The following is a 288,358-nucleotide window of genomic DNA, read 5'->3' as shown; positions in this document are numbered from 1 at the left end:
TTCATTCTTTTTGATCATGGAGTCATATTTCATTGTATATTATATACCACATCTTCTTTATCCATTCATCAGTCGATGGACATTTGGGCTCTTTCTCCATACTTTCACTATTGTTGATATTGCTGCTATAAACATTGGGATACATGTGTCCCTTTGAAACAGCATCCCTGTATCCCTTGGATAAATACCTAGTAGTGCAATTGCTGGGTCGTGGGGTAGTTCTGTTTTTAATTTTTTGAAGAACCTCCATTTAAGTTTATTTGAGAGAGAGAGAGAGAGAAAGCATGAGCAGGGGAGGGGCAGAGAGAGAGGGAGAGAGAGAATCCCAAGAGACACCCCCCCAAGATTCTGGGCCTGGTCTCACAAACCATGAGATCATGACCTGAGCTAAAATCAAGAGTCACTTAACTGACTGAGACACCCAGGAGCCCCAGAACTTTAAATTTTAAAAAGAATTGTCACATGCATTAGCTAGTTTGATGCTTATAAATGTCATGTGACAAAAGACACTGTTGGTTGACTAGGACCAGTGTTTGCATGTAAAATCCTGATTTGGGGTATGCCCCACATCTTGCTGTAACTCAGGGCTTTAGCAAGAAAAGTCTAAACCACATGGTTACCAGTGACTGGTTTAGGGTGAGCATGTAATTCATCTGGCCAATGAGATATGGGAAAAGTCTGTTGAAGGGCTTCCAGAAAAGCCCTTCTTTGATCTAACGGGAAAAAAAGATAAAGGATGCACAGGAAGAAATAAGTCCCCTTCCTTTCACCATATATGGAATCATATAATAATCAATATACATTGTTATATTTGCATGTGAGACCACACTTTAGGAGAGAAGAAAACCAGAACTGAGGAAGCCATTTTACAACCGGGAGATTGTTAAGTCACCATTTGGAAAATGACTGACAGAGAGGTGGAAAGTTCTAGAGTCCTTAAGTCATGTTCTTTAGCTGCCAATTTAAATATTCCCATAACTTCACACACTTAGGATATTTTGTTATATGAATGACCTCATCTAACCTTATTGGTTAAAGTGATTCTAGTCAGTTTTTGGTTACTGCTGACATCGCAAAGATACATGTAAATTGGTTAGATACCCGATTTAGAGATAAGGTAACTGAGGTTCAAAAAGTTAAGGAATTTGACTAAGAGACAGAAGATATGCTACAGACATGTGACATATTTGCAATTTCACATTCCAAGGGTCGTATGCCTTCCATTTAATGCGGTGTCAATCTTGTTGAGAAGAAATACTAAATAGTTTTGGGATACTAGTTTGGGATAACAGTTTGGATGGATACTTTGGAAAACCAACTCGATTTATTTTTCTATCCTCTCCAAAATAGGAATGTTGTGCTAGGGGCCTGAGGGCATTAAAATTGGAGCTCATAAAGGGACAGCATGGTATCATCCTCATATTTTGCCTATTTTGAAATTTTGTCTAAAACTGGCCTGAAACTCATGAGAAAGTTGAAACTCTCTTCCTCCTTTTTCTTCCTATTTCACATGTACTTCTATTCCCAGGACCCCACATACTGATGAGTAGCATTGGTAATTCAGCTACATTCTGTTTAATAGAGCCATATTCAGCCCAGTAACTTAGGTGGAATCTCACAATGACAAGGAAAAGAATCCACTTAAACTAAAGAAAAAAAATACAAATTTGTTAAAGAAAAAATGGGGGAATCTCATGGGAACAGAAAGAGTACTGATTGACTGAATATGTCTCTTTCTTTTCAGACCAGCTTTGCTCTACTCCTCATGCACAGGGCCCAAACATGCATCATCCCATTCCTCACCAACCCACTAGTGCAGATCTAACATGACTTTCCAGGCAAATGCTCTGTTATAATGGACCTATTCTGCCCATATCTCAGTCCTTAGTCCTGAATTCCTCAAGAGAGAATAGGTCTGGCCAAGCTGAGCCTCTGGATTGGTTTCACTCTAACCAGATATCTCTAACTTTGTTCAATCAACTGTGGCCATAGGGTGATAGCCATATTGAAACATCATCACCTGTACAGTAAGGGACAGTTCTCAGAGAATAATCTACGGCTGGGAAGTAGCCTCAAATTGAATCTGACCAGTATTTAAAACTTCATTTTATTGAGTTTCCTAATGATTTCAAAGTTTGTAATAGGCAATTTGTAAATAACAAACATAATTTGGTCATAAGTAGGAAACTCCCTTCTACTGATAAAGGGGAAAAAACAACCAGACATCCCAGATGAAGATGATTACCTCATGTGGATAATGACAAATAAATGACAAAAACCCCAGAAGCATATCTCACCATTTTTCAAAGTGCAGTTATCTGTGTAATTTATAATTACCCATAATATATATATTACAAATATGAAAAAATTTTAATGTATACATATTCAAGGAGAATGAAAATGAATATATTTTATGTGGAAAGTACATTAAAAACTAAATTCTTACAGATCTGTGTTAAAGTAACTCAGCAATGTGCCTTCAGGACTATAGATGTAATGTTAAAATTCAGATAAATGTGTGATATACAGTCTTGTAATGACATCAGAAAATATAACATATATTTTAAAGTGGTGAAAATAAGTAATGTGAAAGCTAGATCACACTACAAATAATGCCAAGCATACAAAATATATAATTTAAGTCAAATAAAAAATGCCCATATGTGAAATAAATTGAAATTAAATGTTAATGAAAGTTAGGGAGGTACAGGTATAAAAACTGTTAAGAATTGTATGGGTTGTAAATTTTCACCATTAGATTTTTTAAGCTGAAATTCATGTTCTATATGTGTCAACACCAGTATGAATTTTGTTTATCAAAAGTGTTTTTCAAGCATCACAAATTTTAGGGGCACAATGACTCAAATCATAAATTCTGACATGATATGTGTATCTATGAAAATATATATTATATATGTAGTTATATATGTGAAAATATATTAGGGAAAACCTAGCTAACATGAAATTCCTTTTGTAAATTGAAGTAGGCAATAATATAGTTCTTTGTGAGATTTACAGGGAGTTTGAAAAGAAATGCTATGCCGAGTAGATCTTTTGAAAAAGTAATGACTTAAGATTTCAGAGTGAGATGACAAGAAATGTCAGAATTAAATCATATGGATTCATGTGCTATACATAGAGGGGTTATCCAGGATGGGAGCTGTTTCAGCATAAAAATGAAAGTAAAAATCATACCATCCATTTAGGAAAATCAGAACCACACAAACATTTACCCAGTACTGTAAAAACAAATTTCCCACTTTTTTTCATAAGATAGGGCAATTTCATTCCTTTGTTAATTTCTATTTTCACTAATCTCTGCCTTCCCTGAGTTGAGTGAACGTGCCCAAATATTATGCAAAAAAGCTGTTCTTGTTTCAGCTTAATTGGGACCTCAAAACAGAGAACAACCCAAGGGATTCCTGACTGAGCATTGCAGACATGAAGTGTGTGGCATGTTCCGATCAGATTTTGCTTAAGAATGTGAACTATGTTTATTCAAATGGTCTTAAACCTCCAGAATCTTTAGGCCAAACTCTCCATGACTTTGACTAAAGAGTGATATTTTATACTACAAATGAGGCCGATTCTGCCGTGGCTATACCAGACACTTCCTCTGGAAGCTTGAGCCCTTCCAATGCCTTCAACCAGGAGCGGAGCCACAAGGGTTCCTGGGACCCCACATCCCAGATGGAATGTATTAATAACTTCAAGCAGCCACTGGCATTTTGCACAGGGCCATCAGGATACTAACTGCAAATCCATCAGGACACCCCAAATGGACGCTGCCAGGAATCCTCAGCCACTTCTGGCCCCCTAAGGGCCAGTTAATTTTGCCTCTCATGCTTGTAATTTTAGGACGATAAGCAATATGCAAACTCTTCTAGTCACCTGATTCTTCACTATTTGATCTGTGCTTTCCTTTCTTTGGCTTGTTTTCCTACTCTGCCTACTTTTTTCGCTTGTCGGTTCCCTGTTCCGCTCTTTGAAACTTGGAATTCAGTTGCAAATCTATTTTCCTGCATTATTAACTTTCTCACATTTACTCCATGGTGATGTCTCCTCCCACGTGTATATTTCTTTGCAATAACCATCTTCTTGAGGTAGAATTTATATTTAACAAAAGCCCTAGATTTTAAATTTGTAGTTCCATGAGCTATAAATACCTTGACCACCTCTCCAATCAAAATCTAGAACATTTCCATCATTCCAGAAAGTTCTCACAAGCACCTTTCCAGGCAATTGCTTACACTCCCTCTAAGCAAGCATTTTTACTTTTTTATTTTAAATGTTCATTTATTTATTTTGAGAGAGAGAGAGAGAGAGAGAACAAGAGTGAGAGGGGAGAGGCACACACGCACACACACACACACACACAGAGAGAGAGAGAGAGAGAGAGAGAGAGAGAGGGAGAGAATCTTAAGCAAGCTCCACACTCAGTGTTAAGTGCATGCAGGGCTTGATCTCATGACCCTGGGATCATGACCTGAGCCAAAATCAAGAGTTGGACACTTAACTGACTTAGCCACCCAGGCGTCCCTAAGCCAGCATTTTAAAATTTCTGTTACCCTAGATTAGTCCAGTACTTCATGCAAAAGCAACTATGTAGTGTGAATTCCTTTGTCTGACTTCTTTAGCTTAGAATGTTTTTGAGATTTGTCCATGTTGTCTGTATCAGTCATTCATTCTTTTTACTGTTGAATAGTATCCTATTGTATGGCGTTTCCACTGAACATTTGGGTTTTTTGAATTTTTTTGCTCTTAGGATTAAATCTGTTAAGAACATTTATTTACTTTTTTTTTTTTTTTTTTTGCGGACATAAGTTTTCATCTCTCTTGAGTCTTAGGATTGGATTGCTAATTCCTAAGGTATCTGGTTCTTATAAAAAATTGACCATGACCCTCAGATTTTATAAATCAATCTAGTGAGTTTATTTAAGGTTAAGTTCACCTGTGAGAACTGGATCCCCTCTAAGCATGATGACAAATGGGGCTTCTAAAACTGAAGAGCAGTCCTGAGTTGTGACGAATGAATCATGGAAAGCTCCCATGAGGAGCCATTTCTGGATACCAGTTGACCTTCACAACCATGTTTCACTTCTGCCCCCTGCAGATCATATGCATTGTCACTTAAAGCTCTATACATTTTACCTGTTCTGTCTGCCCTGTGTCATACTTTCACCCACATTCCACCATCTACTATGTCACTGTTGGGAGGAAAACTTTTCCTCTTCCAACCTGAGTTCAGAGATTGGGGGCCTGCAAATTAACTGACAGTGGATTAACAGGAGAGAAAACAGCGTTCCTTTATGTGTGCATTGCATACATGCAAGAGTGCTTAGTGGTGAGTATTGCACTCAACAGTCAGAAATAAAAAGTTTATATTCCAAACTTGACAAAGAGGAGGTGGGTATGAGGGAGATGTGTAAAGTTTCAATGGGAAGATATGGAAGGTTCTGTTGGGCCTTTGATACGGATGGAAATGGGCAGTCTGTCTCCTTAGCAGCTGAATCCACAGGAAGCTTCCTCAGAGTGGGGGTTATTGGCAGCTTTATTTTCTGGAGGCTCTGCTTTAGTCAGATAAGAGAAGTTCAGATAAGACTACTTTCTGCATCTTTTTAGCACAAATGTTTTCACTTTAACATAATCTTTATGCCACCTCTGGGAGTCCAAGTAGGCCTCCATATTTCCCCTATCTTAAAATTTTACAGTACATTAGACAAAAAAAGAAGCTAGGTTGATTGCTATGGAGAGATTCAGGTTATAAGTTGTGAGGTAGGAGGTCTGCAAAGGGAGAGAAAAACAAACATTTATGCTCAGAGCTGACTATAAACCCAGTTTTTATGTCCAGAAGGCAGCTAGTCAAGATTTCTAGACATTGGGATCGAAGCATCTTTAGCAAGAGGAGGAGTGGTAATGTCACAATAATGGTCATTTTCTGGAGCAGAGATTGGAAGATGCAAGTATGGGGTGAACTTTCTGAGCAATTCACAGTGTTGTGGTGATAAAACCTTTGAAGTTACATCAAGTCATCCAACTTCAGCTTACAGGGATTCAGGAAAAAGGTAACTGTAGGTCTCAGTGACGCCAAGTCAGGAGAGTGGGAGAAAAATTGGAACATTAATTACTGACAAAATGTGCAAGGTGGCAGGATTCAGTCTACAAAGAGGTGAAAAATAGTTCAAGACAATGAGCAAGACTAGAATCTGATAAGTCACAAGAACAGGTTACAGTTTTCCACTGAAACACAAAATTTCTCTCTACAATCACCCCCACTTTGATCAAAGGTAATCAAAGTAAAATAATCCTTGTGAACAAAATAAGTCTAATTTCATTAAATTTGGCCTCATCATTTAATAAGTACACCAAGAATGATAGCTGAGGGTCTTTTAAGGTTTGCTTTGCTGGATTTCAGATTGCACTTTTAAAAATCTCTCGAGGCTAGTGTGTCAAACTAAGAACTTGCCATCAGATTTCACCTGTAGTACCTACAGACTTGGGTGAGTTCCTCTCTTCTCAGAGTCCCCAAAAGAGCTTAAGTTTCCTGGGCCTGCGAGGAAGTGACCTTCCCTACTCATCGACAGTACAGGGAAACTTGTAAGTCAGGTAACAGGTCATTTTTTCCAAGAGGGCTTTGTAAACATTGGTTCCGTAAAGCCAATCCTTGGTCCTTAAAACTGTCTGCTCATATCTGATTCTGTGCACATCATTCTCAAATATGACATTCTAGTCAAAACCTTAGTAATATAACCAATTTTCCCAACTATGACCTATTACAAGGAGAACAGATTCTTACTGAAGTTTTGAAAATAACTATATCACCATGAAAATAAGAATGTTCAATAAGAGTTTCTGAATTCTGGAAGAATCAGGTGGGGAGAAAAATAGAAATGTTTTATTTTTGTTTACAAAAGTATAATTTACTAAATTGTTCGAGTTACAGATAACTTAAGGGAAAAGAGAAAGGGATTCCCCAGAGAATAGAACATTAAAGAACTAGAAATGTTCCAAACAAAAGGCCATAAGAGATAAGGGGGGCGCCTGGGTGGCTCAGTCCGTAAAGCGTCCGACTTCAGCTCAGGTCACCATCTCGCGGTCCGCGAGTTCGAGCCCCGCGTCGGGCTCTGGACTGATGGCTCAGAGCCTGGAGCCTGCTTCCGATTCTGTGTCTCCCTCTCTCTCTGCCCCTCCCCCATTCATGCTCTGTCTCTCTCTGTCTCAAAAATAAATAAACGTTAAAAAAAAAAAGGCCATAAGAATTAGAATCATTCTTTGTCAGTTCGTTTGGTCCCATGTAATTAATTCTTGTTCTCCTTGTTCTTGGTTTAGCAGTTTTATGAATCCATGAGCTTTTCCACCAGTGTTCTGGAAATTCTTAGTCCCATGGTATGATCTTAAAGTTATTTAAGCAATGCCATCAGAAGGCTGTACCACCAGGTACCCATCATAATCTTTTCTATGGATCTCTGAGTCTCTTTTGGGGACAAAGTATTCTGGCTTGTTGCTGATTGTAAGAGCTTTCAGGAAAGCACTAGAATAAAACAATAACTATTTGTGAACAGCAAACGATTTAAAATGGCTGCTATTAACGATTTGACAAGAGTGCATTATTATAAAAACAATGCAATTGATAAATGTTGTCTCTGACATACAAAACTCCAAGACAATAGCTGGAGTTACGATTGATAACATCATATCAGAAGATATTATGGGCAGCTGACAAATTTCTGTTGATTTTATATAGCTTTGAAATATATTAACAATGTGTACCCAAACTAATATAATCCAGGGAAGATTAAGTACTCTTCTTACCTGATAATGTTTCTTATGCAATTAAACATAAAATAAACCCATTTTTTTTCAACGTTTATTTATTTTTGGGACAGAGAGAGACAGAGCATGAACGGGGGAGGGGCAGAGAGAGAGGGAGACACAGAATCGGAAACAGGCTCCAGGCTCTGAGCCATCAGCCCAGAGCCCGACGCGGGGCTCGAATTCACGGACCGCGAGATCGTGACCTGGCTGAAGTCGGACGCTTAACCGACTGCGCCACCCAGGCGCCCCAAAATAAACCCATTTTTAAGAAATATCTCTTTTTCCAAATGAAGGAACAAATCCTTTGCGATATTCCAGGGACTCTGTGGGAAATGTCAAAGGCAGTTCAAGATCAAGATTTTATTTAAGATTTGATTTGGAGAAGATAAATAGCAAAAGTTGTCAAAAATGACAAAAAGTTTGAATACTTGATTAAATAGGATCAGAGACCACTATGAAACAGTACTTAGTATTCAGCCAAACTGACAATAAAAGACTTTAAAAGTACATTTAGGAGGTAACATAACTGTAAAAAAAAACAAACAAGAACAAAAACAAAACACAACTTAGCTTGTTTAACACTGAGAAGATTTGATTCTCTCAAATAATTGAAGGGGTTGAGAACAGCAGACCGCCTCTCCCCCCCGCCCCAAATGTGCCAATTTGGCATGTGGATTATTTTGAGCTGAAGGCCCTTGAGACCCTGTGGGCTCAAGAGAAACTTTGCCCCTCCTGTAACCACACAGAAGAATCTAAATTGGGGGTCTTTCCCAGAATAAGGTTTATTAACAGAGATATATTTTATCTGTATAGCAGGGCACACATCTAATTACCAAACATCTCTTCTTATCGCCCTGTGAAGTGCATTCCTTTCCTCTGAAATCCCAAACCACTGCCCCCCTTCTCCTTAGTTCAGAATGACACATATACCTCATTTTCCTGACTTCCTTTGGAATTTCCATGTCTGTGTGGATTCCCCTGTATGTAAATTATTAAATTTCTCATGCCAATTTAATTCTTAGTCTAGTTAGAAGGACCTTTGAGGGGACAGGAATTCTTTCTCCCCTACATAATCAAGGACGTTATAATGACTACATAAAGCACAAAATTAAGGTACAGATTCTTTGGGGTTTTATTTTTCGATTGAAAATTTTATTAAGTTTTTACTTAAATTCCAGTTAGTTACCATACAGTGTAATATTAGTATCAGGAGCACAACATAATTCAATACCTCCATACGTCACCAGCTACTCATCACAAGTGCCTCCCCCTCCTTTTTTTCACTGTCGAGGAGGAAAACCTTCCTCTGCCCTACAAGGTCCTTCCAGTTGGACTTAGAATCAAATTGACACAAGACAGATTCACAGGAGAACATCAAATTTAATAGCAGTATGTAAGGGGAATCCACACAGAGATGAAATTTCAAAGACAATGAGGCAACATGGTGCTTATGTGAGCTAAGGAGAAGGACATGTTCTAAGAATACAAAGAGGGGAAGGCCATTAGCAAGAAGGTGTAAGGAGATATTCTGAAAAATAAAGGTTGCCCTATTATGCAGAGAAGTCTCTTAGCTAAGGGGGAGTCTTAATAGTTATTTTCCTGGTACAAGCTCTTTCCAATGTAAATTTAGGTACCTGAGCATCAGGAAGAGAGCTTTTCCTGCATCTGCTGAGTTTTGATTACTTTTAACTCAAAATAACATTTATGCCAAAGCAGCCCATCTAGGGTCAGCCTGCCATTGGGCCCCCTGATACAAAGATTACTCAAAAGGTAAGGAAAAAATTTTTATAATCTGTTACGAAGAGCAGACCAATTATCTAAGAAACTGTGTCCTTTTGAGAGAGAGGGAGAAAAACAACAGTATTGCATTAGCGCACTATTGACATTAAATCTCATTTTAAAAACCTATATTCTTGACGCCTGGGTGGCTTAGTTGATTAAGCGTCCAACTCATGGTCTCAGTTCAGGTCACGATCTCAATGTGGGTTCAAGCCCCACATTGGGCTCTGAGCTCACAGCCCAGAGCCTGCTTGCTATTCTCTCTCCCACTCTCTCTCTCCACCTCCTCTGCTCTCTCACACTAAATAAACTTAAAAAAATTAAAATTAAAATTAAAACTTCCAGTAAATCCATTCAACTATAGCCAGCTTGACACTGCAGGATAACATTCTTTCTCTCTCCTTTCTTTTTCTTTCTTACTTTCTTCTCCACAAACCCTTTACTACCATCTAGATCCATTCAGGTTTTTTGTCCTTAACCACCCTCTTTCTCATTCTGAAACAACCTTTGGACAGCATCTGAACAATTACTTTAGGATGATATTACTTTCTCACTCTCTTTTTTTTTTTTTTTTACCTTAACAAAAACACATTCCTATATTCCTTGAAAATCTTTGTACAGAAATATTATCATTCACCCTTGGTATTCATGGTAGTTGTATCCTTTTTTTTAAATTTTTATTATTATTTTTTTCATGGTAGTTGTATCCTTAAAGTTAGTTTTCCAAAATGCAGATGCAATCATGTAACTATCTGACATTCAACAATTGCAATATATCACCTAGTGGATGAAGTTCAAATTCCTATCCATGGAAGGTACTCCTCAACAAAGATTTTGGCTAACTTTCTAGTGTTGCCCAATAACATACCCTCCCCACGCCCTCTGCTTTTTTAGCCACAGTACATAAGGGCTATTCCTTGAACAGACTGTGCCTTTTCACACCTCCAAGTCTTAGCACCTGGTAACCCTGCTCCATTGAATCTCCCTTCTACTTCTCACCACAGGCAAACTTCTACACCTCTCAAGAGTCAGTCCAGTTGTTTCCTCCTCTGTGAAGACTTTCCAGATTGCCTTATTCGTACCTGACACTTCTTCATGACTCCCATGGCAGCTTATACCGACCTTCGTTCCAGTAACTTTCCCAGGGTATCATTTTGTCAATTTTCACATTTTGCCTCATTTTGACAGATATCAATGGAATCTCAAGGGAAGGAATCTGATCTTTCCTTCTGTGGGTCCCCATCACCCATCACAGTGCCTTGCAAAAAAGTTGTTGCTCAATAAGCAGTTGTTGAGTGAATAAGTGCATAAATGAATGATGTTCTTGAGCACAATTTTAGCCCATGCCTCTGGGAAAAGAAGATGCAGTAACAGATGTCATGTGCAGTAAGAAGAGGACTTTTGCTTGAATGAAAATCCAGGAGGCTTATATATGATAGTGCTTTCAAGTATTCTTTATTTTTATTTTGAGCCTTTCAGTAACCAGTGACAGGAACAGAAGAGATAATATTTTCATTTCTTATTTGATAGGTGAGGAAATAGGCTTAGAATGGTTAAAGGTCATAGAGCTGGGTAGGAACAGAGATGAAGCTAAAACAGTAGTGCCTAGAAATAACAACATCTATCCCACCTTTTTCTGATTTTCATTATGTTCTTCTTTTTAAGCCCTGTGTATTTTCCTTAACATGCATGCACGCGTGCACACACACACTGAACTCAGTCATAACACTATAAGAGACGAGCTGGGAAGAACCCTAGAAATCATGTGATCCTCCTCCTTATAATAAGAATGACGATTTAATTTCCTACCAGAAGACAAACACCATCTACATCATCTCATTTAATCTGAACTGGTCTTTTTCATCACCAGTGTCACTTCTTCACTTGCAAATAGGTACCCTTTTGTCTCACTGAAGCCTTAGAAACAAGTAAAAACCTACTTCTCAAGGCTAGACATTCTTTACGATGTGGCGTCCTCCTCCCCTGCAGAAGGACTCTTGAGGTGCCTGGGTGGCTTAGTCAGTTGAGCATCCAACCCTTGATTTTGGCTCAGGTCATGATCCCAGGATTGTGGGATCAAGCCCATGTCAGGCTCTGTGCTGAAAGCATGGAGCCTGTTTGGGATTCTCTCTCCCCCTCTCTCTCTGCCCCTCTCCTACTCACACTCATGTGCCCTCTCTTTCTCTCTCAAAAGAAATTTAATAATAATAATAATAATAATAAATAGAAGGTCTCTCTCTTTCTCTCTCTCTCTCTCTCTCTCTCTCATCCCCATCCTCTTCCCTGCACTCAAACATTCCCCAGGCCTGGTAGGGGAAGAGTCATACCTGGCAAATTGTTGTAACCCCAAACTTCTACACCCTGAATGAACTATTAAGGGCATCCTTCTGATTTGAGTGCAGACCAAAAGACAGGCTAACCTGTCATTTGTGAGCCTAGAAGGCAAATGTGAACCAACACATCAGCCAGGTTCTGATATTCATCTCTAGTTTACCTGTATCAAAGGAAGGACAATGGGAACCACCTTCACCTTTGGCTGTATCACTTCCTCAATTTAAATATAGTCAAGCACCTGGGGTGCCTGGCTGGCTCAGTCAGTGGAGCATGCAATTCTTGATCTCAGGGTTGTGAGTTGGAGCCCATGCTGGATGTAGAGATTGTATAAAAATAAAATATTAAATATATATATCTATATACAGTCAAGCACCCTTCCCAGAATAAGACATGTTGCCATAGTGACTGATTTTTATAGCTATTGTTGTTTTGTTTCAGATTTTGCTTCTTGTTTTATGTTTTCTGACCCACTGTCAGGCCAACTATAGCCCAGTCCTACAGGGTGTGGCGACTAGAGTAAAGAGTTTCAACCTAGCATAAATCAATGGAAGTAATCCTGAGTAGATAGAAGTAATGTTAGAAAGAAATGAATACCTAAAATTAAAGTTGGGACGGGTAAATGTATATTACTAAAAAGATAAAATAAAAAGCAATATCATGCTCAAGTCACAAAGTTCATTACCACTCATGACTAGGTTAGGTAATTCTAAAGGACTGTTAACTGTTAAACAATCGGCAAAAACATGGATTTGCTTTGTGTGTTTTATTTCTGTTTTGTGCATTTAACATACAACGTCTATTAATATCAAAGACGTAGATATTTTCTGTTTTTTATGGGTACCTGCTGTTTCTCAATACAAGGGCATGGAGAATTTATAGCAGAATTTGAAAATGAAAGCACGCTATAATACTTTCAAAGTCTAGTATACACGCTTGTTGTACTTTTCTGCAGGTGGCAAAAGAGATTAAAACACAGGAGTCCTTTTCTGATAAAGTCGACTTTTCTCTCATGGAAACCTCACAGTAACATAATGTTAGATGTGTGAAATTTAAATGCATCTTTTTCATTTGAAAGTCTTGGTGTGCTTATTTGTGATTTTCATGACAAAACAAAAGTTTTCTGTACTTTTTATAAAAGTAAATTACTATTCTAGATGACCTAAATCAGAAGCATCTCAACTGATAAGAGTTTTGCAGGATAGAATAGAGCTGGAAACTAGTTTCTCTGGGTGTAGACAGGTGTCTCCTCTCTCCTCCTCTAAAAAAGAAAAGAAGCCAAGTGGTAGACAATTTTATTATCTGAAAGCAGCCTAATTATTTATTATAGACTGTAATCGTATTAATTCTTAATTCAAGTCTCTTTATATGATTTCTGATGTAAGTTTAATGCAAGGGGCAGAAGCTTTTGTATGTAGCTTATCAAAGAAAATAAAAGCAATAAAAGCTGGATTTGTCTTTTAGGCTTGAAAAAAAAACCCTACCAAATTTACACAGAGAAAGTGATATACAGTGATGACACAAGCTATACTCCTGTTATCAGAAAATAACACAATTGAATTGCACTGGGCCAGCTCAAGTTGTCATATCATGTTGCTATTGTTTCTTATAAAATAAATAGCTTTGTTTATCATGAGCCAATGTGACATGGCAGTGCAAAAATCATATTCCATGCTGTGGCAGCAGGGAGGAGAGCAGATGTCACCATTCAACTAAACCTGCAAAATCCTTTGGAATTCCCATTTATTAAAGCCCACATTCTTTGCACCTTGCTCACTAGCAAGGTCTGTAGCTGGTCTACATCGTCTGCAGCCAAATTCGCAAATATCCTCACTCATAAACCAATACAAGTGCCCATCCAGAAAAACAAAGGCCTTTCTTAAGAAATGCTGGAATACAAATTGATTTCACCAGGGCAACCCAAGTGCACTGTGTAATGTACACTTACTTGTAACCAATTAACCTGCTCTTTCACCACAGTTAAAATGCAGCTTTTAAAAATTGCTCTTTGCCTTTATATATAAAAGTACAGGGCAGAAATCTTGCAATGCACCATTCATAATAATAATTTCGTTTACCTGTCTCCCTACCTCCTCTTGATATTTCTCATTTTATCCCCAGCATCTTGTGGCTTTCCTTTTGTAAGTTGCATTATAGAATTTTGCAGTGAGGGTACGATAATGAAGAAAAACAAAACTAATGGGGAAAAATTGTAATTAAGCAGTCCATGGCACATTTCTGCATGAAGCAATAAAGGCAATTTACAACATTGGTCATATCTATAGGAAAAGCTTTTGTTGTGCTAGGGCACATTTTTATGCTGATAAACTATTGAACTAGAGTGCACTCATAATGTCTTTCCCATAATATAACTCCGTTCTGTGTCCTGAGGTGGAGATAAGAGAGAAAAATAAAAATCAAAGTAAATTGATAATGGGTGTTTCTTTTTCCACTGAAAAGTGGAAAAATTCATGTACTCCGTTTAGATGCACAATAAATTGTCATTTTTATTTATGTATATAGGTAAAAAAACATAATATTTTTACATGTATATGCATGTAACATATGTAAACATATGTTTTATATGTATATGTAATATACTTTATATATATTTATTTTATATTATTTAATTTACATATATATGTGTGTATATGTGTATATATATATACTTTATATATATATATTTACTTTATATATATATATATTGGGAAAGACTATAAGACAAGATGCCATAATTACAGGGCTCATATTCATGGAATACATTCCCTACATAAATCTCAAGGAATCCTTCAAAAGGTTAATTTCAAAAACATGCCTATTGATTATTTTACTTTCCCTACCTTAGAGATTTGTGACCTATGATAGAATAGGAAAAGGAGTTTGCACACATTCACATAATAAATTGAAGAGCTAGTCTGGTACAATGTCTGACACCTCATCTTGATAATAACATCCCAATTGTTTGCTACCCTTCACTGAACTTAGTCTTCGTGGGACTTGGAAACCAATGAATGTTCCTATGGACCAAGCTAAGTCAATCAAATTAGACTCTTCTTGGAATTAGAATCTTGAGCAGAGTATCACCAGAACAGAAAATAGCTGGATCTCACTCCTTTTGATCTCAGAGTCCTGGAAAAATTGTTCACTAGTTCCTGTAAACCAGATCCAAATGCTTGTCTGGAGGCCTGACTTTCCAAGGCTTGATAGTCATGATTTTCCTTTAGTTTTATGAGCTACCCTAACCACTTCCAATAGTTCTATTTTTTTTCTTTCATGCTTAGATTAACCAGAATAGCTTTCTGTTCCATGCATCCAAAGAACCCTGACTAAAGTAGTTAGCAATATTTTCTACTCTGTTTAGCAAAGTTTTCTATCCTGTATACAAGCCATTGGGCTGCTCCAGAAAATTCTCCATTTCCAATATGTAGAGAAGGAATTTAGAAGTGTGCCTGTGATACAATCAATAAAACCTCTGTCAGAAGTCAGTATTGAACTTCAATTCTGGTTTTTCCTGTTTAACTTTGGACCTTTTTCAAATCATTGAATATCTCTGAACATCAGTTTTGTCGTTTGTAAATTGGGAATGTTTCTTGTTTAGTTATGTTGAAGACCAACTGATATTACTATTATTATTTGAAAATCTTTGGTAGGTTGCACAGTATCATCCAACTGGTAGTTGTGATCATTACCTCCTTAATTCCAGCTTTGCCACTTACAGATGCTTCAGCATAATACCTCTCTTTTTTCCTCTCTATTGTAGATTGTCTTTTAAAAAATCACAATAGAGGCATCCAGATTGGAAAGAAGAAAATAAAACTATTTCTATTTGTAGATGACATGCTTTTGCACATAGGAACTTAAGGAACTTGCTAAAAAATCATTAGAACTAAAAATGAATTCAATAAGTGTTGTAGGGAGTATGGCTGAAGTCGCAAAAGATGAGTCCGCAAACAAAGTGCACATAAGTGAAGGTCCTCATACTTGAGTCGGAATGAGGCCCAGACTCCAGAATGAAGCTTCTTTTTATTAGGATAATTGCTAAAGACTACATGCAGAAAGTCAGCTAAGCAAGTGTGTTAATCAATCAATCTAATGGTTTCATTTTCAGGGTTGAATTTTGACTTAATTGGTTTCTATAACACTAGGAAGGATCAGGTGTGAAGGAGGATCAGGCCCTGGACAATAGTAATGGCTCTAGGCATTCCTTACGAGCCCCAGTGGTGTTCAGCTGTGTATACATGTCCTAAGGCCTTGCATCTTCTCCAACCCTTTCCTTTTGAAGTCTTTTCTTTTGATGCTTCTCTCCTGCATCTCCCACAAACAAGGTTGCAGGATACAAGATCAATATACAAAAATCATTGTATTTCTATACACCTGCAATAAGCTATCTGAAAATGAAATTATGAAAACAATTCCATTTAAGAGGGCATTAAAAAGAATAAAATACTTGTAAATAAATTAAACAAAATATAGGGGCGCCTGGGTGGCGCAGTCGGTTAAGCGTCCGACTTCAGCCAGGTCACGATCTCGCGGTCCGTGAGTTCGAGCCCCGCGTCAGGCTCTGGGCTGATGGCTCAGAGCCTGGAGCCTGTTTCCGATTCTGTGTCTCCCTCTCTCTCTGCCCCTCCCCCGTTCATGCTCTGTCTCTCTCTGTCCCAAAAAAATAAATAAAAACCGTTGAAAAAAAATTAAAAAAAAAATTAAACAAAATATATGCAAAATGTATACTCTGAAAATTACAAAGCATTGTTGAGAGAAACTAAAGACTTCATTCTCACATTCATGGGTTGAAAGACTTAATATTATTAAAATGGTAACACTCCCAATATTAACCTATGGATTTGATACAATTCCTATCAGAGTCTCAGTGAGTTTCTTTGTAGAAATTAACAAGCTGATTCTAAAATTCTTAGGGAATTGCATGGAAATCAGAGTAGCTATGAAGTCTTTAAAAAGAAGAACAAAGGGGCGCTTGGGTGCTCAGTCAGTTGATTCTGACTTGGGCTCAGGTCGTGAACTCAGGGTTTGTGGGTTAGAGCCCCGCATTGGGCTCTGTGCTGACAGCTCAGAGCCTGGAGCCTGCTTCGGATTCTGTGTCTCCTCTCTCTGCCCCTCCCCCACTCGTACTCTGTCTTTTTGTCTCTCAAAAACAAAAAAAAAATTGTCAAAAAATTATTTTTTAATAAAAAAGAATTAAAAAAAGAACAAAGGTGGAGGACATACATTTGCAATGTCAAAACTCACTACAAAGCAACAGTAATCAAGAAAGAGAGGCACTGTATGGAGGTTTCTCAAAAAAATTAAAAATAGAACTACCCTATGACCCAGCAATTAGAGTACTAGGAGTTTATCCAAAGGATACAGAAATGCTGATTTGAAGGGGCACATGAACCCCAATGTTTATAGTAGTGCTATCAACAATAGACAGATTACAGAAAAAGCCCAAATGTAAATTGACCAATGAATGGATAAAGAAGATGTGGTGTGTGTGTGTGTGTGTGTGTGTGTGTGTGTGTGTGTAATGTAATACTACTCAGTGATGAAAAAGAATGACATCTTGCCATTTGCATCAACATGGATGAAACTAGAGGGTATTATGCTAAGCAAAATAAGTCAGTCAGAGAAAGACAGATACCATATGATTTCATTCATATGTGGAATTTAGGATGCAAAACAGATGAACAGAGAAGCAAAGATAATATAAAGACAGGGGGACAAACTGAAAGAGACTCTTAAATACAGAGAACAAACTGAGGGTTGCTGGAGGGGAGGTTGGGTGGGCGAATGGGTTAAATGAGTGTTGGGCATTAAAGAGGGCACTTTTCGGGATGAGCACTGGGTGTCATATGTAAGAGATGAAACACTGGGTTTTCTACTCCTGAATCCAAGAATATACTGTATGTTAACTAACTTAATTTAAATTTAAAAACAATAATAATAATTTATTTATTTATTTATTTATTTATTTATTTATTTAAAAGAGGGAGGGAGAGAGAGAGAGAGAGAGTGAGACAGAGAGAGTGGTGCTGGCACAATAATAAACATATAGATCAATGGAATAAAATTGAAAGTCCAAAAATAAATCCATGTAACTTTGGTCAACTTATTTTGACTGTGGTCCCAAGACCATTTAATGGGGAAAGAATAACCTTTTCAAAAAATGATACTGGGACAACTAGATAGCCACATCTAAAAGAATGAACTGGACCTTTACCTCACACTACAGATAAACATTAATGCAAAATAGATCAAAGGCCTAAAAGTAAGAGCTAAAACTGTAAAATTATTAAAAGAAAGTATAGTATATCTCTTCACGACTTCAGATCTGGCACTAGATTCTTAGACATGACAGAAAAGTACAAGCAACAAAAGACAAAATAGATAGATTGGACTTCATCAAGGTTAAAAATGTTTGTACCTTTGTTTCCAGTGTCGGGAAACAAGGTGAGAGACAACCCACAGAATGGGAGAAAATATTTACAAATGATGGATCTGATAAGAGACTTTTATCTAGAATATGTAAAGAACTCTTGCAACTAATAATATAAAGACAACTAAATTTCAAAAATGGGCAAAATATCTACGTGGACATTTCTGCAAAGAAAATCAAATAGCCAATGATTACAGGAAAATATGCTTGACATAGTTTTCCATTAGGGAAATGCAAATCAAAACCACAATGAGATACATTACACTCACTAGGATAGCTGGTAGTAAAAAGTCAGATAGTTTCAAGTTTTGGAGAAGTTGGAGAAGTTGGCACCCTCATATGTTACTAGCGGGAATGTAAAATGGTGCAGCTATTTTGAAAAATAGTCTGGCAGTTTCTTAAGCAAACATTTAATTATCATGTGATCCAGGAATTCCACATCCAGCTATAGACCTGAGATAAATAAAAACAAAAACTTGTGCACAAATGTTTATAGTTGCATTATTCATAATAGCCAAAGCAGAAACAGCCCAAGTGCCCATCAACTGATGAATGGATAAAAAATGTGACATATCCATACAACAGAATAATATTTGGCCATAAAAAAGAATGAAGTAATGATACATGTGACAATATGGATGAACCTGGAAAAATTTATGCTAAGTGGAAAAAGTCAGTCATAAAATGTAACCTATGATTCCATTTACATTAAACATCCAGAATAGACAAATATATAAAGTAGATTAGTGGTTGCTTAGAGCTGTGTGGGATGGGAGAATGGGGGATCATACCTAAAGGGAATGAATAGAGTTTGAGGTGATGAAAATGTTCTAAAATTAGTATATTGTGAATATACTAAAAACAGTTGAATTCTGTACTTTAGAGGTGTGAATTGTATAATATGTTAATTAAATTTCAATAAAGGTGTTTTTTTTTTAATTAAAGCCATGATAAAGAAAGGAAATGGTACGTCTCCAGGTACAAATATTTAATAAAAGCAGGGGCACCTGGGTGGCTCAGTCGATTAAGCATCCGACTTCAGCTCAGGTCATGATCTCATGGTCCGTGAGTTCGAGCCCCTCGTCGGACTCTGTGCTGACAGCTTGGAGCCCGGAGCCTGCTTGATTCTGTGTCTCCCTCTCTCTCTGTGCCTCCCCCTTCATGCTCTGTCTCTCTCTGTTTCAAAAATAAACAAACATTAAAAAAAATTAAATATTTAATGAAAGCAAATAAAATACATTGGGTGCAAAAGTTATATAGTGCTGGGATCTATGCAAGCTTGTTTATATATTTATAGAGCATATTATGCCCAACATAGGTATATAAGTCCTGTAGCTTATATATGAAACTTTATTGCAGATCCTATGCCCCACCTCCTTATCTTCTGTATAGGATATAGAGCTCAATACTGGATGCAGACCCAAACTTTACACATCTTATACTAGTATTTCTCATAGTAAACTGAAGTACCTTGGTGGAAAGTAATAATAATATGCTCTTTGCTTTGGGTTATTGACCCATTTTACTTTTTATCCATATCCCACCAAAAAAAGCAAAACAGGAAGAATTATCTCCTGGCTTCTCTGTTAAGCTTTTCTACTTCTGTCTTACTACTACCCCCATCAGGACTAAATACTATCATATTTTCTCAGAGAACTTTGTGTATAACTGCATCACAGTATTGATTTCATCTGAGTCATTTCTGTTTTTAAATGCTTGTTATCTCTGCTAGAGTACAGCACCTTGAGATCAGAGACTGTGTTATGTTATTTGTATTCTCCCATGGTGATAGACCTTCAGTACATTTCTGCAAAAAGGATAAAAATTTTACATTTGGGCACTCTTTTCTAGCAATTATAATAAGAAATCATAGAAATTCAGACTTGAGAGACCTGAAAAATTTGGTGTAATGTCTCAATAAATGTAAGAAATGTTTCCACAGCATTCCTGAAAAAATGCTTTATTCACGCCACTGTTTGAACATTTCTAATGCTGCAGAATCCATACCTCTTGCTACATTTGAGCTAGGTTTCATTGTTGAAAGCTTCATCATTAATGTTAAACCTAATCTCATAACTTCCACACTTTGGTTTGTCTAAGGTCTGTCACGTATGCCTATACAGCATTATCTAATTCATCTCCCATGACAGCATATTAATTATTTAAAGACACTATTATAATCTCCCTTGTCTTCTCTTTGTGGAGCGTCCCACTCTATTTAAATGTTTTTCATAGACGTCGTTTCTGGACTTTGTACCATATGGATTCAACTCTTTGGACATCACCAAATTTTCAGCATTCATTTTAACTTGTACTTCCCTGAAAAGGAGCCTAAAATATGTGATTTATGTCAATTATATACATGTCTTTTCCCTCCATACTCTATAACCTGGTCTTCTGTTAATCATTCTAAAATTCTTGAGTTATTTTGAAAGTCACATCGTATCACAGTCTCTTACTAAACTTGCCATGAGTTGAGCTCTTTTCGTATATTTTTTTCTGTATGAATCCTGTTAAATCAGATCTCCTTAGTTCTTAAACTTGCAATTAATCCTTTCAACCTTCATGTAAGATGCTATCTTGATTTATGGAACAAACAAAATGCTTGGCATAAACTAGATGTTTAACGAATGTCTGTACCTCTCTTTCACCTCTCTTATCCCATAAGTAATGTTATGCTTATTACATAATTATTTGAGTCAAATATTTTTGGTCATCAGTATATTCTTTTCACTTGGCAATGTAGCTGACATACATTAGTTGCTCAAGAACACTATTTCCTTCCATAATTCTTTGACTGCATTGCCATGATGTTGAAAACAAGTCAAGTCAGGGAAATAGTTAAGTTGTGTTCTCAGTCAGTTCAGTCAAAACAGTTAACCGAGTGACCTCCTGGTGACAGCGTTTGGAACAACCTTCCTAACAAAGGATCGAAGATGGGTGCCATTAAAAACCCAAAGTCGGTGCCAGATTTCTAAATCGTGCCCCATCTTGCCTAAGAATCTAACCTTTGTGTCAAACAGTTAACGATCCCATAGCCTGAGAAGCATTATTTCTGCTAAGTGGCTGGCTGTTCACATGCTTAATCTCCATAATGCTGCCTTGTGATTCATAGGTTCACAATACTGATGGCCAGTTCTACCACATGTAAGGTTCAAAGGAGAAAGGCTGATATTTTATTTTCCTAGTTTTATCAACTCGTGAAAATATCGATTTGAGCAAGTATAATTTGTGAGGTGTGTAATCCATTCTTGTTTCCTTGATTAAGGAAAGGTGAATTCAAAGACATCTCTCAAGAAAATACCTTTTTAAAAGTATAAAGGTAACTTGTAAATAAATCATAGGTACTATTGGCAGAGACAAGCTTCTCTGCAACCCAAATTTTCTAATTAAAATTGGGTTGTCATAGTTGCATAGTTTGTCTTGGCTAAAGGTGATCTTTTCTATCTCACACCAACTGGAACACATTATTTCATAAACGAAGCTTGAAATTCTAAGTGATTTTAGGATTTGGGAAGCTTTTTGTCATTTTTTGATATCCTCATATTTAGGGAAGGATAGTCAGACAAACCTCCTGTTCTTTAATAACATAACATCAGGTACTTCTTGGAAACAGGACACAATGGAGAGAAAGAGAGAGAGAGAGGGAGAGAGAGAAAGAGAGAGAGAGAGAGAGAGAGACTGTTTATGAGTCAGAGAAACATGTGCCACTGTCAACTTGAATAAGAGCCATCAGATATTTCTGGTGATGAAAACCTTTCAGTGAGGTGAAACAGGCCACATTCCATTTCTTTTATTTTCAGAGATGAGATGGATTTGAAAACCATAACCTGGCTTCTTGATGCAAGGACTCGCCACATGAGATAATCTCCAGCACATTACTATTGGCAAGCAGATCTTTCACCCTTTTGTCTCCATGCATTACAGAAAATGTTAAATCAGTTTGGTGTCCATATAGACTTTTGATCCTAGGAATAGCCTAGGGTATCATCATTATCTTCCCGAGGACCATGTATAGGCCTTCAGTAGGAAGTACTAATTTAATTTCTTTGCTAGAGGAAAAAGTAGCTGATTTTCTAGATCAATATTTGATTGAATATGTTTGAAATGTTGGCAGATAAAGGCCCCTTTTCTGGTCCAAAGACTTTTTGAACCACAGAGGTATAGCGTTCTAGCTCCCCTGGGATTTGAGTGGAAGGAGGTCTCAAAGATCTGTAAGAAGCCTTCCTGCCTTTCCTTGTGTTCTTCCAGCAAGACTCTCTAAAGGTTGAGATGAGAAAAAGATAAGATCAAGAACTGGAATGTCTTTATATCCATTTTTTTAATCTTTCCTGGGGCTTCTCTTAACTAAAAATAATCGTTTATAACACTAGTTTACAAAAACCTCCTATAATAGGATGGTAGAAAGAAAGCCCATCTGATCAGCTTTAAGGAGATAACCCAGTGACTTTGGCAAATAATTTGAGACATCAGATTCTACCACTTGTTCCACTAATTAAACAAGAAGGCCCGCATACCAAAAAGGAAATGAATGGAAATTAAAAAGCTGAGGTGTTAGACATAGATTAGAACTTCAGTTGTCTAGTTAAATTGATAAATAAAAGAGTTTTTCACAAACTGTACTGGTTTTGTAAAGACATTTAAGAGAGGAAACAAGGAAAATTGGGGAAAATTCCATCTAATATTTGACCATATGAACAACAACAAAGATGTTCAGAGGTACATGTGTCATTTTTGTTTTTTTCTTTTTAAATTTTTACCTAAATTACCAAAATTTGTTTATTGGGTAAATAAATGTATTCCCCCAATAAAATAGCTTACATGTGACTGAAAAGTATTATTCAGAGTAAACAATGCTAGGAGATACTGTTTTCTAAGTCTACATAGGAAATTCAAATAGATTCTTGAGGCGAACATTTTCTTTAATTTTTTCCTTTACTGCAGAAATGTACATGCATTCTCTAAGCACAAAGAGGAAAGAATACTTACAAATTCCTTCAACTTTCTTTCCCATCATTGAACTTTCGTTTGGCTGAAGGAAAAATTTACTTTCTCCTTGTCACTGATTTGAACACACATGTTCATTTTATAAAAGAGAATAATCACTACATTCAAAGCCAACCATAACTCCTCAGAAATGCGGACTCCAAAAGATTTATTTTCCTCAGATTAATCAAGTCAATTCTCTTATTTTGAGATGGGAGGGTTGCAGTCAGTGTATCTTCCTTCCTTCCTTCCTTCCTTCCTTCCTTCCTTCCTTCCTTCCTTCCTTCCTTCCTTCCTTTTTTTTCACGACAATTCCTCACTGCTTCCATCTATATTGATAAAACCACCCAGCCAAAGCAATGATATTTGCCATATAAACTGAACAATTATCCAGGGCATTGTATCAAATTTCTTACTTGAAATGGGAAATACTTAGCTTGTGAAAAGGGACTTAGTTTTCCATATGTTTTATTTTATAACACCTTGCTCCCTGCTATGGCACCTACATGAATAGGTATGAATATATATTATATGAATAGGTATTCAATAATACTTAAGTTGATCAATTATGTAGACAAATTTAATTTTCAAGTTCTGCTTTTAAGGAAGGGTCATAATTTGAATTAAGTAGACCAAATTTCTATCTATAATTATATTATGAAGTACACAATGCTAATGTTATCAGGGATTATAATAGAGTATTTTGGCTCAGTGCTTATATATCAACTGAACAAAACACATAAGCTTCTGCTACAAGCAGAAGGATCTTAAATGCAAATTCAAATTGTCCCTGAATCTGCGATTTAGAATCTTTGCTTCAGGTTGTCTTACAACAAGAACCTCCCTTGTCAATCAGGCAGCTCTGATTGTTAGCCCTTGAGAGACTTTCCATACTTTTCATGGCCTAAAAAGAAGGAAGGAAAAAAGCACTGAATGTTATTGGATATGAAAATTTATAGTGACACCAACCAAAAAAATAAAAAATAAAGAAAAGAAAAGAAAAGAAAAGAAAAAGAAAAAATTAATAAAGTCTTTCATATACTTTTCCTTAATATTATTGCTAATACAAATATGACTCTACACTTCTCCAAAACCTCAAGTTTTATAAGGTTCAATTTACATATTTCTGTAATAGAGGCCCTTTCATATGCTAAGATTTAAGGTCTTAAATTTCCTGATAATTTCCTTAAGTAAAATGATGGGTACTGGACTAAGACATTTCATTGGCTCGTATCAAGTCTGATTTTAAAATTCTAACTTTAAAATGGACAAATATTGGTTACACATATCCCCTGTCCTTTCTGAAACCAGAATTTGGGTAGGTTGGGGTATGTATTTACTCCTTCGCTACATAGTCCATATTTTAGGGAAAGTTGACCCTACTCTCAGCCTCCCAGCTCTGGGAGAATCTCATTGACTTGCCTGACAATTTTCTCTCCCATGAAGAGGAAGCATGGAACTCCACCGAGGCCGCACACCTATCATCTCGGCACAGGGGGAGGCAGCCTTGGGATGAGGCCCTTACTGTCACCCACAGAGAACTGACTAGAGAGACAGAAAGACCCTGGGTCCTTGATAGCATATCGAAGTCTCTGGATCAAGCACCTCTATGGTCTGCCCACCTCTTTATTTTCCTTGCTGGAACAATCAATCTTCTCTATCATTTGGGTTGTCTTGATCAGGTTTTCTGTTATCTGCAACATTATAGGTGCTGATACTCCAGCTTTCCATTTTTTAGTACATGTCTTTGCCATTTTGTCATTGCCCAAAGGAACATAGATCATTTGTGGCAAATTATGTGGTTTCCTTGTCACAATGTAGCCATGCCCCAAATTCTACTATTTGGATATTTAAATTCCTAGTTCATTTTCTCAATGGAATTTTCAGTGTTTCTAACATCATAATCCATCTGGAAATAAAATTATAAAAATACCTGTGTTAGGCTTGACTACCTCCCAATTGACTCTGAATCTGGGGAGGTAAATGTTTCATGAAAGATACTGTGCTGATAGAGAAACCTACTACTAAGATCAGAAGGTTTCATCCACACTGTGTATATACTCTGTTGAAACTCAGCAGATCCTTTTACTCAAACAAAGTGTATGAGCAAATAGAATTATTTGAACATTATCCTGAAACAGTGATGTTAATATAATCTCATTAAGGTGAATTTTAAAATATACATATATGACCTTAAACAAAGTGGCATAATAACAAATGTCCATGAGTAAATAATTCCATTTAATCAAAATATCATGAAAATATTATTTGTATTGATATGAATCAGGGACAAACTTTTCCAAAGAACCTGAGTGATTATTACATATATTTTTAAGTTTCTCAGCTTACTAATCATTTTTGTTTGTTTACTTTTGTCGATAAATTTGCAAGAGACTTTCAGACAGCTGAAGTTTACAAATGAAACTAATGTATGTCTGGAGGCACTACGATGCACTTAGTATACTTACCATTTGTTTGGATTATGTGATTAGCATGTTCTTACTCATACTATAAGAAACAGGATATGGTTAATTGCACGACTTTTAATCCTAATAAAACAATGCAACTGAAGTATGCCATCTATTTTTATCTGCTACTGTTACCTATTGCACACTCTTTTTGCACTCTTATTGCACAATGAGGACTGGATGCTCTTACAATAGAACAAAAGGTGAACCACAGTGGGTAGTATCAGTTCACTCCTAACATTTACGGCAATGAAATGAATATAATACATGGTGGAAAACTCAAGCAAACTCTGTTGTATATGTAAAGTATTCTGTATTTGTACATATGTTCTCAGGCATTTTAAATAGTTTGAACATTCTTTTCCTTGATATTCATATTCTGGAATGATTACGCTGTCTTTAAATCAGCGAGATGAATATTCTGGTTGTATGTCAAAACCTATGACTGAGGGATGGGGATTCCCCACTTGCTAAAGCAAGAAACTCCCAGGAGCACAGGGAATAAAGATATGGTTTAATGGGAGCAGAAGAGAAAAACATGGGACCCGTGTAGTCAGAGTTGACTCTGAGATTGCATTAGGTGTGTTAAGCCCTGTGCATTGGCTCTCATTAATCCAAACGCACTTCAACCAGTGTCCTATCACATAGAGAAAGCACAGTCGCCCTGAATGCAAGAAACAGCTATTTTTTCTTATTTTTTTTAAAGTTTTTATTTATTTTTGACAGAGAGAGAGCCAGTGAGTGTGAGCTGGGGAGGGGCAGAGAGAGAGGGAGGCACAGAATCTGAAACAGGCTCCAGGCTCTGAGCTGTCAGCACACGGCCCAACGCGGGGCTCAAACTCATGAACCATGAGATCTTGACCTGGGCCGAAGTCAGATGCTTAACCAACTGAGACACCCAGGCACCCTGAGAAGCAGCCGTTTTTCTGGAGTCAGACAAAAGGGGTTGGCCACACGAGAGGTGTTCTCCCTCATCTTGGGAATGGGGCTTCTGGATAAAGTCAAGGCAGAGTGGCATCCTTTCCATCCCTGGATGGGGATTCAGATCAGGCTTTCAAGCCAATAGTACCATGGATACTGAAGTTAGGGGACACAAGGAAAAACAAAGATGGTGCCTATTGTCTCAGGAAATCTACCAGAAATGTATTAACACTTTGTTTTTTACACCAGGAGATTAGCACTGCTACTCATACCATAATGCTGAATGCTTTTTCCAAAAGCTACAAATTGGGGAATACTTTAGATGACATGTTGATATAACTTAATAAATAGAAGTTATGATGGAGGCTTATGGAAGCAGGAGGTATGGATTACATAGTTCTTGTTAGTTTTCTGCACTCACATATTATAGACTGAACCTGGAACATTGAATAGAGCACAAGTTAGAGGCCCTACATTCTGGTCTCAGCTGTTGCCAATAACTTCATTGCTTTGGGAAAGCCAGAACCAGCGTAAGCCTCAATTCCCTCATTTATGAAATGAAAATGAAGAAATCAGTCAGGTTGATCTCTAAGATCTCTCGAAAAATACCATGGTTTACACATTTCTGGTAGATTTCCCGAGACAATAAGCACCACCTCTGCTTTTGCTTGTCCCACCTAACTTCAGTAGCCTTATTACTATTCGTTTTTATATATAAGCTGATTTTCGTAACTCACTTGCCATTTTATGATCAGCGGCTCTTCCACTACTTCCACAACATCTTTAAGGACATTGATCATATCAGTGACTCTAAAAAGTAGAAACTAAGCACCCCATGGTGATGTTGGATACGCAATAGTGTCCAAAAGGATAAAAGTAAGCCTGGCAAAATCTGTTCTGTACCTGCCTCCGATACATTTGCGAAGGAGTGTTAATGAAAAACGAGAGTGATGTTCCCATCACACATTTTTGGATTACCGTGCAGCAACATCAATTGGAAACCTAATGAAACAGAGACCACCTATGGAGAAGGGATATTGTGTTCCTCTGTCTGCCTGCATCCAATTTACCAACTGACTGTATGGAACAAGTTGCCTGTTTGTTTGAGACACTAGGGCTGTCTGACCATGCCTTTAACAGTGATAATTGTCAGTGCCAATTTCTACTGTCTTTCACTGGCAGGAGTATGTTGTGGCCCTATAAAATTATGTGGTGAATGGTAACAGGTTAACAGGCACATTTTCACTCAGGGTGATCTCAAAATTCCAGCACTGTGTCCTCTCACAGTGTGAACTGTTGGAACCAGACCAGGTTCCAGGTAAATTAGCTGGTCACTCCTCTTTAATTCTTTCCGTTGATTAAGGAAACATGTTATGTATTCAGCAAATAGAACTTCTCCCAAGCAGGGGAATAACAATAAGAAACCTAGTAGGTGAGTTCCTGCAAAGCATATTAGGGACTGCATATGAAGAGGAAAGCTGATGATGTTCCAAATGGAAATGTTCTATTCTTTGTTTTTGCACCTGTTCAAACTGGCATCTGGTATTAGGTGTGTAACTAGTCAAACATTACTACTTTCTGTCAAGCTGGCTGGGAGAAACAAAAGAAAGAGAATATAGTATAAAACATTAGTTTTGTGTTATTTCAGAATGTAGTTACTGTGTTTTCCTTGTCAGGCTTCCTACCTGTGCTTATCATTGACTGCGGTTTATTCTTTTTTTTTTTTTTTTTTAATTTGACTTCTACAAGCCATCTGGCATTCAGTCTAATTCCCACATTACAGTTCTCCATAAGTCAGTCTGCTGACTGCCTGTCAGGTTATAGGATTAAGTTTAAGGTTTTCTTAATTCATTGTGAGGTTCTTCATGGATTTGATCTATTATATCTTCCTGAGCTTGTCCAGTTGTAGATTTCTGTATGTGATTTATGTTTAGCAGGTGTTAGTTTGCTAGAGCTTTCTAAATATCAGCTTCACCATGCAAGAGAGCCTCAGGAAGACACTAGGACTCAAAATTGTATTCCTCCACAACTGGAGAATGGCCTCCCTGCTGAAATCCAGTGTTGCAGAGCTATTTATTAAGCTAAAAAGATGGATATTTCAATATATGGAAAAGTAAAGAGGCTCAAATTCCATCATCAACTCACCAGTTGCGCTTATGTATTCTGGGGCTCCCAGGATACACTATATCATTTAAGAGGTAGGACAACTGGATGAGTTTAAAAAACACAGATTTACTCTTTGCTGTGAATTGCCATGAACTGGAGTGTGATTTTGTAACGTCTCACTTTTAAGTTGAATTCCTTTGTATGGTTTTTGTTTTCCTGGTGTAAAGTTTAACTGCTTAATGGAAACATACTCATTGTTAGGAAGAGGGGGAAAAAGGCTTCCTTTCATTTTAATATGCATTATTACACATTTGGAAGATGTATGTAGCATTGAAGAAAACACAGCATAAGGGTAAAGCTCATTTAATAATCCATGCCCATATTAAGTTCTGACGGCTATTACAAAATGCTTATTTCTTACATTACATGTACTGTAATAAAATTTTTAGTTTGGGATATGGTGATTTCCATACTTCTCATGACAACAGGCCATTTTTCTTATCTTGGTGTAAATGACACAATGCAATGTTTATTAAATCCATAACATCTTTAGTCTCATTTGGTATTTTTTTGTGGTATGTATATATAGTGCCCTTTTATTTCAAGCCACTCTGTTTTGCGGTTAGTCCTCACCTCAGCCACAGGGAGGAAATTGTTACATACATATTGTAGATGAATAATCCAACGTACAGGGAGATTAAGGTACTGTGCCTGTGATCACACTGAGAGTTAATGGAAATTAAAATGCACAGCTCTGAGTTCCCAGGCCACTGCTCAGCCCCTGGAGCAATGCCATTTTGCACTATAAATTGTCCCTATAATTTAAAAAATTTATCATGTGTTCATCAATTTGCATATCTGAGTATGAATTACTAACATTAAAATTGGCTACAACTCCTCATCACCCAATTACTAACAAGAAGCACCTAAAAGGTCAAAGTCATGAAAGACCAAAGTAAACAGATGTGTGTGCATCTTTTGCTAAACACCATGCATACAATATAACATGTATTCATAATTTTTTTGATGCTTTGGCTTATTCATAATAGTTGCCTTTGAATTATTAGGAGACATTAAAATTGTATTTAAAAATTATTTTCATATGATTCAGATTTGATGAGATCATCTTTAGACACCAACTAGTAGGGGAAAGTACTTGTACATCTAAGTCAGTAACAAGATATAATTTGTCAATTGAAAATTGGTACAAATCTTTTTTAAAAGCCAGAATATATCAAAAAGTTGTATACATTGTAATATGTATTTAGCACTGACCAAATACATTCTGGTTTTGGAAGTTCTTGATTTTTATGCACGTTGCTTCTGTACTAAGAAATTTGCCACAATTTCTACCTTTCTGCCAGCTGTCATTGTTCTCATTCCTCGTCCTATCGTGGTTCCATTGTTTGGCTTCTCACAGTCGGTCTCAGTGGAGTAATTAACCATATAGCATTAAGAATACTAACTCAGGAAAATTGTCAAAAGAACATGGAAAATTCAGGATCTTTTTTAAAAAGGCTGGCAGTCTCACTGAAAACTGTAATTAAAGTATGTGTGATTCTGCTTGTGTGTTGTTACACAATTCTACTGGTCTAGAGTTACAGAAAATGTGGGCCCCTACGGTGGAGTACAATGGGAAAGCACTTTTATTCTCTAGGCAGTGATAATAAAGCATAACTCCTTGGGGAGGGACTTTTCCCCAATGGTACTCGAACCACCTTCCTTTTAAATGCTGCTAAGTGTGAAATTAGTGTTGTCCCTCAAAGTGCATAAGATTAATTGTCGGTAATTGAACACAGTTTGGGGGCTAATTATATAAAAATTGATATTAAAAGAATACTACCAGATTGATTGAGTTTTACATTTTGCATTTGGTTTTCAAATTACATGAGTTGAAAGGCAGTGGTAAGAAACAATAAAAATCCATTCGAAGCTGCTAAAGCAAATCAAGGTTTACTAGTCCTTTGAAAGACAAATGAGTCAAATGCTGTTATGTAGGGAAAGCAGTAGAAATGATTCTGAAATTAACTATAGAATTAAAATATCAACTGTTCTAAGATTGTATGGGTTGCCCACATTTTGTGGAGGTGACCTGGCTCTCTTTGTGCGGCTGACTAGTGAAGGTAGTCTGGCACTGTCCTTTGACAATGTAAGATATGATGATTTGACAAATGAGAAAAAGTGCAGGTCTTCCCTGCTTCCCATTATTCCCAATTTATTTTTAAATCTTCAGCTAAAGATTTCTGCCTCCTGGAGATGGAGTAGATGCTTTTTTCCCTATTCTTCCCACTGAGTACAACTAAAAACCACGAGACTTGTATATAAAACAAACATAAGGAGACAAAAAGATGGAGAGAAGAAGACAGACTGGCTAGAGACCTGGGGACCAAAGGAAGGACAGACACATTGGTTTTCTTTATGCCTCATATATTCCAGACAAGGTGATGGAGAATGTCAGAAAACACCAGTAGGTACAGACCATAGAGGTAGAAACCTGTTCTGTCTTGCCAAAAAAGTAAACAAACAAAAACCAAAACACACACACACACACACCCAGAAAGAGATAGCCTAGCAGGACAGAAATGCTTAGAAATGACTGCTTTTTTCCAGCAAGCACCACAGGAAAACAAAACAAACAAAAGAAAACAGAACTACAGCTCCTCACCCCTCATCACCTCCAGCAAAGGCCCAGTGGGGAACCCAAACTTCTACCCTTGCCAGGCTCCCCAAAGCACACTAAGCCGCAAGATGACAAGATGAGTAGCAGGACACAATGAGTAGAAGGACAAGATGACTAGAAAGTTGAATAAAATGAAAAACACACTCAACAAAATAAAATTAACTTTCTTACAAACAGAAAAAAATAAGGTTTAAGGCTACAAAGAATCCAATCAATGCTATGGAGGCTGTATTTGAGAAGTGTCCCTAGACATCTAAATGACTATATGAAAAGAGAAACTATGAATTAAAATCTAAATAGTTATAAAGAACAGCCCAAACAGATCAGAAATAATAAGCAAAGATATAAAAAACTTTTCAAGATGTAATAAGAGAACCAGGACATTAACAAAGCTAAACATGTAGCAGGCAAAAATTAGGAATAGAGATTAACAGCTAGACATAGCCTGCTAAGGTTTGATTTTTGCTTTATGTAGGAACTTGTAAGCAATCAGTACAAACACGCACACACACATACACATGTGCTTTTGCTTTTGGAAATAATTAAATTAGATGGGCCTCTGCAAAAATACTCCTGAAATCATTGTTTCACTATATGCTAACTAATTTGGATGTAAGGTTTAAAAAATAAGAAATAAAAATAAAATGAAAATAAAAATAAATAAATATCAGAAGATAATCGAGAAAGTTTCTTAGAACGTCTAGAGAAGAAGAGGAAAAGGCAATTTTCTAATAATTTTATAATCAATTAAGTTGTTGTTCATGTGCAATGGCGACAAGAAGACGTTCTTAAATACCAAGAGCCACAGAAAATATATCAGCCAGATATAATTTCTGAAAGGTTACTAAAGAATGCGCTTCTAACTGGAAAATGAATCAATGGTGAGTTGTGTCAGGTAGGGATGAGATATGAGGACAAAAATCAGCTGAGAAAATGACAATAAGTGGAGAAAAGAAAAGTAATCAGGAAGTGGTTTATAGAGTCACAATGGTTAAAAAAAATGGAATAAAAAATGAGAAAAATAACATAGTCTTTAACGATGGAACTTGTGACTCCAGATTAAATTAGCAAAACCAGTAAAAGGGAAAAGAGTTTGAGTGGTGAGTGGAATATGGAGCATGAAGTTCCTTGTCTCCCTAAAAAAAAAACAGTCGTAACTCACTATTTCAATTCTGCTAATAAGATAACTATAGGTTTAGCTTTAAGGCAAATAGTATATTTTAAAACAAGATATTCGTTTCACAAATCATTGAAATATTCAGCACAATGTAGCACATATCACAAAGGAGCTGTGCCAATAAACAATTGAAAAATAAACAGCAAAGAAGCTAAACATAGAAAAAGCTAAACAATCATGTAAGTTTGGGTAACACTAGCTGTTATAATAAATAATTTCTAAGATTTCAGTGCTTTTACACAATAATAGTCGGCGTTTTGCTCACAAAACAACCCAATGTGCATATTAGCAATAGATGATGTGGGGGTTGCTGTACTGGGTCCCTCAGGGAATTAGCTGAAAGGCTCTGACATCTACAGTTTCAAATGTCACCCCAGGCATTGACATCCAGCCAGAATATGGGAAAAGAGTGAGGGTGGAGAGGACACAGCCGCTTTGCTCGCACGATGACACCCCGAGATTCAATCCTTGGGCTAAATAGCCTTTCTGTACATTATGGGAGAGGAGCACAGATCTTTAGTGAACAGCCCACCGTCTCTAGCACAACCTTATATGTTGGTTTTATGCAACTAAAAAGAAGAGATTCCCAAGTTAGATTCTTTTTTTTTTAAATCCAGCTATTTTCTGATTAAAAAGGATATGGTTTAAATTTAAACAAATAATACAGATAGGCCAAACACAAAGTAAAAGGGATTTAGGTGAAAGAAAGGTGGCAGTGTTCGTTTCCAATGAAGTAGCATTTACAAGATTCACTCCAAAGCGGAGATATTATTGTTTCCCCCTGCTTTTCTTTTCCCCTGTGGATGAGGAAATAAAACGACCCGAATTCAAATGAGAGTGTGCTCGGGACCTCCTCTTTAGACAGGGCTCTGCTTCTTGGCAAGGTAAGCACAGGCTTACTTCTCTCTTGTATCTTTCTAATACTTTCTTGGTACCACCTCGCACTCCTGAAGCTAAACTTCCTGACCTCATATGTTCTCTCATCACACACACCCAACTCTCATTCCAGGCTATTTATTCTTTTGTACCCACCACTCGGTTCACCCTATGCCCTACTTCATCCCTGGTTTCCTCTTTGACTCTCTGGCACCGAGGCCTTTTTTGTTCTAACAGCCGTGGCATCTACTAGGGCTTTTGGCAGTGTCATTCTGTCCTTGTCAAATGATCTCCTTGCTGGTCTTCGACTTCTGATTGCATTCTTTCTGAGCATCCTGTGGACAGACCCCACTGATGGATTTTGGCCCACCCCAGGCTAGTCATCTTATAAGAACTGACGCTGAGTGCCAAATAACAGAGTCAGAATAACAAAATACCTAAGGGGGAAAAGAAATCAATTACAGAGCAAAAAGAGACAAACAGAAAACAATTATGCTAAGATATTTTAACATAGTGTTATTAATCTAGGATGAGGGAACTTGGCTAAAATAAATAAGATCTCAGACGATCAAACAAAAATTAGCAGCTTGGAGTTCTAATATTTTGAAAATTATACCACACAGAGGTAATATAACTTTTCTCAGAACACTCGGGAATGATACATAGGCAACAGTATTTTTTTTTTTTAATTTGGGGAAAAATGGATAATGAATGAGTATCAGCCTTACTGTACATGAAAACAATTCTATACTAGGTAAAACAGTAAGAGTTCTGGTATAAAAATAGATAGGTCAATGGAACAGAAAGAGAACCTCTAACTAGAGAGTGTTATATGTAATTATTTAGTGTATCATAAGGGTTTTACAATTCGATGGGGGAAGAAAAGGGCTACCAGGGACTACTTTTTGGATAAGTGGTAACTTAGGAATAGGATCAATTTTGACTTTCACTTTACATCATATATTGGCGTTTTTTAATCTTCTCAAAAAACTATTTTTTTGAGTTTAAAAATTTGCCACATACCAAAAATAAAATAAAATAAAATTTGCCATATATCAAACTATATTCAGAGGGATGAAGTGTTTATTATTGAAAATAAAATACAGGGGCGCCTGGGTGGCGCAGTCGGTTAAGCGTCCGACTTCAGCCAGGTCACGATCTCGCGGTCCGTGAGTTCGAGCCCCGCGTCAGGCTCTGGGCTGATGGCTCGGAGCCTGGAGCCTGTTTCCCATTCTGTGTCTCCCTCTCTCTCTGCCCCTCCCCCGTTCATGCTCTGTCTCTCTCTGTCCCAAAAATAAATAAACGTTGAAAAAAAAAATTAAAAAAAAAAAAAAAGAAAAGAAAATACAGACAATTCAAGGGAACACATAATTCACCAGTAGTATTTGAAACAAGTAGAATTTTCCAAATACAGATGCAATGCAATAAAATATAGGAAAGGCTGAGAGATGACTAGATAAAAATTTTAAACTCTTTATTGAGGGAGCGCCTGGGTGGCTTAGTCAGTTAAGCGTCTGACTCTTGATTTCAGCTTAGGTAGTGATCTCATGGTTTGTGGGTTCAAGCCCCTCATCAAACTATGTGCTGATAAAGCAGAGCCTGCTTGGGATTCTCTCTCTGCCCCTCTGCTCCTCTGCCCCTCTGCCCCTCTGCCCCTTGTGCATGTGCACTCTCTTGCATGCCCTCTCTCTCTACCTCAAAATAAATAAATCAACTTTAAAAAAAAATCAGAATTTCCTTTTTGAAAAAAAATGAGCCACTTCTCTGGGGAGGATTCAGGAGTGTGATAACGCTGCCTCATAGCAAAGCCTTCTTTTCCTGCTTTAGGGCTTCCCAGCATGGTGGCTGGCTTCCACCCTACTCACCCTAAAGCAAAGCATGCCGGTGGATAAACTCTGCTCATGTACACAAAGCACACAGTGATTTAGTTTTACTGTCACATTCTTAAACACGAACATTTAAAAAAAGATCACCTGGCATTGAGCAGAGGCTGTAATATGAAAGAGAATGATCACAAAGTATAAACGGAAATAACCATCAAAGATAGAATTCAGGCTAAAGGAAATAAATTAAGAAAAAATTCTAATAATACTTCATGAATATTTCAGAAAATACCGTATTTATAAAATATGAACAGGATGCTGTTAAAAGAGGAGGGTCAATCAGAGAACAGGAAAAACTCATGGAAATTAGAATAGTATAGCTAAACAAAGAACTGCTACAAGCAGACGAGTATATGGGAAAATGACCAGCATCACAAATATGTAAAACAAGCAAATTAACACAGAATGCTTTGCTTTGTTCACTATTAACAAAAGCACAAGAAAATGTTGATAAAAATAATGCTGGGGAGGACACAGTAAAACTCTGCTTGTGGCATTGTATGTTTTTACAACTCTTTGAAAATAATTTGGCAATATGTATATGAAAAGAAACATGAAAACAAAATTTTGGCCTAGTAATTTTGTTTTGTTTCCATCTAGGTGGAAGATAAAAGGAAATTAAAGCAAAATGTAGAAAGAGGTGCCCAAATATGTCATCACAATAGCTGTTCTTGAGTGAACCCTCACTATTCCGCATGCAGTTCTGAAAGATCCACAAAGGATCACTGAGGATGTTTAAAGTCTCTTCCGATAGGTTGCAGAACCTACTCTTGGAAGTGAATTGTTTTGGCTTTTCTTTTCACAATTACTGTGAGATAAAAGCTGGTTAATAAAACTTGTTCCTAGAAGAAATAATGCCTGGGATGGGGCTTGAAAGATGAATAAAGACTAAACAGACTAAGGAAAGTGAGACTAGCTCTTCTCACCACAGAAAAGCATGAGCAAGTATATTCAAAGTAACATTGTCTAAAGCGCATGAAAAACTATAGGTGGCTTCGAGTTTCTAATGCTTAAACTATTAAGCGGGGAGAGTTGGAGATGAGGCCAGGGAGATGGATAGAGGAGTGCCAGGTCAAGGAGGGTTTTACGATATATCAGGCCAGAAAGTTTTAAATTTTTTTTTTCAACGTTTATTTATTTTTGGGACAGAGAGAGACAGAGCATGAACGGGGGAGGGGCAGAGAGAGAGGGAGACACAGAATGGGAAACAGGCTCCAGGCTCTGAGCCATCAGCCCAGAGCCTGACGCGGGGCTCGAACTCACGGACCGCGAGATCGTGACCTGGCTGAAGTCGGACGCTTAACCGACTGCGCCACCCAGGCGCCCCAGGCCAGAAAGTTTTAACATTAGGTAACGAAGAGCCATGAAAAGGTTTAAGCAGAGAAGTGACAATTTCAGATTGTGTTTTGAGACATCACTATTGCCACATGAAAGGGAAAACTATTTCCTTTCTCTATACTCATATATCCCTGGTCATCAAATTTGTGGGGATTTTCCCACACCTAGCAATTTGACTCTCCGGTGGACATGAACTGGGTGTACTACAATTTAGCCCAATTTTGACACTATTTACCTGAAGATAATGTCATATCCCACAAGTTAAGGACTCAGTTCTACAAGACTGCCTTCTCTAGAACCACAGCCTTTACACCCCAATTACAAGTTCAGGTTGTCACCTGTACTTTTGAGCTACAGGTTATGAAGTGGGGGTCGCCATGATTTCCTCTTCAGATTCGATCCTTTGCAAGAACGGCTCACAGCACTCAGGAAAGCAGTCTACTTACTAGATTGCTAGTTTATTATAAAAGGGTACAACTCAGGAACAGGTAGATGGAAGAGATGCACAGGCAAGATATACAGGAAGGGGCATGGAGCTTCCATGCCCCGCTGCAGGTATGCCACCCTCGTGGCATCTCACCTGCCAGGAAGCTTCTGAACTTCTTCGGTTAGAGGTTTGGTTTTGTTTTGTTTTGTTAACAGTTTTATCACATAGGCTTCACTGATGAAATTGTTCACCCTTGTGATTTACTCAACCATTCAGCCTCTCTCTCCTCCCTGGAGGTTGACAAGTGAAGCTGAAGTTCCAACCTTCTAATCCCAGAGGTTGGTTCCCTTGGTAACCAGTCCCCATCCTTAGGGACTTGCCAAAAGTCACGTCCTGATCCTAAACCCAGGTGTGGTTGAAAGAAACTTTTTATGAATAACTTAAGACTCTCTTTGCTCCTTGCATCTTTATCACTCTTTCACTTAGGAAACTTCAAGGGTTTTAGAAGATCTGTGCCAGGAAGATGTTGAAGACCAAATATACATTTCTTATAAATCACGATATCACACTATAGATATAACAGGAAAATATGAGAAGGGAGAGGGGTGGGAGATGATGAGTTCAGTTTAGAAGATAGTACATATATGGTTATTATAAAACATCTAACAGGGATATGTCTAGTAGGCAATTGGATATTTAAATATAAAGGGGAGGGAATAGGTTAGGGCTGAAGACACACTTTTTGAAGTCATTAGCATCATAAGTAGGAGTTAAAGCCGGGAAAAGGAAATTACTATACACTTCACACAAGAGAGTGTGTAAAAGAAAAAAAATAACAGTGAGTGAAAAGTGGAACTTACTGAGGCACCAGTACAAAAGTAGCAGGCAGGAGAAAGAATCCACAAGATGAAGACGGAATGGACAGAGGTGAAAGATGAAAATGAAGTAACAGTAAGATATCAACCAATGGAACAGAGAGTTTCAAAAATATATCGGTAGTGGTAAATGGAGTAGGGGGGTTCAATAAGATATTAAGTTGAGGACCAAAAAAAGACTTGGTTGCCTGAAAGTTGTCAGTAGTTTTTCCCCCAGCAGTAGTCTCTATAGAACCTAACTGCAGGACGTTTGAGTGTTGGAGAGTTAAAGGAAGCGAGAGTCACCTCCTCCTTTTTTAAATATTTATTCATTTTTGAGAGAGAGAATGAGCGGGGAAAGGGCAGAGAGAGATGGGGACAGAGGATCCAAAAGGGGGCTCTGTGCTGATAGCGGCAGCCTGGTGTAGGCTCTAACTCACCAACTGTGAGATCACTACCGGAGCTGAAGTCAGATGCTTAACTGACTGAGCCACCCAGGTGTCCCAAGAGTCACCTCCTCTTTAAGGGCAGCTTATTAACCAGTAAAGGAGAGTGATAGAGGAAGGCAGGGGAGAGTAGAGGGTGTGTATGGGGGGAGGAGGGGGGAGTGGCTACTGTAGCTGCTTTGTTCTTTAAGACTTGGGAGACACTTGAATACATTTATGGGATAAAAGAAAAACGAGAAAATAAAACATGAAAATAAGAAAGGACAGTATGATCTTGGGGTAGACAGAAAAAACTGAGACATAAAACAGAGAAAGTAGGGATCTTCAACAAAAAGAGACTTGAGAAAGGCAAGTGACATGAATGTGGGTGTAGATAAACTGGGGGTGGGGGTAGTCAAGGGAGAATAAGCGGAGGTTTCAAACCTCATAGCCTTACTTTTTCTATGAAGTAGGAGGCAAGCTCGTTTGGGTAAGGGAGTTGAAAAATATGGTAAAATATGATCAGGTTGAAGACTCACTGAGTCCAAACCGGAAAGGGAACTGACAGGGTGCAATTCAAGGGTTGTGGGATGGCGCTGAGGCCCCACAATGGGAAACTGTAAATGTGTAACAGTGCCCATCTGCACGGTCCTGAGGATTCTCTCTGGCTGTTTTCAGCAGCTCAAGTGTAGCGGAGAGTGGTCTGTCACATTGGCCAGGGGGTGATGCTACCGGGGAGATGTGTTACAAGAGTAGTGGTGGAAGAGCTTGGAGAGCAAATAGTTCAGGGGATGATCCGTGTAGTCTAGCCAGGTACATAAATTAGGCCAGAGTGGAGCTAACAGATTAGGGAGACATTGATTAGTCAAGGGAGTTGTATCAAATCAAGAGCAGCTATAGTAAGAGCGGGCCTTTACCCACAGTGAGTTTGTGTTACTATTATTATAGGGAAAAATAATTCTCCAAGGTTTTTAAAGTCCACCATCAATAAGTATGGAAGTACTTTTTATGAATACCCCATCCTGAGATTAAAACATATCATGGGGCGCCTGGGTGGCTCAGTTGGTTAAGCGTCCGACTTTGGCTCAGGTCATGATCTCGCGGTCCGTGAGTTCAAGCCCCACGTCGGGCTCTGTGCTGACAGCTCAGAGCCTGGAGCCTGTTTCAGATTCTGTGTCTCCCTCTCTCTCTGACCCTCCCCCGTTCATGCTCTGTCTCTCTCTGTCTCATAAATAAATAAACGTTAAAAAAAAATTTTAAACATATCATTTTCAGATTATAGTAAGAAAAGATAACCTAACATCAAATAGAGAATAAAATTTTATGATATAGAAACACCTTTCTAATGTTCATGAACTAGGTTGTCACTTTATTATTTGCTCCAGACCAAAAAAGAAAAAAAAGAAAAAAGAAAAGAAAAAAAAGGCTTACTGGCAAATTATTTCAATATTCACTTATGTCCCTCATAGGTGTTCAAGTTATTATAAATATCAAAGTAAATATGTGTAATTTCAAGCACATGCCAACAAGGACTTTTGACTCATGCTAGGTCATGTGTTTGGGGTTTTAACCAAATGGATAGCTGGGAAAATGATAAGAATCAATTAAAAGGTGTATGTTAAAACATTTAAAAGTTAACACTTGATTTTTTTAACGTTTATTTATTTTTGAGACAGAGAGAGACAGAGCATGAACGGGGGAGGGGCAGAGAGAGAGGGAGACACAGAATCTGAAGCAGGCTCCAGGCTCTGAGCCGTCAGTCCAGAGCCCAATGCGGGGCTCGAACTCACAGACCGCGAGATCGTGACCTGAGTTGAAGTCGGACGCTTAACGGACTGAGCCACCCAGGCGCCCCTAAAAGTTAACACTTTAATGGCCCCATTCTGGTAGGGAGCAGCCTAAATCGACATGGGTGAATTTTTCACTCAGAAGGAATGTCTTCAAGGCTTTTTCCTACTGACCAGAGAATATTTGAAGACAGTTTATTCATTCATTCAGCAAGCATATTTTGAATATCTAGTATGTACCTTACACTGTGCTAGAGGCTGAAAATCAAAGGTCCCTGTTTGCCTGGGACCTATCCAGTTTTAGCACGGAAGTGCTGCATCCCAGAAAATCCCTATGTTCTGGGCAAATCAAGATCACTCCCCCAAGGTAAATAAAACACAGTACTTGGTCACAGGACTTCCCAGACAATTAACCAATAACTACAATCTGATATAGTAACACAGGTCTACAATTGCTAACCTAAACCCCCTGGGGCCAGATGTGTTTCAAAATTCCTCATATTTTAGAAAAGTAGAATTGTGCGTATGCCATATATCCTGACAACCCCCTAGTGTGCTCTGGGGAAGTGCTCCCATAATCAACAAGCACATTCCTATTTCTGCAGAGAATCTCATGGGTCAAGTCCCGCCTTCCAATAAATTTTGCACCGAGCGTAAAAGGCTTTTGTTTTGCACAGATTTTTAGATTTCAGAACTGTCGATAAGGGATTATAGTTTTATAAAGAGTGGGCTGTGCACAGCTTGATAGGAAATCACATAGGAGCCAAAAAAGGAGGAGAGGAATTAGGAAGTTCCCCAGTTATGGTGACTCTTGAGCTGAGTTTCAAAGGACAGTGAGCCATTAACCAGTGCATGAGGAGATAACAGTGTCTAAAATAACAAGACATCCGCCTGTCACCTTCTTAAATTGTTAATCCATTTCATAGATTAATCCTAAATTGGGTCTTCCCTGGGTTTCTCCAGAAAACATTTCACAAGAGCTTCTGTAGTGGAACAATTTACACTTGGATACTTTGCTATCAATTTCCAGTGAAGTCAATGTCATCTATAACTCCTGAGAAAAACTATTGAATATGAAAAGGAATCTTGTTAAGAGGTAGAAAGCTGTGTGAGAAATGATAGAAATCAATACATCTAAGTCATATGCACATATGGATTAATTAAAACATTATTAAGTCAAACATCAAAGTTTCTTATTACTAGAGTTTAACTGAATCAAAAGGTATTTGTATTACAAGAAAGTTTTGCTCTGAAAGAAAGAACTTTTTAGGGAAAAATGCTTATCTATCATTTTGTGCAGTAGCATTAAGCATTTGCTAGTTCAAATCTAATAAAGCCCTCTCCATGAATGCATCATTAATAAAATCTTCAAAATGGCTTCTCTCAACATTTTCTTTTTGATTTTTCATGATTTAATTAGAAACATCCTTAAAAAGGCTGGTTTTACTACGGCAGTATCACATCTGCATTTTCAGCAGTATGCTGTTTAATCACAATGGGTTATAAAGTGAAACTCCCAGTACTTAGTGTATTATCTAGAAGAACCCACACATTTTGTATTTTTAGTGCCCCTGAGTCATCATCTTATATTTGTTCATCAACATTTTAACTGCCCCTCTTAAAAAAATGTAATTTGATAGTTAATTTTCTAAACTTGTTATTCTTTTATTTCTTTTCAAAGTAATGACATTTCATATGCCTTTGATATATGCTTCATCCTGCACCTGAACCCTTTAACAAGTCAAAAGTTATTTCTCTCTTTTTACCTTATATTATTTTTGCTCTTTTCCTTTAAAGGCTCGATAAGCCTAAATTCTTCAAAGATTTTATGATCATCGGTAAAAATGAATTAGCTATTTTATGCCACATCATTGGATAGTTTTAGACTATATATAAACACTATGGTGGTGGTATGGAAACAGTAGTGTGAGATTAAAGGTCTAGGAAAATTTTATATATATAGAGAGAGAGACTATGTAGGTGATTTGGACAGCAGAAAAAATTCAAGTTATTTTCGAGTGAAAGATTTCTTTTTCTAACCAAGAATAATTCTCAAATGTTTCAATATTCAAAGAATGGTGAGAATAAATGTGTGGGTTAAGTGCTGGCTGCCGGTTTGAGAGCTTTTCATTCATTGTTGTTTGTTGGGAATGGAATCAAACATGTATAAAATGGGTCACAAATTTGCTGGTTAAGAACTAAGGCTGTTTCCCTCCTACCCTCCCTTGTCCCTCTTTCCCCCTCTTTCCTCCCTCCCTTCCTGTCCTCTCTCTCTCTCTCTCCCTACCCTCTCTCATCTTTTATTAAATTTCAGAGAAACAGAGGGAACAAGTTAAACATGTATTGTTAATTATTATAAGCCTCCTTGAAAGCAAGAGCCTGTTTTTAGCATCCTCCGTGGCTCCTAGCACAGTACCTTTATCATTGTCTGCATTCCTCAGAGTAATAGCTTAGAGCTGGGATTCTTGCCTCCAGCTGATTTCAGTGCTGGTTCTGCCTTACTGGATATGTGACTTTGGGACCTTCTTTTATTCTGAAATAAAGTAATAGTCGTAGCGGTAGTATTTCATATATAGTGTTGTATGAATTAAATACTTCAATGAAAACATTTAGAACTTTCTGACACAGTAAGAATTTAAACATTGTTCGTGACTGTTATTATTGTGTCTCTGTTTCATTTTGCCAGAAGGTAAATTCCTTTTTACAAATGAAAAAATTTTAATTTCTATGTAGTTAACACATTCCTTTTCTTTTTAAAGAATTGACTTAATTTACCCAAGGAGTTCTGCTTTAAGAAGTTCATTCATTAACTTATTCTTTTATGCAATAAGTATTATTTCAACACCTGTCATGTTCCAGGAATGGTACTATATTCTGGAGACTTAGGAGTAAGTAAGAAACCTATGGCCCTATTTTCAGCCTTGAGTCAAGGAAGGGCTTCCTAACTAAGCAAGCTGTACAATGCAGTGCTATGAAGTGTTATGGTTGGAGTGGTAGGGGGTGGCATGGAGCCAGAGGATGTACACCCAACCCCATGCGGGGAAAGTACCTGGTGGGGAACCCCAGCAGCTGACAGTGATATCATCTTATTGGAGAATGCCATGCCTTGCCACTCTGTAACTCCTAAAACATTCCTCCCTCATCTTGGTAGGTGTCTACAGATTCACAAATTGGGTTTATTTGATCCCAAAGAAGGACGGGGCCCTCAGGGATCCAAGTACTTAGAAACACTCCAATTGATTTCTATTCAAGAGTCTGGAAGACAATTTGTAGTAAGTCTTCGGCAAAATGGGAAAGACAAGAAACACTGGAATAAAATCTCAGTGCTGTTGCAGCATATCCAAATTATAAACAAATTGGTACATCATTCTAATAATGCGTTAAAGAGAAAGATCTTTCGGGTATAGTGCATTTCAAAGAGGTTTATCATAAACAGGACAATTAATCAATGTCACCACCTCCTATTCAGTAATAGCATGCCAGAAAGACCCAAGTATCCTATTTTAAAAGACTTCCAGGTAAGAGGATTCTGTAACAATCCTCGATAACACTTTCTAATGATTATAATGTTAATTATCATCACATTCTTTGGCAAAATTAAGAACTTGAGCTCTCTTACTCTTTTATTTCATTTTCTGCATTTTTCATCCTCAACAGTTCCTATAATTTCTTCTTTCAACTTCTTAGCTCCCCCATATCCCATCCCTTTTCAACACACTGCATCTGGAAAGTATGTGAAACTCATTAAAATAATGCAATAATGAATAAGTTTCAAAGATTAATTCATCACAAGTAGTATTTGTATTTTAAAGTAAAGAAAGCCTTTAAAAAAACAAATTAAATTTTGGAATTTTGAGACAACTGGTGATATATGGCTGTGTGTGTGTGTGTGTGTGTGTGTGTGTGTGTGTGTGTTGTTTTTTTGTTTTGGGGTTTTTTGCTTTTTTGTGGGTTTTTTGTTTGTTTGTTTTTGTTTTTTTTTGCTCTTCCTTAAATTATGCCACCCTGGATGTCTATTGACTGGTAGCCAGTGCTATTTTTTAGGTGTTTAATTACTAGGATAATTACATTTATATTCCCCATCACTGTATATGTGCTGTCCTGGTTTGAGTGTGTATCATGTGCTGAGAACTCTGTGCTCTGATTATATCTGAGGTATGGGGGAACAAAATGAAAATTGTCCACAATGGGTTTTTAAAGCCAATTGTTACTCTTTATCCGTGGCAGAATAATAATAATAATTGTCACCACTTAAATAGTGCCTTTCATCTGCAGACCTCAGGGCACTTCAACATTGTTACTTCACATTATTTGAGAGAATTTCTTTTGGAAGACAGGGCAAACTGAGAGACGCATAATACATGGTTAGCTATGCTAATTTTGTTTTCTTTAACAAATGCAAAATAAATAGCCTACTGAAAAGCCAGATAATATCTTGAAGATAAACCCTTCCTAAAGTAGGTTATTCTAAACAGATGTGTTTTGTTTTATATCAATGTTATTTTAAAAAATGTTATTCACACAGACATAAATCCTAGACTTGATTAACTAATACTGATTTTTTTGGCTTCTACTTTATCAGAGAAACAGAAACAAGCAAACTTGCTTGCACACAGAAGAAAAAATGGTTGTAGTGAATAATAAAACTACAGATTTTTTAAAGCTTTGCTGCCTTCTAAATTTTATGAGTAAATTTTGTGGAAAGCTTTGTAAATAGAGCATAATTATTTTAAAAATAGAAGTCTTTGTTATTAGTCATCTAACTGTCATGGGTATTCAAAGCACCCTGCTGTATAGACAAAGGATTGGAAAAAAAAAAAAGTTACCTGTAGAGAGTTTTTTGCTGTTGAAAGAATAAAAACTAAAGCGGTGGGGTGAACTTTTGGTTTACAGCCGCAACTACAGAAGGCTAAACCTGACTGAGGGAAAATCACTTTAGCCTGATAACCGGATTACTTAGAACAAAAACAGAGAAAATTAAGAACTGAAGAGCAGAAAATTAAGGTGGAATGCAATTTAAAGAGTAAGTAGATGATGTAGGCTTTCATTTTCTTCCCCCCCAGTGTCCAGCTAATTAAAATTACAATCAAAATGAAAGAGTCTAAACTTGTAAATATCTTTAGCTAATGATTTTGTCTTTTTAATCATCTTCACATTCAAAGTCTTCTTTTATTCATTTAGGTCTTTACAATAAAATGAAATTGTTTTTCCCCTGTAAAAATCCTCCTTTAATTTTCCTTATCTGCTTCTCTTTATATTGTATATTCTCTAGTTCCTTTTTCTCTGTCTCTCTTTATGCCGTATTTTTTAAAGGGTTTTCTGTTACTTTGAACAGACTTTAAGAAGGAAAAGTTGAACAGGTGTAGAAGTATTATTTTATTTTAGAATTCAACTGCCAATCCAAATACAGCTCTTTGGTTCCCTCACGCAAAAAAGGCATAATTACTCATTACATAATATATACCTTATAAATTTGCACTTTCAAAAACGAAGTGGACTCAATTTTCTTACTAGAAATATTTCTTCATTGCTTTTACCACCAGGAATCTTCTTTAGATTCGCAAGCAAAATTGTAGCTGAAGATGTGGCTGACCCATGAAAATCTTGCTTTATATCTGTGTTTACAAATGTTATCGTTCTTCAAACTCTCCTAGAAATAAGTACTTGGGGACCTAGGGAATGGAGAGGCACCTAAGGAGAATAACGTCCATAATAGTGGAGCCTTTTACTTAAGTGTCCAGGTTCCATGCTCATTAATTGGGCACCACCATCCGTATGTCTTGTGGAGGACTTGCTCCTGAACCTGGAGGTCAGATCTGGGCTTCACGTAGTACGCCATGTCTCTCTTGATCAGTTTCTGCTCCAGCTGCTTAGGTGGTTATTTTCTCTTCTGGCTTGCTAGCTTACAAATACAAGTTAAACCCTGGCCAGTGAAAGTGTGGGCAGCAGCATTCCTGTAGCTTGGGAGCTTGTTGAAAATACAGAATCCCAGGCAGCAAATCAGAAGAACTGATCAGAATCTTCATCTTAACCAGAACCCCAGATATTTTTTGTGCACATTAAAAGTTGAGAAATACTCTTTACAGAATTCATCTCTAAGCAGTCTGAATATATGACTACTCTTTTTTGCCCGGCTGCACTCCTTCAACCCTACCCATTAGTGAAGAACATACAATGTCTAAGGGAGGAAAGGAAAGGATTGGCTTTCATGCCTTGTCAGCATAGTACGTAACCAAGAATGTCATTTCTCATTACCTGGGTCCCTTCCTGATAAGCTGGCTGGAATGCCTCAAGCATGTAGCCCGACTAGGTGGTGATGATGGCATGCCAACTAAGGCCAGCTTGTCACTCCCAATGCCTGTCTTCTATATATGAGACTAGTGTGGGCCAGCCACACCCAAGACCAAGCACAGGGGCAACGAGGGAGTGTATATGGGGGTAGGGATAATGTACTTTCTATAGCCAAGAACGAATGCTCCCAGCAGGCATAGGTACCTCTATATCATCTGTGATATCCAGGTGCACTACCAGGAAACATTTTGTTTTGCAGGTAAGGGAAGAATCTAGCAGTATATTCCCAGAACTCTCCTATACACATTCAGTCCTTAAGCATTTAGGCTGATGCTACCTGGTTTTTATCCTACCTCTCTGGTAACTTATTTTCAGTATCTTTTGATCACCCTTTTTCCTATATCCAACTTAGAAATATTTGAGTTCCTTAAGGCAACTTCTCTTTTCTCATACTGTCTAGACTCCATCTCTATCTAGTCTAGTGGCTTCAATCTATGTGCAAACCATCTATGTGCAAACCACTCCCGTTTCTATCTCTAGCCCAGATCTTTCCTCCATGCTTTAAACCCATAAACACAGTGTTCATTTTGCAAGTCACTTGGATATCCCCCAGGTATCTCACTCTCACTATATTCAATACCAAACTCATAATTTTCTTTCACTATTCAGTTATTTCTGTGTTCATGAGCCTAGTAAATAAGTCAACTTTGCTTCCATTTATGCCCATCCTATCTCATAGCCAATTAATCAGCAGGGCTTACTGATTCTCTTTCCTGCCTTCAGAATCCTTCAATTCTTCCCATCTCCATCATTTCTCCCCCTGTCCAAGTGTCCTCATAGCCTAACCAATTTACTTCAATAGCCTCTCAACTGGCCTTTTCCTATAAACTCTAATGTATTAAAAGCACAACTTAAAAGATAGCCCTAAGAAAGCTCATTTCAGATTATCAGTAGAGACATCCAATGGCCTCATTAGAAGTTAACAAAAGAAATTATCTAACTATCTTCTTAACTAATCAATCCCTGCCTTTACCTGGGCCCTTCTATTATCAACAGGGCAGCTGCTGAGATTTTATATACCAAGAAATGTTATATTCTATACTTAGGGTGGAAATAGAATTTCCTATTCTGAAAATCAGGTTCTAATCATGTCTAATCATGTCAGTCTCCTGCTAAAAATCCCACAAACTCTTCCAAACTCTCATAAAATTAAAATTCCTTACACTGACTTTAAGGCATTCTAAGAACGGTCTCCTGCCTCACACATTAGAGTCATTCCTCTCTACAGTTCTATTTGTTATACTTTGATCTCTGGAATGTGCCACATACCTTCTTACCTCATACTGCCACGCCTGTATGTATTGTCTTCCTTTCTTTTGCCTTATTAACTCCTATCTATCCTTTAGCTCTCAAATTAATCACTTCCTCTGAGACTTCATTTCATGTACCTCAAATTAGGTCAGATCTAGGATGTATGCTTTTTTACCAACATCTTCTTATCAAAGGCTCCTCCTTTGTAATAGATACCATAATTGTGTTATGCTACATCTGCCTCTCCAGTTAGATCCAAGCTCCATTCTGGTAAAAACTGTTGGTTCTTGTTCACTACTTTAGCTCTAGCAGTAGGTTCCCAACACAGGTAGGTTCTCAATAAATATTTCTGAACAAAGAAATAAAATATGGAAGGAATGAATTAGTAGAGAATGCCGGGTGCTGCTGGGGATGTAGAAGAATCAGCAGAATGAGATTGCTTTGATCTCTATCATCCCACTGATCACCGGACTTGATTTTCCTGATGTGGTCAAATGTCCTCCTCCCCCATTGCTCTCCATGTTAGCCCCACCTAAAGCTAAGGGCTTCACTAGATTCTGAAGTACGGTGTAAATAGAAGTGCACGTGGCCAAGACCTGTTTATAACTCCATGCAGTGGCAGACTCTGAAGTGTTGAATACCCTGATCAGGTAGTAGGGTTAGTTGATACTTTACCAAGTTAGTATAGTATGCCCAGTTGCCAGAATAATTCATGACTAATTATATCAGACTATTGGATGCCTTTTGCTCCATGACACGAGAAAGGTCAAATGAAGGAACGTTCTAACCCTACTAGTGATGATGTGATGAAGTTCTCAGCAGGGGTTGCCTTCATATGGTATTCTTCCCCATGAGTGATGGCCTGGGTTGAGTTAGTAACCTATGTGATCTACCAACCTAACTTAAATTTTGTTTTTGCGGTTGTTGTTGTTTATCGTCTTATAGCCAGAACAATTTCCACTTTGGCTGCAGTTTGAGGCAGTGTGGGGATGGATCTAACTTTCCCCCATCACTACAGGGCAATAGATTCTGCTCAGAATGGGTGATCCATTCTGTTGCATGTATTTCTCAAATATGTTCAAAGTCTCAATATATTATAAATAATAAGAAAATGTGATATTCACTTTTATGATTGTATTGCACTTGCAAAATATGACATTCATTTGTATCAGATCATCCTCAGATTTCAGGTTATGTAGCTTATTCACTCATGTTTTCATTAGTAACTTTATGACTCTAACATAACTGAAAACGGGTAAAAGTAAGGCAAAATCTGTGTACGTGTTTGTTCATTCAGCAAATATGTATTTGAGTTCCTATTATGTTCAAGGGACTAGTCCAAGTGCTGTGGATATGGCAGAAATTAAAACAGAAAAAAATATCCTGTTTATGCAGTCTATATGCATTCTTGAGAGGGGAGACAGACAAGTGAAACAAACAAGTTAAATTTACAGTTGTTAGAAGATAATAAGTTTAAGAGAAAAATTAATCAGGCTAAGGGATATAGGATGTAGTAGTGGGCTACAATTTTAAATAGAGTTTTCTGAGAGGTCTTATTGAAAAGATGATATTTGGGCAAAGACTTGAAGATGGGAAGAGAGGGAGAAGCAATGTGGGGAACAAACATTCCATTCTCATTATTTCAATGAGAATAATCAATATAAAGACCTGGGACTGGAACATGCCTGGTGTGGTCAAGGAACAGCAAGAAGGCTAATGTGGCTGGAGCAGTGTACAAGGAAAACAGCATAGGATTAGATCACGAAGGAAAAGCAGGTGGCAAGAGAGACCTGTAGGGCCCTGTAAACTATTGTGAGAATTGTGGCTTTTACTTTGATTGAAATTGGGAGCTATCAGAGGGATTTGAGCAGCATGGTGACATGATGTGATTTCCATTTAAAAAGGATCTTAGGGGCTTCTGTGTTGGGAATAGAGGACCAAGGGTGAGTGCAGGGATCAGTCAGGAGACTAGCTAGAGAACAATTTTTGCTAGGCTTTCTGACTAGGCAATTACATGTCTCCAGTGATAGTTCTAAATAAGCTGTGTTAACATTATGAGTTTTAAGTCTTATTTTTCATATAGTGATGGACCTGGTGGAGATAGACTAAAAAATAAATTCAATAGGCTCAACATAACTGTTCCTTCCTCTCTAAAAGTTGTAGAGTTTCCTTGTGGAACCTGAGAAATCTTAACCACAGCTCTTTGGCAGATAGAAATAGGGCACTGCTGGGTAAAAAAGTAGCTAGCCATGTCTTATAGAGCATAGAAAGAATCATTTCTTCTTATCATGCTATTCAGATAATTTGGAAACCTGTGATATTCATTCATAAATTCATTACACAGGTATTTCCTTGATTCCTATTATTGCACAGCATAGTTAATCAGTTGACTTAGGGGATAGAAAAAAATATATACATGTGCCCAGCCTTAAGCAAATAATTTATTTAAAAAATTTTTTTGATGTTTATTTATTTTTGAGGGAGAGAGAGAGAGAGAGTGCGTGAGTGAGAGAGGAGCAGAGAGAAAGGGAGACGCAGAATCTGAAGCAGGCTCCAGGCTCTGAGCTGTCAGCACAGAGCCTGATGTAGGGCTCGAACTCATGAACCATGAGATCATGACCTGAGCCAAAATCAGACCCTCAACCGACTGAGCCACCCAGGTGCCCCAAGCAACTTATTTATAATATAATTAACTTCATGAATATGATTATAATGGAATTAGAACAAATTTTATATAGGGAATCAGACTTACAACCTAACAGCATAAGATACCACATATTTATGATATGATATGGCCTAGTTCCCTAAAATTTTATATTTAAAATTTACTGCAAATTGTGTTTCAACAAATAATTTCAAATAATAATTTCAACAAATAAATTTCGTGCCTAATATGAAAGCAACAGAAATTGATCTTCAGTATAGATATGAGATTGCTCTTGCAAAGTAAAAGAGCAGTTAAAGAGTGTTTAATGCTAGTAGATGAGATTTAAAAAAAATGTTCTTTGGGATGTTTTCTTAAACGTTAAATAAAAACAGAGTCTATAGTAACAACTTAAAGTAGCAACCTGAAGCAATTCAGTCTGAATTTCCAGACTTAAAACTTGAAGTCCTAGACACCTTAAAATAGCTAAAATTTGACATGTCAATTTTAATAGAAGCCAAATAATGAAAATGTTTTTACGTGTTGGTCAGTGGCCTATGATTACAGTGCTTTGTAATCTCATTTTAGAATTTGATATGATAAAAAATTCCATAATGAGCACCAAACCATGTCATAAAAATTCATGTATGTACAACATATGTATACACACTATAAATATATGTATTTGTATATATATTTAAATATGAAAGATCATAGCTTAACCTGGGTCTCATGATTCCTCTCCTGGTGCTTTTTCTCACTCATTCATAAACTCAACAACAAAGGGATCAGAAGAATTGTCTATCTTGTTGAATATTCCCCTTAATGGAGGTTTCCTCTACATAACCCAGCACAACTGAATAATCTGTCCACAATCTATAAGTGCCCATTTAAATTATATTAAATAATCTCTTCTTAAAAAAAAACTATTATTCTAGATCAGAGTTAAATGATCTTATTTGGAACTAGCTACAGTGGACCAGTTTCTTGGATGCCAGATCATTTTTAGTTCCATATGTATTGTCACTGAATAAATCTTTTAAAATGTAAGGCTCAGAGTCTTTGACACATCCCATAAGATATGGAAGCCTAAAGCAAATAGCACATTATTTTGAGGATTGTTTTTTAAAAAAGATAGTTTATCAAACCCTGACAGTATCTTTTATGAATGGAGTAAACAAAGTGTTTTTTTTTTTTTCAGGGGAAATATTTTCTGTAACATTATAAAGCAGCATTTGTCAAAACGACATGTGTTTCAACTCAAGGCTTTAGTTTGAAAGAGGACCCCATGAAAAATACTAGTACTGTATTAACACGCATTGTTGGTATTAAAATATAAAATACTTTCTGGTGCAAGAACTATTTCTTTTTATTTATTTAAAAATTTTTTTTTCAACGTTTATTTATTTTTGGGACAGAGAGAGAGACAGAGCATGAACGGGGGAGGGGCAGAGAGAGAGGGAGACACAGAATGGGAAACAGGCTCCAGGCTCTGAGCCATCAGCCCAGAGCCCGACGCGGGGCTCGAACTCACGGACCGCGAGATCGTGACCTGGCTGAAGTCGGACGCTTAACCGACTGCGCCACCCAGGCGCCCCAAGAACTATTTCATTAACATCATAGATGTTCTCCTCTTTAGTAACAATTTCAGCAATTTTCCACATAATTTTCAATTATGGATGAAATCTCCTCTAAAAATCGATGACTATTATTCCTTCACTAGTATGATCTTTTTATTTTTTCACTGAATTATTGAATTCATTTTATTTTTTATTGTATTTTTGTCATTGAAAGGTATAATCTTAATTGTGTATTTTTCATGCTTCCCTACTGAATTGCAAGTTGAAGTAAAGCACTCTAAAGGTGTATTTTATTAATTTCTACCCTTCTGAATGTTGTCGCTTGTTCGTTTTTGTTTTTGCTTTTGTTTTTTTGAGAGGGAGAGAGCTCAAGTGTGCATGCGGCACAAGAAAGCAGGGGAGGGGCAGAGGGAGAGAGAGAGAGAGAGAGAGAGAGAGAGAGAGAGAGAATCCTAAGCAGGCTCCATGCCAGTGCAGAACTGGATGCAGGGCTCAATCTCAACGACCATGAGATCATGGCTGTGAGATCATGACCTGAGCCAAAATCAAGAGTCGGATGCTTAATGGACTGAGCCACCCAGGTGCCCCACACACTTCTAAGTTTTAAAGTTCACTATTTATGCCTCCTGGCAAAAAGCCTTTGCAGTAAGATTCCGTTTCTGTTTTCAAAAAACAGAAATACAAAGTTAAAATTCAAACTTTTGCTTTTCATCTCCAAGAAAAATATAAAATTTAGATTTCTTAGTAAAATCTTGGATTTAACAATTCAGAGCCTATCCATATGATCCAAATCAAAGTAAACATTTTAAACATCTCTTTTGTATCAATAAGCTCACTGGTAAATCCACCATGTCCAAGTATAAAAGAAAAGATCGAACACTTGCTAGCAATTTTTTAGTTTGGGTAGGGAAACAGAACAGATGCACATGTAATAAGTGAAAACACTTTCAGAGAAACATCAACAGGTGCAAATTACTATAATACACAGTCTTCAAATAGCACAAAATCAAGATGTAGATTAAGGGTGGATTAAAATTAAGCTGTAATTAGGGTGATTAAAAAAATAGTTTTTGGAGATGAGTTTTGAGCAAGGTTTTGAAAAAGTTACAATATATGAATTGGCAGATGGGAGCAGGTTTTCCAGTGAGACAAGTAAGCCAAAGACATGGAAAAGAGCAATTGTAGGAAGGGTCAAGAAAATGCTAATGGCAGAGCAGGGGAGGGTTGCAAGAATATATGCTTTTGACCCAAGTGCTTCTTTAATCTTTTAATCCTCTCTCTTTCAGCCTATCACTTATCACTTCTTTGCCCATTCAGCTTAAACCCTTTGGTGTATCACTGCAGCCACACTGGGTCTGGAACACTCAGTGCCTTGGATCCTGTCCTATTACCACCCAGGCGTGACCAGTTTCAGAAATTAGAGGAAAAATCTTTGCTGCCAAGCCTGTGCAGTGGTTGGTAGTGAACTGAATGAAGTTGGTCAAATGTAAGTTTTCTTTCTTTCTTTTTTTCTTTCTTTCTTTCTTTCTTTCTTTCTTTCTTTCTTTCTTTCTTTCTTTCTTTCTTTCATGTTTATTTATTTTGAGATAGACAAGAATCTCAAGCTACAGCACAGAGCCTGCTTGAGATTGCCTCTCCCTCTCATATGGATAGGCTCTGAATTGTAGTCCTTGGTCTAACAGCGCAGAGCCCAATGAGGGGCTTGAACTCATGAACTGTGAGATCGTGACCTGAGCCAAAATCAAAAGTCAGACACTTAATGGACTGAGCCACCCATGCGCCCTATGAGTTATTCTTCTAACGTGACTCACAATTCTGCTCTCACACTGCTTCCTCTTGCGCTGATTCATCATAATCTTAACAACTTTCACGTCAAACTATTTCCTCTATAAAACATATTTGTGGGAATGTTGCCAATGTTGAAAGGTGGAGAATCTTCTCATGGACAGCTACAGTTCCCCCACTTCCTATCCAACTCTCCCTGTATGCTGTACTTCTAGTTATAGCTACCAGTGAACCCCCAAATTTGGGTCAATTTAGCTTTTTCATCCTTAAATCTAGAACGTTAAAGAAAAACTCATACTTGCTCATGCTGCAGCTACGTATACATCATCTTTGGCTTCACTTAAGCTTCCAGAGCCATTTGACAAAAATTCTAAGCCTCCTGTCTTTTGTGATGTCCGCTCCCATTTTCCATTTTCTCCCTTCTAATTGCCCTCCTCAGGTCTCCTAGCTCAACATTACTCTGTTGAGCAGATCACTGATCAAATACCAAGCCAGGTCATCTTGTCCACTAGATTATTAAGGGGCCTCTCCTTCGGCTGAGTATTTGCTTGAAGCACAAACATTTCCAGGGTCTAGAACTATTATAAGTGATCCACCCCATATATATATATATATATATATATATATATATATATATATATATATGCCCATTCCATACATAAGCTTGCTTTTTACCAAACCTTTGATTTTGTTCCTTCCAAATCCTAAAGAATCCACACTATTCGTCTCTGCCTAAGAATCAGTATATATCTTGACCTCAGGCCCGATCTTCTTCCATGAAAAGTGTCTAACATGTAAAGCACAAGTTCTGCCTACTAATGTGATTTTTATTCTCTATCGTCCAAGCCAGCAATCTTCTTTCATCTGGTATAGGCATGTTGTGTGGAGCCATCTTTAAGCCAGGATAGTCCACTACCTCCAGTATTTAAACTGGGATGTACATTTGATTTTTACATCATCCATCAATTGCTCATGGGAAACTCCCTCTAGGCTACAGATGTGAGTTTAAGCAAGTATGGCACTTTGCAGAAGGCACAGGAATATAGGATGTGTTCAGTTATTAAATTATTTGTCACCACAGACCTTATGGCTGGGTTCATTGAATAGCACACAGTTCATTATTGACAGCATGAACTAAAGAGAACCCCATAGTCAATTTCCTCCAGAGTTAATGTCAATTCAGGAATGTTTTAACAAAATGTTAGTTACTGAAGAGGCCATGGCCTTTGTCCAAACTTGAGGATCCTTCTCTATATATCTCCTACCTGGAGTTAGCAAGTCCATTCAGTATCTTGGTCTGCTATAAAACGTTCAAAGACAATGAAAGTTTCCAGATCATAATGACCAGTTCACAGTCACTTGCACCGAAACTCTGGACCAGGTACTAAGCTTTCTTTTATTATGGATCCCAATTATAGATGGGTAAAATTTGGATCATCTTGTTAATGGTCAGAGTAAGATATACAAATATGCTGCACCCAAAATTTGGATACCTATTTTGAAAGGAGTATCTTGGAATGCCATAGATCCTTAAGCACCCAGGCCCTTTATCTCTCTCTCTCTCTCTCTCTCTCTCTCTCTCTCATCTATCCAGTGGGGGAGGGGGAGTGGGAAGAGGAGGAGGAGAGAGAGAGAGAGAGAGAGAGAGAGAGAGAAGAGAAAATCCCAAGCAAGTTCCATGCTTAGTATGGAGCCTGACACAGTCCTCGATCCCAGAACCCTGGGATGATGACGTGAGCTGAAATAAAGTCAGATGATCAGTGGACTGAGTCACCCAGGCACTGCTTCTCAACTACTCAGGCCCTTTAGTGTCATATCCAAATTGTTACGATTTTTATTTTTATAGAATTTCACACATATGACTTACAAGAGCATCCAGGAACATTTCTATTGTCTGATCTTCATGTCCTATCAACATGATGTTTTGTGGGTTTTGGATCAAATGGATGTACCATTTGGATCCAAAAGGTGACATTCCCAGCAAACTAGACTATAGCATAGAGTCAGAAAGCTGATGTATCCCTGAGGCATAACAATAAAGATTTTTTTGGTGCTTATGTCAATGAAGGCAAATTTCTGGTAGTGTCTATAAACTAAAATGGCTAAAAAATGTTTTGGCAAGATTAATAACTGCAGCTAAAAGATAGATTAATTTACTCTAGTGAGGAGAAAAAAAATTGCAACAATAGCCACAACTGGAGTCTCAACTGATTTTGTTTTCAATAATCTGTCATTCACCATGACTCATGCCAAGCCAGCCTATTAAATTAATCGCCAAATCTCACCTTCCAGGAAGCAACCTCCAGGGTTCAGTGCTCCTGTTCACTGTTTTGGCAGGGAAGGAGAGTGCCAAATAGCCTCCACTTGGCGCTTCCCAAAATGATAACCCTTACTTTATAGGTATAAGAAACTGTGTGGGATTCTGCCAGTTCCCTAAAATATCCATTCCCACAATTCCCTCAGGATCTGAGAAAATGACCCCAAGATGGTTTTGGGAACCCCACTTGGCCTCCCATGGAAAAAAAAAAAACGCAGGGCAGAACTCCACTTATCATGTGGGCTCCATAAGGATCCCATACCCTAACGAACCTGACTATAGTAGAATTACAGATCCCCAGGAATCAGTGATAACTTTGAGCCAATATTCAGTATTTTCCGAGTTTCAGTATTTCCCTTTCCTCAATGCACAAGTATTCAGCTTAACGATGGCCAGCCCCATTAGGAAAGACATGGCAAAATATTACATACAGCAGGATCTTTCCTCATAGGAGCTAGCCTCTCCTTCATTGGGTGATGCTGGGTCTGTGAACCCAAAATTCTCTAGCACACTGGCTTCAATGAGACCTCTGTTCACCAGACCTAGAATAGCTTTGGTTAAATAAATCAAGACACACCTTAATTGGCTGTCTTTCTATTTCATTCCTGGGGACCCCATGATTAATTAACCATAGCCAGAGATTTCTGCTCCTAAAGCCATTCCCTGATCCCCGAGTGTAGCATCTGGCTATTAAAACAATACCCACTTTGCTTCAGACTGTTAACAGTCATCACCTGGGCCAGGCCTCAGCTGGCTTCTCAACTGAGATCCACTGAGATTGGAATACCATTTTTATTGTAGCTCTTTCCACGAGCATTCTGAGCTCAGACAAAAATAAAAATAAAAAATAAAAGCCAGCAAAGCACTTTTAAATATTTGGGTATTTCCTTTTTTTGCTCTCTTCTATTGGCAAGGGAAAGGAGTCTTCAGGGCTCTGGCAGGATATAGAAATAAGACACACGATCCATTTAATCTACTTTGTTACCTCACAAAATCTTTAAATTCTTTCCTCTGTGTTGTGCCAAGGACTTTATAGCCTTTATTTTACCAAAGCAACCAACAGTGGGTTCCTTTTTGCTTTGCCAAACCCAGAAAAACTGCTAAAACTTTTTGAGCTACCGCACTGAATGTAGTATGTTTTATGAATAAACTCATCATAATGAATACAGTTCATTTGTGTTCAGAAAAAAAAAAAAATCTTAGCTTTCCAACACTGGCTACACATTAAAATAATATGAGTTTTTAAAAAATATGATGCTTATTATACCCTCTACTCCCAGACATTTAAATCAGAATCTATGGGTTTAGACCAAGCATCTGCATTTTCTCAAAACCGCGCAAGTGATTTTGAGCCACGGTGAGGTGTGATGCTCGCTGCTACAGAAGTTCTCATTCACCTCCAAGATTTCTATCACCACCTTTATGCTAATGATGTATATTTATAAATCCTTCTAAGATTGGTCTTCTAAGCTTCAGCCCCCAAACAATATTTCTCTCTTTGCCTCTCCCCCCAATTTTCCAAGACTCTGTAGGCTTATACAATATAAAAGGGATTATCAAATCTTTTTTCTTACCATGTGCGGGGAACTGCGCGAAGATCAAAGTAACCATATTAACCCTTGTCTCTGCTTTCTTTGTGTAGACATTTGATTGCCTATTGTGGGGTTTCTTAACCTCAGCACCATTAACACTTTGGGCTGGGTCATTCTTTGTTGAATGGGCTGTCTTGTGCTTTGTAGGGAATTGAGGACCTTTCTTAGCCTCTACCCACCAGATTCCAGCAGCCTCCTACTCACTCCCTTCTAGATATTGCCAAATGTCACCTGGGAGTCAAAATTGCCCTTAGTTGAGAACCACTGATTTATGGTCATTTTCACATAAACACTTCACAAGAACTTGCATTTTCACATTTGATCTACCGAGGAATAGTTTTCTCTTCATTGTTCCTAGTCTTGGATGTTTCTACCATTATCAAGACTTCGCTAATCCAGAGACCCAGTACTCAAAATTCAGTTTCAGATTGCTTTTGAGTGTTATGTTTCCTAGTCTCTTTTTGACTTGAACAGTTTTTCCCCTCCTGTCCACCCCCTCTTTTTTTCCCATGCTACTGACTAAAGAAATTGATTTAGTTATCTTGTGGTATATTTGACATTCTAGATTTGCCTGATTATTCCATCTTGACTTTATTTAGCTTGCTCCTCTATCCCTGTTTTACCAGTAAACTAGATATTACATCCATTAGATTCGTGTCAGCCAGTTTTGGCGTTGTATTTCATATTGCAGGGTATCAGTTGGCACATAATTAAGGGTGTCCAGCTTCTGGCTAAAGAGTTATCAGGTGGTGATAGCCCTGATTCCACCTTCATGAAGTTGATAATTTTGCATCATGTGATTATTTCACCATAACTTTTCACATAATGGTTTAGGCACCTATCGTTGCTTATTGCCTAAGTCAATTATTTAAACTTAAAAAAATTGAAAATCTATCAGCTCTATTAGTTTCCAGATTAAAACCTGCTAAAAGCTCTGCATTGCCTTTAGGATAAAGCTCAAATGTTTACATCACCACGTGAGACTCCTTCTGATGTGTGTCTTTCCTACTTGCTTAGATCACATCTTGCCATTCCCCATCCTTTACCTGTAAGCACCGCAAGGCAGTTTCTTTAAACATTCTAAGTTTCTTAACATTTCTGTAACTTTTATTCAACTTCCTTGTGGGAGAATTTGTTTCACCTAATTCATGTTTTAGAACTAAGCTAAAGGCAACTATGAAAACTTTCCTGACCCCAGCAAGGTGGAATTGACCACCATTGTTTTGTAGTGGTGTGTGTGTGTGTGTGTGTGTGTGTGTGTGTGTGCGTCTCAAAGCCAGACCTTAATGCACTGTTCTACAAACTGAGTACAAAAATGGCTGCTTATTTTCTTTCCAATTGATTACCTAGAGTATACCTTAAATGCCACACTAGAAAAAAAAAAAAAGCATTTCCCTCTTTGTTCCCTCCCTGAAATATTCCACAGTTCTAGAGGCTTTCACAGTCCAAAAAAGGGTAATCAGGAAGATATGCTGTGATAGTCATTAGGGCTGTTAAAAAAGAGTATCCAGGTTCTCCTTCTAAACACACAGTGAATATATACTTTTCTGCTCTATTGAAGAAAGAAGTAGCCATGTTATTTGGTTGGACAATGAAATATAAGTAAAAATGAGGCATTTCCCTTTCTTGGAGAAGACTTTAAGGCCCAGTATTTGATTTGTCCTTCCCTTCCCTATGTTTTAGTGGCTGTGGAAGCATGTGTTGAAATGGAGTCTGCATCAGCCTACGTCCCTGGGTAATGCACATTTCAGTCTGTGTTGGAATGTAGCATGAACAAGAAATAAACTTTATTCGGTGTTCAGCCACTGAGATTTTGGAAGTTTCTGATAGCACTAAGCAATGTAGGTAATTTGGGCTGACAGAAACACTAAGTAGGAAGAGTATAAAGCCTGATGATTCTAGTATGTAAAGCTGGTAACCAAGCCTGGCTGCTGAAGAGTTTTGCTGCACACATCTGTAGAGGAGAGTTTCTCAACCTTGGCATGTTTAACCTTTTGGTCTGGAAAAATATTTATTGAAGGAGGCCATCTTATGCATTGTAGGATGTTTAGTAACAGTCCTGGCTTCCAACTATTAGATACCAGTAGTATCCTCCACCCCCAGTTGTGACAACCAAAATGTCTGCAAGTACCATATGCCTTGGGGGTCAACATTGCCCCGAATGGAAAAATCGCTGCTTTAGGCAATACATATTGGCTTTTGACACAACTCTCTACTCAGGCTGCTAGAGATCTGTGGGAGAGAAATACTACTGTGTCAGAGCTCAGGTCTGCCAGTGTGCCCTTGATGGGTTCCCAGAGTCACAGTTTTTCCATGTTGGCTCTTCCAAGGCCATGGGGCTCAAAACATCTCCCTGTGGCAATCCCAGAGTCCACTTCTTGAGATCCTGCATCTATTATCCTTGGACATCAATAGCATCAGGAATGGGGTAGCTATCACTTTGTGACCCTGAAAAAATATCTAATTTATACATACTCTTTCCAGGATAACAAATGCACAAGCTCAAAAGGCTCAGCTAACCTGATGCGATAAGAAAAGAAAAGGTAAGAGCAAATTTATGTATAATCAAATGTTAAATGTTCCTACTGAAATTCAGTAGGAATTTGTTACTAGTATGTAGTACCAGGTATTCTTAAATTTTTTTTTAACGTTTTATTTTTATTTTTGAGACAGAGAGAGACAGAGCATGAACGGGGGAGGGGCAGACAGAGAGGGAGACACAGAACCAGAAGCAGGCTCCAGGCTCTGAGCCATCAGCCCAGAGCCCGATGCGGGGCCTGAACTCACAGACTGCGAGATCATGACCTGAGCTGAAGTCGGACGCTAACCGACTGAGCCACCCAGGCACGCTAACCGACTGAGCCACCCAGGCACCCCGTAGTACCAGGTATTCTTAAAGATACTAAGTTTTACTATACTCCTAAGTGAAAGGAGGCTAAGAAAATGTTTTCAAAGAGAAGTTCAGCATGAAAAACAAAACAAAACAAAGCAAACAAACAAACAAAGAAACCTCTGATAGATAAAACGTTTATCCCATGGTAGTTTTTCCAGAGTTATTGAATGCATTTAAATGTGGATTCTTAATCTGCATAATATCACCAGGGTTTTATCATGTATATTAATGGAAAAATAATAGTGGAATAATAATCTAAGTAGAATAATAGTGAAGACTCCGGGCAGCAGTCTTTACACATTTTCACTCACATATCCCGCAGATTAAATTTTTCATTGCATATATTTTTGCTGACATCTAAAATTTTTTGTTGTAAGTTTAAATAGATCCAAAGGATATCATTTTGGCATATTGTAAATATTTGACTTTTTACAATAAGGCTGTTATTTCACTTTTTTTAGATGTTCAAATAGAATCGAAATACTAAGGCAACTTGTTACCCACCATATTATAGTAATGCATGCTGTATGCTGGTGTAATACACAAATTTCCCCCATTTCAGTGCTTTAATAAGGTTTATTTCTCCCGCACACATGGTCAATTGGAAGACACTGCAGAAACAGCTTCTTTCCATCTCATGCCTCCACCATTCCTGAGGGCTTTAGAATACTTGGATTCAGTTCACTCTCTCAATAAGGAAAGAGAATGTTGAATCATGCTTAGAAAAGTTTCATGAGCCACCCACTTCCCATTGGTTACAATTCAGTCACCTGGTCACACCAACCTGCAAGAGAGGGTGGAAATGTAGTTTAGCTTTAGGCCCAGGAGACAGAGGAAATGGGTTCGGTGAGCGCATAGAAGTCTCCACTACACTTTACTCTTTTACTCTTCTGATCACCAAATACCTTTTCTCTTCTCACAAATAAAACGTATGCCCAACCCCCATTCCCAAAGTAGACAGCCCAATGTTTCATCTATCACTGCATTCACCTTCAACTCCAGGATTTCTCAGTAGTCCACATCCTCTCTGTTAGAGTCTGGAGTTTGATTCCTCTGGTCTCTGCCACCACCTCCCCTCCGCCCCCCCCAACCCCCCACAAAAATACAGATACAAAATACAGTGGTGGGCCAGGGACAGGATAAATATAATAAGCTTACCCATTTGGAAAAAAGAATGGTAGAAGTAAAAGCAGTTACTTATTAATAGAGGTTAGGAAATTCTGCAGGGTAAGGGACTATAAGTAGCCCCTGCCCTAGCAGCAGAAAATATTTCTTGATTCGGTTTTCATTTTGCTCATTGGGAAATCCTTTATAGTACATAAAGTTGTATTTGAATAAAATTAGGTTTGTTGAAAATCAACTAAATAAAGTATAAGCCATGACTATTTCTGGGAACGGATTGCCTCTGAGGTTTTACCTTTGTTGAGTGAAACTGCTTATCCAATGAGTCTATTCAATTTTCTTCTTAATTTACAATTGTTTTCTGGAGTCTCAGGACATAATTTAGGTTGTGACTTCTAGCAAACTATGCACACTAAGGTAAGGTAAGATACTCTGTTTCAGAAATTTGAATAAGTTTTAAATACAGAAAATAACTTTGACACATTTATATGAAATATAATAGTATAAAATTATAAATATATATATTTATATATTTATATTAATATATGTTTATTAATATATTTAATATATTAATTATTATTATATATTATATATATTATATATTATAATATATATTATATATATATTAATATATTAATGTTATTAATATATATTTATATTAATATATGTCTAGTGAATAAATATTGGTACTCTTAAGAGTCCTAAAAATTTGTGTGATTACATCTGTTATCCCCATTGGTCAGGTTTTCATATGGAGTCCCAGTTATAAAACCTGGACCAGCCAACTTTGACACATGATTATTTGTTTCTTTGTGCCTTTTTCAATTCAAAAATCTTTTCTTTTGTACCTGTTTTAGGCTCTAAAGGAGATTGAGATTAAAATGAATCCTCCTCAAATGGATTACTTGAATATAACTATAAGAAACAATTTTATACACTTAAGATTTTGAAGAACATTTTAAAAGTCCTGCTAATTTTTGTATAAACTTACAATGTTTTTGTCATTTTCAAATGACTGTATATGTATACAAAATCGCTTTGAATTTTGAACTGATGATATATAATCATTTCTGAATAAGTACCTAAAGAAGGGAGATTATCTACATCTAGATAAGGTTTTTAGTTCATAATTTGAACATGAACATCCAAAGGCTGAATCCTCTTGATTCATCAATTAAACTAATAAAACCTTATGTAAAGATGTTTGCTTCAACTCTTTGTTGCTGTTCCTTCTGTACTGAACACAAACTTCATCTCCTGCTGCAATAATTGGTTCACAACGTTCCTACATCATTTCCTGAAAGCATTTATTGTCCAACTAAAAGTGAACACGACTAAACTATCTTAATTGTTGACAAAACAGCAAAAATATCCAATGCCAGTTTTCCACATTAGATTTCGCAAACACAATCTTATTAAGTGGAGTGACAACGTGAATGAAATTTTCAAAGTTTTATTTTCAGATTTATTATTCAGATAATCCACACCTGTGTTTTTGAGCCCACTCACTTTTTAAAAAATTTATTTTGACAGAGAGAGAGAGAGAGAGAGGCAGTGTTGAGTGAGGCAGGGACAGAGAGAGTGAGACAGAGTGCGAGAGAGAGAGAGAGAGAGAGAGAGAGAGAGTGAGTTAGTTCCAAGCAGGCTCCATGCTGTCAGCACAGAGCCCCCTATGGGACTCCATCCCAGGAACCATGAGATCATGACGTGAGCTGAAATCAACAGTGCACTCAGCCTACTGAGTCACCCAGGTGCCCTGAGCCCATTTGCTTCCTACAGATACATTTTTGGAATTGCAAAGGACCTTAGAGATCATAATGTGATCTATACGAAGTCAAGCATTTGAAGTTTCTTGACTCTCTTTTCATTATATTGTGCTTCCTCTAACTTAATAGATGATTTTAAGTTGGATAGCATTTACATTTATAAAAATCTTTGCTAATGCTTTCTTTTAAAAAATTCATGGTACTGTTAAGTAATTTGCTTTACATGGAAAAATGAAAGGTCTTTTATCTTTAAAATATCAACTGATTATGTAAGTTCCTTCCTTTTATCTTGACGTTGTTTTGCTCTTTTCACATATCAAGATTTCACACACACTTTTAATGTACCAATACCACACTCACATATGTCATTTTAATGGCTTTTAACATTCTATCATGTTATATAATTTGGCCATTTCTAAGTTATTAGGCATTAAGTTGTCTCCTATTTCTATTAACATTTTTGGATTATCTTCTTGGGATATACTCCCATAAGTTGTACTTGTTCAAAAGAAAATAGTTTTTATGTTTTCTGCTGTATATAAGTAGATTGCTTTTTTAGAAACATTTTTCAAATTACACATAATAATAAGCAATGTATAATTATATCTGTTTCCTCATAGACCTGCTAACATTAAGTTTAAATATATTTCAAAGAATAAAAAAGGTGTTACTAATTTTTTGATAAAGATACTTTTAAAATGTTTTTGTTATTTTGAAATGACTATATATGTATAAAATTACCTCTAAACTTTTGAATTTTGGTGTGAATTTTAATTTATTTTTATTAATTTAGTTATTTCTTAAAATTTTATAAAATCAGCTATTTCCACATTATGGATAACTCATTACTTGCTCTCCTTTGTCTGTAGATAGAAACAAGCAACACTGAAAGAAATAAAATTGCTATTTTAGTAAATCCTATCCCCATCAACAAAGGATTCTTTAAAGGAATGTGATAAACCACAACCATATCTTTTTTATTTTTCATAGCTGAAGGACATTTTTGGATGAAAAATATACTTGTGGTTTCATGGCTTCCTTATTCTATTTGCAGGATATTTCATTACTATGTAGATTACACTAAGTTTCCAAAATGTAAAATTGGTTCCTTATTGCTTATAATGTTACCTATTCATCTGATTTCTTTCTTTCTTTTCCTTTTTTTCTTTCTTCCTTCCTTCCATCCTCTTCCTTCCTTCCTTCCTTCCTTCCTTCCTTCCTTCCTTCCTTCCTTCCTTTCCTTCTGAGAGAGTGAGTGTGAATGAGGGAGAGGGGCAGAGGGAGAGAATCTCAAGCAGGCTCCATGCTCAGTTCAGAGCCCCCCAGGCTCTATTCCATGACCCTGGGATCATGATCTGAGCTGAAATCAAGAGTCAGATGCTCAACCATCTGAGCCACCTAGGAGCCCCTATTCATCTGATTTCTAATCCTTAATGCTTTTATAAATGATGTTCATTTCAGTTAGTCAACAAAATATAAATTAATTTTAGTGCTCTTTGAAAGGAAAAATCATCTTGAAATAAAAAGAAAATGCAGGAAAATATACTATTATATCTTTAGAAGTACACATACATGAAAATTTGTCATATAAAGCATATATTAATAATGCGTTGCCAAGAAAGTACAAATCTTTTTTTGGGGGGAGAGGGCAGGTGGATTTTTCAGTGTTACAGAAATGGAAAGCAGCCCATCTCCACCATTCTCTCCTTTATTCTTACTAACAAATTCCAAACGATATATTTGCCAAAAAAACTATCTGTGTTTCCCAGACCCTTTGCATATGGGATGGCCAATGTGATATAAGACTTGTTCAAGGGACCTCTGTGAAAGCTATCACTGCCCTATTGATGGTTAGGGCTCCAGTAGTGATCTTGAGACCATGATAGAAAAGCCAAGGCAATTTCCGTTCCCTAATATCAGACCCAAATTGCCATTACTCTTTCAGCTTTTTTTTCCTTTAAAGTTTCTCTTTTTATAACTGAAATGATCTCTGTATTAAGAATGTCTTTTAAATGATGGTTTGACACTAATAAACTATGTGTATTCACATAGCTAATGTCTAAACCTTAACTATGTGGCGAGGTAACTCTGACGTTGGAACTGTAAAATCTTTGACAATTATTCACTTGATTAGTGCAATGACTTTCAGCTAGTTGCAGAGTAGAATCAGCTGTGAAAATAAAACTTCACTAAGTCTAAGGTAATGGTGTTCAAATTTCGGCTTACATTAGAGTCCCTTGTTAAAACACAGAGGTGTTAAACGTGTGATTCTTAAAACAGATTGCTGAACTTGTCTCCTAGAATTAAGAGATTCAATTGGTCTGGGGTGACATGGTCTCAGGTGATACTGATGATGCTGGTCCAAGGACCACCCTTTGAGAACCCCTAGTCAAGGGTACAGCCTGGGCATCCATGTAAATAGTTTAACATGATTGTGATGGTTGAATGCAGTATCATCCTTAATGAATGAGTTACATAATTGAGGGAGGGGAGGGTCATATCCCTAAGAAGGTTCTCAAACTTTGCATGCATCATAATCATCTGGAGGGCTTGTTAAAACACACATGGTTAGGCCTTACCCCCAGAGTTTGGGATTCCCTAGATCTGAGACAGAGGGGTGAAAATTTGCATTTCCCAGGTGATACTGCTGCTGATGGCTCTAGACATTTTAAAAACGACTGCTTTAGTGTAATTTATATCTAACTACCATTGCCATACTCTCGTTTTTCCCTAAGTATCCAGAATATGGTGATAATTGTTGTGAAAGTTTAAGAATCTTCAGGAAGCCAAATTCCATTTTGAGGGCAATAAAGATGGGAGGGAGTACATCTTATCTTTACATGGCCTGTGGCATATTACAATGATGTTTTGCAAATACTAGGGTTCAAAAATATAATGCATTGAATACTGATGGTGATATCAAACAATTTTGTGGTAAATAGTAGTAAGCTGCTTATTTAATCAGCCCTCAGTAAAAGGAAATGGATAATCACCATTTCTGAGTTAAAAAAATGTATAGAAAGGGTTATCAAAGAAAAATTAACTTTGGCTCAACAAGTTAATCGGCAATCTTCCCTCACATTTTGCCCTTAGACGTTTGTGAATGCAGTGCACCAAAGCTGAGTGTGATGTTGACTTGAGTCTGGAGATACGTGTGTATATGTGTGTATATATATTTGTGTGTGTGTGTGTGTGTGTGTGTATACACACACAAATACACAATTGTGCAGTTCTGAAATACAATAGTAATTGACTAAACTTGGTAAACCATAGAATTACAATGTTGCATGTGATATACTGAATGGATTATAATACATTGTATAGTAATACATACAGAACAATACATTTTTCTGTATGCTGAAGGCATACAAGAGATCCTGTAGAACAGGCTAATAGACTGATTATAGTGAAGAAGGGGAGTTGAGGCAGGTTCAGGGTAAAGGAAATACAATACCCAGACTGTACAAACCATCTTATGCGGTAAGAAATGCAACTCCACAAAGCTGTAGTAGTCTCTCAGTAAAATCAAACAAAATTACCAAAAGGGTTATTGGGACAATCAAGGCTGGAATGCTCTTGTTCAATTACATCTGTGAAAATAACAATCTTCCCTCCTGCCCCCTATTGGGGCCAATGCTATCTCCTGCCGAGCATCTACTGTGGCTGGGCCTGAGTCCAGATGCCCGGACTAGCCCAAGACCTTCATTTCCCCTAGCGCGGAATCTTCGAGACTTTTTCCCGCCAAAGCCGGCGTTTCCGCCCCTCGGAGCCCAGGGCGCTGGCGGGACTGCGCATGTGCGGGGCGCAGCTAGTGGCTAAACCCCCGGCGGCTCCACGGACGGCGAACCGTGGCGGAGATGGAAGCGAGCCTGTTGCGCCAGTGCCCGCTGCTTCTGCCTCAGAACCGGGCGAAAACCGTGTACGAAGGATTCATTTCAGTTCAGGTACCTGCCCGCTTGTTGCCTGCTCGCTAGTTGGGCCTCCCTCTCGCGGCGCAGCTCCGCCCCTGGAAGTCAGTTACGGGAGCGGTTAGCGGCCCGGACCTGTGGGGATCTAGGGGGGCGGCGCGGGACCGCTTCCTCCGAGTCTAGAGGTTTGAGAACGGCTGCTGTTGTGGGCAAGCCGGCCCCTGGCTACCGCGTCGGTGGCCGGGACGGGCTCGCAGCCAGGGACTTGGCCGGCGGAGCCCCGCGCTGGACCGGAGCGGGGGGCGGGGCGGAGGGCCACGCCCCCTCGCTCAGCTTCCTGAGTTTGGCCTCCCTTTTGACTCGGTGTCTGTCCCACCGTTAACTGTTTTTGTTCGTTTTTTCGCAAATTTTTGCCTACCTCGATTCTAACGCCATTCCCACCCCGCCCGACAAAACCCACGAAGGTTGGTGCCCGTTCACGAGGAAATCCATGTTAATTATATTCGTTTTACAGTAAAATAAACAAATGAAAAAATATGTATATATAAGCCTCCTTTTGGCTCCCAGCTTAGTCGTGTGTACCTGAACACCTCCAGCAGCGATATTTTGTACGGAATCTTAACAGAATTCATTACTTCTGAGTGCAAGTGGCTTGTGGAGTTTATTACACATGGTAACACACGTGTACATTTCTGAAGTTTACAGAGTGCTTTCCAAGTACCTTGTTTCACTAATGCTCAGCCCCTTGAGGCACAATTTTTTAAAAAAAGGTCATTCTCTCTTCATAGTTAAGTTAGTCAAAGCATGGGAAGGCGGAGAGGTTAAGTTACTTGCCCATGATCACCAGAATTCCTTAAAGCCAGGCTATGTGATTCACTCGTGGATGGAGTTTGCCCCTCTACATTGCACCAAGATACCCTAGGGTAGAATTTTAAGGATAGATTTTTGCTCCCTGACCTTTACACTCATCATGGTACCACCTCTCTGACCACACATATATATGTTTTTTTAAATCTTTTAAAATTAACAGATCCAGCCTGAGGGAAAACTGGTGAAACCACACACAAATTAACCACCTGCAACATTTTTTAATTTTTAATTTTTTTTTAAAGTTTGTTTATTGAGAGGCAGAGAGTGATGGAGCAGTGGAGTGCGAGCGGGGCAACGAAGGGCAGAGGGAGAGAGAGAATCCCAAGCAGGCTCCGGAGGTGGGGCTCTGAACTCCTCAATAGTGAGATCATGATCGGAGCTGAAATCAAGAGACTGATGCTTAACCAGGCGGTGGGCCCTAACCACCTGCAACTTATAATACGGGTCATGAATAGGTTAAATGATCAATCCGTACCTTCTAGCTATAAAACGTAACACGTGACTGACCAACCAGAGGATTTGGTTTGCTGTGTGAAATGAGGAGAAATTCCTGAAGAGGAAAGAAACAAAGTGGTCATTTTAAAACAACTTAACATTGAAGCAGAACTGTATTTTCTAAGAAAATATGTATGAATCTTAGGCAAGTTTTCAATTATTTGGGCTCCTTTTTATAGAAACACAAATTATGCAATTTTGTCATAATTTAAAATTTAGTGATTAACCAGATAATTTGGAAAAATATCATGGTAATGAATAAAAATTTCTGTTCTCAGAATTATTTTTATTTTCTGAAAGGAAAATGAATAATTGCATTGCTCCACCTTACCTTGATTAACGCTCCATTCAACAATTCTCATCAAAACAGACATTGCCAGTATTAAATGAATGGGATGGAGGTAAAATTTAACTCTTAATTATAGTGATTAAGAGAATGGTTTCACCTTTCAAAAATGTTTGAGTATTGGGTATTTGAAAACTTGATAATTTATTTAACTTTAAAGGGAAGCATATTTCATGCTTTTTTTTTTTTAGTGATAAATGACATGCAACGTTATATTAGTTTCAGGTGTACAACATAATGATTTGATGTATGTATGTGTTGTGAAATGATCACAGTTAAGTCTAGCTGTTCATCTGATTCGCCATATGTAGTTGTAGAATTTTTTTCCTGTGATGAGAACTTTTAAGATTAGTCTCTTCGCAGCTTTCAGATATGCAATAGTATTAACTCTGGTTGCCATGCTGTACGTTACATCCCTTTAACTTTTTTATGACTGGGTGTTTGTGCCTAGAAGGTGCACAACCTTTACCTGTTTGACCTACTTCCCCACTAGCACACATACTTTTTGAAGATCGGGGCCATATCCTAGAATTATCGTTAAGTTTTGAAGTTTACTCAAAACCTATAATAATCTCTCAAAAATACAGAGTGAGTTATCAAATTTACTTGCTAAATGAAACTTTTACCCACCCCTCAGAATATTGAGTGTATAACTAATCAATACACTGTAATTAAGGGAAGGTTACAGAGGGTACATATGGATATATTCATTTTTCTTCAAATTCATCGGGATCATCACAGAAAGTAGAGGTTAAATTTCATTATTATTTCTGGAATAAAGATAATCCACTTTTCCCTTCCCCAGTTGGAAGTACCAGTCTTGAATTACCTAGGTGAAAACATGATTCACTTTTCAGACAATATTTAGAAAAATTGAAGAGATCTTAAGTTACATTTTTATTAGGAACCATGTTTCCAGCATTTTAGGCACTTTAAGGAAAGTACTTTGTATTATATGTGTCTGTCTGCTAAAGCCTCTTAGAAAATGTGTAAACAAAAAAACAAAACAAAACAAAAAAGAGAAAATGTGTAAACATCAGAATTGAGATTAGATGAAATTTACCTGTGACCCTTTGTTGTAGCTACAGTTCTGATTTGTACTTGCCTTAAGCAGCTTACTGAAATCATAACGTAAACAACTTAATTTAACATTGTTTTGTTTGGTGGAGCTGATTTTCGTCTGTTTGTTTTGTATATAATTTCAAACTTACAATAACAAGCATGTATGAAGATTACCCAGATTCTCCATTTTACTTTTGCCCCATTTGATTTATTATTCTGAGTGTGTGTGTGTGTGTGTATATATATATATATGTGTGTATATATATGTGGGTGGGTATATATACACATTATTTTTCTGAACAGTTTAAGATTAGGTTGTAGACATAGTGCCTCTTTATTCTTACATATTTCAGCATATATTTCATGAGAACAAGGATACACTTATATAAATCCACAGTACAGTTACCAAAATCAGGAAATTTAATCATGATGTAATGCCATTATCTGGAGTCCAAATTCAAATTTTGTTGATGTTGCAATTACATATTTTGTAGCCCTTTCCAGCCTCCTAAAAGATATCACATTACATTTAGTTGACATATCTCTTTAATCTGGAATAGTTCCATGGTCTCTTTGCTTTTAATAAATTTGAGAATTTTTAAGTTTATTTATTTTGAAAGAGACAGAGTGTGAGTCAGGGAGGGGCAGAGAGAGAGAGAGAGAGAGAGAGAGAGAGAGATTGAGAGCGAGAGAGAAGATCCCAAGCAGGCTCCATACTGTCAGCGCAGAGCCTGATGCGGGCTCGAACCCACAAAACCATGAGTGAGATCATGACCTGAGCCGAAACCAAGGGTTGGACCCTTAACCAAGGGTCGGACGCTTAACCAACTGAGCCACAAGAGTCCGACGCTTAACCAAGAGTCGGACTGAGCCGCCCAGGTGCCCTAAACTTGATGTTGTTTAAGAATACAGTTTGGTTATTAGGCAGAATGTCCCTCAGTTTGGGTTTGACTGATGTTTCCTCATCATTAAATTCAGATCATGTCACTTTGGCAGAGATGACACAGAAAGAATGTTGTGTTATTTTCAGGGCTCATGAAGTTAGCGGGTTTCATTGGTGATCACCTGTTTAAGATGACATGTGCCAGGTTTTCCTTTTGTAATTCAGAAGTACTTCTAGAGAGGTATGAGGCATCAAACTTTCAGGGGTACACACCAGTTTTAGCATCTATTGACTCTTGATTGAACCAGTTAGTACTGTGGTGGTTGCCAAATAAATGATGATTTCCTTTTCTTTTTCTTCGTTTATTTATTTTTGGGACAGAGAGAGACAGAGCATGAACGGGGGAGGGGCAGAGAGAGAGGGAGACACAGAATCGGAAACAGGCTCCAGGCTCCGAGCCATCAGCCCAGAGCCTGACGCGGGGCTCGAACTCACGGACCGCGAGATCGTGACCTGGCTGAAGTCGGACGCTTAACCGACTGCGCCACCCAGGCGCCCCTCCTTTTCTTTTTCTAAAGTTTATTTCTTTTGAGAGCGAGAAAGAGAGACACAGAGAGTGTGCGTGAGTGGGGCAGGTGCGTGAGTGAGAATAACAAGCAGGCTGCTCACTGTCTGCATGGAGCCAGATGCAGGGCTCAAACCCGTGAAACCATGAGATCGTAACCTGAGCCGAAATCGAGAGTCGGCCGCTCAATTGACTGAGCCACCCAGGTGCTGCACCAAATGATGCTTTTCTAACTTCACTAGTTTTTCTTTATTGTTGTTTTATTATAAGGACTAGCTTTCTCTTTTTCCCCACTTACTTGTATCAGACGGAACTCATTGGTTTTAAAAATAATTTATTTAATGGATTGTGATCATTACTTATTTTGATGTTTAAATTATCCCAGATTTGGCTATGAGTGCACATTTTTATTGATAAAATTTTTATAGCTCTGCATTATCCTCTTATTACTGTTTTTATAGTAATCTGTATATGCTGACTTACAGTGTTTCATCATCATAGTTTTTTAGTACTGAAGTTTACTTTGTAGATCCCTTGTACCCAGGAGTTATTTAATAGAAAAGTAAAACATTTTCTCACAAGTCTTGTTTTGATTTTTAATTTTGTTATTTCTAGTTCTCTTACATTGTGATTAGATAATCTTTGTAAAAATTATAGCGTGTGAAACTTATTGATCCTTTGTATGTGTATGTGTGTGTGAGAATAAACCCTCTGGCTTTAAGAAGATATTTTAAGAAGATATTATTAAATTGTTCCTTTTCTTTTGAGTGAGCCTTGGTAGTTTGTTTCCTTCAAGGAATTTGATTATTTCCTCTAGATTTTTGAATTTATTGTCTTAAATGTTATATTCCATTATTATCCTTTTAATGAATGCTTTTAGGATCTATAATGATGTTCCCTATATTATCTTTTGCTGCATAACTACCTACTCCAAATCTTTGTGGCTTAGAACAACAAACATTGTCACATATGCTGTGGATCAGGAATTTGAAAGTTACTTGGGTGGATGGTTCTGGATCAGTGTTCCTCATGAACTTGCAATGAAGATGCTAGCTAGTTTCCCAGTACTCCGAAGGCTTGACTAGAGCTGAAAGATTTGCTTCCAGGATAGCTCATGAACATGGCTGTTGGCTGAAGCCCTCTGTTTTCTGCTGCTTTTGACTGGAGGCCCTCAGTTCCTTACGGCACAGACCTCCGTAGTGTCCTCACAACATGGCAGCTAGCTTCCCCTGAGTGACATAACAGAGACCAAGCAGAAAGCTGCATAGTCCCTTTTTGCCCCTGGCCTCTGATGTTAATACACACTTACTTCTGCTTTATTCAGTTTTTCTAGAAGCAAGTCGTAAATCTAGTCTTTATTCAAAAGGAGAGAAATGAGGTACTGACTCTTAAAGGCAGAAATAACTGGATAGAGGCTTATAAATTTTATTGATCTCAGGGCACCTGGGTGGCTCAGTTGGTTAAATGTCTGACTCTTAATTTTGGGTCTGATTCTTGATTTCGACTCAGGTCATGATCTCATGGTGTGTGAGGTCAGGCCCTGTGTCCAGTGGGCTCTGCGCTGACCGTTCAGAGCCTGCTTCTGATTTTTTCTCTCTCTCTCTCTCTGCCCCTCCCCAACTTTCTCGCACACTCTCTCAAAATAAACTTAAAAAAAAAATTATTGATCTCTTCAAAGAACCTACTTTTCATTTTACTGATTTTTTTCTCTTATTTTTGTGCTTGTGTTTCATTGCTTTCTGTTAAGTTTCCCAATTTCTTCAAGTGGGAGGTTAGCTCCTTGATAATGAGAAATTTTTTGTCTTATAATATAGATGTTTAGTGCTGTAAATTTTTCTTCAGATGCTACTTTAGCTATGTAAAATCTACTTCATATGTTGTATTTTCATTTTTGTTTTTTCAGTTCAGGATACTTGTTAATTTCTTTTTCTTTTCTTTTTTTTTTTTTTTTTTTTTTTTTTTTTTTTTTTGCACAGGTTACTTAGAAGAACAATATGTCTTCCTAAATATTTGAGGATTTTCCAGATCTCTTTTTGATACTGATCTATAATTTAGTTTCATATTGGTCACAACATGATTTTTATGATTTAAACTTTTTAAAATATTTTGGGACTTATGGCATAGAATATGGCCTTTATTGGTAAATGTTATGGCTGTACTTGAAAAGAATGTGCATTCTGCTGCTGTTGGGTGGATTGTTCTATAATGTCAGGTCTAGTTGGTTCATAATGCTATTTGAGTTTTTTATATGCTCACTGATTTTCTGTCTGCTTGTTTTATTAATGAAAGGGGGTATTGAAATCTCCTGCTATAATTATCGATCAATTTCTGCTTTCATTTCTCAGTTTTTGCTTCATTTATTTTGAAGTCCTTTTATTAGGTACATAAACTTTTAGGATTATTAAGCAATCTTGAACTAATTTTTTTCTTTCCTTTCTTTTTTTTTTATGATTCTGAAATGACCCTTTTTATCTGTGGTAATCTTTATCCTAGAATCTCTATTTTCTGATATTAGTATAGTGACTCCAGCTTTCTTTAGATTAGTGCTGGCATGGCTTAATGTTTTTCCATTCTTTATTTTATACCTATCTGTGCCTGTATATTTAAAGGGGATTTCTTTTGGGATTTCTTTTCTTCCTAAAGTTATTCCTTTAACATTTCTTGTGGTGCATGTCTTGTACTCATAAATTGGCTGTTTTTTGGCTGTTTTATATCTGACATATTGTTTGGCCTTTTGAAAGATACTTTTACTAGGTCTAAAACTCTAGATTGATTTTTTTTCCCCCTTTTCATATTTTACAGATGTTGCTTAACTGTCTTGCATTATTTCCTGTGTGAAATCTCTAGTATTTCTTTCTTTTGGTCCTCTAAGTAGTGTGTCATTTTTCTTTGCTTATAATATGATTTTTGTTTTTTGTCATTAGTTTTTACCAATTAGATTATGATATACCTTGGTGTAGTTTTCTTCATATTTTTCCTCCACTGGGTTTGTTTGTTGAGCTCTTTGGATTTGTGAGTATATATTTTCACTTAATTTGGGAAAAAACGTCAGTCATTATTTTTTCAAAAATGTTTTTGTCCCTCCCTCTCTTTCCCTTGTATTGGAGACTCAAACTACATGCATATTAGGCCACTATAAAGTTGTTTTATAATTCACTAATGGTTCTGTTCTTTTTTGGTGTTTGTTTTAGGCTCTTTCTCTGTTTTATTTTTAATGTTCTGTGTTTTGAGGTACCCTAAAATCATCTTTTGCAAGGCTTAATCTGCTAATACTGTCTACCATCTCAGACATTGTACTTTTCATTTCTTTGATTTGGGTCATTATCTTTCCTGTTTGTTCTATTTAGCATACTCCTGCTTTTCTGTACCTTCTTGGGTATCTATAATGTAGTTAAAACTGTTGAAAATTTTTTAAGGAATTCTATTATTTGCCATTTTTGTATTTCTCTGGATTTTCATCTTTATTATGAATCTTATTTTCCTGTCTCTCTGCATGCCTGGTATAGTTTGATTGGATGCCAGACACTATGCATTCTAACTATTGTGTGCTAGATAATTTTATTTTCTTAAACATTATTGATTTGTTCTAAGATGTAGTTAAATTACTTGAAAACAGTTTAATTTTGTAATGGTTTGCTTGTAAGCTTTGTAAGGCAGAACCAAAACAGACTTTAGCCTAGATTTAATTTGGTTCTACTGGGGCATTAGTCTTCAGCGTGTATATGTGTGTATGTATGTATGTATGTATGTACATACATATATATTTTGATGATAACTTTTATAGGACAAGGTTTTCCACTCTTGCTGGTCAGAAACAGGACTATTCCCAGCCTTGTGTGAATTCCAAGATTGTTTTGCATGTTCTGTTCTCATGGGTCCTCAGCTTTTGGTGGTTTTCTCACATATGTGCAACTGTCATACTCAGCTGATTACACTGATTCTCTAGGTTTATTCTCTGTAGATTTCTCTCTTTTCCACATATTTCTTTCCTCTTTGATACTGTACCTTGTGAATTATAGGTACCTTTGCCTCCCCCGAGGCAAATTATAGGTACCTTTGCCTTAACCCCTCTATCTCAGATTGGGGGCAATGTTGGACTCCATTTGGTTCTCCATCCTTGCTGTGTAGCCTGAAAAATCTTCAGAGAGTAAGACTGGACAGCTAAAGAGATTTTCTCATTTGTTTCCCTTCTTGCAAGTATGACTGTCTTTTAGTGTCTATTTGATGTCTGAATATCATCGTTTCATGTATTTTTTTGTCCAGTTTTTACCTAACGTAGAAAGTAAGTCCTGCCACTGTTACTCCATGTTAGCTAGAGGCAGAAATCCTCTTTCAGTGTCTTAAAAGTTGTATTGTTGCTTTTTTAAAATTTTGCTTTGAGAAATGTGGTGCTACTCTTATTCTGTTTCCCATATACTATTTGAAATTTTTTTTTAATGTTTATTTATTTTTGACAGAGAGATGGAGCATGAGTGGGGGAGGGGCAGAGAGAGAGAGAGACACAGAATCCAAAGCAGCTCCAGGTTCTGAGCTGTCAGCACAGAGGCCAAGGTGGGGCTCAAACTTACAGACCCTGAGATCATGACCTGAGCCGAAGTCCCATGCTCAACCCACTGAGCCACCCAGGCGCCCCTCCCATATACTATTTGATCTTAGCAGTTGTGGACTTTTTATTGTTAAGGTCTGCATATTAAGATAGCTCTTAGAGTGGATCGTTAGAAGTCATTTCTCACATGTTCAGTTGGCTCTTTTCCTTATGTGAATTGCCAGAAAATATACTTGGACTGTAATTTAAAATTTTTTTTTCTGCTATCTTATTTTCAAGGTCTCCAGTTCTTTGTGTATTGTATTGTCTTTACCTGTTTCCACTTCAATTGCTTTTTTCTGATGGTTTTTAATTTTTTTCTCATTTGGTGATTTTCTGGCTTTTTGTTTGCCTCTTAAGAAACTTAAAACATATTTTATTGGAGTAAAGTATACATAACCTTTGCCAGTTTAACCATTTTATTTTAAGTAATCACTACCCCAGCTTGGGGCTTGAACTCACAACCCTGAGATTAAGAGTCATGCAGTCTACCAATTGAGCCATTCAGGCACCCCACCTCTTACGAAATTTTTATTTTACTCTGTTCTTCCTTGAGCACCTATTAATTTATTCCATTCTGGTATTTTATCTTTTTCTGAAGTAAAATTTTTTTCCTTACAATTTCTGTTCTTGGTTTTTGAATTTCTGAATATTAGGACAAATACTTAATGATAATATAATTCAGTATTGTAATTTGTTTATGCCTGTGTTTTTTGTTTGCACAGGTGATTTGTTATCACTTGAAATGTTTTCTTTCATTCTGGTTTTGACTCCTAGCTTGACATTGATGAAACCAATATCTTGGTGAATTTGGTTGTTGACAATAGTTTATAAAATTCCTAGCTTAAGTATAATTTCTTCTGTAGGTGAAGCAAAGTGCAGTTTATTTAGTGGATAATTTTTTAGTAGTGTTGAGGGAGGAGTTGAGTGTTTTTATTTTGTTATATAAGCTCCTCCATTTCTCACTCTTAATTTTTCCTCCTAACATCCATTTTCCAAAGGATGGCTCTACCTGCCTTTTTTATCATCTATTCATATATTTCTTTTCCAAGGTGAGCCTCTTGACTTTTGTGTTTATACTAAGCCCCCCTACCCATAGTCAGTGCTCTGATATACCAAACTCTTTATTATTATTTTAACACTTAGTCCAATTCCTCTTCTCTCTTCCATGCTTTTTTTTCTGAATCCCCTAGTTCTTTAAGAGGACTTGCTATGGAAGTCCCAGGGGAGAAGCCACTAGAAAGTGGTTTTTATTTTTCTTCCTAGGTAGCTTGAAGTTTATAGTGTGCTCTCTCTGATTTTTCTGGAGACATGGGATTTTTGTGGTTTTAATTTGTTCCTAATATTGATCTATTTGGGAGGATGAGTGGAGAGATTCAGATTTAGGCAACTCTCTGTACCTTGTTCCCTGCAACCTGGAAGTTCTTCTTGAGAATAATTAACATTTTTTATATGCTTTAACTAAAAAAAGCTAATTTTGAACATTTTCTTGAATCAGAAAAATATTGTGACATGTAACATGGCATTTGACCTTTTAAAATGGCTGGATTTTGCACATAAGGGACTTTGGAATTTTATTCTTTCAGATAACAGATCGGTAGAGTAGTTTTACTATTTTTCATGTAAATTTTGAATTCCAGATTGTTCTTACACCTATGTGTGGGATGTCTATAAAGTTAGGTTAAAGTTACTACATAATATCTTCTAGTGCTTTAATGAAATAGTGAATTATTGTTACTTGACCTTTTGAAAAGGTCAGTAGTACATTTTGTTTCATTTTTTTAAAGGACATTTAAATGTAATGAAAGTCAGAACTGTAATATTATCATGAAAGTAAAGGTTATGGGGTACATTTAATTGTGTTCCTCTAGTTTTGAATCTGCTTTGAGGGAGCCTGTGCTAAAATTCTCATGGTGATTATTTTTCGAGAATTTTATTACTCTTTTTCATTTTATATTGTTGGAGTAAAAGATTATATTTCTGTTTGTCTTTTCTGCTTACCTTTGCTCAGATCATGTGTATTATCCTATTTAAGATATAAAGTTTAAGCTGCTTACCCATTCACTTTCTCAAGAAAGAAACTGAATATGTTTTTCAGAGAACAGTTCTTTCCTAAGAAAGACTCTTGAGTAAAACTTGGTATATTCAAATGTATAGCTTGTGAATATTTAAAATAAATATTAGTGGCTTTATTCATTAACGGCACATGAATGTGAGAGAATTAAATATTTTGTTTTATGAAAATATTTCTCTCATGTCTGTATGTTCAGATTATGGAACTAAATATATTTTCATTTTATTAAAATTAAGAAATTGAAAATTACAAAGCTGGTTATGTATCAGATGCTCTTATTTTACATTGTGATTTTTTCTTCCATAATCAAAGCAATTGAAGGAATTTCTTCACAGACTTATTTTCTAAGAAATACTTAAATTTCTTTGTTTACATTAACAATTTCTTAATATTTCTTGTGACATGAATTGATTCTAAGACTCTTTGTTTTGATTTCCCAGTAATTACAAAGTTTCTGACATTTTTAAGTTATTTTTCCTCAAATGCAATATTTTATTCTATACATTTTAACAAATGTAAAGACTTGGATGAAGTTAATACCTTTTAGAAAATAAAGGAAAAACCTTGCTGTTTCTATGTGATTTTTTTAAGTTTAACTTTTTTTTTTAACATTAAGCAAAAGATGAAAATTTGAGTGAACCTTTTCAATATTTTCCACAGGGACGAGATTTTCACCTTAGAATAGAGTTGCCTGAAGATTTACAAATGAAGAATGCAAGGTGATGTGGTGTTTTGTTATATACATGCATCTTGGTAGGATGGACAGTCATTTAATCTGGTAAAAGCTGATTCTAGCAATTAGTTTTGCCTAAAGTGCTTATTAGCCAACCAGAAATGTTTCCGGTTTTTTCAAATCAGCGTACATTTGTAAATTATTTTCCCTTGTGCTGAAGTACTTTTCAAAGGTAAAACATTAATTCTCTAATTTTTTTTTTCATTAAAGTAGTAAATAACAATTATGTAATGTACCTCTTGGTACAGACAGCCCTTCAAGGAGTATCAAGAGATGAGACTGGAAAGTAGGCAGCATCTAAAAATCTCTTTTCTGTTCTTAAACATCTCTGGGAGTAGAGTGGACAAAGAATCCAGAGACATTGTTAGTAGAATTGACTGGATTTTGTGACTAATTAGAAGTAGGAGATCGAGGGGAAGAGTTGTGAAGGATGCTTTCCAAGTTCTGGCAACACTAAGCTAGAGAAGAGGTTAAAGTGGAGAAGTAAGAGAGCCATCATTTAGAGATGTTGTCAGGTGTGAAGTATCAAGAGGAGATGTTTAGTGTATTGGCGTTGAAATCAAGTGTGAGACATGCAAGTCACAGTAGGCATGGGATTTGGGCCTGTTAGTATGGATACTTTCCAGTTTCTGCAAGTGTGGGGTGAAAAGAGAAAGCCAATGTTTAAAAGACTTGAGAGTATACCAACATTTACAGGACTGGTAAATAAAGAGGAACTTGGAAGAAGAGTAAGGACTGACCAGAGAAGTAAGAGGAAAATCTGGACGACAATTATCACTAAAGCTATGAAGAGGCTTAATGTGAAAATGGTTCACTGAGTATTGCAGAGGGATCAGGTTAAATATGAATAGGTTTCGTGTAGTGGCAGAAAGCAAATTGTATTGGGTTTGGGAGTGGGAAAGGGAGTAGAAAGAAAACAAACAGTATAAAGTACATTTGACCCTTGAAGAACCCAGGATTAAGGGGTTCCAATCCCTCATGCACTTAAACATTTGCATATAACTTTTGACTCTCCCAAAACCGTTGACCAGAAACCTTATCAATAACATGAACAAGTTGTTTAACACTTGTATACTGTATGTTGTATGTACTATATTCTGTATTCTTAAAGCAAACTAGAGAGAATGTATTAAGAAAATCATAAGAGGAAGTGGCGTTTATAGTACCGTATGTATATTTATTGAAATAATCTGTAAGTGAACCTGTGCAGTTCAACCAGTGTTGTTCAAATGTCAATTCTATTTTGAAAAAAAAGGAGTGGCTAGAGAAGGGTAATGCAGTCAAAGAAGAGTTGTAATGATCTTGTTTTTTTATGTTGAGATTTACTGGGGCAAGTTAATATATTAAGTTGAAAAAACTAGCAGGAAATAAAGATATCACAGTAAAGTGATAATGAATTGATGGTCAACTTGGCAAGGGATGGAACATACATTTGGAGAAGTTTTCTTGTGGGCAGTTTTGAATGAACTACTTTGTTATTAAGAGAGGAAATAGGGGGGAAATGGAGGTTAGCAGACCAAGAATGGGAGAGAGTCATGATGTCCTGAAGGGACTATAATTGGGGAAACTCAGAGGGGCTTCCTACTTCAAGGTAAGGAAAAGCACATCTTAGAAGAGTTACTCATCTAAGCAATATCAAGAGCACAGCTGAGGTGAGCCAGTGGATAGACGAACACTAACTTATTACTACTTATATAATTAAAAGTACCTTTTACATTAATCTTTAATTTGAAGATTATATCATTACATATGGTTTCTCAAATACAAGTTCTGTACATTATGATCAGAACTGTTGGTTTTCTTTAACCTAACTTGGAGAAGAATCTAGTTCAATAGAAAATTTTGCTTTGGATATGGTTAAAAAAAAAAGATTTACTGTTTGCATGTCATTTACTGATTGCAGTTATTTATATTTTGAAATAAAATTAGTCCCGACAGTTTGAAGACAAGACTTTCAACAGTATCAGTGGTAAAAAATTTTATTAACTTGTCAGAATTATATTTATGTCATTCTTTTCTATGTACATGCATGTTTGTGCTAGCATACAAATAGGTTTTTTCCTTTTAATTCTGAACAATAAAGAAACCATTTTGTTCCATTAAATTTTAGATTATTATGTAGTTGGCAACTGAAAACAATACTTAATGGATACCATCAAATAGTACAACAGGTAAGTCCTTTAAAAAGTTTGTTTTAAGCAAGGATAAGAAATTACAAAGTTAACTCTTTTTTAGAGGACTGTTTGCAGAACGTTGTAACAAACTGGTTTAATAGTTGCTGACTTTTGTAGGTTTCATTTCTATTAAATATTTTAAGGATCCATGCATTATAGAAAGTGTTTTCTCAGAATCCTCCGTACATCTTTAGGCAGCATTTGTTCTGAAACTGATTTCCATCCTGGAGACTTGAGGGTCTTCAAATGTATAGCCATCATGCATGCCATCACTTTTTTGAGAGATTTTTTTGCTGAGACTAAATAGTGGTAGTACGGAGAAGAAAACCAGGACCCATTTAGGAATTGTAGAGTATCTGTGGCAAAAATGGGATTGTAGTTCTAGATTAGGAACAGGAAAGGTGTGGTGGAAATCACTTAGGATCATACATACATACTTAATGAGTGTACATGTAAATACAGCATACATGAGGTATAGACAGGATTAATCTTTTTTTTTTAATTGTCATAACTGGAAGTTTGTATTATGGATTACCTACACCTATTTCACCCTCAGCCCCACTGTAGTTATTCTTGATGTTTAGGTTCTGCCTGAAAATTCTTTTAAAAATTAGAGAAACTTAAAAAAAGTCACTGTTACTAAAGAAACCAAAAATAAATGCCTCTTGTAGAAAAATAAATGTAAGTAGAACTGCATTTCCTTTGATGCTTTATTCATTTGTATGTTTTTCCTGATTTCTGCTATTCCTATATTTTTTCTATCTTAAAAGCAGGTTATTATCTATGATAACTGACAATGACAGTCACTCTCACATAAAGCATTACTGAACCACAAAGAAATATAGGAGATAAACTATTTGATTTGTAGAATGTAGGCTGTCATTGCTGGCAGCATAATTACTGCAGTTTTTTAAGGGGATATTTAAATTATTTCTCTGTTTTCTTTACACTGCCTCGTCCTCAGCCACTGTGACTATTTATATTGTATACTAGAGTTTAAGAAATGAATCTATTGAGATATTTAAATAGCTTGGAAAAAATTGTTAATAGAGACTAAGTATAATATCTGTAATTGTTTTTCTCCTCCAGTTCACCACAAGAGTTCCTAGAAAAAGTCCCAATTACTTATTAATCTCTTTTCTGCCCTCCAGTGGGTCATATAGAACCAAGAATTAGTTTTTCTTTGTTTTATTCCAGTATTCCTGTTCTTTCCTTATAGTGTTTTTAACTTTAATAAGTATGGGTTGGGGGATCAGCAGTCTTTTTCTGTGAAGAGTCAGACAGTAAATTTTTCAGGCTTTGGTGGTCCTAAAATCTGTCCCAACTACTTAACTTGTAGGGCCATAGCAGCCATGACCAGAGGTAAACGAATGGGTGTGGCTGCATTTCCGTACAACTTTAGTTCTGGAAACAGGTATTTTTTGCTGCTTCTAGCCTCTAGGCTATCTTTCACAGAAACTTGATACTATTTATTGCTCATTACTAGTAAGCTAACAGGGCACATATTGTATAGAAGATGAGAAAGTCAAAGATTCATTTTACAGATTTGCTCACTCAAAGCTATGTTGTGATTCATATGTCTCATGAATTGTTGAAGTATCTTAGATTATTATTTTTCTCGTCTAAAAGAGTGAACAAATTCACAGATGGGCTTTGTTCAGAACTGCGTGGTGGTACTGCAGTGTATCACAAAAAAGTAACAAAAATGCAATATTTTGATTTCAAGAAGAGAAGTGATATAGGGTTTCATCTAAAAGTTACACTTGAGAATTTGCTTTGCTTTCCTTTATTCTATAGTTATTTTAAGAATCAAAGATTCTAGGAAATAAAATTATAACTCTTAAATATTCAACTTCAGAAGTTATTTCCTTTTTGCCTTTTTGTTACAATGGCTTTATCTTGTTTAAAGATTGACTGCTTTTGAATTAATATGGGTTAGTTGTGAAAAAACAAAATTAACAATTGTAGGTAGTTTTAAGGTCAAGGGCAAAAATAAAAATACAGTATTGATCATTAATTCATCACTCTAATTAGATTTTTTAATTGCATAGATTTGCCTGAATTTTATTTTATGTTCTTCTTTTCTTCACTCCTATAACACCTTTGTCTTTCTTCTTTCTTTTTTCTTTCTTTGTTTCCTTTGTTTCCTTTGTTTTCTTTTCTTTCTTTCTTTCATAATGATGTGGTTTGGCAGATTTGCTAAACTTGACCAGTAGTCAGTGCTGAAGGAACTAAGGTGTGTGGGATTTTAAGTACAATTCAGTGTATCTCACCAAAATAGATTTGAGGGCTTTAATTACTCTTTCAAAATGAAATTGGTAGACATAGTAGAGATGGTTATAAGTACTTTAATTGTTATGCTTTTAAGATGTAGATACATTTAATATTTTTTTCATTCACATGAACCTGTACTTTAGTTCAATTTCAGTATATGGAATATTCATTGTACAAATGAAATTAATTAGAAATGTTTTAATCTAGAGAATGCAGCACTCTCCTGATCTAATGAGCTTTCTGATGGAGTTGAAGATGGTTTTGGTAAGAATTTGTTTTCTAGTGCTGTTACCATATTCTATAAGTCTTGATGTTTTAAAAAAATTCCTTTAAAAACTAACATCATTGGAATTTAAAACTTCTCAACTCCCAGTCACTTAATGTTTTATTTTACTGTGTGTGTAAATGTGGGTGATGCTTTTTTTGAATTGCGTGAGGAACAGAAATGTGTACAGGAACCATTTGACTGTGTCATAAAATGGGTACATTTGACACTAGTCTTAGGTGGTGAAGAAATAAAATGTACTCCTGGTTTGTCAGAGAATTTAACATCTATGGAGACATAGTCACACCTAAAGATATATGTATAAATTTGTATATAGCTGCAGATTTCTGAAGAACTTCTTAGGCTTATTACATACATATACTTACACATAGTAATTGATTATTCTGTTAATCAATTATGCATAAAATACTTTTTAGTTTATCCTATGGACATTGTATTATTTTAAAAATTGTTATGCAAGTTTTCAACATAAGCAGAAGAGGGAAGACTGCATAGTGAAAACTGATGGGCCCATGACCTGACATTTTGTTATTTTTCCCCCTACTCTTTAAGGAGAAAGGGACTGGAGTATTTTTAAGGAAATCCTGGACATTGTATTCATCCCTCCACGAATATATTGGTGTATACTTCTAACAGCTAAGTGTTTTTTTTTTTTAATTTTTTTTTCAACGTTTATTTTATTTTTGGGACAGAGAGAGACAGAGCATGAACGGGGGAGGGGCAGAGAGAGAAGGAGACACAGAATCGGAAACAGGCTCCAGGCTCCGAGCCATCAGCCCAGAGCCTGACGCGGGGCTGGAACTCACGGACCGCGAGATCGTGACCTGGCTGAAGTCGGACGCTTAACCAACCGCGCCACCCAGGCGCCCCAGTGTTTTTTTTTTTTAATGTTGTTAAATATACTATTATAACCCTGACAAAGTTAGTGGTAATTTCTTTTGGCTTCTCATTATCCGTATGAGAATAAGGTCCACACATTATATGTGTTGATATGTCTCCTAAGTTTCTTAATTTCTAGCAGCATTTCATCTTTCCCCCACCCTTTTTTTTTCTTCATGCCATTTACTTGTTAAATAAACTATATCATGTGTCCTATAACATTTCTTGCATTCTGGATTTGGTTTATTAGATATTCATGGTGTCTTTTAACATAATCTTCTGCCTTTTTTTGTAATTCAGTCTCAACAGAGTTGGGTTCATTTTCTGGTAAGAATACTTTGTGCTGGGGCGCCTGGGTGGCGCAGTCGGTTGGGTGTCCGACTTCAGCCAGGTCACGATCTCGCGGTCCGTGAGTTCGAGCCCCGCGTCGGGCTCTGGGCTGATGGCTCGGAGCCTGGAGCCTGTTTCCGATTCTGTGTCTCCCTCTCTCTCTGCCCCTCCCCCGTTCATGCTCTGTCTCTCTCTGTCCCAAAAATAAATAAACGTTGAAAAAAAAAATTAAAAAAAAAAAAAAAAAAAAAAAAGAATACTTTGTGCTGTGTACTTAGATTGCATGAGGGAGGCACATAGTATCTGATAATTCCTCTTTTAGTAAAGTTAAGATTGATCAATAGATTTAGATCCATTGAATATAAAGTTTCATATCAGCCTGTCACCTAATGGTTTTAGCATCCAATGATAATCATTGCAGATGGTGATTTAAAAAATTCTGTCATCTACATTTATTATCTGGAGGTCTGTAGAGAAGAACTTCCCTTCATCAGTTATTTGGTTAATTTGAGGTATAGCTCATACTGGAGAAATAGGTTAAGTGCTTGTTTCTTTTCCCCTTTTTTTTTAAAAAAATCAATTTTTAGAGTAATGAGTTAGTGCCTAGCAACTGTCAAAGGGAACTAATGATTTTTTTTTTTTTAGTAGCATTAAGAACTCATAGACTTTTATATATTGACTTTAGTCCATTGCAATCACTATACCTTTTGATGCTGAAATTGTTATCATTTTTGGTCAGTGTATCCCCCTTCATCTCGGCTTTTTAGTTCTTTTAACACAGCCCAAACTTTGCTTTCTGACACCAGTTGCCCCAGTTTAATTTACTCATCCTTTTGCAGAACTATAATCAGTTACTTCTCTGAAGAGCCATGGTTTCTTTATAGGAGATAGTGTTTGGATGCCACAGATCTAGAAACTGGAGTGTTCATTGCTATTACTGCTAGGTCTTGTCAGTGGACAAAAACTAGGAAAAAATACTGTTTAGAAAGAGTAATTTATCATGAATTCATATTGATATTTCCAAGTCAAATTTGGCATTATAGCATTTTTACTTTGATATTCATGCTTGTGTTTCTTTTACTCTGAAAATCTTGGTTTCTAATATTAACATAATTATTTTTTGTTATGTTTTACTTGTTATGTTTTACTTATGCTTTCCTTATATCTCTATATTTATATTTGTCTTACAAAATTATGGTACCAATGTATTGGTACTAACAACAAGCAGTTTATTTTTTTGTAGTTCTTTTTGAGTTTTTTATTCTTAGTAGCATTTGCCACATACTAAGAGCTTAGTTGCCAGTTGTTCTGAGTCCTTTTTTCAATCCTCCTGACAAGCCTCTGAGGTAGGGCTTTGATCAAATGTTTGGGATCAGAATAGATTATAGTCAGTTTCTAAAGTTTGACTTATAAATTCATAAACCCTAATAAGAATTATCAAAATTGATTATGAATTTCATCAAAGGCCAAAATATGATAAACTTAAAAAAAGATGAGGTGAAGATGTGAAGCATATTTTGGTTTATCCTTGACATTGCAAAAAAAGTCTAAGGTTTTTTTTTTTTTTTTTTAAATCTTTTTAGCATACTTTAAAAAAATGGTACAAATAAAAGGACTAAGGGACCAAGGTAAAACTATATATACTGTGTCCCATTAAGCTCTTATTACTAAAGCTAACTTTATTAGGTTGTAAGAACAGCTCTATTGGTCATTTAATTTTGAAGAAACTTACTGGTTTAAAATGTTGACATTGATTTCTGATTAACAATATTCTATTTAGTACATTTGTTACCGCGTTTCTCAATAAAATGACTTGCTGTATTTTAGCTTTCTAAAGAAATTGACAGATTGGTGATACTATTGCACATTTATGAACAGTATACCTAAGAAAATAAGAATTGCATTAGTTTATTTGTTGGGCTGTGTTGTCGGTAATAGGGTTCCTATAACATAATCACCAATGAAAGTATTGAGGATGATGTTCAAATGAAATGTGTAGTTATTGAACCTTTTCAGGAAATTGGTATATCTCCACAGTTTCCTAGTAATAACTAGGCATATAGGGGAGTTCAGTATATATTTAATATGTGAGCATTTACCTGTGTTTTAATAGAACTCTGATGTGGGCAGGTTTTTGGTTTTTTTTTTTTTATTCCTCTTTAGGGCTTAGTCAATAAGCAGCTAAGGCCTTAAAATAGGAAATGGTAAAGTTAGAATTTAAAACCTTTGTAAAGCTTGTGCTCTTTCTGCCATGTGTCTTGCCTCTTCACAAAGAATGCTTTGCTTCTCTGACTTAGACCTTTTTCTTGTTGTGGTTCTGGAATAGGAGTAACTTGTCTGATTCAAGGTAGAAGGTAGAGTTTACAAATGTCATAAACCTAGGATTAAAATACATCTTTAAGTTTATTAGAGCACGCATGAGCTGGGGGAGGAGAAGACAGAGAGAGAGACAGGAGAGAGAGAATTCAGAGCAGGCTCTGCGGTGTCAGCCTGGAGCCCTATGTGGGGCTTGAACTCAGGAACCAAGAGATCATGACCTGAGCCGAAATCAAGAGTTGGACGCTTAACTGACTGAGCCACCCAGGTGCCCCCCAAATACATTTTTATTATCATCCAAACTTATTTTTACCTTCAATGTATGTGGATAGCAGTATTTAATATTTCTGGATTTAAAAAAAACTTCAAAAGAATTACTGAAGCTGTTTAATATATATGTATAGGAACTACACTGACTTGTTTTTGTAATAACAGGATAATCTTAATAGTAAAAATTTATTTTTATGGACCACCAGGCAACTTACAGATAACGTTAGGTATTTAGTTCATTAAAAAAGCAGCATACTTCTTGTCTAATTAAATCCAAATTGACATTTTGGGCTTTACAAACCTGCTTTCAAAGTTTTGTTGTTATTGTTTGTTTTTGCTTGTTTCTATCCTAAAACAGATTTAGAACTGTGTTAATTTCAGTTAATAGTCCTGATTTTGAAATACTGTTTTTGAAATACTGTTGTGTAAAATCTATTCTTTCTGGTATTGTCTCAATTTAATAGTATTCTATCCTTGTTTAAAAAAGTGTAAGAACTTTATATATGAATAAAACTTAACACCTTTTATTAGGGTTGTAGAAACATGATTTTTATACTTGTTCTCATCTGGTTTTATTATTTATTATATCTGACTTCTTTTTTAATTTATTTTTTTATGATCTCTTGATAATCCAGACCACATGTACATCTGTAATTTGCAAGATACATATATTTTCACTTTCCAAATGAGATATTTGTCTAGGTCAGCACCTCTGAAGTAATTGATAATATTCAGCCCTAGCAATTCTAATGATGTTAGTATTGCTTGCAAAAAAAAATCTTAGTTTTTTTGAGGGTACATAAACCATCTTGAAGATATCATGGGTGGGCCTAGAAGGGAAAGGAACTGTGATCTAGCCAGATAGATGAAAAAAACACTTAACCTGGTCTGGGAATAATACAGAATGTTAAGTCAGTGAAAGAAAGTAGCAGGTGAATAATTGCTGTAATAAAGGAATTTTGTTTGTAAGGGTGTGATTCAATTCAAGCTTTTCTTAAAGGTACATGTTTCTATCAAAACTTCTATCCACAGGAATAGAAAAATGGTGAAGCCTTGTTTTTTGTTTTTTTCTTTTAACTCTTATCTCTGATAAGCATAGTAGTCTAGGAAAAAATTTGATGTTTCAATGGTATAATAATTGATATTTTCACATAACATTCTGTGCAGTCCTTCAACTTTTTCAGGTTTCTTTATAGGAGACTGGGAGTGATTCAGCTGGAATTTCTATGAAAGTAATGGACACTTTGGTTAGCCACAAAGGAAATTTTGAAATTGTTTTGTAATCAGGTACTAACAATTCACTGCCTAGCATTCCACAGCAGATTCAAGTTTTTTTCTTTTACGCAGGATGTTGCTTTAAAGAAGAAACAGGAGTTGTGTCCACCACCTCCTCCTCCCCAGTTCTACTCAAGCCTTATTGAAGAGATAGGAATTCTTGGTTGGGACAAGTAGGTCTATTTTAAAATACTTCAGAAGTTTTTTGTTTTTTGTTTTTTGTTTTTTTTTCACATTTCAGTCAATGTATTTGCAGTTTTAGCAATTTATACCCTTTTTATTCAAAGTATTTGATTATAATTAGGGCAACTGATCATTACTGTGGCTATGAATTAAAGGGATATCATGTTTAACAAACTGATCTACAAGGTAAAATACTAAATATGATTTGGAAAAAAAATAACATTTTTATATACAAAATAAGATGTTACCATATTTTTATTGAATATAAATGTGTTACTGTTTTAGTTTTGTTGAGGTATAATTGACAAAGATTATAATATTTTTAATGTGTACAATATGATCATTTTGATTTATATGCATATTGTGGAAGAATTCCTATAAACTCGTTAACATCTCCATCACCGCACATATTTGCTTTTTTTCCTGATATTTTTTGGGCCGTTGTTCTTGTGGCTGTTATGGAAGAGAGACTTTTAGGAACTTCTCACTGCCATTGTCCCTGACATCACTCAATATATTTACTGCCATTTTCACTGATAGCTTGCTGTATGTTTTCTGTTTGTCTCACCCATTTTGTGTTTTTCTCTCCCATCTGCTTTCATCTGCCTTTATTTGAAATAATCAAGAATTTTATTAGTTTTTATTCTATTAAATTGTTATACATTCTTTTACTGTTCTTCTAGAATTACCTTAGAAATTACAACATACATATATAGCAAAATATACATTGTTACTGTTAACCAATTTTCTTATAAATCTCCTTAATGTGTTTTCTCATTTCTTTACATGTTGTATTATTGTTATCATACATTTTAATTCTCTATTTAAAATTGGCAAGCTTTTAAAAAAAATTTTTTTTTTGAGGGAGTGTGTGCATGAGCTGGGGAGGAATAGATGGGGGGGTGGTGGTAGGGGGAGGAAGGAAGGGAGAGACTTTTAAGCAGGCTCTACTCCCAGCGTGGAGCCTAATGTGGGGCTCTAACTCACAATTGTGAGATCATGACTTGAACTAAAATCAAGAGTCAGATGCTTAACTGACTGAGCCACCCAAGCGTCCCCCCCACCCCCCAAGTTGGCAAGCTTTGTGATTCTATTTAAAGTCAGTATACATATATTTGTGTGTATGTATGTGTCCCAGAAACAATGATTTCTCCCAGTGTTGTTCACTCTTTCCTGCATTTCTGTCCTTCTGTCTGGAATCTTTTTCTTCCTGACACAAGACTTTTTTTAATTTTTTTTTTTTGAGATATAATTGACATACAATACTAGTTTCAAGTAGACAACATAGTGATTTGATAGATGTATATATCATGAAATGATCACAACAATAAGGCTAGCCAACATCCACCATCACACATAGTTACACAATTTTTTTCTTGTGAGGAGAGCTTTCAAGACTTACTTTCGGGGCACCTGGGTGGCTCAGTCAGTTGAGCGTCTCTTAATTTTGTCTTAGGTCATGATCTTAGGGTTCATGAGACGGGGTCCCATGCTATTAGTGTGGAGCTTGCCTGGGATTCTCTCTCTCCTCCCTCTGCCCCTACCCCGCTCATGTTCACTCTCTTTCTCTTTCTCAAAATAAAATAAACATTAAAAAAAATTTAGTCTCTTAGCAACTTCCAAATATATAATACAGTATTAATTATAGTCACTGTGCTTTACATTACATAACTGGAAGTTTGTATCATTTTACCACCTTCACTCATTTCACCTCTGCCTCTGGCAACCACCAGTGCATGCTCTGTATTTGAGTTCTGTTTTTTTCTTTTATTTTGCTTTTTCTTTTTTTAAAGATTCCATGTACAAGTGAGATCATGTAGTATTTCTTTCCTCTGTCTGACTTGTTTTACTTAGCATAATGCCCTGAAGGTCCATCTGTGGTGTCACAATAGCAGGATGTCCTTTTTTGTGGCCGAATAGTATTTCATTGCATATTTGGTGTATATAATTATACCAAATTTTCTTTCTCCATTCATGATGTTAGCGGATACTTAGGTTGTTTCCATGTCATGGCTACAGTAAATATTGCTGCAGTGAACTTGGGGATGCAGCTATCTCTTCAACATTGTGATTTTGTTTTCTTTGGATGTATACCCAGAAATGGAATTGCTGGACCATATGGCAGTTCTATTTTTAATTTTAGAATGTGTACAGATTTATAATTGCTGTATCTTCCTGTGGATTTTCGTTTTTATCATTAAATGTTTCTTTTAGTCTCTGGTAATACTTATTCCCTTAATGTCTACTTTGTTAGATATTAATATAAGATTTCAGTGCTTTATTAAAATTCTCTTTTTCCCTATTTTCTTACATAGTTGTTTAAAAATACTTTTCTACTAACTCTCATAATCTAGATCCACCAGAGTTTGTTTTTAATTTTTTTTTTTCTTATAGTTTTCAGTCATATAGTTAGTCCTGGGTCTTGGCATTCCTAGTACTTTTTTTTTTTCCTTCTCTTTTTTCCAAATTGTCTGTCTGCTTTCTTCCTTTTTAGAGCAGTTTAGGTTCACAGCAAAACTGAGAAGAAGGTACAGGGATTCTTCTTGTACTTTTTGCCTCTGTGTATGTGTAGACTGCCCTGTTATTCCCCACACCAAGGTGCTACATTTGTGATAATGGATCAGCTTCTATCCACACATTGTCACCCCAAAACCATACTTTACATTGGGGTTTACTCTTAGGCATGTACATCTTATGGTTTTGGACAAATGTTTAATGACCTGTATTTCCTCTGTGCTCCAAGTATCCATCCCTGCCTTCTTATCCCCTAACCTCTAGCAGCCACTGATCTTTTTACTGTCTCCACAGCTTTGGATTTTCCAGAATGTCTATAGTTGGAATCCTACAGTATGTAGCCTTTTCAGATTGGCTTCTTTTAGTTAGTAATATGTGTTTAAATTTCTTCTTAGTCTTTTCATGGCCTGTTAGTTCATTTGTTTTTACCACTGAATATAATTCCATTGTCTGGATATACCAATTATATTGATCCATTAAGTTAGTAAAGGACATCTTGGTTGCATCCAAGTTTTGGCGTTACTAATAAAGCTGCTATAGACATCTGTATGTAGGTTTTCATGTTTTTTTTTTCTTTTTTATCTACATTGGTAAATACCTGGATCTGCTACTTTTTTTTCTTAAGTTTTTATTTAAATTCCAGTTAACATACAGTAGTATGTTAGTTAGTTATGTTAGTTAGTATGTTAATTAGTTTCAGGTGTACAATATAATGATTCAGTACTTCCATACACCATGGGGTGCTTACCACAATCAGTGCACTCCTTGATCCCACCCACCTCCCCTCTGGTAACCATCAGTTTGTTCTCTGTAGTTAAGAGTCTGTTTCTTGGTTTGCTTCTTTTTTTAAATTTTTTTTTTTTTAATTTTTTTTTTAACGTTTATTTATTTTTGAGACAGAGAGAGACACAGCATGAACGGGGGAGGGGCCAAGAGAGAGGGAGACACAGAATCAGAAGCAGGCTCCAGGCTCTGAGCCATCAGCCCAGAGCCCGACACGGGGCTCGAACTCGCGGACTGCGAGATCGTGACCTGAGCTGAAGTCGGATGCTTAACCGACTGAGCCACCCAGGTGCCCCCTTTTTTTAAATTTTTAATGTTTTCGCTCATTTTTTTAATTCCACATGAGTGAAATCATATGGAATTGGTCTTTCTCTGATTCTTCTATTTCACTTAGCTAATACTGTCTAGCTCCATCCATGTCATTGCAAATGGTAAGATTTTATTCTTTTTTATGGCTGGATAATATTCCATTGTATATATACCACATCTTCCTTAACCATTCATCAGTCAGTAGACACTTGGGCTGTTTCCATAATTTGGCTATTGATGACAATGGTGCTATAAACATTGGGGTGCATGTATCCCTTTGAATCAGTATTTTTGTATCCTTTGGGTAAATACCTAGTAGTGTAATTGCTGGGTGTAGGGTAGTTCTATTTTTAACTTTTTGAGGAACCTCCATACTGTTTTCCAGAGTGACTGCACTAGTTTGTCTTCCCACCAACAATGTAAGAGGGCTCCCCTTTCTCCCCCCTCCTCCCTAATACCTGTTGTTTCTTGTGTTGTTGATTGTAGTCGTTTTGACAGGGGTGAGGCGGTATGCCATTGTGGTTTTGATTTGTATTTTTCCCTGATGATGAGTCATGTTGAGAATCTTTTCATGTGGGCCCAATACTTTTTTTTTTTTTTAACAATAAAGAGTAAAGGGTTTTTCTTTATTTTCACAATAGAATGGCTTGAATACTCTAAACAACAACAAAAATGTAAAACCTGAAATTTCCTGGTCTCTACTCAATAAGATGACTACTTTTTCTTAAAAAAAAAAAAAAAAAACCCAAAAAACAAAAACAAAAACTGGTAAAAGGGAAGAAGTGAAGAAATGAACTTAATTTGCACATATTTTAGTTAATGCACCTTTTCTCACTGACTGTTGCTGGCTGTTCTTCAGTATTTGCCCTTGTTCATTAAGGCTGAAGTGCTATGCCTGATAATCTTTTGCTGAGTGTTAGAAGTTGTGTATAAAAAAGTTGAGAGGCTCTAGATGAGGATATTTTCTTTGACAAAGTGTTTACTTTTTCATTTGCTAAGAAATAGAGTGGGGGCAGGTTACTGTAATCCTGCTAGAGACTGAACTGGTTCAGGTTGGGTTATATAGTCTTTGTAAGATTCACTGTAGTACGTACTGTTCCCCTCTCTCTCCTAAGCTATAAGTCTTCAGAACTTTCCAGCGGGAGCTAGATGTGTTCATTGGAATTTCTCCCTTGGTAGATCCTAGACTCTTATGTGTGTCTTTTTTTTTTTTTTTTCCACTCATTTTTGAAAGACAGAATCCAAAGCAGGCTCCAGGCTCTAGGCACAGAGCCCAATGCAGAACTTGGACCCATGAACCACGAGATCATGATCTGAGCCGAAGTCGGATGCTTAACTGACTGAATCACCCAGGCACCCTTTATATGTGTCTTTTCACAAGTCCAGTTTACCTCCCAGTTGGAGTCAGGGGTCTGCTTTTGACAATGCTTCATCTACCTCTTGTTTGTTTTGCTTTTAGGGGTAGCCATACAAGAATTCCCACTGAGAGCCTGGGGATATTCACTGGGGCTTTTTCCCACTAGTGGGAAATGTTAATTAATTTTTTCTTATATTATGAGAGATCTAATTATTCTCCTTTGGTTTTCATTGGCTTTCTGCTTATTTTTTTCTTTTATCCTCTTATCCCTTGCAGTTTAAGGATTTATTAAAAGTTTTGATGGAAAAATGGCCTGAATATTAGGATAAGATCTCTGGCCCTATCATTCACTAGATTCTGGCCCTTTATGTCTGTTATTTTTATTTCTCTAACCTTAAGAGATGGCCAGAAATGCTGCTAGGTGGTTTTGTTGTTTTATGTTTTGGTGCCACTTAATGGCGGCTATCTGTGCCCTTCACCCAAATCCTACTTCTCTTGCCCTGTGCCCAGAGTTGACAAATTAGCCGAGGGAAAAAATGGCTGCAGTATTGGCTTACCTCTCCGTTGTTTCTCTTACTTCAGGACGTTGGTTCTTCAAGTTTTGTTGCCTTCAAACTTACTTTCCCCTTGCATCAGGCTGGTCTAAGTAGTTCTCAGTGGGAGTGTAGTTCTGTGGCAAGCTACTCCATTTTTGCCAGAAATGGATGCTACGTGTAACTTTAAATGTACTGTTGGTGGTTTTAGTGGGGACTGGCTAATGTTTATTCATATGATTAGGCATGATTTGATAAGGTGCCATTCATGAATAAGATTTGAGAAAAGCTAGAACTTTTAAATAAAATTTAGCATAACGATGGAGGGGAGAGACAGAAGACAAGTAATGAATTGAGATGAACTAATAGTAATTTGGCTGAAATCATGGAGGTTTGTCTGGAGGCATTGACACCATGGACCTGATCATTCTTTGGATTTAAGGTGATGGAGAAAAATCATGTTGACTTATTTAAAGATGCTTAAATGTTAAGATCTTAGGTGTTTAGAGGATAGTTAGGAATGTAGGAAGGACTTGGGAAGGGAAACCCTTTTTTAAGTGGATGTAACCTGTTTGGAGGAACTCCAGTAATAAGTAGTTCAAGAATTGAGAATGCAAATATGAGATTTTTGAATCATTCTTTTTTTTTCCCCCCCACCTAACTATTGAATGCCTATAATGTAAGGCAGTGGAGATCTATAGGCAAGACTTGGGATTCCTCAAGGAACTTAAATCTAGTGGGAGAGTCAGCATTTAAGTAGATGATCACAGTAGTACTTAATTATAGCTGTGACAAGTACTACAGAATATAATTATAAGATTTCTTGAACGCCATTAGCAACAAAGGTATATGAGAAATAGTGCAAGTATTAAAATATTTTATGGAATAAATATCTTTTAGGGACAAATAGAAAGTATTTACTTTTACTTTGCATTATATACATTTTTCTGATGTGGGAGAAAAAGAAATGTCTATCTTGGATAACAGAGGATGCCAAAAAGAAGGTTATGAATACCTCTATGATAGCACTGCTTACAACATGAATGCTTGTCTCCCCCTGGAACTAAGATTATTATATACAGGAACTTCCACTTTCGAAGTTTCTGTCATATGCTACTTACTGCTAACCATTTTACATAATTCTTAGTTAATTCTCAGAATAAATTTCAAGATACATATTTTTATGCTGAACTTTATATATAAAATGAGCGTATGTAGCCAAGACTGGCTGCATAACAGTCCTCAGGCGTTCTGTGTGAACGATGCTGCCTGGAATTGTGCTGTGGGGGAGCTCTGAGATGGAGCCTTTATTGAAGTTACCTCAAGTACTTGGAGAGATAGTTTTTATTAGTTTCATCCTCAGTGTGTGACTATCTCATCATGGATAAAATTGGCCATATGCAAAATTAACCCATCCTGAGAGAGAGTTTTGAAATCTGTTGCTTAGATTTGTGAAAGATCAAAGTTTAATTATAGTGACTAGTGTGCATGATTGAATTAGAATATAGCTCCTGTTTCTGAATCATTTGTTTCATAGTCTTTACAAATGAGGAATGCGTTAGCAGAAGAGAAGTTGTTTGCATGGATTGTCCGAAGCCAAAGAAGATGTTTTCAGTATTTATTCACTCTCTGGAATAAGAAAATCTATCGATATTATTTTGTGATTTGATTCTTAAATTAGGTCTGGTATAGTTGGCACACTGATAGTTCTGAGGGTCCTGAAACCCAATATTAACACCAAGAGTTGAATTGGGCTGTTCACATACTAGAATTGCTACCTTTTGAGATCCTGGCTGGCCAGGTGGCCAGCTTCTTAATGTAAAATATCCCTTAAAATGACGCAGATAGTGATTTGTACAACTAATTGGTTTGAATGGATTGTCAGAATCTTAATGATTCCCAGACCATGTCAGTATGTCTATATTTTCCCTACACTCTAAATAATAATCGTATAGAGTTTTTGGGGTAATGGTAAAATCTGATAATAAAAAACAAATATTTTTTTAAGGTAATGAAGACCTTGCTGTGTTTTTAAATTAGATATTTGACATATCTAGTCAGTTCTGTTGGATCAGACATTATAAAAAAAATAGGAAAAATAAATAAATACTTAGAATATGATTGAAATCTTTTTTTTCTATATTCACATACCTTTTTTATAGAAATGACATTGAGAATTAGTAACTGACCTTAAGTTTGATTGCTATTGTTATAATTTCTGAATTTGTTTCAACTTCTGTAACTACTCACTAAAAACATCTAGGAGTCCAGAGGGTAAAAAGATGATAAGGCAGCTATGGGTGATTTTAGGTGTTATACAGTTTGCAAAGGTGAGTGATGCAGAAGGAGGTTTTGATGGGTTTCTGTTCACTTCTGCTTGTGTTGTTTTGTAGAATGGCTCATGAAAATGATAAGAATTAAGTAGAGTCCTTGGGGTTTAGCAAGATTTTCTGTTTGTTATTAAGAATGTCCTGACTGAATACTTTTCATTATAAGTGGGTTGACATAAGTTAGGATTTTTATCCTTTTATCCTGGCCTCTTTCAGTCTCAGAAGTGTCTCAATTTGGAAGAAATGCACGTCTTAGTGATAAAATACCTTATGTTTGTTTTAGTAATCACATGGCCCAGGTAATTCAGAGATTAGATCGTTCCAACTGGGGGAAGTGTGATCTGATGGTTTTTTGTCAACTAGAGTGAGTAGAATTCCAACTATTTAGCCTTTTAAATTTGTCTTGTAAAAGAGCTGAGTTTTATTAAATTTATTGTGCTGTTAAAAGATTGTAGACATATATTAAGTTGGATTTTTAATGAAGTACCTTATTTTGGTAATGGACTTAATCCATTGACGGCGATATTTTCTATAATTCTCAGTACATTTCAAAGAACTGTATACCTTATTGGGAGAAATGGAGATACTTGTCTAGTTATTGGAATTCATTTTGTCTTAACAAGAGCTTTAATTCTGGCTTATCAGCTGTGTGAACTTGGGCAAGTAATGTAACCTCTTTGAGCCACATTTTCATAGTTTTTCAAATGAAACTAATACTTAATAAGGATTGAAAAGAAACACATGTCATTCGATTTCAAATAATGCCTTGTGTAAAGTAGGTATAAAGTTGTTGAGCCACTAGTTCACCTAAAAGTGTCAGACTACATAGGAGTTTTACAGCTCTTAATTAGTATTATGATTTAATTACAACCAGTAATGATAATTTCCATTGCATAATGCATAAGAACATAGATGTTAATAAGTATGATTCTCATTCTAAATTACCTATATATTAGAGTGCTTTTTCCTCGTATATATTCAAATCACTGAATAACTGGAAATTATCTAATAGTGAAAAAATTGCATTTTTCTAAATTGGTAAAAAGTTTATAGTATATATTACAATTTAAACAATATGCGTTCAGTTGTTTAAAACTTGCATATGAATCAATAAATATGAACCAGTCTGATAGCATCTCCATGGTCGTATAATACATACATGCATAGAAGTTTAAAACTTTCACATTTCTGGGGCACTTGGGTGGCTTAGTGGATTAAGCGTCTGACTCTTGATTTCGGCTCCACATTGGGTTCCTCGCTGACAGCACAGAGCCTGCTCGAGATTCTCTCTCTCCCCTCTCTCTTTGCTTCCCCCCTGCTATGCATGCATGCTTGCTCTCTCTCTCTCTCTGATCTCTCTCAAACTTAAAAAAAAAACCCTTTCATATTCCTTAAAAAAAAAAGGTTATTTGGGAAGCAAAAATTTACACGAAGAGGAACAGTGTGACAGGTGTGAGAAAGGTGAAATCCTTTAAGGCTGCAGATGATCTAGGAAGGTTCCTAGAGGAGGTGGATATTGGGATAAGCTTGGAAGGAATATAGAGAGCCTTACAAGGGAGGCAGTGGTAGAAACAAGTTTGTACTGCTGGAAATGTGCTGTTCATCTTTGGACTTTGGAGATCAGTTGTTGACTTAAGAGGATTAATATCAGGGCCAGACTGAAAGGTCTTGACTGTTAGCCTAAGGATTGTTTATATGCAAGTGATGGGGACTCCTTGACTGTTTTTGAGCAAGAGGTTGATACAATTTAAAAAGTACTTAGGGAGATTAATTTAGCCATGGGAGGACAGGGTAGATTGATGTATACAGAAGATACAAGAAAAAAACACCAATTAGGGAGGTTTTTTGAAGTAGTTAATGCTTAAACTTGAGGGTGGTGGTAAACATGGAATTGATGCTTTATTAAAATATGAAGGTCTGTAACCTGCCTTTTGATGTTATTGCTGCATAAATGCAACTATTTTATATTATTTTAATTTTGTTTGTTTGAGAGCAAGACAGGGAGAGTGCGATGGAGGTAGAGGGGCAGAGGCAGAGAGAGAGAAAATACCAAGCAGGCTCCACACTCAGCATGGAGCCTGACACAGGGCTGGATCCCACAACCCTAGGGTCATGACCTGAGCTGAAATCAAGAGTCAGACACTCAACCTCAACCTGTTGAGCCACTCAGGCACCCATGCATCTTAGATGTTTAAAGAAAAACTATGTAACTTAAGCTGTTGGTCAAACTAAGGATAGTGTTACAAAGCAATTTTCTTCTGTTTTTCTCTATTGATAACATTCAGCTATTAATGTGAATAGCAAAAACCTCTGGTAAGCTTAAGAATTAGTGTCCTTTTCAAATGTTTAAAAAACTAAACTGTCAAGTTTAGTGCCATTTTATTGTAAGCAGTAACTTGTAAAGAAATGTAGCAAATGATAAATACAAAGTAAAGTGCCAAAAATAGAGTTTTTTCTTTAGGTTTTATATTTGTATGTTTACACTTTCTTAGTCAATTTTGGATTATGCCTAGCTAAGTAAGAACACCTAAATATAAATAAGTAATAACTTCTAAATATAAATTTTAAATGTGATTTTATGACTTTTCAAAAATGTGAGCTTTTCAAAAGTGATGACTTTCCTGTTTATTATTTATATGAATTTATATGTTACTTGAATGAGTGAAAACTACTACAGTTATTCCATATTGTCTAAATTGAGATACCCAACTTTACAATAAAGCAGAACATTTGAAATAGGCTTTTTTTAGAAAAATTGATTTTAATATTACTTGTTAACAGTTTATTACTTTTTTCCCCTCCCTTAATATCTCTTCCATACACCAAACAATAAGATACTATTCTTATTATGGATAGAAATACATTCTGTTGGTAAGGGTACAAGCTAAGGTGCAGTTAACAAAGAGAACACCAAATTCTCAATTTTCAAACAAGATAGAATTTTATTCATCTCTCATTTAACAGTTGAGAGGTAGGCAAGCTGGTCAGGAGGGAGTTCGTGGCTCTGTTTGGTCCATAAGGTCATCCAGGAACTCAAGTTTCTTTGTTTCTCAACCATCCACCCTGGGTGCATTTTTTTGTTTGCTTGGTTTTAAGTTTATTGATTGTGTGTGTGTGTGTGTGTGTGTGTGTGTGTGTGTGTGAGAGAGAGAGAGAGAGAGAGAGAGAGAGAGAGATGGGGGGAGGGGGAGAGAATCCCAGGCGGGCTTTGTGCCATTAGCACAGAGCCCGATGTGGGGCTTGAACCCTTGAACCATGAGATCATGACCTGAGTCAAAATCAAGAGTCCGATGCTTAACCGACTGAGCCACCCAGGCGCCCCACCCTGGCTGCATTGTTAAGTACAGTAGTTTTTAGCCATATGTGGCTATTGATATTTATATTTAAATTACATTAAAAATTCAGTTTTAATGTATTTTAAGTTCTTCATAGCTACATGTGGCTGTTGCTGCTGTTTTGGACAGTGCAGGTATAGACTACTTCCATCCTAGCAGAGGTTCTGTTGGTCAGAGCTGCTCTAAGAGTGTTGTTCTTGTCTGCATGGTCTTTGCTGGCTTATGTTGGCTTAAGTTCTCGAGTACAGGCAGGGAGAATGAGAGGAGTAGGGAGAGGAGAAGGCGTGGTTTTGTTACAAATGATTCAAGAGATGCACAAATCACTGCTTACAGTTCATTGGCCAGATTTAGTGATATGCTGACATCCAAGTGCAGCTGGAAGGACTGCTAGCTGTCGGATGTACCCTGCTAAAATTTGGTTTAGCAGATTTGTACCCAAGATGTTAATAATTTAGAATAAGGTTTCTTCCTGTCCCTTACACAAAGTAGACAGGCATCAGCATGGGTAAAATGCTTAATTTTAAATGACTATGCCGAGATTAACCTGCAATTACAAACATTGTTTTGATACTTTATTTGAATTACTTCTTAAAGTTCAGCAGAATTAACGTTATGATCATTTTGACAGCAAGGCCATATCTAATGTAGTTCCTCTGTCTTAAACTTTGTGGGAAGATAATTTTTTGTGTAATTGCATAAAGACCAGAACTTTTATTTCTATCTTATTTTATAGATGTTCAGTAACTTTTAATATTTTGATGCTGAGCAGCAGTGTGAAAAGTACTGGTTAATGATTTAGTCTTTCCTTTTCTCTCCCCACCCCTCTTGTTCTCTCTGTGTCTATATATTTATCATGATTGTAAACTACTTAGGGCTTATGATAAAGAGCAGCAGTCTTTTTTTTTTTTCCTCCGCACCATTTTTGTATCCCCGCTCTTAGTCTTTAAGGTAGACACTGAAACGTTCACGTTCACTGAAATGTTCATGTTCACAACTTCCGTATTTCTAAATAATGTGCCTTATTCAATATAACTTGATTTATCAGTTTTGGAAATTACATACCGATTATTATAGTAGAAAAGGATTTGGCTCTCATACTACCTTTTCTCTCCCTTCCTCACTCTTCTTTTATTCCTCTGTTAGCTTTAATATTTCTTAAACTTTTCATGTCCCTTCAATTAAAGATGGTATCTCTTACTCTCAAATTAGCAATTACAAATTTTAGTGTCCCTGATCTTCCTTCCTCATATCTTTTCCTTCTATCTCTCAAGTTTTGTCCTCTCTTCCTTTTAAATTGCCGTGGTCAAATATATTTACATTAGTTTCTGTAACTATAATTAAGTCTCTTAGTTTTGTCTGTTGCTGGATTCTGAAAATCATAATTAGTAAGCAGCTAAATTTTTAATGACTACATAAATGCTTTTCACTGAAAACTAATGGTGGAGCAATTAGTTTTTTGTCATAGCTTTATTGTTTATAACTTCACTTAAACTTCCCTCATTCCTTTTTGGTTTCTTGCATTTTTAAAAAATTTTTCTTAATTTCATCTTGTATTTAAGTCATACTTTCTATTCTCCGTATTATACAAACTTTCCTTTTTTTGCCCACTGTCTACCCTCTGGAGCCTTCTTTTCTTCCTGTTCTAATCTGTTTTGTCACCCAGTGCTTTTCTAACCACTTTTCATTTTTATAATAGCTGTTGGAAATTTGTCTTGTTAATGTTTGTTCCTTCTTGTTCTTTTTGTTAACTGTTTATTTGTAACTTTTTAAAATTCCTTGGTTCTGTTTTGATTAGAGAGAATATGAATGCATGTCTCAATGTCTTGAATCTGAAGTGTCAGCATTTTTAGAGTCAGAGCCTTAGAGTCGTCTTGATGAAACGTGTGACGAAGTCTCATGTTCTAAACTGTCGGGGGTAGGGGATTGGGGAGATGTTTACAGATATATAAATTATTTTCTTTTATTTACAAGTCATTAATATTTTAATGTAAATAGTTTTTTTCTAGAATAATTTTGCTTTCATTTATTTTCTAGGACCCTAGACTTTGCATGGTTTAGGATACATATTTCTTCTGTTGATAAAGACTGTTTTGTTTTACTTCTTATTCTATTTTTGAGGATCCAGATCTTCAGACTTAGATCTATTTTTCATTACAAGCAGTGTTCCACAACTATTGCCCAGCATTTCTTGAAATTGACCCATTTTACCATTACATCTGGCTAGTGACTAGATGGCATATAGTGATGTTAAAAGAAATGTTTCCTAGGTGAGGAGGCTAATGTTAGTTCTGAACTCTAATGGGTCTCACCATCAGTCTGGGTGATAAGTTGTGCAATACTCTTAGGCTACTTTTTATCTTTACAAGAGAATAGTATTGTAAAAATGTCAAAAAATATCCACATGCCCAGTTCACTAGTAAATATACTGCTAAATTTGAACCTTTTTGGCAGTAGCTTATACTACTCAAGGGACCATATTTTTACAGAATGATGTATTTCAAAGGGTATTGGTTTCCGTTGTAGAAAATTCATGCATTTAGAGCAACTTAAAGCCAGAAACAATTGTGCTTGTGCTATGGGTTTAAAATATTAGTCATCTTGAATGCATGTCCAGGTTAAATGTCAGAAGCTATATATTGCACAAAAAGAAAATTTATTGTTACCAGATTGGACTGTACCTGTGCTTATATAACCTTTTCCTTAGAGCATCAATTGAGTATATGAACTAATATCAGCCAGATTTTTGTACACTAACATTATTGATAATAAAGGAGAAGTTCATTGAAGAGAAAAACAAATAAAGGAAGCACAAAAGTCTCATACTGTATGAAACTACAGAAATGGATCAAAGAGTTTGACAGGAAGTTTAATGTGTACATAAGTAGAAGCTGACAGCAACATGCTGTGTGTGCCAAAGGTTCCAGTGATGGAAAACCGAAACATAGTGCTCACTGACCACAGCATGAGCCTTGACACACATTGTAAATAATCCAGAGATCTATGACTGCATTAAGCACCAGGCTGGTATATTAACGGCAGTAAATCTATAGCTGCATAAAGGGCTGGCATGCAGAAATTCCTCGGATTAATTTTTGTAATGGATTAATAGGAATACAGCAGATATTTTCATTTTGAATTCTACCATCCTTTACCTCCCCCTCCCCCCCCCCAACTTTGCCCTCCCTAGCATGATCATTTTTTATTTCCTTCTACTCACCAGACTTGTATTTGTGGATACTTGTCTCAGTACCATCAAGTTAAAAGCTGAAGATGCTTCTGGTAGAAAACATTTAATTACTCTCAAGTTGAAGGCAAAGGTATGTGCTTCATTAAACTGTTATGGTTAGGAAATACTTTGTGAAATGAACTCTGAATGTTTTCAATGTAAAGAGGTGCTAGTTGCTTCCAAAAAAAAAATATATTTGGTACTTTAAGTAATTTATTTTGGAAAGCTCCTAAAACTTACCCCTCAAGTTTCCAAAAGCATAGACATAATTTCATGTCACTGTTCAGTGCAAATTGGATCAAAATATAGGCTTCATAATAAATATTACGGATAAGTCTCCACGTGCCATTTGTAATGCTGTACAAAGAAAAAACTTGAGTTTCCACTGTCCCAAGTAAAGTTTCACTGAAGTCTCTTGTCTTCAGCTCTATGAATTACATTTGTAGTTCTTATTTCTGAACATCACTCAGACTCTGAAAACACATCCACATGCATTGCTTTTTATTGCTTGCTTGTTTTGTCTGAAATTTTACTCCTGTATTTTAAGAATTTGCAGAGGTTATGCCTTCATTTGTAGACTCTTCACAGGTTGGTGATCTGTGATTACTTACTAACTTTATTGGCACAAAACATAGCTGTTTCATCTTTATTTTTTAGTTCTAGATTTTGAACTTTGAGAAATAAGTAGAATAAGCAAGTTCAGCATAGTAATCATTTACTTGGTAATCACTAGGGAAACATTAGAATTTGGGAAAACTAGGACATTTAACTTTTTTTGTTTCTAGGAATCATCAATCAACTCTATTTCAGAAGATTGTAGTGATGAAAAGATCAATTGTGTTTGTCCTTTTTAAAAATGTGTCTGGCATTTAAGCTTTCCATGAGAGAAAATATATAAAGCTGTACGGGGTGACACAGAAAAGTTGGTATCTTATAATGCCTCTTTATCAGACAAGTTGAGAAATGACTTTCTCTTTTTCCTCACACACAGAATATTCAGGTATAATTTTAAGATTCATGACTGTTAAGTGTTGAAAAAATTAGTGGGATAGAAATCTTGTTTGTAAAAGAAGATATTATGGATAGTTTTGTTAAGGTGAACATTTTTTATTTTCTTTTTAAAGGTGTGCTTGCTTTCTTTTTTCTTTCTTCTTTCTTTCTTTCTTTCTTTCTTTCTTTCTTTCTTTCTTTCTTTCTTTCTTTCTTTCGATCAGGGAGAAATCTTATTTTATTCTACCACCAAAGGTCACATACCACTAGTGGCAAGGGTTCTGTCATTTACTTCAAAGTTTTATTTGTTTATACTTTGTACATTGATAAAAGTTCCTTTGCCACTGTGAAGACCAAAATGAAAAATTTTAAATGCATCTCATCCTTATTCTGGGTGCTGGTGGGGTAATGTTTTTTTAATAGCCTGATTTTTATAAAAAATAATTTTTTTTTTTTTTTACTAAGGAGACGATGCTTTACATCAGCTCTGCCTGTAACTACAAGATTTTGTTATTAACTCTAATTAATGACATTATTAGTAGTATTGAGAGTGAGGATGTAGCCACTAGTATGTTCCATCCTGTTTGCTTTTTATTACATCTTTTTTTGGGTAGATAAGGTGACACTTAATATAATTTCTGTGAAGAATGTTTTCAGTGTCCATATTTGCAGCATCGATAGCTGTGAAGCATTGTTATGGATGTCCTGGCAAGAGAGACTAGAAAGCTTTATTTAAATTAAGGAAGGAATTAAGAAAAAAACTATATCAAAAAAAAACAAAAAAAGCCAAGGTGGAAATGAATGAATCTGATGTTGGTATGATTTCATTAGAGTCCTTAATTGTCCATTTGGTTCAGTTTTCATAGACCAAAGATGTATTTTAGATGTGGTAACAACTACTACTACTACTACTACTTCTTCTTCTTCTTCTTCTTCTTCTTCTTCTTCTTCTTCTTCTTCTTTAGGAGTATTTGGGATTTTCAGTTAAAAACTGATAACTGAAGCTATACGTTAAGAGTATATAAGGCAAATATCATAGCTCAAACTAAATTTTAAAGAGTCAAGCTGATTAAAAAAAAAGTAAACCATAAAGCACGCTTATCTTTGCAAATATACAAACCTTTATTTCTTATATCTGATACTTTTTGATATATAGTCAAAGAACACATTTATTTTTTTGCTTAAATACATATTCTCCCAATTCTGCCATTCCCCCTCACTGTCTCCAACCCTCAAAGAAAATATTAATTTTAAATAATCACTCTATTAAGTAAGTACATAAATCAAAAAAGAGAAACAGTTGAATTTTGTCACTTTTCTAGGTGTATTTCTATGCAGTATTTACAATACCTGGTGGACCAGAGCTTCCTCGGCTTTGGCCAAGGGCAGAACTACTTGAAAACCAAATCACATGTTTCAGAGGCTGGGCACTCTGTCTCTGTTGGCTGTTTCTGTAATTTGCTACAGTTTGTATGTATTTACTTGGCGGTAACCTTTTTGCTTAGATGCTCCAATCACAGAACATTTGGGTTAAAATTTTCCTTAGAACAATATGCTACAGAATCTAAAAAGTACCATATATGATAAAAATATTTACTTAATATGCTATGATAATTCTTTTATCGTTACTGATTTGATTGAATTGTTTCAAGTGAGATTTGAAAAACTGTTAATAAAAATGATTGACCACTTATTTTTTAATTAATGCCCCTTTATGTGGAGCTTTTGTTGTCATTTAGACTGCTAAAGAAAAACTTGGCAATTAGTCTCTGGTTTTATATATACCTATCTATACAGCTTCCTATCAAAAACTATCTGAATTTTGATAAAGCTGTTTCACAATATTGCATTAGTCATCTGTGTTGTAGTTAGTGCTACCACACAAATGATTCTGAAATATCTAGGATCCTACTTCATAATTCATGTTAAGTCTTCCAGAAGTATATCAGTTTGCTTTTTAGGTTCTATATACAATTATGTATAGTTTCTTATATAAACAATATCGATGTTGAACATGAATATAACATACAGTATATTTGCATTTAACTTCTACAATAAAGTCACCTACAGATAGATCAATCTAATTTATTATATTTGTATGTCTGCATAATTATACATAAAAATATATTTGAAAGATGTTCTTATCTCAAATTCTAAAATTCTGTGGAGACTCATTTATGGATATGGGATCATATCAAATTTATTCTAACTTCTTTTTTAACTATCTGTAGGTCTCTTTCTGTATCTGTCTGTATATACTTATTTACTGAGTCCTATTTGGATTAGGATCATAATTTCTTTTAAAATAATGTTGCTGTATGTACTAAATGACTTCCACATTAACAGCTATTTTCCTTTGTTCATCTACTCTCAATACAGTAAACATTTCATTAACTTTGTACTCTTCCCTAGATTGATGATTTAAGTTAAAGAGTTGATATTGTTCATTGTCGGCATGAGTAGGAGATAAAAAGCAGCAATTTAAATTGAACTAGATACTCCATTTTTGACCCATGGAGGTTTCAAGTGTGCATTATTATTTTTACAGAATCTTAACATGTTAGAGGGAAGAGATGTTGTAAGACTTTTAGTTGCGTCCCATCAATTTTACATATCAAACAGCCAGGGAGGTTAAATGACTTGTCCAAGATCATACAAGTTAGCAGAACTAGAAATCAGAAAGTTAAGGTCTCTGCCTGCACTTACTTTGAAATAATCACAGGACTTGTAAAAATGGCATACAGATCATTTTTGTAGTGATTATAACAGTTATAATCTGAAGTACTTAGAATCTGATATTTAGAATTGTACTAGAGCTCCCTCAGTCTCAGCCTGACCTTCTTCTTTTTTCCTTTTCTCCAAATTAAATCATTATTATATTTTTATATGATTTCCTGTATACTTTCCTTTGTGTTACCAGTTCTGTGTAGTCAGGTACCATCAGAATATGTTGATAAGCTTCTTTTTAGCAAACCACACATTATAACTAAATGTTAATTCTTTTCAAAACATTGACTTCGGATGGGCTGGCGTGTGCTAAATACTGTAGTGCTAATTCTTGGAACCCATTTGCTTATTCAGCGAAGTAGTGAAAAAAGTGAAAGTCTAAAACTTCTTTTAAACATTTTCTCAAATGAGAGACAGAGGTTTTCCCCAAACTCATTTTCTCTTAGTAAGTTTTGCTTTTTAATGAAAAAAGAAATGAGTATTTTATAATTACATGTGACTTTCAAGAATCCAGAATTGGATTTTACAGAAATCATGTAGTACAATTCTATAATAATGAAATTGATTTTAGGAAAAATTGCCTTTGTCTTTCTTAACTTGGACATCTGATTTGTCCTTAATGACTGTCACTTTTTGTGTGAAGGTATTGAATTAATTTTCTCTTTATCAACCATGAAAAGGTTTTTCTTAAAGCTGTTACTTCTATTTTTCCTTAATAACCAGAAAGCATTTCATTGCTTCTTTTTATTTATGTTCTTGCTAGGAGTAATTGCTTTGTTGTGGAAAATACTTCTTTTAATTGATAGCTTACATTTTTTGTACATTTCATGATTCTTTTAACAGATACAGCATTTTTAAATAGTGACTGAGACTGAGATTAAATTTTAGGTTGAAAGGATATTAAATACCAATCAGTTTTAAAGATGAAAAATCTCTCGTTTTAAAGATAAAGAAACTGAGATCCTGTGTGGTTCTCCCCTCAACTTACATTAACAGGTGACCTGACACTGAATTAATTCATTATTCTTTACTCAAAACCCAGTGCTTTGGCATCCCAGTCACCAAACTTTGAACCTCCTGAGCATAACTTGAGTATTAATTAGCTCTTGACATTTTCTATAAGAATAGAATCAAAATATTTATATATAATGCGTTTGAATTTATAATAAAACTTTTCCTATTCAGTTTTTCTAAGATACTTCGTGTGAAATTACCACACAGAAGCAAAAATCACCTGATGTTATGCTTTTTTGTAGTACCCTGCAGAATCACCAGATTGTTTTGTGGATTTTCCTGTTCCATTTTCTGTTTCTTGGACACCACAGGTAAGTTGTTAAATTTATTTTAAGTAGCTAAAAAGCATAAGTGGCCTTTATAGGTTATAGAGTGTTTTTTTTTCTTTTTAGGTTTTTTCCTAAGCATTTATTTATAAACAGAACTTTTAGAGTGCTTTTTTTCCATATTTTCTAGTAGTTAATATCTACTTTCTCCCTCACCTCACATGTAAACACACCATCCAGTATTGAGATGTTTATGCCTCATAGTAGATAAATATGAAGGTCTAATGACAGAAATTTTCCTTTAAATTTAAATCATAAAGAACTCTATAAAGCCGTGAGCAGTAAGTGAAAAGTTGAGTGGATTTTTCAGATTGCTAAAACTGTTAATATTGATGGCATAATATCAGAGAATCATTTTTCATAGGAGAATGAGTTATGACTGAAAATACAAATCATTTCCACTCAGTTTTTATTGTTATAAAGGAGTTCCCATAATTCATCCCTGAACTTAGATTATATTTTTGTGTGGGCTTTGGAACATTCATACTTCATGTAAAGAATGTAGGAAATTCTTGCTCCTGCTTCTGTCAATTTAATTTCTTAAAAAGTTGGTGATAATTTAACAAGAGGATGAAATTAGAAGTGCAGTGTAAACAGCAGCATTATGTAGATACAAGGTGGTATGGGTATTAGTAGCACCATCGTCAACATGACGTGTGTGTGATTTTTAAAGATCTGACAGAGTGGTGGTTAGACTCCAAGAACAATCTAATGATGACAGGCAGGGTCCTTCTTTCACCAAGTAAATTGTGGCAGTTGATAGCAAAATGGAGAGAGCATTTCTATTCTTATGCAAAGAGGGGGAAAAACATTCCTGTGGACATTTTACAGATACTCTCTAGGCTGCCCATATTTGTGTTAGGAAATTTTGATAGGGCCAAGTGATAATTTATGCTTAATGTTTTCAATAAAAACAGAGTCAAGTGATTGTATATGTAGTTAGTTTTTTAAAAAACCTAACAGGATTTAAATAGTGTTGTGTAAGTTCAAATATCCTTTTAATCACATACATGTTAAAAATTATTTTTCTAATTTTTTTCTTTAAAAACAAAAGTCTCCCTCCTTTCGATGGAAATTGAGAAAACACAGCAAAATAAAGGAGAGGAAATACCCTGTGATTTGCTTTTGGTATTCTGATGTATGTTATAAATATCTAAGAAATGCTGTGTTTTGTTTTTTTTTTTTTAAAGAAACTTTTCCTCTTTTCCAAATGTACATTTTCTATTTGGCCTTCCTCTTTTTAAAATATATATTTTCCTTTTTTTTTAAATACACATGTCCTATTGGCTCTGTAAATTTTGTTATGTGTGAGATTATGAGATAACACTGTGCTTGTATTATTCTTTCCAGATCTGCTATCTCTAGATGATATTTTAATATATATCAAAATCCCAAGACTATACTTTTGATGAGTTTCTAGTGTTTTTGAATGTAGATAACTCAGGTTTTTCCCATACTTAAATCTGTGAAAAAGTTTGCATCTCCACAAAAAGAGTGTTAGCACTTACCTTATTCTGTCATTTAGCAAAATTTGTGATTTCAATACACTGGGAAGTCTCTGAGGGTAATTTATTTCAAAGTTTCTATCGTTCCTTAACACCAGCTCAATGCCTTGCACATTTAAGCATGGGATGAATTTTAGATTTAATTAGGTCATACAGCAAGTTTTCTGTTTTGTACTAGCTCTAAGAAGACAGAACTAATTAGTAACTGGAATGTCCTATTTATTTTTTAATTAAAGAAGATAACTAAAATTCTTGGTAAAGTACAGATGAAAATTTGGCTACCTTCCTTTTTATCCACAGACTCTGATTTGACAGATGTTAACTTTTTGTCATGTTTGTTTCACTTACATCTTTTATTTCTGTCTCTCTCTTAGGAATAAAATGTTCTAGGAACAAGTAAGACTTTATTTCCCTCTTTTTCCTTTTTTTCTTCTCTCCCTTTCTAGAGGTAACCACCTTCCTGAAATTGATACATGGTCTATCCATGCATATTTTTTTGCCACATTTGCTCATGCCATATTCTATAATACAGGCTGGCTGAAGTTTTTAAACAGCATTGTTTCTGAGATTTACCCATGGTCTTTGTATGTTTAGTACATTTACTTTAAATGCTTAATATAGTTCCATTATATGGATCCACCAGTTAACTTCTTCATTGCCATACTGATAGGGTTGTTCACAATTTCTTAGGTAGTGCTCTAGTGAACATCCTTATGTTTCCTTGTACACGTGGGAGACTTTTAGGGTGGCTTATGCCTAGAAGTGAAAATGTTGGATTGAAAGGAATGTGCCTCTTTGAGATTACCAAATGTTGCCAGATTGCCTTCCCAAATTGGTTGTCTAAGTTTACACTCGTACCCAGGATTGCATAGTAATACCTACTTTTCCAAATCCTTTCCAAGTCTTAGTCCTACGGTAGTCTGACCTTAATTTTTAACAAGAATTGATAATCATCATTATGGTACTTAAAGTCTTTGTATATTTAAAATTTTGTCTTTTATTGTAAGTGTCCCTTTTTTATTTGGATACCAGTTGTTGGTTACATGGAATGTATCTTCTTTCTGTGGCATACTTGTTAACTTTGTGTATGATCTTTTCTGTCAGTCAGAAGTTTAACTTTCAGTGTGGTCCCATGTATCATCTCTTTCTTGTGATTTCTGCTTTTTGTGTCTTGAATGAGAAAATCTTTCATATCTTGTTCTGAAAAGATAGTTTCCTAATATTCTAAAAGTTATATGTTTTTTTCACATTTAATTAGGAGCTGGGACTCTTATTTACACTTGGCTATTTAGTATATGCTCATAAAATTTGGATATGTCTTCATTGTGTAAGTCTAGGGGTGATTTCAGTTTTTCTTTTACATTTGCCATTAAAATTTAGAAAATTTTCAAAACACACTATTTACCTGTTTTAGCATCGAGCATAGCAATACATCATAAGCATTTTGGTGATTCTACCAGTGGTATGAACTCTTGAGTCTTTTAGACGTGATAAGAGTATTGGCAAGGTTTATTTTAAGCGTAAGAAGCAGTATCAGACCACTTTGTATGGTCTTTTTCCATTGCCTTTTTGGAAACAATTTTGCTTGTGGGAGTTGTTTTCTCTTAACAATCTTTAAACAGTTGTAGTTCTTAAGCAAAATAAACATAGTCTAACAGCAAACTTCTATTTACGAGATTGTAAATAGGTCCCAGATAATTGATTTAAAAAATCCTTGTCTGTTTTTGTACATTTCCTCTTTGGATTCAGTGTTTCTGGACTTTAAACTTGGAAGATCTTTATTTTCCTTTCTTTTTGTGAAATAATAGGCATGGCTTTGTGGCATCCATATTAAAAATGGGTAATTTTCCTTATGGTCCCTGTCTTCCTGCTGGGTTGATAATGTTTTGATGTATTTTTCTTTTGCTCTGATGAGAGGTCTGCTGCTGCTGCTCTGACATATTCATTTGGATGAATAATTATAACTTGCACAATGTCAAGCTGAAGATGGTAGGGTTTTGTGCGTCATGACAAGCCTAGTAGCCAGTGCAGGTGTCTCACAGCATGATCAGCAACAGCCAGTGTATTCTGGCTCAGAGGAGACATTTAGAGTAGTAAGAAATCAGCACCAAGGGCAAGGCTGCTGCTACTACTGCTGCCGTGATCTGTGCCAAAGAAACACAAAGTGCTTCTCAAAGACAAGTGACTGCATACGTCTTTTCAGCAATTTACTTTGTTTACCCAATAAATTTTCTTTTATAGATTTTAGCGTATAATGTAAGAATATCTCATGATTTTTATCTTAGTCTACTTCCCAGCATCACAGATGCTCCAAAATGTATCTTTAACAATCTGCTACATTTGGGACTTTTACTTCCAGGTTGTATTTGCAGATTTTGTTGACTAATGAGACCATAGAATTCTGTAATGTAAGATTTTAAGTGCACTGAAATTGGGATCTAAAAGAACACAATTCGTTCTCTCCAGGTCACTGATCAACCCCAAATAGGTGTTAGAATTGCAGTTCTACCTGTAACTGTGCCATTAAGTGCAGGTTTGGTGATGTATCCTTGCCATTGCAGTTGGAATTTTCAGATTTGGTATGATACAGTAAGTAGCGGTCTTTATCTTTTTTATCATGGAAGTCTCATATACTTAGAGTAATGCCATGAATGCAAGAATAGCAAAACCAATGATGAAACCTCTGGCTGATAAGCTGATGGTGAATGAAGAACTCATAATTAAAGGAAACAGTCCTATTACATAGCAGGGAGCATGATCCATTAGTTAGAGCAGCCGACTAGCAGTTGGGAATCGTTGGTTTTGTTTACAGTTCAGCCATTGACTTAATTGTATAATTTCAAACAAGTCATGTGACTGCCCCTTGCCTCAGTTCATATGTGTATGCAGATAATGAACTTTTTCTTTTTCACAGAGATATTGAGAAAAATAAATTTGATTTAAAATAAACAATGTCTGGGGAAAAACCCTCCATACCCCATCTAAGGATACTGTGCAACTACTCCTTTTTTGCCCTCCTAGATTACCTTTCTTTCCATTTTTTTCTTTGCTCTCTTTATTGGAGAACACCAAGTACTGGATTCTTGTTCATTCTTAAATTGATTTATTAAATGTGCTTTTGCCAAGGCAGTTTTTTTGCCATAGTGGTATGCTTAAAAAGACATCAAAAGGACCAAAACAAAGAAACTTAACTCAATGTTGAGATCATGTGATATGGTAAAAGTATCAATGTGATATTGGCCTCAGTAATCCAGTAGCCATCTTTCATTTTTTTCTTTTTTAATAACTGTTGTTGTTGTTGATTTATTTTGAGAGAGAGTGAGAGAAAGAGAGCATGAACAGGTGAGGGGCAGAGATGGGTAGGGGGGAGAGAGAATCCCAAGGAGGCTCCATGCTCAGTGCAGAGCCTAACACAGGGCTTGATCTCATGACCCAGATCATAACTTGACCTGAGATCAAGAGTTGGATGCTTAACTGACTGAGCCACGCCAGTGCCCAGTAACTTATTTTAAAAGTACCCTGCATTAATTCTAAAAAAGAGAGAGAAAATACAAATAAGCAAACTTAAGAAAATATAAAATCACCTGTAATGCCTTCATTTAGAATGGGGTTCTCACCAGATAATAGCTTTGAAACTATGCTTGTCACTTGACAAAATATTTTAGTTTTTAAAACATCACTGATAATGCTGTGCATTTATCCTAGGAACTCCTTAGAATAATTTAGTTTTTAGTTAGGTTTATGTTTATCCATCAAATTAAGAACTGTCATGTCCATAAACTAGGAACTGGTTATGCTTACATTTATTTAGGTCCCTCACTTAAGGGACAGTGGTTTCTTAATCCATATTTTGCATATTTTTGTTGAATTTACACCTAAGCATTTAAAAAATGTGTTGCTACTGTGAATACTTGTTTAAGAAATCATATTTTCTAGGGGCACCTGGGTGTCTCCGTTGGTTAAGCATCCGGCTCTTGGTTTTGGCTCAGGTCACGATCTCATGGTTCATGGGTTCGAGCCCCATGTCAGGTTCTGCACTGACAGCTCAGAGCCTGCTTGGAATTCTCTCTCTCCCCCTCACTCCCTGCCTCTCTCTCTCTCTCTCTCTCTTTCAAAATAAATAAACTTAAAAAAATAATATTTCCTAGTTTACCATGACAGTATGGGCAAGCTATTTGTTTTTAAGTTTTTACTTTTTACTATAGTTACATGAGAACATAGTTTGAAGAGTTAGGTTACAGGGTTTTTGTTGATGTTGTTTACTTTTTAGAACAAGTAGTACTTCCTAGCCACCTTCCCACCTTTTTCTCCTTCTGCAGAGTCAGTGACTTTTAATTTTTAGCTGATCCTTTTGGTCTTATAATATTATTTGTATTATTACGTGCTCTTGTAATTATACTGCATTTTGTTTTTGTGTTAGTCCTTATCTGTTAACTTTCCACTATAGATGAGGTTGCTGTTTCTTCTCCCACTCCACACACATGCATACTTCGTATCTTCCTGTTTTCCCCAAATAGCTATCTTTTATTTATTTACTTTTTTTTTTTATATGGAATGTTTCACGAATTTGTGTGTCCTCCTTATGCAGGGGCCATGCTAATCTTCTCTGTATTATTCCAATGTTAGTAGATGTGCTGCTGAGGTGAGCGTCCAAATAGTTATCTTTTAATTTTGATTATATTAATATTCAGGGTTTACATTATTATGAACACGTATGTGTATTATGCAGAGATGAGCCTTGTAGTTAACCCTCATTTTTCCTTTGTCACCCTGGCTGTTGCTATTCCTAGAGTTAACAGTTACCTTACTTTGTCACTTCTGTAGTTTTCTCTGTACTTAACACTCATTCCGCCCCCAATTTCCATCACTTGTCTACATCTCCTCTTAGCCATCTATATTAGGTTTTCTGTTAGCTTTATTTTCTGGGAAATTTCATCAACTTTACCTCATAACCTTCCTGTTGCAGTGTTTTGTTTGTTTGTTTTTTTCTTTTTACTTCTGTCATGTTCATCTCTAAGAGTTCACTTCATAGGTATATATTCTTTTTTCCCCAGAGATAGTAATATTTTTCTTTTTTTTTTTTTCCCTCCGCCTCTGAGTCGTTTCTATTTCCTTGAGTTGCTTTTTTGTCTAGGCTTATAATCTTTGCTTATCTGCTTGTGATGAAAAGTCAGCTATAAAAAGCTCTTTGGAAGCTTTGAGTGCGTATGTGGGGCCTGTCAACTGTGAACCTTCGTGTAGAGTCATCTGAGTAGATCGTGTAGTGAGGAATGCCAAATATCAGTACCTTTTAGGTCTTTTTGAATGATTGATTGGTTGGTTAGATTTCTTGGAGAAGACTCTTCCAACCTTCTGCCTGGTAGTCCCTGAGCAAGCAGAAAACACTCCTGTGAGGTATAAGTTGACCAAGGCTGGTGGACAGGACACCACAGCCTGAATTGGTAAGCAGTTAACCTTATGGCATCTTCTACTGATAAGGCGGAACATCATGTAGCTGTTAAAGAGACATGCTTACAGGGTAAACTTCTATTACCATAGAGCAGATAAATAATGAGGGTGGATTTGGAGCTAAGAGGCAAAAAATGATATCCAAGTTATCACTTGGTATTTTCATACTTTTTAATTTGGCCATTCTTGGTTGTGTATAGTAGTCATTTTCCCCCCTTTTTTTCCTTCCGTTTTGTTTATTGCTGATGTATTTAAATCTGTTTTCTTTAATGATTTTCTATCCACTAGCCTTGTTAAAGTCTTATCTAATAATTTATCAATAAATTCATTGGATTTACTGTGAACGTAATCATATCATTTGTAACAATCATTTGTAACAACAGTTTTATTTCCTCCATTCCCATCTTTATACCTCCCCCACCCCGCCCTTTACTGCTCTGGCTAAGCTCTCCAATACAATGTGAACTATAAATAGTAAACACAAGCGTTCTTGTATTGTTCTAGATCTCAAAGGAAAAACTTCTGAGTTTTTAATATTAGGTAGATTTTTGTCTGTATTTCTTGTACTGAAATCCTTTAACAATAATTAATGGAATTTATTTCTAGTTTGCTAAGAGTTTTGTTATGACTGGGAAGTTGAAATTATTAAATGTGTTCTCTTTAAACACAAAGAGATAATCAAATTGTTTTTCTCCTTTAATCTGTTAATGTGGTGAATTATTGGATTTCCTAATATTAAACCAGTCCTGTGTTCTTGAAATAGACCCTGTTAGGTCATGGTGTATGTTATAACTGTTTGTTGATCACACACCTAAGATCTTTGATGTATATTGTATATCACCAGATTTCATTTCTTATATTTTTAGGAATTTGCGTCTGTGAGCAATCACTTTGTTTTTTCTGCTTCCAAAATTTTGTTTTTGTTGCCTGTCTAGTTCTCCCTGTTTTTTTGTGAGATTATGCCATGAAGAAAAAACAGCGATAACATAGTTTTAGTGCATTTTGGGGAGGGACTGAAATTAGATGTGTGTATTTAATACACCTTCCTTACCTAGTAGCTTTTACCCCCCCCTTTTTTTATAGAATATTAAATATTAGATGTGTAGTTACTACTTTATTTGAATTCTGATGTATAAACTAGTTGTGAACATGGGATGTTAAAATTCATTCTTTGCTTTTGCCAGTGGGCTGCTAGTTAAAGAGAAATACTGAAATTTCTGAATAAGTGTGCTGAATACGAATGGAGTCCCACATTTCCAACTACAGGCAAGTGACAAAAGAGATAAATCCTCTTATTTTCCCACCCACTTGTGTTATACGGAGGGGATTAGTGTGGAAAGTTCAGGGTTCTTTGGACTTTCATAGAACTTAGGAAGATAAGTAAGAGGAACTAACTTATCAAAGGTCTACTAGGGAAGTTCTATCTTATATTTAATGCTTTATTAGATGAAATTGTATAGCTGTCATGGTCAAGTCTTCCTTTGTAGTTAACCTTGAAAAAGGACATAAACAGAAAAGCAAGAAGCAACATTTTTCAGTAGGGAACAATTTAAATGTCGCATACATTTATTTCCACTAGTGATATGTGGAGCACTGAGTCGGATCCGGACATTGTTGTGGTGAATTAGACAGGTTCTAATACCTAGGGTAGGCTTTCAGGATTAACTTTCAGTCTGATAAGGAGAGAGTTATTAAAAAGATGATTTTAGTAAAATATGTTGAGTGTCATGATGAGCTGTTGTGATAAGGTGGAGAAGAAGCACATAATCTAACCTGATGTGACTAAGCACGTTTTCTGGATAGGATGTTACTTGAGCTCAGTGCGTCTTGAGGCATGAGAAGTTTGGTTTGGGAAGGGAGATGATACTTCAGGAGACAACTGCATTAGCCAAAGAACAAAGGCATGAAATTAGGAGATAGTACATGAATTGCACAGCTTTTGGTGTTCTGTGGGCAGTCTTAGAACACTGGAGCTTTTGCTAGACTGAGGCAGCATCTACTGTACTCGCACACCTTGTTTTACTGTGTTTTGCTTTATTGCACTTCACAGATATTTTCTTTTGTGCTTTTGTTTTTGTCTTTTACAAATTGAAGGTTTGTGGACTCTTGCCTTGAGGAAGTCTTTTGGCTCCGTTTTCCAATAGCATTTGCTCCTTTCTGGTCCCCGTCCACTGTGGTAATTCTTACGGCATTTCAGGGTTTTTCATTATTATTTGTTATGATGATCTGTGACCAGTGAACCTTGATGTGACTATTGTGATTGTTTTGAGTCCCCGTGAATTGCACCCATTTAAGATGGTGAACTTAATCGATAAATGTTGTGTGTGTTCTGACTGCTGCACATACTGGCTTTCCCCCGTCTTGCTCCCTTTCCCATGGCTGTCCTGTTCTCCGAGGCACAAAAATCTTGAAATTAAGCCAATTAATAACCCTAAATGGCATCTAAGTATTCAGGTGAGAAGAAGAGTTGAAGGTCTCTCACTTTAAATCAGAAGCTAGAAATGATTAAACTTAGTGAGGAAGGCATGGTAAAAACCAGGATAGGCTGAAAGCTAGGCCTCTTGAGTCAAACACTAAACCAGGTTATGAATGCAAAGAAGTTCTTGAAAGAGATTAAAAGTGTTACTCCAGTGAACACATAAGTGAACACACAAATGATAAGAAAGCAAAACTGTTTAGTGGTTCGAGCGGTCTGGATAGAAAGGCAAACCAGTCACAGCATTCTTCTAAGCCAAAGCCTAATGCAGAGAAAAGCCTTAACTCTCGTCAATTCTGTGAAGGCAGGGGAGAGGTGAGGAAGTACCAGAAGGAAGGTTTGAGGCTGCAGAGGTTGGTTCATGAGGTTCAAGGAAAGAAGTCCTCTCTAAAGCATAAAAGGGCAAGGTGAAGCAGCAAGTGCCGATCTAGGAGCTGCAGTAACTTTATTCGAAAGATCTAGCTAAGATAGTGAATGAAGGTGGCTACACTAAAGAAGAGATTTTCTGTGTAGACAAAGCAGCATTCTTTGCAAGATGCTGCCATCTGGGACTTGCATAGCGAGAGAGAAGTCAATGCCTGGCCTCATAAGCTTCAAATGACAAGTTGACTGCCTTTTTAAGGCCTAATGCAGCTGGTGACTTTAAGTTGAAGCCGGTGCTCATTTACCATTCGGAAGATCCTAGAGCTCTTAAGAATGATGCTATATCAGCTCTGCCTGTGCTCTATAAATGGAACAACAAAGCCTGGGAGACATCACATCTGTTTACAACATGGTAAGAAAAAAAAAGATTACTTTTAAAAATGTCACTACTCATTGACAACGTACAGGCGACATCCATTTTGCAGCCTGTGGATCAAGGGATGATTTTGACTTTCACGTCTTAATATTTAAGAAATGCATTTTGTAAGGCCATAACCCTATAGCCTCCAGATCTGGGAAAAAAATTGAAAACCTTCTGGAAGGGATTCACAGTTGTAGATGCCGGCATGTAAGAACATTCGTGATTGATGGGAAGAGGTCAAAATACCTACATGAACAGGAGTCTGGAAGAAGTTGTTGCAAACCCTCATGGAAGACTTTAAGGGTTCAAGACTTCAGTGGAAATGTGGTGTGGATGTGGGGGAAACATCAAGAGAACTAGACTTGGAATTGGAACCTGAAGGTGAGACTGACTTGCTTCAATCTCCTGATCAAACTTTAAGGGATAAGGAATTATTTCTTATGAATGAGCAAAGAAATTGTTTTTTTTGAGATAGAGTCTACACCAGGCAAAGATGCTGTGAAGACTGTCGAAATGACGGTAAGGGATTAGATATTACAGAAACTTAGTTGATAAAGCAGTGGTGGAGTTTGAGAGAATTGACTGCAGTGTGGGTCAGATGCTGTCAACCAGCATTGCATGCCACAGAGAAATTGTTTGTGAAGGGGAGGAAGTCCCTCAGTGACTCAAACTTGTTGTCGTATCTTAAGAAATTAGTGCAGCCACTCTAACCTCCAGCAGCCACTACCCTTGTCAGTTTGCTGCCATCAACGTCGAGACAAGACCCTCTTCAGGCAGAAAGATAGGACTCTGAAAGCTCGGGAGATAGTTAGCACTTTCTGGCAATAATGTGTTTTTTTTTTAATAAAAGAACATTATTTTACACATACGTTATTGCGCACTTAATAGGTCACAGTGCAGTATCAACGTAACTTTTACATGCACCGGGAAACCAAAAAATTCATTTGACTTGCTTTAGTGCAACATTTGCTTTATCGTGATAACCACTTCAGTGCAGTGGTCTGGAATCAAACCCACAGCATATGGAAGATGAGCCTGTAATGTCCTTGTCTTTTGTAACCTATTTTAATTTAAAGTCTGCTTTGATAATTAGTATTGCCACCCCTGCTCTCTTTTGGCTGTTATTTGCACAGAATATCTTTTTTTATCCTTTCACTTTTAACCTTTTTGTCTCTGTGGATTTAAAGTGAGACTCTTACAGACAGCATATAGTTGGAACATGTGTTTTTATCCATTAGCCAATCTGTGTGTCTTTTGTTTTTTTTTTTTTTTTGGTTCTTGCATATACATTTCTTACTGAAAAACTCATTCATAAATTAACGTACAAAAATGTACAAACACATGATTAAATAATGATGAAGGACTGTTTTTGCAGCAGATATTTTTGAAGGTACCTTTAGATTTCCGTGTAAAAATGCACACCTGGTACCTCTTAAAACATAAGAACAAACTCAAGAAAAACATAGTGACAAAAGTAAGCTAGCTTACATTCCATGCGTTGTCCATTGTGAATGGATACAATCAGTACATGTGGCTGTTACTCACCTGTTAATGTCTGTGGTAGAGGAGCTCTAACAAAAGGGCCCCTGTAATGTTAAAATGAATATTTTTGCAATAACCCCCGTCCCCCAAGAAAGAAATGAAAGGAGAAACCTTTCCCTGCATGCAGCAATCAGACAAGACTGATTTAAGGGGTCACCCGTCAGTAGCCTTAAAGAATTTTAGCTGCCAAAATATGTACAAGGTCACATTTGGTTCTTATTGAAATCTGTCTTTTGATTGGAGAGTTTAATCCATTAATACTTAAAGTAATTACTGATAAGGGGGGACATTTCTGTCATGTTGCTGCTGTTTTCCATATGTCTTATTTTGTCCCTTAGTTTTTGCATTACTGTTTTATTTAGACTTAGTTAAATTTTTCTAGTCAAACATTTAAATTTCTCCTTTTTGTGTATATGTAATAGATATTTTCTCTGTGATTACCAGGGGGATTACATTTAATATCTTGAAGGTATAACCTTCTAAGTTGAATTTATACCAGCTTGACTTCGAAAACATATACAACCTTTGGTCCTTTGCAACTCTGTACCTGTGCTTTTCAGTTGTTATCACAAAGTTACATTTTTATACATTGTGTGCCCCCAAACCACAAACTAATAATTTTTTAAATGCATTTGTCTCATAAATTATGTAGAAAGCAAAATGCAGAGTTACAGACCAAAGTTACAAATAATGCTAGCTTTTAGACTAATTGTTATAAAAATGTGTTAGTCTCTTAAATCTTAGAGGAAACAAAGTAGCGTTAAGCCATTGTTTACGATAATACTAGCTTTTATAATTGCCCATGTAATTACCTTTACTGAGATCTTTATTTCTTCAAAGAGCTTCATGTTACTGTCTACTGTCCTTTCATTTCAACCTGTGAGACTCCCTTGAGCATTTCCTGCAGCATAGGTCTAATGATAGAACTACTTCAGCTTTTATTCATTTGGGAATGTCTTAATTTCTTCTTCTCTTATGAAGGACAGTTTTGCCAAGATTTTTGGTTGTAAGTTGTTTTTGTTTTTGTTTTAAGCACTTTGAATATTTCAGCCCACAACCTTCTGGCTTTCAAAATTTCTTGGAAATCTGATTGTTTTTGAGGATCCCTTGTCTGTGATGAGTCACGTCTTGCTTTTTACAAGATTCTGTCTTTGGCTTTTGAAAGTTTGTTTATAAGGTGTCCTGGTGTGGATCTCTTTGATTTCATCTTACTTAGACTTCACTGATCTCTTGGATGTTTATATTCATGTCTTTCATCAAAATTAGGATTTTTAAGGTATTATTTCTTCAAATGTTCTCTGCTACTTTCTCTCTTCTTTTGGGTCCTCACAGTGCTTGCATTGTTGATGTGCCACCTTTCCCTTAGGTTCTGTTCTCTTCATTCCTTTTTGTCTCTGTTGCTCAGATTTGATCATTTACACTGTCTCATCTTTAAGGTCCCTACTCTTTTGCATGCTCAAATCTGCGTTTAGATTGCTTTTATGAATGTTCCATTTCAGTCATTGTACTTTCAGCTCCAAAATTTCTTTCTGGTTTCTTTTTAGGTTTTCTTTTTCTTTATTGGTATTTCCATTTTGCTCATACATCATTTTCTTGACTTTCCCCACATCTCTCTTTAATTTTTAAAGCATCCTTAAGACCATTTTTTCAGATTCTTTGTCTAGTAGGTCTACTATCAGGTCTTTTTAAGGGACCGTTTCTTTAATGTTTTTTCTTTGGATCAAGGCCACATTTTCCTGTTACTTTATGCCTTGTAATTTTGTTGTTGTTGAAAACTGGATACTTTTAGTAGTGAGGTAAGTCTAGAAGTTGGATTTTCCCTTCTCCCTAGAAAGGAAAGATCATAATCTCCCTTTTTTTTATTTTATTCTTTTGGTTTTTTTTTTTTTTTTTTTTTTTTTTTTTTTTTTTTTTTTTTTTTTGATTCTCATAGGTGCCAAGGATCAGATTAAGGTATAAGCTTATTAGGGCCTTTTCTGGTCAGTTTTGAGCCTGCATCTTTCCCTGCACATGTATATTGACTTCCACATTCCCCCTTTATATGCAGTTACTTTTAAATGCTTGCGTCTTTAATGTCTGACTCCTAAAAAGGGGATAAAAAGAAAAATGATGAGGGAAGAGGGCACTGGCTCTTAAAATACTCTGCAGGAGGAGGAGAGGCTTGCAACAATCGGAGGAGATACAACAACAATGTCCAACTGCCTCTTTGCCCCTCTGAGATTAGAAGCCACATTCACATCAGAGCACAGATTGCTGCTAACTGCAAGACAAGATCCCTTTTGCCTACTCTTCCTCCTATAAGCTGTGCAAGTTGCTCCTGGAGTACCTGCGGGGCTGCTGGTCATGGGGCTGGGTGATGGAGAGCCTCTGTCAAGTGAAGAGCTGAAATAGAATTTGCAAGCCTTCAGTAGACTTCCAGGGTTCCAAAATAGATGTATCACACAGGTTCTATCAGTGTAAATGCTGTCTAGGTGGGAGACAGATTCCTGGTGTTTTCTACTCAGCTGTCTACTCAGAATCATCTCCTAATTAACTTGATGTTGAGTTTTTATTTTTTTTAATGGTCTACATTTTGAGAGTGCCTACTAATTGTCAGCATGCACTTGACAGATGTTTATTTCTTTTCTTTTCTTTTCTTTTCTTTTCTTTTCTTTTCTTTTCTTTTCTTTTCTTTTCTCTTTTCTTTCTTGGCTGCTGTAGTCATTCTGTAATGGCTGTTTATGAAGTGACTGTATTTCATTTGACTTTGTGGTAGATACCCTCTTCTTAGGACTTATAAATAGTAGCAAATCTTTTTTTTTTTTTTCTTTTTGAGCAAGAGATGGGGTGGGGGGGAGAGGGAGCTGGAAAGGGCAGAAGGAAAGGGAGAGAGAGAACCTTAATGTGGCTTCATGCCCAGTGCAGCCTTCCAGCGGGGCTTGACCTCACAACTGTGAGATCATGACCTTAGCCAAAGTCAAGAGTCAGGCACTTAACCAACTGACCCACCCAGATGCCCCTAGTAGCACATCTTTTAAGTCATCATCAGCAGTGGTCAGTTAGTCAAAATAAGGTTAAGTATTGGAAGAGTTGGTTCATTCCGTGTGGATTGCTTGACAGAGAATAGCATTTGATTAAATAGGTGTAGTTATAGGGCTATCTACAGAAAATGTGGAGAACATCAATGAAGCTTGCAAATAAGATCAAATGAACTGAATATTTAAGAGATTTACTATCTCTTTAAAGATATCTGATTAGAAATACTGCAATTAATATTAAAATTAAGTTTCTTAAAAAAGTTTAATCTTGATATTTCCTTATTCTATTGAAGCTTTTTGAATCCCCTAGAGATAAAGACAAAAATGATTATTAGAGGATTTATCTGCACATATTATAGGAAAGTATAAAAAAAAATCAGAATGGAAAGCAACTGTTGCAAGTACCAGAAAATTATGCTATTAATTTAAGTGTCATCAGAGCACAAAAGATCACATTCCGGGACTGTGAGAAAATTATTAAAATACTGGAAATAATAGTACTTAAGATGAAGATATTATACTCTAAGATCTGGTTAAGTGACTGACATTATTATATCACTTCAGGTATTATAAAAGTAACAAAATGCTTTTAAAGATAATAAGCATTACATTTTGAGATTGGCAGTGTTCACACTTTTCTGCTTAAGTGCTTTCCTAGTTTAACATAATTTAATAACAGTTATGGGAGAATAGCTAACATCTGAGTTCTCCTATATATCTTTTCTCCTTCCTTCTCCAGTATATACACATTTTATATAACTATATATGTATAAAATATAAAATTTCATTCTCCAAGTGATGAGTTTATGGACAGTTATTTTTTGCCTTTGTCCTTGGCATTAGAAATACTGCTACTTTCTAATTTTTTTAGCTCCTAATTATTGATTGATCTGCAAAAATAATCCTGCTTTGTAGATACATTACTACCCAGAAGTCATAACAAGTGGTTTTTTTTTAACAGCTTTATTAAGGTATAATTGATGTACAATAAACTGAATATAAAGTGTACAATTTGAGTTTTGACAAATGTTTACACCTGTGAAATCAACCCCGCAATCAAGATAATAAACATTTCCATTATGTCCAAGTTTCCCCACTTGCCTTTGTCAGGTGAACATGGTAGCTCCCCACTCCCCTTTGTTTACTCTGTCCTTCTTGTTCCTCCCGCTGGTCCCCAGGCAACTACTGATATGCTTTCTAGAATTTTGTATAATTCTGTGTGTTCTTTTCTGTCAGATTTCTTTCCTCAGCATAGAGATTCTTCCATATGTGGCATATAATAACAGTTCATTCTTTTTAGGCCAAGTAGTACTCCATTATATGGATTTGCTATATATTGTCCATTTACTTGTTGATGGACATAAGAATAGATTTTAAGATTTGGCTATTATAGATAGAGCTGCTGTTAATATTATGCGATGTCATTATATGAACATATGCTTTCATTTCCCTATAGCAAACACCTAGGGGTTGAATGAATGGTGGATCATATAAAAGGTGTATGTTTAATTTAAGAAACTGCTAACATCTAAAATTTTTTTAACTAATTTAATTGAAAAAAAAACTGTAGAAACTGTTTTAAAACGTTTCAAAACCAGTTGCTTAAGAAAGTGGTTGTTGGGGCACCTGGGTGGCTCAGTCAGTTAAGCACCCAACTCGATTTTGGCTCAGGTCAGGATATCACAGTTGTGACATTGAGCCCCACATTGAGCTCTGAGCTGAGCATGGAGCCTGCTTAAGATATATTCATTCATTCATTCATTCATTCATTTTTCTCTCATATATATATGTGTGTATACACACATATATACATATATATACACACACATATATAGGTATATATGTATATATACATATATACACATATATATACGTATATGTGTACACATGTATGTATATATGTGTGTATATATATACGTGTATATATATATACGTATATACGTGTATATACGTATGTATATAATCTGTCTCTTACCCTCTCCCCTGCTTGTTCTCTTTCTCTACAATTTTGTTCACATTTGGTTTGGCCAGTCTTTCTCATTTTAGCCATCCTAATAGTGTGTAGTGAAAAGTCATTGTGATTTTAATTGCATTCCTTTAATGACCAATAATGTTGAACATATTTTTTATGTGTTTGTCACCTATATATCTCCTCTGGTGAAGTATCTGCAAATTTTTTGCCCAAACAACCTAATTAGATGGAGAGATAGTCTACACTAATGCATTAGACTACTCAGTATTGTTAAGATGTCATTTCTCTTCAAAGTGATCTATAGATTCAATATAATCCCAGTCAGAATTCCAACAGATTTAGTTTAGAAATTGACAATATAATTCTAAACTACATAAGGAAAATGCAAAGGATCTAAAATAGAGAAACTGAAAAAGACAAAGTTAAAGAACTAATGTGACCTGATTTCAGGACACAAATTACATTTATCAAGATAATGTGGCATTATCATAGAAATACTCCTTGACTGGAGATGGGGTTATGTCCTGATAAACACATTGTAAGTTAAAAATACTGTAAGTTGAAAATGCAATTAATAACACATGTAACCTACCAAACATCATAGCTTAGCCCAGCCTGCCTTAAACATGCTCAGAACACTTACGTTAGCCCAGAGTTGGGCAAGATCATCTAACAAAGGCTATTTTATAATAATGGGTTGAAAATCTCATATAATTTATTGAATCCTGTACTGAAAGTGAAAAGCAGAATGTTTGTATGGGTGCAGCATGGTTGTTTACCTTCGTGATTGCATGGCTCACTGGGAGCTGTGGCTTGCTGCCACTGCCCGGCATCACAAGAATATCCTACTGCATATTATTAGCCTGGAAAGATCAGGATTTAACATTTGAAGCACACATTCTACTGAATGCATACCAGTTTTCATACTGTTGTAAAGTTGGAATATCCCAAGTTAGACCGTTGAAGTTGGGGACTGCGTGTATACCTATACAACTGTTTGTGTATACAAAGAACTATTGTTAGTAAAGGTGGAAAGATAATTCAGTGTGGAGGAAAGCCTGTCTTTTCAATAAATGGGGCTGAAACAATTTGCTATATGCAAAAGATGAACAATCTGTATACAAAAATTAACTCCAAGTGGATTATGAACTTAATGTAAAACCTAAGGCAGTGAAATTTCTGGAACCACAAAGAACAGCTTTGGAACTTCTGGATTTCTTAATTTTTTAAATGTCTGTTTATTTTTGAGAGACACAGAGTACAAATGGGAGAGGGGCAGATGGATGGAGACATAGAATCTGAGGCAGGTTCCAGGCTCTGAGCTGTCAGCACAGAGCCCGATGAGGGGCTCGAACTCACGAACTGCGAGATCGTGACCTGAGCCGAAGTCGGACACTTAACGAACTAAGCCACCCAGGCACCCCTGGGATTTCTTTTTTTTTTTTTTAATTTTTTTTTTTTTAACGTTTATTTATTTTTGAGACAGAGAGAGACGGAGCATGAACGGGGGAGGGTCAGAGAGAGGGAGACACAGAATCTGAAACAGGCTCCAGGCTCTGAGCTGTCAGCACAGAGCCCGACGTGGGGCTCGAACTCACGGATCATGAGATCATGACCTGAGCCGAAGTCGGGCGCTTAACCGACTGAGTCACCCAGGCGCCCCTGGGATTTCTTAATATAACACCCAAAGCGAGATCCATATAAGAACAAATTGGTAAATTGGATTTAATCAAAGTTAAAATTTTTTCTTGAAAAATACTGGTAAGAGACTGAAAAGACAAGCCACAGACTAAGAATATTTGCGAATTACTTATCTGATAATGGACTTCTATTTAGAATATGTAATGAGTTTTCAAAGCTCAATAGTAAGACAACAACCCAAAATGCGCTGACTTGTTTTATAGACATGTATTTTGGATACTTCAGAGATCTCCCTTTTGTTATCATTAAAATTTTATATAAATTGATTTTGTGAGGAAAAATTTTTAAAAATATATTTATTTACCTTTTAGGGAATTGCCCACGTGTCCCTTCCTTTGTTGGCAAATGGCTAGGAATCCAGTAATTCTTGCTCCCTCTTTCACTTCCATTGCATTCACTTTTTACTTGGCCACATCCCTTCAGTCAGCTGCAGACAAAGCCCCTCACCTCAACTCTACCACTGCTTTGTTCTTTGTCCCAGGGCTTTTCTAATGCCAGGACCAAGGGTGCCTAGAGGAGCATCCATGTATACATGCAAATCTGGAAGTGTGAGAATTATCCCTTTTAGGGCAACTTGACCATTCGAGAACAGAGGCCAGTGAATAAATGTTTTGAGCTCCCTTTTTGGGGCACTGATTCTTTTTTTTTAAATTTTTTTTTTTTCAACGTTTATTTATTTTTGGGACAGAGAGAGACAGAGCATGAACGGGGGAGGGGCAGAGAGAGAGGGAGACACAGAACCGGAAACAGGCTCCAGGCTCTGAGCCATCAGCCCAGAGCCCGACGCGGGGCTCGAACTCACGGACCGCGAGATCGTGACCTGGCTGAAGTCGGACGCTTAACCGACTGCGCCACCCAGGCGCCCCTTGGGGCACTGATTCTGAGCTTTCTCTACAACTCACAGGGCCAACCATTGACCACAGTGACCAGCTTGACAGTACCCCTTATTTTGGCTTTCTGTCCTATTTCACTTTTCCCAGCACCCCCTCCCTCTCAGTCCCTAAGATTATTGCCAATAGCCTATGTACACATAAGGTCTTGTCTCAGAGTTTGCTTTGCTTTTCTGGGGAGACCCCAAGCTCAAATTATCCTTGCATATATCACTTACTGTTACAGCTACAGATAAAGATGATGTAGAATAAGGGTCCAAATGTACCAATCATCCTTATGGCCCAGGAATTTACCTTCTTAAAAATCATTGCTTTTAGCTTATTTGATTTTTCTTTTTTCCAAAGATTGAACAAAACCTATGCAACTATGTATGACCTTCTAAGCAATATAACTTGACAGGCCTTCTTTAAAATCAATTTATAAATCAAAGACTATACTAGTTTGTTGTCAGGTGATGTCCTTGCTCCTACAAAATTTCTAGGAGCAATCCCAGTTGCTATCAGCTTCCTTGACTTGTCACCACCACTTGGAAAATTTTATGTGACTTGTGTATAGCAGTGGGCCATAGGCACTAACTTCTTAGCTTGTACTTGTACTTAATTTCGTAGAATGTAAAAAAAAAAAAAAAAAAAATCCTCAGCATATAAGTAATAGGTACTAGCATGCTTTGAAAAGGGTTTAGACTTAAGCATACAGACAATTCATGAGTGGACAATAACACTGTGGAAAACAGATCATTGATTTCTTTCTCTAAAAGTACATTGTCTAGTCCTGGAGCTAATTAGAACATTTTTATCTACCTCCCTGTTCATTGGCTATGCTTCATAAGAAAATATGGGACCATTTAAGGTTTTTAGAATGATATAATCTAGTCTTCTGATGGTTTATTTTATTTATTAAACATGAACTATATATAATAACCAAGTTGACCTTTCTGTGCTCAAATATCAAGGCACTTGATTCATGCACATCCTCTAGCAATAAAAGTGGGCAAGCATTGCTAACTGTGTTTTAGCGTAAAACTAGTCAGGAAATAGAATAAGCCTTTTAGGTTTTTGTTGTGTTTTGTTTTTCTAATTTTTTTAATGTTTATTTTTGAGAGAGAGAGAGAGAGAAACAGAGCATGACTGGGGGAGGAGCAGAAAGAGAGCCACAGAATCTGAAGCAGGCTCCAGGCTCTGAGCTTTCAGCACAGACCCTGACACCGGGCTCGAACCCATGAACCATGAGATTATGACCTGAGCCAAAGTCGGACGCTCAACCGACTGAACCACCCATGTGCCCCATCTTTTAGTTTTTTTGTAAGGCATCTGTAGACCTTTGACCAGACAAACTTTCTATTGGTTCATGATCTCAAGGTTTAAATGCCAAATCTATCACACTGAACAGACTGCTTGCTTAGAAATCTTTTCAGTTGTGTTGTTGAGAAATTTTCAGTGAATCAGTGCAGGGATCCCACATACAGATCTTCCCACTGAGAAGTCCACACACAGAACAGTCTAGGTATTCTGATTTCAGTGCAGAAAATTTCATTAAGTGCCTGAGGTGAACTTAATATTAGATTGATCTCTTATTATCTTTATGCCTGCTCTTTTCAAATTTTGTCGAGATGCCTATTTTTTCCTACTTTTTTCTTGAGATTAATACATTCTTGTTATTTTCTGACCTTTGGTTTTCACACAGGAAGATTGGACTCCATACCAGAGAATATCTCCCCTGTTAACTTAGCTCTTGTGTTCCCTTGTGCATGTAATGTTATAAATGCAGTTTTCCAATTTCCGGTGTTGGGTATGTGCCTTTTTTTCCTGTTAAAGTTTTACCCCACATGAAAATACACAGACTGCAAGATAGTGTGGTTGGTATGCCTCAATATGGGCCCTTGCTGCCAGTCTTTGGAGCAAGTAGAGTATAGAATGTACTCTTCCCACCTTGTTTTATATTTTCTAGCTTTCTCCGGATTTCTTTTTTTTTTCTTTTTTTCTTTTTAATGTTTTAAGGACAAGAGGTTGTTTAGCATCCTGTCTTCTCCTTTCTCCTACCACAGCAAGGTTAAAGCGTTGGGTTTCTGCGTCATTATTTTTGTTACTGGGAACTTAAGGCTCTTGCGTGTGTGTGTTTATGGGATTTTTGTTGTTTATGCTTTTGCTTTTGTTTTTTGCTGCTTATTTCTGTTGTGTTTCTTCTCTAGTTTTTTCCCAGCTTATGTCTTTGTTCCTCTATTTCATTTCCTTTTAATCATGGTATTACATATGTGTTCAAAAAAAAAAAGGCATTTTCCTTTGATTAGTAAATTAATCCCTTGCAGTATTCTGGGTGTAATTTTTGGATCTTTGCCATGTTATAGTTATGTAATTGCTTTTCTATTCCTGCTAGAAATTTGTGGTTCTTAACCTATTCCAAAACCTTTGAGTTTTTGGAAGACTGATTTTTTTTTTATATTAGAAAAATAATAGTGTTATGTAATGCATCATGGACTTCTTTTCTTGAATACATGGAGATAAAAGATATAATGTAGTCCAAATAGTTTGATTCTGGTATGAAAGTTCTTTTGATTAAAAAGGAAATGATTATGTTCTGGCATATAAGTTGTTCATATTTAATGGTTATATTTCTATATAATTTGAGTGAGAAAATCTGTTTGTAAACACGAGTTGGAAATAATGGGTGTATGTTGTAGTAATTGGCATCTTGAAAGATAGGTACTTTTTAATTTTTTTTTTAATTTAATGTTTATTCTTAGAGAGAGAGCATGAGTGAGGAAGGGGCAGAGTCAGAGAAGGACACAGAATCTGAGGCAGGCTCCAGGCTCTGAACTGTCAGCACAGAGCCCAACGTGGAGCTCGAACTCACTAGCTGTCAGATCATGACCTGAGCCGAAGTCAGACACTTAACTGACTGAGCCACCCAGGAGCCCCAGGAAAGATAGGTACTTTTAAGTGGACAGAATTACCTATGGATTTTCAAATAGTTATTGAGTTCTTGGCTACTAGAGCTGGAAGTCACCTTAGAAGTTATCTACTGCACACCCATATTTATAGATGCAGTGTTAAGGCTTTAAATTGCTGAGTATGTCTTGATCAAATACTTTGTTACCATCAAGATGATAGCTGAGACCTCATTGTGTACTGGATGCTCTTATCTTTGTATCAGAGATCCCAACATAGATCTGACACATAGTTGAAATATTAGTTTCATTAAATTAAGGGTTATGTATCTTCACTATACTGTGCACATCATGAAATGAAAGGATGGCTAACAGACCGTTTATTTTTATTTTTACATACGCTTTTTTATGATTGTAAAAGTAATACATATTATAGGTAATATGGAAAAGTACAAGAAGAAAATAAAAATTGTCGTAAAAAGGGTTAAAACTACATTAGAGACTGTTGAAACATGGGAACAAAGTCATTGGAGCCAAATCAGAATAAAACCACTGTGGATAATTCTGGAATAGATTAAAGGCATGCATCGTGGTCTTGTATGATCTACAAGATGCTCACCTCTTCAGTGAGGTTTTAAAATAAAACAGTAACTAATAACAGGAGTGTTGTAAGAGAGAAGCTAACCTGTGGAACTGAGCTATCTCAGCTTTGAAGGAAGAATTGCTCTGGTAAAAGCAGACCCCCGTCTAGTACACCTCATTTTTCTCATCGTCCTCTAATTCATCTCTTCTCTTTCTCTTACCTGAAGTGTTGCACTTAGAGAAGTTATGTGTAAACTTACAAGGTTGAGTATTTTTTATTTGATCACGTGTATTCTTTTCTTTGGGGAATTATCTCTTCATCCCCCCTTTTTTTAAAATTCCTATATATTTTTTTTTTTACCGATTTTTCAATAACCTTTTTATATCAAGAGTATTGATACTTTAATACAATAGGTATTTTTCAGTTTACTGTTTTTGTTCATGAGCTGTGAACTTCTCCAGATCAAGGACTATATGACTGTAATAATGTCTATCAATTTTTAAATATATATGCTAATCAGTTAAGCATTTTACACACATTATCTCACTCAAGTTTTGTAAGGATTAACACTATTTCCATGTTGTAGAAGCTAAGTGAGATTAATTTGCTGAGAAAGATGCAGCTAGCATTAAGAGGACAGAGCTAGGAATGAGACTCAAGATTTGACTACCAAGTCCGTCATCTTAACATGCTGTGTTGTATCTCATATTTCTTTAGATCAACCCATATCTACGATAGACCATAACTCTTAGTAGACATGTTTTGTACATTGGCTGGATTGATTTATTAACACATAACTCATTTTGTATATTATTTGCTTATTTAATTTTGTATAATTCGGTGTGCTGTACTGAGAACATACATTCTTTTGCTTCTTTTATTTACTGAAGTGTAGTTGACACACACATTAGTTTCACCTGTACAACATGGTGCTTCAAAAGGCTATCCTTGGTGCTGTGCTCACCACGGGTGTAGCACCAGCTGTCACCATAAAGTGTCATTACGGTACCATTGACTGTATTTCCTGTGCTGTACCTTGATCACCATGACTTAATCATTCCATAACTGGAAGCCTATGTCTCCTACTCTTCTTCCCTGTTTGCCCTCCCCGCAAACTTCCCTTCCCTCTGGCAACCATCAGTTCTCTGTATTTATGGATCTGTTTCTGCTTTTTGTTTATGTGTTTGTTTTGCTTTTTAGATTCCACATTTAAGTGAAATCATATAATATTTGTCTCTCTCTGCATTCAGTTCTTAACCCAGACACCTTATGAAATATGGTTACAAATTGATTGTTCTAAGTTGAATTAAACTTTTTTCCATAGTTCTAATTTTATAAAACGTGTTCATTTTTACAAATTTATTGTATACCTTCCTAAATCCCAAAGTTATGATTAAAATGTTATTTAAAAACAGCAAATTAAAATTATGATGTAAATGTTCTTAAGGATGCTATTTTCCTCATAAACTGGGCCACTTGAATTTTTTTTTAAGTTTTATTTATTTTGGGAGAGAGCATTAGCATGGAAGGGGCAGACAGAGAGGAGATAGAATCTCAAGCAGACTCCGTGCTTTTAGCCCAGAGCCCGAGGTGGGTTCGATCTCATAAACCGTGAGATCATGACCTGAGCTGAAATCAAGAGTCACATGCTTAACCAGGTGCCCCAAATCTTTTGTTAATTGAACTGTACCATACAGTGTTATATTAGTTTCAGGTGTAGAACATATTGATTTGACAATTCTATATATTACTCAATGTTTACCATGATAAATGTAGTCCATCTATCTTCATACAATGTTATTATGGTATTATTGACTGCATTCCCTATGCTGTACTTTTCATCTTCGTGACCTATTTTTTAACAGGAAGTTTGGGCTTCTTAATCCCCTTTATCTGTTTCACCTCTCACCACCCCCCCACACCAGTTTATTCTCTATATTTGAGTTTTTTGTTTGTTTTTTAGATTCTACATAAAATGAGATCATAAGGTATTTATTTTTGATTCATTTCACTTAGCTTAATACCCTCTAGGTTCATCCATATTGTTACAAAGATCAAGATCTTACCCTTTTATGGCTGCATAATATTCCATTGTGTGTTATGTATGCACATAGAAACCCCACATCTCCTTTATCCATTCATTTATCAGTGGACACTTGGGTTGCTTTCATATTTTGCCTGCCATAAATAATGCTGCAACCAACAGAGGGGTGCATATATCTTTTTGAATTAATTTTTTTCTATTCTTTGGGTAGTGGAATTCAGTGGAATTCAGTAGTGGAATTACTGAATCATATGTTTTTATTTTTAATTTTTTTGAGGAGCTGATACACTGATTTCCACAGGGGCTGCACCAGTTTACATTCTCACCAACAGTATACAGGGATTCATTTTTTCCATATCCTCACCAACATTGTGATTTCTTTTTTTGATTCTAGTCATTCTGATAGGTGTAGGCTGATTAATCACTGTGGTTTTGATTTGCATTTCACTGATATGACTAACGATGTCAAATATCTTTTCATGTGTTTGGTGGCCATCTGTAGGTCTTCTTTGGAAACATGTCTATTCAGGTCCTCTGCCCATTTTCTAATTGTTTTTTGTTTGTGTTTTGGTGTTTAGGAGTGTAAGTTCTTTATATATTTTGGATATTAACCTCTTATTGGATGTATTATTGCCAGTATATTTTCCCATTCATCAGGTTTCCTTTTTGTTTTGTTGATAGTTTCCTTCACTGTGCAAAACCTTTTCCTTTTGGTATAGTCCTAGAAATTTTTTTTGCTTTCATTTTTCTTGCCTGGGGAGTCACATTTAGAAAAATGCTGCTAAGGCTGATATCAGAGATTTCTTCCTATTGTTTCTTCCAGGATTTTTGTGGTTTCAGGTTTCACATTTAGGTCTTTAATCAATTTTTTTTTAATTTTATTTTTGAGAGAGAGAGAGACAGAGTGCTAGTGGGGAAGGGGCAGAGAGAGAGAGGGAGACAGAGAATCTAAAGCAGGCTCCAAGCTGTCAGCACTCTATGCTGACATGGGACTAACTCACGAACTGCAGGATCATGACCTGAGCCGAAGTTTGAGGCTTCACTGACTGAGCCATCCAGGCATCCCAGGTCTTTAATCCATTTTGAGTTTTCTTTTGTGTGTGGTATAAGAAAGTGGTTCAGTTTCATTTTTTTGCATGTAGCTGTCCAGTTTTCCCAGCACCGTTGATTGAAGATACAGTCTTCTTTCCATTGTATATTCTTGCCTCCTTTGCCATAGGTTGATTGACCACATAGGTATGGGCTTAATTTGGGCTCTTTATTCTGTTCCATTGATCTGTGTGTCTATTTTTGTGCCAGTACCATACTGTTTTAATTACCACATATGATTGTAGCGTATCTTGGGATTATGACACCTTCAGTTTTGTTCTTTTTTCTCAAAATTTCTTTGGCTATTACAGGTCTTCTGTCCTTCCACACAAATTTTAGTATTTGTTCTAGTTCTGTGAAAAATGCTGTTGGTATTTTGATGGGATTGTATTGAATCTATAGATTGCTTTGGGTAGTATGGACATTTCAACAATATTAATTCTAATCCATGAGCATGGAACATCTATTTGTTTTTGTCATCTTCAGTTTCTTTCATTAGTGTTTTATAGTTTTCAGGGTACAGCAGCAGGTCTTTCACCTTCTCGATTAAGTTTATCCCTGGGTTTTTAATTTTTTTGGTGTAATTGTAAATGATATTGTTTTCTTAATTTCTGTATATTGATTTTGTATCTTGTAATTTATCAGTTCTAATAGTATTTTGGTGGAGTCTTTAGGGTTTTCTATGTGTAGGATCATGTCATCTGCAAAGAGTGACAGTTTTACTTCATCCTTACCAATTTTATATGGCTTTTAATTCTTTTCCTTTTCTGATTGCTGCAGCTAGGACTTCCAGTACTATATTAACTAAAAGTGGTAAGAGTGGACACTCTTGTCGTGTTTCTGATCTTAGGAGGAAAGCTCTCTTTTTCACCATTGAGTATGATGCTGTCTGTGAGTTTGTGACATATGGCCATTATTATGTTGAGATATGTTTCCTTTAAATTCACTTTGTTGAGAATTTTTATCATAAATGGATGTCAGAAGCCTTTGTCACATGCTTTTCTGCATCTTATTGAGATGATCATACGATTTTTACCCTTTCTCTTATTAATGTGATATATCACATTGATTTTTGAGTTTTGAACTACCTTGCATCCTAGAATAAATCCTACTTAATCACGGTGAATGATTTTTTTAATGTTTTGTTGAATTTGGTTTAATATTTTTTGAGGACTTTTAGTCTGTGTTCATCTGAGACATTGGCCTGCAATTTCCTCTTTTTGTAGTGTTTTTGTCTGGTGTTGGTATCAGGGTAATGCTGGCCTTATAGAATGAATTTGGAAGCTTCTCTTTCTCTTCTGTTTTTTGAGATAGTTTGAGAAGATTAGGATATTAACTCTTCTTTAAATGTTTGGAAGTGTTTAACAGTGAATCTGTCTTGTCCTGAACCTTTGTTTGTTAGGAGTTTTGTGAATGCCAATTCAATTTTATTAGTAATGACTGGTATGTTCAAATTTTGTATTTCTTTATGATTCAGTCTTGGAAGATTATGTGTTTCTAGGAATTTATCCATTTCTTTTTTAAAAATTTATTTGGGGGAGAGTGCAAGTGGGGGAGGGGCAGAAAGACAGCTGGACAGCTCTGTGCTGACAGGCTGGCAGCAGGGAGCCTGATGTGGGGTCAGACTCAACAACCATGAGATCATGACCTGAGCTGAAGTCTGACGCTTAACCTACTGAGCCACTCAGGTGCCCTGGAATTTATTCATTTCTTCCAGGTTATCCCATTTATTGGCATTTAGTTTTACATAATATTCTTTTAATCATTTGTATTTTTGTAGTGTCAGTTGTTATTTCTTCTCCTTCATTTCTCATTTTAATTGTATGAGACCTCTCTTTTCCTTGATTAGTCTGGCTAAAGGTTTATCAATTTTGTTTATATTTTCAAAGAATAAGTTCCTGGTCCTATTGCTCTTTTCTATTTTTTTAATCTCGATTTCATTTATTTCTGCTCTAACCTTTATTCTTCTCTTTTTTCTAGCTTTGGGCATTATTTTTCTGTGTCTAGCTATTTTAGGCGTAAAGTTGTTTGAGATTTTTCTTGATTTCTTGAGGTAGACCCGTATTGCTATAAATTTCCCTCTTAGAACAGCTTTTGCTGCATCCCAAAGATTTTGAACCATTGTGTTTTCATTTTTCTCCATATGTTTTTTTTATTTCCTCTTTGATTTTTGGTTGACCCATTTATTGTTTAGTGGCATGTTTTTTAGCCTTGATGCATATTACGTTCATTTTGGACTTTTTCTTGTAATTGATTTCTAGTTTCACACTATAGTGGTTGGAAAAGATGCTTGATATGGTTTCAGTTTTCTTAAATTTATTGAGACTTGTGTTGTGGCCTAACATGTGATCTGTTCTTTAGGAATTTCTATATGCACTTGAAAAAGAATGTGTACTTTGCTGTTTCTGAATGGAATGTTTTGTATATAAATGTGAGGTCCATCTGGTTGAATGTGTCATTTAAAGTCACTGTTTCCTTGTTGAATTTTTTTTCTCTTGATGACCTATCCTTTGATGCTAGTGAGGTGTTCAAGTCCTCTACTTGTATTACCATCAGTTTCTCCTTTCTTGTATGTTAATATTTGCTTTATATTTTTAAGTGTTCCAATGTTGGGTGCATAGACACTTCCAGTTGGACTGTTCCTTTTGTCATTATGCCCTTCTTTGTCTCTTGCTACATGAATTGTTTAAATCTTTTAGAAATATGATTCTGTAAGCGTCGGACTATGACAAGGATGGCTATTCTTCATTGTTCTATCATTGTTTCTTAACTTTGTACATTAGAATCATTTGGGGACCTTTTAGAAGTCCAAATGCCAAGGCTGCATTGAACCAAGATTAATTAAAAAGTAATGACTGACAATGGACTGTAGATATTAGTGTTCAATTTCCCTAGGTGATTACAATATAATGTTAGTTGTATAGAAAGTTACAGGTATTGATACTATTTCTATTCTTTGTTTTTTGTATCTGTAGTTGAAATAAGTGCTAAATTTTACTTAAAGAAAATAAAGATGTATTTTTTTTAACCCAAGCTTCTGATTCTCTGGTTAAGAATATCTGTTACAGACTTTTCAAAGATTATAACTTGCCTTATACAGTGAGCTTCTTGTCTAGGAAGACCTATTCTTATTTTGCTTTGGAGAGGGTCTAAATATGTTATCTAAATATGTTATCTAAATATGTAGCTGTAAAGAATTAAATGTTATTGAATATTTGAAAAAAATGAAAATGTAGTCTAACCTAATTCAACAAACTTAACTTTCTCAGTTACAATGAATAATTTACACATTATGTAATTATCCCTCCCCACCCCCCCATTATTTTATTATAAATTTTAAAACCCACAAAACATTGAAAGAGTTTATGGTGAATATACTCCTATATCCACCACTTAGATTCTACAGTTAATATTCACTATTCTGGCTTCGTCACTTACCTTTCCATTTGTGCATCTCTCCATTCATCAGTGTATCTGAGTTTTGGTGCCTTTCAAAATATTTTGCAGGTGTCTGAGATCTTTCTCCAAAATACTTCAGTATGTCTGCATTAACTAGAATTTAGGTCTTGGTAAAATTTGGAAACAATGAAATGAATAATCCTAAGTGTAGCATAAGTTTCTGTGAATGAATATACGCATGCAGTCCATTTTCAAGATGCAGAACATTACCATTATCTTGGCTCTTTTATCTCTTCCCAGTAAATACTATTGTATTGATTTTTCTGAACCATGCCTTATTTATGTCTGTACCAGATTTAATATAAATAGAAGTGGACACTGTGTTCTCTTTGTAGATAGCCTCATTTCACCTGGCATATTTTTGAAATTCATCCATGTTGTGACATGTGTCACAATTTTTATTTTGTTTATTCCTGAGTAGTAGTCCATTACATGAATATACTGGAGTTTATTCTATCTTTTATTAATGGACATTTGGACTTGTACTGATTTTTTGCTCTTTGAATAAAACTGTTCTGAACGTTCTTGTATAAGTCTTACTATGGGCATATCTTTTCACTTCTGTTGGAGTGGAATTGCTAGGTCTTAAGATAGGAATAGATTTAGTTTTTACAGAAGGTGTCTGATCTTTTCAAAAGTGGTTATGCCATTTTACATGCTCAGCAGCATATGAGAGTTTAGGTTGTTTACATCTTCACTGACATTTGATATTTTATTTTAATGTTACCACTTAATATTAGTATTCTTTTTCCTGAGTTTTTCTTTGATTCAATTTTAAATTTATTTTGCACATTGCAAATTTGCCTACCCCCCCACCTCAAAAAGTCCCCCAAAACCTTAAAATGGTAGCTTTGGTGAGATGGGAAACTACCTTGGTAGTTCATTCAGTTGAGCATGTGACTCGATTTTGGCTCAGGTCTTGGCCCTGAGGTCGTGGGATTGAGGCCCACCTCAGGCTCTGTGCTGAACCTGGAGCCTCCTTGGAATTCTCTCTGTCTTTGTCTCTCTCTGTCCCTTCCCCCCACTCACACGCTCTAAAATAAAATAAAAAAAAAAGAACTTGGCAATTTTTATTTTTGAACATTTTTTAGAAAACTTGCAAAATATTTAACTTTGTTACTAATTTAGGTCATATTATAGTGCGCTCTTTTGGCATTTATGATGTATATAGAATATTTAATGACATTGTTAGAAATAGGATTTATAAATGTTTCTTTTTCAATTTCAGTAGGGAAATCAATTAGGAGTAAGAGTTTGTGAATGATTTAATGGATAAAAGAAGCAGTTAGAGAAAAATCTGTTAGTTTTTCAGATAGCTTACTGATGTAATAGTTTTAATGTCTACCTCTTAAGTTCATTGAAATTTCTAAGTTTAATGTTTGTGTCCCACTTTTCACCTTTTTTGGCTTTTTTTAATCTACCTCATGTGACTAGCAAAATCTGATGATGACTTTTAGGATTTAAAATTTACTACCTCTGTAATTACCAACTGACTTCTAGTTTCAGGGTTATTGTTGTATTTTTTCTTACTGCCATTTTCTTTGGATCTTTCATTTTCTGTTCAAAATGCAGAATTAGTTTTAAGTAGAACTGTGTTAAGTAGAACCCCGTTTACAGTCAGGCATGCCAGAAGTGGACATTGCTCCTTTCAAATGGAAGATGTCACTGTGAAAATACTGTGTGGCTATTTTGGTTTTTGGTTAACTTTTCTTGGGTTTACAGTGAAATAGGTAATTATCGATTTTAAAAATACAGATCTAGTTACAAATGGAGAGAAAGGAAAGAGACATTATGGTACTGACTTTGGAAAAGAAGAGTCTTTTGAACAAATGGTATTGAGAAATAGGTTATCCACATGAAAAAGGGAAATTGGACCCTTACCTTGCATTTGTACACAAAAACTAACTCAAAATAAAGACTTAAATATAAGACCTGAAAGTATAAAACTCCTAGTAGAAACAAAGGGGGAATACTTCTTGACATTAGTCTTGATAATGATCTGTTGATTATGACACCAATAGCAATGACAACAAAGCAAAAAGAGACAAGTGGGACTGTATCAAACTAAGGGACTTCCTGCACAATAAAGGAAACAATTGGCAGGATGAAAAGGCATCCTATAGAGTTGACGATAATACTTGAAAACAATGTATCTGATAAGGGGTTAACATCCAAAATACATAAGAAACCTCTCAGCAGCAAAAAAAACAAATAACCTGGTTAGAAAATGGGCAAAGGACTTGAACAGATACTTTTTCAAAGATGACCTACAAATCGCCAACAGAGATATGAAAAGATGTTCAACTTCATTAATTATCAAGGAAATGCAAATCAAAACTAAAATGAGATACCACCGTACAACTGTTAGGATGGCTATTGAAAACAAACCAAAAAAACGGGGTGCCTGAGTGCCTCATTCAGTTAAGCATCTGACTTCAGCTCAGGTTATGATCTCACGGTTCATGAGTTTGGGCCCCACGTCGGGCTCTGTACCGACAGCTGAGTCTGGAGCCCGCTTCAGATTCTGTGTCTCCCTCTCTCTCTGCCTGTCCCCAGTTCGCACTCTGTCTCTGTAGACCTCTCTCCCTCAAAAATAAACAAATGTTAAAATTAAAAAAAAAAAAAAGTGAAATAAATGCCAAGTGTTACAGGATGTGGAGAAATTGGAACCCTGTATGTACACTGTTGGTGGGAGTGTAAAATGGTATGGCAACAGTGGAAAACAGTGTGGATGTTCCTCCAAAAAGTAAGTAATATAACTGCTGTATGACCTAGCAATCCCACTTCTGAGTATATATCCAGAAGGGCTAAAATCAGAATCTCAAAGAGCTACCTGTACCTCCATGTTCATTATAGTGTTATCACAATAGCAAAGAGACAGGAAAAAATCCCAGTGTCTATCAACAAATGAATGTGATATGTAAGAAAAGATAGTATATACGGACAGCCTGAAAGGAGAAAATCCTGCCAGTTGCAAAAATACAGATGAATCTAGAGGACATTATGCCAACTGAAATAAACCAGTCACAGCAGGACAAATATTGCATGTTTCTAACATGAAGTATCTAACTTAGTCAAACTCACACATACAGAGACTACAGTAGTGGTTGCCAGGGGTCTGGAAGGTGGAGGAAGGGTGGAGTTGTTGTTCGGTGCGTGTAAAGTTTCAGCTCTGGTAGATGAACAAATTCTAGAGATGTACTGTACAACATAATACTTATACTTAACAATACAGTATTGTGCATTTCAAAACTTGAGAGGGTAGACAGAGCTTATGTTAAGTCCCCGCTGAAAACCCCCTGAAAAAGACACGAGGAACCTTTGGGGAAGTGTTGGATAGGTTTATTACTTTGATTGTGATGATGGTATCAGGTTCTACCGCACATGCTCATATTCATCAACTTGTACACATTAAATATGTGCAGTTCTTTGTATATCGCTTACATCTGAGTAAAGCTATTAAAAAATCAACGTACCGTCCAGCAATTGGATTATTGTATATATATCTGGTGATCAATATCTTATTATAAACAAAGAAACTATAGTATCACATCTGCAGAATACAAAAATCAATTTAATTGCAGTGTAAATAATGAGTTTTAGGAGACTGTGACTAAAGGAAGAAAATTTAGTTACAAGGTTGTTTTAGTGATCTAGTTAACTAGTAATCTGTGCTTAGATTTCTGGTTTGCACAATAGGGCAGGTAGTATCCCCTGTCACCTGGGGGGATGGGGGGCGTGGACCTAGGAGGGTTGGATTTCTCTGGGAAGATCATGAGATCAGGGTGGAGCAAGAAGTCTCTTAGCAGTGTGGAGATTATCTATATAGTGATGGTTGAGCAGTTCTGGAGTTGTCTGTTTGGCCTAAAGATTTTGGGAATGATCATGTATAGAGAGGGTGCTTACTGAAGCTTGGAGTAGTAAATATACCCATGGAAAGTATTTCAATTTACTCTGTGTAAACATATCTATGTATACATGTTAAACAATGTTAATTGCAAGCCACAATAAAGAACTGTGGTTTTAATCAGTAACATAAAACATAATTTGCAAACTACTTGTAAATAACAGTAGCCTTAATAAATAGAATGATGGTCATAAATGATTATTTTTATATCAAGTAGTTGACTTCAATTTACTTAAACAAATATTTATTGAATAGCTTTTGGAGTTTGTGTTGCTGTCTTAAGTGGTGGTATTACAAAGAAAAAATATCACTGAGAACTGCACTTAAGTTGTTTTGTTATAAACCAGGAAGTGGTAGTATCAGGTTTACAGAATACAAATATCAACTTAATTGCAATATAAATAATGGGAGTTAGGGGAATATGACTAGAGGGGGGAAAAACCAGTTAGAAGGTTGTTTTAAATGGTTTTATGAGGCACACTGATATGTTCAGTGTTACATTTTAGATAGGGTACTCCGCAGTAGGGTATTAGAAGATAGTGATGGCATGTCTGGATATGGAAACAAGAAAAAGGGGGTTATTTTATATACTTTTTACTGTCCTCTGCAAGGACTTGTTTATTTTTTTAAGGGGGTTATCCTAATAGTACATAAAAATATTAGGGTAAATAGAGTTATCAAGAAATTTGCTAAAAATAGAATCAGGTCTTTAGTTAATGAATTTATTAGGTGTAAAAAACAATCTGCAGGGATCCCAACTGGTTTCTTGTTTGCATAGCTAAAGAATTGTGGCACATTTAATGAAAGAGGAGATAAAGTGCAGCCCATAGTAAAGTCAAAACAAAACTTGGAAGTTTGGTTTCTGATTTCCGGATTCTGGCATCTAAATTTATAGATAAGTATGGCATATTGGAAGAGAACAGGTATGCTAAAAGGGATCCTAAAAGGTTATTTGCAGGTATTAAGCTCTCGTTACTACTCTTACTTTTCTCCCCTGTGTATAGAAGGTTAGAAGAGTTGAAACTAGCTTTGTGAAACTGAGCCATGAAATCATCTAAGTGTGAACCCTGACTGAAGTGATGGGATGAAATGGGTTTTCCTTAAGTACATATGAGTACAAAATATACCTTTAAGGAAGTGAGTACTTCCTTTTCATCTCACTTATGGTATACTGTGTTCTTGCATTGTTGTCTTGTATCTGTTTTTGGATAAATAATGTTGGTAGAATTTCCAGTAATGTTTTTAAAATGTGTTTTGCTTATTTGAAACAATAAGATCCTTAATTCTTAAACTTTTAGTTTTGATGGCTTTTTATATAAAATATTCAGCAAGTATTGGTATCATTTAAACATACTATTTTATGAGAAACTCTTTACTTGAGTTGAAAGTAATTATAAATTGATTTTTAAAATCAGTAATGGCTTTAGTTCTTATCATTAGTGAAAATGTATTTAAGTTAATTCCCATAGAATATTGTCTGAAATAACTGAATTCAGACGTTGGCTAAAAGTTTAGCCTCAGAAGAAATTTTAAACCTAGTCTATAATATTGTATTCCATATTTGAAAATAGAATCTTAAAAGAAATAATAAATCTTAAAAGTTCTCATCACAAGGGAAGAAAAAAATTCTCAAAACTTTATAGTGTGACAGACTTATTGTGATTGTTTTACGGTGTATACAAATGAATTATGCTGTACACCTGAAACTAATATGATATACGTTGATTTTTTTACCTCAAAAAAAAAAAAAAAGAACCTCATAGAATTCACAGATGCCTTCCTAGTAATGAATAGTCTCTATTAAATCCAGTGCTTCTGGATTTATATCAGTATTTGGCAGTGCTTAGATGCTCCACACAGTACCTGTGTGTGAGAAAAGACATTTCTAGGGATGACATCTGTAAAGTTTCATTACAAGCATTAACAGATAAACATTTGCAATTGATTATGATAATAGGGAACACTACTTTCAGCCCCAATTAAACAGTATTCCCCTCCTACCGAAAGATGCATTATTCTCATTAATAGATCTGTATTACAAAAAAAATGTACTCCATTATTATTTGAATTTAATCAATAAAAACCTTGTAGAGAAAATATATGTAGAACCTTTCTATACTCTTTGCCTAATTAAGTCTGTAAAGTTAATAATGTGTAATCAAATTACAAGTGGTGCTGCATTTAACTTGATAACTGCACAAACTAGATAACTTGACAACTTTCATACTAAAATTGTATAGACTCTATGCTCAATATGTATATAGTATATTCATTAAGAAAGTACACACATGTTATCTTGTATTAGTAGTTACTATTCTATAAATACAGTACAAAATACATCATAATAAAAATAAATATGGTCTTTAAAAAACAATTCCTGGGGCACCTGGGTGGCTCAGTCGGTTAAGCATCTGACTTTGGCTCAGGTCATGATCTCACGGTTCATGAGTTCGAGCCCCACATTGGGCTCTGTGCTGACAGCTCAGAGCCTGATGCCTCCTTCAGATTCTGTGTCTCTCTCTTTCTCTGCCCCTCTCCTGCTTGTGATCTCTCTCAAAAATAAACAAACATTAAAAAATTTAAAAAAAAGAAACTATTCCTGGTAAGATGCACAGTCCCAATGACAGTCAAAAAATTCTATTAATGCTAATGGAGGTGAAGAGCTATGAAGCAGGGACAGTTAGTTGACTCTTTTTTACTAGGGTAGTTTTAGCTGAAGTGAAACAGAGCTTAAAATTTCTAAATTGAATGATATTTTAAGTGAAAAATTATCTGTTGTTGATACGAGTGTCATGCAACTTACTCTGCTTTTATCTGTCTTTCACAGAGCTCTTTAATAAGCATTTACGGTCAGTTTTTGGCAGCCTTAGAATCACTGAAAGCATTCTGGGATGTTACAGATGAAATCGACGAGAAGACTTGGGTACTGGAGCCAGAAAAACCTACACGGAGTGCAACAGCACGCAGGATTGCACTGGGTAGGGAAAAGGGATTAAGGAGGCTTTCTGTTTGTTTAGATGTTGGATTATACTTTGTATTACTAAGGAAAATGGAGCTCAAGAGGACATTGGACCCTTAGGTGAGACTTTTTTTGCATGAAGTCAACTATTTAAGCTCTGATTTAGCCCTGTGTATTTGAATGTAAATATTTCAGGAGAAAGGGCAAGTACTAAGGTGTTTCATTATAAAAGGTGATGATCCAATGGCAGTATCATTCAGAGATCCTGTATAATCAACTGTTAAGTAGCTCAGAAATAGTGGAACCGGTTTTTCAGAACTTCCATTATTTGGGAAAAGAAACTGTTAGAAATAGGGGCACCTGGGTGGCTCAAGTCGGTTAAGTGTTGGACGTCACCTTAGGTCATGATTGTACAGTTTGTGAGTGCAAGCCCCGCACTGGGCTCTGTGCTGACCGCTCAGAGCCTGGAGCCTACTTTGGGTTCTGTCCCCCTCTCTCTCTCTGCCCCTCCCTCACTCGTGCTCTGTCTTTCTCCTTCAAAATTAAATAAACATTAAGAAAAAAAATTTTTTTTTTTTTAAAAAGAAACTGTTAGAAATAATGAAATCTTCATCCATGAAACTAGACAAGATTAATATCAACAGATCTGGGAATATTTTCTGATGAACTTTAGAGGATGAAAGGATCTGAAGTGGGCCGTGCATGCCATTGAAGAGTAAACAGGAAGCACAAAATAATAATTAAATATATTTTAAGTATTTACTATAAATATATGTGACATTAATGAATAAGATGTGGTACAACTGTGAATACCCCTGCAACATTACCATATTCTTTATTATAAAATTACTGTTTTATGTATTTTCATTATGAGCAAGCCATATATGAAGTCAGTTTTGAGTTCAGCCTCTCCAGATTTTAGATGTTTTAAACTATGTTTCAGTTCACAGTAAATAGTGTGGTTAGGTGATTATATGATATCTATTTGTGTCTTCCCTTCTCTCTCTTTTTTTTTTTTTTTTTAGCCTAAATAAATATATTGTTAAAAGACATATGTTCTGAAAGATATTATGAAATTCTGTTGTGAGTCCTATCCACATTAGCAATTTTTATGGTTTCTCCCCAGGCATAATAGATTATCTTGGAGAAAATAAGTAACATGTAATTATGAGAAAAGGAAGATACCGTTGTATAGCAGTTGTACAAATAGTATTGTTACTTAGTCTAAAAAGTTTAATCCATATTTAATTTTGAATAGTTGACCAAATAATGGTATATTTGTGAACAAATAGATATTAAGAATGAAAATAGTTTCTTCAAAATAGTGTAGTAATTTATTTTCTTCATAGCCCCATGTAAATAATTATTTTAATTAGGTAATGATTAAATATACTTTTATTATATATCTCATTGTTCAGCATAAACAACCTGCTTTTTAGTCACTTTCTCTGTATTTACCTAGCTCTTTTTTATCCCCTTTCAGGCACTGATATGCCTTTTGAAGACCAAGTTTTCAGCAAACTAATTGAGATATATTAAATAATATACTCATTATTAAGTGAAGCCATTAGTATATGACATAGCTAAAGGCTAATATGGGATTTGTGTTCATGGTAAAGAATGTATAACCAAATGAGATTATAGCACTTTTATGTTTTATATATCATTTTTACTTGATTACCTTTTTGTCAGATCTGTAATAATTGTGTTCATATTGTTGTCAACCTTAACCAAAAGTTAATGTTATGGTGTGTAGAATTTATTAAGTCCTTTTTACTGTAAAAATAAAATCCAAATACCCTTATACAATTATACTATGTGCCTTTAAAAGTAAAACTTCTGAAATCCATACAATATTCCAGTATAGATAGAACTTATGAAAGAATCTAGTGCCAAGTAGAAATAGATTTTTCTTAGATCCTATAAACTAGGTTAGTTGTTTGTTATTAAACGAACAGTTTCAGTTTAATGTGAATTGAGTCCGTTGTTGAAGTGGAAAGCTTCACAATGAGCAAAAGAATTCAGAAAATGTTTTTTAAAAATATTTAAATTTCAGTTGACATAAAATGTAATTTTGGTTTCAGGGGTACAATATAGTGATTCAACAGTTCCATGTTACTCAGTGATGATCAAGATAAGTTTTGATTTGTATTTTCCTGATGAAGAGTGATGTTGACCATGTGTCCATTGGCTATCTGCATGTCTTCTTGGGAAAAATGTCTGTTCGTGTCCTCTGTCCATTTCTTAACTGCATTATTCATTTTTGCGATGTTGAGTTTTATAAGTTCTTTATAGATTTTGGATACTAACCCTTTCTCAGATATGTCATTTGCAAATATCTTCTCCCAGTTTGTAGGTTGCCTTTTAGTTTTGTTGACCATTTCCTTTGCTGTGCAGAAGCTTTTTATTTTGCTGAAGTCCCAATAGTTTATTTTTGCTTTTGTGTCCCTTACCTCAGGAGACATCTCTAGAAAGAAGTTGCTACAGCCACCGTCAAAAGGATGTTCTCCTCTAGGATTTTTATGGTTTTAGTTCTCACATTTATTTAGGTCTTTCATCCATTTGGAATTTACTTTTATGTTTGGTGTAAGAAATAGTCCAGTTTTTCCAACATCATTTGTTGAAGAGATTGTCTTTTTCCCAATGGATATTATTTCCTGCTTTGTCGAAGATTAATTGACCATATAGTTATGGGTTTATTTCTGAGTATTCTGTTTTGTTCCATTGATCTATATTTTGTGCCAGTACTACACTGTTTCGATCACTACAACTTTGTAATATAATTTGAAGTCTGGAATAGTGATACCTCCAGCTTTGCTTTTCTTTTTCAAGGTTGCTTTGGCTATTCAGGGTCTTTTCTGGCTCCATACAAATACCAGGGTTGTTTTTCTAACTCTGTGTAAAATGCTAATGGTAGTTTGACAGGGATTGCATATTAAATGTGTAGATTGCTTTAGGTAATAAAGACATTTTAGCAATATTCATTCTTCTAACCTATGAGCATGGAATGTCTTTCCATTTTTTTGTATCACTGTTTCCCTTCATCAGTGTTTTATAGTTTTCAGAGCACAGGTCTTTCACCTCTTTGGTTAGGTTTATTCCTAGGTATCTTTTTTTTTTTTTTGGTGTAGTTGTAAGTGGGATTGATTTCTTAATTTCTCTTTCTGCTGCTTCATTTTTAGTGTATAGAAATGCAACAGATTTCTGTATGTTGATTTTGTATCCTGTGACTTTACTGAATTCATATATAAGTTCTAGCAGTTTTTTGGAGGAGTCTTTTGGGTTTTCTCTATGGAGTATCAGAAAGTTTTACTTCCTTGCTGATTTGGATACCTGATATAAGTGAGATGTTAAAATTCCCTGCTATTACTGTGTTATTATCAATTAGTTCCTTTATGTTTGTTATTGTTTTATATATTTGGGTGCTTTCATGTTGGGTGCATAGATATTTACAATTGTTAGATATTCTTGTTGGATTGTCCCCTTTATTATGATATAGTGCCCTTCTTCATCTCTTGTTACGGTCTTTGGTTTAAAGTCTAGTTTGTCCAGTATAAGTATTGCTACTCTGGCTTTCTTTTGACATCCATTTGTGTAGTAAATATTTCTCTTTAAGTCTAAAATGAGTCTCTTGTAGGCAGAATATAGATAGGTCTTAACTTTTGTTTATCCATTCTGACAACCTCTGTCTTTTGATTGGAGCGTTTAGTCCACTTCATTGGAAGTGATTATTGATAGAAAATGTTTCGATAAAACTCCATAAAACTGAAATCATAATTTATTGTATGCTGGTCTTTTTACATCTGACCATAATTGTGCTTTCCAAGAAAGTTATGGAAGTCACTTTGATAATTATTTCTTGAACTTGTGATTTCTTTTAATATTAAAGATCTATCACTCTATAAAAAATTTTTATTTAAGCTAAAATAGAATTCTGACCAGAATTTCACTAGAAATCAATTAACTTAATGGATTGACTCTGTATTTTAAAACTTTAGATGGATCCCCAAATCTTTATTCATAATCATAATTTCAAAGTGCATTTCTTTTAGACTATAAAATTATATTTATAAATATATTTTATAAATAAATACATTTATATATTTATTGAAACCCATAACACATTGGCTAATCTTTCCTGTGGTACAGTAAGTACCCAGACAGATACTGCTTTATTTTTTATTTGATGAACTTCTACTTCTATAAACTTTAATGTTCTTTTATTCTAGGGAATAATGCTTCAATACATATAGAGGTTGACCCCAAGCATCCTACTATGCTTCCTGAGTGCTGCTTTCTTGGAGCTGACCATGGTATGAGATCTCCTATTTAAATGTTTTTAACAGTCATAAAATTCTTGTCTTTCACTGTTAAAATATTCTAAAATATTAACATATGGTAATTATTTTAAATGAAAATGTTTCATCATTCTGAACTGTGTAGTTTTGTGTTTTTTTAAGTAGATGATTTAGATTTTCCAGTCAAATAATTAGCAAATTCTGTGTTTTAACAAGAGAGTATATTACAGAGTTGCTAAGAGATCTTAGAAGTTTTCATCAGAAAATAATTTGTAACTACATGTGGTAATAGGTATTAACTGAATTTGTAGTGATCATTTTGCAATACACACACATACCAAATCATGATGTTGAAACCTAAAAGTAATACAATATTATATACCAATTATATCTCAGTTAAAAAAAAAATTCTGTGCTAAATGTGGCTTTACAAAGCAAGAGCTGCAGACACTACATTTTTAAACGTTTTTTTCTTTTTTTTTTTTTTTAAATCTCTGAAGTGGTAAAACCTCTTGGAATTAAGCTGAGCAGGAACATACATTTGTGGTAGGTATTTTTTGTAACACAATGTTTATTTTTCTATTATTTTGCAAATTTAATAACAATTTTTTTTCATGCTTTTAGGGATCCAGAAAATAGTCTGTTACAAAATTTGAAAGATGTTTTAGAAATAGATTTTCCAGCTCGCACTAACCTGGAAAAATCTGTAAGTTTTATGAGTGCTTTGATATTCCAAACAGCATAGCATAATGAAAGTTAAATGTTCTTCTTTTAGACACCAGAGAAAAATGAGGCTGAAAGGGAGGGAATTGGAAGAATATTGTAACAGACTTCTGAACTGCAAGTAACAGTAGCATCAAAGAATTTGTTAACCTTTGATTAGTGGTTTAAGTATACTTTTGTCATGGTCTTTGTAGCAATGAAGTGATTAATGACAGACATCTTTATTATTAAAAATAGGGGGAAAGGTCCAAAGTAGCTAATGAGATGTTTGGATATTCTAATACTATCTGCTTATGGATGATTGAAATAAAGTTTTAATTAGCTTGATGTATTTTGTGAAGGATGGCAGTACAGTTTTTGAAAATGAATAGATGTTACTGTGTTGCAAAAATGATAAACTTGGAATTGAGTTTTGATAAAGTTGCAGAGGTTGTAGACTATTAAAGTGGTGGGAATGTTTTTGTCTTCTTCCTTTAGTTAAAGAATTTTGAAGTTTAGTAATCATTAGCAAATGTCAGTTAGTATCTTTATATATTACATTGGCATAATATTGATGTACAATGTGGGAAATTTACTTAAGCCCCAAATAGAATCTGTTTTTAGTATATCTATGTGTATTACTTACTGGATGAAAAAGGAAGCACTCTTACAAATCACTTTTCTGAAGTGTTAAGCAGTGATGTAACTGTATTTTCTGTAAAGAATGCTATAGTTACCTTTATGAAAACTTTGAATGAAAATTTGATCTTGTCTATCCCATATTATTCTTACATTACCTTGTGTGTTTTAAACACTTGTGCTTATAAATATTTCTTCTTTTGAAGGATTTTTCTATGGATTGTGGCATTTGTTATTCATATCAACTTGATGGTGCCATTCCTGATCAAGTGTGTGATAATCCTCAATGTGCACAGCCTTTCCATCAAATATGCTTATATGAGGTAAAAAATAAAAATAACGCTGTTAAGACTATTTTGGCTACCATGACCTAGCAAGTCTGCATGTTGAAATATACAGAATCCAAAATCTGTTTAAGTGAATAGCAATCTCTTTTTTCCATTAGCTTCTTTACCAGTCCATTTCCAGATGCCGTGTGCTTTCATTTCTTCATCCTGGTTACTAATGAGTGAATAAATGTCCTAAAGTAGTATCCTAGGAAGGGAGAAAATGTATCCAGAATATATTCATGGGCTGCTTACTGATGCATAACAGATCAAATTGAAGCTACATTGGAATCTTTCAGTGAAAATCTCATGTGACCACAGTGCAAACTGTCACTCATCCAAGTGGGAGTAGTAGTGGTAGCAATAAGGTGAAAGGGAACTGGCACTAATGAGTGTCTGTTACTTTTCAAAGTATATTTAAGTATAGAATAAATGTAATAATCTTACTTTTGATATTGAGAAAAATGCGTTTTGTGATCTGGATATGTCACAGCACTCTCAGTGACATTTTATTTATTATTTACTATCTGTGAAGTCTGCTTTCATTCCTGTGTATAGTCATTTGATCTCTACAGCATTCATCTTAGGGCACAGTTGACATGATTATATATGCATGTATATATGAAACACCTTGCAGTTGTATAGTGCATTCAGTCTTCTTGAATATCACCTCTTGTTTTTGTGATTAGAGGTAGCAAGCAGTTGGTGTTACCTGCACTTTGAGAATGGAGAACTTAGAGATGTGAATTCACCTTCTATAAACTCACAAAATACCAGGTCTAATTATAGAGATACTCTTACGGGAACATGTGCTTTCTTTTATAATAATGAATATTCATTTAATTTTTAAAAATGGACTGCCTCGTGCTTATAATTAGTGGATTGAGAATTAACCCACTATTGGTGATTAAGACCAGAATTGAGACCTAAATTTTCACGAGCTTACGGTATCTTTTACAGCAAGAGTTCTTAATTTGTAATTAATGACTTCAGGTCAGGTCTGTGAACCCCATTGACTTGTGTACATTATTTTTGTGTCTATTTTGGATGTTGAGAAAATGCATAAAGGGGCCCATAATTTGGCTATAAACCAGTGGTATAGATCTCAATATTCGTGGTAGTCTCCCCTTATTATTCAGCATACTACTAGTCTGGTAGTGGCCAGGAAATGTCCCCCTTACTTTTTGTAAAAGAAAATTAAGAAGGTAAATCTTTTGGAATAAAAATATATGTAATCATAAAGGAAATGAATTTAGAGTATCTGTAATGTGTGATCATGCTGACATTGCTCCCTTTTTCTTTTTAAAATCTTCAGTGGTTGAGAGGACTGTTGACTAGTAGACAGAGTTTTAACATCATATTTGGTGAATGCCCATATTGTAGTAAGGTAAGGAAATCATTAATCAAATTTCATAAAATACGCCTAGCTTTTAATAGTGTGCTTTGGAAGATAGATAAGTATATAGTGTATCAGCTTATGCAAAACTTTTTGTTACTTCTGTTATTCTATGTGGTAAGAAAAAAAAAAAAGGGGTAAAATTGTCCCTGTCAATGACATTTTGTTTTTTAAATTGCTCCTTTGATCAAAAAAAGTTATTTTTCAAACTGTATCATGACACTGTTTTCTACAATAAACCAATCTTATTTTTTAGAATGTCCACAAACTTACTTTGTTAAATTGTATTCTCTTTTTACAAGCCAATTACCTTGAAAATGTCTGGGAGGAAATCCTAAAATAAGAATGTAACATTTCTGTGAAGAACTGGCAGCCTTAAGAATTATCAAAAGGATTTTATTTGATATCTTCAGAGAAAGTATAAAGTAAGACCTACTAAAATCAAAAGAAAAAGAACGATAAAGCCATAATAATACACGTCAGTAACTGTCTCTTCACTGAGAGTAGAGTCTCTGACCTCCATTCCGGTTGGAGAAGTATATGTATACCAAGATGAAGATCTTGAATTGTCGAGTATATACGGACTGATAAAATCTTGATATGGTTTGTAAAGTGAATTTGGGAACTGTATAGAGCTCGGTTTTTGTGGAGAACTGTTTCGTTCATTCAGAATTTGAGACTCACAGTACTTTTGTCTTCTCTTTGTGCTTTCCTATGGAAAAGTATATATATTGTGTTAGGTCTGAGTTGTCCTCATACTGTGTACTCTAAGAGTTCTAAATAAAACATGTTACACAAAACGAACAAATTTTTTGCATATTCTGAGAAGTTTTTTATAAAGTACTTATCCCATTAACCAACCCAAATCTAGTTAAACTGATTGGTTCTTTTAAATCAGGCAATAAGCCATCTTATAAATAATTTGTCCTCTAAAAATACAACGAACTATGAAACCTGAATTTTCTTGGCAAGACAAATCTTATGTGGGCAAGATAGTCACGATTAGAAAGCTTTTTGGTTATTAATAATTAGTGATTCTGAGGCAGCCGTGGCAGCAGAGCGAGATGTTGGTGGCAGTGCTGCACGTCCACAGAGCAGCCTCCTGCCTGGATTCCAGAGAATGACATCTCCCAATAACAGACCTTAAGAAGAAAGTTGGTTAAAATCCTTATTTGTCCTGAACGTTGATCCAAGAAAAGATGCTCATTTCCTAGCCAAAAAGGAAAAAGTCTCCACAGATTACAGTTTTGCAATGTTAAACTGGAATGCCTAGAAGCATACGACAAAATTTGTCAGAGGATGTTGCCAAAGACTCAAGAAGATCAACATGACCCTTGTTCTTTGATGGGGACTTAGAACACACTGTTTGGAAAGCAGCGTCAAGCTGTCCACCCGTGGAGGTATGAAGGAGGATATCATTATAAATAAACCTCCGAATACCCTCAGAGAAAATCAGGTATTTGTGAAATTCCATAAAGCAAGAAGCAAAATACCTATTTCTAAGAAGAATTAGCTGTTACTAGAATTCAGTTTCTGGAATGAGCCTGTCTCACGGAGGGCCTGATATATGTGAATTCAGAGCCTAGAACTCCCACAAGGAGCGGTGATTACATAGGGCAGTTATTGTTTAGCCAAACAAAAAAACAATTTTCCCCCAAACTGATCTATAGATTCAACACTGTCCCAGTCAAAATCCAATCAGGCTTTGGAAATGCAGTGGACCCAGAATAGCTAAAACAACCTTGACAGTCCAGAACAAAGTGGAAAAACATACTTCACAATTTGAAAACTAATCACAAAGCTAGACTAATCAAGACAGTATGGTCCTGGCACAGGGACAGGCATACAGATCAGTGGAATAGAATTGAAAGTCCAGAAGAAAACTCTCACATACATGAGGAATTGGTTTCCAACAAATGTACAAAGGCAATTCAGTGGGGACAGGTAATCTTCAACAAAGGTTCAGAGACAACTGGACATCCTTGTAAAAATATAAATTTAGACCTACTTCATTTTGTACAAAAATTGACCAGAACCAAATTGTAAATGTAAATATAGCTGAAATTTAAAACTTTAAGGAAAAACAGAAAATCTGTGATCTAGGGTCAGGTAAAGTGTTCTCTATAATATCAAACGTACAAAAGCAAATAAAAGTTTACATAATTGAAGGACATCATTTAAAAAATTCAAAGACAACTCACAGACTGGGAGAAAATTCTGCAAATCATTTATCTGATAAAGGATTTGTATCCAGAATACATAAAGACTTGAATAGACAGTTCTCTGAAAGCATATGAAAAGATGCTCAACATCACCAATTGCAAGAGAAATGCAAATCAAACTATAATGAGATATCATCTTACCCTTTAAGGCCATTATCAAAAGAACAGAAAATAACAAATGAAGATACAGAGAAATTGGAACCCTTGTGTACTGTTGAGAGGACTGTAAAATGGTGTAGCCATTATGGGAAACAGCACAGAAGTTCCTCAAAACATTAGAAGTAGAATTACCATATAATCCAGCAATCCTACTTCCGGGTATATATTGAGAACTCAAGTGTCTTGAAGAGATATATGTACACCCATGTTCATCATAGCATTATTCACAGTAGCCAAGAGGCAGAAGCAACCCAGATTCCTATGGGCAGATGAATAAAGAATATATACATATAATGGAATATTATGCAGCCTTAAAAAAGGAAATCCTGCCACATGCTACAATATGGATCAATCTTTGAGGACATTCTGAAGAGCAAATTAAGCCAGTCACAAAAGGACATCTATGATTCCACTAACACGAAATATCTAAAGAAGTCAAAATAACAGAAACAAAAAGGTAGTTGCCAAGGTAGAAGGTAGTTGGTCTGAAGTTTCAATTTTGCAAGATGTAAAAGTTCTAGAGATCTTTTGCACAATAGTGTGAATATACTTGGCACTACTAAACTACACGGTTAAGTTTAATGTTACTTTTTACTACAATAAAAAATAAAAATAGTCATTCCCAACCTTTATCATGACATGGAACCCTTTACCTGACCTACATGCCATATATTGGATAAAGGAATTGGCTGTTCACAACCAGAGGAAATGGCCCCAGGGTGGATATTGTGGCATGTCTCATAGAAAGCTCTGGGAACAGACCAACCACTGTAGACTGAATATTATTGATATATGCAAGTTCCAGGAATTTCTTAACACCATTCCTGTTAGCCAGAGCTCTTAATCAGTTTCCTGCTTTAATCTTAACTGGTTACGAGTTGTTCTGTTTCTGCTTCACTTTGGTGACCTGCCCTGCCCTGTCCTTGTACTATTTATCAAGTAACTTAGAAGGAAAAAATTAAAAAACAAGGCAAAATATTTCAATCTTCAACCATCTGATGTAATACCATCATTCTTCACAATAGCTACTTTCTTGACCTCTTCAAAGAGCCTTTTTTACCCCCCTGCAAGTCACTTTCAGGATGCAGTTTTAGAAGGCAAGAAGTAATTACCTTCTACATAAGGTATACAAAACAAAATAGAGGTCTTGAAGGAAGGCCCTTTAACTTTTCTACTTAGAAGAAATCATTGAAAGTCAAATAACTAACTTTAAGCTACTCTTTACTGCCTGAGAGCTAATAAAGACACACTATCCCAATTGTCCCAAAGTTTTCTCAGCTTTACAGGTGCCTAGCTGGCCCAGGGTGTACAGCACGTGACTTTTGATCTCAGGGGCATGAGTTCATGCCCCACATGGGTGTGGAGCCTACTTTAAAAAAAAAAAAATTGTCAGCTTTATTTGCTAAAGGCAAAATAATTACTCCTGTGGCCCCCTAAAGCGTTGTTCTCCCATAAAGAAAAAGAAATATGCCATCAAATTTTATATTTTTAAAGATGGAGAGCCACTAGTTAGCTAACAAGTAGCATTTACATATAATAACTTACATGTAGAAGTAGACGATATCCCCATCCAGGTAAGAACAGAAGTCAAGCTACTAAAATTTCAAGGTTGGCTACACACTAGAGAAGTCTGTGTACCTAGTCTCTCTTTAAGCAACAACTGATATCAAATGGGAAGGCTCTCATCTAAGGATTTAACCACCAGTTGTCTTCGGCTTACTAAGAGATCTGCTTGGGAAAGATAGTCTATGGCATAGGTTGTAAAATGTTGTGAGTTGCCTGTTTTGTGAATAAAGATTGATTGGAACACAGCCACACTCATTTGTATTTTACTGTGTATGGCTGCTTTTATACTGCAATGGCAGAGTTGAATTGTTTCTGACAAAGGCTAGGCTGTAAACCCAAAATATTTACCATCTGGCTCTTTACGAAAAGCTTTCTGGTCTGTGGCATAGTATTTCAAACATTAGAAAAAGCGTACAAATCATTTTGGGATCTTGTTAAAATACAGATTTCAGGGGAGCCTGGGTGGCTCAGGTGGTTAAGCCTCGACTTTGGTTCAGGTCATGATCTTGCGATTTGTGAGTTTGAACCCCACGCTGGCCTCTTCTGTCAGTGCAGAGTCTGCTTTGGATCCTCTGTCTTACTCTCTCTCAAAAATAACAAACATGAAAAATACACGTTTCATTCAGAAGGTCTAAGTTAAGACTTAGATTCTGTGTTTCTAAGAAGCTCCAGGTGATGCCAGTGCAGCTGGTTGGCACAGACTTTTAGTAGCAGAGGCTTAAGGCATACAATAATCCTAGTCAGTATAGTGTTTCTGAACCTGGGACACTTGTGCTCCATAGGACATTTAACAATTTCTGGAGACATTCTGGGTACTACAACTGGGAGGAAGTACTATTGGCATCTACTAGATAAAGGCCAGAGATGGCTTACAGTGTACAGAACAGCCAGCTCAGTAAGCCCAGAGTGGTGCTGCTGAGAAACCTTGAATTCTGAGCAAGTTATTAACCTTGAATGCACGTCAGAGTCAATTAGGAAGCTATGAAAAATACCAATACCCTTTTTAGTTCTAGCCATGAATAATGGGCATCAGATCTCCCCTCCTGCTGTGAAAAGCCCATGAAATGAATACAAACCAATAGAGTTGGACAAAATATATGAAGGAACTTATCACACAGAAAACAAGGCTGTGATTCTTGAGGAAAGGAAAACACCCAGACTGATAAAGGCTACGGTTTCAGATCTTTACCTTAGCCCAGCCTTCAAAAAGCCTAAATGAAGTGAAGACATGACTAATCAAGTTGAACCACCAATAAATTATTTGTCTGCCAGAACAAAAGTCAGTACTCTTTAAAGGAATACAATAAAATGTGGAGTTTCAAGAACTGACTAGCAGCCACGATATTCAGCGTATAATAAAACTTTTACGACACACAAGGAACAGGAAACTGTGACCCATAACTAGGAGAAGAAGAGAAATAGATGTGACCCAGATAGTAAAATTATCAAACAGGGACAATAAAACCACTACATAAGTATGTTCAAGGAATTAAATATAAAGTTAAACATAATTAGTGAACAGATCGAGAGAGCAGAGAAATGGGAAATATAAAATGCTTCTAGAATGGAAAAATACAATAAATGAAGTTAAACATCCACTGGTTAAATAGGTAGAGACCAGGCAAAGGACCAGAATGAAGCACAGCAAGATAAAAGACTAATTTGAAAAACGAACAGAGCCTCCGAAAAGGCCTGAGAGAAGGTAGACAATTCTAACTGCATGTATTTGGATCTCAGAGAAGAGGGATTGAGGCATGAAACAAATCCTAGCTGAAACTTTTCCAGTGATGACAATTACGAACCCACAGATGAAAAAAGCTCAATGAGCCCAAAGCAGAATAAACATAAAGACAACTATCTCTAGAAAACCAAAGATAAAAAGCAAATATTAAAAGCCAGAAGGGACACATTATATATAGGGTCAATGATAAGAATAACTGCTAACTTCTCATCGGAAAAAAACACAAGACGACAAGACACATTTTTAAATTCAGAACGAAAAATCTCATGTCAGGTGAGGCCTTCACAATGAAGGTGAGGGGCATCTAGTTCCAGCCAAGACAGTAAGTACATTCTACTTTATTCCTTCTAATTACTACTAAAGATTTTAGACAAAAATTAATACCTTCTGAAAGTTGTAGAATAGAAGGCAGACTGGATAAGGACCTTAGAACACACAGAATGACCCAGCCCCAAGTCTCATCCCAACCACCTTTTTTTTTGATGCCTATTTATCCCAGCCTGGGCCACAATGCACTCTACAATTGGAAAACAACACTGTGCACACAAAAAAGTCCAGGAAAAGCCTGTTGTCTTTAAACAGTGGATCAGCAGGAAGGCAAGTATACAGTTCAGAACACTTGTCTCCTATACCTGCTGTACTTTAGGTGAACACATGAAAGAAGCTGTACCCTTCCCACTTCCCACTAGGGGTTGTGGAAACTGGGGTAGAGTCCTGTCAGGTGTCACCACCATGCGTTAACCAGGAAGCACACCTACCCTTCCCCACCAAGCACTGAGGAGACTGAAGTGGAGCCCTGTCAAAAGACCAACCCTACACTAACAAAGCAGTACCCTCTCCACTGGCGTTATGGAAATTATGAGACAGAGCCCTGTCAATGCCCAGCCTGTACTACTGAGCACTGACTTCTCCTTCCCTCTCTCCCAGACACTCTGGAGACCAAAGGGTAGAGCCTTGTAGACTGTCCTTCCCTGCACTCACACAACATAAGTAGTGCCTCTCTTCCTCTGCAACAGACACTGTGGACATTGTGCAGTAGAGCCCTAAGGACCATGCCCAGCCTGCATTAAGCAAACATTAGCAAAAAGCAGCAACCCTCTATTTCTCTTTGGCCTCAAATGTGGATAGGAGCCCAACTGACCCATCACTGTCATGCATTAAAAAAAAAAAAAAAAAAAAAGTATACCTCACATCCTTCTAGTTAGAAAACCTTGTTCTCAGGAATAGAACTACAAGAGAGCTAACTAGCCAAGCTATAGAAAAAAAAATCAATAATACCACAAACCAATGGGATCTGATAATATTTATAGAGCACTACACCTCAAAACAGTAGAATTCATGGTCTCTTTAATCTCTCATTAAGACCATACCCTGGGTCAAAAATAAACCTTAACAAATTTGAAATGATACAAAATATGTTCTCAGACAATAATATAAATTAGAAATCAGTAACAAAGAAAATGGAAAAAATCTTCACTTAGAAATTAACACACTCCTAATAGCCAAGGCATCAAAAGAAGTCTCATGAAAAAGTACAAAATTAAAAATACTGGGATGCCTGGGTGGCTCAGTTGGTTAGGCATCCAACTTCAGCCCAAGTCATGATCTTGCAGCTAGTGGGTTCGAGCCCCACATCAGCCTCTCTGCTCTCAGATCCTCTATCTCCCCCTCTCTCTGCCCCTCCCCAACTTGCTCTCTCTCTCTGAAAAACAAATCAACGTTAAAAAATAAGTAAAATTAGGGGCACCTGGGTGGTGCAGTCGGTTAAGCAACCAACTTCTGCTCAGATCATGATCTCACAGTTCCTGAGTTTGAGTCCTGCATTGGGCTCTGTGCTGACAGCTCAGAGCCTGGAGCCTGCTTCTGATTCTGTGTCTCCCTCTCTTACTGCCCCTACCCTGCTCATGCTCTGTCTCTGTCTCTCAGAAATAAATAAATGTAAATAAATAATAAAATTATAGGTACAAGAAAAGTACATTACATAAGGATTTACGGGATACAGTTAAACCAATACCTAATAGGACATTTATAGCATTAAATACCTACATTAGAAAAAATGAAAGGGCTCAAACAATAGTCTAACCTTCTACCTAAACTAGAAAAAGGAAAATAAACCAAAAATTAAGTTGAAACAAAGAATAGGAAAATCTGCCCAGTCTAAATCCAGCCTGTTTTGTAGAGTTACCAACTAAGAATTAATTTTAAATTTTTAAATGGTTGGAACATTTTCTGATTGGAAAATTTTATGGAATTCAAACTTCAGTGCCATAAAATTTTGTTGGAACTCAGACTCATTTGTTTACATATGGTATATGATACTTTTGTACTATGGTATACAGCTGAATAGTTGTAACAGAGAGCATGTGACCTATAAAACCTAAATATTTAACTATTTGGCTGCTTGCAGAGAACTTTGACTACTCTTGAAATTGAATCCATAGTGAAAAGGAGAAATCTCTAGGCCCAGATGGTTTCACTGGAGAATTCTCTAAAATACTTTATTTACTTTAAAAAATTTTTAAGTGTTTATTATTGAGAGAGTGTGAGCACGGGAGGAGCAGAGAAAGCGAGAGACAGAATCTGAAACAGGCTCCAGGCTCTGAGCTGTCAGCCCAGAGCCCCATGTGGGGCTTGAACTCATGAGCGGTGAGATCATGTCCTGAGCCAAAGCCGGAAGCTTAACTGACTGAGCCACCCAGGTGCCCCTCTAAAACATTTTAAAAAGAAACAACATGAATTCTACTAATTCTGTTCCAGAAATTAAAAGGAGGAAGACTTGTCAACTCATTTTATGAGGCCAGCACTACCGTGATACCAACACCGGATAAAGACAGTAGAATAAAAAGAAAGCTACACACCAGTAGTCCTCATGAACAGGTGTAAAAGTTCTCAACAAAATACTAGGAAATTGAACCTAGCAACATATGAAAAGAATTCTACACCATGTAAGACTAGAGGGGTGCCTGGGTGGCTCAGTCAGTTGAGCATCCGACTTTGGCTCAGGTCATGATCTCACAGTTTGTGAGTTCAAGCCCCATGTTGGGCTCTGTGCTGACAACGCAGAGCCTGGAGCCCGCTTCAGATTCTGTGTCTACCTCTCTCTCTGCCCCTTCCCTGCTCGTGCTCTGTCTCTGTCTCTGTCTCTCTCTCAAAAATAAACAAACATTAAAGAAATGTAAGACTAGTTCAATATTCAAACACTAATCAATGTCATCCACCATGGCAACAGTGTAAAGCTGAAAAATCATATGATCATAATTGATACAGAAAAAGCACTTGATAAAATTTAATACCCATTCAAAACAACTCTTAGTACACTAGAAATAGAGGTGAGCCTCATCAACCTGATAACACCTACCAAAAATATACAGCTAACATCACACTAAATGGTGAAGAATAAACAACTCACATGTTCTTCAACACTACGTCCATACTTCAGAACATTCCTTATCAGTAAAAAGGAATGAACTATACTGATACATACAAACTCAGATGGATCTCTATCTAGGGCATTATGGTGAATGAAATAAAGCCCATGTCAACAAGTTACATAGTAAAGAATTTGATTTGTACAACATGCTCAAGATAATCAATTATAGTGATATGGAACAAATCAGTGCTTTCCAGGGTTTAGGATAAAGGGGAGGGTGTCCATATAAAGCAAAACACGGAAGTTTCTATGTGAGGGAGTTTCTTCCTAGAACAGTTCTGTACAGTAATTTTTGTGATTAGTCTGTCTATACATGTAATACAATTTAACAGCAACATACACATGAGTGCATGTAAAAACTGATGACCAAATAAGGTATGTATTTTATAGTAGTATGCCAAAGTTAGTTCCTGGTTTTGAAAATTATACTATTGTTATAAGATGATGTCATTGGAGAAAGCTAGGTAAAGGGTACACGGGAGCTGAAGGAAGGGTACATGGGAGCTCTCTATTGCAATTTCTGAGTGTGCAATTATTTTAAAATGAAATGTTAAAAAAAATAAATTCAGAGGTAAAATATAGTTCCAGCTCTCCCACACCAAAAAACAAAATACAAACAAACAAAGTAAAGGTGAAATAAAGATATTTTCAGAAAAGAAGTGAGAGAATTAGTCTCCAGGAACTTTCCACTACAATGTTAAAGGAAATTCTCTGCGAAGACGGGAAATAACCAACTGTAAACTCAGATCTATGGGAGGGCTGAAGAATTCCAACAGCAATAAATATGAGACTTTTTTTTTCCTCTCAATTTCTTTGAAATAAAAGTGATTTAAAAAAAATAATTTAACGTGTATTCATTTTTGAGAGACAGAGACAGAGCATTAGCAGGGAAGGAGCAGAGAGAGAGGGAGACACAGGATCTGAAGCAGACTCCAGGCTCTGAGCTGTCAGCACAGAGCCCAACGTGGAGCTCGAACCCATGAACTGTGAGTTCACAACCTGAGCCAAAGTTGGATGCTTAACTGACTGGGCCACGCAGGCGCCCCAAAACTGATTTTTTAAAGCACAATAGTAACTGCATTATGGAATTAATTATATATGTTAAAAAAAAGTATGACAACAGTAGCACAAAGGATGGAAATGTATTTTTGCAAGATTCTTACATTATATATGAAGTCGTTTATTAAATCAAGGTAGATTATTATACAAGTGAAAGATGTATATTATAATTTCTAGAGCTATGTTAATATGGTAGCCACCGACCACATATGACTTGAATACTTGGAATATGGCTAGTCTAAATTGAGGTGTGCTGTTAGTGTAAAACACACCAGATTTTGAAGACTTAATATGAAAAAAAGAATGTAATATGTCTCCATTTTTATTATAGTTACAATATTTGGGGTATTGGTTTAATTAGAGTTGTTTTTATATTATTAAACTTTAATTAGAGTGGTTTTAGAGCAGGGGTTTACAAACTTTTTCTTTCAAGGGCAGATAGTAAATATTTTAGGATTTGGGGGCCACGCAGTCTGTGTTCTAAATACTCAGCTCTGCCACTGTAGCATGGAAATACCCATAGACAACATGTAAGAGAATATGTAAACAAATGAGTATGGCTATGTTGCAATATAACTATTTAACTTTATTAACAATACAACCATATAAGTATATTTAAATATAACTACTTAAAATAGGTGACCCGCTGACTTTGGCCCATAGGCCATATCTTGCTGTACTAAAGTAACCACTACAACAAAAACAAAAGAGCCCAGAGAAGCACAGTTTACAAATTGAAGATATGAGAGACAAATTCCCACTTACTCCAAAAGAAAGCAGGAGGGAGGTAAAAAGTGACAAAGAATAAATGGAGCAAAAAGAAACCAAATAGTGAGATTGTAGATTAAATTGAACTACAATAATTACATTAAATGGAAATGGGACAGATTAAAAGGAAGGTTTGTGAGGTCGTGCAAAAAAGCAAGACTTAAACTGTTATTTACAAAAGCACTCACAGACACAAAGACACAAAACACAAACATTAAACAAAAGGATGGAAAAGGACACACCATACAAACTAATCATAGGAAGGCTGGAATTGTTAAAATTAAAGTAAAATTCAAGACAAAAGAATATTGACACATGTAAGAAAGATGTTTAACAATGATAAACAATATTTCACCAAGAAGACGTAACAGTTCTGTATCTGTATGTCCCTATTAACAGCATGAAAATTCATAAAGCAAGAACTTATAAAACTAAAGGAAATATAGACAACTCCACAATTACAGTTGAAGATTTAACATACCTTGTCATTGATTGATTAAACAGGAGGACAAAATAAAGCAAAACAGTAAGGATATAGAAGGACTGAACAACACTATCAACTTAACCTAATCAACATTTATAGAATAGTAAATTCCAAATTCAGAATATATATTTGTTACAAGCACATGAGAAATATTCATCAAACTAAGTCTTCTTCTTGACCATAAAACAAGTTTCAGTGTATTTTAAAGGATTGCAAGAATATGCTCTGATAAATTAGAAGTCAATAACAAAAACATAGCAATAAAATCTCAAAAATATTTAGGAATTAAAAAATCATGCTTCTAAAATCCATGGGGTCAAAGACTAAGTGAAGGGAAATTAGAAAATATGTTTAACTGAACAACAATGAAACACAATATATCAAGATTTGTGGAATACATCTAAAGCACTGCTTAAAATTCTTTATAGCTTTATACATTTTAGAAAGAAAGGCTTAAAAGTAATGATTTAAGCATTTACCTTATGAAGCTTAAAAAAAAGAGTACCCAAAATAAGTATAAGGAAATGATAAAGAACAGTAATTAGTAAAAGAGAAAAAAAAAATCTCAGCAGTAGATAATTCAACAAATCCAAAAACTGGTTCTTTGAAAAGATCAATAAAAGTGATAAGCATTTAGCTAGACTGTAAAAAAAAAAGAAAGAAAAAAATTCCTTGGAAGATACATATTACCAAAGCTGACACAAGAAGAAAAAGAAAATCTAATGACATTATATGTTATAGAGAGTAAATTCATAATTAAAGATTTTCCTACAATAAAATTCTAGGCCCAGATGATTTTCTTGCTAAATTCTAGGAAACATTTGTGAAAGATAAATGTTACTAAAACAGTTTCTGAAAATAGACATGTCCAATTTGCATAATGACCTGAAAACAAAACCACACAAGGATATTGTAAGAAAAAAAATTGCAGATCAATTATCCCTCATCAATGTAGATATAAAAACCCTTAATGGAATAATAGCAAATTGAATTCAGTATGACAACGCATCATGACTAAATGTGGTTTACCCCAGAGAAAAAGGTTGATTTAACACTCAAAAATCAATTCAATTCATTGCACTAGTAAAGGAGAAAAATCATATGATCATTTCAGTAGATCCCAAAAAAGGACTTAATATACACTCATGACTTAATTTTTTTCAACAACTACAATGAAATTTCCTCAGCCTGATAAAAGGGCATTTAGGAAAAACCTACAGCTAACATCATACTTAATGTATAAAGAATGAATGTTTTCCACCAAAGAACAGGAACAAAGCAAGGATGCCCATGCTCAGTGTAGTATTAGAGGTCATAGAAGGTATCACAAAGCATGAAAAAAAGCTATGAAAGGCATACGTGTTGGAAAAGAAGTAAAACTCTATTCACAAACATTACTATGTATAAAATCCTAAGAATCTACCAAAAAACGAGAATTAAAAAGTGACTTTAGAAAGATCTCAAGACACAAGGTCAATATACAAAATGATATTTACAATAGAATTAAAAAACAAGAGGGGCGCCTGGGTGGCGCAGTCGGTTAAGCGTCCGACTTCAGCCAGGTCACGATCTCGCGGTCCGTGAGTTCGAGCCCCGCGTCGGGCTCTGGGCTGATGGCTCAGAGCCTGGAGCCTGTTTCCGATTCTGTGCCTTCCCTCTCTCTCTGCCCCTCCCCCGTTCATGCTCTGTCTCTCTCTGTCCCAAAAATAAATAAACGTTGAAAAAAAAATTTTTTTTAAATTAAAAAAAAGAATTAAAAAACAAGAGATTTAGAGATAATTTTAATGGAAGATGTATACAATACCTACACCAAAAACTACAAAACACTTAGAGAAATTAAAAATCTACATAAATGGAGACAAGTATCGGGTTCATGCATTGGAAGACTCAAATGTGTTGTTGGGATTTCAGTTGCCCCTAAACTGATCTTCAGATTTAGTGGAATCACAATCAAAATTCCATTTTGCTTTTTAGTGGAAATTGACAAACCGGTTCTTAAATTTTATGGAGAGGAACAGGACCCAAAGCATTCTTGAAGAAAAGGGTTGAAGGACTTGTACTACCTAATTTCAGAACTAGTTGTAAAGCTGCAGTAATTGATGTACTGTGGTTTTGGTGTAAGGACAGATAGACTGATTAGAAGACAAGAGAGAGTTCAGAAATAGACCACAATTTACACTGTCAGCTGACTTTTGAAAAAGACTCCAAGGAAATTTAGTTAGGAAAAGGAAATCTTTTTAACAAATGGTGCTGTGACAGCTGGCTCTGATGGAAAACAAGAACCTCAACCCCTTATACACACAAGAATGATTTGAGCTCATGGACTCAAAATGAAAGCCAAAACTAGAAGGCTTTTAAAAAAATATTTAGCAAACTGTGACCCTGAGATAGGCAAAGTTTTCCCAGGTTTCTTTACAGAAAACATTGATAAATTGAACTTCAAATAAAAATAACAAACAGTTTTTGCTCATTAAAGACAAATAAATGAATAGGGAGGCTGCACACTAGGAGAACATATCCACAATACAGATGTATAAAGAATTCCTACAACTCAGTAATAAAGAGACTATCATCCAAATAAAAATGGATCAAGACATTTTACAAAAGAAGACATATGAATGGGGAGTCAGCACATGAAAATGGTGCCCACAGTTATTAATTATCAGGTCAATGATAATCAGACTCAACAGAAATACTAATACATAAATGTTGGAATGCCCAAAATTAAAAAGACCAACACCACCAAATGCTGGGGAGGATCTGGGATTACTGGTGGGAGTATAAAATGGAAGTACTTGTCAGCTTTTTATAGAGGTGAACGTAAATCTGCCCTGTGAACCAGCAATTCCACTTCTCAGGACAAACGAAATGTAACCATAGAAGGACTTGTGTCACAATGTTCATAGCAACTATTAGTTATGATGGCTAGAGCCAGGGGCAGCCCAGGTGTCCTGGGAGAATGGATATATGGCTTATGGTGTACTACACAATGGAGTTCTGCTCAACAAGAATTAGTGATACGTGTAACAATATGGATGAGTTTCAAAAACAAACTAACAAACAAACATGCTGAGTGAAAGAAGCCAGACACAAAAGAGTGCATTCTGTATGACTAACATAGTATGTGACATTCTAGAAGAGGCAAAACTAACCTAGTGTGAAAATCAGAATATCAGAACAGTGGTTGTTTGGGGGAAAGGGACTGACTGAGAAAAGGAACAAAGAGCTTTCTGGAGTGATAAGATCTGCACACACATATCACAAATGCCCACACCAGTTACAATGAATCAATTTCTTGGCTTGGAACCTGGGCATCAGGTTTTTTTTTTTTATAGTCCCTTCCTATCTCCATACACAAAGTGATTCTGGTGCATAGTACAGGTTGAAAAAGAACACACAAGAATCTCAAAATTTTGTCACCAAGCAATATTTGTAATTTTACAAATGGGAACTATAAGTTCAAAGGATTCTTATTAGTACTGTAAAAACATTCTCTGGATAAACATGTGTGCTTGTTGGTTGGGTAAGAAATGCCCAACTTGTATGTGTCTAATTTTCACCTTGGCTGCTAAGAGGTTCAGAGCCAATTCAGTGCTCAGTTTAGTGATTAACATCTCAGTGCCTGATAAACTTATTTTGAGGGGCGAGGGTTTGGGAGATAGAAGATGGGGGCATTAAAATATCCTGTTTCACATTTTAAACTACCTCAAATTATTTGAGGAAAATGATGGTGTATAAATCATATAAAACGTTATTTTGGAAAAAAAATATTTTTTCATTGAGGATATAAATACATTGATTGTATGCTTCTCCTTCTTCTCAGAAAAAGGTTCGATTAGGAAAGACTTTTGCTGTTGCTTGAATGAGTCCTCTGCTAAAGGTAAGTCACGACTCAACCAAATGATCGAATAACTTAAAAAATACATCATTTTACAATACAACCGTATCAACAGGGAAACTCTTCACTCACATTTGATTATAAGGGCGAGAGTGGAGGAACCCACTTAAGAGTATGGAACATGCTAAGAGTCCCTAATGGATCGTAGATGGCATAAAAAATTTAAGTGCACTTCATTACGTTCTCAGGGTAAAGAAATCAGATCTGTACGCAAATGTGCTCACTGTCATTCTGTTTCTGTGATGATTGGTGTGGGCTGCTTTGATTTTATGCACTGGATAGGATGTTTTCTGCCCCTTCTCATTTAACAAAACCATACAACCTTGGCCCCCAGGAGAAAATAAAAGGTCTTTATTCCCAAACGGCATATTCTAATATAACATTAAGGAAAAAAAAAAAAAAACACAACAAAAAGCCTCTCACCTGAGCTGTTTCACTGTTAAGCAATCTAGTCAGCAGCTCCTCTGTTTGCACTTTTCTCCCGGTTGAACAGGACTCAGCACTTCTCTCACCACGGATGTTTTTTTCTATTAACCTATTTTGCATCTGATTGACTTGCTTTGTTGCAGCCTTTTGAGAAACAACCTGTTGATTGAGAGTAATAATGTATAATGAAAACTTTTGACACTTGTAAAACAAAAATGCTTCTATGTCCAGATTCTTGAAAATTCTAAACTTGCCAAGCTTTGAAAAAAAAAAAGGAAGAATTAAAGAGGAAACCAACAAATGGATGTTATAGAAAGAATATAGCAGTTGGCAAGATCCAGACCCTTTCTCATCAATAGTACAAGACCAATTAAAATTAGTGTCACTGTTATACGCTCTTTAGAAATTATCTCTACAGATAGCTTGCTTATTGGAAACGGCATTTTTACAGAAAACTGTCACATTCTAAAACTGCACATGAATTCATTATTAACCTTTGCTGGGAGTGGATCCAGTACATCTTTTTAGTTTAAATTCTTATTAATTAGAATCTTCGTTTTCTATCATTGAAGTGAGCCTAATGAATGTGAACGTATAAAAGGAGCTTATAATGTTGCTTACTTTCTTATACAGGTAATTTAACCTTTGAGTAGATGAGTAACAGTTCGTGCCACCTGGTACTGTGCACCAGTATCAAAGGTTAAGTTCTACAACAAGCCTGCTGTCTCTCAGGTTCTTTTTCACACCGTGGTGTTATCTGGGGGATGACTGACTCTTAATAACCTTGAAGTAGACACGGATATCGAAGGGCAGATCCCACAATTCAGCTGGAAGATTAAAAGCCACAGTGAAGATCCTTATGTGAAGTATTTGGTCAGCAGCTTCATGTTTACAGCAGCTGAAAGTGCCATCACCTTTCTTCATGGGTTAAAGAGGGGCCAGAAGATAGGAACAGCACAAGGGGAAATAATGGAGTAGCCAGTGCCAAAACAGAGAATGAATTACGTTGGCTAGGCGAGCAGAGCCTTAATTTGTAGTCTCTCAATTTTTAGCTTCTATTGCCAAGTGTGTTCACTCCTTCCCTTTAAAATATGCTGGTGTTTTGTGGCGAGGTCTAAGCTGTCACAACACCATTCTTTATTCGCCCCTCCTCCCGGATCCCGGCTTCTCAAAGGGTAGCAAAGCCATTGCTTTTCAGTACCCTGACAATTGGCATTGTTCCCTAATCACTCAGGGTTTCTTTATTTTCACCACTCAAGTCTCCCAAACTACTGGGAAAATTCATGGGTAACCACCTTCTGAGTCACACTCCCACTGAAGTCATCTTAGTGATAAATGCTCACCATACCACTGGTGCGAAACAAAGGGTTTCCCAAAGCTGTTGTACACCGGTTCGTTCTGATGAAAGACTGGCTTGCCAATCACTGTGAAAATGTGTTTTATGATAGAAGGGATTAGTTGAGATACTGAGGTTTTTAATGCCTCAATTTAGGTATAAGAGTTTCTGGCCTGGGAGCCTCTGATGTACAAACAAAATCTGATCTAATATATTCAGTCCTGTGTGAGGCTTTCTGGAAGAGATGGTGCCTCCTGGATCTGCCGTCAGTTGGCTGGATGGGCAGGTTGCGCTGCCATAAGCATTTCTAGCTAATAAACAAGATGATACCCCGTTTATGGAAATTTTCTATTTCTAGGGGAACTTTTAAAATGGTAAGAGTGAAGTGGGATAAGTTTTACTCTTAATTGTGAACAGAGGTAAAACGTTTTCTCAAAGATGTAAGAGTGAATATAGAAAACGCTCTGGGCATCGCACGAAATCAAATAAAATACTACCCAAATAGGTGTCCATCTTCAAGAGAGAGGCTATTCAGATCAGGTATTTTTTATTTAATTTTCCACTGGCACTTCAGTGTTCCAAGAAATCAGGAATACTTTTGGCCTCCTGAAATCTAGTGAGCCAAAAATGTGCTCACAAATGAGAATTTATATTCTACTTTTCTCACACAGTATAAATATAAATAGAATTATTTTGAGAATTAAAGCTCAAGAAAGAATTTTATGAACTTTCAAGGTCAACACAAAGATTACTACCACGAATAATAATATATATATTCATCCCTGGATTTGCTGCTAACCTCAGATTTAGAGTAAACGAAGGGACAAACTCTTACTTGTCTGAAACGTAAGACAGCTTGAACATTTTCATTCTGCCCTACAGTTACTCCTCTGCCAAGGGAGAGCACTTAGGAAGGATGGGTGTCTGTAGTATTACAATATGGATTCAAGCATCATAACAAGGAGAGAGATATGATAAGCTGGTAAAAGGATCCTCTACTGGCTGTGGAGGAAACAGCTTATTCAGAGGGTTGAACGGGGGCCTTCAATAATGCTGGTTTTCCAACATGGCTTTAACATTCTCATCTGGGAATTCTAGAGCTTTAGCTCACCTCAATAAGCATTCTTACTGAAATATGGTTTCCTTCAGTGAATTTTGGACATTAAATCCCAGTGGATGGTATAAATAGACTGTGGTAGCCTGATGATAGATTCTTCTAATTTGACAGTGTTACCTCAGGAGCCGTCGGAGCTACTAAAGAGTGATTTCAGCTATACAGAACATCATTTTGATTGAGGCAAATGCCCCAAAAGATTTGCCTTTCAGAAAAAAAAAAAAATATCAATGTCTCTACTGTCTTGACAAAAATTCATTTCCAATTTAACTCCAGTAACAGTATTGGAGGACTTGTGTAAGAAGGCGGCTCTGTTTACAGGGAACAGTTTATGATGCCTTGTAAAAACCTAGTATTGGAAAAATACCTCCTTTTTCTTTTGCAAAAAGATGCTGTAAGTTTGCCAAGATTCTTAACGGTGATGTGCTATTTTCTAATACCTAACCAAAGCATATTTTTGTTAGGAATACTAAATTTAAAAGGTACAACCATTTCTGCTGAGGGAAATAACATTTTAAAAAAATGAGCATTCATAACTTTCCTTTGAATACTGAATGATAGAAATATTTTATTTACCTAACGGTATATGTTTTCTGGTCCACTGACTTCTTTTTTAGTATCTTTGTCCAAAGAGTGTAAGTCCAGGATTCATTCAATATTCTGTTAAATAACTAGAGTAATCCATGTATGAAGTAACAAAAAACGTTTTTAGTTACCAATAAAGAGATTCTGTCTGGGATTAAAAAGAGAAATCTGGGGCCATGTGGTTGATACTCATTCTGGATCTAAAATGATTTTTGTTATGGAAGCAATCAATTGTGGGAACTAGCCTATACTTTTATCATTCAGGGAAACTGAGTACAGCACAGTTTATATTGTCATATTTTGCTTTTCAACATTTTCAAGTTTAGTATTTGCAACATTACAAAATCTGTAAACTTTAAAAATACTTATTCACCACATGGTGAACCTATTTTTATATTAAGATTATAATATATTTATGTGCACTTAAAATACTACAGAAATAAAGTCTTTATTCAATAACTATTGATCGGCTGTGAACTACATCCCCAAAACCTCTTACTGTCTTTATATCGGGGGTGGTCATATTGTTAGAAATTAACTAAGGTCTTAAGAATGTATATTATTCTTAGTGTTTGCTTTTTACTCATAATCAAAGCGCTCTAATCAAAAGGGAAGAATAAAATATTTTTGATTGAGGCTCATTGGAAAAAATGTTTTATGTTCTATTCTCTGCATATAAAAGTGGTTTCACAACAAACATCTTTTGAATTTGATGAAACTGAAAAATTCTGGTGGATAATAATTAGAATTTTACATCAGAGGATATAACTATCAGTTTTTAAAATGGCTTCTTTTATATTTCAATTAAGTTTATGAAACTGAAAAACTACAGAAAAGGAAAAAAATCTACTTAAATTAGTGTAGATTAAGTGGTGACCATTATTGCAAGGGAGATACTACGTTAAGGAAATGGCTCTTTGTTTTGTTGCAAAAGTGATAAAAACACAAAAGTCAATAAAACTGTTAAAATAAGTCTCAGTAATTACCAAGATCAAAATCCACTGGCTTTTTATTAAACATGAACTTTTGTTCTGCCTTCTGCAATACGTAAATAGTGCTGACAATTGGTTTGTGAGGCATTTGCTACAATAAAATGTAATTGTATCATGAGAGAAAGGTGACAATCAGGAGATCATGAAAAAATTACATATTCTCACTGGTAGTTAATTAGCCATGCAAAACCTCCTCAAACAGATATTCTCTTCTATTAGGAATGATTACTATGCAGGCCTACAGATGTCAATACCACAGTCATTCAAATACTTCTTTCCCTACTAATTGAAGGTTGTAAAGCTCTGGTGCCAAGGTTTTGCTTCCAAAGAGCTAATTTATGACTAGAAGGATATTTTATGTCTTCAGTTGCAGCAGCTACAAAATTCAGCAAATCAGAACCATCTGTGCACTGATACTTGACTCACCATCCATCTAGCGGCCTATCAGTCACGTTAGTTTGCATCCTGCATTCTTGGCTCATGAACACTTGTGATGATCCAAAGTTCATAAGAAATATTAAAAATGAATGGCATCCTGACCCTACCTTATTGCACATGCATCGGGGAGAAAAAGCCCTCCCTACAGGTTTTGCATGTGGATCGTGTCCAGGAAGGACTGGACATTTAGTTGCCTGTCCAGTAGCACTGCTCACAGGAATCTCAGGTTTCCCCCACCCTGTAAAAAATGTTTTAAATCCTAATTCTTGTGTATTGTTTCAAGTTCTCTCTTTTTTTAAGTCAGTGGGAAGATAACAGAGTATAGGAGAAAAGGGTAACTTAAAACTTTTTAAAAGGTTGGGGCGCCTGGGTGGCGCAGTCGGTTAAGCGTCCGACTTCAGCCAGGTCACGATCTCGCGGTCCGTGAGTTCGAGCCCCGCGTCAGGCTCTGGGCTGATGGCTCAGAGCCTGGAGCCTGTTTCCGATTCTGTCTCCCTCTCTCTCTGCCCCTCCCCCATTCATGCTCTGTCTCTCTCTGTCCCAAAAATAAATAAACGTTGAAAAAAAATTAAAAAAAAAAAAAAACTTTTTAAAAGGTTATTTTTGTAGATTGATATATCAGTGCATACAAGCAGTCTGGTTAAACCTAAGAATATCATCATTATCACCCCCAAATTATGGAATTATGGCCAAACTGGCAAACAAAAGCAGAGGGCAATAACCAAAGAAATCTGAAGAAAAGCAACGAATAAAGGTTGTCCTGAATAAAGTCAGATTAGCCTTTAATCTTACCCTGGTCGTGTCTCTGTGACCTCAGCGACTGCTTTATTTCTTTAATAGTACCCTAAATAGGCCATGGATCCTACTGTTTTTCTCTAAGAGACAATAGGTCAAAAGAACTTGCAACAAAATTTCCTGGAGCTCAGTTAGGAGAAATAGGAATTAAATGTAATAAGCAAGAAAGTGGGTTGTCAGACTCCCTCTGAGACCCAAAACAACTTCATTTGGTAGAAAAGCCTCACAGAAGGTAATCGTAGGATCCCAGGGACTACGTTACTTACTTTTTGATTGTTTGGAGTATCCACATTCACACTCTCTCCTTTAGTGGAAAATTCCAGTGGTCCTAAAGGTGTTCCACCTGGGTTCAGAATTTTCTTGAGCATTTGATAGTTTGGCTTTTCATCATATGCTAAATTATGAGCACATACCAAATACTGGGCTATTTCACCTGTGAAGTGTAAATTTTTTTTACATGTTATTAGTAATTGGCAAGAATTGTCAAGACTCCAATATCATCAAAATCTCTCTATTCTCTCTTACACATGCACACAACACACATCCTGAAGAAACTAAGAATAAACAATTCGATGCAAAGCACTTTTCAAATGATGTCCAAAAATGACTGAAATATAGTGACTTAGAGATTTGACAAGATGGGAGAAACTGGTAATTTTTTTACACATCTTTGTTGATATGTTTACATTTCACTAATCTTATCAAAGGAAGCAAATTTTAAAATTATAGTTAGTGAGTTTGATTTATGAAGTGCAACTACTAAGAACTACATGAATAATATAATAGACCAGACATGCTTCATACTTTATGTTGAAGTTTTAAAAATTCAGTTAAAAACAAGTGTTACTTATTATAAACCTCCCTACTTCAACGGAAAAAAAAAATACTGCAAGTTTTAATTCAGGCTTTGATTTTGAGATTATAAAAGTACATTTAGAGGGATGCCTGGGTGGCTCAGTCAGTTGAGCGTCCGACTTCGGCTCAGGTCATGATCTCACGGTTTGTGAGTTCAAGCGCGGAGTCGGGCTCTGTGCTGACAGCTCAGAGCCTGGAGCCTGCTTCAGATTCTGTGTCTCCCCCTCTCTCTGCCCCTCCCCTGCTCATGCTCTACGTCCCTCTGTCTCTCAATAATAAATAAACGTAAAAAAATTTTTTTAAGTACATTTAGAAATGAGCTTGAATTCTAGGTTTTTAGCCATGACTAATTTTAGAATTCATTGAACCTCCCTGGAGTCCTCCACACCTAGCTAGCCTAGTGCATTCACTAGTGCATTCATTATATAGCCTTTCTGATTTAGAGCAGAAGGGTAAAATGTTGCTACATTTTCTTTTCAAGTTTGTTTGTTTATTTTGAGAAAGAGAGAGTGCAAGTGGGAAAGGGGCAGAGAGAGGGGGACAGAGGGAATCCCACGCAGACTCCCTGCTGTCAGTGTGGAGCCCAGTGTGGGGCTCGAACTCACAAACTGTGAGATCATGACTGAAGCCAAAACCCAGAGTCAGATGCTGAACGGACTGAGCCACCCAGGCATCCCTAATCTTTTTCTAATGTAATCTCTTCCCTAGAACTGTAGTAACCCCCTTCCCCCTGCCAGAAACTATGAACTACAAACTTCTAAATACAAGCAGAATTAGTAACCCAAAGTTACAAATATAGCTGCCTTAAAACAAATGTAGTTTGCATTTGTTTCAGATGGAGATTCAATCTAAAATCCAGACACAAGTTAAGTGATCATACCATATACTGTTTAAAATCTGGCATGTTTTCATTTGTTCACAGAGATGTTTAGATACTCCACTTTTTACAAGCTTTTCCCCTTCAAAAACTTATTACTGACACAGACACAAGTACCTCTTACTAAGTTGTTTATATTCCCATGGCAGGGAAAATCTGGGAAGCTTTGTGGGTTGGCAGGAGTGACTTCCTAATCCTTCCTTTCCCCTCCAGGCCCACCTCCATTCCAGTGGGGAACCACGGACCCTGGGTTTATCTCCCTATGGGGAAGAATTCCAAAAGGAACAGTCACCATCCTGTTCCTCTATGAAAGTCAGAGTGACCATTTTATACCATATTGTCCATAGCCATTTTCTAGGAATATAAGGCTACTGTGGCGAAAATGAGAACTCTTAGCTCCAGGTTTTTTTGGTTTTGTTTTTTAGGTTTTTCTTTTTTCTTTTCTTTTCTTTTCTTTTCTTTTCTTTTCTTTTCTTTTCTTTTCTTTTCTTTTCTTTTCTTTTCTTTTCTTTTCTTTTCTTTTCTTTTCTTTTCTTCCTTCCCTTTCTTTTGATACTTAGGCAATTATAATGCAACCTACTTTTTCCCCTAATGTCTAAGATATACCAAATTCTGTTCTCTAACATTTGATCAAACAGATCTCTATTAGCTGGCAAGTAGTTATAACTCATGTTTCCAGAAGCCCATTGGGGAGGTTTGATTGCTGAAGGGATGATTAAAAAGAAAATGAGATTAAATTACATTCACTGTTATTTTAATGTAAATATTCTGTTGTTCTTTGGCCCTTTCAAGATTGGTAAGCCAGGTTTGGCATATATTATTATAATTCTATTAACCAAAATATCCCAAATGGAGGAGAGAGCTGAATAATCGGGGAGAAGTTTTCACAGGTCACCGTTAGAAGGCAATGGAAGATCCTGGCACTGCACCAATGGACAGCAGCTGTGCGGCAAAGCCTTCATGGGTCTGGGGCTTGGAAAAATGAGGCATCGGTGAGGTAGGAAAAGGAGAGAAAGAACCACCCTCTTATAAATTCATTATTATCAACCTGAAGCTTAGACTATTGTGATGTATTACTGCTTTAAATGTGAACCTTCCAAGATCTAGATTTATTATATTAAGTATACTTTTTAATTTACTAGCATATTTCTGGAGCTATAAAACAAAATGCTTTGGGTAGTATGAAATGGTGATATTCTTGAATCATCTGCTTTTAAGCTAATGAAATATTAAGTATCATTACTATCAAGAAATACAAACTTTTCAAACTATTATTATTACACTGAACTAGACATGCGTGTTTCAACCTCTGTGGTGGTTTTATTTCATAAGCTGCCTTAGTAATAAACCTTTTATAAATCGGATTAATTGTCATGCTTGCAATACCCACTCCTCAGCACGAGCAACTAAGGGATCTTCAGTTAATAGTAAAGTTTCAAAGTTTTATGCTTTAGAAACAGAAATCTGCATTTTATAAAATAATAGGATGGTCTCAAATAAATGGTTTGTACTGAAAATGGGGGACCGGGCACTCCTGTCATTTCTCATTATCATCCAAATCTTCTGATCTCCAGTAATAGAAGTGTCCCGAGTATACACAGGTCCACAGGCATTTATCTTGTGGGACCCAGGGCATCTGGGCTTTCTTTTCCATTCCAGAACAGTTAGTTGCCTTTTGTGCAGAAGGGGCAGAAAAGGTAAAGGAGATACACAGTGAAAAAAAATTTTTTTGACATCTCCCATCTCTCTTTTTTGCTGTCTTATTGAGTAAAACATAAACGGTATAACTTGGTCAAAATGTCAATAAGCATATTAGCCAAGAAAGAATATTGGCATTTGAACCACATCACTCAGTGCAGTTACAGAAAGGAAAAGCCTTCAGTCCATCCCCTGACCCCCAGGAGAATACTCCCCCTATGGCACCTCCATCAGAAGAGGGACCACAGAAAGTGGAAAGCAGGAGGCACAACACTGGGGCAGGCTTAGGACTTGGGGAATAGAGGTGGAAAAGCAGAACTGCTTTGTTCTTCTTTCGTTTCCCATGGAAATGAACATTTTCGTTTCTTGTCAAAGAAGGGCTATAAATATAAGTTTAAGATGATTTAACTCTACTTTTAAACTCTCAGATGGAAACTGATGCTATTTGACCTTATCTAGAGGGTCAGCGTACACATTTACTTTCATAAGTCAGCTAAAAGCTAACGTTGAGATTACCCAATATAGAGAGAGAACAAGGTTCTTTCTGCTTATCTGTCTCTGAGAAAAAGTGAGGCTGACAATAGAAGGGACTCTTTTCTCTAAGACAATCGAACTCATTTGCTAAATTGGTGAACTACGTGCCATGCATGCATATGCAAACGACAGGCACTTGGGTAATTCTGAATTGACTATTTTTACTGATAATACTGTCAATTTAAAGAATTCCAAAACAATCCATACTAACTCAAAAGAGAAAACCATTTAATGAAATTTACCTTCAAATCCCAAGGTTATATGCCTTTGCTAATCCAAAATTTTTTTGCAGGCTGTTCAGAGCGCAAACCCTGAAGGGTTCAGCGATGCAAGTGTTCAATGATTTGGTTATTTTATTTTATTTTTATTTTATTTTTTTAAGTTTATTTATTTTGAGAGAGAGAAAGCGAGAGAGTACAAGCGGAGGAGGGGCAGAGAGAAGGAGAGGCAGAATCCCAAGCAGGCTCTGCACCATCAGCACAGAGCCCCATGTGGAGCTCGAACTCAGCAAGATCATGACCTGAGCCGAGATCCAATCAGACGCTTAACCAACTGTGCCACCTAGGCACCCCAATGATTTGTTTTTTTTAAATTAATGATTGAAGGTGCTCTTTCCTTAGATCAACTTTATCTTCTTTGAACAATATGAAGAGGAACAAAAACAGAACGTCAACTCTAAAAATACTAGATACAGTTGACTATTAAACCTGTATATGATACCCCCTCCCCTGCCAAAAAAAAAAAAAAAAATCAGTCAACAAAGCCTAGAACACTGCCTAAATATTTTCTTGTAGCATTCTTGAGTTCTAATGTCAAAGAAGATGTAAACATTCTCTTCCGTAGCAACTTATCTGTAACCCTGTGTAGGGTTTTCTCCGACCCATGTGGCAGTGGGAGAGTGTGGGTTAAGCAAAAGCTGTAAAACAAGAGTGACAAATGTGGTGACGTGTAAATCACATAGGAGAAGGTAGAAGTTATCATTTGACTTACAGCAACTGCTTCCGGAAGGAGCCCATTTAAGCACTGACTCAGGAAGCTCATCCAACAGACTAAAATGAAGTAGAGTAATACACAATGAATTTGTTTGTAATCCTGCGATTTGTTGTTTTGATTAGAAAACAAAATTCAAATTCTGTGTTGGTGGGTCACCCATATTGTGACTTTCAATATTTTTTTCACCCACCTGTTATGGATAAGAGGGTAAGTGGAGGTGGAGGGGATCCCTCCATTCTCACTGACCAATTTTATATCAATCACCTAGAAACTAAATGTAGATTTATACTATAAATGTTTGCATTCGAAGTTTGTAATACAAAAGTAGGGATATCCATCATGATTTTTTCTTAAAAACAAGAAAAAATACATAGGAAAATTCTATCTGGATTTTCAGGAGATTTTTCCTCAGGTACTTACCACTGGGGAGGGGCAAATTATTTATTTATGTATACCGTTCCCCAGTGGTAGCAGTATATGCTATCCTATGATTCGAGAGGTTAACATTAAATAACCAAACAACAAAACCAACAAGAAAAGTCATTTTTCTAACTCTTTCCAGTGTTTAGACTGAACAAGTACAATTCTTTTAAGTTGCTTCATCCACCAGTAATATAAACATGCAACTAAAATTACTGACATGAATGTCTGATTGACAAACTCAGGCCCAGGCAGAATTGCAACAATAAATTCACTGATCTAATATTACCCTATGTCAGGTAGATAAAAGGCATAGGGAGATAAAGTATTATGACTGTATACGCAAGCATGCCCTTACAAGGAAATTCAGAGTATGCCTTCTTAGCAGTTGAATGAATTATGATTATATAATATCAGAAGTTTAAAAATGTCTGTAGCTTATCTTAATTATAAACTTCATTATGTATCAGCTTCACTGGCTTATAGATTTATATTAGTAATTAAATAAAAATGAAGATATTAATATACATAAGGATCCCCAAAATGGAAATAGAGGTTATGTTTATTAACATTATATTTTATTATTTTACATGATACACTATTTTTGTATTTGAATATACACACATAGGCATATTCTTTAGATATCCACAATGAATTCAACTACATATGTATATTCTTAAAAGATTACAACAAATCATATTCATAAGTTTTCTTAAAAGAAAAAATACACATAAACACTAAAATTAAAATGTGAGCCTTTTAAATATAGTACATTATTCAAATCAGGTAAACTGAGGTTAAAAACTGGATATCCAGATTGCTTATACATGCCCATTACTGTGCTTTGACTTGACCCATACATTGAAGAGTGTTGGTTAATATGGACACATTAATCACTGCAGTAAAAAACTGATTAGATAGTTCTAATATTGACTTATATGAATGTGTTTGTTTGGGGTAAGGGACTAGGATGGTCAAGATTCCAGGCAGAGAAATATTTCATATAATATATCCGTACTTACAAATGTAACCTGCATTACTTTGCATCTGCAGGCTATATCCTCTCTATCAGGCACTGACACCACGCTGAATTTGAAGACTGATTTCAAATCAGACTGATTTACGCCTTCTGTAAACTTCTGTTGGGACTCACCCTGCTTAAAACATAGCTGCCTTTTCCAATCACAATATTACACGTGTGGATAACTACTGTTGAGCATATCCTAGTATATAATGAAAAACTGGCTATTCTGTGCTGCATGCAATTGCTTTCTGTTAAGCCTTATCAGTGAGAAATTAGTAAAATAGTAACATACTCTGTTCTCAGTCTGACCTAGTTCTCTGCTAACAGATTCTAGATGAGAAGAATTGAATGAGGAATATTAAAAGTGTTTATGTGGTTGCAAGATTATCTCTTATATAAATACCTTATATAAAAGTTTTGTTTGTTTCTTCCTTAAGAAACAAAACTTCCCTCCAAGATACAGAATTAAGAAAGAGGCATATTGCTCTCACTTGAAAAATACAAGCCCAATTTGTCCCATTTCTCATTGTTGCTTCGCCCAGTTAATATCAACCCCACCGAACTCAGACTGCCTCCTTATACATGTACAATGCTAATTTGAAAATACTCTTCCTTGAAAAGACTACCACCTAGAATCTAAGCTTTGGAAAACACCATGTAAAAGAACAAACACTTCACTTTATGTTTTGCATGACAACTCACATACATGCGATTTCATAGGTGTCTTCTTAATTGATTTTATGTCTGTAAGGTGTTTGGTTTTTCAAAAAATAGTTTTCAAATTTCAGAAATTTGCCTTGGTTCTCAGACTAGGAGAATGGCAATCTTCTCTGGGATATTTACTCCCTTTAATGTATCCCTTCAGACCTGCCGCTGTATGTGATGGAATACTTGAAAATGTGTACTTTGTTTTAGCAGTCTGAACAGCCACAGGGTCCCGCAGGCTCCGCTCCCAGGGCAGTCTCCCACATAACCACCGCAGCAGGCAGTAGCCGAGGGTTTCGAGGTCACTTCGTCTGGACAGGGCTAGAGGAGGAAGCATTGAGAAAGAAACATGAGGGACAAGCAAGTTTTGAGACAGAGAGAAATTGTCGAATGAACTACCACTGATGAAATACGAAAAAGCCAAATGGGCAAATGTGTTTTGTTTGTTCAGCTGGACTAAAACTTAAACGCCCAGGCTTTTGGCCCCAGTCCACAGACAGGCAGTGACTTGTTGCTGTTGAAAGTAAGGGTCAGTTTCCTCACCTCCTCCAACTTCATCCTTCCTTAGTCTGGCCTGTCACATGAACTTGATCTCCATGGCCTCTGACATGATCCAGACAACCCATAACCTGGCACCAACACTTTCTCAAAGAGCCAAGCAGTAAAACAAAGAAATAAATGTCTGCAGCTAAATTGCTAACATATGTTCCAGGAAGTCCATGGGGTCTGCGTTGGTCATGCAGAGACCCTTTGAGTGCAGACTAAACACTGATGGCCTTTCCTGTTCCACTCACACTGGGAGCATTTGATGTTGGAAGAATATGACAAAACTGCCATCTAGTGTGCAGTATTAAAAAACAGGTCTGTCGTTAAGATTTTTCAATTAAATGAAAGTACAGGGTAAAAAATGCCTCCTGCTTTTAGGTATCCGGTTCTAAAATTTTACAAATATTTTTAGATATATAAGCAGTGCCAAGCTAAAATTCTGGCCAGATATCCTGAACAGAAATATAAAGGTGAGGCAATGATGTGCATGGGGTAGAGGCAGAGGTGGTTGGATACAGATTTTTGAAGTCAAACAGAGGCTTTCAGAATTTACAATAAGATGGCTTTTCATCAAAAAATACAGAAGAACATTTCAGGCCACTGTAAGTATCATTTATATCAAACTATTAAATGCTGTAGACCGATTTTATCATAATTTTATATATTTTTTAAAATACCTATTTCAAAAGATGGACAATGAAATCTAATATAAGTAAAAAAATATATAACAAATACTACTGAAATAATGATTAACACATTAATGAGATCCCACAAAATGATCTCATTTTTTTTTATAACCATTTCAAATTGTCATAAAACAATGGGCTGGTATTTACATTTCTGCCATTACTTGAATGTTCATCTGTGTAGGGAAATAAAATCTCCTAAGTGCAGTATGTGGCTGTTAAACCTGCTGTAAACAGGTATCCTATTTTATTATCTTTCATTAAATAAACTCTGAAAAGTCACTCAGGAAACTTAGTTTTTAATTTAAAAAGTCACCTACTAAGAAGAATGCTGCTAGCACATCATAACTACTTTTGGTTACCATACACAAGTTATAATAAAAGCAGAAGACAAGATTAACTCTTACACATACTCGATCTTAACTGCTATTAGAGTATTGGATTATTAAAGGCCCTCCAATTGAGCAGAATGCTACAGTCCCATGGGTACTGTTTACTTTCTTCACAAGCTTCAACAATGTCCTAATGCAAGACTTGGCTCTCCTATTCAAAGAAAAACACAATCTCTACCACGCTGGTTGGTACTGATTTCTTCAGTAATAAATCTCCCACTAATAATGGAATGGCTCCATTTATACAGATGTGTTCACAAGTCCCTTTTCCATTATGGCAATTCCCGATTACCACCACTTTAAATTCACATCCTCTAATTTTCAAAAAATAATTTTCAAAGAAAATATATATTCTGGCACCTGTTTGGACAACATAGGCTACACACAAGAGGCCCCTGGAGGAAAAATGATTAGAATTAAAATGGAATGAACCTTCCCATCACTTTCCCACCCTTCAACTGAGGGATGAATTGATATGAAGTTGTAAGTAATGACAAATCATTTAGATTTCTGAAGTCAATTTTTCATAAACTGGTCTTCCATTGAAATAGCCCTGTGAGAGTTAACTTTTACTTCACTATTATAATTAAAATACATGATCAAATTTTTCAACCTTTATTTTGTTTTATTGCACATATGCATTGATAATTTTAGTTAGGTAAATGTTTTACTACTATTTCCACTAAAATACATGTAATGTTAAAAAAAAATCCTATAGTCACTCTTTCGCACCATTAAAAAGATAACTCTCCCTGAAATTCCCTCTCAGAGAAACAAATTACAAAGTTCTATGTGTTTTAATGAAGTTCACCTCTAAGACCTAATGATTAGGTCTTCTTCCATCTACTATACAGAAAAAGCATGTTAAATTAATTAAAAATAAATATTCTAGATGACAATATTAGCATATGTGTGGGCATAATTAACAGAATGATCATATAGCTTTAATTGATGTTAAAATGCATCATCAAAATAGAGATGATATTACAAAAGTATAATAATTCTAGATAACAATAATAATATTAATAATCCAATCCAATCCCAGGAAATGGAATTTTGTATATGTACCATACAATATAATTGGATAGTTGGATAGTCTATTTCCTGTTTATCTGGAAAAAATTAAAATGCATAAAATAAAAAAATAAGAATTTATTATATCTAAAAATAAATATTAATATCTAACTATAAAAATATTTTTATAATTTGAAAGTTAAAATATATTATGAACTATTTTGTTTCTGTAGAATTTGTATCTCTGTATAATTTATTATAATAAAGTTCCTCAGTTGAATTTGATAATTAATGTAATCATTAACAGTATATTTTCACGTAGATTTCCTAAAAAATCAAATTTCACTTATTCTGAGCTACTGCTCAGAAATGTGGCAAGATTCAGTTATTAATATTTTTCTTCTATACTCTCTTAGTTTTATTTTATAATTTTTTTAAACATTTATTTGTTTTTGAAAGAGAGAGAGAGAGGGAGGGACAGAGAGGGAGAGAGGGTGTGAGTGGGGTAGGGGCAGAAAGAGGGAGACAGAGGGTCCAAAGCAGGGGCCACACTGTGAGTGCAAAAGCCCCATGTGGACCTTGAACTCATGACCAACAGTGAGAGCATGACCTGAGCCAAAATCAAGAGTCACTTGATCAAATCTAGGCTGCCCAACCAACTGAGCCACCCAGGGGCCCCTCTCTTATTAGTTTTAAAATAAAATTTAGCATCTAGTTTTTATTTAGCTTATTACTATGGAGCAATGCAAATGACTCTTTATTGAAAGCCTGTTGTATTCTCAATTGTTTAACATTTCTAAATTATGAAGTACTGCCAAGAGTAACAGCAATTTAAAAAAAGCACAGGTGTGGCTTGAATGCCATTTCATGAAAAAGCAGATTCCAGAAAGAGTGACACTAGAATGCATAATGAAAATAAAAATAGTTAATATGATTTATGGATCTGCTAATGTGCCAGCCTGGGAGGGGTAGAGATAGAGAGAGACAGAGAATCCCAAGCAGGCTCTGTGGTATCCAGGCAGAGCCTGAGACGGGGCTTGATCTCAAGAACCTCGAGATCATGACCTCAGCAGAAAACCAAGAATCTCGACGTTCTTGAGATCAAGCCCCGTCTCGGGGTCTGCGTGAACACTATGGAGCCTGCCTGGGATTCTCTCTCTCTCTCTCTCTCTCTCTCTCTCTCTCTCTCTCTCTCTCCCTGTCTCATGCTCCTGCGCTCCCATGCTTCACCCCTCTGTCTCATGCAATAAACTTTTTTTTTTAAAGAAAATAGATGCTCAAGAGGTTAAATAACTTTTCTTGTATCACAAAGCAAAAATTGAGAGAGCTCTTCATTGAAATCCAAATCTTTCCGAACCCCAAACCCACACTCAATCTAACAATTACATTACATCTATCATTTAACACCATTCAGACCACATTACCTTAACTACTTCTATAGTTGGGGGATTATTTGAAGCAGGCATTTTAACTTAAAATACCAAAGGACATATTGAGGCAAAGACAGCTGTTTGTCAAGGAATAAACAAACAGCAGGTTCTGAGGTCTAAGCTGCCACACTAAAAAAAGTTTCCATGCAACTATCCCTTCGTGAAACAATTCCTTTCAAACTACTTCATTCTGATGAAGAAGGGTGTCTAGTTAAAACATTACTTTCTAAAAGTGTTTCGATGGTCCTGGTCCTCCGAGCTGGTATGAGAATGAGAGAAGTTCACTTAGAGAACTGGTCCTTATTCTAAAGACAAACTGGAGTAAAATTATCTAGGGTCAACTCACCAAACAGGATGAAACAGGAACTGAGGGCAAAAGAAAGTTTAAGTGTTCATCCCAAAATATATCGATTATTTGATGAAAGTATTTTCTGTTTAGTTTTATTTTTTATACAGAGTAACATGAAGTATGAAGTATGAAGAAAAACAAGATTTGGTAGGAAATAATAAAGTGAACTTGAAAACTTCTGCCTTAAGCAGACAGGGTTTAAATGCCCAAAACACTAGTTTCTATGCTCAGAGATGACATAAGAAAGGAGAAAATATCTGAATGAGATGTTCACCAGATGTATCAAATGGTGCCTATCTGCAGAACAAATTTAGAGCTTTCTTTTTTTCCCCCAGCTAGTTGCCTATGTTATTATATTTTGTCAATTTAGATGCATAAAGAGCTAAAAAATTTTATGGTGGCCACAATTTAATTTATTTCAATTTCAAAAAAGGGTATTAGGAAAGCAGAATGCAATGTGTCACATTTCAAATAAAATATTCAGCTCAGGTCTCTCTTATTTTTTATTATCTTTAAAAAAGTTTTTAGTGAAGGGGCGTATGGGCGGCTCAGTTGGTTAGCGCCTGACTTCGGCTCAGGTCGTGACCTTGTGGTTCCTGAGTTCCAGCGCCTCGTATCTGGCTCTCTGCTGTCAGCTCAGAGCCTGGAGCCTGATTGGGATTCTGTGTCTTCCTCTCTCTCTGCCCCTCCCCCATTTGCGCTCAGTCTCTCTCTCTCTCTCTCTCTCCCTCCCTCCCTCCCTCCAAAAAATAAAACCATCAAAAAAAAAATATTTTTTTAAAGTTGTCCATGAAACACTACTCTGTGAGGCATAGGAAACATTATTCAACAGAGCAAAGCTTTTTTACTTTTATTTTTATTTTTTATTTTTATTTTACCCATCCCACCACCCACCTCCCCTCTGGTAACATTCATCAGTATGTTCTCTGTAGTTAAGAGTTGTTTTCTTGGTTTGCTTCCCTTTCTGTTTCTTCCCCCCTCTTCTTTACTTGTTTGTTTTGTTTCTTAAATTCCTCAAAGGTATCTTACATTTGGCCAATGTGTACTATTAACCCAAAAAAAATAGATTAAGACCTATGTTAAGACTTTAAAAGTCATGTCTAAATGTTAAAATTGGGGTATGCCATGTAGAAGGAATAGTGTCTTAATTTTTATTTATATATCAACCAAATACTATTTACAGCGGTCACATTTACCTAAAAATCGAAATCAATGGTATGTTTTTCTGACTACTAACAGGATCCAAGCTTGATGGTTTACCTTAATATCATAATTGAAAAATTATGATAATAATTGAATCATTGTTTAAGGAGATAAATATTGTATAAACCGTATCATTTCCTCAAGTTTGGTAACATGAAAATACACTCTCAGTTTATTTCACATACATTTTGTAAGCTGGAGTGCTAGATTAGGGTGAAAGGAAACTGTGCAAGAAATAACACAAGACTTGGATTTCATACACCGTAGCAACTGGCAAAAATAAAAAAAGTCTGTATCTCTTTCCTTGATACTGAATATATTACACAAACAAATGGACATTTAAAATGCAATTTAGATATCATATTTTATGGTCACCAATGATGTCAAATTAAAACAGGTATTATACACTCAATGTAGAGGTCTGAAGTATTTAAAAAAACTCAATATGTTAAATGCAGTATATCTCTGGAGAAATTAGGTATTGACTGCATGCCTCAGTGAGTAGAAAAATCTACAAAAATCCATACCACACATTGATCCAAATATTGCTTTTTAACATTACTAAGAATGTAAGAAATTTTAAAACACTATATTTGACACAGATATAATTCTCTTTAATTATCAGGCAACAAGCCCAAAATATGTCAATGTTTATACATGTTAGTGTTTATGAAGAATAAAAAATTAATAATAGAAGAGACAGATAAACCCAATGTATATTACTCTAATTTTACACTAAATGAAGCATTTGAGCCACTCAGAAAATACCTTTAGGCCATATAAGAGAACCGAGTTTAGAAGAGTAACTCCAATTTTTAAAAAGCATACGGATATACAGAGATGTAGGACAGTCCCGGAAATGCTCATCCATCTATCCATCCATCCCTGTATCCTCTATTCATAGCTTTTGGTTTGTAGTAATACAAGCTGCCTTTCTTTTTACATAAAGTTGAACTAGAAAATGCTTAGGTGAAACTGCTGATTGGCACCTTATACAAACGCTTGCATTAGAAAAACCCAACTAATCCACAGAAAAATGAGTTAGCTCTGGTTTCCAAGTATCCACTAGAAAAAGTAGGTGAGACCAGATAGTCTGATCACATTAACAGACTCTGTTAAGTGGCTAATTCAGAAGCCAGTTTTACACGGAAGCGTGTATATTTCCCTGGGCCTGACCAGACACAGATACACCTGACATACAGCAAATGCTTTGACAACCAGAGGTTCTACTTCCTAGAGATAACTTGTTTTGCTCTTTATGTTTTCCTTTGCATTATCTTTCTCAGTATTTATTTGATCTCACGGCTGGACTGGTAGAGAAAAGATTTTTTTTCTGAGATTAAACTACATAGTGACTGTACTGAAAAGTAAACACATGAATATTTATGAATCTGACCTTTCGCATTTACCTACAGGATTTATGGCCCTGTTTATTCTGGTTTCTACGTATGACTAAATGATTATTTCATTCCTAATAAAATCCTAAAGTAAAATGTTTTATTTTGGAAAATTAAATGCAAAACGTTAGGAATGAATAGCCTTCAAACATTTGAGGATATCAAACCCTTCACTTCTTATACCAGACTAAAATTGCACACTAAAACTTCAGCAAAAATGCATACTTATATGTATCTATGTATATATGTGGGTACACGTGCATGTATGTATGTATATATGTGTATATAGTGGACAACACAGATTTGAATTGTACGGGTCTACTTAAATGCAGATTTTTTTACAGTATAGCACTGTAAATACCTTTTCTCTTCCTTACAATTTTCTTAGTAACGTTTTCTTTCTCTAGCTTACTTTATTGTAAGAATGCAGTATGCAATACATATAACATAAAAAACATATTAATCAACTATATTATCCGGTAAGGCTTCTGGTTATTCAGTAGGCTATTAGTGGTTAAGTTATGGGGGGTCAAAATTTATGCGTGGATTTTTGACCACATGGGCCACTGGCACCCCTAATCCTCATGATGTTTAAGGGTTAACTGTATCTATATGTCTACCTGTGCAGATATAGATATTCCTAGAAGTTTAGTGTAAATTCTATTTTAAATGCATTAAGGGAATCTATTTTTTATATGAATCTGGTGAAACCCATGATAAAAATGAATTATTCACCCTAGCATCTAACTTTTTAGCAAATACCAAAAACATGTCGTATAGGCACTTCCCTGACTATCCTCCTAGGAAGGTAATACCACCTTTCTACCATCCTTCTCAGTTCAGTCTTCTCCCCAGAGACATAGCATGCAGAAATCTGCCCGATTCATCAACACGTTTTATTATTTAGGGACGAAAAACTTAAATGGACTACAGAATAAAAAAAAATTATTTGAGTCATTCATGAAGATGGCACAATGAAAACACTGCCCTAAACTAGGGGATGACTGTTGAGGACGTTCAGAACTCAGTCCAAACACTAACTAAACCAACATGTAACAACTCTACTTCCCCTTCTGCGATCACTATGGTTTCTTAGTGATTTTGACAGCTGAAATCAGGCAGGATCAGTATTAGAGCAGTCAGTTTTAGAAGTAAGTGGCCCAACCATAAGTTAATATCATTAACATCACTAGACCAACACTTAAGAATCTGTATGATGAATTTCCAGTTACACCACTATGAAAAAAGTACCTCCAGGTTTCTGCAAATTCTTTCATACCAATACATCTGGCAAAAGTAAGGAACAAAATTCATTCAGAGTGCAAGAAGTTTAAATTGAAAAAAATATATATCAATAAGCATTTGACTCTTACATTTCTTAATTTAATTAAAGCCATGTCCCATTTACGTCTTTAAATGCTCATTGATTCATTAACAATGTAAACGGTGAAAAATTATACAATATTACTGTTTCCGAGTGATCACTACTTTTCTAACTATCCTATTATTGGGGAAAAAATGTAGTGATTTCTGTTACTCTGATCAGGAATATAAAAACGCTAATTTCCATTTCAGAAAATTTAACCTATGATGCTTCTCGGAAAGAAGGTATACAACTGACACACTTGTTTCACTTTTTTCATTGGCCTACCTCACACTAGTGTGGGTTTTAACTGCTCTGGAAAATGATCAAGACCTTCTACATTACATGGTCAATGGTCCTTTTAATAGAAAAGGCAATAATATACAGTTGTTTGCACCAACTAAAACTCGTCAGAAAGTATCAGTTTAGGGTAACAGTTCAACAGCCATTAACAAGTGCAAATGTCTAATTGCCTCTGAGTGAAATGTGGTCCTTTCAAAGCTGCTTGTAAATTATTTGTATGGTTTAGCATATTTTAAAATACTTTTATAAATAAAGTTTACAAAGAATATGATTTTGAAAGCCAAACTTTTTCAATATTCACCATTTTTTTTACTAGCATAACATTAGAATTGACTTTTTGTCTTGCTGACAGAGCAACTAAGAAAGTACAGTTGCATTGACCATATTGATTGTGAACAAAGCAACCATCGGTGGGACTCTGCACCATATATTTTCAATATTGACCTCCTACTTCCTTTTCCATGGCTCTCTGGGTCGGCTATTGGATTTGGACTGCAGTGTAATAAACAGCTAAGGTTTAATTAATGGTAAATGAATACAAGACATAGGTTATGACTTTAACTAATTAGGGAATTGTTGAATTAAGTCTGCCTTGGAATGCAAGGCAGTACAATCAATATCCAATAAAAGGACTATGTATGTAATTTACCTGCAAATGTGTTTCCAATACCATCAAAGTGAGTTTAAATAAGTAAGATATATGAAAGGCGACTAGGAGAGATTTCCACAAGTTAACACTTTATAGTTTCAGAAAAGATTTCCTTATTGTGGAAAGATGATATCTTCTAAAGCTCTGATAAGGGCATGGTGAAAAACAAGAATAATTCTTCCCACGTGCACCTTTACCAAATCTGTGATATTAACGACAGCATACAGATTCAGCTGCCGACCTACAAGTTTAACCCATACAAACTAGTAATTTCTTGCCCCAAATCCATCAAGTTTTGCTTACTTGACACTCTGTTGTGCCCTTCTCGCTTGTCACGATCTCTACCTCCTCCCCTTGTTAGAAGAAATACTCACTGGCATACAGAATTCACTACTTTTGATAAAAATCTTGTCAGTGTTCTCACTCTTCAAACTGACTATGCAAAGGTCATTTCATAGGCCTTATTACTCTTTAATCATTCTCCTGAAATAAAATTAAGAAAAAGAGAAAAAAAGAAACCTACCTACTCCCTTGTGGGCATCCACGCTGGTAAACTCTATTGTCCCATTATGGCCTTTTCTAGGATTTTCTTGATACTGTTTGTGGTTCCCATTGGGACAATATCTGTAGCAAAGTCCATAATCTGCAAGATAAACCTGGAAGACATGAACAGAGAAATGAATAATGCTTTTGTCCTCTGAAAATATAACCTTTATAATTAAGTCTTAAGAAACTGATAGGTTAAGGACAGCCTCAGATCTACATTTTATTAAACCAAATGGTGCCTGAGGATAAAATATATACAACCGGGGGCCATAACAACTAACTTTCCAGCTTAAATCCTTACTTCATCATAGACATATCTTGTTTCTGAGTTGACTTAAATTTTAGTCCTTTTTATTTTACTCCTAAATTCCCTTCCCTCCAGGTGAGCATCTAGATATCATAAACTAAATTTTTTAAAATCTATATTCATACAGCTTATGGGATCTGCCTTTTCTTACAACCCCTCCCTGAATCATAAAAGTGGTTCAAGCAGGGAGAGGAGAGGAGAGCTAACAATCTAAAAATATAAACCTAATGTTATCGGAATCTCCATTACCAGGAAGTATGGAAATAGTGAACAGACTATAAGAGGTAATGACTCTTAAAGAAAAAAAAAAACAACAAACCCACCATGTTGTCTGTATTTAAGAAGGGAACATCAATGCAGTACTTTTGGCCTTTCAGACCGATCCATATCATCACTGTTATCTTTGTAAGTCAGTCAGAATTGCAAGCAAGTTCTCCAAACAGAATATAGATTGTTAAAAGTCAGGTGGCAATTCAAGTGAATTTTTCTCAGATTACTTTTGGAGAGAGAAAGAAGGGGGAGAAGTAGTTTTCCAGATATAACATGCACTGAATAGGAAACTGAAATGACTAGACATTTATTCTGATATGTAGTCAGAATATAGGAGTTCCCAACTATGTCACCATGCTCCCCCCACAAAAAGAAGGTAGTTTAAAAAATTTTTTTAAAGTTTTTATTTTGTTTTGAGAGAGAGAGTGTGTGTGTGTGACCTGGGAATGGCAGAGAGAGAGGAAGAGAGAGAATCCCAACCAGGCTCCATGCTGTCTGTCTGTACAGAGCCTGACGCGGGGCTTGAACCCACGAACCATGAAATCATGACCTGAGCCAAAATCAAGAGTCCAACATTCAACCAACTGAGCTACCTAGGTGCCCAAAAGCAGTTTAAAAGTTTTAAATGTACTGTTTCACATGTATTTCTTTAAAATTTAGGGACTGAGGCAACATTTCATGATAGAGCTTTAAGACAACAGAGTACTGCAATACAACTTGAATTTTTAAAATATAATACCCATTAAAAGAAAATTTAGTATTAAATTTTAGTCTAAGTTTTTGGTTTTATGATAGCCTAAGAAGGAGATAATTTGACCTTAAAAATATAAGCAGCACAGAGTTTTCTTCATTTGTTGGAGAATATAGCTTGCTAGAGTGTCTGAAAACATGATATTTCAGTTTTGTCTCTCTCGCCCACAGACACCATTTCTCAACATGGCCTCAGAAGTAACCCTATCCCTCTGCCCTAAATAACTAGACTCCAGGATTAGATATATAACTGCTTTCACTATTTATGATGCACTCATTTTAGTTCAAGAACTAAACAGACTTCACTTTGCAAAGTAGATACCCTGAAAATATACATACTGGTAATTCAGCTAAAGGAAACCTTTTAAATACACTAGAGTAATTTACTATGTGTGCATATATATATATTATATTATATATAATATATATGTACATATTATATATATACACACTATATATACTATGCTATATATATATATATATATATATATATATAAGACATATCAAGAGGCTTTTCATATAGTCATTAGTCAAAAAAACAAAACAAAACATCAGACCTAAAATTCATTGTGCCTAATATGCACCAGGCAGCATGCTAAGAGCTTTATATTCACTGACCCATGCCATCCTCACAGAAATCCTGTAGGTAGGTACCATTATCTCCATTTTTTTTTTCAAATAAAAACTGAAGCCTGGTGAGATTATGTGATTTGTGTAGTAAAATGGAGTCAGAGTCTGACCCCAGAGTTTTCACTCTCAATCACTGTCAAAGGGAAGTTGTACTGATCAAGTCAAACAGACAAAGAAGGCTACTGAATAAGGGAGAGAGACTGCAGCAGTTGGGTAGGGCTTGAATTCAACTCCACTGAAACAAAACGTGGGCAAGTTTTTAAGTCCTGAGGGTGAGGTAGTGAAATAACTGGAGGAGGTTAAGAGAGAAGGCTGGTCAGCGTGAGTAGGTTGTCTGTTTGTTAACTGGTGTGTAGGCTCCGCCCCTTCATCAGAGACAAGGGGATAAGGGCACAATCCTTAATGACTACATTTTAAAGGGATGGCTCCCAGGTCCTTGAGAAAGACATTCCCTGGTTGCAACACTGGCAAGAGGCTGGGAGGAGATTTATATCTCAAAGATGCAGAGAAAGAACTTACAATTTTAAGTGTTCTTAGGTAAATGCTTTAAGAAGAGGGAGGACAGGGGCCTATAATCCAGAAGAAAATGGTCTAAAATTTAGTCAGGCTGAGGGGGAACACTAAGGCCTTCTCGATCATCACTGAGCTATGGGTCTCAAGACTGTGTTGGCTTACTCAAAGTCTAAAGGGCAGTGTGGGGTCTACGTTTAACACAAAGACAAGAAGCGAACAATATAGTAAAGAAAACATATGCTAACCATTTGGCTCAGAATACAGTAATTCTTTAGATAATGCTGCAGTGAACATGACAGTAAAGGTAAGTCTCGGAGACAATGATTTCACTTCCTTTGGATACATACCCAGAAGTGGATTGCTGGATGATATGGTAGTTCTATTTTTAATTTCTTGAGGAATCTCTGTACTATTTTCCACAGTGGCTGTGGTAGTTTACATTCCCACCAAAAGTGCACAAGGGTTCCCTTTTTTCCATATCCTTGCCAGTATTTGTTATCTGGTATTTTTGATAATAGCCTAACAAGTGTGAGTTGATATCACATTGTGGTTTTGATTTGCATTTGTCTGATGATTTAGAGATGCTGAGTACAATTTTATATACCCGGTGGCCATTTGGATGTCTTCTTTGGAAAATGCCTATACATATCCTTTGCTCACTTTTCAACTGGGTTGCTTTGTTTTTGCCATTGAGTTATATGAGTTCATTTGCATATTTTGGATATATCCTCACTGGACATGTGGTTTGTACATGTTTTCTCCCATTCCATAATTGCCTATTCATCGTGTTGATGGTTTCCTTTAATATGAAGAGGCTTTTTAGTTTGATGCAGTCTCACTTGTTTATTTTTGCATTAGTTGCCTTTGCTTTTGGCGTTAAATCCAAAAATCACTGGCAAGACCAATGTCAAGTTTTCCCTATGTTTTCTTCTAGAAGTTTTATGGTTTCAAGTCTTATGTTCAAGTCTTTAATCCATTTGGAGTTAATTTTTGTGTGTGGTGTAAGATATGGGTCCAGTTTCATTCTTTTCCATGTAGCTGTTAAATTTTCCCAGCACCATTAAAAAAAATATCCTTTTCCTATGTATATTCTTGGCTCCTTGTCAAAGATTAATTGACCGTATATGCATGAGTTTATTTCTGGGATCTCTATTCTGTTGCATTGATCTATGTTTCTGTTCTCATGCTAACACCATATTGTTTTGATTACTAGAACACTGTAATCCAGTTTGAGATCAGGAAGTGTGATGCCTCCAACACCATTCTTCCTTCTCAGGATTGCTATGGCAACTCAGGGTCTTTTGTGGTTCCAAACAATTTTTAGAATTGTTTTTCTATTTCTGTGAAAAAAGCCATTGGAACTTTGATAGAGACTAAGTTGAATCTGTTGACTGTTCTGGACAGTATGTATATTTTTACAATTTTAATTCTTTCAACCCATCAGCATGGAATGTCTTTCTATTTATTTGTGCCTTCTTCAATTTCTTTCATCAGTATTTTATGGTTTTCAATATATAGATCTTTCATGTTCTTGGTTAAATTTATTCCTAAATATTTTATTCTTTTTGATGTGATTTTAAATGGGATTATTTTAATTTCTCTTTTCAATAGCTCATCGTTAGTATATAGAAATGCAACTGACTTTTCTATACTGATCTTTTATCCTGCAACTTTACTGAAATTCTTTATTACTTCATTGTTACCATTATTACTTCTAATGGTTTTTTGGTGGAATCTTTAGGGTTTTCTGTATATAAGATCATGTCATCCCCAGAGACAATTTTACTTCCTTTCCTATTTGGATGACTTTATTTCTTTTTCTTGACAAATTGCTCTGAGTAGGACTTCCAGTACTATATTGAATAAAAATGGTGAGAGTGGGCATTCTTGTCATTTTCCTGATCTTAGAGGAAGAGCTTTCAGCTTTTCACCATCAATTATGATGTTGTCTATGGGCTTGTCATAACTGGCCTTTTTTATGTTGAGGTACGTTCCTTCTATGCCTAATCTTTAGAGACTTTTTAATCACGAAAAGATGTTGAATTTGTCAATTTTTTTTTCTGCATCTATTTACATGATCGTATGATTCTTAGCACTCATTTTGTTAATGTGATGTATCACACTGATTGATTTATTTGAACCATCCTTGCATCCCAGGAATAAGTCTCACTTGATCGTGGTGTATTAACCCTTTAACATACTGTTGAAATTGGATTGCTAGTATTTTGCTTAGTATTTTTGCATCTACGGTCATCAGGGATATTGGACTGTAATTTTCTTTTCCTATAGCATCCTTACCTGGCCTTGGTACCACGGCAATGCTGGCTTCTTAAAATGAGTTTGGAAGTGTGTCCTTCTTCTATTTTGGGGGAAGAGTTTGAAAACAATTCATATGAATTCTTCTTTAAATGTTTGGTAGAATTCACCAGGGAAGCCATCTGGTCCTGGACTTTTCCTTGTTCCTTACTAGTAATAGGTCTGTTCAGATTTTCTATTTTTCTGTGATTCGATCTTGGTAGGTTGCATGTTTCTAGAAATATATCCATTTCTTCTAACTTATCTAGTGTGTTGCTATATAATTGTCCATAGTAGTTTCTTAAGATTCTTAGAGATTTTTTTTAATAAAAAAATGTTTATTTATTTTGAGAGAGAGAGAGAGAGCAGGGGAGGGGCAGAAAGAGAGAAAGAGAGAGGTAGAGAATCCCAAGCAGGATTTGTGCTGCCAGTGCAGAGCCCAATGAGGGCTCAAACTCATGAATCTTTAAATCATGACCTGAGCTGAAATCAAGAGTCAAACACTTAACCAACTAAGCCACCCAGGAGCCTCTAGAGTTTATCAGTTATAATCTCTCCTCTTTCATCCCTGACTTCATTGATATGGGTCTTTTTTTTTTTAGTCTAGCTAAAAGTTTGCCAATATTTTCTATCTTTTCAAAAGCCAGCTGTTTCCTTGATCTTTTCTATTCTTTTTGGTCTCTATTTCATGAATTTTGGCTCTGGAGTTTATTATTTTCTTCTTTCTACTAACTTCATGCTTACAAACTTTGTGTTTGTTCTTCTTTTTCTCGTTCCTTTAGATGTAAAGCTACGTTGTTTAAGATCTTTCTTTTTTCTTAATGTAGGCATTTATCACTATAAAGTTACTTTTTGGAACTTCTTTTCTTGCACTCTATAAGTTTTGGTATGTGTCTTTCCGTTTTCATTTGTCTGGAGATATTCTTTGATGTGCCTTTTTAAAAAATATTTACTTATTTAAGTAATCTCTATACCCGATGTGGGGCTCAAACTCACAACCCCGAGATCAAGAGTGACATGCTCTACCAACTGAGCCAGCCAGGTGCCCTTGTTGTCCCTTTTGATTTGGTAGTTCCTTTGATGTCTGTCCCTTTCACTAATGGTAGTTCAGGAACATGTTGTTTAATCTCCACACATACGGGAAGTTTCCAGTTTTCCTCTTATAATTGATTTCAAGTTTCATAATGTTGTGGTTGGAAACGATGCTTGATATTTCAATCTTCTTAAATTTATTAACTTGTCCTCTGGCCTAACAAATGATCTGCTCTAGAAAATGTTCCATGTGTGTTTGAGAAGAATGTATATTCTGCTGCAGTTGGTTGGAATGATTTGTATTTGTCTGTTAGTCCATCTGATCTAACATGCAGTTTAAGCCCAATGTTTCCTCATTGATTTTCATCTGGATGATGTATCCGTTGTTGAGAATGTATTGGAACCCCATATCACTGTATTGTTGTCTATAGGTGGAGTCTTTAATTTGTTAACTTATGCTTTATATACTTGGTGCTCCAATTGTGGGTGCATAACCAGTGGTCTTAATAGAGAGTTGTGGGCAGGATTCAAATAATCATAGAAGGCTATTGAACAAAATGGTAAAACAAACAACTAACGATCTTCACCAGCCTGTATAACCCCCGTTTTTTTAGTTTGTTTTTTTATCTAATAATGTAGCATATGGCTTAAAATATTTATATTCTATGAGTATTGGATAAATTCTCTAAAATTCCCATATGGGGCGCCTGGGTGGCTCAGTCGGTTAAGCGTCCGACTTTGGCTCAGGACATGATCTTACGGTCCGTGAGTTCGAGCCCCGCGTTGGGCTCTGTGCTGACAGCTCAGAGCCTGGAGCCTGCTTCTGATTCTGTGTCTCCCTCTCTCTCTGCCCCTCCCCTGCTCATGCCCTGTCTCTCTGTGTCTCAAAAATAAATAAACACTAAACAAAAATTAAAAATAAATAAATAAATAAAATTCCCATAAAAGTTTTATCACTACTATCTATCAACATTATAGATCTTGATACAGTACTGAAGAAATTTAGGAGTGACTGCGTTTAGTGGGTATAGATTTTGGTGTAAATAAAGTCAATAATTTGTCCCAAGTAATAAAAATGTTGATAAATTAATTTTATACAAATTAGGTCAAAGTGAGAGTTTCTATGAAGATATTATATTAGAAATACACAGTCTAGAATTCTGTTAAAGCAATTCAAGAAAGAAAGGACTGGGAAATATTGTCAAAGAAGATAAGAAAGGGAGGGAAGGAAGAAAATTTGTTGAGGTTCTAATTATGTGATGATCATTGGGCAAAGTATCTTTCACAAATTATCTCATTAAATCAAGGCCACCTCCCAGCCAGGAAGCTAAGCACCCCAGCAAGTAACCTGCCCAAGTCAGAACTAGTAATGAACAGACGCAGGATTCAATCCCATGCCTCTATGACATCAAAGTCCATTCTCCTTTTTTAATATAGTTTAGAATTTGAGGTTCTATCTATTTCTGAAATTTTGCTGAAGTTAAAAATAAGTTTGAGCAAAACTTAATCCACAATAAGGTTTGCAGTCTAAGTCCTATTTTTATGTGTCCTTGAGCTAAGAATGATTTTTACATTTTTATAGGATTATAAAAAAAAAGAAAAGAAAGAAAGAAAAAGAATATGCAACAGAGACCCATATGTGGCCCACAGAGCTCATAAAAGCCTAAAATATTTACTATCTGGTTCTTTACAGAAAAAGTTTGCCAACCCCTAATCTAAAATAAAACTTGCTTTCCAGTTAACTTTTTAAATATTATCTCTTCTTTTTTTCTATGAAATAAAAAATAACAACTAGTTAATATTTTCACTTTAAGTATGTATAATATCCCTAGTTTTAGACAAGCCTGTAGTAGGAAACTCAAGAGTACCAAGATCAGGTAGGAAATGATTATTTGCATTGTAATCATACTAGGCATAGCAAAATGTAAATATCTAGCTCCCTAATGCATTTTAAATGATTTTCTTTTTATGTGATTTTTCTGAATTTAGTAATCGTTTTTCTTTTCTCCACGAATAAAAGGAGAGCCCTGCCTGCTTCCCCTTTATTCTAATTCCATAGATCTTTCTATTACATTGTACTTTATTTCCACATGGTAGTCATTTTCTTCTCACCTTTCATAGATACGTATTATGGGTTGTTGTTGTTGTTGTTTTCAACTTCATGAGGTGGGTAAGGAAAATGTGTCATTATGCACATTTAACAGATAAAAAAATAATGTGTTACACCCAGATAATGCAAATTACCCACACCAAATCCAGCTTCTACAAAAGTTTTATTGTTTTAGTGAGTTTTTCAGGCTCCCTAATCTCCCCACCTCCAAAAAACAAAACAAAACAAAAAAAAAACCAAAAAACAAAACCCACCTAATCTGAACTAAGGTTTACCTGGACTTTTGACTTTAATATTTTACTACTGAAAAGGTAGCGTGGTAGCCACTGAGGTCCAGTCCCACCCAGAAAGAAGGGACCTTTCGCCTGTGAAGAAGGCAATAAGCGGACAACCTCAACTGGCAGGTCCACTGGGAACTGTTACAGCGCGTGAGCCAAGGGCATGCTCTCCCTAGGCAGCCCCCGCCACACAAGGAGCACAGTGGGGATACCATGTGGCCATTTCTACCCAGGGGTTCTTCTAATGGGTACTCTCTGGTCTGGTGCTGCCTGTCAGAGCTGTATCACAGTCTGAGCTCTCCCGGCCCAATCCTTCCTGCCCCCCCTTTCCTCTTGTGGGGGTCACATGAACATCCCACTCTCAAAGCTTTCTTTGTCCAATCTTGCTTTTTCTCTTTTTCTCTCGCATGGATAATATGCTTGCTTCTCCAATAAAGACCTTGCAATCCTAATTCTGTCTCAGTAGCAGCCCCTCTGAGAACTGGATTTGGCACAGGTGGTAAGTCATAGCTTTCATTAAAAGCACTAGGCAAATAAAGATGAAAAGCAAGTTAGACTTTGATGTCCATAAAAAATGCAACTTTCCTGTACTAACCAAGACTGTCTCAAACATCATCTTCCCCTTTAACCTAACCAGATCTGCACCCATACCACATTCTCAAGTTCTGCACTTAGTCAATCCTTTACGTCCCATCTCCTTTGTTTCCTGATGTGGTGAGGGTCTTATACCACTTTAATTCTCCAAATGGATAGGTAGAACTGATGATTACAGAACACCCTGTCATAACTCTTCTTTGCAGTGAATTGCATGGGAAGGGCCTTCATCTTCAATCAGGCACCCCTCTAGGGTGCCCAAAGTGCTCTTCTCTGCCTCCTACCACACCCCTGGCTCCACACTTCACAATTCCTGGGTTCACCACTCACACCTGAATCCTGGTATGTACATTCCTTTAACCACAAAGCAACTTACTGGGTTTTCATTTGTGTCCACATGGATTTACTATTTAAAAATGTACAGGATTATTTAGCTTTTCTTGTATTTAAGCCTTGGTTCCACATTTACCAGCTGTAAGCTCCAAGGGGAGAAGTGGCCAGGACAATGTTGCATACATACACTTTTGCATCTGTGACAGTACCTACTCTTAAGGCCTTCTGCACAGGCTGAAATAATTTTTTTATTAATTTTTCTTGATGTTAATAATTGGAAAAATTGGAGTAAATTCTTTTCAATAGACATCTGAGTGCCAAGCATGATAAACTATTGAGAATCATATGTTTACAAAAAACAAAGAAAAACAAAAATGAGTGCATATGTATTGAATGCATATTTACTGAGTGCTTTAGAGAAGTCAAATCATTTAACCCTCATGACCCTAAAAGGAGATTATTTTAAGATGTCTTGAAGATGTGAAAACAGAATGAGTAAAGGTAGGTATTCTGTGCACAACAAACTTACAGTAACTGGCAAAGTTGAAAATGAACCTAAATCAGTCTGATCAGAAGTAGAGTTTTTTCCATATATCTCATACAAAGGAGAGATGACAGAAGTCTACCTACAGGTCTAAAGATAACATTACTTTGAGAAAAAGTGTAACAGATTTAAATTTAGTAGCACTTTATTATTTTTTTAATGTTTATTTTTGAGAGAGAGCACGCACATGTGCGCATGTGCGAGTTGGGAAGGGGCAGAGAGACAGGGAGATACAGAATCCAAAGTAGGCTCTAGGCTCTGAGCTGTCAGCACAGAATCTGATGTGGGGCTCAAACTCATGAACCATGAGATCATGACCTGAGCTGAAGCTGGACGCCTGACTGAGCCACCCAGGTACCCCAAAGTTAGCAACACTTTGGAGCAAGGGGAAGTTATTTCTAATTGAAAAACTCAGAGAAAGAAACATTTGTGTTGGGTCTTGACAAATATCTAAGCTTTCCACAAATGGAGATAGGGAAAAGAAGTAACACAAGAAGGAAAACCAGAGTATGGGTCAATGCATGTTGGGAGTGCAGAGGCTACTGGAAATACAACAAAAGCCAGAAAAAAACTGGTTATCATCAGCACAGTTTCCAAAACCGTGCTAAGAAGCTAGAACACAATTTTAGTATGCAAATACAAGTCATCAAAGGCTTTTGGCAAGGAATAATATTATCAGTACTGGCAGCACCATGATGAGGAAAGGGAAGCAGAGAAATCATTTGGGAGAATATAACAATAGTCCGGGCAAAGGGTGATGGGAGGGTGGACTAGGGCACTGGTGAACAAAAGAAGGGAGACCACGGAGAACCACAGTTACTGGATAAGTGGATCAATGACAACTCTAAGAATGGTATGGTTGGCTGGTAAGGGAAGATTCAATGAATAAAGAATGCAGAGGAGGAAGAAGTTTGGAAAGAAAATGATTTATTCATTTTTGTACCAAAAATAAACTGGTTGATTGGTGGCTAACAACCTCACCCAACCAGTTCCAGATTCTTTCAGTTTATGCAAATTTGAGGGACACGCTCATAGTCGATGAAAAAAGTAAAGAACCTCTTTCCCATCAAGAGTCAAATCTGGCACCTTTCTGCTGCCCAAGCAACTGGGAATCCTAAGCAGCCACACTGGCTCAAATGGAAGCATTTCTCAACACTTGATGTGATGGACAGGAAAGATGTCAGCTGGAGAAGGGGTGCAAGAGATTATGGAGCTGAGAGAGAAGCGAGAAGCAAGACACAATTGTGAGCAAATATCACTGCTCAGTGGCATGTGACCACCCATTAAACCACGTTACGACTTGGGGCGCCTGGGTGGCGCAGTCGGTTAAGCGTCCGACTTCAGCCAGGTCACGATCTCGCAGTCCTGGAGTTCGAGCCCCGCGTCAGGCTCTGGGCTGATGGCTCGGAGCCTGGAGCCTGTTTCCGATTCTGTGTCTCCCTCTCTCTCTGCCCCTCCCCCGTTCATGCTCTGTATCTCTCTGTCCCAAAAATAAACGTTGAAAAAAAAAAAAAAAATTTAAACCACGTTACGACTCTACCTCCACTTTGCATTTTCAGTATACATTAGAGATATATATTTAGCCCCCAAGATGCAATTCACTTTTCAAGAACTTAAATTTTTGTTATACAATCTCGTGTCTTATCATTTTTCACGCTATTTTATACAATTAAATCTTTTTAACTGGCACACCTTGCCATATCAAGAAATGTGTCTCTTAAGCTCTCGTTGGAAATTACACTATGGAGAGAGATAGTTACTATTCATGACTTTTTAAAGTGGAAACTTAAAAAAAAAACACTCTTAAAACTCTAGCAAGAACATAGTCTTAGTCAGCAACTTTAAACACATTTTTTAAAAAGCCAGCATTTATCTTATTTGAATAGGGTATAATATTTCCCTATTCTATCAACAAGATACAATAGTGTGAAAATCTTCGCAGTAAACTAAGTGCTTATGAACTCATGAAAATCTCTGCATGCCAAAGCAGGAATGAAGCATGCAATGTGTAAGCAACATGGCTTTGTTCACAAACATCACTCATGTCTGTTAAAAACCGACGTGTAACCTCATAGATGCTACTATGTTTTGACATAAACCCGTGCTTTTTATTCTCTTATTGTCCAGTACTTTGTTTTTCAGCTTCTCTTTTTGTTTTTCTTTTTCTTCTTGTTTTTGCCAGTAATGTTGCATCACCACTACAGTCTAGACGAAATAATGCAACTTTTAAAAGGTTCTGACTTACTTTTCAAATGTGATGCTTATTAGAATCAGCATGAAATGTATTTTTCAAAACTATAGTCTGACCTTATCTGAGCTGTAAAAAGTCTGAAGCTTCTGTTTTCTAATGGCTGCAACATGCGATTATTCTTAAAAAAAAAAAAATGTGCCTTCTATGTTGAAGGCTTTTCCCTCTTAGATCTCATAACTACCTACTCTACTTCAAATCTGGAATTTTATCCTGTTTTCTTTATATGTAACATTCAGTGAGAGTGAGAGACTTAAAGACACATCCATGAGGTTAACATATGAAGAGATGGCAGACGAGCTATGCCTCTTATCATCATCTCTTTACGGCATCTACTGCTCCATCAGGCTCAAGTCCATGGCTCCTTTAAATGGAACTATAAATTCAAGCATCATAACAAAATCCTGAGAGGCACTTAGCAGTATTCTAAATGATATTAGCATTTTGAACCCATGACCTGTTTTTCTATTCCAGCTTAGTTTTTTTTTTTCCCCTAAGCATTATGTGAAAGCCTATTTGATCAAATAGGGCTGTGACTTAATATGCTTTCCAGACTTTGGGGGAAATTCCCTCAATAGTTCATATGCTAGCAATTGCTTCTTTACTAAAAATGCCTTTCACCCACAAAAGAAAACCTTTCCAATTACAGTCTCTTTCCAATTTGTCCTTCTGACACAAGTTCTCAAGAATTGTATGAAAGAACCTACAATACCCTTTCTTTCTAATTTCCAACGTGCTATCAAAGCACATAATTTGTGTCTGTCCTTTAACAAAATAAATAGGCAATGGAAGAGGAGAATCTGAATTGCATCCAATTTATGGTTTTCCTTTTTGTCTAAATCAAGTCTGAACTTAAGAGTTTTCAGCATGTCAGTAAGCATTCTCAGTGCTTGGTATATCTGTAAATAGCAGATACTCCAAAACGTTAGCTGATATAATTTAACTGTCATTGCTATAATATTATAAACAGGTTCACCACATGGAAGCTGTATCTACATAAAACACAGCTATCCAACATTCAAAATAGCCACCTGTTCTACTTTAACTGTAAATTCCAACGATTTCAAAGACAGTATTTGAGGTTGCCGACACCAATGCCATTCTTACATGCACAGTCCCTTGGGGTGCCAGTTTTTTAATAGCCTCTAAACAGGGGTACATCTTAACCCATCCAACTTATGCAGCTTAATGAGTTGATTCAGAATTCAAAAAGGCCATCTTCCCATAATAACTAAAAACAAAACAAAACAAAATAAAACCCCTATATATAGCCTTTTGTGAATCAGGATGCTCAAAAATTCTTTGGTCAAGTATGCATCTGGCCTTCAGAAATAGAAATAATATGACCAATGGGACTCAGTAGGCACTCAATAAGCTTGTATTGATTATAGGAAAACACTAATTTTTCAACAGCATTAACTCTCTTGGGAACCATATTCTTGGGGATAGGTAATTTGTTAAATGGGCCATCCTATATTTACAGTGCATACACACTCATAAATGTAAAATCTTTTCCCTTACATAGAAAATAGACCCTGGGTGTTCTGTTGCATACAACTTGAGGGACATCTATCATTAAACTACACACCCAGGGAGAACTACACTTATTACATCCAATTCATTACCATCTTCTTAATATTTAACCAGAACATCATTATATCTTTTTTCATAAATCGAAAGAATTCTTGGAGAGCAAAATAAGATACGGTATTCTTTCAGCATAAGTATAAAAATAATAAAATTATTTTCTAGCTATTATTTACTGAGTGCTTACTACGTGCCTGATATTTGCCTAAGCCTTTCACATTTTAAATCATTTGATTATTAAAATACCTCTTTGAGGGAAGTTCTCTTATTAGCTTTAGATGTGGAAACAGCACAGGCAGGTAAAATAATATGGCAAAGAAAACAGAGCTAGTAAGAGGCAGGGCCAGAACTCAAAGCCAGAGAATCTGATTCTAGAGCTCATATCCTCAAACCCTCAACTATTTCTACACTAAATCTGTATTGAAAGTTATGCAAATAGTTGCCATCTTTTTCTAATAAAACCTTTTTGCCTGGGGTTAGGAAAAGGTAAACCACCCTTTTTTAGTATCTTCTGAACAAGGACATTTATTTATTTTTCTAAAGGTTCTTTTTTTTTTTAAGAAGCAGGGGAGATGGGAGCAGGAGAGAGAGAGAGAGAGAAAGAGAGACAGAAAGAGAAAATCTTAAGCAGACTCCATGCTCAGTGTGGGAGCCCAGTGTAGGGCTTGAACCCATGACCCTGGGATCATGACCTGAGTTGAAATCAAGAGTCGGACGCTCAACTGACTGAGCCACCCAGGTCAGTGGCTCTAAACAAAGACATTTAGTTCCAGAATAAACAAGCAGTCTATTATCATGAAGATTCCACCACACATGGTCAAGAATTAACTGCCTGAGATCCCATGTGTAAGAATAAATTATGTTAGAAACACTAAGTGATTTGGCCCAGCCTGGAGTGGCCCTAGGCAAAACAAAAGTACCCTAGGGTACTTCTCTTTCCCCTCTGTTCTTTAACTTTTTCCTCTTTCCGTTTTTTCCCCCCTATCCTGGTGCCTGAATTTTTTATTAAAATTGTTTGGAAATGTTCTTATATCAACTTCCACCCAAAGATTTGTCTATGTTCCTGTATTAGTTTTGCAGGGCTACTGCTATAACAAGGTACCATAAACTGAGTGGCTTAAACAAAAACAGAAATATATCATCTCATAGTCTTCGAGGCTACATGTCTGCCATGAAGGTGTTTGCAGGGTTGATCCCTTCTGAGGGATGTGAAGGATAATCTGTTCTATGCCTCTCGCCTAGCTTCAAGTGATCTCAGGTGCTCCAAGGTTTAGAGGAGGCATTCTTCCTATTTCTTCACACTGTCTTTCACCTCTTCATGTCTGGTTTCTCTCCGTGTCCAAGTTTCCCCATTTGTAATATCAACCATACTGGATTAGGGCCTTCTCTAATGACCTCTTGGTAACTCAAAAAGACCTTATTTCCAAATAAGGTCACATGCACAGATGCTGGGGGTTGGGACTTCAACATCTTTTGAGAGGACACAATTTAATCCAGAGCAGCCCCTATTTCTCAGTTTCTCTTCATGGATATGCTGGCAGAGCTCTATCTCTAAGAAAACACTGATAATGGCAATATAAAGTACTAATGATCTCTTGACACTGGATAGATTTCTCCCAGTAGGAATTTAGTTGCTATATGTTACTGTACTCTATCCAGCTCTACTTGATTGGCTTTGCCTGTTACTCCTGAACATCGAATGACTAATTAATCAATTCATTTATGCATTAACCTATTCAATTACTCACTGTTCAGTCATCATTTATTTATTGAGTGCTTATTATATGCCATGCTCTGTGCCAGCTGCTGGATACACATCAGTGAATAAAACATAATCTCTGTTTTCTTGTATACAAGACTAGAAACTTGCTCTCCTGATGGACATTTAACTGAGAGAAATACGCTCACGTGATTCTGTACCAGTAGTTTCCTAAGTGAGATTTGTAGCTTACAACCAGTCCTGTCCAGGAAGTAAGAGGCTATGAGAGCTAAAAGGGGTCCAAGAGATCTCATGATCTACGTCACTCAATTTATAGAAAGGAAAATTAGAGCACAGAAGTCTACTACAACAAGTAATTTTGTAAAAAGGAAAAAAGTGTTTAAGTACAATTAGAATAAAAATTGCTTATATTCCCATTTTCTAATGAATTTTAGGAGAAAGGAGAAAGAAAATAGAATGTATAAAATCATACCTGACATGAAGGAATAATGTTAATTTTGTTAAGTAATAGCATGGTGATAATACAGTGAATTGTCCTCGTTTTTTGAAAATGCATACATAAGTATTTAGAGATAAGATGACATGATATCTGTAATTGCTTTAAAACCTTTCAGCCAAAAAATAGATAAAATAAAATTTCAGAATGTTAATTTTTAAATCAAAGTGATGGGTATCTGGAGTTCTCTATTATTCAGTATGTTTCAAATTTTTCAAAACAAAAGGTTAAAAAAACTGTGTCCTCCTAAAGGCACAATTATCTACTTAACAGGTTCTCACTTGTCTCAGAGTCCCAGCACTGGGAAATAAGCTTCACAAAATATTAATTTTAAATATGGAGACCATGGCTTCTAAATTATAATTATTATGCTGTTTTCTTCAATATTTTCCACTCATCACCACCTTTCAATAACACTCCAGTAGTATATATTCATATTACTGTCATTTGCATAGTATTTTGAGTATGAATTATTTCTTTTTATATGGATCTAATCTGATTTAAAATCAGACATCTTAATATACACATGTTAAGAATAAATTTTGATAATAGGAACACTATTCAGTATCAGATAACAGAGCTAAAATACATTTGATTACTTCAATGATTTTAAAGTAATTTAATCAGAATGTAGTAAAACATAGCAGCATTAAACATTAAAGAATGCTAGATTGAAATAAAATTTGGAACTGACTTTATTTTTATTTGACAAATCATACTGAAAAAATCTCCAAATAGTAAGTTTGTAAAACTAATCCATGAGTAGAGATACACACACGGTATTAAATCTTAAAAACATATTCAGATGACAAATTATGTTGAGACAAAAAAAATTCAGTGAAAGTGTGTATTTTACAAACAATTGCATTAACATAAAACTCATAAAATTTTAAAAGTTCAAGTAACTAAAATCATAGGAATAAATTTCAAAGTCCCTTTGCTCAACTAAAAATGTAGAGCAGAACCTCACTAGGAAGAAAGAAAATGACGTGCATGCTATTGCACGTTACAAGTGACTATAAACACCACCATGTTATTTAATCTACAGTATAATCCTATCCACGTGATACCAAAATACTTTAAAGTAGCCTTACCAGCTGTACCATCTGGTAATATTACGTATCATCAAGCTAAGACATACAATACCACTCCAAAGATAATGAAATACAGAAGTATATCACCAGGACTAAATTTTATAAATGTTCAACAAAGGAAATGCTGCCTCTAAAAATGGTACCATATTATGTGCATATACCATGAAAAATTCTTACAAACACACATTTGCACTCCATCTTACAAGAAACTGTAACTGATAAATGGATTATGTTAGAATTCCCTCTAGCAAACAGCGAACAAGCAACTTTAATGAGGCTTATGACCCTACCCTATGGATGAAAGTGAGCATTTTGCCACCAGATACAGGTCAGGTACTACAATTCCCGCTCCCAGATCATTAAGGTTTTTTTGTTTTGTTTTGTTTTGTTTTTCTAAATTTGAGCTTTTTAACTTCCTTAGCTATGCAACAATAAGTGGACGCTTTGGAAACATTATAAGAAACATTACCTTCTGCAATGAGCATTAAGCATTTGGAAACATGTTTTCAGAGAATCACAGAATTTTAGAGCTAGAAGGAAATTTTAATATCACTCAGTCAAAGGCTTACATTTTATAGATTGGAGAGCTAACATCCTCACAGGTTAAATCATTTGCCGAAGGCTGCAAGCCTGCTCAATGTTAGGGCTGAGTCTGAAACCTCATCTCCTGACTTTCAGTCCAACACAACTCCCAGTAGTCAAGCAAGTGTTTTTAAAAATCACAGGTTTCCTAAGCCATACTCCAGATGCTGACACGCAGAACTGTTTTCTCTACCTGTGAGGGCCTTTCTCTTTCACTTACCAGGCAGCTTTGGGACAGAGACACATGGAGTGTGGTGGGGTGGAGGCCCTGAAGAGTCAGGGTGCTCTGGGCACTAAGAGAGATGACAGGCATTGCATCAAGACTATCCTTTCGTCCTGAGAGGTCAATAAAGTATTTCCTGAGGGGTAATTACAAAAGCAACACTATCCTAGATGCTGTGAGAAATACAAAAGAAGGGAAGTATACATATCTACATGTCTCAAGGAGTCCATTCTAGTTCATAAGACAATATGAAACAACTAAGACTTGAGGGCTCATGTGTTTAAAAAAAACATTAGAAGCTAAAGGAAATTGGGAATCAGTATAAACCAGAATCATCAAGAAAGACTTCATGTAAAAGCAGGGTTATAAGCTGGTGCATGAAAAAATGATGTGCTTCCATTAAAAGATGCTCAACATCACTGATCATCAGGGAAATGCGGAAATGCAAATCAAAATGACAGTGAGATATCACCTCACACCTAAAACCAACAACACAAGAATGACTAAAATCAACAACACAAGAAACAACAGGTGTTGGTAAGGATATAGAGAAAGGGGAACACTTTTGCACTATTGGTGGGAATACAAACTGGTGCAGCCACTCTGGAAAACAGTATGGAAGTTCCTCAAAAAGATACAAATAGAACTACCCTATGATCCAGGAATCGCACTACTAGGTATTTACCCAAAGAATACAAATATGCCAATTCAATGGGATACATGCACCCCAATGTTTATAGCAGCAGCATCTACAATAGTCAAATTATGGAAACAAGGCAAGTGTCCACTGACTGATGAATGGATAAAGATGTGGTAAAGAGTGCCTGGATGGCTCAGTTGGTTAAGTGTCTGACTTTGGCTCAGGTCATGATCCTGCATGTGGGTCTGAGCCCCACATGGGGCTCTGTGCTGACAGCTCAAAGCCTGGAGCCTGCTTTGGATTCTGTGTCTCCCTCGCTCTCTGCCTCTCTCTCTCTCTCTCTCTCTCTCTCTCTCTCTCTCTCTCTCTCTCTCTCAAAAATAAATAAACATTAAAAATATTTTAAAGATACACACATATATACATACACACACACACACACACACACACACACAAATGGAGTATTACTCAGCCATAAAAAAGAATGAAATTTTACAACTTACAATGACATGGATGGAGCTAGAGAATATTATCTAAGTGAATTAAGTCAGTCAGAGAAAGAAAAATACCATGTGATTTCACTCATATGTGGAATTTAAGACACAAAACAAATGAACAAAGGTAAAAATAGAGAGAGAGAGAAAACAAGAAACAGACTCTTAAGTCTAGAAAACAAACTGATGGTTACCAGAGGGGAGGCTGGGGGGGGGTCATAAGGGTGATGGGGATTGAGGAAGGCATTTGTCATGATGAGCACGGTGTATTGCATATTAAGTGTTTATACCTGAAACTAATATTGCACTGCATTTTAACTAACTGGAGTTGAAATAAAAACTTAAAAAAAATGATGTCCTTCTAATCAACAAAGTGGCCTTTTACAGGTGGGACAGCAACTGCACCTCTGAAATAGAAAGATATAAAAAGATGTGCACAAACCCTGATTTTAACTAATGTGCCTCACCTTTTTTCACTAATGACACTGTCAGATACAGCCAAGTGGGTGGTACTCCATGGCAAAACCACCACTTGATGTCATTTCTGGTAATGCCATTTTAAGCAATGAAATAAGAAAGGCACATTTGTTCTCTAAATATCATAATGGCACCCATAAGCCTCATTGCCAGTAATCAGTTGTACAACGCCAGATCATACTTCAAAGTCAGTGAGCTTTCTAAACAGAAGTTAGGAAACTTAAGTAGACTAAGAGGATGTTGCCTACTTATCTATCAGGGAAGTATAGATTTAGAAACATAATGTTATTTAAAGAATATAACAGGGGCTGCTGGGTGGCTCAGTTGGTTAAAAGTCCAACTTCGGCTCAGGTCATGATCTCATGGTTTGTCAGTTCGAGCCCTGTGTCGGGCTCTTTGCTGACAGCTCAGAGCCTGGAGCCTGCTTCAGATTCTGTGTCTCCTTCTCTCTCTGCCCCTCCCCAACTTGTGCTCTGTCTCTGTCTCTCAAAAATAAATAAATGCAAAAAATAAAAAATAAAAAAAAACAATATAACATAATTTTCAACAAAAAATGATAAAGATGACAAAAGAAAAAAGGTAAATGGTGTACACTTTGGGAGTCTTCATAATACCAAATTTGGAAAGTACCAGATGAGTTATGAAGAAATGGACAATATGCAATGAAGACATAGGGAAAAAGAAGAATAAAATAATCTACAATGAGCTAATTCAACTCTCAGGTTACCTGTCTGAATTTAAGGAAAAACACTGTTTGACCCATGTCTGAATAGTATTTGAAGAGATTTTTTTTTTTAAAACACAGTAAAATGAAAACAGCTCAGAACATCAAGTGTGCCCCCAATGGACTACCCAGAACTTTATTTTGACTATCATCCCTATCAGGACCCTTTCTTTCCATCTTAACTAAAATGGCTGTTTCTACTCAACACCTCTTTGGGTCTATTTCCTAAGTTTATCTCAATCTTTACAACTCTACTGCTTTGACAAAGGTTGTATAAATGTCAACATTTTTGGCTTTTTCTGTTGCCAAATCATTCAACAATGTCTTCCCTCTCTGCTGTTGAATCTCTTTTTCCAGTAGTTTTTTCTCTCCATTAAACAGCTTATTGCTCAAAGTTCTTTTCGCCATAATTTTAACTCAAAATATACATGAAGGGTGAATTAATATTTAAAACTATTATCCAAGAAAACTTTCTGAAAATAAAAGAATCTATATATCAAAAGGGCCCACCAGACATCTGGGAAAACCGATACAAGATGATCTACACTAAACATACCCTGGTAACACTATTAGACATTATTAGTAAAGAAATAAAAATCCTAAAGGTAGCAAGGGAAAAAGAACAAATAACATATACTGGTAAGAGAATTAAACTAGCAGCAGATTCTTAAAAGCAACATGCAAAACAAGGCAACAACAGATTAGCATTTTCAAGAGATTCAAGGAAAAATATGTGAACTAAATATTTTAAACCCATTCAAGCTATCCCTCAGGGATCAATGTTATTGAAAAAGTGTAACACACGCAAGGGTATTTTGTACCCTTGGGCACTTCTTGAGCAATCAAGTTACTAAAGCATTAGTTTCATCCAATCTAAAGATGAGCAGGTAACTCTGGTAAAAGGACAGAGAGATGAGCATTTAATGTACTTAATTATATCTAAGACCAAAACAAGGCTGGTGATAAATGAAGAATACACAAGTGACCCATGTTCTGACAAGGTAAAGTAGTAGGACTAAAAACTAAGAAAACAACATGAAGGGAAAGAGGAAAGTAAAATAAACAATAGTGAATTAGTAGTAAGTGAAGTAAAACTACCATAAAAGACTATCATAGTAGCAACAAAAGGTTAAATATGGATAAAGTGAGCCAAAAGCATCTTTAAAAGGTATAGATACCAAGGCCAAGCACTACAACAAAAATATGAGCTTTCATAAATAGTCCTCCCACCCAAAGAAACCTTAAAGAATAAGATCAAAGAAAACACATATGAAACAGAGCAAATATAAATAATGAATATTTACCAAGTAGCACAGCAATGATCTTTATGAAATAAAAACTACAGAACTTGATTCTGGCCCTTGAGGCCACATAGAAACACACTAATAACAGAAGATTTTTAAATACCACTCTTGGTCAAAACAAATCAAGTGAACAAAAACTAAGTAAAGGTGTAGATGACATAAATAATATAGTCAATAAGATAGAACTTTTGGACAGATATTAAACTATACACTATAAGAATACAGATATTCTTTTGGACAGATATTAAACTATACACTATAAGAATGCAGACTACCTTTTTCTCAAACAGATGTGGAATACTGACAAAAGCTGACCTTCTTCTAAGTCACCAATAAAGGCTTCAGGGCATTCCAAAGAGTAAAATTATCAGAGTAAACAATATCCTGATCATCTTGTTACAAGTCTAGAATTTAATAACAAAAGTTTTAAAAATGTCCTTCTACATGAAAATTTAAAAACCTGCTGCTGCACAACTTTTTGGTGAAGAAGAAATACAAATCTTCTAAAAGATAAAGATAATAAAAAACATATTAAAATTGTTGAGTACAACATAAAGCTGTGACCAGAGGAAAAATCATGGTTTCAAACACTTAGAGAAATAAAATAATTTTTAATGAAAATAAATGAAATAGATCTGAAACTGAAGACCAAGTAAAAAAAGAAAAGGGTGAAATAAAAAGATGATAAGAAATGACATAACAAAGGCAAAATCAGAAATTAATGAGATAGAAAAAGGAAAATATTTCTCAGTAATCAAATCAGAATCCAAGTGAGTTGAAAAAGAAATACCTTTATTAAGGCAGAAAAAAGGAAGAAAGAAATAAAAAATAACCAGAGGGAAACAACCACTGAAGTAGAATAAATTTAAAATTCAGAAGAGACTAACTACAATGCGTAACACCATAGAAATACATTTGGAAAAAAAATAAATACATTTGGAAAACTAGACAAAATGGATAACTATCACAATTGACCCATGTAGAGATAAAAAGCTTAAACAGTTCCATAGGAAGAGGTAGCTACATTACAAGGAACTGCCTCATAGAAAAACAGCAGAACCAGATGATTTCATATTCAAAAACCAATTGGTGCCAATTTAATAGAAATGGTTCTAGAATATAGGAAATGAAGTAAAACTTACAAATTCTTTTTATGAAGTATAATGTTGATACCTAAATCTGATAAAAAAAAATAGTACAAAAATAGAAAATTACAGATCAACATCACTTACAAATACCTATATGAAAATACTACATAAAATATTAGTGAACATACCTCAACACCATATTAAATAAATAATGTACTATAACAAAGTGGGATTTATTCCTGGAAAGTAAGGTTGATTCAATATTAGAAGCACAGTGATATATCACACCATATTAATTGATCTGAGAAAAATGTGTAATTATTTCCATACACACTAAGTAAATCTTTGATGAAATTCAATACCCATCCCATAAAATCAAAAAATCCACTCGAGAACATAGGAATTGATGGTGATTTCCTTGATATGACTATAAGGACACACACATGCACACACTCACATATGTATACGTAGGCACACCTTAGTCATAAAGCCAGCATCATATTTAATGGGGTAAACTTCAGGCATTTCCATTAAGATCAGGAAGAAGCAAGGATAATCACTACTTTCACTACTATTTACTACATGCTGGATATACTAGCAACACAATTAATTAGACAAAAGAAATCAGAGATACAAGAACCAAAAGACAACTATATCTACTTGTGTCTGAAATGCTTCCTAAGAAAACCCTAGATAATCATTACTAAAACTACCTCAAAGTCAATAAATTAATAGGATATAAAATGAATATATAGAAATCAACAATGCACATATACACAAACAATAATCACTTAGAAGATAAAATAGTAGAGTAAAATAGCAGTGACAATACCAACAAAAGTGGTTTAATCTTTAAGAATAAGGGTAGCAAGAAATATAAAAAACTTAATATGAGGAAAAATTAAAATACTCAAGAGGGGCGCCTGGCTGGCTCAGTCGGTTAAGCTTCCAACTTTGGCTCAGGTCATGATCTCGCAGTTTGTGAGTTTGAGCCCCACATCGGGCTCTGTGCTGGAAGCTTGGAGCCTGGAGCCTGCTTCGGATTCTGTGTCTCCCTCTCTCTCTGCGCCTCCCCCACTCACACTGTCTCTCTCTCTCTCTCAAAAATAAATAAACATTAAAAAAATTTTTAAAAAAATACTCAAGAGATAATAAATGTAATACTGATGAAATACAAAATCATTCCTTGCTGTTGAAAAGCATCTATACATCATAAAAATGTCAGGTCTTCCCCAAGTTAATTTAAAAATTTAACAAAATGCCAATAAAAATGCCAACATGTATTTTTTTTTTTAACGTTTATTTATTTTTGAGACAATGCAAGAGACAGAGTGCAAGCCGCAGGCACTCTGAAGAGAATCTGAAACAGGTTCCAGGCTCCGAGCTGTCAGCCCAGAACCTGACGCAGGGCTCGAACTCACGAACCACGAGATCATGACCTGAGCCAAAGTCAGACGGTTAACCGACTGAGCCACTCAGGCACCCCAGCCAACATGTATTTTTTAAATGAAGCTAAACAAAATAATATAGAAACTATAAATATCTAGAGTAATACTGAAAAAGAAAGCTACAAGGCACAAAGCTTCATCAGATATTAAATTATGTTATAAAGCCTCAGATATTAATGCACTAGTATTATAATTAAACATAATTAGACAAACCAGAAGGATTCAGTAGAAAGTACAGAAATGAACTCAAGTACATATGGAAGTTTAGTATATGATAAAGGTGGCATCTAATATCACTGAAGGCAAAAAAAAATTTTTTTCAAGTTTGTTTTGAGAGCAAGAGACAGCGCAAGCAGGAGAGAGGCAGAGAGAGAGGGAGAAAGAGAGAATCCCAAGCAGGCCCCACACTGCCAGCACAGAGCCCAATGCGGGGCACAAACTCAAGAACAGTGAGATCATGACCTGAGTCGAAATCAAGTCAGACACTCAACCATCTGAGCCACCCAGGTGCCCTGAAGCAAAAAAAAAAAAAAAAAAAAGAAAAAAATAGCATTGGAAAAACTAGAAAATCATTTAGAAAATGACAACACTGAGTCAACACTTCTCATGTAAAAGAATAAACTCTAAATTAATAAGAGATTTAAATGTAAAAAATGAAAATATACAATTAAATTCATATAAAATCTCTCTGTGGAGCAAGATTTTTAATCATGCTTGAATACCCATAGTAAATAAAAAATTAATAATTTGACCGCATTAAAAATAAAGTTTCACCTTCTATGTGGCAATAAAACATCACAAATATAATCAAAGGACAGAAGGCAAATTGAAAGAACATATTTGTAAAATCTGTAATAGATGATGGGCTTATATATTTAAAGAACTCTTCAAAAGAGAGGGAATAAAAAAACAAAAAAAAAGAGAAACAGGCAAAAGACATGAGCAGACATTTCACGTACACACACACAAATTATTTAAAACTAGCCCTTTTTCTAGTATCCAAAATCTATAAAGAACTCACCAAATTCCACACCCGAAAAACAAATAATCCAGTGAAGAAATGGGCAGAAAACATGAGTAGAAGAACTTCTATTAACATGAATAGAACTTCTCTAAAGAAGACATCCAGATGGCCAACAGGCACATGAAAAGATGCTCAACGTCACTCCTCATCAGGGAAATACAAACCAAAACCACACTCAGATATCACCTCATGCCATTCAGAATGGCTAAAATGAACAAATTAGGAGACTATAGATGCTGGAGAAGATGTGGAGAAACAGGAACCCTCTTGCATTGTTGATGAGAATGCAAACTGGTGCAGCCACTCTGGAAAACAGTGTGGAGGTTCCTCAAAAAATTAAAAATAGATCTACCCTATGACCTAGCAATAGCACTGCTAGGAATTTACCCAAGGGATACAGGAGTGCTGATGCATAGGGGCACCTGTACCCCAGTGTTTATAGCAGTACTTTCAACAATAGCCAAATTGTGCAAAGAGCCTAAATGTCCATCAACTGATGAATGGATAAGAAATTGTGGTTTATATACACAATGGAATACTACTTGGTAATGAGAAAGAATGAAATATGGCCTTTTGTAGCAATGTGGATGGAACTGGAGCATGTTATGCTAAGTGAAATAAGTCATACAGAGAAAGACAGATACCATATGTTGTCACTCTTATGTGGATCCTGAGAAACTTAACAGAAGACCATGGGGGAGGGGAAGGAAAAAAAAAAGTTAGAAAGGGAGACAGCCAAACCATAAGAGACTCTTAAAAACTGAGAATAAACTGAGGGTTGATGGAGGGGGTGGGAGGGAGGGGGGGTGGGTGATGGGCATTGAGGAGGGCACCTGTTGGGATGAGCACTGGGTGTTGTATGGAAACCAATTTGATAACAAATTTCATATTAAAAAAATAATAAAAAAATAATAAAAAAATAAAACTAGCCCTTTTTGCTTTTGGCAAAAAAGGAATACAGTGACTGGATTTACACTGCCACTGCCTGGGGGAAACTGCATAAAATGAAAGATACAAATGTTTTGGATATTAAATAGGCAGCATATGACTGAGATCCTTGAGAAAATGAGGGAAAAAAAGATTAGTTGAGTCCCACAGATGCCCCAGCTTTCTGCCTGGTGACAATTCCAAACTCAAGAACAGGAAGGGAAATCCTAACGGCAGTACAGCAATCCTGACGACACAGTCATTGAATTCAGCGAGGCTCCCAAAGAGCCTGAAATTGCAGAGAGGAGTTTAGAAGAAGAGAAGAGGGAGCTACATGGGGGTAGGGGTAGGGGCAGGGGCAGGGGCAGGAGGGGAGGAAGTTCCAGAAAAATCTGCCTAAGTATCTCCTTACCTGTAGTATAAAAGGTGGAGCCAACGACCAATAGGAGTAGGGAGAAGAATAACTCCCAGGGTTCACAAAGAGCTGGGAGTTGAGTTCTGACCAACCAGAGTTAAGTCCTCACACGGAATTCCATTAGAAATCACAGAACTTCACAGCATAGAACCAGGAATAAACTATCCACAGAAGTAAAGGCTACTATAGACTCATTTTAGCAAAGCTTAAAAAATAGCCTCAAAATGAACATACTGTCTCGAATTAGAGATTGATTAGATTAAAAGAAGGGAGAAGCTATATAATGTAAACATTAATCAAAAGAAAGGGGTGTGGTTATATTAATATCAGACAAAGTTGAACAAGTAATATTACTAGCTATAAAAGCAAGAAATGTACTAGCTATAAAAACTCACAATCTCAATCAAAATCCTTGCAGGTTTTGGGACAGAAATTGACAAACTGATTCTAAAATATTACAAAAGGAATTGCAAAGTAGCCAGAAAAGTCAAAATAATTTTGAAGAAAAGAACAGAGTTGGAAGACTCCTCCTACTTTCCAGACCATGAACTGTGATAATGACTGTATGATACTGTAACAGAGAATCCAGAAATAGACCCATTCATAGATGGTCAATAATTTTGACAGAGGAGATGAAAGCAATTCACTGGGGTTCACTTCAACATCATATGTATGTATGTATACATACATATGTATGTCCCATATGTTTGTCCACCCTCCCCCTAGAAAAGAGCCTTGATCCTTAACTGGCACCAAATACAAACTTGAAACAGATCAGGAATCTAAATATAAGAGTTGTATAAAACCCCTTGAAGAAAACTTATGAGAAAACATTTTATGATCCTAGCTTAGGACAGAAGTAGCACAAATCATAAAAAGAAAAAAAATCATAAACTGGGCCTCATTATAATTAAAAACAACTGCTTTCTGAAAGACACTGATAAGAAAATGAAAAGATAAGCTACAGATGTAGAAAGCATCTGCAAACAAGTATCTGACAAAATGTTCCTATCCTCAAAAAATAAAGCTCTCTTAAGACAAATCTGATTTAAAAATGGGAGCATATAATTCACCAAAGAAGATAAAAGAGTGGCAAATATATACATGAAAGACGCTCCGTATCATCAGTCATTACATAACTGATGCACATTAAGATTACTAGATATGACACCACATTTACCATAATGGCTAAAATTTTAGAAACTAATGAAACCAAGTGGTGGCAAGATGTGGAGAACTACACATCACTGGTGGGAATGTATAACAATGGTACAACCGCTCTGGAAGACAGTTTGGCTGCTTCTTTTAAATTAAACATATACTTCCATATAATCCAGAAATCCCACTCCTAGTTATTTACCCAGAAGTTGTTAAAACATATACCTACATAACTTTATGTGAATGCTTATAGCAACTTTACTAATAATTGCCCCCAAACTGGAAAAGACACAAATCTCCAACAGGTAAACAGATACCCCGTGGTAGTTTTCCATGGAATACTACCTATCATTAAAGAAGAATCAACTACTAACAACTACAGCCCAGGTAAATCTCCCAAACATCATGCTCGGTGAAGGAAGCCAGACACAAGGGTATATATCCTATAATTCCATTTTTATATGACTTTCCTTAAACATGCAAAAACTATGGGGGCAGAAATCATCACCAGGGGTTAGGGGAGTGAGAGAAGGGAACTAAGCAGGCGTGGGGGAAGGACAAAAAGTGTGAGGATGATAGGAACATTCTGTATCATGATTGCAGTGGTGGTTATATGATATACATGTGTCAAAACACATCAAGCTGTACAGTTAAAAGGGTGAATTTTACTGTTTGTAAATTGTACTTCACAAAACCTAACCTTAAAAAAGTATGCAGACGTTTACAGGATTTTAATATACATTGCCAAATTGCCCTTCCATTAACTTAATTTCTTCTTCTACTCCCATTTAATTTACATTCCCACTGGCGGTCTACAAGTGCCTGTATTTCATCAGCTCGATATCATCAGATTATTATTTCAGGATTTTCCAATCTGATACGTTCTTTGAAAATGTTACCTCTGCATCTCTCTTCTTTTTAGTGATGGTGAACTATTGTTTATCCATTTCTGACAGCTGTATCTCTTCTCTGTTCTGTTAATTCCTTTTAGTCATTGTTTTAAGAAAATATTTAGTGTTTTTCTTATTAATTTTTTTGAGTTTGATACATCTCCTCAAATATCTGTCATAATTCTACTTTCCATTTTGTCATTTCTTTCATTTTTTCAACTTTTTAAACGTAGACATCTTAAAGTTGGAAATTTCTCAATATTTTCTAGGATTTGTTCTTTAGTACCATTATTTAAAAAATTTTTTCCTCCTCCTCAGAGTTCAGGTAAATATTCAACTATAACTTTTTAAATTTTTTATAGAGTCAATTTAAAAAATGTTAAATCTCTTTTGTCTGATACAGTGGCTACCAGCCACACGTAGTTATTGAAATTTAAATTAATTTAAGCTATTTTCCTGTGTTTTCTTCTGGTTTTATGGTTTCAGGCCTTACATTTAAGTCTTTAATCCATTCTGAGTTAATTTTTATGTGTGGTATAAGAGTCCAGTTTCATTCTTTTGCATGTAGCTATCCAGTTGCCCACCATTATTTATTAAAGAGACTATCCCTTCCCCATTGTATATTACTGGTACCCTTGTCAAAGACTAGTTCATTGTATCTGTGTGAGTTTATTTCTGAGCTCTCTGTTTTGGTCCACTGTTTTTATGCCAATAGTATACTGTTTTTATACTATAACATTGTCATATATTCGAAATCAGGAAGTATGATGCTTCCAACTTTGTTCTCAAGATTGCTTTGGCTATTCACGGTCTTTTGTGGTCCCATACAAACCTTAGGATTCTCTTTTCTGTTTCTATGAAAAATGCCATTGGAATTTTGATAGGGATTGCAGTGAATCTGTAGATTGTGTTGGGTAGTATGGACATTTTAACAATATTAGTTCTTGCGATCCATGAACATGGGTCACGGCAATGATTCTTTCAACTGACACTAAAAGCATAGGCAATGAAGACAAAAATAAACAAGTAGAACTACCTCAAACCAAAAAGATTCCACACAGCAAAGGAAGTCACCAACAAAATAAAAAGGCAAACTACCAAACTGGAGAAAATATTTGCAAACCATAGATATGATAAAGGGTTAATATCCAAAATATAGAAGAACTCATACAACTCACTAGCAAGAAAATAAGCCAACTGAAAAATATACAAAGGACCTGCACAGACATTTTTCCAAAGAAGGTATACACATGCCCAACAGGTATAAGAAAAGGTGCTCAATATTATCATCAGGGAAATGAACACCAAAACCACAATGAGACATCACTGAATACCTGTTAAGATGGCTGTTATGAAAAAGACAAGAGACAACCAGTGTTATCCAGTGATAACCAGTGATAACCAGTGGGGAGGGTGTGAAGAAAAGGGAACCCTTGTGTACTGTATAGTCTTTATGCAAAATAGTCAAGCAGTTCCTCTGAATGCAACTATCATATGATCCAGCAATCCAACTTCTGGGTATATACCAAAAGGAAAATAAATCATTATCTTAAGGAGATATGTGCACTCTCGTGTTACTGCAGCATTTTTCACAACAGCCAAAATAAGTAAATAACCTTAGTGTTCACTGATGGATGGATGAATGAATAAAGAAAATGTGGTATACACATGCAACAGAATTATTCAGCCATAAAAGGAAATATGCCATTTGTGACACCATGGATGGACCTGGAGGACATTAAGTCAGACACAGAAAGACTGTATTATCTCACTTATACGTGGCATGTAAAACAGTAAAACTTACTGAACCAGCAAGTAGAAAAGTGGTTGCCAGGGGCTGGGGGTGGTGGTGGGGGGGTGTGTGGAGGAAATAGGGAGATGTTGGTCAAAAAAGATGAATAAGTTCTAGGGCTCTAACATACAGCATGGAGACAACAGTTAATAATGCTATGTACTTCAAATTTGCCAAGAGTAGATCTTAAGTGGTCTTACCACAAAAGCAAACAAAACAGTAGCTATATGAAACGAATGCATTAATTAAATTGATGATGGCAATCACTTCATAACATATACATCATCACTTTGTACACCTTTAAAAAATCATGTTGTACAACCTAAACATATGCATTTTTTTGACAATCCTACCTCAAGAAAGCTGGGGGTGGGGGAGAGAAAGCAAGGTAAAATAAAAAATTAATTAATAATTAAGTTAAATTTAAAATTCAGTTCCTCAGTCACACTAGCCACATTTTTTAGAGATTCTTTTTTTTAAAGCAGTTAATTTGTATTCAATTTTGGCAAATTTAGAGCAATTCAGGTAAAACTGAGTGGAAAGTACAGTGAGTTCTCATATACCCACTGCCCCTCCCCCCAGACAGTCTCCATCCCATACCAGAGTATTACATCTGTTACAATGGATGAACTTACATTCCTTACACAGCAACACATCATTATAACCAAAAGTCTATAGTTTGCAATAGGGCTCACTTTTGGTGTTGAACATTCTATGAGTTTTGACAAATGTGTAGCAACATATATCCACCATTGTAGTATCTTACAGAACAGTTTCACTTCCCTAAAAATCTTCTGTGCTCTGCCTATTCATCACTCCCTTCCCTCTAAGCCCTAGCAATCACTGATCTTTTTAGTGTCTCCATAGTTTCTCCTTGTCCAAAACCTTGTAAAGTTGGAATTATATAGATTTTCACTTAGTAAAATGCATTTAAGGTTCCTCCATGTCTTTCATGTCTTGACTGCTCACTTCTTTTAACATTGAGTAATACTGCCTTAGTTGGATATACCACAGTTTATTTATCCATTCACCTATTAAAGGACATCTTCATTGCTTCAAGTTTTGGCAACTATGAATAAAGCTGCTATAAACATGTGTGTGTAGGTTTTTGTGTGGATATAAGTTTTCAACTCCTTTGGGTAAATACCAAGCAGTGTAATTGCAGATCATATGTTACGAATATGTTCAGCTTTTAAAGAAAACGCCAAACTGTCTGCCACAGTGGCCATATCATTTTGCATTTCCAGCAGCAATGAATGGGAGTTCCTGACATTCTCCATCCTCATCAGCATTTGATGGTACACTACCCATGTTTCAGGTGCTGGATAGCCACACGTGGCTCATGGCTACCATACTGGACAGTATCATATAGAATATTTCCATCATTAGAGAAAGTTCCACTGGAAAAGCTGCTCTGTTTAAGACTTAAGTGTTTATACAGTGAAAGGGGAGCTAATATGACTTTTAATTTTTTTTTTCTCTGCACAAATCCATCCCTTCTCCCACTGAATTTTGATAGTTCTTTATATTCACTCTGAAGGTCAAATTTTAGCCATTTTACTATATGTCCATTAACAAATTAACCCCTCTGAGTCTCAGTGTCCTCATCCTAATTACTTATCAGTTTAGTGCATTAAATGAGATAAGCAGGGTAAGATAAATCACAACATTCATCATGTTAATCCTCATTTATAAACTCTCCTGGGTTAGGAGTTTGATTTTTGAATGTCTCAGTATGATACTTTGAGGATCCTTACTGAAAGCAAAAGCTTAATACTGTACTTACCCGATCTGGATTTCTATAACCTAATAGTAGATTTGCTGCTTTTATATCACCATGAACATATTCATTTTCATGTATATATTCCAGAACATCCAACTATGAAAAGAAATATATAAGGTTATACTAATGTCTATTTCAAACTCATGATCAACTTGAACATTTTGAATATAGAATAACATGTATTTTTTCTCATTAACAATAACAAAGTGACATATTATACAATTATGTGTTTGCCTATTCTCAAATATCACATGAACTGGTCACTTATCCTGGAAAAAAAGTTGAACAACATGATCCTCAAATATCAAGTGTTTTAATTAAACTTCTGATGAAAGGGGACCGAGATTCAACAATGCCGATACCTATGTTCCCGACAGCCTGGTGGCCAAATCACACTGTGCAAGGAGGAAAAAATCCGAGATACACTGTACAATAATCATGAAGCCCACTCAGGAATTCCTCACCCAAGCAATGATTATAAATCAAGTTTTGGAGACCCCAGAACAAAACACCGTGTCCATGAGCTCAGAGAAAGGCATTTTCCCTCTGGACAGTAATAGGAAAAAAACGTGAGCTTCATCTTTAAAGCCCTTGAGCCTTGCATATTACCTTCACCCAGTGCTCAATAAACATTTGCTGGCTGGCTAAACGGATGAATGGATGAACGGGAAAATTAGCGAGTTCTATTTGCCACATCCCAACCTGGCATGAGTAGTTTCATTCTATTTAAAATGGAAAAAATAAAATGGAGCTTGGGCAAACCCAACACAAACAAGATAAGACAAATATGTGATATAAACAAAATGTGTGCATGGGTGCTATTAAGATTTCATTGCTTCTTATTTGGCAAAGTATATATTATTCATTGCCATACTAATTACTGCCACCATCCCAAACTCATAATAAAAACTGCACAGCGCCCCATACTGTCACATGTTTAGTATGGAAAATAATATATTTTGCCATAGTTTGCATTGTTATAAATACAACTGACAAAAGAGAGGTTATTCTTATAGCAATGCAAGCTTGTTCTGATATGTAAAACAAAGCTGTGAGGGGAAAAAAAAATCAGACTGTAGAACCAATGCCTAATTGAGTTTGTAGTGCCAAACACAGCACATTCTGTCACTTACAGAGCCCACTGTTATCAATTTCACCAAAATAGCCTCTACTCTAAATAACTGACATTTCTAGGGCAATAATCCTTCATTCTCTGATAATTCCACAAAGGGCAACGATTTGTGTATTGTAACAAGTAAATAATCTGAAAATGAGGCATGTGAAATAAGTCATTCCTTCTTACCATTCGGATACCTAGCTGCAGGACAGTTGACTTTTTAAAAGTACCATTCTGGTCTGAGATCTTCTGTAAATCTATTCCTAGTCTTTCCATTACCATAAATCTGTAACTATAAGAAGGAGACGTCAAAAAGAGATCTTAAGATAGCAATGCTTGAAACTGCCTATTTATGAATTTGAAACAAGGAAAAATACCCTCAACCTAACAACGAAGAATACTGCAACCTGAACCATTAAAGAATGAGTGTACGTTAATAATCTTGCTGTTCTTTTACAGAAAAATACTAGTCAGTATTTACTTTGCAGTTAGTTTTCTAGTAGAAGAGAATGTTGTGCTGAAACATTCATACTCACTCTTAGACCATGAAAAGAGAATACTCTTTCTAAATTAAAGAGTCCTGAGTTTGATTCATTTTGACTCCATCACCTTCTCACTGTGTGACCTTGAGCAAATTATTTGTTTGGACAGAAATTTTTATTTATATTTGCTTCTTGAGCTTATAAATCATAATTACTTTCTCCGTACACATACAAATATGACTTTTTTAAAAAAATGTACTTCCTTTCTGTTTGGCACCTCCACCCCTTCTTGTCTTCCCTTAACGGATCCACACCAGCCCCTATTCTTTATTGATCTATGTATACACACGTGAACACAGACATAGAGGAATTTTTGTCCTTGTTTTACAAAAATGTGATCTTATTATATGCACTTTTCTGCATCATACTTTTTTTCATTAATAGCTCACTGAAATCCTTCCGAATCAACTGCATTAGCTCTCTTTTTAATGTCTGTTTATTCGGGGTGGGAAGGGATGGGGAGAGGCAGAGAGAGAGAATCCCAAGTGGGCTCTGCGTGCTCACAGCATGAAGCCCAACACAGTGCTCGATCCCATGAACTCAGGTCATGACCTGAGCCAAAATCAAGAGTCGGACGCTTCATCACCAAGCCACCTATGCACCCCTCAACTGGTATAGCTGTAATTGATTCCTTTCATGGGCTGCATAATAGTACATGATATGGATATACCATGATCTACTCAGTCACTCAGTCCTCTATTAACAGCCCTTTACTTTGTTTCCAGATTACTGTTTGTTCATTTTTTAGTGATAGCATTTGAAGACCATTTGAACAAAGCACTGAACACTGAGCCTATTTTCTCACTTAGGAAAGAAAACATCACTATTTTAAAGGCTATTGAAAGGACCAAATGGGATACCTAACAAATAGAATTTTTTTCTTTTTTAATTTTTTTTAATGTTTATTTTTGAGAGATAGAGACAGAATGTGAACAAGGGATGGGCAGAGAGAGAGAAGACACAGAATCTGAAGCAGGCTCCATGTTCTGAGCTGTCAGCACAGAGCCGGATACGGGGCTCCAACTCACAAACCGCGAGATCATGACCTGAGCTAAAGTCGGATGCTTGATCAATTGAGCCACCCAGGTGCCCCGAATTTTTTTCTTCTTTAAAAATCACTACTCAGTTATTTATATGTGATGACTAGCCATATGTGGTGATTTTAAAAATATTTCCACAAATTTTTTCTTGTGCCTCTTCTCAAGAGATGAAGTTTAATTGAATCTCCTCTTACATATGGAGTAGACTTAGTGACTTGCCTCTAGCAAAGAGACTACAGTGGAAATGATGTGATATTACTATAAGATTTGAAATAAGTCAGTCAAAGAAAGACAAATATCATATGTGGAATTTAAGAGACAAAACAGATGAACATAGGGGAAGGGGGAAAAAAGAGAAGGGAGCAAACCAGAAGACTCTTAACTATAAGGAACAAACTGAGGGTTGTTGGAGAGGCATGGGTGAGGGATGGACTAAACGGGTGATGGAGATTAAGGAGGGCACTTGTTACGATTTGCACTGGGTATTGTATGTAAGTGATGAATCCCTACATTCTACTCCTGAAACTAATATTACCCTCTATATTAACTAACTAGAAATTAAATAAAATTTTGATAAAACAGTTTCAATTATAAAAAGGCTTTGGCTTTCTTCTTGGATGCATGCTCGTGTGTGTGTGTGTGTGTGTGTGTGCGCGCGCGCGCGCGCGCGCGCGCGCACGCACACGCATATGCTCTCTTCCTGTCTCTCTCTCTCTGTTCCTATTACTTCCTTTAGGGAAAGCCAGCCACCATGTCTTTATAACATTGAGGCAGCCTATGGAGAGACCTACATGATGGGAAAGTGAGGCTTGCCAATAGCTACAGCAGTGACCTTGAAAAGAGATCCTTCCCCAGTCAAGTAGGGAGATGACTGTAACCCAGCTGGCAGCTAACTACATCCTCACAAGTCCCGAGCTGGTAACCCAGTTATAGAAACTGATCATGGAAACTAAGATGATATTAGTCTGTTGTTAAAAATCACTATGAATTAGGTAATTAGTTACATAGCAACAGGTATTAGACCACGTAAGAAACAGTCATAGAACAACACTTGATTATAATAATTGCATTTTACCTTCTTCCCTTGAATTCAGTAATACCGGATCCATAAAACATAGGAATTCCTAAATAATCAAGTTGTTTGAGTTCTATCCAGTTTTTGACTACAAAGACAAATTTAACAGGAAAAAAGTTATTTAATTTTAGAAATGTTATTTCTCACTTTTACATAGATCCTAAAACTTATCTAGCTAACCTAAGTAGAAATTAGACTTCCTGGAAAATGTTTTAAAGAATCTAATATCTATCTATCCAGTGGCTTTTAAATACTCTGTCACCATAATTAACATAAAAACATATACAGAAATTTTAAATTAAATCAATTATAACCAAAACAGAAGTAGTCATGGTCATAAAATGCACTGCTATCATATACTCAAATCTTTCTATTCATGAAAAAAATGCATTCCCTTATATGTTAAATTCCAAAACATAACATATGCTCAAAAAATTAAAATAAAATAAAATATAACATATGTTAACTACCAAAGAATCAGTAGAGAGATGGCTTTTTCTTTTCCATTACTTAAAAATCTAAAGCCATGGTGGTTGAAAAATAGAAATTGGGCAGAAAAATCATTTACTATGAAATTGTTATACAGAAACTTTTTTGACTAAATTTAGTCTAAAAAAGTCAAATCCACTGAAATCATCAGGTAGTTTATTCTCCACTTTTCTACCATATATGTTTAATGTGTAAGACAGCTCTACGATAGATAATCAATGTTTAATGGATTCTATTTGTCACCCTGACATAGTTTAAGCAGTTAGTAAAGACTACTTTCATAACATTTAGGTTTTATTAAGGAAAACAAAGTTAATTATTGAGTCTAGACTCATTATTCTTTTTCTTAAGCATAATGTAGAGGATCTTGACTATATCACTTTTATTCATATCAACTTCCATTAAGTTTTACTTTGTCCATCTATATTCTACTGTATTTATAAAATGTTTCACTTATTCCTCAGCTCTGCTCACATTCATTTCTCATTAAATTCCTCTAACTGGTGGTTCTCACATGTGATTTCCAGCTCCAACTGATTTTCCAATATTCAAGTTTCTAACACTTTTAGCTTCTAAAAGTTCTAAAAGTTTTAGCTTCTAAATGTTCTAAATCATTTCAATGTTTAATCATTTCCATACACCTTACACTAATCCATTCTATGGCCATTCCTTTTATTTATATATCTGCTGCCCATTTTAATATATTTTCTTTATTACCTTTGACTCCACATGGTTTTCTATTAAAAATTATGATTTCATTCTACTATCTTTTACACTTAAAGAACACTTAGTAGCTTAGACCAACAAACTAATATTGTATGTAAAGTAGTGGAAACAACTTTGATTTGAAATATGTAACTCATTATGTATGTAATATCAACATTTATATACCATCTATCTTATTTTTATATAATAACTAATTGTATCATTTTACAATAAAATTCGTGATTGAAAAGAATTTTCCAGAAGGCCAGAAAAGAGAAATATATTAACACTCACTTCAGCAAACTATACAGAAGTAGCTTGCTTTGCTAAATTTACTTACTATAGTCTTTTTTTGCAGCTCTTTGATAAAATTTAAGTTCTGAAAATAATGGGCCATTTTCCTGATATTCCTATAAAAGATAGGAACAATTAATTTTATTAGGAAAAAAATCTTAAAGATAGATTTGGTATTTCAACTGTGAAAATATGAGTACACATTGGTAATATACAATAGTGCTTGAATAATTTACTATAAAATAGAGGCATCAAATTTCCATTAAAAAGCTCAGAAAGCACTAAACTTGGAGAATCTCACGTTTAAATTTAACACCTGTAATGCTGTCTATACAATCTTACACATGAAAGTAGTCTTCTTATGGAAAGAACCTACTAAAAATACTGACAACTGGATATACACACATACAAAGATATTCAGCATCTACCAACATGGACATCAGGGTAGATATACTGTAAACTACCCTGGGGTTCATTCATATATGATACCTTTATTAAGTGTCTACTACATTTCATCCATTGTGTTAGGCATAGGGGATACAAACAGAAATAAAACCTCATCCTCGCCTTTAAGGACCTTACCATCTAGAGTAGAGAGGAAGGAAGGGAAGAAATAAGAGGAGAGATAGCTAGATAGGATACAAAGATGATAAATGTCAACACAGAAGAACAAAGTTCTCCAATCTTTACATTTTAAGAATGTGAAAATATACCATAATACTATATTTATCGATAAGTAAAATTAGAAAAGCTAAGAAACAGTTTTACAAAGATACCAGGAAAAAAGCAGAAAAGAAAAAAGTGAAATACAAATTTAAGAGCGATACTCACCACTTTTATTACATGTCTTGCATCTTTATCTGGTTTATTTGTGGGGAAAGCTGCAGAACAAAACACAAGGGGGGTGGTGAGAATTGGCTGTTCACAATTACCGAACACCTACTATATAGCAGACACTGAGCTAAGCACTTCACATATATTCACTTATTGCATCCTCCCAAGAACTTCTTATGGTAGGTATTATCTCCATGTTACACAAGATCCGACTAAGGTTCAAAAGTTGAATAATTTGCTGAGAAGTATCAGGTTGGGGATTGAAACTCAAATCTACCTGATGCCAGAGCCCACACTTTGCCATAAACCATATTCAAATATTCAATCATGGAAAACAACAGATATTAATCACACAGATCCAAATGTAGGGGAAAATATTTTCTAGATGTACAGCATTAAACCCAGTAAATGATACATATTAAAATCCACTGATTCAATGTTACTAAATTAAAATCTATGATAATTCAGAAAGAAAAACATATGCATCTTAACTAAAAAGTTCAGAACAATTTCTATGTGGCAAAATTCTAAAATAAATCAAGTGATAATGAGAATAAACTCTTTTAAAAATCATCTTCTGACCCTGGCAATCCATCATTCCTACATTAAAGAATGTGTATCTCATAATTATGTGCATTTCAATTTCATTTTATCTTATTATTTGCCATTTGTATTTTAGATATAGCAATTCAACTTCTGAAAATTCCACTGTTCAAATTTTTAGATCCAATCGATCCTTTCATCTCCGTTATCTAAATTATTTAAAAAATTATGTTTTTCAAATCTTGGTATGTTGACTTGTATATTTATTTGTGCTATAAAAGTCTAGAAACTTGCCATTCATCCATTCATTCTTCATCCATGCATTCCTTCATTCATTCAACCAGTACTTCTTTACCATGAGGCTAGGATTTGCAAGGCATTGTGTTAAGTGTCAGTATTATGTTTAAAGGAAAGTGAAAGGAAAGATGGTGAAGCTAGTATTCGATATGATTAAATATCAGCAACTAACAAATGGAGAACAAGATAAAATTCTTCAGGTAAATTTTCAGTATGTTTATCAAACACTGTCCTCTTGTGACTACTTCTAAAATTTCTCCTACTCCATGGACTTTCTTTTATTTCACATGATAGATGCAAAAAAAAAACAAAAAACAAAACAAAACACAAATTTACTAAAATATGTCAATTCTACTTTACAGTAGAGTCAACTTATGCACAGTTTTTTAACCACTCTCCAAAATTTTTAACATCAGAAACGTTACCAACCATTTGAAGAAACTATTACTTCAATGTTAGTTGATACTGGATACAAATTATGAACCCAGACCTCTTTACAGTAGCAAAAAAATTAAACTTGTCTAGATCAAGTAAAACTCTCTTTTCGCCTTGATGTATGTAAATCCATTCCACTTTCACCCATGCAAGAGGAATGGATTATCCATATCTAAAGCAAGAAAAAACAAAAGAGAGTACGTACAGAAGAAGGAGTCCAGTCCTGTTATAGAAGAAATAAGAAAAGCCTTTCTTCCCACCCTACAGCAGACTATTTTTACTAGTGCAGTGCCCAAGCCTGGGGAGAAACAGCCCTGTCCTAATCCCGGTCCACTTAGTACAACACTGGCTCTGGGAAAGCTGCAATGGGCTACTCCTTGCTGATTTCAGTCAGTATAGCCCTACCACTTAAAGTCTGCATCTCCCTTTCACATTATTCACAGGAACATAACTATATGTTGACCTATATTCGAAACATCCCACACTTGTCATCTGATAGCTACATAATATTCTCCATAAACTTCCAAGTCAGATTATATTGGAAGGCCTAAATCCAAAATCAATGGACTAGAAAGCTCTTGGAGATGGATGTTGAACAAATAAATTGTCCTAGTTACCATGGAGGTCTCTTTTTGGTAATCCATCAATTAATGAATGAAACAAATATTTATTTTCTACTGTAAGCTAAACCACATTCTAGCTGGTATTAAAAGATTAAACATTTGTAATTAAAAAATTAAAAGATAATGGAAAACAGACATGGTATGTGCTTTTATAGTCTAATGGAGAAATCGGACATTCATCAAATACTCAAGCACAAGTGCAAAACTTTAAGTATAATAAATGTAAAAAGGGGGAGGTAGATAGTAATAAGAGGATGCATAATTAAATCTATACAAAAGGGAATTATTGAGCCAGGACAGTTTGAGAAGTGATGTTGGGCCAGATGCAAATCTGGTTAATAACTTCTGCCTAATGAAAGGTTTTAAAAACTTGAGGTATAGGTGGAGGATAGAAAACACATAATTAGACATGCATTCTGAGCATATCACTACACTACAGCGTGGAGAACAGACTGAAGGGGAACCAGAGTAGACACTGGACCCATCAGTAAGGATTTACTTTTGATTGATCACATAAAAGAGGACTACAGCTTGGACTAGACTATCAATGGTACATAGATTTCAGAGATTTCAGAAAGCGAAATTGGTAGGACTTGATGATGGAGGAAAAGGGCTCTTGCTTGGTAGATTACTGCTGATTAATCTATTAGGGTTTGAAAAGAATGCTCAATCATCGACAGTGACAGTGTTGACAGTATAGCAGTCTCACACTTCCATTTAAATTTCTGATGAGATAAATAAACTTAAAAATATTTTTAAGGGGCGCCTGGGTGGCGCAGTGGGTTAAGCGTCTGACTTCAGCCAGGTCACGATCTCGCGGTCCGTGAGTTCGAGCCCCGCGTCGGGCTCTGGGCTGATGGCTCAGAGCCTGGAGCCTGTTTCCGATTTATTTATTTTTGGGACAGAGAGAGACAGAGCATGAACGGGGGAGGGGCAGAGAGAGAGGGAGACACAGAATCGGAAACAGGCTCCAGGCTCTGAGCCATCAGCCCAGAGCCCGACGCGGGGCTCGAACTCACGGACCGCGAGATCGTGACCTGGCTGAAGTCGGACGCTTAACCCACTGCGCCACCCAGGCGCCCCTTAAAAATATTTTTTAAAGGGGCACCTAGCCGGCTCAGTCAGTTAAGCGCCCAACACTTGGTTTTTGGCTCAGGTCATGATCTCAGGGTTCATGGGTTCGAGCCCTGCATGGGGCTCTGCACTGACAGCGAGGAGCCTGGTTGGGCTTTTCTCTCTCTCCCCCTCTCTTTGCCCTTCCCCTGCTTTTGCTCTTCCCCCCCCCCCAAATAAATAAATAAACAAAAATAAATTTCTGATGAGAGCTCTGATGAGCTGCTAAAAATGCATCTTGCACATATAGAATATCTGCCCTCCTAGCACTTTTTTCTATTCACTAGGAAGTCTATCTGGTTTTTCCCTTGAGGAACCAAACCTCCCACTACCCACGTGGATCTAGTAGGATTGCTTCACACAGTACTCCCGCCCTTACATCTCAGAGTTGGGCACATGACCAAGCCTGGCTAATTGGGATACACAAACCCACTGGCCACAGCAACCAGTTCAGAAAGAGCAACATGCCCCAACTAGGTAAAAAGTTACTCCCTAAGATTTGACATTAAAATGCAATGTAATACAAGTAGACCATCAGATGTAAGGATACCAAACCCTAGAAATTACCTTCCTCAGTTAAACTGAAAATAAAGTCTGAAAAGTCAAATCCAACACTGATAAAAGTGAGGTTAAGGTAGGAAGCAAGAAAGGGCTCTGTGGACATTGCTTAAGCCCTATACTATCCATACCTGAAGCCAGAAAAAGCCCTATACTTCTCAGTGATAAGAGTTAAAAAAAAATCCCCTTTGTTTAATACATTTGAGCTTCTGACGTTGGCAACCAGGTTTACACAGAAGGCAACTAGAAAAACTAAAATATGATCAAGTCTGATAAAAAATGTCAATAAAGTAGCACACTAGATAAACCAAAAACCTTGTATAAAATAAATAGGATGCTGAATATAATAATCAAACTTTCTTATAAATGAAGAGTTCATCTGGTGAAATAAATAAATAATACGGAAGTCAAAAATAAAGAGAAATCTAAAAACCACAGGGAGCCTTAATGTTCTAGGCTAGGTAGAAAAGCTGCCCACTCTGGATAAACAAGGACATTAGTGTTAAAGCTCTCTTGGGAAAAAGACAAGTCCCTGGGTCTGCAAGAGGCAGACATTTGAAGTTAAGATGGCCACATAAAGTCAGAATTTTTAAAGTGCTATGTCTTGTATTAGTGTGAAACATTTAAAAAAAAGAGAGCAAAAGAAATAGGGAGATGGGGGAAGGGGAGAAAGTGGGGAGAAAGGAAGGGAGGGAAGGAGGTAGAGGAAGGAGAGGGAAAGAATAAAAGAAGAAAGGGAATTCACCAACGACAAACACAGAAAGAAAAACAAAAAACCCCACCTTATTTTGGCCTAGACCATGAGTGTGAGGCAAAGTACAGTCTTTCCTGATAATTTATTCTGCCAAAGTTGCCTTCAGGAATTTGAGGCTCAAATTCACACAATTGTATGGTACAGGGGACTTGAAGTCAAATGGTAACCCAGAGCACCTTGCAGAAGCAAAAGAAACAAATCTTCAAGGGACACACTGGACTCCCATGACCTCCAGCGATAAAGCATGGCTACAGATGAGGAAATGATCCAACACTACAAAATAGTAAAGAAAATAAACAAAAGGCATAAATCCCAAGAAACTCAGACCTCCCATATAGCTCAATTATCTGCTTGAAATGATAACAGACACAAAGTATCAGTAGCATAAGAAACAATGCAAAATATTTTATGAAAAAATGAACAAATTGATTCTAATTCAGAAAGCATCAGAGAGCTATAAGAGCCAGTGACCAGGAACAAGGAATACATTTGAACTCCAAGATGAAATCTGGGAGTAAGTTTGAATTTGGAATAGTCAAATACTGGAAACTACCTGCACATCTATCTTCATTAGAATGTGTAACACACTGTACTATAGTCATAGCATGAAACACATCGTAGAAAAAAAATGAGTGAAATACATATACTGCAGTAATATAAATATATCTTAGACATAATGGTAAGTAGAAAAAAAAACATAAAACAGAATGCATATTTATGATTATATTTATATAAATTTAAAACCCACAAACAAATTATATTTGTTTAGGGATACACACGTACACTGTAATAAAAAACAGTATAATTAAAACCATAAATAGTGTAGACTAGTGTTGTTACTAATACAAGGGAGGGAAGAGATGTTAGAGGTTCTAGAGTGCTGGTTATTTTATGATATATTAGTTTTATGATATATAATTTATATAATTATATATTTATATATAATTATATATAAATATAAATATATATTATATATATGATTATATAATTATATAATCATATAATATGATAAATAATTTTATGATATATTATAAGAATTTCCCACACAGGAAATAGAGATATAAGATATGAAGAAGAGATTATGAAACATCAAGGAAATATGTGACAGTAACACAATTTTCTAAAAAGCTCCAGAAATAGAGAATAGAGAGAACAGAGGCCAGGCACTTCTGAATAAATAATATCTGATAACTTTCAAATACCGATAAAAGTCATGAATCCTCTGATTTAAGAATTGCAAGTCCACAAGATAAGAAATCTGCACTCCAGCCCACCATAGTCAAAACTGCAGAACATTAAAGACAAAGTTCTAACAAACAACTCGATAGAAAAGATTAGATTACATACAAAAGACAGATGAAGTGACAGCAGACCTAACAGCAACAAGGCAGTAGGAAGACATCGAATAATATCATTATTCATATAATATTATATATTCATATGCTGGGAGAAAATAATTATCAATCTAGAATAAGGTGCACTAAAAACATGAACAAAAATAATGAACAAAACAGGAACATGATGACTAGAGTTACAGGGTCGTAATGCCATGTATTTATTCAAGAGAAACAGGGAGACAATGATTAGATTCATAGTTTATTAAATCAAGAGAGTGTACTGAAAGTTTATAGGCAACCTCTACAATAATAGAAATAAAATTGATAACTTCAAAATCTATAAGGGAAAAAAGAATTTTAAAAAGACCTAAAAATAGGAAGATAGGCAAAAATAGAAAAAAATAGAAGATAGGAAAAGAACAGTTTTTTTAAAAGGCAGAGAAAATATAAAATCTGATGAAAGAAATAAATACCAATTTTATATCAATTTTTAGCCACACATTTTTTCATATTATATTATCTCTAAAATTTGAATGCATCGTATAACTGAAGACATCTTACAGTTGCTGTTGACCACACAGCAGTGGAGAGTTGTCACTGCCTATACAGGTACAAACCTAGCCCCGATGTCTGTCTTCACTTCCGTTGAGTCTTCTACATTGCTGGCAACGTTACATGTTACAGTTAATTGTCATTTACAATGATTTGTGCATGTAGAAAAACTAATTAACCAGTCCAAAACAGAAAAGTGGTACCTAAACTTGATAGTAGTCAAAAAATGTTAAGACAGGACTGTACCAACTGAGTACTCTATGAGTTCCACATGTAAGACTATTTTAAAGGTACTGTGTTCTAGTTTAATGGGAAGTATTAGGCATTAGATATAAAGCAGGTCTTATATAAACACAAAAAGAATGATTGAAGAGACAGATAATTATGAACTTTTAAGCATCTAACGGAGACTCAACATATGTACATAAAATGATGTATCTTATAATCACAGACATCTTAGATGTGAAAAAACATGCCATAATCATAATAAATTTGAGTAGACTAACTTCACCAGTAAGAAAAGAAACTGTAAGATTGTCAGAAAAATAGATAAATGCATACTATATATGAGACATAACTAAAACCTAGCGATGCAGAGAAAATGAAAAGATAAATAAACTAGCTAAAACGGGCTGAAAAAAAGGCCGGAATATGTATTTTCAAAATTATAGAAATCTGAGGACAAAAGAATTACTAAAGTTAGTACCACTTAATCATTACAAACAATGATTCAATAGAAAAAAATTAATTCAATGGAATGACTAAATTCATGAACTTGAAAACATCTGATAATGTACCTTCATAATAGAGAAATGAAAACCACCAGAATTATAAGAAAAAAAATGAGAAACTGTAAAAATCATGGAATATTTTAAAACAATCCATAATGTATAGGCAAGCAGACAAAAATAAATTAGAATAATACAATTAACAGTTTTTATCTAAAGGCCACATAAAATAACAAAACAATTAAATAACATACATTCTTTTCAAAAACAAAACATTTTTCAATTGCCCATAATTTTACCCAGAAAGGTTTCCTTGAATATCAAAGAATAAGAATTATTAAGGCTACATTATGTGACCATAATGGCTAGATCCTAGGCCAAAGAAGAAATCACAATGGAATTTAGAAAATACATAGCACTTGTTTACGCCCCAGTGGCTCAGTCAGTTAAGTATCCGACTCTTGATTTTAGCTCAGGTCATGATCTCAGGGTCATGAGTTTGAGCCCCTCACTGGGCTCCGTGCTGACAGCTCAGAGCCTGGAGCCTGCTTCAGATTCTGTGTCTCCCTCTCTCTCTGCCCCTCCCCCACTCACGCTCTGTCTCTCTCTCTCTCAAAAAATTAATAAACATTATTATTATTATTTTTTTAATGGGAAGGGGATGACAACTGGGTGGCTTAGTCAGTTAAAGCCTAACTTTAGTTCAGGTCATGATCTCATGGCTCGTGAGTTCAAGCCCTGCATTGGGCTGTCTGTTGTCAGCACAGAGCCACTTCAGATCTTCTGTCTCCCTCTCTCTCTGCCCCTCTCCTGCTCTCTTTCTCAAATAAATTTTGAAAATGGGCAGAGGATCTAAACAGACATTTTTCCAAGAAGACATACAGTTGTCCAGCATACACAAGAAAAGATGCTCAACATCACTAATCATGAAATAACAAGAAATAACAAACAAGAAATAACAAATGTTGGTGAGGATGTAGAGGAAAAGGAACTTTCACACACTGTTGGTGGGAATGTAAATTGGTACAGCCACTGTGGAAAATAGTATGGGGGTTCTTCAAACAATTAAAGATGGAAATACCACATGATCCAATAATTCCACTACCGGGTATTTACCCAAAGAAAATGAAAACACTAATTCAAAAAGATATACTCACCTCTATGTTTACTATAGCATTATTTACAATAGCCAAGATATGGCAGCAGTCTAAGTGCCCATCAATAGTTAATGGATAAGGAAGATATGATGTATACACACACACATACACACACACACATATGAATGTTACATAGCCATAAAAAAGGATAAGATTGTGCCATTTGCAACTACATGGATGGACCTAGAGGATATTATGCTAAGTGAAATAACTCAGACTGAGAGAGACAAATACCATATAATTTCACTCATATGTAGAATAAAACAAACAAACAAGCAAAAATAAGGTAGAATCAGACCTATAAATACAGAGAACAGAGTGATGGTTGCCAGAGGGAATGGGGGTGGAAGGATGGGCAAAATGGGTGAAGGGGAGTGGGAAATACAGGCTTCCAGTTATGGAATGAATAAGTCATGAGAATAAAAGGCACAGCATAGTGAATATAGTCAATGGTATTGTAATAGTATTGTATGCTGACAGATGGTAGCTACACTTGTGGTGAGTATAGAATATCCTATAAAGAAGCTGAATCACTGCGTTATACACCTGAAATTAATCTCACTTTGTGTGTCAACTATAAAAATTTCAAAAAATAAATGAGTAAAGTACACTTTCCAATTAAAAAATACTTGAAACAAATGAAAATGAAAATACCACATATCAATACTTATGGAATGCAGCAAAAGCAGTTCTAAGAGGAAAGTGTGTAACAATAAACTTCTACACTAAGAAAAAAGAAAAATCTAAAATAACAATGTAACTTTACACACTAAGACCCCAGAAAAAGAGCAAATCTCAAAGTTAGTAGAAAGAAGGAAATAACAAAGATCAGAGTGGAAATAAATGAAATAGAGACTAGGAAGACAATAGTAAAGATCAAGCCAGACAAGGACACTCCAAGAAAAAAAATTATAGGCCAATATCCCTGATGAACATATACACAAAAGTACTCAACAAAATATTGGCAAAATGAATTCAGCAGTACATTAAAGGTTCATATATCATGATGAAGTAGGATTTATTTTTGAAATGCAAGGATGGTTCAACATATGCAAATCAATCAATGAAATCCACCCACCACATTAACAAAATGAAGGATAAAAGTCATAAGATCATGTCAGTAGATTTAAAAAAAAAAGCATCTGACAAATTCAACATCCTTTCACCATGAAAGCCTCTCAAAAATTCAGGTATAGAAAGAACATACCTCAACATAATTAAGGCCAATTATGAGAAGCTGATACTGAACATCATACTGAACTGTGAAAAGCTTAAAAGCTTTTCCTTTAAGATCAGGAACAAGACAAGGATACTCACTCTCACCAATTTTACTCAACATAGTACTGGAAATCCTACCCAGAGCAACTAGCAAGAAAAAGATAAAAATTATCTATATCAGGAATGAAACAGGGAACATCACTATAGAACCTGCTGACATTCAAAGTATAATAAATATGGGGGCACCTGGGTGATTTAGTCAGTTGAACATCTGACTCTTGATTTCAGCTCAACCATGATCCCAGGTTTTGGGATCAAGCTCCACATTGGGCTCTATACTGAGCATGGAGTATGCTTAAGATTCTCTCTCTCTCCCTCTGCCCTTCTCCCCTACTTGCACGCTTCTCTCCCAAAATAAGTACAATTATGAACAACTTTATACATACAAATTTGAACAATTTAGATACAATGGACCAGTTCCTTAAAAATCACAAATTACTAAAAATTATCTAAGATGAAACAACCAAATTAGTCCTAAAACTATTAATGAAAGTAAAATGAAGTTAAAAAAAAAAAAAAAGCTCCTGGTAAAAAGCATCTCTAGGCCCAGTGACTTCACTGTAGAATTCTACAAAACATTTACAAAAGAAATAATACCAACTGTACCTACTCATTTCCAGGAAGCAGAAAAGGAGAGATTAACTCACAACTCATTTTATGAAGCCAGCATTACCCTGATATCAAAACTAGACTAAATTAGTAGGAAAAAAGAGAAGAAAAAGGAAACTATAGACCAACAGCCCATATGACTCTGTTGAAAAACAAAACAAAACTACTGTCATCCACCATATGAAGTCTAAATGAGAAAAACCACACAATCATAACAATTGAAGCAGAAAAAGCATTTGACAAATTTAATACCTATTCCTGATAAAAAAAAAAACTTTCAGTATACTAGGAGAGAGCTCCCTCAACTTTATAAAGACTATTTACAAAATACCTATCTTATTGTTAACATGATACTAAATGATGAGAGGCTGAAAGCTTTCTCCCTAAAATTTGGATCAAGTCAAAGATATCCATTATCACTAATCCTATTCAATAAAGTACTAGAAGTCATGGCCAGTGCAAGGAGTCAAGGAAAAAAATAAAAGACATACAGATTGGAAAAGAAGAAATAAAGTGGTCCCTTTTTACAGAAGACAGGATTATCCATATAGAAAATCCCAAAGAATCAGAAAAAAAATCCTAGAATAAATAAGTTTTCCAAGATCATGGAACATAAGGTCAACATGCAAAAATCAAATATATTTCTATATGCTAATAGTGTAAAATTTGAAACCAAAATTACAAAAGCAATGACATTTTCAATAGCACCAAAAATATAAAAACCTTCATGTATACTTAAGTAACAGTACATGTACAAGGCCAATTATGCTAAAAACTATAAAATGCTGATGAAAGAAATCAAACACCTAAAGAAATGGAGAAATGTAATGTATTTGTGGATTGAAAGACTCCACATAGTAAAAATGACAATTCTCTCCAAATTTATCTATGGATTTAATCCAATACCAACCAAAATCTCAGTAAAGTTTCTTTCTTTTGCCTTTTTTTTTTTTGTAAATACAGGCAACTTGATTTAAAAATCTATACAGAAAGGTAGGAACTAGAAGAGATAAAATAATTTTGAAAGAGAACAAAGTTGAAGGGATCACACTATCCATATGTCCTTCAATAGCAGAATAAACAAATTGTGGTGCATCCATACAATATACTACTACTCGGCAATAAAAAGAAATGAACTATGGCTATGTACAACTTGGATGAACTTTGAAGGTACTATGCTACGTGAAACAAATCCAGTCTCAAAAGGTACATGCTGTATGATCCCACGGATAGGAATTCTGTACATTCTTAAAAAGACAAAATTGGGGGCGCCTGGGTGGCTCAGTCGGTTAAGCATCCAACTTCGGCTCAGGTCATGATCTCGCAGTCCGTCAGTTCGAGCCCCGCGTCAGGCTCTGTGCTGACAGCTCAGAGCCTGGAGCCTGTTTCAGATTCTGTGTCTCCCTCTCTCTCTGACCCTCCCCTGTTCATGCTATCTCTCCCTGTCTCAAAAATAAATAAACGTTAAAAAAAAAATTAAAAAAAAAAAGACAAAATTGTAGTGACAGAGAACAAATCAGTGGTTGCCACCACCTAGAACTAAGGAAAGGGTGTAACTACACAGCGATAGTATGAGGAAGATTTTAGGGATGATGAATCTCTTTCGTACCCTAACTGTTGTGGTATGATAAAATCCACAGAGATACACACAGACAAAAAGTCAATTTTTCTCTATGTGAATTTAAAAATAATATTAACAAAAAGATAAAATATAGGGGTGCCTGGGTGGCTCAGTTGGTTAAGTGTCCAACTCTTGATTTCAGCTCAGGTCACCATCTCACAGTTCATGGGTTCGAGCCCCACATCAGGCTCTGTGCTGATAGCATGGAGCCTGCTTGGGATTCTTTCTCGCCCTCTCTCTCTGCACCACCCCCAACTCATGCATGCACATGCACTTGTTCTCTAATACACTTAAAAAAATTTTTAAAAGATATAATATACAATTGTAATATAAAGTAAAATATGCTTAATGATAAAAAGGCAAAAATAATTTTGAAAACAAATATACAATGTATAACTTTGGCAGAAAATGCAGAAAGGATAGCAATAGTAGGCCTCAAGGGGAAGGTGGCTTCAAATAAACACAATTGGAATATGTAGAAACTGGAGACAGAATGTTAGGGCTAAAGACAAAAACAGAACAAGCAAGTTGATCTTAGTATTTACTTCCAGCAGTGAATTCCAAGACTATAACATATAAAAATTCTGGGGTTTTTTGGGTTTTTTTTTCCTTTTTTTTTATTTGTTTGTTTTCTTTTTTTGAGAGAATAAAGAGAACAAAAGCAGAGAAGGGGCAGAGAGAGAGGGAGACAGAAGATCCGAAGCAAGCTCTGCGCTGACAAGTGGCAACAGTGAGCTCAATATGGGACTTGAACTCATGAACCATGAGATCACGACCTGAGTTGGAAACTCAACCGACTGAGCCACCCAGGTGCCCCCAAATTGTTTTTTTTTTTAATATTTACTAAATCACCACATACTTAATTTTTAAAATGAGTTCCTGTACAGTTGGTAAACAAAAGCATATTCTCTCTAAAGGTGTTAAATCCCCTCCAAATAAAAATTATTAATTGTATATTCAACTTTGTAGCTTATTAAATGTTATAGCACAGTTATCTTCAAACTCTTTTAGTGATAGAATGTTCCTCAAAAGCTCGATACACAGGGGGCGCCTGGATGGCTCAGTTGGTCAAGCGTCCAACTCCGGCTCAGGTCATGATCTCATGATTCATGAATTTGAGCCCTACATTGGGCCATGTGCTGACAGCCCAGAGACTGGAGCCTGCTTCAGATTCTGGGTCTCTGGCTGTTTCTGCCCCTCCCCCAGTCGTGTTCTGTCTGTCTGTCTGTCTGTCTCTCTCTCTCTCTGGCTCTCAAAAATAAATAAACATTAAAAAAATTGCTTTAAATAAAAACAAAGCTTGATATGTGGAAGATCAAAGTGAAAATGCGCAAGTTGAAACATGAGTGGAGGGACCAGAGCCCCTACCCATTTCACCTGTATGCCAGGTTCCATTAGAAAACTGTGAAGACCTATTGGTAACAGATTTGTCCCGTTCTGAGTTTGCTTATAACACCTCCAGTCGTAACTACATTTGTAATAATTTCTTATTAAGTATCTGCTAGATTTTCTTTAAGCATAAAAATCAACAGTAGCATTCTGGTCATATTACATTCTATCATTACATTTTCACTTGGCTTTATTAAATTTCTGCCATTCTGTAATGTCTTTGTTTAGCTCTTTTAATGGTTTTACTATAGAATGTAAAATATAACAACAACAAAAAACCCTGCTTTATTTTACTCTTTATTTACATGCGCATGGAAAACCTTGATCTTTTCATTAAGTACTTCTCTTTTGACAACTGATAAGGGATTTTTGTCAATGATACTCCACAAAGGATTTCAGACTATTTTTATCAAATATAATAACTGGCAATTGTATTACGATCCAACACTCAGTAAATTTATATTATTGTTATTCTTCTTTGTGCTTCTTTGCCCATTCCTTAGCGGTAGTGATACATACTTCATATTTAACTTCATTTTATAATAGGCTACTTTTCAATCCATTTACCTGTTTCTCAAACACCCAACACTGCTACATTCTAATTCAGATATTTTCATCATTATTAACTAAGTACATTTTAAGCTTGCTTGAAGGATTAACATATAATTTAACTTTCTTTAACTTTCAACTCTATAATTCCTAACCATGGTTTATAAATCTACCTTAGAAATATGGATTGCAATACAAAATTCTATGTTCATAATGATTTTTACTGAACTGGTTGTACATTGTTATCATCAAATATTCTCTTAAGTTTTTAATTCATTTATCTCTTATAAGTCTCTTTCAATTATGTATTTTCAAGTGTCCTTTATCTTTGTGGTAATCTGTTATAAAATGATTTCAGATTTCCTAAGACCTCAAATGTTCCCTACTATCTCTTAAGAGACATTTAATTTGGCTGGATAGTATACTGGAATGATAGTCATATTTCTTTTAGCTATCATGAAAGTCTTTGTATTTTCAGCCTATGAATTAAGGGCTAATATAGTTCTTGACCTCATTTCCTAAAATGGTATTGTAAATTGTGTATTTTGTTTAAAAACCTACTATGTAAGAGCTTTAACCTCGCCCTCACTTTTTAAAACACTTTCTAAAATTCATGCTGAAATTAGGTTTCAAAGGGAAATCTTTCTCTTTAATAATGGTCTCTATTTTGAAAAGGTCTTTACCTTCTTGTGTGATATTCTTATTATCCAAAGATATATTACACACACAGGTAAGAGAACTATTATTTTTTTCTTCTTGATGATCTCTTTTAGGTCACTGTTCTCTGACACAGATTTGCTTTGCTCGTTCATTAATAGTACAACTAATTTTTGCTCAGTTGTATCAATTCTTTCCATAAAACCTCTATGTTTCAGTATCTCTTACCATCTTTTTGGATCTCACAGATTTTCGGGGTCAGAAAGAACTTAAATGTCCTTCTTCCAATAAAAACCTCTATTTTTACAATGATTCCATAATTCATTCAATTTACATTACACTAAATTTCAGAACAGTTACACTTGTTCAAAAGTTTTTTGCTGGAGTAGAAATTCTGATACTATAGAGTCTATACAATTTTTTTCTTCTCTTTTTCATCACATGGCAATATTTGCTCGTTAGATATGCAGCTTTCTTTTGCTTTTTTCTCACTTATCTTGACATGTATTGTTTGGGGATGTTTTTTAATGGGTCTTACTATTTCTTCTCTGCCATCTTCCTAACACTTTGTAAGAAAGTGTACATAATATCCACTCTCAACTGTAATACTCACATTTGACACTGGAGATCTATGCTAGAATTGGAACACATGATCTTTTAATAGAAACAAGATCAAGTATAATGGATAGCTTTTCTTCACACTTTCCAGAAATTGAAATTAATAATCCTATATCACTATAAGTGCTCAAAAACAAATATTCTAATGTAATATTATATTTTGTTCATTCTTTCCCTTGCTATGTATATACTCCAAAGAAAAAAGTAACCTAGCACAAAAACTAGCATTGCAATACCTATTAAATATCTCTTCTCCACTAAAAACACCTAAGCATTTGCCTCTGCATGAAATGTTACAATTTTTTTCATAAAATCATTTATAAATTTGTAATAAATTACTACTATTATGTAAAATATCTTGAAGGTACTGAATAATCTTGCACAAATTATACTTCTATTAAAGATTAAGTATTTGGGTACTTGAACAAATTCTGTATGACAATATACTCTTTATCAAGATTCTACTAATCTAAGTATTTTTTGTTTTGTTTTACTCTCAAAAGACCTAGTTTTCTAAATATTAGTGTATCTTTACTACCCAATGAATAAAAAGACATGGTCAAGAACAATCCAGTATTTGCTAAATTATCTGTTTTTACAGGATGCCTATTCAAATTGTATCATAGGGTTTTAAAGAGGCTTCTTTTGATCTTCCTGCTGCTGTTTAGAATCAAAACAACTGCATAAATTATTCATTTTTCAAAAAGCAAAAAATCCACCAACTCTTTCTTACCAGTTTGTATGCGCTATTGGTTGACTGCTCTCACTTTTTTTTTCATAAAAATATTGTTTGACCCAAGTATAGTACTTTTTTAATGCATTTCTCCAGTTCTTAGCATTAGATTTACTATAAATATCAGATGTTCCTCCACAGATTTTGTGAACTTAATATTAAAAACATATCACTGATGCTTGACACACCAGGTTCTCAATCTGAAGGAAAATGACACTGTTATCAGCATTATCACTAACAGATTTCTTAAATGAGCTGCCAATACTATCAATTAGATATTTCACAGTTATTTTAGAAATGAGCATGTCACGAGCATGTCATTTGCAACTATCTTCCCTGGCTAGCATTAAATTCAAAGTGTTCTTTGACAAAGGACATCAATCAGTAGAGCCAAGAGACCTGAGTTCAACTGTAGATTGGGACAATTATACAAACTGCGGCACACAAGCAAATTCCTTCACCGTCCTAAGCCTCCACATCTTCCTTATTAGTTTATTGAGAGAACGAAATGAAATAATGCACGTAAAGCATTCAACACAGAGCTAGGCACGCACTTAAGTGGAAGATTTTAGTAGAAGTTGATGTTGATAATGATTTCCTAACAAAGATTTCAACAACTATCCGTAGCAGTTACTGGATGCCGCGGACACGTATGACTCATCTGCTACTCTTTAGTGTAGATTCGCTCTTTCATTCTTTTCTGCTTTTCTGTGTTCTGTGTTCACGGCCTCCTGGGTGAGGCTTTGGGAGCATCACCTCTAAGAATTTCATCAGGTGGCACTCAGAACATATACAATGGAAGCTATGCTCTCCATGAGCCTCTTTTCCATACATGTTGTAGCTTCCAATTGCTCTTGCTTGAAATAAATTTGGGGAAAGCTGCTGTTACTCCATGTTGAGCCTAGATGAGAAAAATGGCCAGTGTCTCTGGGGAATAATTAACAAAAGACAGTTTGTTTCATCTTCATGATAAAATACGGCATCCCTATTAAAAGGCAAATTCATCATTCCCAAAAGTTAAATAGGATGACACTTTAAAAGTAATTCCAGCTGATTAAATTTAGGGTTCTGAAAAAAAAAATTAATTCATGAATATAGTCTGAATCCTTCATTTGATTTTAAAATGTATAAATGTTCATTTAACTTTGAGCCCTTGCCTCTCAGTGTTCTATTCTGAGCTAGTCAAACAAGTGGTAGCAGGCATGCTGGGCTCAATAATACTGCCTCTCATATTTAAATACTCTTTTTCACTTGGATTGCAAATTAAAGACAGTCTCCTGAACACTGACACATTTTCAATGATTGATTTTGCAAAACGTGTTGATTTTTCTTACACTGTTTTGCCTCTGTGTGTGTCAACTTTGGCCTTCTTTTCTTGCTCCTTTGCAGCATTGCTGTCTCTTTGAAGCCATTGTCTGCCTGATATGAAAAATGTACATTAAACCTCATGACTAATTACACAGACAGAAAATTCCTGAGCTCAAATATAAAACTCCCAATGCCCAGAAACCATAACAAAAGCTTCTGACTATGTACAAAACTCTTAATCAAACCTTTCATTCACTTGAGTTAAAAGAAATTCCAATAATTTATTTTCTGTTAAAGTTGTGTTTATATTCTTTGAAAAGCAGATTTCTTATGCATGTTACATGCCTACAAATCAATCCATTTAACAACAAACAACATCCATGCATTCCCTCCACAAAAGTTTATACTTGCTGTTAGGTCTGCTATTAGGTACTCCTGGATGAATTCAATCAAGTGCTACGCATAATTGTTTTCTGCTAGATACAAAACTGTTTAGGCTTAATGCAGTGTCCAGTTTTTTTTTTTTTTAACTCCCTGCACAATGCATTAGCAAAGTAGACTTTTCCCAATAAATCCTAAGATCTATGAAGTACATAGTTTCTTATAGTTTAAAAATATACTTGAAAAGAAAATGAACAGATACTTGTCTCCCCTAGAATACACAGAATAACATCCCTAAAAGTACAGAGCCATACACACACACACACACACATGATACAGTACACAGAGCACAAAATTTCATCTCAGATAACCTAGCAGTTGGGAAAATTATTTTTCCGTAACAGACTAGCTCTGGAGTTCATCTAGCCTATCGTTTTTGAAACACTGTCTGTCATAGGCAAGGCCTTGCTTAAGCACCCTGAGAGAATGCCCGCAAGGAGTTTCTGATGTAGCATTGTGGGGGAGGTGAATGAAAGAGTACACGCATAGTCATCGTAGGAAGACACGAGATAAACACTGAAAGAACACACCATGGAAACAAAGACGGGAGAGTTGTGGGTGCTCCCCTGCTCGCTTGCCTCTTCCTCATGTTCGTTCGGATTTTCGCTAAGGGCCACCGGCCGCCATTGGTTTTCACGACCCAAGCTACGACAGACTCCCCTAGCTGCCGGTCCACCAAATCGAGGTACTCTGCTTTGTGTGAGCTGTTGCTTGCCTTTCTGTTAGACCAGCTCTCCTCTGCCTCTAGCTGTTCTTCTCATGCACTTACAGAGTGCAGTCAAGGCATCACATGCCATCACACTACTCTTTGGGGAAACCTTGCACCAACTACCAGCGCACCAATTGGCTGGTCCAACCTTGGAGATAAAATTTTAGTTGCCTGAAAACAATGTTCCAGAACAGGGAGGTGAGAGGAGGAAGGGGGGAAAGTGGCCACATGACTCCAGAAATGGCCACAATACCTAAGCAGAGTAAGTTGGAATAAGGTCTGCACATGAGCCAAAGCTTAGAATTTCATTGCCTTTGTTGGCTCATGTCACTTCTTTAATTAATGTCACTTTCTCTGTTTTAATATCAGAGCAAGTGACAAGAGTGCTTCTGGATGAATTGTGTTTTCTGAGGGCTGTATGGCATACTCTCCCGCAGTCTGACAGAGGGACGTGCCAGCTTTACTTGGCAGTTACAATGCACCAGCTTTAGTTTTAGTAGTTTAATTTGTGGCAGTTATATGTTTTGAATACGTTGAAGTATTCACAACGGTCTCATGGAATCTGTTCCATAGATAAAGTTTACACAGTGGAAAAGAAAAAGCAATGGCTATAAGGCGATTAGGAAAAGCTTCTCTTGGCCACAGCTGGCCTTATAGGCATTCCTGTAAATTTAAGAGCATTTAGAGGGATACGATTAAAGTGGTCATAAGGAATGATGCCCTCCCCTTTTTCTGCCCAGTTCTGTAGTTGGTGTGAGACGATCATAAGGAATATGATATTTAGAACTCAATTTTATGCAAAATCCATTATTCAAGAAGTGAAGTTTATATACATGATAGACATGCAATGAAATAAATGTTAGAATAGAAAACTTTGTTACTTATGCATTAAGTTGATTCTAACATTTTGGTAAACTAAGTTTTTATTGATATAAAATTCAGAACAATTCCTGCATTGAGGATAAAGGACTAAACTTTTTCTTTCGGTGTGGAGGGTGAAGTATCCTGAAGGGTTTTTGTTTGTGGAGTTTTTCCTTCATCTCCTTTATACGCTTTCGTGAAGCTCCATCAGCTCACGGTGAGAGCTGCCACCAAGGAGTTCTTCCAAACTTTGCCTGCCCTTTCTAAATGTAGGGTTCTTTACTGCAGCAGGTTGAAGATCTGGCTTTGATTGCACCTGGCTCTGCTGGAGAATGGAAATATTCATCTCCACTGAATGCATGCTGCTTAAGTGCTGGAGGCACTTGCAGGAGAGTAACTCTCATTGGAAACTTCATTACAATACTTTCTCTTCCCTACATGAAGTAGTAATTCTCATTCACCAAAGATAGAATTTTGCCTGACACAGCCACAGGAGCTCCTGTTTGACTTTCAAAATTAATCAACCTCTAAGCTGGAGTAGAAATGGCATGTCCTTTAACCTTAAGCACAAAAAGCTCTCAACAGACTGCAGTTTTTATATCCCTGGATGAGAGTTTGGGCCCCTAATACTTAAACTTGATGCACATACTGGGTTTCTGGCATGCTTTTGCCCATACCCATCTGCTAGCCTGGCACCGGGCCCATTCAGAAGGTGTGATGCCAGTTTCAATAGGGCATAGGTGCCAATCAAAGATGGGTTTGGAGGGGCAGCATGCAGAACGCAGCAAAAGTCAGCTCTTCTGCCAGAAGATCCTCCTGTTATCATATAATGCCAATGAAGGGCCACATGCTTCATTGCTTGGGATCACACTGCATCTGTAGATGTTTCTGGCCTTCAATGGATGTCTTTCCACAGAATCATTTTCCTCAAGTATTACTTGATTGGAGACGTTAAAGAAAAGTCTACCTGACTGAAGTTCATCCTTTTAAAAGGAACGGTGGAAGCATTCAACAATTGTCTTGACATACTTACTGAGTTTTCTGCCTTTTCTCCTACAATACTCTTCCGTGTAGAATACGGTATAGTGTATAAAGTCCACGCATTGGACTTTTAAGGGACAAACATTCTGAAGAAGCACTAATTGCAAAACCAAGTATGTGAGCAGTATAAGATCCATAAACCCCTCTGTACCATTAAATGTGAATGGTGGACAAGTTTTCATCCTCCAAAAAACTATTTTCAAGTGAATTCTCATATTTAGAGCTTCAGAGTTTAATTTTCCTCTCCTTTATTTCATAAACATGGATATTCCTGTGTCTGAAAAGAAAGACCATACCTACTCTTTATTCCTCTTCTTCCATATCGAAAGGAAAAAGAAAAAAAAAAAACAAAACACTTCAGAAGCAAAGTTTATCCATATTTCATAAGGAAGCCAGAAGCTCTCAAAAGCTGAGAATTCTTTTATTGTGTGGCAATAGAGGTGAGCTCATTTCATGAAGAAGAAATTTCCCTATAGCAATAGGTTTCAAATTTTAAAACCTTGACCACTGTAAACAGTTACAAGACAGTAACAGGTGCAGTGGAAGAAATATAATATATAAATCAATGAAGAATGGAGTAGTTTGTAAATCTTCCCTGAAGGCAAAAAAAATTTGACAGTAAAAATGTTGAAAATGAAGAACCATAATATATGTTAAAAAGAAGATCAGACACTCAACAAAATGAAAAAGACAAGCAAAGGCTAAGCCTTAGAAGAACTCTCCTGATTTATACAAAGAACCCAAACTTCTGTAAATACTTAGATTTCTTAAGCTGATAGGTACACGAACACTCCTCTTTCTATAAAAACTCAAAATTAATAGCCTATGGACAACAAACACAAAATTAAAATATATCTTCTACAGACTTTTATTTCTGGTGTATAGGTCTAACAAGTGCATTAAATTCACAGAATCCCAAGTGATCCCTTCCTCTTGTCTCTCTCTCCACACCTTCATCTGGGAACTAATTTACCATATATACTAGTTTCTAGTACCAGTTTTCCCGATTTCATGTTTATTTCCTTCTTCTCACTCCCACAGTATCATTTTCAAAATTTCCTAGTTACAGTCACAGTGGCACTGTAATGTTGCATTGTGTCAGATAAGAGTAACTGCTTACTCCAAAGCCTTCTCTATAAGACACTGCCAAAATGGCATTTAATACAGCAATACATAATGAAGCCATATGTGTTCCAATAATGCCACTCTGTTGCCAGAATTATCATTGGCTCTTCTGAACGTTATTCTATATACCTTAAAAATTAACCCATTACCGTGGACAAAAAAGTAAAGTAAGTAAAAAGGACACATGTATAAATCATCTTTTCTATTCCTTCAAAAATAGAAGTCTGTTTCCTTATCAGTAAGTGAGGTAAGCTTTGATAATTTCTAAGAATCCTACTTAGGCTACCCTCTTCCTCATTCCCCTGAAAAAACATTTCTTCTATGTTTCTAAAGCAAAGTAGAGCTAATCTGAAAGCATGTCCTAAAAAAGGTACGACCATCACTTAGATGAAATCTACACATTTATTCATGGACAAGTGATTCAATCTTAAGGCTTCACCAGAGTTTAATTTTAGTTATAATAATGTGTTCTTCTTCCTAAAACATAATGCTTTTGATTTTTCAATAAAACATACATAGATTCTGCTAGATGATGTTGTGATAATCAACTTGTCTCAGCTTTTCTTGTGACTAAGAGTACTTCTGTCAGATTATAGACTGGAATTAAGGGTGATATCTGTAATTATGGAACAGAATAAAGAGGACTGGCTTGTGTAGGTTGCGTATCCCAACCTCAGCCTCATTCTCTTAGGAAAATACCTGTTGAACGTCTATTCTGTGCTTGGTATTCCCAGGATGCTAAATGGTCATCACTATGCCCAACTTCAAAAAAACTAAAACTTCTACAGATAAACCATTGCTATTTTTACTCACATAAGCCTTCAAAGGAATTGGGCTTAAGTTTACTACATATAACTGTTTTTCTGGATAGTTGGCCTAATTTCTGAAACCCAGTATCCTCCATATCTGAGGTACACGAGATACAGCTTAAATGAGAACTTTTTACTATGTCATCATGGCTACTATTGTAAATTTTAGGGGTAAAAAATATTCAGGTCAGTAAAACGTCAGTCTTCCAATGGCATTCTCTATATTCTTAGTTTTACCACATCAGTAGCTAAATCTATCATAATCCATGGCAAGATAAATGGAATATCAGTCCAATGGATGTCTCTGTCACCATCCCAATCCCCTGTGGTACCAGACACTGAACCTGAGATTCAGCTAATCACTGAGGATGGGAGTTTCTAAATAAATAAACAAACAAACAAATAAGAAACATTTAAGTGCTCACCAAGTTCCAAAGTTTTTAAAAACATTACTCCATTTAATCCTCATAATTACTATTATCTCAACGATGCAGAATAGGAAGAAAGTCTTGTGACTAAGGAGGAGTCATTCAGTTTCTAAATGACTCATTCAGGTCAGAATTCTACCCAGATTTGCCTAACACCAAAACCCATGCCTTTACTTATGCAATTCTCCCTTAGTTTGCTTGGTGTTGTGTTGCACCTAGCATTAAATCAGAATTCAAACTCTCAGTTCTCTCTCCTTCCCTCGATTTTCAGAAACTTTTTCACGTATTTGATACTAAAATTATAGCAATTTTTCCCATTCCGTAAAACAGCTTTCTTTGTTCCTTTTCCTCCTCCTCTTTTCATACACAAAGAACCTTGTCTTTGTTCTTGTATTCAGACTTTTCTTTTCCCTCTTATAACTGTTTCTATTAATGCTACAGGCACAGTATTTCTCCAAGTCAAGAGTAAATACCAAACTTCTCTGCTCCTTCCCCTTTACTCTAGGTTGATAATTACTGAAAGGCCTTGGCTATTGATCTCAAAGCTAGAGGACAGCCATACATGCACAAGGAGTTAGACACAGCGGCTAGTTTCTTCTCAGCCTTAGGCAACAAATGCTGATGAAGCATCTGCCAAAACAGTGTATCTGGAAGGAGTACTACCTGAAAAGAACGTAGCTGGACATAAAGGTGTTATTAAGGAAAATCTGAATTTCTTCATTTATATACAGGAAATGATTAAAAACATGGAAAAATGCAAAATATGATACAATTTGATATGAATTTGCTTAGACAGCTTTGAAATGATTCAGTACAAACTAACCTGAACAAAGTGATTGCTGATGGCATCTCATTAAAGAGCTGATCCTACATTTACAAGCACCACTTTTGATGGAACAATGACAACATTGGGAACACACAGCTCTGTTATATTTTCTGAAGTATGAGCCTCTTCCTCAAAATAGCTACATATTTCTTCAAAGTCCTTCCTCAGTGCTGTGCACTTGCTAATGTTCCCGGGATCTGGGTTCTAACATTCAGATAGTAGAGGGTACTATGTAACATATGAAACCTTAAAAATTGTTGTAAAACAAGTATTAGTTTGGTAATGAGAAAAACTAAAACATGTGACACAGCAAGTTTCTTTTTCACAACAGGAACCACACAAGTAGTGAATGTGCGTATATGTGTATACTTAGTTTTTAAAATGCACTTACAATTAAATACATATTAACGTATATATTTACATTAAAAAAAGAAAAGGAATAAGATCATTACAATCATAGTATTTCAAAGTATTTCTTTGAAATTACTCAAATAATCCAAATATCAGAAAGCTAACAGTATAACTGATAAGCCATGGAATCCAGGGCTATATAGCTCAGTGACATCAGAAATTTATTCAACTCCCTCTCTCTGACTTTGAGTCAAGACACTATATTAGAGATCTTAGTTAGCTCTTTGCTATACAAGAGAATTCGCTAATTCAAAGTCTCAATCAACACTTCTACAGGGAATTCTACTCTGCTGACTCTAAGTATACTCTGATGGTCTTTACCAGTACCATTCAATATGGTAGCCACTAGCTGTATGTAGCTACTGAGCTCCTGAAATGTGACTCAATACATCCTGGATTTTAAAGACTTTAACTAAAAATAATTTTCTTTAATTTGATAACATGTTGGAATGATAACATTTTAGATATACTGGATTAAATAATATATATCATTGAAATAAATTTCACCTGTTTCTTTTTTTTTAATGTGGCTCTTAGAAAATTTTAAATTACCTAAACAGCTTGCCTTATCTTTCTATTTAACAGAGCTGCCTATGTCACTCAACCTAGTACTTAGAATCATAGCATTTTTCAAGAAAGTTCAAACCCTTTAAATGAGGAAAATGTTCTCTATTTAACCCATGCTTTATTTATTTATTTATCTATTTGTATTTTAGAGAGAAAGAGAGAGAGAAAGAGAGAGAGAAAGAGAGAGAGAACGAGTGGGGGAGAGGGGCAGAGGGAGAAAGAATCTTAAGCAGTCTCCATGCTCAGTGCAAAGCCCCACCTGGGCTTGATCCTAAAACCCTGGGATCATGACCTGAGCCGAATCAAGAGTTGACGCTCAACCAACTGGGCCCCCCAGGTGTCCCTAACCCATGCATTTTTGTGTATTGGTCTTATGTTTCCAACTAGAGTAGGCACTAAGATGATTAATAAGCAGGGGTTTTTTGTTTTGGGTTTTTTTTTTTTTATTGAATAACATTCACTTGTTCAAAATTATAATCTTAATTCTATCAGAAAAAGAGCTTTATCCATCATGATCCGCGAAACGTGTTTGTGAAGGATAGCAAAATATGTGACCCTAAAATACGCCTCTTTGGCAGAAGGATTATTTTGGGCTAACAGCACCTGATAAAAGAGCAAATGCAGGGAGAGGCTTTCTCTGAATTCTCTTTATTTGCATAAAGACTGAGCCTCCAAAAAAGACTCAATTGTTATAAATTCCCTCCAGGGAAGTTTCATCAACCAGAGAAGACTGACTCTTACCACAGGAGATTAGAAATTGATGCCAATCTCAGACAAACTTTGTCACAAACTATCATATCCCCCATCTATTCTCCTAAGGGCCCATTCATCTTTCCTAAAAATCATTTACTCTCCTTTAAGTGAGCTCCATCCCCTTTCCCTTTCTCCTATTAAGACAGTATATAAGCTCTCAGGGCACCTGGGTGGCTCAGACCGTTAGGCGTCAAACTCTGGCTCAGGCCATAATCTCATGGTTTGTGGGTCTGAGCCCCACCGTTGGGCTCTGTACTGACAGCTCAAAGCCTGGAGGCTGCTTCAGATTCTGTGTTTCCCTCTCTCTCTGTCCCCCCCCCCCACTTGTGCACTCTCTCTGTCTCAGCTCTCAAAAATAAAAAATAAACATTAAAAAAAAAGACACTATATAAGTTCTCAAATATCACTGCTTTGTGGGGTATTCACTTTTTTACTGTGATATCCTCATGTACATAACATTAAAAATTAGTAAATTTGTATACCTTTTCTCCTGTTGTCAGTTTATTTCATAACCCAGTTCTCGAACCTAGGAGAGTAGAGGAAAAGTTTTTCCTTCCCTACTGTCTGAAACGTTTAATAAGGAATCCAAGATTCCCCAGTGTAGGTCTTTTACCAGTTTCTTAAACTCCTATAAAAACAGATGTAATGAGTCAATCCATTTAGGATTGAGAGTAATTTTTTTTAATCACTAATATTTATGTTATTCATTAAATCCAGTCATGTAATGGATAGTCCTGATCATTAAACTACAGATTTAAGGTAGCCCTGAATGATCCTTTTAAGTTCAGCATAATTTAAAATTTTTAAATGTAGTGTAAAGATATACTCAACTAGGATTCCTTATCTGTACCAAAGAACAAAAACATAGATTTGAGGGTCTATTTTCTCATTTATCAAGGATGGCAAATAACAAGTACCATCTAGATGCACGGGACAGAAGTTAATTGATTCCACACAACAGATGCCGTGAGGTATTAAGACTCAATTCTCTAGTGAAGCCTAGTTAAGAAATGACCACAACCCTGTATTACTTAAATATTAATGATTAAGAATCACAGTTTGGATTTATACAGCTGTGGTTTCTGAGCTACAAAATGCAAAATTTCCAGGAAAACACACTCTCAAAAAAGAACATTAACAATTGCCTGGTGGACTTTGTAATTATGCTCTGAAAGGACTTCTAAGATTATCAGAACACGAATGGCAAGTAGTGGGGTCAGCCATATCTTAAACCAGATATGCTAGTAAATGTTAATGATCCTCATTTACCTAATAAGGTATATTTATGAATTCTATTGTATTTCAAAGTTTCAATGTTCAAAACAGTAAGTAATCACAGTTCCAGTCACATATGTAGGAATATTTGGTAACTTATAGTTATACTTTACCTAAATATATCAATCCAAATCCTCCAGAGCCAATCATCTTGCCCAGCACCCATTGTTTTCCTTCCATATCATCCAGAATGGTGCCTTCTGGAAGTGGAACAGGAAGTCTGTATTTCTCATTTCTTCTTGGAGGCATCACTTCTGTTGGCACAAAGGTTGAGATAAGTAATTAAAAATAAAAACAACAAAAAGTCCAGGTAAAATTCATTTCTCAAAATACCTTCTATGGGGCACTTTCCCAGGTTCCTCAGAATTAGGATTCTGAAGTCAACTGGACTTGGGAAGGCCCACATACTACATTCAATTCGGAATTTCACATACAATATTGAAATCTAAGAAGTACTGACATTAAAAAACAAGCAAACAAACAAACCTGTTGAACTTCACTTAACATTTCCAAAATTCATTTAGGGAAGTCTATTATATGGGGCAGAATATACCTTAAGACGTGAGTTTATAATTCCCAATGACAAACAGAAAATAAATTTCATATACATGTAAATACTCCTTCCTTTAAGAATGTAAGTATGAAAGACAACGTCTTGGGTCACTAGGAAAGAATACAGTTTCAGATTAGGAAAAAGTGACAATAGCAACATATATCATCACCAAGCACAGCAAGTGACATCACGGACACAGAATAGGTACTCAGGAAATATTTGTAAAATAAGTCTAGAATTTTCATGGACATATAACTTCTCAGAGCACAGAGTCACAGGGCAGTTTCATTGCTGGCACACTACACTTTCAGCTTGTTTCCCTCTACCCTGTGTCTTCCCCACCCTCACCAAAGTGAAAATTGCTCTGCCTTAGAGATTAATCAATTACATTCGTACACAGGTTTGTGATTTTCACAATGAAAGATTTTTAGTTGGAAGAAAAAAATTGCATAAGGAGATAAAAAACCCACAGCATATCTGCCAGAAACTAATTTAAATGTGAAGGTAATTGCAATCCTCTAAGTATTTCCAAAAAAAATTTGAAGAGTGGTGAGTACTTTGAAATGAAAGTTAAAGTTTTCGTTGTATAATCTTTCCATGTTTTGAATGAGAAAGTTTGTTCCTTTTAATAAGGTTTCCCTTCTTCACTTTAATCCAATGCCCTGCTATCTTTTACTTAGCATCAAGGTCTCAGCGCCAAGGAACACAGGAGAACCTTTAAGGATAGTATTCACCTGTCCTCCTTACAGGAACACAAGGGAAGCGGGGAATTTAGATGGTGAACTATGCCTAAAGCAGCTTTGTGGGGGTTCCCCTTGACCGATACTTTATATATACTGGTGTCCAATACATGTTTGCTGAGTTAAAACCTAAAGTGTTCAAAGAACAACTTTTCAGCCGGACCTGAATTCTAAATACGTATAAACAGGATAAACACATTTTGGGGGCGGGAGGGAAGTCCGTGGCATCAGAACTTGAGACCTGAAATGTGACAGTGAAATGCACATCCTGGGCGCGGTTACAGCGAGCAAGCGGCGGCCTCCTCTCCAGGCCAGTTCCACCCCCACCCCCGACCCCACAAGGGTGTCCCTCTGCTCCGGGGCTCCTTACAGGGCTACGATGAAAAGCGCTCAACACGAGTTGCTGGGGACAAACCGGTGCCCAGAGGCCTGAACACGCGCCAGGACTGGGGGGAAGGGGCGGGGGGGCGCCGGCACAGCGCGGCCCACCACCCGCCTGCCTAGACCTTCGGCGGGGCCCTTGGCGGGCCCCGAACCGCCGCGAAGCCCGCGGGCGTCTGGAGACTCCCTTCCTGCCCCCAGGCTCTCTCCGCACCGCCGAAAAGCGAACCCGACCCCCTCCCGGGTCTAGCTCCTCCGGCCCAAGCTCTGGGCAAAGGCGAGATGAAGGGGGCGCCGGTTCTCGCTCCAAGTTAGGGGAAAGTGAGCAACCAACCGCGGCAGCAGGGACCCGCCCGAGCCCAGAGGCCCCGGCGCTCGCTCCGACAGCAGCTCCTTCCGCGGCCCGCGGGGCGGCAGGGCAGGCGGGGAGCCCGACGCTGAAGTACCGCTCCGCCCGACGCCAGTACCGGGAGAGAGAGAGCGCTCGCCCGGCCCCAGGCTTCCCCCGCCGCCAGGCCGCGCGCGGCCCCTCCCGCCTGCTTTTGGGGCCGGGCGGGGCCGCGGGCCACCAATCCCGCGGGGAGGCGGGCCGGGCCGGAGCCGGCCCTCGGAAGGGCCCAGGCTAACGTCCCGCACCTGGGCCGGCTGCGCGGGACGAGCCCGGCGCCTTCTGGCTCCGGGCCGGACTCAGGCCTAGGGGCCCGCGAAGCCTCCGACGCCCGCAGCCTGCGCCTGCGTGCCAGCGGCCTGCCCTCGCTCCATGGAAGACCAGGGGAAGAGCGAGCGGTGGGTCTAAATCGGAAAAGGGGGCTGTTACTGGCACACCCTGGCCCGCCAGTCTGGAGGATGAGCCATCAGATCACTTTGGTGCATTTGTGTAGGAGGAATTTTACGTCTCGCATACCACGATCTCTGTACCTAGAGCTTCCAGACCAGTCGGCGAGCCTTTCCTGAGCTCTTACCCGGTAACTGGTCACACTAGCCAGGCCCTCTGGAGCAAGAAGCGTGGTGTGAGTCAGAAGGCCTATGACAGCGTTTCGGTTCTCAGAGGCATACTGTCTCAAGACCTATTTAGTGGTTGGATAGACTTTACCAAACTTTCTTTTGCCAAACTTTCTTTTCTTCTTTCACTTTCTTTCTTTCTTTCTTTCTGCCTGTGAACTGGAAATAACCAAATTTAGGTCATAAGGTATGTTAAATAAAAATTTATAACGACACGTGTTAAAATGATAAAGAAAACTTTATTCCAAACTATTACAATAGGAGAAAGAGGTGCATTCAATGTCAAAGACAACAAAGGAAAGTGGGAATTTATAGTCGGGGAGGGGGGGTTCAGTGGATGGAAAATTATTAAGAGGAAATGTCAGGGATAAAAGGAGTATTCTGGCTAAACTGAGCTAAGACATTCTTAGCTGAAGACAGACAGGCCTGGGTGATCAGAACTGATCTGGAGGATGGTGAAGGATGAGGAACTGCGTTAGACGTGGAGGGTGTTCCATTGTGGTAGATGCGGGATTGGCCTAAACATACTTAGTGGGGTTCTCACTAAAATTGGACAATGTAGACAGAACATGGCAGTCAAAAGCCATGCCCAGTTGAAAAAGAGTTTGGGGGAGCCTGAGTAGAGTTGGGTCCAAGAAAGGATGTTCGGCAGGTTATTAGCTATAAGATTATTATGATAATTTAGTGAGAGAAACGTATTAAGTGGTTTCCTAACACATAATAATGACTCATAGTGAGCTTCGAATATTTTAGGGTGAACTTCTAATATTTTAGGGTAGACAAAAGAAATGCTCCAAAAGCCATTATTAAACAATATATCAACATCCTATTTAGGAAATCAGTACTAACTTGGACTGTAAACTGAAAGAAAAACCAAAGTCCTTGAATGACTTTGATGGAATAAGATTTTAGGGCTTCCTACATCTGTCACCAAATGAAAGATGGCATGAGAAAACATTTCTTTTTTTTTTTAATTTTTTTTTTTAACGTTTATTTATTTTTGGGACAGAGAGAGACAGAGCATGAACGGGGGAGGGGCAGAGAGAGAGGGGGACACAGAATCGGAAGCAGGCTCCAGGCTCTGAGCCGTCAGCCCAGAGCCCGACGCGGGGCTCGAACTCACGGACCGCGAGATCGTGACCTGGCTGAAGTCGGACGCTTAACCGACTGCGCCACCCAGGCGCCCCGAGAAAACATTTCTTAAAAAGCACTTGGTGCTGTGGATAAAAAGCCTTTTTAAAGAAATTCAGTAGTCTATATGTAGAATAATTGCATCCTTTAAGGTCGTCATTCACTAACCCAACAGTGTCCATTCTTATTTCCATAAGGTATATATGTAACTGATGCTCTTGGTTGCCTATCCAAACATATGGGCATTCTTTCTCCCATTCCAAATTTGTTCAGGTTTCTACCCACTTCCCCGGGTTAATTTCTTTGGGAAGATGCAGCTCCAGCACCAGGCACAACCAATTACTCCTGAGGAGTGATACATGGCTCTTCTCTTCACACCTATATATCTAGTGTATTTGTGTCTTTGTCTGCTCAGGCCACTATAACAAAATACCACAGGCTGGGGGGCTCATAAACAACAAATTTATTTCTCATAGTTCTGAAGGCTGGGGAGGTTATGACCTAATGACTCCCCATAGGCCGCATCTCCACCATCACATTGGGAATTAGGTTTCAACATATGAATTTTAGGGGGACACAAACATTTAGTCTACGGTAGTTGGCAAATCCTGTTAGCTCAACCTCCAAAACATATCCAGAATCCATCACTTCTCACCACCCCTACTGCCACCATCCTGGTCCAAACCATCATGTCTTTCTTAGGTAATTGTGGTACCCTCCTAAATGCTGTCCTATTTTCTACCCGTCGACCCCTTCAGTCTATTCACAACAAACAACTAAGTGATCTTTTTAAGAAATTAAATTAGATCATTCTTTGGTAAAAACACTTTAGTTTCATTCTAAGTCAGGAAAAGCCAGTCCTTACTATGACCTTACTTCAACCTTGGCAGTATTGACATTTGAGCCAGATAATTCCTTGCTGAGAGGGGGAGGAGGGCCCAGAGGGAGTCTATCTCCTATAGATACTTAGGATATTTAGCACTGTAGGATACATAGCAGCATCCCTAGCCCCCCTAGCAGTTCCTTCCCACCAAGTTATGATGACCAAAACTGTCAACCAAATTTTATAAATGTTGTCACAATTGCCTCTGGGTGAGAATGACTTGTCTGCAAGGATCTACATGTTCTGTAACTACCCCATTTCCTACTACTCCCTCCAACCACTGTGGCCTCCTTGACCTTCTCAGGACCTTTGCACTTTCCCTTTTTCCTGGACTACTCTTCAATCTGTATCTGTATCGCCTACTCTATCACTTTATTCAGGACTTTATCCAAAAGTCAACTCAGGGAGTCCTTTTTTAAACCACCCTATCTCAAATTTCAACTTACCCATGATACTTCATAGCACCTTTTCTTTTTTTCCTCCTAGTAGTTACTACTGTACAACAACATATTATACAGGTAACTTATTTTGAAAATAAACAAAGAGTATTCCTTGGTACATTGTATGCTCCATGAGAACAGGCAACATTTTTGACTATTTGAGTCACTACTATATTCCAAGTCCCTAGAATGCAAATAGAAAACACACTATTTTCTTGTTAAATAATAAATGAATCATGATATTACCATTCCCCTTTCCAGTGATTGGTTTAGATAGTATGTATATATGAAGTGTAGGTGGAGACAAAGAAAAGTTTTCTGGGCACTTCTATAAAGAGATGCTCTCTTCTGGATATCATTCTGAATGTGATGCCTAGAATTTCTGCAGTCATCTTGTGAACATGAGAGTAAAAGTATAAATCGAACACCAGAAATTGCAGAACTTTCAACAAATGAGGTTAAAATACTTATTTATATATCCAAAAAAAGAAAGGAAGAATAAAAGAAAGAAAAGAAATTCAACCCTTAACTCACTCCTCATATAAAACTTGACTTAAAATTGATCATAGACCTAAATCTAAATGCAGGAACTAAAACTATAAAACTTTTGGGAGAAAACCTAAGAGAAATTCCTTATGATTTTGGATTCCGTAAATCTTTGTGATCTTTGAGTTTGTATAATTAGAATGTATCCAAAAAGCTGAAAGCCTAAAAGAGAACTTGATAAATTAACTTCATCAAAATTAAAAAATTTGCTCTTCAAAAAGCCCTGTTACAATATCAAGTTTTGGTAGGTATGTGGAGTAACAGGAATTCTCTTTCTTTGCTGGTGGGGATCCAAAGTGGTACAGCCACTTCAGAAAATAGTTTGTCAGTTTCTTATAATATTAAATGTATAATTAGCATATGACCCAGCATGCACATTCCTGGTTATTTACCTAAGAGGAATGTCAACCTATATCTACACAAAGACTTTTATGTAGATGCTTACAGAGCTTCTTATGTAATAGCCCAAAACTGAAAACAGCTCAAATTCACATCAAGTAGATTATGGAATATAATATATCTTCTACACATTGGAATATCACTCAGCAATAAAGAAGAACAAATGACTGATATACGCAACAACCTGGCTGGATCTCAAAAGCATGATGCTATGTAAAGAAAAAAAGACACAAAAGAGTACATATTGTATAATTCCACTGAAATGCCCAGGGATTAGTTTGAAGGGGTGGATTGATTGCAAAGGGGCTAGTGGAATTTTTCGAATGATAGAAATGCTTAATTTCTTGATTGTAGTAGTGATTACATGAGTATACATTTGTCACAACTCATCTAATTGTACATGTAAGATTTATGAATTTTATTATATGTAAATTTTGCCTCAATAAAACTGACTTACAAGAAAACAATGGCTGAGGAGAAAGATGAGAAGAACCTGAGTCCTTGAGACCTTCCTTGAATCACTCATTCAACTAACCTTGAAGCCACCATACTTTCCATATTCCTCAATAAAGTGTTTAAGTGTCCATATTTCTGAAGCTTCTTAGCATTGGTTTTTATGTTTCTTGCAGCCAAAATCTTCCTAACAGATGAAATAGTTTCAAGTGACAATATATTTAAAATGTTGATAAATTTGTGGTTTAAAAAAATGGGAACAGAAGTGCAGGTAAACCTGTATTGAGAATATGTGGGGTTTTCTTAAGTGTTGGGTTTTAATGCAGAATTTTATGATTCAGAGCATATTGCTGTGTGTATGTTTCAAGATGAAAACTGACAGAATATAGAAATACAAATTTTGGAACTAGTGAAAGAGCGTCTTCTGAATGAACATGATGAGAAACAAGAAAGAAAAGAGAATCTAGACATGAAGCACAAAGTATGAGTCATCAGAAGAAGAAAAAAATAGGGAAAACAAGGTTTTCAAACAAGGCTATTTTGATAGATCTTACAGACTATGAGTGATTCATCACACACACACGTGCGCGCGTACTCTCTCTCTCGCTCTCTCTCTCTCTCTCTCTCTCTCTCACACACACACACACACACACACACACACACACACAAGGACTTTCTTGGCAGTGTGCCAACATTGTAGGTACTGCTTGGGTTCTGTTTTTCAAAGAACCAGGTGCTGTGAAATGCTTGTACTGGTTCATAGAAAAAAGAAAAACCTAGCCATTCAGTGAGCATACTTTACAAGGCCAAGATCATTTCATATCAATTAAAGTGTTAAAGATGTTGCATAGACAAAACATTTAGAAAAATCCAATCTTTGTTATTTAATGTGAGAAAAGGAGATCACTTCACTGGAAACATTTTGCCTGCCAAAGAAGAGCTAGTTTTTGTTTTGTAAAAATCAGGAGGCCATTTGCACTCATAAACGCAAAATCCCTGGAGAGCTAAGCAATTACTGACATAGAAATTTTGAAAATGATAGTATTCAGATAAATGGAATCTCAAAGCTCTCAGATATACAATCAGACCAAATATCTATGTCCTTTGTATTCTTTACATATAAGACCATTACAAAGCATGAATGTAGTGTCCCCAAAACATAATTCTTGATTGTCCATATAAATGAAAGACAAGGATAGAAAAAATTAATTTAAAATGTCATCTGTCGGTATGTCAACAGGCTTCATAAAATTGTGTCCAGAGATATTAATTAGCAGAGCCCTACTGCCAAACAATTGGAAGTAAATATGTATCAAATTATCTCCCAAACAATTGAATATGGTAGAACCTAGTATGGCTAGCCAAAATGACATTAGTCCTACCCCGTCCATTCGTCTAATGCAAGCATCATAAAAGGTTAATTAATCATAAGACTATATCCACACTTCGCATCCTCTTTCTTTCCAACTAACATGCCTACAATAATCAAAAACATGAGCTGGAAAAGGAGGAAGGGCAACTGGCCGACTGGTTTTCAAGAAAAAGCTGTGCTTTCAATAAGAATAGAGTTGATGATGTATTCAATGGAGAGATGAGGACACTTTTCCCACGTGTGATGTAAGCCATGCTCTTAGGCTTGCCTTTCACACACTTGCAGCACTGCCGTCTTTCAGTTTTTATTCTTAAACCCTATAGGCTTTGAACTCAGGTTGACTTTAAGCACAATTCAAGCACAATTAAAAACTCAGGACCTCAGTTTAATGAGCCATGTTTCAAGTGCTCAATGGCCACAGGTAGCAGCTAGTGGCTACCCTACTGGACAGAACAAGTTACAGAATATTTCCACTGTCATTGAAAGTTTGGCGGGGTGAACCTGAGTGGACCTGAGTGGCTCAGTTGGCTAAACATCTGACTTTGGCTCAAGTCATGATCTCAAGGTTAGTGAGTTCAAAGTTCAAGCCCTGCATGGAGCTCTACGCTGACAGCTCAGAACCTGGAGCCTGCCTCAGATTCTGTATCTCCCTCTCTCTCTGCCCCTTGCCCACTTGTTCTCTCTTTGTCTCTCTCTCTCTCTCTCTCTCTCAGTCTCTTTCAAAAATAAACATCAAAAAAAAATTTAAAAAAGAAAAAGAAAGTTCTGCTGGACAGCACTGCTATAGACAATGGAGAATCCTTGGCAACTCAAGCTGTGGTAGTGTCCCCTCCCTAGGAGAGAAAATAAAACAAACTTCAATGCAACCTGGCTATATGCATACGTGATAACATCCCTCACGACCTTGTAACATGAGACCACTTAATCAGACTGCATGCTTGTGTGTTTCCATATATGGGAGACAAAGAAATAGAAAATATATAAAAAACTACACCATGTGGTGATTGGGGCTCAGTTCTTCCGGTACAGAATCCAACTGAGCCATGCCGGCATGAATAAAGTTGCTTCCTGGAAAGAAAAGCCTCATTGTTACGACTCTCCATGCAAGAATCCTGCACAAAGCAGGAGGCTAACCCTAAACGCTCATTATGTTAGTCCGCCCAGAGTGTAGACAAGTGTGTCTGGAAAAGGTCTGTTCCTCAGCCCATACTATATTCTTTTGATTATAGTAATTTTATTTTTTTTTAATTTTTTTCAACGTTTATTTATTTTTGAGACAGAGAGAGACAGAGCATGAACAGGGGAGGGGCAGAGAGAGAGGGAGACACAGAGTCGGAAACAGGCTCCAGGCTCTGAGCCATCAGCCCAGAGCCCGACGCGGGGCTCGAACTCCCGGACCGCGAGATCGTGACCTGGCTGAAGTCGGACGCTCAACCGACTGCGCCACCCAGGCGCCCCTGATTATAGTAATTTTATAATAGATTTAGTTCATTACGTACATTGTCTTAGATATTTTGACACATTTCACATATATTTTCACATATATATGTATATAAAGTTTGTATTAATTTTATTGGCATGAACATAGAAAGGATATGGAGGATAGACACTATCCTGATGCTGAGAGCTTTGCGTTGTATCCAGATGTGAAATTGAAATGGTAGGAGTAGATTAATATTTTATTTTAGACTTATGACATGTTTTACCTACTGTAACCAAGAAAAATCTATGCATGTTATCTCTATAAGATGAAATTGATGATATACTGACTCCCTTATCACATTTGTTTTTTTAAAAAATTTCTAAGGGAAGATAATTAGGTACCCAGTAGAAAATAGGCACTTCATATTTTAAAGGGATATAAATTCTCATTTTCAATATGAAGGGTCCAAAATAATATTATTATATCAAATATACTCCCTTGATGGAAAATGAAACGTAATCTTACTTATACTCTACTTTTTGTTTATGATCTATATTAGGTGAGAAAAAAATCATAACTGGAACCACTTCAGGAGGCAATTGGAATACATTAATGATATGTCATGTGAGTCTCACTTCTGGAAAAGACCATGCTTTATTTAGCTGTCTCTGGCACATAGGAGAAAAAGTCAAGGATGTTTAAGAGGATATTCTTCTAATGAAGTCATTCTAATGGATAACAGCCATAACTACTGTTGGAAGTTCTTCTTTCCAAGATTATCCTCCAATGATTCAGTTCAAAAGAACAGATGTATTTTTAGGATAGTGTTTCTTATGCAGTAATCTCATTTTACACCTGAGTGTTATCCATACCTTAGTGTTTCCTATTTTCACACATATGTGGTTGGGTTTCATCTGATGCTACTTGAATGCACTTATAAAAATGGAGGAGTTCTAGTACTCTTTTATACCTCATGGAGCTTTCTCTCTTCTCTTCTGCCGAATTATGGAGAAGAAGCCTACAAAAATCCCATTCCCTAGAAGTGAAGTTAGTAATGCTGAATTGATTTGATAGGGGTGATGAACATTCAAATCCCAATATATTGGAGTGAATCAACAGTGTGAAGTACTCATGACACTGCTCGTTCATTTCACAAGGGTATTTGATCAACTATGAAATGCAAATGTTACTAGCATCATGAAATCTTCCTCTGAAGCTATCTGGACAATCTATTACAGGATATTTCACGCTATATGGATACTCTTGAGTTTTTTAATACACATAATAATTTCCTGGGATTCAGTTCCTACTCATAACAAAAATAAATGGGTAAATAGCAGACGAGAGAGTATATGGAGACCATAGTCTGGTGAAGAAATCATTGGAAGCTTCTGGGCAAGATAATAACAAAAACAGACTTTTATATCTCTGGTCTCAAATTCTGATTGCAATGCCTAACATAATATTTTTAAAGGGGAAAGAGGAAAAAACAATTCCACATTAGCACCAGAAAGTAAAAATGAATACCGGCCATATACAAGGAACTTGGAGGCATTTCTGTTAAAAGTTATATAGGTAGAGGGGCACGTGGGTGGCTCAGTCAGTTAAGTGTCCTACTCTTGATTTTGGCTTAGGTCGTGATGTCACAGTTCATGAGATCCAGCCCTGTGTCGGGCTCTGTGCTGACAGTGCGGAGCCTGCTTAGGATTCTCTCTCTCCCTCTCTCTCTGCCCCTCCCCCATTTTTGCTAACTCGCTCTCTCTGTCTCTCACTAAATAAGTAAATAAATAAATAGACATTTTTAAACAAGTTATGTAGGTGGAATTATACTGAAGGACAGCATGGAGTATCAATGTCAAACATCCTCTGTTAAAGGAGCCATGTACCAAAATGCGATAGACAAAACGCTGACCAATTAATACTACCAGCTTCTGAAATGTGAAGGTATTAGGGTTAAGAGTGAAATCCATGCATTGAATCATCAGGAGCACAACCTCTCCTATGTGGACCATAACATTTTGACCATATCACTGGTACTGCAAGGCTTCATGAGCAGTGAGCTGGCAACATTGCAGCTTGCTCCCCACACCCAGGGAGAGTCACCAAACATTTATAATAGTGCTTGGAGTATAACTGCTTGGTCAATATTTTGAATGAATAAATGAAGTTTATATATGTATATAAACTTCATTTATATATATAAACTTTGCTATATATATATATATATATATATATATATATATATATATATAGCAAACCTGCAACCTGTTGTCAGCTTTCCTTTAGCACTGACCTGGGGAATAAAAAACAAAGATGAGAGATGGTGTTCATGCTCTAAGACGAAGAGAAATTCACAGAACAAAACAGAGGGTGAAATGAAATGTGCAGAAACCCCCATGGAGAAACCAGAAACAGCAATGCAGATTCATTCACTTACTCTAATATTACTTCAGCTTGGCTCTGGAGACAGACTATACCAAAAGATAGAGTCATTGCCTTCTTAAAAGTCATAGACAGGGAGCCTGGGTGGCTCAGTCGGTTAAGCATCCAACCTCAGCTCAGCTCATGATCTCACGGCTCATGTATTCGAGCCACATGTCAGGCTCTGTCCTGACAGCTCAGAGCCTGGAGCTGGCCTCAGATTCTGCATCCTCCTCTTTTTCTGCCCCTCCCCTGCTTGTGCTCTCTCTCTCTTTCTCTCTTTCTCTGTCTCTCAAAAATAAATAAACATTAAAAACAATTTTTAAAAAGTCATACCCCTTTGGAGGGGACAGAAATTAAATAATCGCTGAGAAAACATATAGGATTCTGTTAGAAGCTGTAACAGGAGGAGTTCATTCCAACTGGCAGACAGGGTCATGGAAAACCTGTGAGGGAATGACACTTAAAATAAGACCTGAGTGGGGTGCCTGGGTAGCTCAGTTGCTTAAGTGTCCGACTCTTGATTTTGGCTCATGGTTTGTGATATCCAGCCTCACATCGAGTTCTGGGTTGACAGCACAGAGCGTGCTTAGGATTCTCTTTCTCCTCTCTCTCTCTGCCCCTCCCCTGCTCACTCTCTCTCACTCTCTCTAGCTCTCTCTCTCTCTCTCTCTCAAAATAAATAAATAAACTAAAAAAAAAAGAGAGACTTGAGGGGTGAAGGTCATTAGGAGTCAGAAAAGGGAAGGAAGAACACTTTGTGGAGAAAAGGATATCTGCAAAGTCCTGAGGTAGGAAGGAACTTGGTGTTTTTAAGGCCCCAAAAGGACACCTGTGAGAGATGATAGCAAAGGATGATCCTGGAGATTAAATAATGCTACAATTGGTGAGTCTAAAGGTTTGTCTTTTTCCTAAGTGAAATGAGGAGCTATTGAAGATTTTAAACAAGGGAATGGGAATGACATGATCCTGTCTACATGTTAAGATCACAGTAGCTACCGAGCAATTATTCTCTAAATGATCCATAGTGATAGATAGCAAGTGATTATTAAAATTTGTAAACACTTACCTGGAATCCTCAGAAGTTATTTGGGAAACAACTACGTTATCTGCACTCGCCAAGGATCAGAGCTTGAATCACTTTATTTCTAGGATAGAGGAAAGAATTTTTCGAGAAACCTTGAGATTTGTGAAGACATCAGAGTTACATTGTTATATTGTAACTTTTTCTGTTTATCACTAGAGCCATACAGGAAAGATTCTAGTAGGAAATCATATCAATTTAACAGAAACTATATCCATTTCTATTTGTCCATAAAACAAGATGAGAAAAGCATAGATAGCCCTCTGTAGATGACCAAATTGAGAAAAAATACTGTACTTAAGGAAAGATCCTACAATTTAGACTCCATTCCTTCTTTGAAAAATCAAAACTACCTTCTTTTGAAAATAAAATTATTACAGGGGCGCCTGAGTGGCTCAGTCGATTAAGCATCCAACTTCGGCTCAGGTCATGATCTCCCGGTTCATGGGTGCAAGCCCCCCATCAGGCTATGTGCTGACATCTCAGAGCCTGGAGCCTGTTTTGGATTCTGTGACTCCCTCTGTCTGTTCTTCCCCTGCTCACACTCTTTCTCTCTCTTTCAAAAATAAATAAACACTAAACATTTTTTTTAATAAAATTACTACAATAAACAGAAAACCATTCTAATTTTTTTATTCATAAATACAATACAATCAAAGAAGAGATTTTACCTATGGAACTAAAGATAATATGTAATAATAATGTAGAAGATAAACATAAAATTTCTTTAAAATTCAAAAGAAATGATAGATAATAAACTTCAATGATGAGGGAAAACATTCAAAATTTATCCGAGCAAAAATCTACTTACTTGCAAAATGAGATCCGCCTCAAAGATTTTTCTCTGTGACACTAAGTGAAAGAAGGAAAGGAGTGTCAACCACAGAGTTGTAAATAAAATGACTGTGACTTCAGAATGCTAAAACAGTCAAGTTATCCTTATGCGTGAAGGCAAAAATAGCGATATTTTCAAATATGCAGAAGTCAGAACATACACCAGAAAAACTTGCTAAGTAAAGTAACTAAAAACCTGGGGGGAGGGGGGATACTAAAAATGAGGCAAAAGTAAAAGCAGAGTTTCTATCTATTCATAACTACACCACATCCTATGAAAGGGAATTTCGTTTGCTGAACACCTAAAAGGGAAAATCGCTCTGTAGAATTGGGAAATAATGCGGAATTCTTAGGGTTTTCCAGGAGTAAAGAAAAGGAAACAAGACAAAGGTGGAAGAGAGGTCAACCAGAGACATAGCATGAAACTGGAGGCTGGGTGGGGTAAAAGGTAATTGCTGAGACCTTGGTTGTAGGATAGACAAAGGACTAATCAAGACTGACGTCTACTGTTCCACTCAAAGTTGTTTGGGTTGCTATGATCTTAACTCCTCTTCAACGTTCCTTCCATTTTTTTTAATGTGTATGAATGAGTGTATAAATTAAAGAGTCCATGTTCCATATCTGAGCAGGTGTGACTCAAATTAAAGATGGCACATGAAGAAACAACAGTCCGACGTAGCCATGAGAATATAACATAAAGTGTTTTTATGGAGAAAACCTATTCAAATTTTAGGAAAGGGACTTGAGTTCATTTTTTCTAGATCTTGAGAAATTTGGAAGCACCTGGCTATCATTTAGATTGCACATTAGTTATGGAAGTTACGTTAGAAGAAAAATACTGGTGGTGAGCTTTAATGACCTGAAGTCTAAGTAATTATTTCAAATATTTCAAAATGTATTTAAAGTTTTCTTTATTTGGCCTCTCAACTTCAATGATTTTTTTTTTTCCTCTACTCTGCTGAAGCCAGTCACGCTGAGGGAAGGGAAGAAACTGACAGTCATATTCTTGGTCTCATTACCAAAAAATGCATCACTTCCAATCCCAATTATCTTCTTTGGTCTCCTGGTGCTCTTTTAGTCCAGTAGCTATTCCTTCTAAATTTACTTTGGTCAGTCTGTCTCTGCTCAGTCTCTACTCAGGGCACAGACATTGATCTTTTTTCATTCCAAGGCTTTAAATGCAATATATGGGTTATGAACTCCAAAATTTATATCCCTAGTTGTTTTAGTCACCATTTGGAGTCACCATTTGGACAAACACTCCAAACTTAGTGGCATAAAACCACAGCTACGTTATCATGCTCGTACATTCTGTGTGTCAGGAGCTTGGAAGGGGCACAGAGAGAATGGCTTTTTCCTGCTGGGATGATTTGCAAGCTGTGGGTGACTCTCAGCTTGAGTACTAGAATCATCTGAAGATTTGACCATTCACATGTTTGGACTAGAAGACCAGAGCAATGACTCTAGAACTCATAAACTCAGGCAAACTCATAAACTCAGGCAAACAACAATCATAAATGCTGTGTGAGATGATTCTTTCAGAACTCGAAAAGCAGTGTTAGAGGCCAGATAAGGATGGGCCTTCTTTATCCTGATACTCAAGGAAAAGTCAGATGACTGTAAAAGAGAACAGTCAACAGTTAAAGATAACTGTAGACCAGGAGCTCAACAGAACCCAGAACCAAAGTGACCTTTATGATACAAATCAACAAACAAATAAAAATTCCTAAGAACCTCAATATTATAAGGGAATAGCCTATGTGTGCCTTAGCCTAGCAATCCAAATAATTTAATCTGGTCATGAGAAAAGATTGTGAAAGACAAGAAAATAGGGCAAGATCTCACAAGCTCTGCCAGCCATACTACTTGCTTTTAATCAAGTCTACATTTGGTCAATGTAAAAACCCTTTCCTCTTGGGGCACCTGGGTGGCTCAGTCAGTTAAGCATCCAACTTTGGCTCAGGTCATGATCTCATGGTTCGTGGGTTCGAGCCCCGTGTCAGGCTCTGTGCTGGTTAACTTAGAGCCTGGAGCCTGCTTCCAATTCTGTGTCTCCTTCTCTCTCTGCCCCTCCCCAGCTAGCTCTCTGTCTCTGCCTCTCAAAAATAAATTTAAAAATATTTTAAAAACACCACTTTCCTCTTAAATTTTACAAAGTTCCTTTGTAAAAGTCAGTTTCTACTTGATACAAAGTAAAAAATGGTCCCATCTAACAATGTTAGAGTAGAAAATCAGAGACCTCTGAGAGGTTAAGCCCAATGGGAACTGTGAGGAAAATGGCCTAAGAGAAGAATGGTGTAAGTGGACCAGACAGGTAAGAGATATTGAAGTGGAAGAAAATTGGAGATGCAAATTCTGGTGATCACTTCATGCCTGGAGGTTTGCCTTATATTTTTCTCCTGTATTTGGTTTTTAACAGGAATAGAAAATAGCTCATCAGCTTCCATAGAGCTCTTTAGGATTTTAAGGGAATTTTTGAATAGACTTCTCAGCTGGCTCTTTTGGAATTACTGGATGACTAAACTGCAATGAGGTATCTCATCTTTCAGAAGATGTACAAGTATTTTTCAAGAGAGATCAAGTTGTTAAGTGTTTTAATATAACTGTCAAGAATTTCAAAAACCCAGAACCTATTGTATTGGATTACTCTTTGGAAAAAACTGCTTCCCTTTATAGATCTATATAGATAGATGTAGATATAGATGATACAGATATAGATATAGATATAGATATAGATATAGATATAGATATAAATATAGATATAGATATAGATATTTCTAACTGCTGATATAGTGTTGTAGTAAATAGGAACTATGGACGAGACCAGGAAATGATGTTATTACTTGTCACTCTTAAGTGTCACCTCTTTCTGGGAGCCCTGGTGTACAAAGCACTAAATCAGGATCAATAAAATTTCAAGATGAAAAACAATTTCCCCTGCTCTGAATTCTAAAAATAGCTGGTGAGTCCAGGCTCAGCATTCAGGTATCTCCCATCTAGATTAAAGACCTAGAATATGTAATTGTTCGAGCTCTATTTAACAACAGTAACTGTCGTTCTTACTAGGCAGTTCTTCATTTGAAAGCCTTGGCCATGGTATGTCCCTCTTCCACCACGTGGACAAATACTGTAGTGTTGGTCACATTTTGCTAAAATTTAGCCATACTCAATTCCTCTTCTTAAAACTTTTATTTAAAAACATTGGCCACTGAGAACAAACCGAGGGTTGATGGGGGGTGGGAGGGAGGGGAGGGTGGGTGATGGGTATTGAGGAGGGCACCTTTTGGGATGAGCACTGGGTGTTGTATGGAAACCAATTTGACAATAAATTTCATATATTGAAAAAAAAATAAACTTCTTAAAAACATTGGCCATATTCATGGAAATACACACAAATTTCTGTTCAGAGGAGAGACTCTTTCCCTCTTTATCAGTGTAGCCGTTCCTATTATCCTCTCTTTTGGTCACTCTCCTGTGTTGGATACTTACACTTCTATAAATCTCAGAGAAGGAGCCAGTAGTCTTTTTCTACCTGAAACACTTATAACAAAGTTCTGTCAATATTTCTGTCTGTACCGGGGTCAATATTTATACACATTGACTCAGATGTACAAAAAGTAATTTTTTATTTATATAGCTGACTAGCTCTATAATTGACTGTTTTCCTTTACTCTGAAGCCTCCATTGTGTTGTTTAAAACACTGTTTTGGATTTATATTCAGGCATTTTAGAGGTTTTACTATCAGTCATAGCTGTTGCTCTCCCTCCATAGAAGCCTTCTCACCACCACTGCCTATTTCTGTTGTCTTTCCTTGGATGTAATTTGAATACCGTGGGATCTTATTTAAGTTCATGGGACTGGATAGAGAGGCATTTTATCTTTATATCATACCTTGGATTTTCACTGGACTCCAATGAAGATTTTTCTCATCCTGCTGAGTCACTGGGCATCTCGGATTGGTGCCCTTAAGTTTTTAGTATTAAAGAATTAAGGTGATAAACAATTAGAAAGGCAAAAAGAAAGGGAAAGCCACCCTTAATTTGCACAAAATGGTACAATTATTTAACTGATTATTACTTTGTTCAAAAAAGTTTACAACTATATACCCAGAGGCTACCTAAAACCGACTAAAATTTGCAGATTCGTGTTTCTTCAGCAGTCAACAAAATTTTCTCTTTTGCCATCAGCCTATAAGAAAAATAATTAAATAGTCTTTTATTGCGTTAAAGTCAGTACATTCTAAAAATAAGACAGAGCATTACTCACTTCTCGAAAATGCTACATATGCCAGTACCGACAAGCTTCACTCATGACCTCCACGTTATTTATGGAACCTGCTATTTGTCATGGTTTTATATTCATAGGAAGAGTATTGTGGATCCCTAGCCTTCAGGAGTCATATCAACATTCCTTAGCTAAATATATAGGATTATTTTATGCTATAGAAATTAATTACATAAATCAGATAATAACCCGTCCCACTCTCCCTTCCCTTTCTCGCTCACACACAAACCACTGGTCTCACTGACAACACCTGCCCTTAGGTAATAGACATTCCAATAATCTCAGCAATTCAAAGATTTTCCATTACTCTTTCAGAAGGGAAAATGTACCAGGCAATTTTCACTTTGCACATCTCCATGATGTAATGGAACGAGTGAGACAGAGTACACTGGAAAAGGGAAGACTTGCAATAGTTGAAGTATTAAAATCCCCCAGTAGAGTCACATTTTATTCCATTTACACATAGTTTTATAGAGCACTATTTAATGCATGAAGAGTAGCCATCTATACTGAAATCACAGGGACCATTACAAACTGATGAATGCTTTGTACAACTTATAAATTAGATGAAAAGAGATTAAGATATGGGAACAAAAGTTAGATAAAGGAGGCACAACTTGCAAAGGCTAATGCTGGAGCCAGTGATCTGCAAAGGTCAGGCAAAAGGTTTTTGAGTGTCCCTGAGCAAAAGTTTACCTTTTCTATAAAAGCCACCCAGTTGGCATCCTTTCTCTGGTAAACTGAAAAACACTAGGATAAAACAATCCAAAATAGAAGGGCATCTTTAATCCAGCCAGAGGATTCATTCTATCCTTGAAAAAAAAAGTTCATGCCACAGTTCTTGGCTGTCCATCAGGTCTAAGTTAGGCAGTAAGAGAAACCATGACCTACAGGGAAGCAGAATTCACAGAATAACCCTGAGCGATGAACACAAAGGTAGATACAAGACATTTACGTTAGAAATGGTTGAAATATAGCAAGTATTTAATTTTAAAAAATTAGACTATGATTTTCCCCTTTTGTCTGGTTCTTTAGTTTAGGCTTTCTCTAAAATTGGCCTTCAAATTCTTAGTTTATTCAAATGAAAGAAGGAAACCCCAGTGCTAGAAATAGTAATGGCTCACCACATATTGAGCTATCGATTTGCTCTAAATACTTTTAAGGTATTAACTCACTTAATAGTTAAAAAAGGAGGGGCACCTGGGTGACTCAGTCAGTTTAGTGTCTGACTTCAGCTCAGGTCATGATCTCATGGCTCCTGAGTTTGAGCTCCACGACAGGCTCTGTGCTGACAGCTCAGTCTGGAGCCTGCTTCACGTTCTGTGTCTCCCTCTCTCTGCTCCTTCCCCACTCACTTTCTCTCTCTCTCTCTCTCTCTCTCTCTCTCTCTCTCTCCCTCTCTCAAAAATAAATACACATTTAAAAAAATAGTTAAAAACAAAATGATACATGTATCTTATTGTCCTTTTTTTACAGCGGATGAACTGAGGCTCTGAGCAGTTTAGTTACTTGCCTAAACTCACACAGTTTGGAGGCAGGAGTGACAAAATTTGAATCCAGAAGTCTAGCTGCAGATCTCACACTCTCAACCATTCTGCTGTAGGGCATACAATGTTCAGTGTAACATGGGATTAAGGGCAAGAATGGCTTAACTAAAGAGTGGCCATATGAGGTATCCTTTGCCCATAAGGAAGCCTTACCAATGCAAGGACCATCACCCACATTTACATTTGGTTTCTAGCAAAAGGTTTTTCCTTTACATTTGAATCTTTAGATAACCCTTAGCTCCAAAAATTATTGATCTTTTTCAATGTGATCCTTTTCAATACTGATCCTTTTCTTTTTTGAACAATTTTTTTTTCAACGTTTATTTATTTTTGGGACAGAGAGAGACAGAGCATGAACGGGGGAGGGGCAGAGAGAGAGGGAGACACAGAATCGGAAACAGGCTCCAGGCTCTGAGCCATCAGCCCAGAGCCTGACGCGGGGCTCGAACTCAGGGACCGCGAGATCGTGACCTGGCTGAAGTCGGACGCTTAACCGACTGCGCCACCCAGGCGCCCCTATACTGATCCTTTTCAATTGTTGTCTCATTAACCAACTAAATTCAGCACCCTCACCATGCATTATTACTTGAATACTGTGTGAGACCTTAAGAGCTTAGTATTCTGGGAGTCAGGTCTTTATGAAAGCATCAACACCTTGAAATCAAATGTCTTTAGGGTACTTGGCTTATACCAGAGGTAACAGATTTGCTGCAGTGGGATCTGTGGATAGATTGGCTAGGAATAAAGTTGGATGGGCCCACGTTTAGAAGGCCAAACAATTCAAAAACAAAATATCAAGAAAGCCATTATTCCCTTTCCCACCAAAAATAAACTTAAAAGTGTTAAAGCCACTGGGAGTGTCTTCCCATTTGACTCATTGTTGAACATCATAAATCCACTGAATTTAGACTCCCACTACCAACTGAGATTATACTCTATATCAAGTGCTTTAACTTAATTCATCTAACAGAATGACAACACACACACACACATACACACACGCACTTCTATTAATTCCTGATATATCCTACTTCTAAGCCTATTATTTCAACCTTTAAATTGGAAAATGTCTGTCCTGAACCCTTAAGCTGTTCTTAAGTGTGAATGGTTCTTCACAAACCTGAGATCCATTGACAAAGACAGTAATTCCAGCCTGAAATGGAAAATTCCAGTTTATTTCAGAAGCTGTTCTTCTGTCTACCCATCTCTAAACTCTTCCTGAAAGATGAAAGTATTTCTTACCAGATAGGTATCTTTCCATCATTAGTATTCAATTCTGAGATTACGGACTTCTTTCCTTTTTCTAGTAAATCTCCATATTTCAACAGTTTGGTTGTTTATATCAACCTGTGCATGACCCTCTCCTCCAAAGCTTCTGTACTGATTTTGTAATGGGGTCCAGATATTGTCCCCAGCTGACTCACCCTGGCAGCTCTGATTGTATTTTCCTATGTATTTTAGAGTTCTAGAAACAAAAAGGTTTTACTTCTAATGTTTATCTTTGGCCATTACATAAGAAGCCAGAAAAATAGAAGGAAGTGGCACACTTTGGGGATTTCATCTGTTTCATTTTCAAATTGATCCTTTTAATTGCAGACATTTTAATTTTAATTTGTAGTCGGTAACTTCTAGGTGTCTGTGCAGAGGTCGGCTTCAAAAATACACATTTACTATTTTGCTGTCTTTAAAAAAATTTTTGTAATTTTTTTTTTTTTTGAGAGAGAGAGAGAGAGAGAGAGTGCAAGCAGGAGAGGGGCAGAGAGAGAGGGAGACACAGAATCCGAAGCAGGCTCCAGGCTCTGGGCTGTCAGCACAGAGCCCCACATGGGGCTCAAACTCACGAACCTCAAGATTATGACCTGAGCCGAAGTCAGACACTCAACCAGCAGAGCCACCAAGCTGCCCCACTATTTTGCTTTTTTAAAAAATAACCTTTCAGAATCGAAAGTAGGGACTTGAAAAGATATTTGTACACCCATGCTCATAGCAGCATTATTTACAAGAGCTACAAAGAGGGAGAAACTCATGTGCCCATCGACAGATAAATGGATAGACAAACTATTATTCAGGCTGAAAAAGGACAGACATTTTGATGCATGCTGTAACATGAAAGAAACTTGTTATCAACCTTGTGTTGATAAGCTGATCACAAAAGGACAAATATTGTAGGATTCCACTTATATGAGGTACCTAGAGGAGTCAAAGTCATAGAGACAGAAAGTAGAATGGCAGTTGCTAGGGGGTGGGGAGGAGGAAATGGGGAGTTGCTGTGTAATGCATATAGACTTTCAGTTTTGCCAACTGAAAAAAAATCCAGAGACGATGGCAGTGATGGGTGCATAACAATGTGAATGCACTTAATGCCACAAAACTGTATGCTTTAAAATGGTTAAAATGCTAATTATGATGTATATTTACCACAATAAAAGAAACTTTAAGTTATGTTTAAAAAAATCTCTTTCTATGCCTGCCACCTCCAGTATGTGAACTTCTGACTTGTATTTGCTTTGTGATAGATACCAACCCAGAGTTTCTCACAGACACCACAATTTTTACACTAGCTCTTTTCTCACTCTTCTCACTCCTTCCCCATTGCCCCCCCCCACTTTTAATTGTTGCTTAAAATACTACAAAGGATTTACATTGGAAACATAACATTGGAACATCAGTATTGAGGCATTAACGTTTTCTGACTTTCAACGTTGAACAATCTACTCATGATTGTCAAGCACTGCAACATTCCAGGCTTACTCAGTTCTCAGGCTGTTTCTGACATTTTCTCAGAACTTTTCAAGTAATTACTTTTTGGGTATCAGGGGACTTAGAACAACCAAAGAGCATGTTGCTCATCTCAGTCACTGTCTGGGTGCACTGACACTCATTCTAAAGGCACTGACACTATTTCATGAGCCTGGCCTCATGATTGAGATCACATAATTGCAATAATTAGGAAACTCACCTCAGGATATTATCAAAATGACCCACCCAAACCTAAGTCCATATGGTTTGAAATAGCTAATGAGTCAGTTAATGTGCTATGTCCAGGAGTAATGGGTACTCAATATGGATAGCATGAAGGTATAATTTACCAACTTTCTGACTGATTAAGATTTTCAAGTGGACATTTTGCAACTTAAAGAGGGTTCAAAGTATTAACAGCTTTATGGTAGATACAAAAGGAAGAAACAATGATTGTTTAAAAGTCAGGGGCATTAGATTTTGAGCAATTTCTTCCAATCAGATACCTCAGGATAAAAAATGTGATGCTCTAGAGAGGCAAATGAAGACATGGGTTTCAGTGGCTATTTGTTATATTGTGGCAGGACTTAGGTGTGGGAGATGCTACTGGCTGAGTCTTGGGCATAAGGAAAAGTAAAGAAAATGTTAAAAACTATAACTCATTGATTTTTGGGTGGGGTGAAGAAAAGAGAGGAAATTCAATTACAAAAAAAAAAAAGAGGCTTGAATCAGTATTAGCAGATGTCTACATGGAAGAGATTCACTGGTAACTGATGGATATATTTTTCGCTTCATAAGTTAGTACAAACTGAAACAAAATTGTCATAATATCTCTAACTTGTTGACTGCGGTATCTTACAGAAAATTAATATCCCAAGCATATTTACAAGCTAGCATTAAGAAAAATTCTACAGTAACATATTAGCTATTCATCTGAAACCCATGTGACAAACATCTATATTAATTTTTTTTTATTTTGACTATGAAAGAATTTAAGTCTAGGGGATTCTTTTAAAGAAAAGTTTCTTAATTTGGAGACCATACACTCTCTGCGAATTTCTGGATAGACTTTAGGAATGGTTTGTGAACCTGGAAAAAAAGGGAAGATATCACATCTTTATTTTCACCACTTTTAACTGGAATTAGTATTTTCTGCAGTTACATAACAAACCATGTAATATTTGCATTACCTATGATTTTTCCACCCCCCAAAATGGAGGAGTTCTCATATCATAATACAGCTGTTGTAGATACCTCAAAGTATCATTTATGTTCATCACTATTAGAAAAGTCTGGCCCTCTGACAGGTCTGGTTTTTCAAACTATTCTGATCACTAATTTTAACAGATTTTATTTTCTTTATGATCCTATGTATTTTGTTTTATTTATTAAAAAAAAAGAAAAAATTATGCAAAATGGGTCCAAAGGCTCTCTTTGACTGTCAAAGGAATCCATGCATCGCACTAAGTTTGAGAACCTCTGCTATACAGTGCCTTAGGTAAAATCTTGGAAGCCATTCTGATACTGAGAGTTAAGAGCCATTGGTCTAGTATAAACCACTTAGATCTGATACTTGCAGTATCAGAATGGCTTCCAAGATTTTACCTTATTTATTACTTTTAAAAACTTAAAAGATAATTCATGCACATTGAAAAAATGTTGTTATACAAAAAATTATACAATAAAAAGTGGTCTTTCTCTTGCCCTCAACTCTACTCCCCAGAAGCAACCACTATTTCTTATGCACCTTTCCAGAGACATCTTTCATATTAAGCATATAATATATACAATCTACTTACAATGTTTTGTACATACATATATATATATTTACATAGAACACTTATATACATATAATACATATATACAATACATACATATATTTACATGTACATATGTGTGTGTATATATATATATATATATGTTTACCTATACTTACATTTACTTTTCTGCTTTTTACATAGCAGCATCCTTTTACACATAATATGTACCTTTTAAATAGCAGCATCCTTTACACATAATATGTACCTCAGTTTTGTCATTCAACTGTATATTTTGGCAATTGTTCCATATCAGTACAAATTAAAAAGCACCTTTCTAATTTTTAATGGTTAGATAGCATTTAATGATATGGAAATATCAGACTTTATTCGGCCAGATCTCTGTGATTGCCACTTAACTGGCATACAGTCTTTTACTATTTCAAACAATCTCCCTAAGTAGTGTTTTAATATTTTCTCCAAATGGACCTTCGACATATTTCAATATGTTGCCTCTTGGTTATGTCACCTTATTTATGCTTTTTGAAAAAATTTGAATTTTTTAAATCCATCTCTAATGGTCTGTGTTTCCTTGTTTTGTGTGTATATTTTCCTTCTTTTCCTTTTAGAAGTTTGAATTGTTTGAAAAGTTGCAAGTGCATGGTTTTTCTAGTTCTTTTAGTTCTGTAACTGTAATTTTGTATAATGTAGTCGATTCCCCATTTCTTGAAATAATATCTGTTTATTCTTTTTTTTAACTTTTATGTATTTGAGTAATCTCAATATCCCACGTAGGGCTCGAACTCATGATCCCAAGACCAAGAGTCTCCCACTCCTCCGATTGAGCCAGCCAAGCGCCCCTCTAAGCAATCAGGGAATTAGTATACTTCTGAGGAATAGTTAGATGCCCTGGTCCTCCTCAGAAATTCGGCTTCATGAACAAATTCACACAGGTTATGCTGCTCTGCTGTCAAGATTGAGAAGCCTCTGTTTAAAGGTTGAGTCTACACTAGAACCACAGGGCAGGAAGTCTGAATGATTCCCAAATAACTGGAATATACTTCTTTTTCTGTGGTATTTGAAAATCAATACAGACTAAATTATACACTCAATGCCATTTAGGTCAAAGCTTTCTATTTCCACACACACCCCAATTTCCTGGATAATTGTCTCATTTCTCTATGTCACATTAGCTATGAAAACCTAGTACGAATAGGAGTCATGGCTAAGTTTTAACTAATGTCAACATGACATAATGTTGACATTTGCAAGATTGCTGTGAAATTCCTAAAAAACAAACTCAGAGATATTTAGTAATTACTCTTAAAGCGTGTATTACCTCCACACTTAAAGTACTAATCCTTACTGATATTCTTAGCATTGCCAGTTTTGTGAAGCAGCATTAACATTTTCATTGTTCTAACGTCTCACATAGTCATGGTATTCAGTAATTAATTTAACACATTTTATTTTATTTTATTTGGGGGTAGGCAGAGGAAGAGGGAGAGAGAGGCTCCAGGCTCAGCATGGAGCCTGACTCAGGGCTCAATCCCATGACCCTGGGATCATGACCTGAGCCGAAATCAAATCAGATGCTCAACTGACTGAGCCACCCAGGTGCCCTTCCACACAGATTTTTGAGGGCTGATATTGTGCTTGGCGTTGTAGATACCAATTTCAGAAAGATGGTTTTTGCCTGCCGATCATTTAGTTTATTTATCTGGTAGGAAAGGTATTTAAAGATGCATTTCCAATACTGTGTGAAAAGCACTGTAATAGCAATGGGATAGACCAAATATAATGATTTTAAAGTTCCTTTTTTAAAACTGCATTTTCTAATACTCAAGTGACATTATCTTCTACATATTTGCTGTCTCTATCTGTTATGATGCAGCACATACTATGGACATTTTCATATAATTATCAATGGGAAGTTTAAAAAATTCATGTGATCTAGCTTATTTATTTGTTTAACAGAAATTCAACAACAAATCCAAGAGAATGACTTTACTATAATTAACAAAAATTAAGGTAACTGGCTTCTCTTTCAAGGAGATGTATTGCATATTTAATCACATACTTCAAATCTGGATTCATTATATACTAATAGCAGTGCTTTGAGAAAGCAAGGATCTCCCATAAAAAAAGGAAAAATAAGAACTTTGCATTTCAGGATACTAATATGAACACGTATACGTAACAAACTCTTTCCCTAAGTTTCAAAGAATTGATTAAAGCAATGTAAATAGTGGGAGAAATGAAAAAAGAATATTAAGTATTGTATAACAAGAAAAAAGGCCATTAAGAGGTCCCAATGTAGAGGATTGTCCCTACAAAATCTAGTGCACATGGGATCAGATTGAGAGCCATAATCATTAGTCCATGATTAGGCACTTATGACAAAAAAAAGAGCCCATGTCTGTAATAAGAAAAGAAAATTGCCTAATACCTCCTCTTTATAATCCAGGTTCAGAATAGAAGCTGGGAATTGGGACCTGGGAGTCAGGGGAGGGCAAATAACAGGGCATCAACTGGCGGAGCGGGCAATGTCAGAAGTGAGATTCGTCATGCCCAGGTGGAGAAGGCAGGGATGGGTGCCCAGCTAAACTGGTTTGTTTACCAACTGTGGGAAAGAAAACCTGTTATCAGGCAGAGAATTAAATAAAAAAATTTTTTAACGCTGATTTATTTTTGAGAGGCGGAGAGACAGAGCGTGAGTGGGGGAGGGGCAGAGAGAGAGGGAGACACAGAATCTTAAGCAGGCTCCAGGCTCTGAGCTGTTAGCACAGATGCAGGGCTTGAACCCATGAACTGTGAGATCATGACCTTAGCCGAAGTAGGATGCTTAGCCAACTGAGCCACCCAGGTGCCCCAAGCAGAGAATTTTCTATCATGTGACTGCTTCCTCAGAAGCTCTGGCACTTCTCACAACAGCCACTCGGGACTCCCAGATCTAGCAAAATAAAGCTACAAGAAATGAAAATATTTCCTTGTCCCCCTTGACTGGATTTAAAAGGTAGGAATGAAACCTATATACCAGCTGATTTCATATTAACTCCTCCAACTGAACATAGTATCTTACTCTGTAATTTAAACAAACAGAAAAATCACTAGGCAAATGGAAATATTTTGCAGTTGTGGGGAGAAAAACTACCATGAGGAGGTACGGCTAATATCCTCTGAGGGGAAAGAAAACAGTCATTCCAAGAAACAGGAGCAAAATTTTCAAAGCTCTCTAGTTCATATTCTCCATTAGTGTCGAGAAAATATGGCATCTATACAAATGCAGCAATTTAGAACTTTTAAAAAGATTGCATTTTAGATACAAATCTTTATTTCAAAATTAAAACACAATGGAGAATTTGTAAATTATAAGCTCTATAAAAATATGATTAAAATACTATCAACAATAATTGATGTTTGTTGAACACCTATTATGTTCTAGAGCTTTTATCATTCACATGGAATAACATATTTTATCCTTACAAAGCTACAAGGCGAATACCACTATGCTTTCAATTTTGCAGATGAGGAGACTGAGAGGCACAGAAAGTTTAAGCAACTTGCCCAAAGATCAAAGACTTTTAAGTGGTAGAGTTAGACAATGTAACTCAAGATCTCACAAAATTAATACTAGAAAAAGCAAAGGAGGTAGACAAAGGGCCCATAATCAAAGAAAAGCTTACAATAGGATTTGAGCAAGGTATTTAAATGTAGCAGAAAGGACATTGTATTGGTTGAAATTATCCTAGACTGTGTAGTATTGATAATTAAAATATTGTTGTCTAATGCACATTGTATAGATTGGATGGTTTATCTCCTTTTAAAAAGATTGTTTTTAAGTTTACTTATCTATTTTGAGAGAAAGAAAGCAAGCAGAGGAGGGGCAGAGAGAATCTCAAGCAGGCTCCACACTGTCAGCACAGAGCCTGATGCGGGGCTCAAACTCACACACTGTGAGATCATGACCTGAGCAGAAACCAAGAGTTAGGTACTTAACCGACTGAGCCACTCAGGTGCCACTGGATGGTTTATCTCTTTAAGTAAGGGATACTACATAGAACAAATTACAACATAGTATGTTCCCAAGTTTGTGCACCAACTTATGGTATATGTATCAATTTAAAAACTGATAAAATGAACTAATTAGAAAGGAATTATCTGTGCTAAGAATAGCTGATATTAAATCGCTGCTGGAAAATAGAAAAACTGTCATGATTGTCTAGGTGATATTGTCTGAAAGTATTGTAAAAGATTAACCTATAGCATGTATAAAAATAGAATAGAATGAAAAAACATTACAGTCTAATATAAAAATATGAAAAATTTAATCAGTTTGTACCACACCTGTCTCTTTTTACAAAACTCTTCACAACTTTTACTTATTTTAAAAATGTAAGAAGAGAATTATATATTCAACATTTTTAGGTAATTAGGTAATTAAAAAATTAAATTATTGGGTTTACCATTGAAATATCTTTTTATTATACATTATTTTCATATTTCACCATTAAAATATTTTGGCATTTAAAGAACAGAAATGCCAGTAGTTTTTGTTTTTGTTTTTGTTTTTTTCTTTGCTTCATGATTTTTTTTGGTTTAACTTTATTCATCTAAAACTGGAATTGAAAGGATTTATTTAAAAAACTAGAAAATAGGGGTGTCAGAGTAGCTCAGTCAGTTAAGTGTCCAACTCTTGATTCTGGTTCAGGTCATGATCTCACAGTTTCATGAGTTCAAGCCCCATGTCAGTCTCTGTGCTGACCCTGCAGAGCTTGCTTGGGATTTGCTCTCTCTTTCTCTCTGCCCCTCCTCTGCTTGCTCTCTGAATAAATAAACTTAAAAATAAATAAAATAAATAAAATAAAAGTAAATACAAAATAGAATACATCTAACACTAAAATTTTTCACTTTTTTGAAAGATTATTCTTCTCTATAAACTGATTTCCTCTTAGTTATAACTTATAAGACATTACATAGTTTGAATTTTCAGATACCAGAATGTTTAACAAAGTTTTTGCAACTTTAAAACACACTGGAAGTGGGGCGCCTGGTTGGCGCAGTCGGTTAAGTGTCCGACTTCAGCCAGGTCACGATCTTGGGGTCCGTGAGTTCGAGCCCCGCGTCAGGCTCTGGGCTGATGGCTCGGAGCCTGGAGCCTGTTTCCGATTCTGTGTCTCCCTCTCTCTCTGCCCCTCCCCCGTTCATGCTCTGTCTCTCTCTGTCCCAAAAATAAATAAACGTAAAAAAAAAAAAAACACACTGGAAGATTAGTTGTTGTTTGTTTTTTTTTAATTATAAATACCTGGCTACATAATGGTAGCTAAAATATTTAGTATTACATATATATAATATGCAAGATGTCTTTGTCTAGTAAATATGATTTACCCAGGCTTGAACAGTAAAAAAATATATTTGGTTTTTGTCTGTGGCTCCTGGCACAGAGCTCCCCCAAACCCTCAGAATCTCCTGAGTAACAGGAATGTCTTTTGTTATTCATATAATAAGCCCCTTTCTACTATGAGTTTATACCAATGGGGTGACTCAGGGTAGCTTCTTAGATAGTTTCAAGGGAGAGACTAGCTATATGTGTGAGAGGGTTGGTTTTTCAATCCCTTCCCCCAACCTCTGGAGAGGGGAAGGTGGGTGGAAACGAGTTCATCCACTGGGGCACCAGGCTGTCTCAGTTGGTTGAGCCTCCAACTTCTGCTCAGTTGTGATCTTATGGTTTGTGGGTTCGAGCCCTATATCAGGTTCTCTGCTGTCAGTGCAGAGCCCACTTTGGATCCTGTCTCCCTCTCTCTTTACTCCTCCCCTGCTCGTGCTGTCTCAAAAATAAATAAGCATTAAAGAAAAACAAAAAAAAAAACAAAAAAAAAAGTTCATTCACTGACAATCTGATCTATGATTTAATTTAGCATGTCTAAAGAATAAACTGTTATAGCAAATACTCAGCACCCAGGAAGAGACAAGCCACACAAGTATTTGCTGTAACATTAGGTGCATTGGCCAGGAAAGTTGGTCAACCACCCGCACTGGCAGCTTGAACCACCGTTGTCAGAGACCAGTGGAGAGGCCACTCTTCGCAGGCCCCCACGACAGAAAAGAAGGCACACCACCGCTGGTGATTTCCCTGGACCCCAACCCTCCCTGGGCCAGGCAATAGTTGGTCCCCACTGCGCTCAGAGGGACTCCAGGGGGAATCAGAAAATTCTACCAGGATGGGACATCCAATGGGCTAAGTGTCCCTGGGGACCCAAGAGAGAGTTCAGGCCCACCCTAGAGGCAGAGATGGAGCTTGATCACCTCCTGGGCGACACAGTCACCACATAAGACAGGGAAGTCCTGGGTAGAAGTCTGCAATCTGTCTGAATGTGTGTGTGAGTGCCCATGCTCCATTGTCTCTGCTGAGGAGACTGAGTGGGCCCTACCCTGGGAGTCCATGATGACCTCATAGGGCTCAAGGCAGAATCAGGTCCGCAGAGGCCTGATCCAAGTCAGGGGTTTATACTGACCTGCCAATGCTAAGAGGCATCTAAATCCCTGAGAGGGGAGCAGCCAGTTGGTTGAAGCAAACTCTTCCCTCGTGTTTGTCCTGTGACATCGTACATTGGTGCACAATAAACAGTCTTTTCCTGATTCCCCGAGTGCATGTGGCTTGTCTCTTTGTGGGCGAGTATTTGCTGTAACAAAACCATAAAACACTCATGAACAACAAGATTCCAGGAGTCTGGGGTGGGTGAATGCATTGATGTACTGGGAGGATGGCGCTCTTGGAGAAGACATGATAGCTCTGCCCCTTCCTCCTCTTACCTTGCCTTTTGCACCTCATCCATTTGGCTGTGCCTGAGTTGTATCCTTTGTAATAAACGTAATACTAAGTGCAGTGATTGCCTAAGTTCCATGAGTCATTCTAGTGATTATCGAACCTGAAGGGAGTAGATTGTGGGAACCCCTGATTTTTAGCCAAGCTGGATACAGTAGGGCAGTTAGCTGTGGACCCAGGAATTCAGTGAGGGCAGTCTTTTTTTTTTTTTTAATGTTTATTTTTGAGAGGGAGACAAAGACAGAGCACCAGAGGAGGAGGGGGAGAGAGAGAGGGAGACACAGAATCCAAAGTAGTCTCCAGGGTTTGAGCTGTCAGCACAAAGCCCAACATGGGGCTCAACCCACGAACCCCGAGATCATGACCTGAACCAAGTTGGAGGCTTGACTGACTGAGCCAGCCAGGTGCCCCTGAAGTGAGGACAGTCTTGTAGGACTGAGCTCTTAAACTTATGAAGTCTGATGCTAACATTGGGTAGCTAGTGTCAGAATAGGATCGAATTGTAGGACACCCATTCGTAGGCCACATTAGAGAGTCAGAACCGTTGTTGGAAAATGACAGACCCAGTATTGTTCTTCATATAGTAAGTGATATTTAGCTCAGATAATAGCACGTATGTAACAGCAAATGATACTCTGAATTTGAACCTGTGGCATAACAATAAGAACCCCTGGGTTTCAACTATTACAACGCATTTTACTGAACTGGTTTTGCTCTCCTTGTGTATAACAAGACCCAAAAAATGGAATGTCAGGAGGAGAAATTCCAGGAATACATCTCTTACCATCTTAGCATTTCAAGTGCTATTGTTAGGAAGAAGCAAATTCATCAAGAGGAAAGTACACCAGGCACAACTGTGTATTTCTTCCATGATTTAATATGATTTATTAGAGGAATGATGCTAAATCACTGTTTAGAAAACTTATTAATAGCAATTCTGGTTCAAGTATCTTCTCAGCCAGCAGCTTTGGAAAGAAGCTTTTTGACTGGCACTTAGAACCATCATAGAGGCAAAACTTCACAACTGAAAAGAATTGGAAGAAACCCAAAGAAGGAATGCCATTAATATTACTGACTAAAACCAATTTCATTGGATTATATATGTAGAGCAGTGTCTGTGGCCAATCAGGTTTTTCATCCCTGTCAAACAAACATGGCTGAAGTTTTGCCCTTGCCCTAGGGCAGCTATTGTCTCAGGAAAAGTTGCTGCTCTTAATGCAAATTTAGTGACTTCAATTGTCTTCTCTGACATTACCAAAAAAAAAAAAAAAAAAAAAAAAAAAGATGCCCCGGGCTTTTAGGTATCTATATATTTCTTTTTTTTTTTAATTTTTTTTCAACGTTTTTTTATTTATTTTTGGGACAGAGAGAGACTCTATATATTTCTTAAAATTGATATGTATTGGATAAAGTCCACATGATTAACTACTAAAACAGTACACTTGACTCTTGACCTCCAAGTCATGGTGGCCAGCTAGCTTTGCCTGATGGAGTTATCTATTGAAATGCCTCTGAAAACACAGGAAGACTTATAGAGTTACATCACAATTGCACTAAAAAGTAAGGTTATTAATGTCTTAAAAATATTTGAGGGCATATTCTGGGGCAGGCATTGTTTTAGGTAAACATTCAGAGAAAATTGCCTGCCTTTGTAGAGTAGCTGAGGTCGATAAGGTGAGGGTAGGGGCAGACAATACACAATTAACATAACATTTTAGAAGGTAAGGATTGCTATGAGTGGGAAAGATGTGTGGAATTGCTAGTCTGGAAGTATTAACTATGCAGAAGGATCAGATCAGGAAACCATGGTGCTCATGCCTGGGCCTTGGAAACTACTGCATGGACAGGCAGATAGATGGCAGAAAGCCCCTGCACACCCCTCCTCCCTATTCCTATGGTAGAAACAGAGACCTGTGTTACAGCCAAAATGAGTGGCAATCATTCTTCCTCTGGGGCAAGCAAAATTGACCAATAGACTAACTGCCTTTATCCATTGAGTATTTGAAAGTCACAGTATGTGAACTAATCAAGGGTCAATAGGGACTAACTATTTTATACTAACTAAAGCAACTAACCAGTTGTACTGGTTTTCCAGAAGCCACAAATTCGGGGGTGCTCTGCACACATCTATTGTTAACCAGCTTAAGGTAGGACAGAAGAATTTTGGCAGCATCCCAGTGGACATCAGGTAGAAACATTAAGGAGAAAATTTGGAATACACATTCACACTGTCCGTTTACAACTTGTAGGCCTGGGTATATTGATTGCTCCCCATTAAAGGATGAGTAAGCTGAAAAAATATCAACATGAGGAATCAACGAAAGTATTCTCTCACATAAATAAAACATCAATCTACAGGCAATGAGCAAAGCATATCTAAATACTGCTTACTTCAGGAAACAAGGAAAAGTCTACGAAGTATCCACGATAAAGTCTTTACAATTTCAATAAAATATGGGCTGTATGAACAAGATGAAAATGGAATAGTCTAAAAAGTCCGATGACATTAAAAAGCAGTAATGATTCAAATTGACACTGCAGAAAATCAAAGTAGGAATTAAATAAAATGGGCATATAATGGAAGGTGTGAACAATATGGGTGAAAATGAAATGATCAATTGAACTGTAAGAAGACATAGTAGATCTACTAATTATATTAGTTTTAAACTAAAAATAAGAAGGAAATGACCCTTTACTAATTTTATTAGTAAACAGTTTGCACTGGTGGCTGTCCTTTGTTAATATATCACATGGTCACAGATGACATTCAATGCCAGTGGTACGTAGAGAAAAAAATAGAGAAATCTCCATGGTACAAATGGAGAGACTGACAGTGGTCCTCTCAGGTATGTATGTATGTATGTATTTATTTATTTACACGTATAACGATGTGTGGATGTGCCTACACAATGTATTATGTGTCTTGTTAAACAGATCCACTGATGGTATTTTCCTAAATCATAGAATACTTCTTTCAGTACAGGAGATGAGAAGTGACTATAAAAACAAACAAACAAACAAACAAACAAACAAACACTTGTCCTGGTTACCTCATGACAAAGTACTTAAGAGAATTGTTAAACTTGCATATGGGCTATAGGTTTTTTCTATTAAAAAGACAAGCATTCCAGATTTTTATAAAGAGAAATGGTTCATTGATATATATTCTAGAAAAAATAAACACCATAATCAGTTTCTTCATGGAAGTGATTTTTTATCAAAAAGTGAGAAAGTAACAGCTTTCAACAGAAATTCATGATAAGCAGAAAAGATTTTGAAAATAAATATATGGAAATATTTACATCATAATGTGGAATGTGTGTGTGTGTGTGTGTGTGTGTGTGTGTGTGTCTGATATTGACGTATATGTGTTGATAAATCTCACATATCTACATACTTTAAAAACTTGGATACAA

At 36.2% G+C, this 288,358-nt stretch overlaps 2 protein-coding genes, 1 long non-coding RNA gene and 1 other non-coding gene across 5 annotated transcripts; 2 read left to right on the top strand and 2 right to left on the bottom strand.

Moving 5' to 3' along the window:
* The first annotated feature begins 67,415 nt into the window (after window positions 1-67,415).
* FANCL (FA complementation group L) lies at window positions 67,416-152,611 on the top strand. Of its 2 annotated transcripts, XM_047068093.1 has the most exons (15): window positions 67,416-67,528; window positions 79,033-79,091; window positions 81,216-81,276; window positions 83,761-83,817; window positions 88,982-89,082; window positions 103,474-103,570; window positions 108,453-108,521; window positions 112,508-112,630; window positions 144,666-144,816; window positions 149,027-149,110; window positions 149,596-149,641; window positions 149,720-149,801; window positions 150,643-150,759; window positions 152,078-152,149; window positions 152,461-152,611. In XM_047068093.1, the coding sequence occupies exons 1-15, from the start codon at window positions 67,442-67,444 to the stop codon at window positions 152,494-152,496; spliced, it is 1,242 nt and encodes a 413-aa protein (XP_046924049.1). In that variant the 5' UTR covers window positions 67,416-67,441; the 3' UTR covers window positions 152,497-152,611. The 2 variants fall into 2 exon arrangements, with proteins under 2 accessions (XP_046924049.1, XP_046924048.1); XM_047068092.1 differs by lacking the exon at window positions 112,508-112,630.
* On the bottom strand, window positions 114,585-114,691 carry LOC124504533 (U6 spliceosomal RNA). Its single transcript, XR_006960489.1, has one exon. It is a non-coding gene; the product is annotated as a U6 spliceosomal RNA (small nuclear RNA).
* VRK2 (VRK serine/threonine kinase 2) lies at window positions 152,534-256,294 on the bottom strand. The gene is made up of 13 exons (XM_047068091.1): window positions 256,135-256,294; window positions 254,240-254,380; window positions 228,019-228,068; window positions 227,234-227,303; window positions 225,700-225,787; window positions 223,229-223,334; window positions 221,929-222,021; window positions 190,133-190,265; window positions 180,478-180,598; window positions 178,126-178,184; window positions 173,438-173,604; window positions 167,909-168,070; window positions 152,534-152,870 (listed from the first exon to the last, which is right to left on the bottom strand). Exons 2-13 carry the CDS (start codon window positions 254,373-254,375, stop codon window positions 152,568-152,570), a joined length of 1,488 nt encoding a protein of 495 aa, XP_046924047.1. The 5' UTR covers window positions 254,376-254,380; window positions 256,135-256,294; the 3' UTR covers window positions 152,534-152,567.
* Window positions 245,850-249,585, top strand: LOC124503221 (uncharacterized). Its single transcript, XR_006960126.1, has 2 exons — window positions 245,850-246,006; window positions 247,180-249,585. It is a non-coding gene; the product is annotated as an uncharacterized LOC124503221 (long non-coding RNA).
* Window positions 256,295-288,358: the final 32,064 nt, after the last annotated feature.

This window comes from Lynx rufus, unplaced genomic scaffold (assembly GCF_022079265.1).
Source record: "Lynx rufus isolate CCGP_SWC_20201006 ecotype Redwood Valley unplaced genomic scaffold, mLynRuf1.p SCAF_8, whole genome shotgun sequence".
Taxonomy (NCBI): domain Eukaryota; kingdom Metazoa; phylum Chordata; class Mammalia; order Carnivora; family Felidae; genus Lynx; species Lynx rufus.
This window is presented reverse-complemented; position numbering and strand designations above follow the sequence as displayed.

What these genes read in the sequence shown, in the direction of transcription:
- VRK2 (XM_047068091.1), bottom strand. Translation starts at nt 254,375, where the DNA reads ATGCCTCCAAGAAGAAATGAGAAATACAGACTTCCTGTTCCACTTCCA. An exon ending in AGCTGCAAAAAAAGACTATA is followed by an intron (nt 225,788 to 227,233) that starts GTAAGTAAATTT and finishes TTGTCTTTGTAG; the next exon opens with TCAAAAACTGGATAGAACTC. An exon ending in GTTCAGACTGCTAAAACAAA is followed by an intron (nt 178,185 to 180,477) that starts GTACACATTTTC and finishes ACTTCATTTTAG; the next exon opens with TCTGTTGGATGAGCTTCCTG.
- FANCL (XM_047068093.1), top strand. Translation starts at nt 67,442, where the DNA reads ATGGAAGCGAGCCTGTTGCGCCAGTGCCCGCTGCTTCTGCCTCAGAAC. An exon ending in GGAATTCTTGGTTGGGACAA is followed by an intron (nt 89,083 to 103,473) that starts GTAGGTCTATTT and finishes TCTACTCACCAG; the next exon opens with ACTTGTATTTGTGGATACTT. An exon ending in CTGTTTCTTGGACACCACAG is followed by an intron (nt 108,522 to 112,507) that starts GTAAGTTGTTAA and finishes CGTTCTCTCCAG; the next exon opens with GTCACTGATCAACCCCAAAT.